The 288,358-nt window shown below is 48.5% G+C and overlaps 1 protein-coding gene, 2 non-coding genes and 1 pseudogene across 3 annotated transcripts; 3 read left to right on the forward strand and 1 right to left on the reverse strand.

Moving 5' to 3' along the window:
• Positions 1–82,782: 82,782 nt before the first annotated feature.
• On the reverse strand, positions 82,783–152,793 carry LOC149357069 (uncharacterized; annotated as a pseudogene).
• Positions 152,794–154,763: 1,970 nt separating this feature from the next.
• Positions 154,764–198,144, forward strand: LOC149357070 (sodium- and chloride-dependent glycine transporter 1-like). The gene is made up of 13 exons (XM_089576494.1): positions 154,764–155,035; positions 166,422–166,588; positions 183,779–183,945; positions 187,560–187,741; positions 189,896–190,028; positions 190,526–190,660; positions 191,549–191,652; positions 192,127–192,251; positions 192,657–192,769; positions 193,397–193,619; positions 194,082–194,182; positions 194,843–195,001; positions 197,815–198,144. Exons 1-13 carry the CDS (start codon positions 154,764–154,766, stop codon positions 198,142–198,144), a joined length of 2,211 nt encoding a protein of 736 aa, XP_089432620.1.
• On the forward strand, positions 175,370–175,442 carry TRNAA-AGC (transfer RNA alanine (anticodon AGC)). Its single transcript has one exon. It is a non-coding gene; the product is annotated as a tRNA-Ala (tRNA).
• On the forward strand, positions 182,757–182,829 carry TRNAA-AGC (transfer RNA alanine (anticodon AGC)). Its single transcript has one exon. It is a non-coding gene; the product is annotated as a tRNA-Ala (tRNA).
• Positions 198,145–288,358: the final 90,214 nt, after the last annotated feature.

A 288,358-nucleotide genomic window follows, 5' to 3' on the forward strand; every position in this document is an offset into this window, starting at 1 on the left:
TCACAACCTACCCACCGAATAGTGAACCAAACTGCACACTGTGGCAGTTCAATTGTAATGGGAACGACCGGCATCCGTTCACGCGGTGCGACGAAGAGGTGAACGAAGTGCTGTGCTGGTTCCGGAGTGACTCTGGGTGTGTGCCTGCCGTGACGCGTCTTTGATCAACGGCCTCCGACCTGCGCTTCGAAGACGCACCTGTACACTTGGTGGAGGTGCTTCGATCCCCGTCCCGGTGCTCAACCTGGAACTTCGGAGCGGAACGCAACTTGCACCGCCAACAATGCCAAACACTTCGACGCAGTCATCGCCGGCCATCCCTCCCACCGTCCTCTGTTCCGGAGTCCAACGCCAGCGCGACCCTTCCCCATTTAGCGGTACGGACGACCAGGACGTCGACGATTGGCTGGCCTCCTTCGAGCGCGTCAGCACTTACAACCGGTGGGACGACGCCGTGAAGTTGAGCAACGTCCTTTTCTACCTCACAGACCTTGCAAACTTATGGTTTCGTAACCATGAAGCCGACCTTCCCACCTGGTCTTCATTCAAGGCAAGCTTCGCAGACGTTTTCGGCCGCCCCGCCGTGCGGAAACTTCGCGCCGAGCAACGTCTCCGTGCTCGAGCCCAGCTACCGACTGAAACATTCACCAGCTACATTGAAGACGTCGTCGATTTTTGTAAGCGCATAAACCCTTCGATGCCAGAGACTGATAAAGTTAACAACATTCTCAAAGGGATAGCCGATGACGCTTTCCAAATGCTCCTGGCGAAGAATCCCACCTCCGTCAGTGCCGTCATCGAGCTGTGCCAGCGCTATGACGAGTTGCGCAAGCAACGCGCTTCTACGCGGCAGTCTGGTGCGCCTGCCGAGAGTCTTGCTGGCTTGTCTCTTGGTCCCTCGTCTTCGGACCAATCCCTATTCATGGAGCGCGTAAAAGATTTTATACGCGAGGAAGTCGCCCGCCAGCTTTCTCTTCTCCATCACGTTCCGGACCCTGTGTGCCCTACTGCCGACCTCGCGCCCTCCCTTGCGCCGACTATCCGCCGTGTTGTTTAGGAGCAGGTCGCTGCAGTCCTGCCATCCAGCCCCCCGCCTCCTCCTGTCGCAGCACCACTCACCTATGCTGAAGCCGTCACCCGGACAACGGGCTCGCTTGCCTCCCCCAAGTATCGCAGCAGCCCTTCCTATTATGCTCCACCCCAGTCCATGCCACTTCCCCCAGCCTCGTTTCCTCGCACACGACGACACCCTACGAACCCTTGGCGCACCGCCGATAATCGGCCCATCTGCTACGCTTGTGGGCTTCCAGGGCACGTCGCACGTCTCTGCCGTCAGCGCTTGCCTCGCTCTGGGGAGGCTGTGCATCCGTACGGATACGATCCCGAGCCGCCCTTGACCAATGGCTCTTCTGGCTCGTCTATGCCTCGCTCCCAGTATTCTACTCGCCGCTCGCCTTCCCCTCGCCGCCGTTCAATTTCCCCAATGCTTCGGCGACCGGAACCCATCCGCGAGGAAAACTAACTGCCGTAGTTCCGGAGGCAAGAACTGCGTCTTTTGCGAACTCGCCAAGTCCTCCGTTTCCTCCCGCCAACGTGATTCATGCGATTTTCGAAGGTGTCCCTGTTCTCGCGCTCGTTGACACGGGCGCTGCCGTGTCTGTGATTAGTGACTCTCTTCGCCGCAAAATTCGCAAGGTGACGACGCCCCTGTCTGACTTTTCGCTCCGTACGGCCAGCTCACAGCGCATCCACCCCATCGCAGCCTGCACGGTACGAGTTTCTGTCAACGACGTAGCATATATCATCGAGTTTGTTGTGCTGAGTGCGTGCTCTCACGATGTCATCCTAGGATGGGACTTCCTCTCAACCCACCGTGCAGTGATTGATTGTGCTCGTGCTGAACTCGCGCTATCTTCGGTGTGTAACGTTTCCGTGTGCGACCTGCCAGTGCCCACCACTAAACTTCTCGTAGCTGCCGACACCGCCATACCTCCCTTCTCTTCTGCCCTCGTCCCGCTCCTACCTGACTCCGCCTTCAGTAGCCCTGTTCTCTTCACACCCACCACAGCTGCCACCCGCCGACACCACCTTCTGATTCCTTTCGCCGTTCTCACGATTTCCGATGGTCACTGTGCCATTTATGTCTCCAACCCTTTTGCTTACCCGTCCTCTCTCCTTCGCGGTGAATGCCTCGGTCGTGTCGAAGAACTGGACCCTGCTCTTGCCCACGAGTTCTCCGATCACCGTGCCTGTCCCGAGGTTGCTCTCCTGGACATTTGTGCGACCACGCCCGATCCGCTTCCCGTCGACGTCTTTCAACGCGCCATCGCTGCCGACCTTCCGCTCGCTCAACGTGACCAGCTACTGACACTTCTCCAGCGCTTCAGCACGTCTTTTCACCTTTCCCAACCATCTTTGGGCCGTGCGTTTGCCGTCTCTCACGAAATCGACACAGGTACGCACGCCCCCTTGCGCCAGCGACCATACCGCGTCTCGCCCACAGAGCGCCGCGTCATCCGTGACAATGTCGTCGATATGCTACAGCGCGGTATAATACAGCCCTCTCACAGCCCTTGGGCCTCTCCTGTTGTCCTGGTGACGAAAAAAGATGGCTCCATTCGGTTCTGCGTGGACTACCGTCGTCTCAACCAGATTACTCGCAAGGATGTTTATCCTCTTCCCCGAATCGACGACGCACTAGATTGCTTGCAGGGAGCGGAGTATTTTTCGTCCTTAGACTTACGCTCTGGCTACTGGCAAGTACCCATGGCTGCCGCTGACCGACCTAAAACCGCTTTCGTCACCCCAGACGGCCTGTATGAATTCAATGTCATGCCATTCGGCCTATGCAATGCTCCAGCCACATTCGAGAGAATGATGGATAATATTCTCAGCGGGCTCAAATGGGAAACGTGTATGTGCTATCTGGATGACATTGTCGTTTTTTCCAAAGATTTTTCTTCTCATTTACTACGCCTCCAGCGCGTTCTCACGTGCCTTACTGCTGCCGGGCTACAGCTAAACCTGAAGAAATGTTACTTCGGTGCCACGAAACTGACGATATTAGGCCATGTCATCTCCAAAGATGGCGTCCTTCCTGACCCTGCCAAACTCCGCGCCGTCGCTGACTTTCCAAAACCGACCACCTTAAAAGAACTTCGCAGTTTTGTAGGCTTGTGTTCCTACTTCCACCGCTTCATCCAGAATTTCGCCTGTATCATTGCACCTTTAACACAGCTTCTTGCCGGCAGCCCGAATCTATCGTCTTGGTCCTCCGCTTGCGATGAAGCATTCACCACTTTACGTCGCCTCCTGGTCTCCCCCCCAATACTCCGCCATTTTGATCCCGACTGTCCGACCGAGATTCACACTGACGCGAGCGGTGTGGGGTTGTGCGCAGTTCTTGCCCAAAGGAAGTCTGGCCATCCGGAATATGTTGTGGCTTACGCCAGCCGCGCCCTCACCAAGGCGGAATCCAGCTATTCTGTCACAGAAAAAGAATGTCTCGCCATCATTTGGGCGATTGCCAAGTTCCGCCCTTACGTCTACGGCCGGCCGTTCTATGTCGTCACCGACCATCATGCTCTCTGCTGGCTGTCCTCGCTCAAAGATCCCTCTGGCCGACTTGCCCGCTGGGCTTTACGTCTCCAGGAATTTGATATTCACGTTATTTATCGTTCTGGACGCAAGCACCCGACGCCGACGCACTTTCCCGTTCACCACTCCCTTGCGATTCCGCCTCTGCCCTCGTCTGTGCCTACGATTTCTCGTCGTTCGGTGTCCCTGATATGCTTTCCGAACAACAGCAGGATCCTTGGATCAATTCCCTCCTCACCTTACTGTCTAATCCCTCGCCACTTTCTTCGTCCCGGACTCTTCGTCGCCAAGCCCACCATTTTGCCGTTCGTGATGGCCTCTTATACCGGCGTAACTACCTCTCCGACGGGCGGAAGTGGCTGTTGGTGATTCCTCGCCACCTCCGTGCTGCGATCTGCGCCTCTTTCCACGCCGATCCACAATGCGGCCATGCCGGTGTATTGAAAACGTATGCTCGCCTGCGTGTGCGCTATTATTGGCGCGGTATGTACCGCTTCGTACGTCAGTACATCCGGTCATGTACAGCCTGCCAACGTCGCAAGAACCCTCCCCGCCACGACCCCGCTCCATTGCAGCCGTTACCCTGCCCTGCCCGCCCCTGTGACCGCGTCGTCATCGATCTTTACGGTCCGCTTCCAACGAGTTCGGCTAACAACCGCTGGGTCATCGTGGCCGTTGACCACCTCACCCGCTACGTCGAAACGTCGCCTCTCCAATCTGCTACCGCACAGGATGTTGCTTCTTTCATCCTACACCGTCTTGTTCTTCGTCACGGAGCCCCGAAAGAACTGCTCAGTGACCGTGGCCGTGTTTTTCTCTCGGAAGTCGTCGCGGCGCTGCTAAAGGAATGCCAAATCGTTCATCGCTGTACCAGCGCCTATCACCCACAAACCAACGGCATGACTGAGCGGTTCAACCGCACACTCAGTGACATGCTCGCCATGTATGTTGATACCGCCCACTCCAACTGGGACAAAGTACTTCCTTTCGTAACCTACGCCTATAATACGGCTACGCACACAACGACGGGATTCTCCCCTTTCTTTCTCTTATATGGTCGCGAGCCTACATCCACCACGGACACCATCCTCCCCTACCGTCGTGAGCCTTCCGAGACCACATCCCTTTCCGACGCTCACATGTATGCCGAAGAATGTCGACAACTTGCGCGCTCTTTCACCACACAACTGCAGGGACACCAGAAGCACATTCGGGACCCCTCGGACCCTCCCGTGTCATATCCCTCCGGTGCACTCGTTTGGCTCTGGGTGCCTTCCTCCACTCCCGGCCTCGCCACGAAACTGCTTTCCCGCTATCACGGCCCTTACCGCGTTCTACAACAAACTTCTCCCGTGAATTACGTAGTTGAGCCCCTCAACCCATCTCCGAATCATTGTCGCCGGGGGCGTGAAACTGTACACGTCGAGCGTCTTAAGCCCTACTATGACCCGCCAACTCTTTCGTCCCCGTAAGTCGCCTGGATGGCTCCTTTTCGCCGGGGAGGTAACTGTAATGGGAACGACCGGCATCCGTTCACGCGGTGCGACGAAGAGGTGAACGAAGTGCTGTGCTGGTTCCGGAGTGACTCTGGGTGTGTGCCTGCCGTGACGCGTCTTTGTTCAACGGCCTCCGACCTGCGCTTCGAAGACGCACCTGTACACAATAAATAATTGGTAGCTCGGGAACACCAACCTGGGTCCCACAAGGCCCATCGCTTAACCCTTGCACCAGTGCGACTGGAGGGGTATGCGGACTCCCAAGGAACTGAGTGTAAAGCAGTGAATGGCCTTCTGCATGCATGGGAATTAACCCATCATGCTATAGCGTCGTACTCTTACGGGGGAGCTAAAGTGTCTCCCCCAATTTTATTTTTTTTACGCAACAGCATTAAAGGTCGCCGTTCGTCCAGCAACCCAGCGTCAGCATCGTTGACACTGGAAAATCCTGATTGGTCGAGAAGGTAGTGGAGTAGGAAAGCTATTTTGCTTATATTAAAAAGCAAGTGTGGTCAGTCGGAATCGAAACCGTCACTGAGCAACGTGTGTTAAGTGGGATGTATAGAGGCCTTGTACGAGTACCTTCCATCGCACAGCAGGCAAATTACATGAGAGGAGCACATAGCTAATGAGGGTCAATAATTGTCGTCACTAAGTAATGTGGACGACGATGTGCAATAAAAGAGGTTATGATTTCAACAGTGTGTCGGTGTCTGCAAAACGGTGCACCAGGGGACAACCTAGCGACCGTACGGACACTTTAACGCTATTACGTCATACTATTAAGGTGAACTGAAGTTTCCCAGTATTTTTCTTGTCAAGTAATAATTCTTAATCATGCCGAATATGCAATGCTAGATTAAAACTAAAGGAGCAGTTACCACCAGTAACGTGAATTGCAGCGAGGCATTCGCTAGCACGCAGATCTGAGGACTCGCGTCTAATTCACTCTGCCCAGATATTGGGGCCAGTGCCGTGGTCCTACGCGCCCTGGGCACATGCGCGTAATATGAGGGCTGCGCGGTGGCCCTGAGACCTTGAACGGTCCAAAGTCGCTTGTGTAATCTGTACAACAATAACTGATGGGCGCGTTGGTATGACATGATTTCTTGTGAAAGAGCGCAACGGCACAAGGCCAGAGGACAAGAAAGGACGATACACAGCGCTGATACACAGCGCTGTGTATCGTCCTTACTTGTCCTTTCTTGATACACAGCGCTGGGTATCGTCCTTTCTTGTCCTCTGGCCTTGTGCCGTTGCGCTGTTTCACAAGAAATTGTTTAATCTTACGAGCGCAGCAAATCTTCTGTATGAGAAGGGCCTACAGTTCCGTGGCTTCTGAAACAACCACACAATGCCTTTGCTACTCAAGAGGTTCAATATTACTATCGCTTCACGCCATCAGACCGAACCATGCATTACGCTGTAGCGAAGAAAAATGTATCTCGGTGTCACACACGCATGTGCCACCCAATGCGTAGCACCCTACCTGCTCTCCTCGTGCCCCCTCTTTCCTTGCGCAACCCTTCTCACACGCTTTCTCTCTCTCTTCTTCGCGTAAGCCCAGGTACAGTTGCTATATCGTCATAACAGCAAAGGGCGCGTTGGAAGCTTTCTCACTAAAATCAACACAGGCTTGCAGAAAAAATAAAAACGCCTACCATACCTGTTCTTACCCAGTGCTTGCCCTTCAGCAGTAAGGAAAAACTAACGCCCGGTTTCATTTCTGAGAAGATTGGTTACCACAGCACGATGTGGAACGTGCTGCTGAACGGCGTTCCAGAACTCGTCAACAACATGGTGTCGCCATCAAAGGAAAGGTCTACTCGTCCCACCCGTTCTACAACTACCACGATGACAGCGGTGAAATCTTAGGCATCCGCTTAACCGTATACATCTTCCACCCTGCAACATGCAGGTGGGGTGCGCCGCTGTCTGTGCTGCACCCCGAAGGCGAGCCCATTAGCTTTAGCGACCACAGCGTTGTCGCCTACGGTGGCTGTGCCTACATGTGGGGGAGCTCCTCGGACATAAGGTCACGGATTGGCGGCTCATACCGGTTGTATACCCTCGCTATGACATGGAGCCGCCCGGAAATGTGCGGCCAAATGCCGACACTGAGCATCTCCTCTGCTTGTGTGCTGTGTCAACGGATGAACATCTTTGATTTCTTGGACCCGGAATCCTCACACCGTGTATATTAACTTGATCTTGAAAACCTGACGTGCGATAGCGCTCCGACCAGTGCAGAGGCCCCGGCTAGCCGCTGCTTCCACACGGCGTCCGCAGTCGGAACACGAATGTATGTTTGGGGCGGCCAGGCGTTGGACACAGAGGTTGAACGCCTCGCTCAAAGAAGTCCCTGTTAGCCTACGATAGCGCCCACTGCAAATTAGAAAAAACGAGGAATAGTTTCTCTTTGCATTAGGTCGACTCTAGAAAAACCTTGTCCACACAAGATAAGTGAAAGCTTCCAGTATCAGAACGGAAGAGTTATGTAAGCAGGTTACCCATCGCAACTGGTCACCAGCGTGTCTGAAAGCCTCCTTCAGAAAATGAAGAAACCGGGCTACAAGCGTGACATTGGAAACAAACCTGTGCAGGTCATACCTTACCTGCATGGGTTGTCGCACAATTTGAAAAAAGTGGCTTCCAGGCACGGAGTGCAGCTGATTTTTTCAGCCCCCTGCAAACTGGCAAGTTTACTTCCGATGGTATCAGGAAAGCGGGTGAAAAAGGCCTGTACTGTCAAACATCAAACAGTGTTCACAAAGTGCACCATTAATGAGGTATACGAGATCCCTTTGACGTGTGGCACAGTGTATGTGGGGCAAACGGGACAGTGTTTCAATGAGCGTGCCCGACAGCACAATATGACCTTAAAAAGCAAGACGGGAAGCAACCTAGCTATACATTGTAGCAGGTGTAAAGATTGCTGTCCGAAATTTCATGAGACCAATTTTCTAGCCAGGGCAAAAGAAAAAAATAGAAAGAGAAATAACTGAGGCTTTTTATATGCATCAAAGAAAAGACAACTGCGTTAGCACGCCTTCTATTCTCCTCACCACAAAAGAAATAGCTTTTTTGGACGGTTTCGTTTAGATGCCCTTTGGAAAGTCCGCTTGCTTCCTTCAATCGGTTTTATGATTGTTAGGATCTTAGCGTTGGTTCTTATCCTTATTCATAATCTTTCAACCTCTGCTGACATTCACACTCGCAAGTGTTATCAACCCTGCTTTCTGTAATAGCGACCTCCGTATCACCTGTGCTGTTATCACTCGTCCATAACCGCATTTGTTTTTAGTTTTTTGGCTATGTTCACGCACCCTCATGCAGCTCAGCGGCTATAAAAGAGCGCCTGGTTACGTTTTCCTGTTATTAAAGTTGGAACTTGCGCCTGTTTCCTGTTCTATGTTTCCTTCCTGTTTCGTCTTCTTTTGGCGTACGACATTCTTTCAAAACATAGAGGTCAACGACTTTTTCAACTATAACTGTTAGCCTCCATCCGTGTTGAGAGGTGTTTAGCTCACCGCGAGTAATATCCTATCAATATTTAGAACTTGGATCCCAAATTTACCCTCGGTGCAGTGCAGTAACAAATTTTGGCTATTTAGGCGGGTTGCTTGTAATGGATCTGTTGCTTTGCCTGCGGGCTTTTCGAAAGCGCACATATTTTGGTGCGGTGTGCGCAAAGTTTACAAGAGAATAAAGAAAAGGATAACTCACGCGATCAAATGCCCTTGCCAAGCCAATTTGTGCCAGTGTAGTTGTTCGTGAGCGCCACTGCATTACTTCAACACCTTACGCATTCGTTTTAAATTAAGCAACATGTTTGAAGAGGTCCAATCAAAGCAGGCATTGCAAGCTGTAGCCAATTTGAGAGAGATGAAGCGAAAATCTTACAAACAAGAAGAGAAAACGTGAGAGCTTCGTAGCCATCTGCCAATCGCAGTTTTTCCTTTTCATGATTGTCTGGTATTAAGAGATTAGGACTTCTATCAAATGAATGCAACAAAAATCGAACATCAATACTGGCCTTAAACTTTAGAATTGGACAAGTGATAAAACAGGCTCAAATGTCGTGTAAAATTTTCCTGGGAGACTGGCAGGCCCCGGGATTTTAGAAAGCGGCAATCGACCAAATTCACCCTCTACTTCAGCCAAGGTTAAAGAACCACTTATTATCGTGCGCACATTTTCAGGATGCAGCATTATCATAGACACAAAGCGCGCTATTTGAGAATCAGGCCACGGTACCATGAGGGTAATCAGATACTATTACGCCCCTGAGCGCTCTGCGTAAAAAACATGAACAATGGTATGAAGATGTAGTAACTAAATGACAACCAGCGTAAAGGTGAACGGCGAGGGAACAAGACATGCTATGACAACAAAGTTGCCAGAATGCAAAACAACAGCTAATAAGAGTACACGCAAAGGTGTGGGAATAAAACGTAACATGCCAAAGTAGATAGAGGAAATGAAAACAACAAGCAACCGGAGTGCAGGCGATTGGGAAAGAATAAAACATGATATACGAGATGTGAAAATGGAAACAAGCATGACGAGAGGGTAACAACAGAAGCACGTGGATCGCGAAAAGAATAAACAAGGTAAATGAATAAAAACATGGCCTGAAATGGTTACAGACAAGCAAGGCGAAAACAGCGCCTGAAAAGTAGCGAAAGCTTTTACAATCCGCTTGCCAGAAAAGCGATTTCTTTCGGCAGGAGCGAAATAGACGGCGTGCCGATACACTTGTCACTGGGTTTAGTACTCTCAAACGCTTCTGCCACCACCCTTTCGGTATTGTGTTTAGTTAACAAAAGGTCATTGTTGTATCGTCTGAGTTTCGGTTTCGCTTTCACTTTGTCCGTACCGTGTTTCAGTTTCGTTTTCACTTTGTCCGTACCGTGGCGCAAGTGTCTTGTGTATAAAATGCTTTTGTAGATGTTATTAAAGACAATTCGTCTGAGACCACAGCAGCCTCCTGACTCTCTTCGGCGCTCTCCCGGGCCCGCCACACAAAGAAGCCCGAACACTACAGTCATGTTTTCAAATACAGGTTTGGAAGGAACCTTTTCTTACCCTCACCCTTACCTTTAAATCGCTTACAACGGTGTCATAGATGGCCGCCTGGATTATTCTGTATTTGCAGCCTGTGTTCACATGCCCCTTCACTACAACATATACCACTCTGTCCAATGTAGAGCTGTCGGAATTGAGGGTAACTTTCTGCACAACTCTTGAAACACACTCGTGAAATTCTTATCGTGCTTCTTGGAACACTGTGGTCTATTCTTCTTTACATTAATCGTCAAACGGGCGCATACTGCGAAGTTTACACAGGGGAGAGAAAACAATCTTCACCGCTTCAAAGCTCGCCGCTTTTTTTATGTTACGTTAAATGCGATGAATATAGGGCATGACCTCCACCGCTTCTTTCTTCGCAGTCTCTTTCTGCTCGGTAGCGCAACAGAAGCGCTGCAGTTGCTGATTGTATTTTTTTTCTTTTTTTATGATCGGAAGAATTTTTCCAGGGCGTTGCTGGCCATGCTTCCTTTTTCTATTCTGGTTTTACCTTTCGCCCATGCAAATGCTTTATGCTGTTACCTTTCCATCATGCTTGCTTTTATTATCACGTATTATATAATGTTTCAGTCCTCCATCATCGCCTCTTTACTCCGGTTGATCGTTGTTTCCCATTCGTTCATCCACTGAGGCTATCACGTTTTATCCTCTCATCTTCCCTTTGCTGTTGATGGTGATGAATTTTCACGGCGCAAGGTAATGTGTGGCTAAAGCGCGTCATGCCACAGAGTGACTTTGTCTCTTCATGATGGTGTCACGTACAGACACATTTCCCGAACATTCCGCCCAAACCATCGTGGGATGGCTCGTTGAGAATGTATCTGACGTGCACGGTGCGCTAGAGCGCCATCACGCTAGTGTAAATGGGCTGTCTAGAAGCTGCAAATACTGGCCAGCATGCTGTCGATTGCCTTTAATACTATCTGCTCCTGGTACAATCAGTTACACAAGCTTTGACGAATTCTATCGGCTCCGATTCAAGACAGATACTGATCAGGTGCTTGCAGGTTGTATTTAGAATGCATATCGGGAAAAAAGGACCATGACTAGCAGGCTATGAAATCCGTGAACATTGAATGCAGCGTCAAAGTGAGAACAGACATGCGGAAATAAGTTATAACTGGCTTCCTGAAGTCGTCGCAAAAGACGTAAATTGTTTCCCGACAAGAGCTGAAATCGACGCCTAACGCCACTTATCTCTATTTACCATCTGCTTTGAAAATCATGACCAGCAGTGGCTACGCGATAACCTAGAACTTATGACGAGCTTCAAGCCAAAGTGGCGTTAATGCGAAATCCTTGAAGAAACCGCCGGGCTGCAGGTGAATCGATTTCAGTGAATAGTTTTTCGTTCAGACAATTCGTTCCCTTTGTTATTTAAGAAAAGGAGGCGCCCCTGGGCAACACGAATAAAAACAAAACACTAGCGACGTTATTTCTTGCGCGGAAATACACCAGAAGGAAGGCGCTCTTTGCGTATAAAAGAAGAGTTTATTACTGCTTCAAGTAGCGGCGCCGAAGTTGCATCATCACCGTACCACAGGGCTGGCTTCGCCGAAGGCACTCAGTTTGTTTGAGATGCACCATCTGCGACCGACTGCGATGGGTGAGAAGTTATAGCGTAGACCATTTCTCTAGTGAAGCGTGGTAAGGGGCGTAGATCCAGCCGCGCATCAATCACTGCAAGTAAGCACAGGTTCTTCAGTGTCGGTGCCAAGTGCAACACGTGGAGATCCGTCAGCGCCCTTCGCTCCTCAGCAACCTGCCTCTCATCCTGGTTGGGTGCCGGCCCAAAGCCGCCGAAGATAAACACTTTTTCACCCATCACTGAGCAGCCATGCCAGAGCCTAGGAGATGGTGGTGAGCCACATGGCTTCACTTCGGTTCAACGCGATGTCACGGGGTCGTACTTATGCATATCTGCCAAGTAGGACTTCAGCACATCGCTGTAGCCTCCGAAAATGTACAGCTGTTCGTTGAACACGAAGGCTGTATGTCCTCGCCGACACACAGGGGGAACGCCTTGAACCTCTGGGCGCACCCAAGAAGAGGTGGTCGTTTCAAAATAGTATAAGATGAGGGAAGGGTCTGCGAGGCTGCCTCCAAACGCATACATGCGTGTCCCGATGGCAGACGCAGGTTGGCAGGCACGTCGAAGCGGAGCCTCTCCGCTGGTGGGGACACGATGCCACTCCAGGGTATCCAAGTCAAGGACCCTCATATATGGCGAACGATCCCAGTCACTCAAGATATATTTGCGGTGACCCACAACACACGCTGTGTTGCTGTAAATCGATGACGGCACCTCACCGGACACCGCCAGACGGCTGCATGTCATGGTGCTTGTGTCGAAGCGGTAGAGGACACTCGGAGATGGCCAGCTGGGCGGGCCGCCCCACAGATACGCGCAGTGGCCGTACGCTACAACTGTGTGGCGGGAAATGTTAATCGGCCCGCCGTCGGGAACCTGCGTCTGCACCATATCCCACCGGCGCGACGCGGGGTCGAAGATGAAGACGTGCAGCAGGTTCCATGCCGCGTGGTAACTGTCGAACGAGTAGACCTTGCCGTTGATGTGTACTGCTCTGTGGGTGACATGCTCTGGAATGTCGTTCAGCCGCCCCGTCCACATCCTGCAGAGACACCTGCTTCTGTTTGTTTTGTTTGTTTTATGTGGTTTAACGTCCCAAAGCGACTAAGGCTATGAGAGACGCCGTAGTGGAGGGCTCCGGAAATTTCGACCACCTGGGGTTCTTTAACGTGCACTGACATCGCACAGTACACGGGCCTCGAATTTCTCCTCCAAAGAAATTCAGCCGCCGCGGCCGGGATCGAACCCGCGTCTTTCGGGCCAGCAGCCGAGCACCATAGCCACTGAGCCACCGCGGCGGCTTAGACACCTGCTTCTGTAAGAAACAAAGCCCGGTTATTCCAGCGATGGTGGCGGCGTCGTGCAGCTATTTTTTGAAACAGCGATATGGTGATCTGTAATCGTGGCGTGAGTGGACATAGTGCGTCGACGGGTGACTATTTCCATTAAATTTTTTAATACTTTATTCATTTTATGAGACTCACACGAAGGAATGTTCGGAAAAAAACATGTACTGTTGCTGTCACCAAGATTAAAAGCTCAAAAAGCCGTTATAAAGTGCGTGTAGTAGTCAAGAGGCTGTTCTGCCATTACGGGTTTGTTTCAGAGCGAATTACTTTCTTGACGCCGCGAGATACGTGGTTAACGCTTTCCAATCGAGAATTTCGTTTAGTTGATTGTTCATGCCAGTCGCATTTATAGGGACTGAATATCTGGCGGCCCTGAAAAGAAACGAGAAATATATATTGCTTAAATCCTGCGGAACTTTTTTCTTTCGTTTCACACGTGTTTGGTTGCCGCCTTATCGTCTAGCAGGTGTATAGTATCGGTGTCATGCATTCACATCGTAAGCAACAACCCTTCTGTTGAACCCGCTTCTTTCGGGTCAGCAGCCCGGAAGGCGCGGCCGGGATCGAACCCGCGTCTTTCGGGCTGCTGACCCGAAAGACGCGGGTTTGATCCCGCCCCGCGGCGGCCGAATTTCTATAGAGGCGAAATTCTAGAGGCCCGTGTACTGTGCGATGTCAGCGCACGTTAAAGACCCTAGGTGGTCGAAATTTCTGGCGCCCTTCACTACGGCGTCCCTCATAGTCTGAGTTGCTTTGGGACGTTAAACCCAATAAACCAACAAACCACCAACCTGGCCGAGACGATGAAAATGTGGCGTGGATGGTCGGGATTTCAGCTTTGCATTTCATCTTCTAGCAGAAATTGCCTAATGGGGGTCAATTCGTATAGCTGTTGCCGATGAACTGGAAAGATGTGATTTCAGTCGCTGTGCCTTCCATATATACCTCTAAATAAGTTGCTTTGGAGGAAAGGAAATTTTGCACTATTGTCTCACTTCTAGCTGGACACCCCAACTGCGCCGTAAGAGAACGGAGGTAGGTGGGAGTAAAGATTTGGATTGTAGGGGTTAAATGTTCCAAAGCGGCTCAGGCTATGAGGGACGCCGTAGAGTGGGGCTCCGGAAATTTCGACCACCTGGGGTTCTTTAACGTGCACTGACATCGCACAGTACACGGGCAACTATAGTAACATCGTATAACTGCTTAGGCTTTTGTGAGTTTTCTAACCTTTTTTCGGATCGCCATATTAACTGTATGACCAGTAATGCTAACTGTTCTCTAGGTTACTTGGAACAAAATTTCTTGTCTCTATATTCCTTTACCTACAACGTTACAAATCACTTCTTGGTTCTAAACCTGAGAAAGCGGCCTCAGTACGGCGCCCTGGTCTTTATTTTCTAGTAATCTACGAACATAATAAGAATCGGTCTGCTCGTTACATTCTCAAATGCTGTCATCGTACCTCCAGCACCCCTAATATGAAAACTAATTTGCACCTTCCTCTATTGTAGTTACGTAACCAAATTCTGCGGCTACGTTTGCTCCATAAAATATACTACCAGGAAAAACTTTACGATATTTTGCTTCAGCGGCCCATATACACAACGCGCCACTTGCATCACCGTGAAAAAGTTTCACTTTTTTCATGATACACGCATGCTTTTTATCGCTCATTCCTGCCTCATTCAATTCAGGACTGCAACCACATTCATGACGCGCTAGTTTCAATAGCATATAATACTTCGTTTACCAATGCTCTAACAGCTCATTCTAGTGTTACGAATAAACTTTATTTCCACACTATATAATTATTTTTTATTGAAACCATTGTATTTGCGTCTGCTTTTTCTCTTTTACCGTTCATTTACTGCCATGAGATAAAGCCTCACGTCCGCGAAGCATACGTGTACAATGCAATCAGGACATCGCACATGACTATTATCAGCGCTGGATAACACGCTCTCTATATTTCTGACATCCGCCGTTTAATTGGATGTTGGCAGAAGTGGCTCTGTGACGGAACATGCCACACCCGAGAGCAGGACGATTATTGCGGCTGAGCGGTGGAAGCATCGCTGGCGTGAAATGGCGACCAACGTGGTTCACAGATGACAATATGCGCGGCTATGCGTGTTCGCGGTGCGGGGTGATTTCCAGCACCAGGACTATGCTGCCCTGCATGCACTCCCTCTGCGGAACCTGCAAGACCGGTAGTTTCCAAGATGGCGCCGGTGGCGTTTGTTCCTTGGACTGGGAGCGTTTCGGCAAGGAAGAGTGTGCGAAGCTGCCGTTGACGGTAAAGAAAATTGATATTTTCAAAGTGAGTGGACTTCGCTCTCTTTATTCATGGCTATGGGTGGTGGGAATATTTGCGAAATCATGATAAGTAAAGACTTCCATATTGAGCGGCCAGAACTAAAAAATGTTCCTTTTTTAAGCACGGACCTATTCAGGTGCAAACATCAGTCGAAAAGCAGTATATTGATGCTGCGTTGTTTGAGAAGTAGTCTTACATCGGTACATTCCTCAAATGATTTTAATGATTGAGAAACTGACATCGGCTGTGAGTGTATCTGAGCAGCAGATCCGAAAGGCTGCGCCCCTGCCCAGTGAAGAATAACCAGATGGCCCGGCTGTTCATTCTTCATCACGAGTGTACAGTTGGTATTCAGAGATACCGATTTCGAAGAGTTGAGGATAAAGGTTAACAGAGTGCACCACGGCAATCTACTATTCGCTGATGGAATTGCCGAGGCAGTAACTGAGCGGAGAATCTCCGAAGCATGGTGGAAGTCCCAGAGAGGCAATGCGGAGCAGTGGCTCTCAAATTTATTATGCACAAAACTATAGTAATGCAGAAAATTCTCGAAAGTGAACAGGAGATTACGATAGGAAGGGAGCGCTGGACGGAATAAGGGCATGCCCCTACTTACGGCAGGTATTGATCGTAGATCTGACACACAGGATTGAAATAACTAGGAGAATAAGAATGAAGTGCATTGCATTCGGCAGGAGTGATGAGATCGTGAATGGTTAACGGGAATGGGTTAAAGGGAACCAAGCCAAAAGCTGCGAGTAATGGAGGTAGGCGGCCAAGCACATGCACCTATCGCTAACTTCAATTTTTTGCACCATCGGCGATCACGTGAATAATTTGTGCATAAAGCCCAAGCTTCGTGCCACCGTTGTTATTAAGTCACCGGTAGTAGGTGACGTCGACAGTGTTTACCTTACAGCTATCTTAGCATTTCTGTTTAACCCTCCATCTCACATGCTCGCTCCAACTAAACCTTTTTGTACAGTCAGGGTGACTGAAAGCCTGTAACACCGAAATCTTATCATTCTACTTCCTAGGCATACTGCTGGAATAAAGAGCGAGGTTGTTCGTGCGTGGGAACACTAGACGCTGCCCTTCGACACCACGAAGAGGAATGCTGTTTCCACGCTGTGGACTGTCCCCGGTGCGGTGGAAACATCCTCCACGCAATCCTCTACATGTCCGGATGGTCCGACATTACGACTTGCACTGCAGGCGTTAACCAGCTATCGCAAGGTAATGGCGTCGTCCAATCTCGTGAAGTCGGGGCAGCTCAGAATGAATTCAGACCACCCTTGATGGGGCCACGCGAAGACCAGCCTCCCGCATTGCAGAGTCAGCTCAACAAACTCATGGAGCATGTGGCGAGCCCAAGATTGCTACTCCGAAAAATTGAGGAAGAGTCCAGGAAAGCTCAAGGGCAACACTCATCACTCGGTTCACTGCGGTCCCAAACAGAAGAGCTCATCTCTGAGTTGCGCTCAACCTCGGCTGAGGAAGAAAGCTGGTATCGTAAGACACCCATTCCATGGCGCCTGGAAAAGAAACACATTGTTCGAAAGCTCGAAGTATTTGTTGATATATCACTCACTCACTTCGATGATGCGAGCCAAGCAGCTTTTCCACTCGTGAAATACCCCATCATTTCCCTTTGGCGTCGTTACTCTACTTCGAGGCAATGCGCGGATGGTGCGGAAAAAGTCGTTTTCGACAGCAGGTCCGACAGCAGCGTTGCGTATCTGTTTAGGGTGTACAATTTTGACAGAATTATCAGCCCTCCTGAAAACGAGAGGCGCCTACCGCCCGAGGTTACTGTGTGGCACACTCGAAATGTGTATTTCACTGTGGCTGTGACAAAAGAGGAGTCACGCGAAGAAGTGGAACTTCGCTTTCGTTTTGGCAGCTGTCTGGGAAGGGTTCCCTGGATAAGAGTGTCAAATGGAATGTCATTAGTTAAGGGCAGCGCTTGGGCTCACTTTCAGTGCACAGGAATCTTGTGGTTTCCAAATAACTTGTTCAGACTAAGCCTGAGCAAGTTCAGGAGCGCCGGGGTCACTGAGGGCGCGTGTGGAGGACTAACAGTTGTAATCACGACTTCGCACACGGTATACAGGTTTCTTCACCAACGGTGTTCCGCAATGTTTTAACATAGGCTTTTAAAGTTAGGAGAGCGCATTGTCGGTAAAGCATTTAAAATTAACGCATCAAAATGCCCCCAAGACACAGAAACTACTGCGCTGGGGAACTAATAGTGAGTAGTGAACTTTTCAGCTATTACTTTTAGCATCCTTCTGTGTTGAGAGGTGTGCAGATCACCGTGAGTAATATCCTATCAATATCTAGAACTTCGAATACAAAGTTACCTTTGGCGCAGTGTCCCAACCAGTTTTGGCTATTTCGGCGGGTTACTTGAACTGCACTGTTGCTTTGCCTGCGGGCTATTCAAAAGAGCACGTATTTTGGCGCGGTGTGAGCAAAATTTGTTGGGCCGTGTGTAACTGCGTTTTAGAAATTCTAAAAACTGATATGGACAATATTTAAAGGGAACTACGTGCCTTTCAATTAATAGAGACTAGCACAGAGAGTTAAAAAAATTACCTAGTCAAGTTCAGTTAAGCTGGTTAGCACATTTTAGCAGTATGCGGACGGGCTACAGCGGTGACAATGCTAAGCCCTAAAGACCACTCCTACTGAAAAAGGTCGGATTTAAAAATTGCGGAACATCTTAGGTTGAACATCCGGCATACGCTTAAAATGATGATTGAACACATTCAAAAGTGTTTAACATGCGCAACGCTTTCCTTTTTTGTTTTTATGGGAATAAAGACTGCAATTTGGATTTCGTCCTTTATGGAAATTTTTCTGCCTTTCGAAGTCACTCATACAGAATAGAAGAAAGTCAACAGGCTTGAGGCCAACATCATTGCATAGTGATTTCGATTGCAGGTAGATGTTTCAAGTCAAAACCAAAACTACAATTGTAAGTGAAGGTGGTTAATAGTTGGGGATTTTGAGCTTCGCCTGGAATTTCGGGCATGGCAGAATAGTTATTTCTTGGCACTGTCCAATCAAAAAAAAAATTTATCCCTGCGTATCTTCTGGAAGTAACTCCTTGCCCCTACGTTATTATGTTATCGGTTTGAATCAAGGAATGCATTTAACGACTGCTTTTGCTAATTGAAAGTTGCTTTTTTCAACTTCCACAATGCTGATGGATGCCGTGGCAAAACGGCTGTAAGAAACACTTGACAAGGCCAGGACACTAGCGAATGGTAGAACAAGAGTGCATAAATGAGGCGGAATAGCATACAAATTAAAATAATAAATATCACGAAGAATGGCACACAATAGAAAAGGTAAAGCAGAACCTGTTTATAAATGCATTAAACCTGTCTTATAATCACTTTTGCAAAGAGGTGCGCAAAAGAAGTGAATGTAAAATAAATAAACTAATGTGAAATAAATACTAGACAAAATATATCACGGCTCTACATGAATACATAATATTCCATAGTCTGCATTCGTTAAAAACAGTGCATTCAACGTCCCTGAAATGAGCATGTCGGCATAAGGTAGGTCAAAACAATGTCTTGGAGGGAAAAGAAATAAAGCAATGATTGGTTTGGTTGGTTTTATGGCGTTTAACGTCCCAAAGCGACTAATACCCGTGCCACACGGACAGATTTAATGCCATTAAGTGCTTACTGCCTTAAGTTCTAATGGCATTCGTGTGCTGCCACACGCATAAATTTAATGGAATTAGCCTTACTGCCATTCGCGACCTACTGAGTTCGCTACAACTCATTCGCCCGTGCAATGTGTACTCTCGTTCCGATTCCACACGCAGAAAAGCATGCAGCTTTGTTAGTAACAACTTCCTAACCAGTAGGAAATGGTTAATTCTTAACTTTCAGTCAGATGAGGCATCTATATCGCATTTTCGTTGCAAAGAGCGCCATTTTAATCAGCCTTATTGACAGGTACTCTCGATTTATGTGCTGACATTTGAGTTTATGGCTACTTTTTCGACTTGTAAAGCAGGAACAGCCGTATTTTCTGGAAAATCGTTTTCACATTACATTTGAACAACATTCCCGATATATTGTGCTCATTAGGAATGTTTATATTCAGATGAAACTTTTGACCACCTTGGAAGCGTTATCGTCATCGCCACTTTCGATAATGGCATTAAATGTGCACGTGTAGCACCAACTCCGAAAATAATGTCATTAACAAACTTAAGGCCTTAAGCATTTACTGCCATTTCTTGTGCGCGTGTGGCACGGGTATAAGGCTATGAGCGACGCCGTTGTGGAGGGCTCCGGAAATTTCGACCACCTGGGGTTCTTTAACGTGCACTGACATCGCACAGTACACGGGCCTTTAGAATTTCTCCTCCAAAGAAAATCAGGCGCCGCGGCCGGGATCGAACCCGCGTCTTTCGGGCCAGCAGCCGAGCACCATAGCCACTAAGCCACCGCGGCGGCTGAAATGAAGCAATGAGGCTGCATCTGTGTCGTTGTGCCAAATCGAGCAGGTTGACGTTCTGGAGGCTATATGATCCATTAGTTAACCTTTAGTGATGTTATATTTAAACATGCCATGTAGCACTGTAGGAGATTACGTACCGCGGTACAGGCGGTAACTATTTGTTTTATTTAATGAATCTGGTGCGTTATGCATTACCAACTTCGGATAACCTTGCGTTTGACGGGTAGTATTTCGCTCTGCCAGGCCTGATAGGTTACTGAAAATTTTTCGTGCTTGCCTTTCCTGTATATTAGCCGGGAGAGGAAACGGCATTTGTCAAGACGTTCGATATTTTTATTCTGTGCAAAATAACAGTTCTTTAGCTGGGTTCAGGTTTGGCATGTTGGAAGAACATAGAACTGCTTTTAACGCTTTAGTGGTAAGGGTGCCATTCAGCGTAGAACTTCGAGTAGTTGGCGTCGTCACCGGTGTACGCGGAAAACAGGATTAGTCGAGAGGTTGCTGACGTCCACACGTGGAGCCGTGGAATGAGAAGTGATAAAATAATGCAAAACTAATGAATAGAAGGTGGATACAAGACTCGAATGTCATTGGACGTCTAAGTATATAAAGCAATTCACTTGCGCTGAAAGCAAATTTTTAGGCCATAATTCGTGAATCGAACGCTTGACCTGCCGGTTGCGGGTAAGGCACGGTGTCCCTAGGCCAGACAGGCTTTTTTTTTCTAACATGATACTTGCAACCATTGTGGAAATAAATAATCTAGATACAGATTATTTACAAAGAACTCAGCTAGTGGCTTCACTGCACTACCATGACAGAAGGCAACACAACTAAAAGGGCCATGCAGACCTTATGCTTTTGATGCAAAACATAGCCCAGACAGGTTGTTTTTTTTTTCAACATGGTATTTATTACTATCAAGCAATGTCCTACGTATATGAACTGTGCGCTAACGTTTTGAAAAAAAAAACGTCAGTTACAGGACACACTCAAGTCAACAAAGACAGGAAGAGACGATGGAGAGAGCACATGACTAACGCATCATAATACGGTAAACCTAAGAAAACAAGCAACAGAAAAAAGATAATGAAGAGCACATTAATCAGAGCGAGTGCCACTCGGGTCTGAACACATTGCGGGTTTACACTCCCTTTAAGTGAACAATCATCATTCTGAGGTGGCATTTTGCAGAAACAAGATTCACAATGCCAGTATATCATGAGCGCTTTCGAGAAGCCCTGTAGTCCAATTAAAAACAACAAAGGGTCATTAGCAAATGAAAGTGCAGTTTGATATCGTAGAGAATGCGGTGTCTAAACTTCTTTTGCAATGTCCGTTGTATGATACCCCAAAAGACTACCGAGTCTTTTCGACTGATGAAACAATGCTCAATTGTTTCTGGAGCGTTGCAAATGGAAGGGGGGGGGAGGCGATAGCATCGCGCCCTCATGCAATAGCCAGTGAAGCAGACCTGTTTGCTCCACCGCTGGTTTGAAACGCTTTCGCGGCAATATTGATCTACTGAACTCATGTGCAGTAATGGTGTCTGATAAATTGCGTTGGTTTTACGCTTCCCGTACTGTGTGAATGGACAGTGGAATAGACGCTTCATTTGGAAACATCGCTCGCCTATCTTTTTGAACTACCGGGCATAATTTCCTTAGTTATTGAGCAGCAGAAAGAAGGACGTTAATCGTGTATCTGAGTGCCTTCTATCGGCTTTGTGGCGCTGTTTTAACGCGGCAGCGTTAAACGCCCCGGTGTCCTCGTCGGCGCTGTGAGCGAGAAATCGTGGCCATGGCTCTGTCAGGTGGTTCCCAGAGGGCAACCTTGATTGGCCACCTAGGTCACGTGACCTTGTTGCGTCATCAAAACCTACCCATCAGATAATGACCGAACTGCATACTCTGTCAGGTAAATAAATGATTGGTAGCCCGGGAAGAGCAACCTCGACCCCAGAAGGCCCATCGCTAAACCACTGCACCAGTGCGACGGGAGGGGTGTGAGGACTCCCAAGGATGTGTGAGTGTAAAACAGTGAATGGACTTCTGCATATATGGCAGTTAACCCACTACGCTATCCCGTCGTACTCCTAAGGCGTAGCTTAAGTGTCTCCTCTATTTTTTTTTACGCGACAGTATGAAACGTCCCGTCCGGCCAGAAACCCATCGTCAGCATCGTTGACACTGGAAAATCCTGATTGGTCGAGAAGGTAGTGGAGTAGGAAAGCTATTTTGCTTATATTAAAAAGAAAATGTGGTAAGTCGGAATCCAAACCGGCACTGAGGAACGTGCGTTAAGTGGGATATATAGAGGCCTTGTACGAGTACCTCCCATAGCACAGCAGGCAAATTACATGAAAGAACAGCATAGCTAATTAGGGTTACTAATTATCGTACCTAAATAATGTGAACGATGATGTGCAATAAAACAGTTTATGATTTCACCAAGTGTGTCGATGTCTGCAAAGCGGTGCGCCAGGAGACACCCTACCGACCGTAGGGACCGTTTAACGACATCGTTACATACTCTTAAGGTGAAGATAAGTTTCTCGAAGTTTTTTCCTGTTAAGTAAGAATCCTTAATCATGCCGAAATTGCACTCCTGCACTAAAACTGGCGGAACAGTTACCACTAGTAACGGGAATTGCAGCGACAGATTGACTTGCCCGCCGAGCTGAGGACTCGCGTCTGCGTCATTCTGCCCAGATGTTGGGGGCGCAAGTATTTTGGACCTCGGGATGTGAACGATCTTGTCGCGGAGCGCGTTTGATGTCGCCTTTCCCTAGCGCGTTGACCTCTTTCCCAATGGCCGCGTGTTCGCACCCATTATTCACAGCCGCATTATTCACACTGTTTATCTCACACAAGGCTATCTAATGTTAGAAATTCGCTCGCTTGTAGTGCGAGATATGAAATTTGCGCTGCCTCATCCAGCCGAGCTCCAGTGCGGACGCAAAACTGGGTCTGCAAAAAGATTTGCTGACTTGGAATCCTTAGAACGTATTTCAGCATTTCAAAATCAAAAGTTCGTAGCTATGTGTAAATCACATGCCGGTACCAACTTTGTTGCGTACGATAGTAACATTTATTCACCGCATCTTCCTTGCTTATCAGCGTAGCAGTCCCAGTCGTAGGAACGAGGCGTAAAATAGCGATGACGGCGGCCGTGACCCTGCGGCTCCAAACGGTGGCGCCTTGTAAGGCACCTAGTGCGGTACCGTGACGAAAGCCCGGCATCTATATCAGCGGGGCTCCCCACTTGGCTCTGGGGGCGGCCGGACTTCGGAGATTCTTGTAGGAGGGGAGGCCGTTCGTGGACAGCCACTGTGCGATGAGGATCAGCCGCGACACGACGATGTAGCACGTGGCGGCGATCACCGCCAGGACGGCGAAGATGACGCACGCCCGCGGCATGCTCACCGCGTCCCGCCTACAGAAGGGAATACGCCGTCCGGGGTTGAAGGCTGCGGCGAACGGCGGGGCTCATCTCCACTGCGCGGCGGCTCTCGTCGCAGCTCCGTTTCGTCGGCGGACTGCTCCGGCGTTCGCGGCCTCGGGGATGTTCCGGCCTTCCGCCGAACGACTCCTGTCATTCGCCGTAGGTGATGACATTCGCACCGGGGTCCCCATTGATAGCACACGGGATGTTGTGCGTCTTTCCAGGACCACTGCGATGTTGTTCTCTGGACGCGGATCGCGCGGCTTGCGCGTGGCATGAGCTGGCGCCGTCCTCATTATCATTCACTTTCTCTGCCTGATATAAAAGCCGCGTTCTTTCTGTCACGAGACATGGACATTACCAGAACAGATTTCCTGGCACGAATTCTTCGTTGTTCGCACTATTCCTGACTAAGCCTGAGTACAATGACGCGAATTATAAAAGGAAGAACACATTTCGCTCAATAGTTGTATAGTGACCTGATATTCGGCGTCGGAGAAGACGACGAAGGCGAGATGGGCACAGCGAGTAGAAGCGAGAAAGAGAAAGTAATTTAATGAAAGAAGATCTAGAGTAGAAGGCAAGAACACATGATAGCGCGGGCACAAAGGAACAAACAAACATTAAAGTAGTGACGGAAAAAACAAATGAGCGGGAGATGCCTCTGTGGGCTTTTATTATACGGAATTAGAATTTTACTTGGAGCGGATAGAGAAAAAAAAATTATTGCAGTGGTCTATGGCCTTCGAAGTTAGGGCTTTTATTTCGAAGGACCACGCTGGCTATAATCTCGCGCGCGCGGCGGGCCAGCAGTAGTTTGTGGCTGGGCTGGGGGAGGGGCAGCCATTGGTTCCACGAGGCTCAGTGGATGGGCGGTTGGGGGATGCTCACCACACATTCCCAGACCATGTCGCAGGGAGTCTGGGAGCCCGCGCATAAGCTACAAGTTGGAGTTGTGTCGGCGGAGAGGCTGGCTCGTCGGTTCTGTGGCGTCGGGATAATGTATGTCTGTAGCTGCCGATACAGGACAGCTTCCTTTCTCGGGAGTGAACGCTGAGGGTAGGGGGGAGGCGAGATACAATGGTCGAACGCTTGTATTTCAAAGCAAATTTTTTCGTCATCTCATGGTTGTTTTCAAAACCCTGAATACCAAAAGCCTTTTCGATGCCACGGGTCGCTTCACAATCTTTCTGCGCACGAAAAGAATTGTTCAGCGCCCCCCTCAGATCAAGCTGAGAATTTCTAAAGCGGACCACGCACAAAGGTTGTCCCCTGCTCATGTCGATCCTCCATTTTAGGAGAGCTTACCTTCACCTTTGTTGTCACCTCAGCTACGTCGGAGAAGTCATCAGATACTGCAACTTCGAGAGCTGCGTGATCGTTGTCTTCCCAACCTTCCGACCCACTCAGATTGAGTAGCAATCAACGTCTACAGGACCGTAGTAGTCTAAGCAGAGTAACCGCCTTTTGTCTTCCAACCCAGCGACCGTTTTTAGGCTTTCGTCGTTTGTTCGCGAGAGTGGAAATGCGTTTATCAGCTACCTACAGGAGACTTATAATCAGGTGTTCGCTATTCTACCTGTCAGTTTTCCCTTACCCTTGCCCGAGTTTTGTACTTCTCAGTGGCGCAACAGATAAATAATACTTTCCAATGGGCCCAATGGCAAGGGATCCTGAACACGAATTCGGCATCCACGATCAAGAACTGAAGAAATGAAAGTCATACTCGAGAAAATTCTACCAACTATCATAGTCCTCTGACCATTGGCACGCATATTTAATTTAGGAAAGTGGTATAACACGAACGCAAGCGTACTTGGGTTTTAAGACAAGACTCCAAAACCAGGTCCCTGAAACTAAAAGTTTTCATTCACACCCTGTAGATTTAGCTTGGATATTCACAGGACCTTTGATGTCGGAGATGTATTTTGCAACTGAAAGCACAGGCATTCCCCTGGTGGCTAGCAAGGATTTTAAGGCGGAAGCCTTTAATGTCTCATCGTTGTAAGCAGCAGTTGTCGACAGAAAATGTCACGCTTTTCAATTCGTGGAAACGGTCGTGACGTCACAGTGCGCGAATTTCAAACGGGGCCAATTGTACTTTGGCTAGTAACCATGCAACCACTTGAAGGGATCGTATAGTGATGCTCCAATTAAGTGGGACTGAGCGTAGTTAATTGCTTAATTACCCAATTAGCCTAATTAACTTTACTAGTCAGGCCATATAAGTAAATAAAACCGATTAAGAAATTGGTCGAGCTCAGGAATCGAACCCCGGTCTTCGGCGTGAGAGACGAGCATGCTATCCACTCCGCCATGCCAGCTCGATGGTTTGGAATGAACAAAAGCGCGTCTAGTGAATACGGTGTCTTCACTCACTCTCATCTTCCTCCATTCCCTTCCCGCGAGGTTTAGGTGTCCATCGACAAATGAGAGACATACATTTCCTTTCCTCAAAAACCAATTTACTGACGAGCGAGGCGTAGAACCGAATGGGCGATGGCGTTCTATGGACTCCTTGGCAACGTTGCAACACGCTGTCGTGTTCCACTCTTAGGGGCATCAGTGACCACACTTTAGGTCAAAAAAGTGCCCCCCCCCCCTGAATTTTGTGAGACAGTTACTGCGTAATTTCCTTTCCTCAAATACAATTTTCATTTTCTTCATATTGGCTCCTCTTTATCTATCTTCTTTCACTCCCACTTCCTCCCTTCCTCTACGGTGCGGTTCAGGTGTCCACCGAGGTGACAGAGAATTACTGCGCCATTTCCCTTCCTCAAAAAGCGTTGCGTTCAAAGGCCAAGGCATCGCGCTGAACGGGTGGTGTTCCATAGACTCCCTGGCAGCGCTACAACGTGCTGTCGCGTTCCACTCCTAAAGGCGGAGCTTAAGCGTGATTAATTAGCAGCTAAATAGTATTCAGTCATTAATCAATAATTAACCATTAATTAGTGATTTGTCATCACTTAGTAATTAGTAGTCAATTATATGTGACGCCACCGGTGCCACAGAAACAGCGAAGGTGGTGCGGAAAACGCTTCCGCCTCTACCCACTTTAGACAGTCAAAGTGCCCCCTGAATTATTACTCACCATCATGTTTGCTACCATTATGGATTAACTCTCAAATGCGACGGGGCACTGATTGCATTACCTCCTCTGATAACACTAAGACATTCATTAAATACGTGAGTGGTGTTCTTCAGTATGTTTCTCGTTTGAAACTTGCCGTTCTCTCGACAAAAATTTTCATATTGACGTATTGGCAACGGTACATTTCAAAAGAGAAACACTTTGAAGAACACCACTCACATATGTAATGAATTTCTTGGTGCTATCGGAGGGGGAACGATTAGCTAACGCAATCAGTGTCCCGTCGCATTTGACAGTTGCTTCATAGTGGGAGCAAACATTCGAAAACACAGAAAACACTGCGTACATGAGATTAACTTTTGGCAGCAGCGAAATAGGCGGCGTGCTGACACACTTGTCACAAGTTTTAATACCGTGAAAGCTTCTGTGACCACCCTTCTTGTATTCTGTTTAGTTGGGAAGAAAAGGTCATGTCTTTAAATACAGGTTTGCAAGAAACATTTTCTTACCCTCACCTTTGCCTCTAAATCTCTCGCAATGGTGTGCTAAATGGCCTCCTGGATTATTCTGGATTTGCGGCCTGTGTTCACATGCCCCTTCATTTAAACATACACCAGTCTGTCCAATGTAGAACCTGTCGGAAGTGAGGGCAACCTTCTGCGCAACTCCTGAAACACACTCGCGAACTTCCTATCGTGCTCCTTCGTACACTGCGGCCTACTATTTACATTAATCACCAAACGAGCTCATACTGCAATGTTTACACAGCGTAGAGAAAGCAATCCTGACCCCTCGACGTTACATGAAACGCGATGAATGCAGGGCATGACCTCAACCGCTTCTTTGTTCTCAGTCTCTTTCCGCTAGGTAGTGGACGAGAAGCGCTGCAGTTGCTGATTGTATTTCTTTTTCTTTTTTACGAGCAAAAGGTTTTTTCCGGGGCGTTTCTGGCAGTGTTATAATCCTTAATTCTGTTTTTTCCTTTCACCCATACACACGCTTTTCCTTGTTACCTTCCTGTCATGCTTCCTTTTATTTTCACCTATCATCTAATGTTTCAATCCTCCATCATCGCCTTTTTACTCCTCTTGGTCGTTGTTTCCCATTCGGCCATCCACTGAGGCTATCACGTTTTACCCTCTCATCTTCCCTTTGCTGTTGATGGTGACAAATTTTCACGGCGCAAGGTATTGTGTGGCTAAAGTGCGTCATGGCACAAAGCGACTTTGTCGATTCAAGATGGTGTCATGTACAGACACATTTCCCGAAAATTCCACCCCACCCATCGTGGGATGGCTCGTCGAGAATGTATCTGGCGTGCGCGGTGCGCTGGAGCGCTCTCGCATGAGTGTAAATAAGCTATCGGGAAACTTCAAATACTGGCCAGCATGCAGTCGATTGCCTTCAATACGATCTCCACCTGATGCCATCACTTACATAAGCTTTGACGAATTCTAGCGGCTCAAGTTGACGACATACATACCGATCGGATGCTTCCAGATTGAAATTAGAATGTATATAGGAAAAAAGAGGACCATAACTAGCAGGCTATAAAATCAGTGAACCTTTAAAGCAGCGTCAAAGTGAAAGCTACATGCGGAAATAAGTGATAAATTTTGGCTTTCAAAAGTCGTCGCAAAAGAAGCAAATTGTTTCCGGAAAAGAGCTGGAATCGACGCCTACCACCACATATCTCTATCTACCATCTGCTTTGAAAAGGATGGCCAGCAGTGGCTACGCGATAACCTAGAATTCACCACGAGCTTCAAGCCGAAGTGGCGTTAATGCGACTTGCTTGAAGAAACCACCCGGCTGGAGGTGAATCGATTTCAGTGAATAACTCTTCGTTCAGAAAATTTGTTCCCTTTATTATTTACGAAAACGAGGAGGCCCCGCGCGACGTGAATATACACAAAACACTAGCGACTTTCTTGCTTCGCAAAAATAGGTCACTGAAGGAAGGCGTTCCTTGCGTATAAGAAGTGCTTATTTCTGTTTCAAGCAGCTGCGCCGAAGTTGCGCCTCACTGTACCAGCAAGATGGCTTCGCCGCAGGCACTCAATTTGCTTGGTTTGGTTTATGGTGTTTAACGTCTCAAAGCGACTGAGGCTATGAGAGACGCCGTAGTGGAGGGCTCCGGAAATTTCGACCACCTGGGGTTCTTTAACGTGCACTGACATCGCACAGTGCACGGGCCTCGAATTTCTCCTCCAAAGAAATTCAGCCGCCGCGACCGGGATCGAGCCCGCGTCTTTCGGACCAGCAGCCGAGCACCATAGCCACTGAGCCACCGCGGCGGCTTCAATTTGCTTGAGATGCAGCATCTACTACCGACTACCATGGGTGAGAAGTGATAGCGTGGACCATTTCTTAATCAAAGGTGGTAAGGGGCGTAGATTCAGCCGTGCATCAATTACTGCAAGTAAGCACAGGTTCTTCAGTGTCGGTGCCAAGTGCAACACGTGGACTTCATTGCGAGCTTCACGCCGAAGTAATTTTGATGCGATTCCCTTGAAGAAACCACCAGGCTGGAATGGAAACAATATCAGAGAATAGTTCTTTCGGAAAATTTGTTCTCAGTAATCTTTGAAAAAAAGTTTCGCCTGAGACTGGCATGAAATAAAAAAACACTAGCGACTTTCTTGCTTGCGCGAAAATCAAGCACTGAAGGAAGGCATTCATTGCGTATAAAAGAAGAGTTTATTGCTGTGTGAATTAGTGGCGCCTAAGTTGCGTCATCGCCGCAGCCCCAAGCTAGCTACGCCGAAGGCACTCCATTTGGTTGACATGCAGCATCAACCATCGACTACGATGGGTGAGAAGTGATGGCGTGGATCATTTCTCTAATGATGGGTGGTAAGGGGCTTGGATCCAGCCGTGCATCAATTACTGCAAGTAAGGACAGGTTCTTCAGTGTCGGTGCCAAGTGCAACACGTGGAGATCCGTCAGCGCCCTACGCTCCTCAGCAACCTGCCCTTGATCCTGGTTGGGTGCGGGCCCAAAGCCACCGAAGATAAACACTCTTTCACCCATCACTGAGCAGCCATGCCAGGACCTGGGAGAAGGTGGTGAGCCACATGGCTTCACTTCGGTCCAACGCGATGTCACGGGGTCGTACTTGTGCATGTCTGCCAAGTAGGTCTTCATCACATCGCTGTACCCTCCGAAAATGTACAGCTCTTCGTTGAACACGAAAAGGGAATGTCCTCGCCGATACACAGGGTGAACGCCTTGTACCTGTGGGCGCACCCAGGAAGTGGTGGTCGTTTCAAAATAGTATAGGATGAGGGAAGGGTCTGCTGGGCTGCCGCCGAACACATAGATGCGGGTCCCGATGGCAGACGCAGGTTGGCAGGCAGGTCGAACAGGAGCCTCTCCGATGGTGGGGACACGATGCCACTCCAGGGTATCCAAGTCAAGTACCCTGATATACGGCGAACGATCCCAGTCACTTAAGATATACTTGCGGTGACGCACAACACAAGCTGTGCTGCCGTAAATCGGGGGCACCTCACCGGACACCGCCAAACGGCTGCATGTCATGGTCCTTGTGTCGAAGCGGTAGAGGACACTCGGGCCTGGCCAGCAGTGCGGGCCGCCCCACAGATACGCGCAGTGGCCGTACGCTACAACTGTGTGGCGGGAGATGGTAATCGGCCCGCCGTCGCGAAGTTGGGTCTGCACCATATCCCACCGGCGCGAAGCGGGGTCGAAGATGAAGACGTGGAGCAAGTTCCATGGCGCGTGGTAACTGTCGAACGAGTAGACCTTGCCGTTGATGAGTACAGTCCTGTGGGTGACATGCTCTGGAACGCCGTTTAGCCGCACCGTCCACATCCTGCAGACACCTGCTTCGGTAAGAAACAAGGCCCGGTTATTCCAGCGATAGTGGCGGCGTCACACGGCTATTTTATAAGGTGATCTGTAATCGCTGCGTGAGCAGACATAGTGCGTCGACGGGTGACTATTTCCGTTAGATTTGAAAACACTTTTGTCATTTTATGACACTCACACGAATGAATGTTCAAAAAAACATGTACTGTTGCTGTCACCAAGATTAAAAGCGCAAAAAGCCGTTATAAAGTGCGCGTAAGCGGTCGACAGGCTGTTCTGCCATTAGGGGTTTCAGGATCAGGACCCAGGCAAGGACGTGGAGGCTCTTTTCAAGGTCTTCTCTGAAAATTTGGGTGAGTTTGAACTCACGAAAGAACTGCCTGACGAAGGCCAACTTCAGTGTCTTGACCTACGGTTGTTCTCGAGTGAGGACCATCTGTGTTGGTGCTATGCTCCGAGGTCTAAGAAATGCCTTCTGCCTTACTCGTCCGCGCATACGAAGCTTGTCAAACGAGCAATAGCTTTGGGCGCCTTGAACAATGCCCTCAAAAGATCGTGCCATCACCGACAGCAAGCCAGCATGGAATCTCAGCTGAAACGTCTACGCGAAGCGGGTTTCCCGGATGCCCTCATTTCAGGGATCGGCTTCAAGCTCCTGAAGGATCTCCGCCTATCTAGCCTCCCGATGAGGCCACGCAAAGAAAGAGAGAAGATGGCTGTTATGCCGTATCTGCACGGGATCAGCCACTCGTTGAAGAAGATAGTAGGGCGTGCTGGAGTGAACTTGGTCCTAACCGCACCCAGAAAGCTCAATATGCTTTGCAGAATGGTGAATGAAGATGCCCCAAAACCAGCGCGGTGCAGTAAGAAACATGAAAAAATGTTCACCACCTGTGACACGGAGGTAATCTACGAGATACCGCTGTCATGCGGCGCATCTTATGTGGGCCAAAGTGGACGCTGCATAAACGACCGTCTACGAGAGCACGCCATTAACATCCGCACGGGATACGGCAGCACGCTGGCAAAACACGTATCTGCCTGTCATTGCACACCTAACCTTGGACGAAGCCAGATTTTGAGGCGGTACAATCATCAGCACAAACGTGAACTATATGAAGCATTCATCATAGACAGGAAAGGCGCGTCATGCGTTAGCACTCCATCGATGGCACTGACAAGAAAAGATATTAAATATCTTGAATAACCTTTGACGACATGATGCGACAGGAGGATATCTCTTCGCCTTCCTTTGGTTGTTTTTTGTTTTCCTTTCCGGTATTTATTGCGAGCAATGCAATAAACCATGCAGTTGTAAGTTCAGCGCTGTGTGTGTGCGTGTCTTCTTTCTTCGTCCCGTGTAAGCGCGCTGTTTTACGGTGTGATCATGTACCAACTGGCCCGGCAACTATCCTTAATGCCGGAGGTACCGCAACCAGCCTCCCTGCCCAGGCGCCGTGCCTTTGCCGGTGCTCGGGCAAACTGCGTGAAGGTCGTGCAAGCAGCAGCCCAGCCGGCCACCCGTGACGTCATGGGAGGCCCGGGACCTGCTGCCCCTCCGGTGTTCCGTGCGCCGCCCCCAAAGGCGCGTTGTTTTTAGTTCACAGTTACTTCCGACGCGACAGCTGACGACATCGTCGACGGCATCGAGTTGGTTGTCGGCCCGAAAGGGCTAGAGAGCCTCCAGCACCATGGAGGCATGAAGTTCTGCGTCGCCATGGCCTCGGCTGCGGCGGCGGAGAAGATGCTGGTGGAAGGCGCCTTCAACGTGAACGGCACTTCCGTCCCAGTAGCCTGCGTGGGTCCTGCCGTGGTCCACGTGACGGCTTTTCGTGTGCCGCTGTTCGTGGGAGACGCGGCGCTGGCAGTGGCACTGAGCTCCTATGGCAAGGTGCTTGACATCACCCATCCCGTCCTCAAGGGCCGTCGTCACGTCGGCAACGGGACGCGCGTGGTCCGGATCGAGATGAAGCAGGCGGTGCCGAACTTCTTGACCGTCCAGGGCCACCGCGTCATGTTTGACTACCGAGGCGTCCGGAAGGTGTGTTCCCGCTGCGGGCAGGACGGCCACATCGGCGCGGTCTGTCGAACGCCGCGGTGCGCTCGCTGCGAGGTGTTCGGCCACGACACGGCCGGATGCGGAGCGGCTTGCAGGCGCTGCGGTGGAAGCCACGCCACAGCGGACTGCCTGCGACCACGGTCCTATGCGGCGGCCGCCGCCGAGAACGGAACCGAGCAAGGACAACGTGGTCGCAGAAACGCGGAGCACACCAACCGTCCGGACGCCTGTTGCCGACGCGGACCCTACGACCAGCAGTCCGAGGGAGCCCGAGCCCACCCCCGCGACGGAGGTGCCCGTGAAGGAGCAGCTCGAGGGGACGCCTTCAAACGAGTTGGAACCGTTCGGTGCTGTTTTCGCGGAACCCTTGCCGCCGCTACCCCGCACAGCTTCCTTCAACACCGAGAGCAGCAGCGGCGATGAGTCGAGCGTGGCGTCGGGCGACCTGGTGGACGTACCGGACTAAGTCACGCCGCTTCGCCTGACAGGCGACTTGACGTGCGGCCAGGTGTCAGGACCGACGACTCCTGGAGGTGCGGACGACGCGCGCTTCCCGTCACCAGCCAGCCACACCCTCCCATCGGCGACCCTAGACTCGGCATCGGCTTCAGCTGCGAGCGTCGCCAAGACCACGCAGCAACCGGTGAGCGAGGCCACAAGCGCCGACGACCCCGAAAACATGGACTTTTCCCGACCAGACTTCAAACGTGCCCACCCCCAATCATCGGAATCTGAAGGGACAGTTAACGAACGTTGTAGTAAAAAAGTGCCGCGCGCGTCAAGCGCCGCCCATGGCAGCGCTCTTTAGGTTGTATGTTATGCCGTCGGTGCTCTTGGCAGTCATGGCGGTTGTGCACCTCCTCTCCCTGAATGTTCAGGGATTTCAATCCGTAGACAGACAGAGAGAGGTGATGCACTTTGCCAGGGCTAGGGGCGTCGACATCCTGTTTTTACAGGACTGCAACTTCCGTACTTCACTTGATGTGCTGAATTTCACCACCCGGTTTTCTGTTTTTGCTTATTTTTCGTTGACTGATTTTCATATGTGCGGTGTTGGTGTCGTTTTTGTAAACCCCTGCCTGCGCGCGGGTGCTCATTGCACTTTCGGGCTGGACGGCAGCACTCTTGCGGTCGACTTCCCACTAAACCAGCGGCGGGTACGTGCGTTGGTTGTATATGCGCCAGCACGGCAGACTAGTATTTCCGATTTTTTGAGCGCCTCGACTCATTCCTCCTTGATCCCTACCCCACTTTCATCGTCGGTGACTTCAATTGTGTACTTAACATCGACCGTGACGTCCGCGGACAGGGTCACGGTCGCCGTTATTGCGGTGCCCCCGCGCTCCGCGATCTCCTGATTCAGTTCCGCTTGTCTGACGCGTGGGTGCAGCTTCACGGGGATGCCTTTGGAGCGACGTGGGAGAGAGCACAGTCAGCGAGTCGGATAGACAAATTCTATTTTCCACCAGAGCTCGCTTCTTTTGTCGTTAGCTGCGAAGTTCTCGCGTTCCCTGCAGGCACGCCGGTGATTTTTGATCACCACCCCTTGTCAGTCAGGCTCGACTTTGGTGAGGACACCCCACGTACTGTTACGTGGCGCATGGACACGAGCCTACTGGCGGACCCGGAAGGCGTGGCGTCGCTGCGTACGGCGTTGGCCGCATCGTGCAAAAGCTTCGTTGCGACTGATTCATGGGACACACTCAAGGCTCGTTGGCAGGCAACTCTGGTGGCAGCCGGTCAAGACCGCCGACGCCAGGTAACTCATGCACTGAATGACACCCTCAAGCGCATCCGTATAGTGCAAAGGGGAGCACCCTTAACCTTTGCCATGAGCGATTACCTGAGCCTACTCAAAGCACGTTACCACGTGTTGCTCTGCCAGTCATCACGGGCAGCTAGTCGCGCACACCAGCTCGGGCGGCCTATATCAGACCCGGCTGTGCTACGACACGTACGCGCAGGCACGGCAGAGGAATTCGCTCCTGCTACTGTGCCTTTCGTGACACTCCCAGACGGCACCCAAAGCGAAACCGCGTCCGATATCTGCACGATCTTTGCAAGTCACTTCTCGAACCTGTTCTCTACGGACAGGTTGCTAAATCTTCAAGATGGTTATGACGGGCTTCTACAAAGCTTTTTTGGAAACTTGCCACCAGTAGCGGAAGAGCTGCATGAAAACCTTTGCGCACCAGCCACAAGCCAAGAGCTGCACGCCATCCTGCAGAGTATGAATGCAGCCTCTGCCCCCGGTCCAGACGGCATTCTAACAAGTTTTTATTTGAAGTTTTTTTTACCAGGTCCAAGGAGCGCTGCTGAAGATGGTCAACGGCTTCCTCGCGGATGGGTTACGTCCAAACTCTTTCCGCGAAAGTCGCATCATACTCATTCCGAAAGCGGGCGGTGACCCCTCCGACCCGCAAGCATGGCGGCCCATAAGCCTCTTAAACACAGACTACAAAATAGTCGCATCTTTACTAAACAGAAGAATGCGGACGATCCTGCCTCACCTAATCCACCGTGCTCAAACCAGCAGCGTGCCTGACCGCTCTGTGTTTTCTGCATTGGCACTCACAAGAGACCTGTTCACATTTGCCAGCAGGACGGGCTTCACCGGGTGTTTTGTTTCACTCGATCAGGCGAAAGCATTCGATCGGGTGGAACACTCGTATTTGTTCGGAGTCCTCAAAGCCTTCGGATTCCCGCCGCAAATTGTCAGCAGGCTGCGCCTACTTTACGCAGACCTGAACGCTCATCTCTCCGTAAACGGCCACCAGAGCGCTCCCTTCTCAGTCACCCGGGGCATAAGGCAAGGATGCCCTCTCTCCCCAACATTCTTCGTGTTATGCCTGGATCCACTCATCCGGCGCATTAACGACAGTCCATCCATACGCGGCTTCCCTCTGCCTGGCCAAGGCCAAATCAAAGTTTCGGCCTACGCCGACGACGTGTCGCTTTTCCTCAAGGACGAGGATAGCTACGCCGCTTTTTCGCGGCTGTTTCTCGAGTACAGCGAGATATCAGGGGCCCTATTGAACAGGATAAAAAAGCAAGGCACTAAGGTTTGGCACCTTCACACCGAACCTTGCGGGCGAGGTGGAGTGGGTGCAGGCAGTGAAAGTCCTGGGAGTAGTATTCCTCGCCAGCGGAGAAGTAGCCCGCGAAACCTGGACTAACCTCCGCACGAACGCTGAGAAACGCCTCTCGGTGGCGTCAACGTTCCGCCTTTCAATGGCAGAGCGCTGCTATATAGTTAAGTCCACAATCCTAGCCGCATGTTTTTTTGTTGCCCGCGTCGCAAACCCACCGCGCACGTTTGCTCGGAGGCTAACCTCGGCTTGTGGCTCTTTCGTTTGGGCGGGCAAAACCGAACTTGTTTCACGAATGTTCATGCGCCTTCCATCGTACATGGGTGGGTTTGGTATACCTTGTATCAGCACCATGTGCAATGTGCTCGCCTTGCGAGGAGTACGAGATCTTGTACGCAACCCAGACTATCCCGGGAGAACACTCCTCACATACTTTCTGGGTACAGAGCGTAACGTGTTTTTTTCACAACGCGTGTTTGGCCCTAAAGCCGAGCGCCCGCCGGTATTTTTCGTTAACGTGCGTCGCACACTGGCGTCGTTGTCTGCCAGCGTGCCCGATCTGGATGTTGATGAAACCCCGCTCTCCAGGATGTGCGAAGCACTAACGGTAGCTGAGCTGACACGCGAACAACTCCAGAAAACGAGACGGGCACGCTGGCGCCAACTGACCTCAGCTGCGCTTCCTGCAGATGTCAGGGACTTCGGCTGGCTGCGAGGCTGGCGGGTCCTGCCCACAAGAGACCGCCTTGCGGCGTGGGGCGTGGCGCCCTCCGCCCGATGCCCGCAGTGCGGTCTCTTAGAAACATTGCGGCACGCAATGTTCGACTGTGTAGTGGCGCGCACCTTTTGGGTACTAGTGTCACGAATGTTCGTAACCCGCCTCGAAGCGCGCACTCGTTCTCGCGAACTTTTTACAAACATGCTCTTGTGTGCCGGCATATTCGTTTTGTGGCGGCAGCGTGGAGCGGCTTCCTTAAATGGGCGTCCGCAAAGAGCAATGTTTCCAATGTTGCAGCGCCTCCGCACGCGCCTCTTTGAGCAAGCATGCGTGGACGCACTGACAATGAGCGAGGCTGAGTTCTTGCGCAAATGGTCGACATACTTTATCGTCTTGCGCGGCGGTCGAGTGTCGGCTTTCATACTGACGTGCTCAGGGCTGCGTCACTGCGCATGTGCTTGAAAGATCAGACTTCAGTTCAACTGTTTTGTTTCGTATTTTTGTTCCTTTCGAAAAAAATAAACTTCTCTTTCTATGCCTTATCGTCTAGCGGTGTGTAGTATCGGTGTCATGAATTCACATCGTGAGGAACAACCCTTCTGTTTAACCCGCGTCTTTCGGGTCAGCAGCCCGGAAGGCGCGGCCGGGATCGAACCCGCGTCTTTCGGGCTGCTGACCCGAAAGACGCGGGTTCGATCCCGGCCCGCGGTGGCCGATTTTCGATGGAGGCGAAATTCTAAAGGCCCGTGTACTGTGCGATGTCAGCGCACGTTAAAGACCCCAGGTGGTCGAAATTTCTTGGGCCCTTCACTACGGCGTTCCTCATAGTCTGAGTTGCTTTGGGACGTTAAACACTAATAAACCAACAAACCACCAAGCTGGCCACGATGATGAAAATGTGGTGTGGATGGTCGGGATTTCACCTTTGCATTTCATCTTCTAGCAAGGATTGCCTAAAGTGGGTCAATTCCTACAGGTGTTGCTGATGAACTGGAAACATATGATTTTATTCACTGTGCCCTCCATATATACCTCTAAATAAGTTGCTTTGCAGGAGAGGAAATTTTCTTCTAGGTAGACACCCAAACTGCGCCGTGAGGGAAGGCAGGAAGGTGGGAGGGAAAGATTAGGATTGGGTTGGTTAAACTCTCCAAAGCGGCTCAGGCTATGAGGGACGCCAGAGAGAAGGGCTCCAGAAATTACGACCTCCTGGCGTTCTTTAATGTGCACTGACATCGCACATTACACGGGCCGCTATATTAGCATCGTATAACTGCTTAGGCTTCTGTGTGTTTTCTAACCTTTCTTCGGATCGCCGCATTAGCTGTATGACCAGTAATGCTAACTGTTCTCTAGGTTACTTGGAACAAAATTTCTTGTCTCTATATTCCTTTACCTCCAACGTTACAAATCACTTTTTCCTTCTAAAGCTGAGAATGCGGCCTCAGCACGGCACCCTGGTCTTGATTTTCTAGTAAGCTACGAACATAATAAGAATTGGTCTGCTCGTTACATTCTCAACTGCTGTCATCGTACCACCAGTACCCCTAATATGAAAACGAATTTGTTCCTTCAGCTATTGTAGTTACGTAATGAAATTCTTGCGGCTATGTTTTCTCCATAAAATATACTGCGAGAAAATACTTCACGATATTTTGATTCAGCGGCCCATTAACACATCGCGCCACTTGGCACTTTTTAATGATACACGAATGCTTTTTATCGCTCATTCCTGCCTTGTACAATTTAGGTCTGGAACCACTATCATGACGCGCTAGTTCCAATAGCATATATTAATTCGTTTACATGTGCTCTAACAGCTGATTGTAGTGTTACGAATATGCCATATTTCCACACTATATATTATTTTTCATTGAAACCATTGCATGTACGTCTGCGTTTTCTCTTTTTCCTCTGATGTACTGCCATGAGATAAAGCCTCACGTTCGCAAAGCATACGTGTAAAATGCTATCAGGACTTCGCACATGACTAGTATCAGCGGTGGATAACACGCTCTCTACATTTCTGACATCCGTCCTTTAATTGGATGTTGGCAGAAGAGGCTCAGTAGCGAACCTGCCGGACCCGAGAGCAGGACCATTACTGCGGCAAGCGTGCAAGGCACGTGTGCCATTACCTCACCCTCCCTACCCAGAATGAAGCAATCTCATTTCATTCTGGGTAGGGAGGGTGAGGTAATGGCACACGTGCCCTGAATGGATGATTGCTGTTTCTTTGTTTTCTCTAGTTTTACGCTTGTGAGTGGCAACAGTGTATCTGGGTTTGACAAGACGCTTTTGCGCATGTTTTTGTAAATGTATAATTTGGCTGCCTATGAGTGAATAAAATTCAGTTGTAAGTTCAGGGCCGTCAGTCTGTTTCACGTTGTCCTCTGTCCGTGTTCTTAAGCGCTGGTTTTTTACGATGGATCACCACCAACTCGCCCGATCCTCAGTTCTTCTGCAAACAGGAGCAGGGCCAACGGGCAAGCTTCTTTCAGAGAGCACCGTATGCGGACTGTTTGTGGGAGAGGGTGATTATCAATAAAACACGAAGAACAGTTTTTGTGGCAAAAGCGCATCCCAGACGGAAGACTTCAACCAAGATTGACGTGGTTTACAAGAGAATAAAGAAACGGTTAGCACACGCGACCAAATGCCTTTTGCCAGGTCGATTTGCACCTGTGTAATTGTTCGTGAGCCCCACTGCAATACTTCAACACGGTACGCACTGCATGTACTGCTCAAACAGAAACTTGCCTTAAAGTTAAAATCAGCAGAGTTTCATTATTTTAACATGACGCTCCCCGATTTCATCAGAAGTAATCCCCAAAAGTTTTGGAATTTTTTATGTCGAAAGAATGAGCAGTTCAGTAAGGTTCGAATTAGTGACGACATTGTGACCGACTGCACAGTGATTGCAGAAGGTTTTAACTCTTACTTTCAAAGCGTATTTCTGAGGGAGAAGGCAACCACAGCTAGAATTCGAGGTGAAGATCTTGGTAACGTAACGGCTATTTCTGTGAATGGTGTTCTGTCGATGCTGCATAAACTTGATAGTAAGAAATGTTCTGGTCCTCATGGGCTTGCAAATGCTTTTCTTAAACGTTTTGCAACACAAGTATCCGAGTTTTTAACACAGATATTTCAAGTCTCTTTAATTTCTGGTGATGTGCCGGAGGACTGTAAAATGGCCCGCGTTGTACCAATCCATAAAAAAGGAGATAAGCTAAGTATTTCTAACTACAGACCGATTTTAATTACTTCTTGTTGTTGTAAGATAATAGAACACATAGTCCCTGGGTACCTTCATTCGTTTCCAGCTGAAAATAAAATTTTATCGCCTTTGCAACACGGCTTCAGAAAGGGTATGTCCACCGTGACGCAGTTGGTTTCTACGGTTAATGAATTCCAAGTTGTTCTTGATAAAACCGGGCAGGTTGATGTTCTTTTTTTAGACTTCCGCAAAGCTTTTGACATTGTTTCTGATGGCAAACTCATTACTAAATTAGATGGTATTGGCGTCGCTACTTATCTTGTCAACTGGATTCATGCTTATCTTAAACATAGGAAACAATACGTAGACGTTAACGACTACAGATCTAATGATCTTCCAATTACTTCAGTTGTACCTCAAGGCAGCGTCTTAGGGCCACTGCTTTTCCTAATCTACAGAAACGATCTGTCTGCTTCCATCCCCGGAAATGTCTCTTTAAAGCTTTTTGCAGATGACTGCATGATTTTTAAGACCATAAATAACCAAAACGATCACTACATCTTGCAAAATGCGCTTCTAGCTGGTCATCAGTGGTGCGTGAAATGGGATATGCAACTAAACCTTGATAAAACTGTTCTCTTACGCATTTCGCGCAAAAAACATTTTAGTTCTTTCTCTTACACCATGCAAAATCATGTAATCCACGAGGTTACACAATATAAATATTTAGGGGAAACGTTAACTCATGACTTAACATGGACTTCACACATTGCAGATTTTTGCTCCTCCTCTTTTTCTAAGCTTTGCTACTTAATGCGGAAGCTTAAAGATGCCCCAAGTAAAGTTAAACTACTTGCATACTCAACATTCATTGGGTCCAAATTAGAGTACGCTTCGGTATTATGGGATCCATTCATAAAGAAAGACATATACAAGATAGAGATGGTGCAAAGCAATGCGTTTAGGTTTATTTATAACAAATACAGGAGGTAAGACTCACCTACAACACTAATTAAAACCAACCATATTCCATTACTTGAAGTACGCAGAAAAATTTCCCGTCTGTTGTTTATGCATAACCTTTTAACACATAAACTAATCATACCGCGCCCTGTAATTCTCAAACAATTCGCGCCGAACACACCATTCACGAATTCATTAGCTGGAACCCATTTTTGCAAAGACTGACTCATTCCAGCACAGTTTTTTTTCCACGGACTGTTTCCGACTGGAACTCTCTTCCCGAGGCCATTTTCCAGTCCTCAAATTTTAGTAAAGCTCTTGAGAAGCATTTTCTCTAGTAAATGAGCGTTGTATTTTGTTATTCTGCTCATTGTTTGTAACCCCACGTATTTTCTTAGTATTTGACATTTTCAATGCCTTGTATAGCCCCTCCTGCATGGGACAATCTATTGGCTTGCAGTATTTTGAAATAAATAAATATATAAAATAAATTAAACCACATGTTTGGAGAGGTTCATTCAAAGTAGGCATTGAAAGTTGTAGCCAATTTGAGAGAGCTCAAGCAAACATCTTATAAACAAGGTGAGAAAATTCAGGGGCACTTTGGATTTCCAAAGTGCTGCAAGCCGAAAGCCTTTCCTGGCGCACTGTTTGGCGTTGACTGCAAGACTATTTGCGGTGCACTAGTGCTTTATTTGACTACACACTTTGACTACAGATTACAACTACACACTTTGACTGCTTCACTAGCACGACTCTCTCTCTGCTTCGATGAGTTCGGCTGTATCCATGGCTCTGTTCGCAGTAATGAGGTATGTAATGTGGTCAGTCACGGACGCCTTACGCCCTCTGTCGGAGCGGACGAAAACTATTTTATTAGTTGTCGCGCGCTCTAAAAGGGGACGTCAGGCATCCCCTCATTACTTCCCCTCCCTACATCCCCTCATCCCCTCAGGCATCCCCTCAGGCACCTCAGTACTTCGAATCCGCGCACTCTGACGTCATAACCATTTCGACCAACCGAAAAGCGTGACACCTCTGCTGGCAACCTTCTGTTGCCAACAGTGAGTCATTAAAGGCGAAAGTTTCGCCTTACAACGTGAGAGCTTCGTAGCCATCTGCCTATCACAATTCTTTCTTTTCGTCAGTGTCCGGTGTTCAGAGAATATGACTTCTGCCAAATGAATGTAGCAAAAATCGAACACCAATGCTCGTCTAAAAAAATTCACACTTTATTCACAAATATCACATTTTATACTCTCACCTTCGCTTTTACTGTTGACTGTGATGAATTTTTACGGCGCGAGGTTATCTGCGGCTGCAGAGCGCCATGGCACAAAATTGCTTTGTCTATTCAAGTTGGTGTCCCGGCACATTTCCCGAACATTTCACCCCAGCAGTCGTTGGATCGCTCGTCGAGAGTGTATGTGACGTGCGCGGTGCGCCGGAGCGCTCTCACATCCGTAGATAAGCTGCCGAAAAACTTCAAATATTGGCCAGCATGTTGTCGATCGCCTTCATTACGATCTCCACCTGAAGCGATCAGTTACCCAAGTTTTGATGAATTCTATCGGCTCATAATCAAGACATAGATACCGCTCGAGTGCTTCCAGATTGAAATTAAAATGTATATCGGGAAAAGTAAACCATAACTAGCAGGCTTTAAAATAAGTGAACACTTAAAGCAGCGTCAAACTGAAGTCAGACATTCGGAAATAAATGAAAAATGTCCTGCTTTCTAAAGTAATCACAAAAGACGAGAGTTGTTTCCGGAGAAGATTCAAAATCGACGCCTACCGCCACATTCAGCATCTCAATCTGCCTACTGCTTTGAAAAGGATGACTACCAGGGGCTTCACGCCAATCCAGACTTCATAGCGAGCTTCACGCCGAAGTAATTTTGATGCCATTCCCTTGAAGAAACCACCAGGCTGGAATGGAAACGATTTCAGAGAGTCGTTCTTTCTGAAAATTTGTTCTCATTAATATTTGAAAAAAACGTTCGCCTGAGACTGGCATGAAATAAACAAAACACTAGCGACTTTCTTGCTTGCGCGAAAATCAAGCACTGCAGGAAGGCATTCATTGCGTATAAAAGAAGAGTTTATTGCTGTGTGAATTAGCGGCGCCGAAGTTGCATCATCGCCGCAGCCCCAAGCTGGCTACGCCGAAGGCACTCCATTTGGTTGACATGCAGCATCAACCATCGACTACGATGGGTGAGAAGTGATGGCGTGGACCATTTCTCTAATGAAGGGTGGTAAGGGGCTTGGATCCAGCCGTGCATCAATTACTGCAAGTAAGGACAGGTTCTTCAGTGTCGGTGCCAAGTGCAACACGTGGAGATCCGTCAGCGATCTTCGCTCCTCAACTACCTGCTCCTCATCCTGGTCGGGTGCCGGCCCAAAGCAACCGAAGATAAACACTCTTTCACCCATCACTGAGCAGCCATGGCAGTACCTGGGAGATGGTGGTGAGCCACACGGGTTGACTTCGGTCCAACACGACGTCGCGGTGTCGTACTTGTGCACATCTGCTAAGAAGGTCTTGAGCACATCGCTGTACCCTCCGAAAATGTACAGCTCTTCGTTGAACACGAAGGCTGAATGTCCTCGCCGGTATACAGGGGGAACCCCTTGTACCTGTGGGCGCACCCAGGAAGAGGTGGTCGTTTCAAAATAATATAGGATGAGGGAACGGTCTTCTGGGCTGCCGCCGAACACATACATGCGGGTCCCGATGACAGACGCAGGTTGGCAGGGACGTAGAACCGGAGCCTCTCCGCTGGTGGGGACACGATGCCACTCTAGGGTATCCAAGTCAAGGACCCTGTTGCGACCCGGGTAGCATGGCCGGGGACCGGTGATGGGACGAGGAGGATGGGAGACTGCGTTTAGAGGAAGGTAACGAAAAACTTGATACACTTATTTACATTATTTACAAAGGGTGACTGAGAATGACTCTCAGCGAAGGGAACGTCTTCGTCGACTGGAGTCGACTGGAGCTAGGAGGCTTCTCTCGGCCACACTCACAGCCGAGTTAAATATGGTTCGGATTCCCCAGATCCCTGGCTGGGGAATAATGTTCGAAGAGCACTGTCCAATCGGATGGACCGAAGTAGAGGCTGGTGTTACCACCCACGGCCGGGCTGGTGCGGGCTTTTCCACTCTCTCGCAGCTGGGTCGATGGGAAGGGGGAGATGCTTACTCATCCAGCCCGGCTGGAAAGGAATCTCCCGCAGTCTTCCAGCAGGTGAATGAACCTGCCTCCCGCCTCTTGTCCAGAACTCGAGTCGGGAATACAGCAGTCTTCAATTAACAGCCAGCGTGACTGGCGCCGCCACGTCGCCTCCGCTTCGCTGTGGTCGCTCTGACAATAGCCCCTGCGCATCTCCTTCACTTCGTCGCTGCTGACACAGTCACCTGCACTCCGCTTCCGCTGGGGTTGCTGCTGACATTGGGTCCTGCCTTCACCGCTGCTGCCGCGGTCGCCTGCACTCCTATACACTAATCCATTTAGGCTCGGAGGGCGGCATTCCAAGCACCCCACTTCACCACCGCCGTCGCGAGGTTGTCGGCCTCGTCGATTGTTCATGGTTGCTGCTGGTCGGGCCCACGTGGCTAGAAGTACGGTCACGACAGCTCATCCGCCGCCAGGTAGAGGCCTCGAAAGGGGTTACAGCTCCTCGCTGTCCTCTGAAGAGGCCGCATCAGCCAGGCAGGTCCTGTTTCCTGGGTGATCCAAGGGTCGGTGTCTGCAGGCCAAGGATCTCAGGTTGAGCATAAGTGGTCAAATCTGCACAATGCCCCCACCCTGGCAAGGCAAGAGCACCACCCTTCTCCCGAGTCGTGCCAGGCAAAACTAAGAACAAGGCCTCAAGCTGTGCTGCTCAATTAACTCCCTTTTTTGGCTCCCCCCCCCCCCCTCAGGTGGTCTGGTTGGGAGAGCTGCGGACGGGACCTATGCGGACGATTAAATGCCTTCGCATTTTTCAAATTTGAAACAGGTTTTGTTCTGGAGAAATTACAGCTGCCGTTGCGATTCACAGACCAACGGCCCTCGATAGATTAGACGAGGAGACAGTAGAGCTCCACTACTATTCACGTATTCTCAAGCGCTAATCTATGCCTAACAAACAACATACATAACCTACACACTGCAACTCTCCCTTACAAAACCTCCAATGCTGTCATACAAAAAACTCTTTTACGCAGAGAATTAACAAGCTTCTTTTACATCATTACGGCAGAAAACACGAAGTACAAAATCCCGCACAGGCATAAAAGCTCAACACTTCGCTTCCGTCTTTCTGCCGTACATGAATAAAAAACAAACATCAAATACAAGAAAGAAGTATTCCAAGAATACACCTACTTCAGTCGCGCCCGGCGTGGTCGGGCTGCCGTTCTACCAGCCAAGGTTTCCAAAAATCTGCGGGCCTGATTATTTCCGTCTCTTAGCGACCGGCATGCAAAGCCCGGGCAGCGCTGAAAAAGCTTTACACAAGAGAGGCGCTTCCCCCTCTCCCGGTTCCCTGCATGTCTCGTCTCTGTCTGACCCGCGCGCGCTCTTCGACGCCCTTATGTCCTGCAGCCGCGCGCTTCTTTCTTCAGGCAGCAGCAGTGTTACATGTCTCCTGACAACCCCTGCTGCGGTCCCACAATGGAGCAGGTGGTTTACACCCAGACTGCGCACGCCCAGTTACCTTGGCTTTAATGCGACGCCTATGAACTCTTGAGCGCCGCGGTTGCAATTTTGCAAAGTTACAAGGTTGGCCGGTCCTCAAACTCGCGGGCTTTATCACCCGTACCTTTTTCATTTCAGCGCAACCGTTCACCTTTGTTTTCCTTGCGCGCCGACGCTTTCTCGAGGCTACCCTAGCGCATCTTTTTCGTGCGTTTGCGGTTATCGCGGCGCCGTCGCGTGTTAAGCTGCCGGCACTCGCCGCAGCATCAATGTCCAAAGGCCCGTCGTGTTCACGATTTTTCTCGCCGTTAAGCGAAGCCAATTGCGCTTTCCTTGCAGTGCTAGGCGACGGTATCTCCGAAAAATCCACCGCTCCTGCGATTTCATTCAACCACAACTCGTTTTCGGGTGTTCGGTCGCGAGCGGCCGTCGTTCCCTCATCCTTGAAATGACCTTTGTTTTGATGCAGCGCTGATGCGCATTCCTGGCTTACAATCGATCTTTCAGCCGTCGCTTTCACCGCATGACTGCTTTCTGGTATTGCGGTGCCGTCACGTGTTAAGGTGCCGGCCCTCGCCGCAGCGTCAAAAGCCAACACAGTAATTCCCGGAGGCTCGTCGCGTGCGGAATTTTCCTCGCATAACAAAACTACCTGAGCCCAACAATCAGTGCTAGGTAACGGCCTCTCTGAAAATTCGCACGCCTCAGTGATTTTGTCTGAGATCGGTGCTTTACTGTCTGGCGTTCTGTCGTCCTCTACCTTCAAAGGACCTTTCTCGGGTGTCTCACCAGCTGTATTCAGATGAGATTTTTCGCAGTCTATCTGACCCTGAGCTGCCTTTGCCTCGTCCTTCCCTTTCAAATCGGCATGACTCTGAGGGTTCGATGTTGCCCTGTTACAAATTTCTTTGTTTCCAGCGTTTTCAAACAAATCATCGCTTGTGCCTTTGTTATGGCTGGTATTGCTACAATCCTTTTCCTCTGCCTTTAAATTGACAGATCCTGTCGCCGTTTCTGCTGAACTGGCAGTTCTCTCTACGCTTATACCTGCCTTGTCGTTGCTGTCTTGCGCAACTATTTTGTGCGTAGCTGACCAAGCGGGGTTCGTTGGCTGGTCGCTGACGCACTGATGGGAGCGCTGCCCGCTGCCATCACTTCGGCCTTTTGACTCGGTCCCTACACGAATTCTGAAGTATCGGAAGAGGGCACTTTTCGCTTTGTCGTAGTTGCGGGCATCCTCATCGGACAGCCGCGCTAATACGGCGGCGACATCACAAGGGAGGATAGCAAGCAACATCATTGACCATTCGCCCTGATCTAGCTCCTCTTCCGTACATATCTGTTCAAAACTCGCGAGGAAAGTTCTGAAGCTCTCGCCTCTTCGAAAAGTCCTCAAACGATACCGGGCCCTTCGCCATCTGAGAAGCCGAGTCATACGTACGAGCTCCTGCTGCTGTCGTTCACGTAGTTCCTCGAGCTCAGCGCGTCTCTTACGACATTGCTCCTGCCATTCTATCTCTTGCTCCTCTCGGAGCCTACGCCGTTCCTGCTCCTCTCTTCTTTTTTGTTCCGCTCATTGCTCTTTTCTTTTTTGTTCCTCCAATTCCTCCCAGTGCTCCACTATCTCCTCATCCTCAAGACCGAGGTCCTCTATCGCACTGACAACCTGCAATTTCTTCATATTTTACCCACAAAGAATCCCTAATTCCCCAGATAAGGAGATCAGGTCCACCTTACGCAGCTTTCGCCAGTCCATGACTGCCCTTAAATGCTCGGTAACAATGTGATCGCAAGTCTCTCAAGGATGTTGGTGCAAAGCAAGGTTCAAATCCGAACAGGCTACTGCAACCAACTTACACTACCAGGAAGAGCAGCACAAATGCTAAGCCTGGCAATAATCAAGGAGAGAATGCAGTACACTCACCAAAACCGGAACCAGGACACCACGCAGACGATTCCACCGCTGCCAACCAGTTGTTGTGACCCGGGTAGCATGGCCGGGGACCGGTGATGGGACGAGGCGGATGGGAGACTGGGTTTAGAGGAAGGTAATGAAAAGCTTTATACACTTATTTACATTGTTTACAAAGGGTGACTGAGAATGACTCTCAGCGGAAGGGAACGTCTTCGTCGACCGGAGTCGACTGGAGCTAGCAGGCTTCTCTCGGCCACACTCACAGCCGAGTTAGATATGGTTCGGATTCCCCAGATCCCTGGCTGGGGAATAATGTTCGAAGAGCACTGTCCAATCGGATGGACCGAAGTAGAGGCTGGTGTTACCACCCACGACCGGGCAGGTGCGGGCTTTTCCACTCTCTCGCAGCTGGGTCGATGGGAAGGGGGAGATGCTTACTCATCCAGCCCGGCTGGAAAGGAATCTCCCGCAGTCTTCCAGCAGGTGAATGAACCTGCCTCCCAGCCTGTTGTCCAGAACTCGAGTCGGGAACACAGCAGTCTCCAATTAACAGCCAGCGTGACTGGCGCCGCCACGTCGCCTCCGCTTCGCTGTGATTGCTCTGACAATAGCCCCTGCGCATCTCCTGCCTTCGTCGCTGCTGCCAGTAACCTGCACTCCGCTTCCGATGGGGTTGCTGCTGACATTGGCTCCTGCCTTCACCGCTGCTGCCGAGGTCACCTGCACTCCGCTACACTAATCCATTTAGGCTCGGAGGGCGGCATTCCAAGCACCCCACTTCACCACCGCCGTCGCGAGGTTATCGGCCTCGTCGATTGTTCACGGTTGCTGCTGGTCGGGCCCACGTGGCTAGAAGTACGGTCACGACAACCCGCATATATGCAGAAGGATCACAGTCACTGAAGTTATATTTGCGGTGACCAAGAACCCAAGCTGTGCTGCCGTACATGGATGCGGGTACCTCACCGGACACCGCCAGGCGGCTGCATGTCATCGTGTTTGGGTCGAAGCGATAAAGAACACTTGGAAATGGACAGCTGCGCGGGCCGCCCCACAGATACGCGCAGTGGCCGTACGCTACAACTGTGGGGAGGGAAATCGTAATCGGCCCGGCGTCGGGAAGTAACGTCTGCACCACATCCCAACGGAGCGATGCGGGGTCAAAGATGAACACGTGGACCAAGTTCCATGCCGTGTGGCAACTGTCGAACGAGTAAACCTTGCCGTTGATGCGTACAGCCGTGCGGGTGACGTGCTCTGGAACGCCGTTTAGCCGCACCGTCCACATCCTACAGAGGCACCTCCTTCAATAAGAAACAAGGGCCGGTCATTCCAGCGATGGTGGCGGCATCATGCTGCTTTTTTCTGAAGCAGCGATATGGTGATCGGCATTCGTGGCGGGAGCGGACGTATTGCGTCGAAGGGTGACTATTTCCGTTAGATTTTTGAATATGTTTGTCATTTTATGACACCCACACGAATGAATGTTCGAAAAAGGACATGTACTCTTGCAGCTACCAAGATTAAAAGCGCTAAAAGCCGTTAAAAAGTGCACATAAGTGGTCAGGAGGGCTCTTCTGCCATTACGGGTTTGTTTCAGAGCGAATTACTTTTTTGACGCCACGAGATATGTGGTTAACGCTTTCCAATCGATAATTTTGTTTAGTTGATCGGTCATTCCAGTCGCATTGATATTGATTGAATATCCGACGGCCTTAAAAACAAACGTGAAATATATATTGCTTAAATCCCGCGGTACTTTTTTTTCGTTTCGCGCACGTTTTGTTGCCGCCTTATCGTCTAGCAGGTGCTTGGTATAGGTGTCATGCAGCTCCGGTCTATTCACATCGCGAGCAACAACCACTTTGTTCAACCTTGCCGCGATGGTGAAAATGTGGTGTGAATCGTTGACATTTCACATTTTGATTTCCGGCTCTGGCAAGAAATGCCTAAGGGGGCTGACTACCTGCAGCTGTTTGTGGTGAAATAGAAAATTGTGATTTGGTCACTGTGCCTTCTATATATACCTCTAAATACGTGGTTTTGAGGAAAGGAAGTTGTGCCGTATCTGTCTCACATATCTCGGTGGAAGCCCCAACCGCACCATGAGGGAAGGGAGGAGGGCGGGAGTGAAAGAAGAAAGAGAGAAGAAGGGGTCGTAGTGGAGGGCTCCGGATTAATTTCGACCACCCGAGTATCTTTAACGAGCATTTACATCGCACAGCACACGGGCTCCTTTTGTGTTTTCTCTTCATCAAAGAGCAGGCCGCCGCGGCTCGGTTCGCACCCTGTTACTCCTGCTTAGTAGCCGATCACGCTAATCTCTGAGCCACCGCGGCGGGTATCTACCGGTTGTGGGAAACGTGTTACGAGCGGAGCGCCGCGGGTGGTAGTTGTTGAAGAGGCCATTTGCAACGCACAGCGCAAAAGTTTGTTACAGTTTAACACGAGACGTGATCGGTTGCGGCGTAGGATCGCACCCTCGTGCAGTGGCCAGCGAAGTTGACCTGTTTGCTCCGCCGCGGGTTTGAAACGCCCTCGTGGCAATACTCATGCGCAGTAAGGGTGTCCGATAAATTACGTTGGTTTTACCCTTCCACTACTGTGTGAATTGACAATGAAATAGACGCTTCATTTGCAAACACCGCTCGCGTCTCTTTTTTGAACTACCGGGAATAATTTCTTTAGTTATTGAGCAGCAGAAAGAAGAACGTTAACACTGCATCTGACTGCCTTCTATCGGATAGATGGCGCTGTTTTAACGCGACAGCGTTAAAGGCCCCGGTGTCCTCGTCGGCGTTGTGAGCGAGAAATCGCGGGCATGGCTCTGGCAGGTGGTTCCCCGAGAGCAGCCTAGGGGGCGGATGGGCCGCCTTGGTCACGTGTCCTTGCTACGTCATCACAACCTTCCCACCGTATAGTGATCAAACTGCACACTGTGGCAGTTAAATTAATGATTGGCAGCTCGGGAAGAGCAACTTGGGTTCCACAAGGCCCATCGCTTAACCACTCTACTAGTGCGACAGGAGGCTTATGAGGACTCCCAGGGATCTATTAGTGTGAAAAAGAGAGCGGCCTTCTCCATACGTGGGAATTAGCCCATCATCCTATCGCGTCGTACTCTTAAGGCGGAGCTTAAGTGTCCCCTCCAATTTTATTTTTTTTACGCGACAGCATTAAAGGTCCCGTTCGGCCGGAAGCCCAGCGTCAGCATCGTTGACGCTGGAAAATCCTGATTGATCGACAAGGTAGTGGAGTGGGAAAGCTATTTTGCTTATATTAAAAAGCAAATGTGGTCAGTCGGAATCGAAACCGTCACTGAGCAACGTGCGATAAGTGCGATAAATAGAGGCCTTGTACGAGTACCTCCCACCGCACAGCAGGCAAATTACATGAAAGAACCGCATAGCTAATTAGGGTTACTACTTATCGTACCTGAATAATATGGACGATGATGTGCAATAAAACAGTTTATGATTTCACCAAGTGTGTCGATGTCTGCAAAGCGGTGCGCCAGGAGACACCCTAGAGACCGTAGGAACCGTTTAACTATATCGTTACATACTCTTAAGTTGAAGATAAGTTTCCCGAAGTTTTTTCCTGTCAAGTACGAATCCTTAATCACGCCGAAATCGCACTCCTGCACTAAAACTGGCGGAACAGTTACCACTAGTAACGGGAATTTCATCGCCAGAATGGCTTGCCCGCAGAGCTGAGAACTCGCGTCTACGTGGTTATGACCAGATTTTGGGGGCGCAAGCAGTTTGGACCTCGGGATGTAAGCGATCTTGTCGTGTGGCGCGTTTGAGTTCGGCTTTCCTGGCGCGTTGATCTCCTTTTCCAACAACCGCATGTTCGCACATATTATTCACAGCCACGTTATTCACACGGTTCATCTCACACAAGGCTATAATATTAGAAATTCCCTCTCTTGTAGTGCGAGATGATATGAAATGTGCGCTGCCTCATCCAGGCGAGCTGCAGGGCGGACGCAAAACTGGGTCTGCAAAAAGCTTTCCGTATTTGCAATCCTTAGAACGTATTTCAGCACTTCAAAATCAAAAGTCCGTAGCTATGTGTAGATCACGTGCCGGTACCAACTTTGTTGCGTACGATAGTAACATTTATTCACCGCATCTTCTGTGCTTATTAGCATAGCGGACCCAGTCGTCGGAACGAGGCGTAAAATTGCGACGACGGCGGCCGCGACCCTGCGGCTCGAAACAGTGCCGCCCTCAAAGGCACCTGGTGCGGTACCGTGCCGAAAGCCCAGTATCTATATCCGCGGGGCTCCCCACTTGGCTCCGGGGGCGGCCGGACTTCGGTGATTCTTGTACGTTTTGGACAAGCTTGTGCAAACCCCGCTGCGGCCCTCGCAGGCCGAGCCCAGTTTCGAACGCACTCCTGTTTTTCCCTGCGCAAGGGCTGCTTTGTCCTCAGGTAAGTTGTTCCCATAAAAAAAAATGTTTGTGCAGGACCTGTTCCGCTCTACGGACGGAAAGCCGAGGTACAGTGTGGTCGAACGCTTGTATTTCAAAGCAAATATTTTCGCCATCTCATGGTTGTTTTCAATAACCTGACTCTACCAAAAGCCTTTTCGATGCCACGGGTCAGTTCACAATCTTTCTGCGCACGAAAACAATTGTTCAGCGCCCCTCTCAGATCAAGCTGAGAATTTCTAAAGCGGACCACGCACAAAGGTTGTCTCCTGCTCATGCCGATCCTCCATTTTAGGTGAACTTACCTTCACCTTCGTTGTCACCTCCGCTGCGTCGAAGAAGTCATCAGAGACTACAACTCCGAGAGCTGCGTGATCGTTGTCTTCCCAGCCTTTCGACCTACTCAGGTTGAGTAGCGATTAACGTATCCAGGGCCATCCTAGACGAAGCCGATGAATTGCCCTTTGTATTCCAGTCCAGCGACCGTTTTGAGTCTCTCATCGTTTGCTCCCGAGAGTGAGAAGGCAGTTGTTAGCTACCTACAGGAGACCTATCATCAGGTGATCGTTTCTCTACCTCTTAGTTTCCCCGTACACTCGCCCGAGTTTCCTACTTCTGAGCGGAACAACAGATGAATAATGTATTCCACTTGGCCCAATCGCAAGGGATTCTGAATACGAGATCACCTTAAACTAATTCGGTATCCATGATCATGAACTGAAAAAGAAAAGTCACACTCGAGATAATTCTACGAATAATCATAGCCCCTGACCATTAGCAAGCATATTTCAGTTAGGAAAGTGGTATATAACGCCATCACAAGCGTACCTGGGTTGTAAAACAGGACTCCAAAACGAGGTCCCTCAAACTGAAAGTCTTCATTCACACCCCTTTGCTTTATTTGGATTTTTCAGAGGATCTTTGATGTCGGAGATGTATTTCGTGCCTGAGAGCACAGGCATTCCCCTGGCGGCTAGCAAGGATTTTACTCATCATCGTGTTTGTTAGAATTATGGAGCAGCGGTCTAATGCTACGGGACATTGATTTTAGCTTATCGTTCACCCTCTGATAACAACAAGAAATTCATTAAATACGTGAGTGGTGTTCTTCATTGTGTTTCACGTTTGAAACCTGCTGTTATCTTGACCAAGATTTTAATATTGACCTACTGACAGCGGCAGGTTTCAAAACAGAAACATATTGAAGAACACCACTCACATATTTATTAATTTCTTGGTGCTATCAGAGGGGGAAGGATAAGCTAACGCAATCAGTGTCCCGTTGCATCGGGCTGTTGATCGATAGTGGTAGCAAACATTCGAAAACACAGGAAAAACTGCGTACAAGAGATTAACTTTAGCATAAACTCTCATCTCACATTCGACACTTTCTGTAAAACCCTTGAACTTTTTAGATCCCACGATACTAATTTACTTTCGGCCTGGAAACATTTGTCCGTGAAAGCCAAGAAGTGAAGTCTGTAATCAAAAGAATCTAGTGTCATCTCGATTCAGACAACTTTTATTAGTTTTCTCATGTTTACACAAAATACTGACACCTTTTCTCTCGCCTTAAAAACAGGGCTGTGCATAAAACAATTGAAAGATTCAGTGCCATGGTACAATGTGCCGCATAGTCCCGATATCCGGAGAGACAAAGTCAATAGAATCATCGTGCATACGGAACCGGATCAGTGAATCTTGCATCTGCTTTGCTTTCCAGATATGGCTGCACAAATTAGGTTTGGTTTGGTTTATGCGGTTTCACGTCCCAAAGCAACTAAGGCTATGAGAGACGCCGTAGTGGAGGGCTCCGGAAATTTCGACCACCTGGGGTTCCTTAACGTGCACTGACATCACACAGCACACGGGCCTCTAGAATTTCGCCTCCAAAGAAATTCGGCCGCGGCGGCTGGGATCGAACCCGCGTCTTCCGGGTCAGCAGCCGAGCACCATAACCGCTAAGCCACCGCGGCGGCCGGCTGCACAAATTAAGCGGGTTACAACTTGTATCGACACCACTCCTGAGGAAATGTGACCTGAGGACATACGTTTCATCAGCGCATGAAGTTGCGCTAGCAGATCTGACATGACTACAATATTACCGCAAAAATGCGTTTTCGTCCCATCTTTTCTGTGCGTCAAAGTTTTATTGTGAAAGCATTACTTCGCGAAGTAATGCGACCTGTCATTGCATTTTCTGTCATTGCTTCCTAGACCTGTCATTGCATTTTCGCCCCAAACACACATGTTGGGCATACCATCCCAGGGCCAAGAAATGTTTGCTTCATTACTCATCTGGCCACTCCAAAGTGGTAAAAAATGGGATAGTCACTTCCTGTCTTAAGGCGGCCGTCTTCAAGTCGTGCCCACATGTCATGAACGAAAGTGTTGCATTTCAGTTGGAAAGCCTGAGACAGAGTCGGTACCCTCCGCAAACAATCTTGGAAGCCTGCGGGAGGTTGTCAAGGTGGATCAACGCACGTTCGAGGCCCAAACTCCGGTAAACAGACCGGCGAAGAGTCGCCGTTATACCGTACGTGCACAGGTTGGCGCATGGGCTGAAGAACCTAGCCGGACGTTACAACGTTCCTGATGTGTTTTCCGCACCTAGAAAGTTGGCTTCAATCTGTTCCCAGGTGAGCAGCCGGAAGGAAGGAGGCGGCAGAAGGAAAGGAAGAAAAAATGAGTGCAGTATCAAGCACACAGCCCCGTTCGTTCCCTGTGCCAGGGGAGTTGTGTATAAGCTGCCGCTATCCTGTGGTTCGATGTACATCTGCCAACAGGGCGATGCCTCAACGAACGATCAGGTGAACACCGAAGATTACTCAGGGGAGATTCACTTGACAACCTCCCAAAACATCGCCGCACTTGTAATGCCGGTGATAAGAAGCTGCAGTGTAAACCGCTCTTTGACCAAGCAACAATTCTGTTCAGGCATAGGGACCAACTTGTGCGGGAACTCATGGAGGCGTTTCATATGCGTATCAGCGGAGATAAATGCATCAGCGAGACTTCCGTCCGCTTCTCTGATAGGGAGTTCCGATTTTTGGCAAAATCACTGAGGTACACAGGGGGTGACATGTGATGTTCTTGATGTCAGATTGGTATGATTCGTTTTGTTTTTCCTATTTATATGTGCTTGTGTTTCGGAATAAATCTTCAGTTGTTAGTTAGCGCTCGTTCTTGTCTGTCTTGCTTTGTCCTCGTTTTTTCTGCGCAAATTTTTTCAGCATGTATAACTAGCGCACCGAGTTTGCGTTAAATTCGACTTTGACGGTGACCGCACAAAGCCGAGCATAGCTCAGCCCCTGCAGAAATAAAATAAAAATTGCTGTGACTGGGTTTCGTACCCTTGGTGGCGAGAACAAATGAGCTTTTCTCGTCACTGCACGAGGGCACTATGTGCTATCACTGTAGGCGATCACTCCTCGTGTTTAACTGCTACAAAACCTCGTGCTGCGCATTGCACAATGTCGTCTTCGACTTTCACCTGCGGCGCGGGCAGATAGACCAGATTAACCTCATAGGCACTTAACCTAAGTTTATTGTATCTAGAGGTGCCAACGACCGAGCAAAACAAAACCATGAGTCAACCAGGCTAAGCAAATGATTTCGCACGACTACTCGGTTGAGGCACGTTAAAACTCTGCCACATTTTACGAGCTACGGCGAGCTACGCGGTACCACAATCGAGGCCTGCGTAGCTCGTAGAATGTCCGTGGCGCACGTGCCTTTCCACGGGGCACGCAAGAAAAACGCGCGCTCCTACTCTAAACGCGTGCGCTGGCGATGAAACCGCGCTCTCAATGTGCGAAGCGCAGTTCTGCCAGTGTTAGTTGACCGCGAATCACCGCACGCTGGTCCCCAAACTCGAACGAGGTGTAGTTGGGAGGCAGCTGGTCTGCGGGGTGGCGAGTTCGTCATCCCGTTGGTTTCCCACGACGCCGCAGCGACCCGCCAACCACTGCACACTATTGACACATCCGCGTTCTGCAAAGCGTTCGATGGTCTCGCTGAATACGCACAAGAGCTGCGGACCACAGTCACGGTTCTACATGCTGTCGAGGACGGAGCGCTGATCGCACAGTAGGGCGCTCCTATGCGGTAAGACGCCGTTGCTTGCCCGCCGCGGTGGCTCAGTTTTTAGGCCATTTCTCAGAAACAAACAAAGTCCTACTCAACTAGAAGCATTTATATCACTATTGTGGTCACCGCACCAGTGTCTGTGGCTCCAATGAAGGCGCGCCATTCGTTCGAAGAGCCGCACGAGTCCGCTGTCTATGATGAGCCAGAGGAGATAGCGTTGATCTCGTTACTAATAGCTGCCGGTAATCCGCCTACGTCCAGACCTGCGTCGATGACAGCAGAGAGACACAAGTTCTGCAGCGTAGGTGCTTAGTGCAACACATGCAGGTCAGTTATCGGCTTTTCATCTTCAGAAACGTCGTTTTGTTCTCTGTTGAAATGGTTGCCACGGAAAACTAACATCCTTTCTCCCATCACGCTGCAGCCGGCCGAGCGCCTAGCAGACGGGCTCAACACACGTGGCGTCACTTCGATCCAACAGGACTTCTGGATGTCATACTTATGCATGTCTGCACAGTAGGCACCCAGCTGTCCGTTGCACCACCAAAGATGTACAGCTCTTCATATACGAAGGCACAGTGACGTTTGCGACCTTTGGGGCGCACGCATTCCCCTCTTTGGTGCACAAACATCGAGGTGGTGGTTTCCAGATAATGCAAGGAATTATCGTACCGGTCGTTGATCTTTATGTGTAACGCCTGGCCACCTGAACCATACATTCGGTTTCCGACCTCGGACGCCGTGTGGAAGCAGCGGCTAGCCGGGGCCTCTGCACTGGTCGGAACGCGATGCCACGTCAGGCTCTGCAGGTCAAGATAATATACACGATGTGAGAATTCCGGGGCCAAGAAATCAAACACTGTACATCCGCTCACCCACAATGCAAGCAGAGAAGATGCTCAGTGTCGGAACTTGGCCGCAGATTCTCCGGGCGGCTCCATGTCATAGCGAGGGTATCGAACCGGTATATATGCCGCCAATCCGCGACCTTATGTCCGATAGGATCCCCCACATGTAGGCGCAGTGGTTGTAGGCGACAACGCAGTGAACGACAAAGTTAAGGGGATCGTCGTCGAGGTGCAACTTAGTCAGCGGCATACCCCATCGGTACGTTGCGGGGTGGAAGATGTATACGCCGAATCGGCTGCGTAGGATTTCATTCCTGTATTCATGGCCGTTGGAGAGCAGGCCGAACGAGTAAACGTTCCCTTTGATGGTGACAGCCATTCCGGTGGCGGCTTCTGGAACCCGGTTGAGCCGCACAGTTCACATCGTACAGTAGTAATCAGTCCTCTCAGAAATGAAGCCGTGTGTTAGTTTTTCCTTCCTGCTAACGGCAAGCACTAGGAAAGAACAGATCTCGTACGCGTTGTTTTTCTTTTTTTAAAGCCTGTCTTGGTTTTAGTGTGATAGCTTCTATGACACAGTTTGATGGTAAGACGATGTAGCAACTGTTTCTTGGGTTACACGAAGAAGAGAGAGAGAGAAAGGCTGTAAAAAGGCTTGCGGAGCGAAAAGGCGGACACGAGGAGGGCGGAGAGGGCGCTGTGCACTGTGTGGCGCAGGTGTGCGTGTCACCGAGACACATTTTTCTTCGCTACAGCTTAGGTCATCCTGCGATGTGGTGGCGCGAAGCGCTAGGAATATTTAATCCCTTGTCAGCAAACGGCTTCTGTGATTGCTTCAGAAACCACGGAACTGTAGGCCCAGCGCACACACAAGATTTGCGGTTCTCGTAAGATTGCGAACACAAGCGCAGAGTCTGCGAAAACCTGCATAGACGGGCTGCTGAGGTCACAAAGAAATGCGAACATCACCATTAGGCAGCCAGGAAGCAGGTTTATATTTTCACCTTCCCATCATGCTTGCTTCCATTTTCACATGTCATATAGTGTTGCAGTCCCCCATCGTCTCCTTTACTCCGTTTGATCGTCGTTTCTAATTCGGCCATCCACGTAGGCTCTAACATTTTATTCTCTCATCTTCGCCTTTACTGTCGATTATGATGAATATTTATGCCGCTAGGTCATCTGTGGCTGAAGAGCGCCATGGCACAAAGCTGCCTTGTCTATTCAAGCTGGTCTCACAGACACATTTTCCGAACATTTCACACCAGCCATCGTGGGATGGCTTGTCGAGAATGCATCTGGCGTGCGCAGTGCACTGGAGCGCTCTCGCATCAGTGTAAATAAGCTGTCGGGAACCTTCAAATACAGTGCAGCATGCTGTCGTTTATCTTGAAAACGATGCGAACCTGACGCGATCAGTTACACAATCTTTGACGAATTATATCGGCTCAGGTTCACGTCATATATACCGATCGGATGCTACCAGATCGAAATTAGACTGTACATAGGGAAAATAGGACCATAATTATCAGGCTATAAAATCAGTGAACCTTTAAAGCAGCGTCAAAGTGAGGGCAGACAAGCGTAAATAAGTGACAACTGTTTGGCTTTCGGAAGTCATCGCGAAACACGCAAGTTGTTTCCGGATAAGAGCTGAAATCGACGCCTACCGCCGCATATCTCTATCTACCATCTGCATTTAAAAGCATGACCAGCAGGTGCTGCGCGGTAAAACTAGAATTGAACACCAGCTTCATGCCGAAGTAACGGTAATGCGACTCGCTTGAAGAAACCACCGGGTTGGAGTGAATAATTCTTCGTTCAGAAAATTTGTTCCCTTTGTTATTTAAGAAAAAGTGGCGGCCCCGGGCGACATGAATATAAACAAAATACTGGCGACTTTCTTGCTTTCGCGAAAATCGAGCACAGAAGGAAGGCGTTCTTTGAGTATAAAAGAAGAGTTTATTACTGCGTCAAGTAGTGGCGCCGAAGTTGCATCATCATCGTACCACCAAGCTGGTTTCGTCGAAGGCACTCAATTTGCTTGAGATGATGCATCTACCACCGACTACGATCGGTGTGAACAGATAGCCTCCACCATTTCTTTAATGAAGCTTGGCAAGGGGCGTGGATTGAGCCGCGCATCAATCACTGCAAGTAAGCACAGGTTCTGCAGTGTCGGTGCCAAGTGCAACACGTGGAGATCGGTCAGCGCCCTTCGCTCCCCAGCAACCTGTCTCTCATCCTGGGTGGGTGCCGGCCCAACGCCGCCGAAGATAAACACTCGTTCACCCATCACTGAGCAGCCATGCCAGTACCTGGGAGATGGTGGTGAGCCACATGGCTTCACTTCGGTCCAACGCGACGTCACGGGGTCGTACTTGTGTATATCTGCCAAATAGGTCTGCAGCAAATTGCAGTACCCTCCGAAAATGTACAGTTCTTCGTTGTACACGAAGGCTGCATGACCTCGCTGACACACAGGGGGAACTCCTTGTACCTGTGGGCGTACCCATGAACAGGTGGTCGTCTCTAGGTAGTATAACGAGTTGTCTACGAGAGTTGGGTGGAAAGGGTTTCCTAGGCTGCGTCCAAACACATACATGCGGGTCCCGATGGCAGACGCAGTGTGGAAGGCACGCCGAACGGGCGCTTCTCCGCTTGTGGGGACGCGATACCACTGCAGGGTGTCCAAGTCAAGGACCCGAATATATGGCGAAGGATCCCAGTCACTTAAGATATACTTGCGGTGACCCACAACACAAGCTGTCTTGGCGTAAATCGATGACGGCACCTCACCGGCCACCTCCGGGCGGCTGCATGTCATGGTGCTTGTGTCGAAGCGGTAAAGGACACTCGGGGATGGCCAGCTGTGCGGGCCGCCCCACAGATACGCGCAGTGACCGTACGCTACAACTGTGTGGCGGGAAATGTTAATCGGCCCGCCGTCGGGAAGTTGCGTCTGCACCATATCCCACCGGCGCGACGCGGGGTCGAAGATGAAGACGTGGAGCAAGTTCCATGCCGCGTGGTAACTGTCGAACGAGTAGACCTTGCCGTTGATGAGTACAGCCCTGTGGGTGACATGCTCTGGAACGCCGTTCAGCCGCCCCGTCCACATCCTGCTGAGACACCTGCTTCTGTAAGAAAAAGAGGCCCGGTTATTCCAGCGATGGTGGCGGCGTCGTAAAGCTATTTTTTGAAACAGCGATATGGTGATCTGTAATCGCGGCGTGAGCTGACATAGTGCGTCGACGGTGACTATTTCCATTAAATTTTGGAATACTTTTGTCATTTTATGACACTCGCACGAATGAATGTTTGAAAAAAAAAACATGTACTGTTGCTGTCACCAAGATTAAAAGCTCAAAAAGCCGTTATAAACAGCGCGTAAGTGGTCAAGAGGCTGTTCTGCCATTACGGGTTTGTTTCAGAGCGAATTACCTTCTTGACGCCGCGAGATACGTGGTTAACGCTTTCCAATCGGAATTTCGTTTAGTTGATTGGTAATGCCAGTCGCATTGATAGGGACAGAATATCTGGCGGCCCTAAAAAGAAACGAGAAATATATATTGCTTAAATCCTGCGGAACGTTTTTGTTTCATTTCGCAGGTGTTTTGTTGCCGCCTTATCGTCTAGCAGGTGTATAGTATCGGTGTCATGCATTCACATCATAAGCAACAACACTTCTGTTGAACCCGCTTCTTTCGGGTCAGCAGCCCGGAAGGCGCGGCCGGGATCGAACCCGCGTCTTTCGGGCTGCTGTCCCGAAAGGGGTTTGATCCCGGCCCGCAGCGGCCGAATTTCGATGGAGGCGAAATTCTAGACGCCCGTGTACTGTGCGATGTCAGCGCACGTTAAAGACCCCAGGTGATCGAAAGACCCCAGGTGGTCGGCCGAGGTCACTGTGTGGCACACTAGGGATGTGTATTTCACTGTGGCTGTGACAAAAGAGGAGCCACGCGAAGAAGTGGAACTTCGCTTTCGTTTTGGCAGCTGTCTGGGAAGGGTTCCCGGGATAAGGGTGTAAAATATAATGTCATCAGTTAAGGGCAGCGCTGGGCTCACTTTCAGTGCACAGGAATCTTGTGGTTGCCAAAATACCTTGTTCAGACTAAGCCTGAGCAAGTTCAGGAGCGCCGGGGTCACTGAGGGCGCGTGTGGAGGACTAACATTTGTAATCACGACTTCGCACATGGTATACAGGTTTCTTCACCAACGGTGTTCCGCAATGTTTTAACATAGGCTTTTAGAGTTAGAAGAGCGCATTTTCGGCAAAGCATTTCAATTTTACGCATGAAAATGCATCCAAGACACAGAAACTACTGCGCTGGGGAACTAATAGTGAGTAGTGAACTTTTCAACTATTACTTTTAGCCTCCTTCTGTGTTGAGAGGTGTGCAGATCACCGTGAGTAATATCCTATCAATATCTAGAACTTCGAATACAACGTTACCTTTGGCGCAGTGTCCCAACCAGTTTTGGCTATTTCGGCGGGTTACTTGAACTGCACTGTTGCTTTGCCTGCGGGCTATTCAAAAGTGCACGTATTTTGGCGCGGTGTGAGCAAAATTTGTTGGGCCGTGTGTAACTGCGTTTTGGAAATTCTAAAAACTGGTATGGACAACATTTAATTAATAGAGACTAGCACAGAGAGTTAAAAAAATTAACTAGTCATGTTTAGTTAAGCTGGTTAGCACATTTTAGCTGTATACGGACGGGCTACAGCGGTGACAATGCTAAGCCGTAAAGACCACTCCAACTGAAAAAGGCCGGCTTTAAAAATTGCGGAACATCTTAGGTTGAACATCCGGCATACGCTTAAAATGGTGATTGAACACATTCAAAAGTGTTTGAAAGTTTCTTTTTTCAACTTCCACAATGCTGATGGATGCCGTGGCAAAACGGCTTAAGAAACACTTGACAAGGCCAGTTCACGATTTAAGACCCTATTTAATATTTTCCAGATAGCAGTGGGGTGCTTTCTAGAAACATCGGCGAACAGCTGCTGGTAGTAGGTCATTTTCGCTTGTCGTAGTGTAGAATTTAACTTATTCCTAGTAGTCTTAAATTCTTTCAATGCCAAAAGAAAATTATGCGCCACATCGCAAATATTGATCCTGGCTTGACCACCGCCGAGAGTTTTGCTGACTACAATATTATCCGAATTCATCACTTTTATGAGAATCGCATCTTGAAGTCATTTCTCTTTTCCACAAAAGAGTTCCAATGTTTTTTTAAACGTGTATCTTCATTGACACGCCACAAACACAATGTTGCTACCCGTAACACCGACCCTTGGCTCGTTCCTCATTTTCGCACCAATTATAAGTTGGAGTCCATAAAGCACAATCTACCTGTTATATTAAATCGCCATAAAGATATGAATAACTTTTCGCGTAAAAAGCTACACGAATACTTTAGTAAATTGTAATTGCCTTCTTCCTCGCATTTTGTAGTTATGTAACTCTGTATAAATGTCCTCTTTTGTGTGCTTTGTATATATGTATGTACTTTTTATATGTGTATACGCTGTTTAACTTTTGTATTGTATAGTATTTCTCCGTATGTACTGCCTGTCGCTGCTCTGTAAACGTCTCCGGGACTCAGTCAAGGCCCAGTCGGTTCTTTTAGCCCGGAGAACGTTCCAGTGTATAACTGGAGAATAAATTGAATTGAATTGAATTGAATGGCAGAACAAGAGTGCATAGATGAGGCTGAATAGCATACAAATTAACATAATAAATATCACGAAGAATGGACCCCAATAGAAAAGGTAAAGCAGAACCTGTTTATAAATGCATTAAACCTGTCTTATAATCACTTTTGCAAAGAGGTGCGCAAAAGAAGTGAATGTGAAATAAATAAACTAATGTGAAATATATACTGGACAAAATATATCACGGCTCTATATGAATACATATTATTCCATAGTCTGCATCCGTTAAAAACAGTGCATCCAACGTCCCTGAAATGAGCATGTCGGCATAAGGTAGGTCAAAACAATGTCTTGGAGGGAAAAGAAATAAAGCAATGAGGCTGCATCAGTATCGTTGTGCCAAATCGAGCAGCTTGACGTTCTGGAGGCTATATGATCCATTAGTTAACCTTTAGTGATGTTATATTTAAACATGTCATGTAGCACTGTAGGAGATTACGTACCGCAGTACAGGCGGTAACTATTTGTTTTATTTAATGAATCTGGTGCGTTATGCATTACCAACTTCGGATAACCTTGCGTTTGACAGGTAGTATTTCGCTCTGCCAGGCCTGAAAGGTTACTGAAAATTTTTCGTGCTTGCCTTTCCTGTATATTAGCCGGGAGAGGAAACGGCATTTGTCAAGACGTTCGATATTTTTATTATGTGCAAAATAACAGTTTTTAAGCTGGGTGCAGGTTTTGCATGTTGGAAGAGCATAGAACTGCTTTTAACGCTTTAGTAGTAAGGGTGCCATTCAGCGTAGAACTCCGAGTAGTTGGCGTCGTCACCGGTGTACGCGGAAAACCGGATTAGTCGAGAGGTTGCTGACGTCAACACGTGGAGCCGTGGAATGAGAAGTGATTAAATAATACAAAACTAATGAATAGAAGGTGGAAACAAGACTCGAATGCCATTGGACGTCTAAGTATATAAAGCAATCCACTTGCGCTGAAAGCAAATTTTCAGGCAATAATTCGTGAATCGAACGCTTGACCTGCCGGTTGCGGGTAAGGCACGGTGTCCCTACGCCAGACAGGCTTTTTTTTCTAACATGATACTTGCAACCATTGTGGAAATAAATAATCTAGATACAGATTATTTACTAAGAACTCAGCTTGTGGCTTGACTGCACTACCATGACAGAAGGCAACACAACTAAAAGGGCCAGGGCGACTTTATGCTTTTGATGAAAAACATAGCCCAGACAGGTTGTTTTTTTCCAACATAGTATTTATTACTATCAAGCAATGTCCTACGTATGTGAACTGTTTGCTAACGTTTTGAAAGAAAAACGTCAGATAAACACGACACACTCAAGTCAACAGACAGGAAAAGAGACGATGGAGAGAGCACATGACTAACGCATCATAATACGGTAAACCTAAGCAAGAAGCAATGGAAAAAAGACAATGAAGAGCGCATTAATAAGAGTGAGTGCCACTCGGGTCTGAACACATTGCGGGTTTACACTCCCTTTAAGTGAACAATCATCATTCTGAAGTGACCTTCTGCAGAAACAAGATTCACAATGCCAGTATATCATGAACGCTTTCCAGAAGCCGTGTAGTCCAATTAAAAACAACAAAGGGTCATTAGCAAATGAAAGTGCAGTGTGATATCGTAGAGAATGCGGTGTCTAAACTTCTTTTGCAATTTCCATTGTATGATACCCCAAAAGACTACCGAGTCTTTTCAACTGATGAAACAATGCTCAATTGTTTCTGGAGCGTTGCAAATAGAAGGGGGGGGGGGGCGATAGCATCGCGCCCTCGTGCAATAGCCAGCTAAGCAGACCTTTTTGCTCCACCGCGGGTTTGAAACGCCCTCGTGGCAATATTAATCTACTGAACTCATGTGCAGTAATGGTGTCTGATAAATTGCGTTGGTTTTACGCTTCCCGTACTGTGTGAATGGGCAGTGGAATAGACGCTTCATTTGGAAACACCGCTCGCCTATCTTTTTGAACAACCGGGCATAATTTGCTTAGTTATTGAGCAGCAGAAAGAAGGACGTTAATCGTGTATCTGACTGCCTTCTATCGGCTTGATGGCGCTGTTTTAACGCGGCAGCGTCAAAGGCCCCTGTGTCCTCGTCGGCGCTGTGAGCGAGAAATCACGGGCATGGCTCTGACAGGTGGTTCCCAGAGGGCAACCTTGATTGGCCACCTAGGTCACGTGTCCTTGTTGCGTCATCAAAACCTACCCACCAGATAGTGAGCGAACTGCACACTGTGACAGGTAAATAAATGATTGGTAGCCCGGGAAGAGCAACCTGTACCCCACAAGGCCCATCGCTAAACCACTGCACCAGTGCGACTGGAGGGGTGTGAGGACTCCTATGGATGTGTGAGTGTAAAATAGTGAATGGCCTTCAGCATATATGGGAATTAACCCACTACGCTATCGCGTCGTACTCCTATTTTGTTTACGCGACAGTATGAAACGTCCCGTCCGGCCAGAAACCCATCGTCAGCATCGTTGACACTGGAAAATCCTGATTGATCGAGAAGATAGTGGAGTAGGAAAGCTATTTTGCTTATATTAAAAAGAAAATGTGGTCAGTCGGAATCGAACCCGGCACTGAGGAACGTGCGTTAATTGGGATATACAGAGACCTTCTACGAGTACCTCCCATCGCACAGCAGGCAAATTACATTAAAGAACCACATAGCTAATTAGAGTTACTAATTATCGTACCTAAATAATATGGTCGATGATGTGCAATAACACAGTTTATGATTTCACCAAGTGTGTCGATGTTTGCAAAGCAGTTCGGACGGCGCGAAAACAACAAAGACAAAGGAGACACGAACACAACAGGACGGGCGCCAACTTGCAACTCGGCGCCCGTCCTGTTGTGTTCGTGTCTCCTTTGTCTTTGTTGTTTTCGCGCCGTCCGAACTACTTTCAAAATATGAACCAACTAGCCCAAATCAAAGTACTTCTCGTTTGCAAAACGGTGCGCCAGGAGACACCCTAGCGACCGTAGGGACCGTTTAGCGATATCGTTACATACTTTTAAGATGAAGATAAGTTTCTCGAAGTTTTTTCCTGTCAAGTAAGAATCCCTAATCATGCCGAAATTGTCCTCCTACACTAAAACTGGCGGCAAAGTTACCACTAGTAACGGGAATTGCAGCGTCAGATTGGCTTGCCCGCAGAGCTGAGGACTCGCGCCTACGTCATTCTGCCCTGATGTTGGGGGCGCAAGCATTTTGGACCTCGGGATGTGAACGATCTTGTCGCGCAGCGCGTTTCAGTTCGGCTTTCCAAGCGCGTTGATCTCGTTTTCAAACATCCGCATGTTCGCACACATTATTCACAGCCGCATTATTCACACGGTTTATCTCACACAAGGCTATCTAATATTACAAATTCGCTCTCTTGTAGTGCGAGATATGAAATGTGCGCTGCCTCATCCAGGCGAGCTTCAGTGTGGGCGCAAAACTGGGTCTGCATAAAGCTTTGCTAACTTGGAATCCTTAGTACGTATTTTATCACTTCAAAATCAAAAATGACGTGCCGGTGCCGACTTTGTTGCGTACGATAGTAACATTTATTGACCGAATCTTCTGGGCGTATCAGCGTAGCGGTCCCAGTCGTAAGAACGAGGCGTAAAATTGCGATCAAGGCGGCCGCGACCCTGCGGCTCCAAACGATGCTGCCTTGCAAGGCACCTGGTGCGGTACCGTGCCGAAAGCACGGCATCTATATCCGCGGGGCTCCCCACTAGGCTCCGGGGGCGGCCGGACTTCGGTGATTCTTGTAGGAGGGGAGGCCATTCGCGGACAGCCACTGTGCGATGAAGATCAGCCGCGACACGACGATGTAGCACGTGGCGGCGATCACCGCCAGGACGGCGAAGATGAGGCACGCCCGCGGCATGCTCACCGCGTCCCGCTGGACAGAAGAGAATACGCCGTCCGGGGTGGAAGGCCGCGGCGAACGGCGGGGCTCATCTCCACTGCGCGGCGACTCTCGTCGCAGCTCCGTTTCGTCCGCGGACTCCACCGGCACCCCGTGGTTCGCGGCCTCGGGGATGTTCCCATCTTCCGCCGAATGACTCCTGTCATTCGCCGTACGCGCTGCCGTTCGCACCGGGGTCCTCATTGATAGCAGACGGGACATGTGCGTCTTTCCAGGACCGCTGCGGGCTTGTTCTCTGCGCATGGATCGCGCGGCTTGCGCGTGGCATGAGCTGGCGCCGTTCAAACTATCATTCACTTTCTCCGCCTAACATAAAAGCCGCGTTCTGTCGGTCGCGAGACATGGACATTACCAGAACAGATTTTCTGGTGCGAATTCTTCCTTGTTCGCACTATTTCTTACTAAGCCAGTGTACTACAACGCAAATTATAAAAGGAAAAACACATTTCGCACAGGCCTGATATTCGGCGTCGGAGAAGACGCCGAAGACGAGATGAGCACAGCGAGTATTTGGAGGTTCTTCTTTCGAAGTTAGGACTCCCTTTGTCTCCACCAGTTCTGCTCTCGTTTGGTGCGAGCGACACGGGATTCTCGTTAAGCACTATTTGCGGCTACCTTCATGATTACATCATTGCAAATCGTGGCTTACCCTTTTAACTCCATATAAAATTCCACCGCATGTCCAAAAAGCGTATTTTATTTTATTCCTGGTATATCTAATTTGTTTATTGATTGAACAATTTTAACAATTCATATATATTGTCATTCTACTTTTCTACTTAGCTTTTTTTTTACCCGCGCATATACCTCCTTAGCATTCACCACCGTACCTTGGCCAATCCCCCCGCGTGGGTATGTTCCATTTTCATGTGGAGAAGAAGAAGAAGTAGTAGAAGCGAGAAATTAATCTAATGAAAGAAGACTAGAAGGGAGGAACACATCACAGCGGGTCGAGGCTACAAAGTAAAACATCAAAGTAGAGATGCAAAGAAAAAACAATGAACTGAAGATGCCTCTGTGGCCTTTCATTAGACGGAATTCGAACTTTACTTCTACCGAGGAGAGACAAAAAGTGGACTTTTGCCTTGGAAGGTAGAACTTTTATCTCGAAAGTCCAGCGCGGACTATAATTTCCCGCGCGCTGCGGGCCAGTAGAACTTGGTGGCTGGGCGGGGAGGGGGCTACCAGTGGTCTCACGCGGCTCAGTGGATGGGTGGTTAGTTAGGGGGTGCTCACACATTCCCAGACCATGTCGAAGGAGTCTGGGAGCCCGCGCATAAGCTACAAGTTGGAGCTGTGTCAGCGAAGAGGCTGGCTCGTCGGTTCTGTGATGTCGGAAAAATGTCTGTCTGTAGCTGCCGATATAGGACAGCTCCCTTTCTTGAGAGTGTACGCTGAGGGTGGGGGTCCTCAGGCGCCCACGGCAGTTGTTCCCGTAAAAGAAATGTGTGCTCAAAACCTCTTCCACGCCATGGACGGAAAGGCGAGGTACAGTGGGGTCGGACGCTTGTATTTCAAAACAAATTTTTTCGTCATCTCAGGAATGCTTTCAATAACCTCATTCTACCAAAAGCCTATTCGGTGTCACGGGTCGCTTCACAATCTTTCTGCGCACGAAAACAATTGTTCAGCGCCCCACTCAGATCAAGCTGAAAAATACTAAAGCGGACCATGCACAAAGGTTTTCTCCTGCTCATGCCGATCCTCCATTTTAGGAGAACTTACCTTCACCTTCGTTGTCACCTCCGCTGCGTCGAAGAAGGCATCAGCTACTGCAACTTCGAGAGCTGCGTGATCGTTGTCTTCCCAGCCTTTCGCCCTACTCAGATTGAGTAGCAATCAACGTCTACGGTACCATCGTAGTCGGAGCAGATGAACCGCCTTTTGTCTTCCAACCCAGCGACCGTTTAGAGGCTTTTATCGTTTGCTCGCGAAATTAAGAATGCATTTGTTAGATACCTACAGGAGACCTATGATCAGGTGCTCGCTATTCTACCTGTCAGTTTCCCCTTACCCTTGCCCGAGTTTTCTACTTCTGAGTGGCGCAACAGATGAATAATACATTCCAACGGGCCCAATCGCAAGGGATTCTCAACACGAATTCAGCATCCACAATAATGAAATGAAAAAAAAAGTCATACTCGTGAAAATTCTCCGAAATATCACACTCCTCTGACTATTGGCAAGCATATTTAAGTTAGGAAAGTGATATGACACGAACTCAAGCGTACTTGGGTTGTAAGACAAGATTCCAAATCCAGGTCCCTCAAACTAAAAGTCTTCACACCCTGTAGCTTTAGTTGGGAAATTCACAGGATCTTTGATGTCTGAGAAGCTTTTTGTAACTGAAAGCACAGGCATTGCCCTGGTGGCTAGCAAAGATGTTACTCATCATCGTTCTTGCAACCACTATGGATCAACTGTCAAATGCGACGGGACACTTATTGCGTTAGCTTAAGGGGTGGAGACACCAAATTTTGAAGCTATAAAAAGCCTGCTATGGGATTCCTATGTATGCAAGGGCACTCACAGCCAGGTGTTGGACGCAACAAACGTTTAAAAAATATTTTAATTCGGTTCCAAAGATTACCTAAATGCTCACTCTCACGATCTAGACCCATCGCTAGCGCCATCAACCATGACGTCACAAGGGGTGTAGAAAAATTAAAGTTTTAGTGACGTCATACCAAAATACAGTGACGTACGATGAGCGGGGCACAGCCGCGTGAGCGCAGTCGACGCACCAGCGAGCCGCGTTTGCTGCTAACCGCCACTCGCTCGGTTTGCGGCGCGCCGTTGCGAACAGCGTCGCAACGTCCGATTGCAGCTCGTTGCCTGCGTCCGGCCTGCTAGATGTCAACGGCGGGCCGCTCGCGGCAACAACGACGGGAAGCGGTAGCCAATGCGAGCGCGGAGAGCGGCAGCGTCATGATGACATAGGGCGCACTTCTTGGAGCCGGGCGGTCTGCGCCAGTCTTCGTGCCGAACGCCGGCATCTGAAGAACGCGATAGTATTGTTTGCTCACGTTCATAGCAAACCCTGGGATATATGAACATCAAAAATGCATCTTTTCTGACGATCGTTGGCAAATACCGAGTTCCTGGTAGAAGTGATGACTGCGATGCAAGCAAATTTCATCAGCCGGTTTTGTGCTGCTGCGACCTGGTGCGGTTCGCCTGCCGTCTGCTAGCTCTGTTGCTGAAGACGTCGTGGAAATCGAAAATATCTTTTATTATGGGACGAGTTCACAGTAAAGGGGTGCCGAGCGGAGCACGTTTCTGAGCCCTTGCCAGTCCCGAAGCGCCCTCAGCTGGGAGTCGATATGCGAAAGCAGCTAGGCCTAGCGACGACTAGGGCAGTCTGGGACCAGCGCGCAGGTCGTCGGCCGGCATTGCCGCAGGCAGTGTCGCTGCCGAATGATCCACTTTTAGCACAGTCATGCTGTCGTATCTCGAATCTAGAAAGCATCCTTTCTGGTAGCATGGCTGTTTTGTATTTTCTTGTGCGGACGTGAAGTACGCCGAGCCTGCCGGCCGGTAGGTCAGCCTGGATACCGTCTGCCGACGTCATAAAAGCGAGCTAAAGAGTGTTCTTGACGTAAATAATAAACCATGGGACAAGAAATGTAAAAAAAGTGTCATTTTTGAGGATCACTGACCAATACTGAGCTGCTAGTAGAGGTAACAACTGTGATATGAGCAAATTTCTCACAACCGCGCCTAGCAGCTGCCGCTGGCGCGACGTTGGGGTCCGGCTCGCCTGGCGCCCGCTAGCTCCGCTGCCGAAGGCGTCGAGGAAATTGACCATACTATTATTTTATTGTGAGATGATTCTGTTAACACTACAGCTATTTGTGAAAAGTAGACCTTTTATTATAGCGCAGGCGACTTCCGAAGCGCCGGCCGCTTGCTAAACAGGCTATAGGCCTAGCGACGAGCACGGCAGCCAGGCAGTAGCAGAGCTCGTCCCCCGGAGCGCCCGCGAGCGGTGCCGTTGCCGAAAGCTCCCAACATAAGCAGACATGCTTTGTCGCTGCTCGAGTATAGCTGGCAGTTCTGATAACAAGGCGATCTTGTGTTTTCTTGTGATATTTGTACACCATCCCAAGCAGCGCTCAGGTACTGCTGCACGGCAGCGAAGTGCGACACCGGTTGTGGGCGCAGCTTGGGTAGAGCGGCGCAGCGATGCTTACTGGTATTTTGCGAAGTGTTTCGCATCCTCACGCGAACCCGCGAAGGCGATATTAGCGTGCGAACAAAAAAAAAAGTCGATGTCCTCACTCATTGGAATCAGATCTGTCAGAATCCGTGCTGCTGGGACTAGACGTGCAGTTGTTTGTTTTCATGCGCTGGTCAGCACGTGTGTGGGAAAGCAGACGATGCAGCAGTAGGTGCGTCACAACTTTTGTGGGCCCACGTGACCAAGCGAAGTTGATCTTCCCCCTCTGTGACGTCACTGTACAACTCGGCGTTCCGAAACCGAAACCGAAAATCGTTCACCTAAAAATGCTATAATAAATTATTCACTGTGAATATATGAATCTTTGAGTGTGTATCATGCTTCCTGGAGCCATAAGAAACGTTTGAAACTAAGAACGCGCGAACCACAAATTTGGTGTCTCCACCCCTTTATCGTTCCTCCTCTGATAACACCAAGAAATTCATTAAATACGTGAGTGGTGTCCTTCAATATGTTTCTCTTTTGGAACCTGCCGCTCTCTAGGCCAAAATTTTAATATTGACGTATTGGCGTATTGACAACGACAAAATGGTCCTATTTCAGGAAATATCTCACTACAAGGAAAAGCCAGATCGAAATCCCACATTGCAGGAAGCGAAGCACAAATATAGCGCGTCACTGAGTTAAGCAGTAAAAAAGTTTTAGCAGCAAAAAACACAGCGATGGCGACGAGTACAGAATTTTCGAGAAAAAAAAAAGATTACTGTGAACTCACATTAAACCTGCAAGATTTGGCAGCACGAGTTAAACGGATTACAGTTGTATCACCACCACTCCCGACAAAATGCGACCCGAAGACTTCCGTTTCATCAGCGTATGAAGTTGGGCTAGTTGCTTTTACATGACTACAATATTACCGCAAAAATGCGTTGTCTCATCTTTTCTTTGCTTCAGCATTTATTGTGAAACCATTGCTTAACGAGTTATAACTAGCTCACCGAGTGTGTGCTAAGCTTGACCTTGAAGGTGACCTCGGAAAAACGCAGCATAGCTCAGCCCCTGCAGAAATAAAATAAATATTGCCGCGACTGGGTTTCGAACCCGCGGTGGCGCGAACAGAGCAGCTTCACTGGCACTGCACGAGGTCACTGTGTTTTGTGTCAAAGCCTATGCTATCACCGTAGGCGATCACGCCTCGTGTTAAACTGCTACACAATTTCGCGCTGTGCATTGCACATTGTCGTCTTCAATTTTCACCTGCTGCGCGAGCAGATACATCAGCTTCACATCGATAATCACTTAACCTAAGTTTATTGTAACCAGGCGTGCCTACCACCCAGCACAACAAAAGCACGAGTCAACCAGGCTAAACAAATGATTTCGCACGTCTACTCGGTTGAGACACGTTAGAACTCTACCACATTTTTTCCATGCATTTTAAAGTCATGGGTGTTCATAATGTAAATAGAAGACGCGTGCGCAGTGTCTTCTCACGGGGTGTCGCACACGAGGCACACTTTCCACCAATAGACTGGGGTCGGGGCTCGGCTGCCCGCCTCCATAGATAGCATAAGCTGAGCGTCCTAATACTGCGAGGCTACCTGGCGAAGCCCAAACGGGACGTCAGGCCTGTCCGCTCGATGCACAGAGCACAGAGTCCGCTCGATGCACAGATGCTCACAATTGTTCAATCGCGGGCGTGCACGCAGCCTCACAGCCACACAAGCGTCGTCAGCATTTCCGCCATGAATTCCAGCGCTCTATAGGTCTCCAGCACCCAGCGACGCGGCTGCACAAAAGCGGTACAGCGAAGGAACAAGGGCTTCAATCACACAACCTAACCATAATCGAGACCCGCGTAGCTCATAGGAAGTCCGTGGGGCAGCTGCCTTTCCACGGGTCACACTCGAAAGATGCGGGCTCCAACTCTAAATGCGTGCGCTGGCGATGAAACCGCGCTCTCAATGTGCGAAGCGAGGATCTGGCAGTTAAGAGTTGATCGCGAATCACCGCACGTTGGTCCCCAAACTCGTACAGGGTGTCGTTATGAGACAGCTGGTGAGCGCGGTGCCGAGTTTGTCATACACTTGGTTTTCCTCGGCGCCGCGCTGACCCGCCAACAACTGCACGCGAATGACACATCCGTGTTCTGCAAAGCTTTCGATGGTCTCACTGTATACGCACAAAAGCTGCGGACCACGGTTTCGGTTATACAGGCTGCCGAGGGCGGAGCGCTAATCGCACAGCGCGGCGCTCCTAGGTGATAGGGGGCCAATAACTGTCCGCCGCAGAAGCTCAGTTTCTAAGGTGTTTTTCAGAATAAAAAGGCATTATTACCTACCTAAGTAAAGACACTGATAACACTATTGTGGCCACCATCTGGTGGCCACAATAGTGAACACCATCTGGTGGTGGCCACTATTGTGGCCACCACCTCACCACCATCTGTGGCTCCGCTGAAGGCGCACCATTCGTTTGAAGTGCAGGACGAGTCCGCTATCTGTGATGAGCCATAAGAAATAGCGTTGATCTCGTTTCTAATAGCTACCGGTAATCCACCTCCGTGAAGAGCTGCGTCGATGACAGCAAGAAGACGCAAGTTCTGCAGTGTAGGTGCTGAGTGCAACACTTGCAGGTCAGTTATCGCCTTTTCCTCTTCAGAAACATCCATGGGCTCTCTTTTCTCATGGTCTGGGGTGTACCCCAAGCCACCAAAAACAAACACCCTTTTCTACCATCACGCTGCAACCGGCCGAGCGCTTAGCAGACGGGCGTAACCCATGTGTTGTCACTTCGATCCAACACGACTTCTCTATATGATACTTATGCATGCCTGAAAATTAACCGCCCAGCTGTCTTGTGCGGCCACTGAAGATGTACAGCTGTTCGTTGTACGCGAAAGAAAAGTGAAGTTTGCGGCCTTTCGTGCGCGCACCTTCCACTCTTCGGCGCACCCACATCAATATGGTCCTTTCCAGATAATACAAGGAATTATCTTACCGGTCGTTGACCTCTATGTTCAACGCCTGGCCACCACAAGCATACAGGCGGGTTCCGACTCCGGACGCCGTGTGGAGGCAGCGGCTAGTCGGTTCGTCTCCACTCTCATGGTCAAAATAATGTATACGGTGTCAGGACTCCGGGTGCAAAAAACCAAAGTCGTACATCTGTTGACCCAGCACACAAGCAGAGAAGATGCTCAGTATCGCAACTTGGCCGCACATTTCCGAGCGGCTCCATGTCATAGCGCGGGTACCGAACCAGTATAAGCCGCCCATCTGCGACCTTATGTCCGAAAAGCTACCCCCCATGTAGACGCAGTAGCCGTAGGCGTCAACGTAGTGGACGAAAAAGTTAAGGGGATGGTCGTCGAGGTGCAACTCAGTCAGTGGCACACGCCCTGTCGCCTTAGTTTTTCTAAGGGAGACGGGTTTAGTGGACATACTTTGATAGTCATCTAAGGGAGACTGTTTTAGTGGACATACTTCGATAATCATTGTGCGTGTGAGAGTGCGTGAGTGTTGAGTATGTTTGATGTCACCTTTTTTTTTCTCTCTCTCTTTTTCTCTCTCTTTCACCCTCTTCTTTCATCCTCATCTGGAGTAGCATGCCAGGCCTATAACCAGGCAGACCTCTCCATTATCCATTAAAGTCTCTCTCCTCCTCCTCCCTGTCGATTCTGACGAATTTTTATGGCTCTAGATCAGCTGTGGCTAAAGAGCGCCATGGCACAAAGTTGCTTTGTCAATTCAAGTTGGTGTCACATACACATTTTCCGAACATTTCACACCAGCCATCGTGGATGGCTTGTCGAGAATGTATAAGGCGTGCGCAGTGCACCAGAGCGCTCTCGCATCAGTGTAAATAAGCTGTCGGGAAGCTTAAAATACAGTCCAGCATGCTGTAGATTGCCTTTGATATGATCTGAACCTGATTCAGTCACTTATACAAGCTTTGACGAATTCTCTCGGCTCACGTTCACGACGTAGATGCCGATCGGATGCTTCCAGATTGAAACTAGAATGTACATAGCGAAAACAGGACCATAACTAGCAGGCTATAAAATCAGTGAACCTTTAAAGCAGCGCCAAAGTCAGGTCAGACATGCTGAAATGAGTGATAACTGTTTGGCTTTCTGAAGTCGTCGCAAAAGACGCAAGTTGTTTCCGGATAAGAGCTGAAATCGGCGCCTACCACCACATATCTCTATCTACCATCTGCTTTTAAAAGTATGACCAGCAGGGGCTGCGCAGAAAACTAAAATTGGTCACAAAGCTTCATGCCGAAGTGACGTAAATGCGACTCGCTTGAAGAAACCACCAGACTGGAGTTGAATCGATTTCAGTGAATAATTCTTCGATCAGAAAATATGTTCTCTTTGTTATTTAAGAAAAAGTGGCGGCCCCGGGCGACATGAATAGAAAAAAAATACTAGTGTCACCCACACTTCGCGCACTTTTAAGCGGGAAGGTCCCAGACACCCTTAGAGCGTGTGGGGGTAGCGGTCTCGGACTCTAAGGAGATGCCCTCGACTCAGCGTGGCAAACTCAGCGGAGCCCAGCCACCAAGTGACAAGAGGTTTTTGGGCGTTCGGTGCCCAGCTTTCGCTGGTCGCAAGCCAGAGAATGGGTCGGAGCCAAAGGTTTACAAAACAAAACAAGGTTTATATAGCAAAGAGACGATACAGAGGATTTCACAATCACTAGTACAAACACATACAAAGTGATTAATTGAACAATGCAACACGTGCAAAGTTAAACTCGAGAGAGAGTACAATACAATGGCAATATTGCACCTAAAGTGCACTCACACAAGAGAGAGAGGTAAACAAACAAAACACAATTTGTTCACCGGGCACTGCGGCAGTCCGACGACCAGAGTTCCATGACGATGCCGTCCCGCAGACTGGCGAACGTTGCCTCGTTGGTCCGTGGCTGGCCGAGTGGTGTTTTCCCCGGGAGTCGAACGGACGCGCTTCTCCGAAGCTTAAACGGCGGTCCGGACTGACTGATAGCTTTCAGCGTCCTTCTTTTATAGGCGCGCTCACGTCTGTTTGTTGTATGCGCCAAAGTAGGCGCGCACATACACGCAGCATTTGCAGTGCTGTCTCCCTTCTCTCTTCTCACTGGCCGCGCGTCCCCATTGGTCAGAGTCAGGAGTCGTTTCGCGAAGGTTCCAGCGTGTTCTAGCGTGGCGCCGTCGTGGCGGCGTAGCCGACGTCCGAGTGCAGAGGAGGGGGACGTGACTTAGTGCACGCAAGGCTACGCCCCTTTCCTCCGGTCAGCAGAAGAACCGACTCGCATGTTCGAGAGTAATCGGCGTGGATGACTCATTCCTTCGGCGCACGCCGTGGTGGTGCAAAGAGAGGCACGCGCTCGGCGGGGGCTTTCCCTCTCTCCAGTTGGGCTCGCGCCGGCGAGACGTCGTGCGCGCGGCGGTTTTTCTTTGTTTGTTTCTAAGATGTGCCGAATTTTGTGACACTGCCCCTTCCTTTAAGAATATTGTGCAACAATATTCACAAATCACAAAATTCGCGCGCACATGCATGCGCTCACAAAGTCAGTGGCGAATGTCAAAATACATACATCAATACAATGATGTTTCCACATACGCAACTCAATGCCATGTTCACAATACACTTCAAAACACGCCGGAATTCGGCAGTACAATATCTCAACATTACAAACAGGAAGCACACAAGTATGAGGCATGCTTTCGCCTATACTTCCAGGTTTGGCTTACCGAGCGGGCTCGGAACAGGATTGTTTCGCTCAAGGTTTCAGTCACGCTTTTAGTTCTCTTACGCACGCGACTCTGACTTTTCTTCCTGTCGCGCGTTCTAGTCTTCTTCCGCCTCATGCTGAGGCTTCTCTTGCGAACGCGGTTTTGGCTCCGCTTCCAACTCGTACTCCTGTCTGGTTCTGCGGCCAGTCTTCGAGCCCTTCTTCTTTTCCTCTGGCCAGCGCGTCTGTTGCGAGCAAATTTAACGCCAGTTCGCTTACGACGGCTGCGCTTCAGGTGTTTGCTCTCTTTTCCGTGTGCGCTCTTCTGTTTCCGTTTGCGCCTCCACACTGAGTCCTTGCTGTAGGCTGGGCTCGTACCTCTGAGCTTCTTTCTGACTTTGCTGCGATGTTCGGGCAGCTCGCTTGCATTCGGCGCGGCTGTCTTCAGCTTGGTTCTGTCCCTTCCCATTTTCTTCCTGAATTTTCTCCAGGGCTTCTGCTTTTCTGCTTCACGTGCTTTGGTGGTGTCCGTCTCATTCCTCTTTCTTTTTTCCTTCTTCCAATCTCTTCTACGGAGCACGCCCGGTTCGTTTTCACTTGCATCATCCGAGACGGCCTCTCGCGATGAAACCACTGGTTCAGCTCTTTTGTTCTTCGAGGGCTGAGCTTTCTTCTTCCGAATCCTTTTTCTTCTTTTGGAGCCTTCCTTGTGAGGGGCATTCTGAGCATGGCTCATTAGCCGCTGATAACTCATTCTCCTCACTTTCGCTCAGTGTTGCTTCCACAGCTTTCTCTGATACTTTCTTGAGCTCGTTAGTTTCAGTGCAGTGCTGCTCCATTCCTTGTACTGCACTGTCTCCTTCCTCCGAGGCACTAATTTCCTCTCCTTCGTCATAGGCACCGATTTCCTCGCCTTCCACATCGTGAAAGCCCCCTCGCTGCTCGAGGGTTCACTCGGAACGGCTTCCGGGTCATCACTGAGTGAGCTCTCCTGAGATATGATGGCGTCGGAGCATTCATTCTCTTTGACATTTGACCGCTCTTCCTCATGGTCCCTACTGCAACCCTCAGGCGTGCAGCACAGTGATTTGTCGCTGGAGCTCCAACTCTTTTCTTCCTCATCTTCAGACGACTGCCCTATGGTGCCCTCTGACTGAAGTATCAGTTTGGCCTTCTCAGTGCTAACTACCTCTGTAGTAGCTACACAATCGATTTCCTGAGGAAGCGACACTCCGGTCGGTTCTTCAATCTTGGTGGTTTCAGTTGCAGGAACAGGCTGTTCCACAACGTCATTCTCACTAGTGGAGCCAGTTACAACCTCTTTCGTGGTTGTCAATAAATTATACTCGTTAGTCTTCCACCCGGCCTCTACGGGGTTAAGCTCCACAGGCTTCCTGACGTCGTTCAAACGCCAAATTTCAGCAATCTTCCTCTGAATGATTGCCATTTCTCTTTCAAAAGCCCTTTCAGCCGCTTCTTCTCTTCTTTTCCGTTCTCTCTCCTCTTCTTCACGTTTCCTTTGCCTCTCTTTCTCAGCGGCTTCTCTAGCGCGCTGTCTCTCTCTCTCTCTTTCTTCTCGAGCCCTCTCTCTTTCTTTCTCAGCTCTGTCTCTTTCCTGGTCCACCCATTCTCGCAGTTCGGCTCCGGTCATCCCCATCTGGAGACCGGCCTCTACTAGCTCCTTTAGCTCCTTAAAGCTCATATTTGGAGACCGAACTCTACATTCAAGGCAACGAGTACCCCTCCACGGTGAACCTCACTAACCGCTTCCGCGCGGCACCTCACAATATCGTTCTGCTGCTTCACTCGTTTACGACCTCTTCGTAAACTCCTTCCGGCTCTTTCTCCGTTCTCTGTGCTTGCAAACACCAAACGTCCTGTCGCGGACGCCAGAATATATTGTCACCCAGACTTCGCGCACTTTTACGTGGGAAGGTCCCAGACACCCTTAGAGCGTGTGGGGGTAGCGGTCTCGGACTCTAAGGAGATGCCCTCGACTCAGCGTGGCAAACTCAGCGGAGACCAGCCACCAAGTGACAAGAGGTTTTTGGGCGTTCGGTGCCCAGCTTTCGCTGGTCGCAAGCCAGAGAATGGGTCGGAGCCAAAGGTTTACAAAACAAAACAAGGTTTATATAGCAAAGAGACGATACAGAGGATTTCACAATCACTAGTACAAACACATACAAAGTGATTAATTGAACAATGCAACACGTGCAAAGTTAAACTCGAGAGAGAGTACAATACAATGGCAATATTGCACCTAAAGTGCACTCACACAAGAGAGAGAGGTAAACAAACAAAACACAATTTGTTCACCGGGCACTGCGGCAGTCCGACGACCAGAGTTCCATGACGATGCCGTCCCGCAGACTGGCGAACGTTGCCTCGTTGGTCCGTGGCTGGCCGAGTGGTGTTTTCCCCGGGAGTCGAACGGGCGCGCTTCTCCGAAGCTTAAACGGCGGTCCGAACTGACTGATAGCTTTCAGCGTCCTTCTTTTATAGGCTCGCTCACGTCTGTTTGTTGTATGCGCCAAAGTAGGCGCGCACATACACGCAGCATTTGCAGTGCTGTCTCCCTTCTCTCTTCTCACTGGCCGCGCGTCCCCATTGGTCAGAGTCAGGAGTCGTTTCGCGAAGGTTCCAGCGTGTTCTAGCGTGGCGCCGTCGTGGCGGCGTAGCCGACGTCCGAGTGCAGAGGAGGGGGACGTGACTTAGTGCACGCAAGGCTACGCCCTTTTCCTCCGGTCAGCAGAAGAACCGACTCGCATGTTCGAGAGTAATCGGCGTGGATGACTCATTCCTTCGGCGCATGCCGTGGCGGTGCAAAGAGAGGCACGCGCTCGGCGGGGGCTTTCCCTCTGTCCAGTTGGGCTCGCGCCGGCGAGACGTCGTGCGCGCGGCGGTTTTTCTTTGTTTGTTTCTAAAATGCGCCGAATTTTGTGACAACTAGCGACTTTCTTGCTTGCGCCAAAATCGAGCACACAAGGAAGGAGTTATTTGCGTATAAAAGAAGAGTTTATTACTGCGACAAGTAGTGGCGCCGAAGTTCCATCATCACCGCACCACAGGACTGGCTTCGCCTAAGGCACTCAGTTTGCTTGAGATGCAGCCTCGACGAAGAAGTGATAGCGCAGACCATTTGTTTAATAAAGCTTGGCAAGAGGCGTAGATCCAGCCGTGCATCAATTACTGCAAGTAAGCACAGGTTCTGCAGTGTCGGTGCCAAGTGCAACACGTGGAGATCCGTCAGCGCCCTTCGCTCCTCAGCAACTTGCCCCTCATCCTGGCTGGGTGCCGGCCCAAAGCCGCCGAAGATAAACACTCTTTCACCCAACACTGAGCAGCCATGCCAGTACCTGGGAGATGGTGGTGAGCCACATGGCTTCACTTCGGTCCAACGCGACGTCACGGGGTCGTACTTGTGTATATCTGCCAAATAGGTCTGCAGCAAATCGCAGTACCCTCCGAAAGTATACAGTTCTTCGTTGTACACGCAGGCTGAATGACCTCGCCGGCACACAGGGGGAACTCCTTGTACCTATGGGCATACCCATGAAGAGGTGATCGTTTCAAAATAGTATAGGATGAGGGAAGGGTCTGCTGGGCTGCCGCCGAACACATACATGCGGGTCCCGAAAGCAGACGCAGTGTGGCAGGCAGGTAGAACCGGAGCCTCTCCGCTGGTGGGGACACGATGCCACTCTAGGGTATCCAAGTCAAGGACCCGCATATATGGCGAAGGAGCCCAGTCACTTAAGATATAACTGCGGTGACCCACAACACAAGCTGTACTGCCATAAATCGATGACGGCACCTCACCGGCCACCTCAGGGCGGCTGCATGTCATGGTGCTTGTGTCGAAGCGGCAAAGGACACTAGGGGCTAGCCAGCTGGGCGGGCCGCCCCAAAGATACGCGCAGTGCCCGTACGCTACAACTGTCTGGAAGGAAATGTTAATCAGCCCGCCGTAGAGAAGCTGCGTCTGCACCATATCCCACCGGCGCGACGCGGGGTCAAAGATGAAGACGTGGAGCAAGTTCCATGCCCCGTGGTAACTGTCGAACGAGTAGACCTTGCCGTTGATGAGTACAGCCCTGTGAGTGACATGCTCTGGAACGCCGTTTAGCTGCACCGTCTACATCCTGCAGAGACACCTGCTTCTGTAAGAAACAAGGCCCGGTTATTCCAGCGATGGTGGCGGCGTCATACGGCTATTTTTTGAAGCAGCGATATGGTGATCTGTATTCGCGGCGTGAGCGGACATAGTGCGTCGACGGGTGACTATTTCCGTTACATTTTGGAATACTTTTGTCATTTTATGACACTCACACGAATGAATGTTCGAAAAAGAAAAAAACATGTACTGTTGCTGTCACCAAGATTAAAAGCGCTAAAAGCCGTTATAAAGTGCGCGTAAGTGGTCAAGAGGCTGCTCTGCCATTACGGGCTTGTTTCAGAGCGAATTATCTTCTTGACGCCGCGAGATACGTGGTTAACGCTTTCCAATCGAGAATTTCGTTTAGTTGATCGGTCATGCCAGTCGCATTGATAGGGACTGAATATCTGCCGGTCCTAAAAAGAAACGTGAAATATATATTGCTTAAATCCTGCGGAGCTTTTTTCCTTCGTTTCGCACGTGTTTGGTTGCCGCCTTATCGTCTAGCAGGTGTATAGTATCGGTGTCATGCATTCACATCGTGAGCAAAAACCCTTCTGTTGAACCCGCGTCTTTCGGATCAGCAGCCCGGAAGGCGTTCCAGGGATCGAACCGGCGTCTTTCGCGCTGCTGACACGAAAGACGCGGGTTCGATCCCGGCCCGCGGTGGCCGAATTTCGATGGAGGCTAAATTCTAGAGGCCCGTGTACTGTGCGATGTCAGCGCACGTTAAAGACCCCAGGTGGTCGAAATTTCTCGAGCACTTCACTATGGCGTCCCTCATAGTCTGAGTTGCTTTGGGACGTTAAACCCCAATAAACCAACAAACCACCAATCTGGCCGCGATGATGAAAATGTGGCGTGGATGGTCGGGATTTCACCTTTGCATTTCATCTCCTAGCAAGAATTGCCTAAAGTCGGTCAATTCTTACAGCTGTTGCTGATGAACTGGAAACATGCGATTTTAGTCACTGTGCCTTCCATATATACCTCTAAATAAGTGATTTTGGAGGAAAGGAAATTTTGCACTATTGCCTCACTTCAAGGTGGACACCCCAACTGCGCCGTGAGGGAGGGGAGGAAGGTGGGAGTGAAAGATTTGGATTGTGGGGGTTAAACGCTTCAAAGCAGCTCAGACTATGAGGGACGCCGTAGAGAAGGGCTCGGGAAATTTCGACCACCTGGGGTTCTTTAACTACCACTGACATCGCACAGTACACGGGCCACTATATTAACATCGTATAACTGCGTAGGCTTCTGTATGTTTTCTAACCTTTCTTCGGATCGCCACATTAGCTGTGTGACCAGTAATGCTAACCGTTCTCTAGGTTACTTGGTGGTGGTGGTGGTGGAACTTTATTTCCAGCGGATATAGAGGTGCGACCCGAAGTCGCCCCCCGCTTAAACGGCGGCCGCTATCTCTTGGGCAGCGGCGGCGTCTTCAGCGACCTGGAGGAGCTTGATCTGTGTCCCCCGGTCGGGACTGAGCAATAGAGCCTCCCAATGATCAGAGTCGGAAATGAATCGACTCGCGGGTAGGGACTGCGGGCAGTTCCAGATCATATGATTTAGATGGGCTTTCGCATCACAATTTCTGCATTTGTCTGAGTAGAGTCCAACCGAATAGAAGCTACATAATTGGGGATTTGGATAGGTGTTAGTTTGAAGTTTACACCAGGCTTTGGCTTGTTGCTTCGAGAGCGTTTTATCTGCTGGGGGGGGGGGGGGGGGGGAATCTGAGTCTTGCAAGCCTGTAGTGCTGCAGGATTTTTCTGTAAGAAAACAACCTGTCCTTGCCTGAGTATAGGGCGGGCGGACTGCACGACCCAGCTCTGTGGGACAGTTCTCGAGCTAGGTTATGAGTCGCCTCATTACCAGCAAGGGAGGCATGAGCAGGCGTGCAGATTAGGCGAATGCGCCTGTGGGCTGATAATTTAGCAGAATTCGTGCTGCTTGTGGAGAGATTCTTATAAACGTGTAGTTACGTATCGCCAATTTTGAGTCGCTGACAATGGTTTCTGCCGAGGATCCCGCAATGGCTTGAGCAATGGCTGTTTCTTCTCCAACCATGTGTGTGCTGAGTGCGTCTAGTGCCCCAGTTATGAGTGTACCACATTCCATGGTGACCATAGCTACCATCTTGTCAGCCGAAGAATCTGCTGCACCAACATATACCACAGAGGTACCTTTAAGGAAGCGTTTGCCTAATCATTGGGCTCTCTCTGCACGACGTTCAGCGTGGAAATCTGGGTGCATCTTCCGAGGTAGCGGAGGAATGACCAGAAGCTCGCGTATATGTTTGGGAAGGTCAGTTGTTGGTTCGCCTTGTCGTTTGTACGTTGTGCCTAGTGTGGACAGAATGTTTCTGCTAGTTGGTGTGGCCGTCAGTCGTTCGTACTGCGAGACGGTTACCGCTTCAATAATCTCACTTAGGGTGTTATGAAGACCGAGACCTAACACTTTCTCTGTCGCTGTGAGCATAGGTAGCCCAACTGCCTCTTTGACGCATTTTCTGATTATGGCCCCTTCCTCTTTTTCAGCTGACTTGAGATGTAGGTAAGGGCATACGTAAGTGATGCGGCTGATCACAAAGGCTTGTACTAAACGGAGAGTATTGCTTTCACTCTAGCCTGAGTGGCGGTTACTAATGCGGCGAATGAGTTACCGGCGAGAGCCGAAACGCAGAAAAGTCCGCACAAACAGGCAAAAAGGGATAGGATAGAAAACTTTTAATGTCCAACAGACAGAGGGTAGCCAGAGGGCTACCCGCCTAGACGACGGCCGAAAGGTCTTGACTCTCGGCGGCGGCTTCGGCCAGTCGGACGAGTTGTAACTGAGTCGCCGGGTCGGAGCTCAGTAGTAAGGTCGCCCATTGATCTTTTGTGTTTATACCTTGTCCCTCCCGGGGGGCATGGGGACATTCCCATAGTATGTGGTCCAACGTGGCCCTAAGTTCACAGTTTGCGCATTTGTCTGAAAATTGCCCTGGGTACATAAGACTCCAAAGGTCTGGGTTTGGAAAGGTGTAAGTTCGTAACCGGCGCCAGTTGATGGTTTGGTATCTGGACAAGGATCTATCCGCCGGAGGAAGTCTAGCTCGTTGCAAACGATAGTGCTGTGTAATTTTTCTGTAGGTCACCATGCGATCCCTGTCTGTAAAGACCACCTTACTCGGGTCCGCCCGGAAGGAAAAGCCTCGGGCGAACTCCTGGGCCGTCTGATTACGAGGCAGGGATGCATGCGCCGGTGTCCAGACTAGTGCAATTTTCCTGTCTATTACATGACGGCTTAGAATTGCATTCGTTAGAGGGGAGACCCGGCCCGTGCTCAAATTTAGAATGGCAACTTTGGAGTCACTGATTATGTACCTCGCTTTTGTGCCTACAAAGGCCAGTGCTATGGCACCTTCCTCTGCAGTCTCTGGGTTACCCGAGAGTATGGAGGCACTTATTTTGTGGAGTTGTTTATTATTGACGACCGCGACGGTCATTGTGTTCTTACCTACTCAGCGCCATCCACGTAGACCACGTCCTCGTCTTTGTAGGAGCGGAAGCGTTTGTCTAGCGCCTCTGCCCGCTTGGCCCGGCGCACTGAGTGATGAATAGGATGCATATTTCTGGGTAATGGGGGTACAACTATATTAAGGCGGAAGCCTTTAATGCCTCATCGTTGTAAGCAGGAGCTGTCGACAGAAATGTCACGCTTTTCAATTGGTCGAAACGGTCGTGACGTCACAGACGCGAATTTCAAAAGGGGCCAATTGTACTTTGGCTACTAACCATGCAACCAATTAAAGGGATCGTATAGTCATGCTCCAAGTAAGTTCCACTGAGTTTAGTTAATTGCTTACTTAACCAGTTAGTCTAATTAACCCTTCTAGTCAGACCAGATAAATAAATAAAACCGAGTAAGAAATTCGCCGAGCTTGGGAATCGAACCCCGGTCTCCGGAGTGCGAGTCGAGCACGCTACCACTCCGCCATGCCAGCTCGATGGATTGGAATGAACAAAGGTGTGTCTAGTGAATACGGTGTCTTCGTTCACTCCCATCTTCCTCTCTTCCCGTAACGGCGAGGTTTAGGTGTCCACCGAGATATGAGAGACAGATACATTTCTTTTCCTCAAAAACCAATTTAGCGACGAGCAACGCGTATTTGTCCGCGTTTCAGATTGGTCCAAATTGTCGTGACGTCACCGCGCACGAATTTTGACGGGTGTTCACCGAAATATGGGACACAGTTACTGCGCAACTTCCTTTCCTCAAAATAGCCGCCGCGGTGGCTCAGTGGCTATGGTGCTCGGCTGCTGTCCCAAAAGACGCGGGTTCGATCCCGGCCGCGGCGGCTGGAATTTCTATGGAGGAGAAATTCTAGAGGCCCGTGTACTGTGCGATGTCAGTGCACGTTAAAGAACCCCAGGTGGTCGAAATTTCCGGAGCCCTTCACTACGGCGTCTCTCATAGCCTCAGTCGCTTTGGGACGTTAAACCCCATAAACCAAACCAAACCTTTCCTGAAATACAATTTTCGACTAGTCTCTACTGAGATATGTGAGACAGTTATGCGTAATTTCCTTTCCTCAAATACAATTTTCATTTTCTTCATTACGGCCCCTCTTTCTTCTTTCACTCACTCTTGCTCCCTTCCAGTACGGTGCGGATCAGGTGTCCACCGAGATGACAGAGAATTACAGCCCCATTTCCTTTCCTCAAAAAGCGTTGCGTTCAAAGGGCAACGCATCGCGCCGAACGGGTGGTGGCGTTCCTTGGACTCCATGGCAGCACTACAACACGCTGTTGCGTTCCACTCCTAAAGGCGAAGCTTAAGCGTCATTAATTGGCAGTTAATTAATGCACCAACAGAATGTGAAATGAACAATCGCGTAGCAGAATGCAGCACTCAGGCTATCACCTTTCACAACTTTAGCCGCTAAAGTTCCTCGTAATTTTTTGTCCCGAATTTCTTCGAGCATGTCAAGTTTGGCGGTTGTTCTGTTATCTCGGCTCAGATTGAGTTTTTCTAAAATGGCCATACCGGTTGTGGTCCCGGCTAAGCGTTCGAGTTGGCCCGTTCTTACTGCTTCCGTAATTTCCTCCAGGGTATTATGCATGCCTAGCTCTAGGAGGCGGTGATTGGATGTACGGATGAGCAATCCCAGAGCTTGTTTCGTGCACCGTCTGATAAGTCTATTTATCTTTTCCTTTTCCGAAACTTCAAGATCAAGGAAGGGGGCAGCATACGAGATACGGCTGACTACGAGCGCCTGTACCAGCCGTAGGAGATTCTGCTCTTTCATGCCCTGTCTCCTGTTGGCAATCCGCTGTATGAGTCGCATCGTTTGTTGCGCGCAGTTTTCCATCTTAGTTATTGCATCACCGTTATACCCGTTGCTTAGTATAATCATTCCTAAAATTCTGATTTTTTCAACATGAGGAATCTCCGCCCCTTGAGTTTGTAATTTGATGTTAGGGATGGTTCTAGTTTGTCTTTGATGCAAAGGTCGATAAAAAAGAAGTTCAGACTTCTGCGGCGAGCATTGCAAGCCCCTACGGCTTACATAGTTTTCTACCTCATTTATGGCCTTCTGAAGCGTACTTTCGATGTGCGCGTTGTGTCTACGGGTCATCTACATGGTGATGTCGTCCGCATACATGCAGAAATTCAAGCCATCTATCCCCTCGAGCCTCTTCGGGAGCCGTATCATGGCCACGTTGAAGAGAGGAGGGGAAAGTACCGAACCCCTAGGGGTGCCTATGCTGCCTAATTGAATGTTTTGAGACTGACTTTCACCAAAATGGATCCGCGCTATCCTGCCCGAAAGGAAATTGGCAATGTTGTTGTATGCTCGCTCCCCGACGTTTAAAAGAGCCAGGTTTTCCAGTATCGCCTCGTGTTTTACATTATCAAAAGCTTTAGTGAAGTCAAGTCCCACTATTACTTTCGCATCGAGCGAGTTAGTGTCTAATATGTCATGTTTGAGCGGTATCATGACATCTTGCGTGGACAAATTCGACCTAAAACCTGTCATCGAATTGGGGTATAAGTCGTTGTCTTTCATGAAATTGTTTAGTCGCGCTTGTATGGCATGTTCCATCAGTTTTCCAACGCAAGATGTGAGGGATATAGGCCTTAGATTTTCTAGATTGAGCGGTTTCCCTGGCTTAGGTATGAAAATTACCTTAGCGGTTTTCCACTGATTGAGAATCTCACCCTTCTCCCAGCATTATTGCATGAAATTAGTCAGCGCTGTTATAGATATATCATCTAGGTTTCTAAGCATTTTGTTGGTTACACCATCGAGTCCGGGGGCTGATTTGGTTTTCAGTTTTAGTATTTCTGCTTGAACCTCGAATTCGTGAATAGGGGCGTCTAGTTCACTGTTGGATTTACCCTCATAGCGCGGTAAGGAAGTTTTGATGGCGAAGCCTATATATGGACAACGAATTGCATCGAGGAGTTCCTGCTCCGAACCTTAAAATTTATAACCTAATTTGTGTAAATTTTGTCGCTGTGTTAATTGTCTACCTTCTGGATCGAGGAGGTGCCGAAGGAGGTTCCATGTTTTGGCAAGGCCGATATTGCCCTCAAGCTGGTCACACATTGTTTCCCAGTTCTGATCGCAGAGTCTAAGTGCATATGCCTCAATCTATTTGTTGTGGCGCGCTAGGCGTTTTCTGAGATTGCGATTCCACTTTTGTCTCTTTAATCGCTTTTTCATACTAGCTTTGGCCTCCCACATATGAAGAAGGCGGCTGTCTAGTACTTCAAGTTCCGCGTTGTCGTCGAGCTTTTTAGTCGCATCCTTAGCATCCCTGCGGAGTTCCTCCGCCCATTGTTCTATGTGTGTGATTTCTGCCTTTCTCCCGTTCTGTCAAAAAGGGACTAGCCGATGCGTCCGACGGCGTTATCCGAGCTTCAAAGATGAAATCCAGGCGAGAGCGGTGTTGACCGTCGCTGAATTCAGCGGTGGGCATGGGTCAAGCGAGGAGCGTTCGCGCGAGCGTCCGATCCACGCCACGTCCAGCCGGACTCCCTAGGTTACCTGGAACAAAATTTCTTGTCTCTATATTCCTTTACCTACAACGTTACAAATCACTTGTTCGTTCTAAACCTGAGAATGCGGCCTCAGTACGGCACCCTGGTTGATTTTCTGGTGAGCTACGAACCTAATAAGAATCGGCCTGCTCGTTACATTCTCAACTGCTGTCATCGTACCACCAGCACCCCTAATATGAACACTAATTTGTGCCTTCCTCTATTGTAGTTACGTAACCAAATTCTGCGGCAACGATTGCTCCATAAAATATACTGCCAGAAAAAAACATTACGATATTTTGATTCAGCGGCTCAGCACTCCAGAACCAACGAGCCCTGGTGACAAGAGCCCGGGCCGCCGAGGAGGCCACAGAGGCCACATACCACCGCTACGATGCGCGGTCGAAGATGAACACGTGGACCAAGTTCCATGCCATCTGGCAACTGTCGAACGAGTAAACCTTGCCGTTGATGCGTACAGCCATGCGGGTGACATGCTCTGGAACGCCGTTTAGCCGCACCGTCCACATCCTGCAGAGACACCTGCTTCTGTAAGAAACAAGGCCCGGTCATTCCAGCGATGGCGGTGGCATCATGCGGCTTTTTTCTGAAGCAGCGATATGGTGATCTGTAATCGTGGCGCGTGCAGACTTTGTGCGTCGACGGGTGACTATTTCCGTTGGATTTTTGAATATGTTTGTCATTTTATGTCACTCACACGAATGAATGTTCGAAAAAGAGCATCTACTCTTGCAGTTACCAAGATTAAAACGCTAAAAGCCGTTATAAAGTGCGCATAAGTGGTCAGGAGGGCTCTTCTGCCATTACGGGTTTGTTTCAGAGCGAATTGCTTTTTTGACGTCACATGATATGTGCTTAACGCTTTCCAATCGAGAATTTTGTTTAGTTGATCGGTCTTGCCAGTCGCATTGATAGGGATTTAATATCTGGCGGATTTAAAAAAAAACGTGAAATATATATTGCTTAATGCTTAAATGCTGCGCTACTTTTTTCTTTCGTTGCGCGCATGTTTTATTGCCGCCTTGTCGTCTAGCAGGTGCTTGGTATAGGTGTCATGCAGATCTGGTCTATTCATATCGCGAGCAACAACCACTTTGTTCAACCTTGCCGCGATTGTGGAAATGTGGTGTGAATCGTTGGCATTTCGCCTTTTCATTTCCTGTTGTGGTAAGAAATGCCTAAGGGGCCTGAATACCTGCAGCTGTTTCTGGTGAAATATAAACTTGTGATTTGGTCACTGTGCCTTCTATATATACCTCTATATACGTGCATTTGAGGAAAGGAAGTGGCGCAGTATCTGTCTCACATATCTCGGTGGAAGCCCCAACCGCACCGTGAGGAAATGAAGGAAGTCGGGAGTGAAAGATGAAAGAGAGAACGAGGGGCCGTAATGGAGGCCTCCGGATTAATTTCGACCAACCGAGGATCTTTAACGTGCATTTACATCGCACAGCACACGGGCTCCATTTGTGTTTTCCCCTCATCGAAGCGCAGGCCGCAGCTCGCATTGCACAACTTACGGAGCAGGCTGCGGCATATGCCGCCCAGCTCACAGACACGAATTGGATAGAACGCTGCAACTCGGCAGCGCGTCAGATGAGCTCGAAGGGGACTTGGCGTCTCTTACGCAGCCTCATCGACCCTTCTCAAACGAAAGGGGAGACGCAAAAACAGCTCCGGCGGGCTCTGCACGGAGACCAAGGTACGACGGCGCACCTTGCGGACACTTTGCGCGACAGGTATCTCTGCCGCACAAATGACCCGGTTGGGCCCTAGTACACGTACTCCGGCAAGCCAAATCAGGATTTAGACGCCCCTTTTGAGTTGCATGACCTTAAGGCGGCCCTGGATAAAATGCGTCGAGGTGGGGCACCCGGTCGGGATCGCATAACAGTGAAACTGTTGGCTAACCTCTCCGACTCTGCATACCTCCACTTGCTACAATACATAAATAATCAGATCTGGGATAGGTGTCCACTCCCACTCGAATGGAAAACATCGCTTGTAACGTTCATCCCCAAAGCAGGTAAGGAAGTGACTATGGACAACTTGAGACCCATCTCATTGACCTCGTGTGTGGGAAAACTCATGCAGACGATGGTTCGGGATCGCCTCTCTCCATACATGGAGGGTAAGGGCCTCTTTGCAAACACTATGTTCGGGTTCCGCCCGCACATGTCTGCACAGGATGTCCTACTCGAACTACACAGCAACATACTACGACCCCCAGCCATGCAACAAAACGACAAGCCAATTCTCGCCCTCGATCTGAAGGGGGCGTTTGACAATGTTAAACATGCCACCATACTCTCTAACTTGAACACCACTAACTGCGGGGCGAAGGCCTTCGCCTAGGTCAGAGACTTCCTCTCTGCGCGTCAGGCACTCCTCCGGATCGAGGACGAGGAATACGGCCCGTACTCTATGATTACACGAGGTACACCACAGGGGGCGGTGTTATCGCCGCTCCTTTTCAACATCGCCATGATGCACCTGCCCGGCCGACTGGCTCAGGTGGAGCGCATAAAACACGCACTCTACGCAGACGATATTACAATCTTGACCACCGAGGGGAGCCTTGGGGAGATGGAGGACCGCCTCCAGCAGGCCGCCTCCATAGTCGATGCATATGCTGCCGACTGTGGTCTCCAATGTGCTCCCGCCAAATCAGAGCTTCCACACATCAGGACAAACCACAAGGACAACACGTCTCTACACATATCTCTGTCGGGCGGTCCCATCAGAGAAGTTGCAGAGCTCCGGATTCTGGGTCTTTTCATCAATAACAAACTTAAGCCGGACTCTACTATAGCAAAACTCAAGAGCATAGGTGAACAGGTAGGGCGCATGATCCACCGTGTTTCCAACAAGGGGGGTGGTCTGCGGGGCAGGGACGCGCTACGGCTCGCCCATGCCTTCGCGACCAGCCGGATCCTCTACGCCGTGCCGTACCTACGCACCACCAAACAACAAGACGAGCGCATTGACGCCATCATCAGGAAGGCAACAAAGCGAGCATTGGACCTCCCGGTGGCTACCTCCAACGCCAAACTGAAGGCGTAGGGAGGGGTAAACTCCTATCAGGAGTCGCGGGAGGCCCACCTCGTGAACCAATATACGCGGCTATCGCAGACGGTTCCTGGGCGCCGCCTGCTAAACCGCTTACACATCCAACACACATGCATACCGAAGGGGACGGAGAACATCCCGGTGCTGTGGCGCCACATGATCTTGGTCGCTCCGCTCCCTCGTAACATGGACATGGCTTCACATGAAGGCAGACGACAAGCGCGGGTTCGCACGCTTGAGAGGCAGTATGGATATAAAGAGGGCGTCTACTACGTGGACATCACAGGGCCGTCGCCCACGGGACTCTTCACGGCTGCCGTAGTCCACCGGGGAATGAATGTCGATGGCCTATCTTTTCGGGCCCCAAATTCAACGCGAGCGGAGGAAGTCGCAATAGCTCTCGCTGCCGCCGATCCAAAATCGAGAACAGTTATCACGGACTCTCGCCGGGCCTGTGAACATTATCTTGCAGGCGAAATATCCCCTCTTGCCTCCCAAATTCTAAGACGCGCTCCCGCCGATCCAACTCGCACAAAAGTGATCTGGGCTCTTGGCCACCAGGGTCTACGAGGCAATGAGGCCGCTGATGCGGCCGCCCGAGCGCTCACACACCGGGCTCCTCATCCTAGCTCTCCTGGCTCAGAAATTCATAAACCGCTTCTGCGGTTCCGCGAAATCCTAATTCATTATTGCGACAGCCACCGTCTCTACCCAGTACCTGCCAAGGGGCTGAGTAAGGCGGAGGAGCGAACTCTGCGGCGCCTGCAGACAGGAACTCTTCTCTGTCCTGCCATAGCAAAACACTTCGATCCGAACACAGATGGGCGCTGCCCGCACTGTGGAGAGATCTGCGATATCTTTCACATGGTGTGGGCATGCTCTCGGAATCCTCACCTTCCCCCTTCCCCCACCCCCACCCGAGAGGCATGGGAGACTGCCCTCCTCAACTGCTCCACGCTGGAGTTTCAAAGGGCTCTAGTAAAGCGGGCGCGAGACGGGGCCTCGTCGTGCGGTGTCCCGGACTAAGGATACCGACCATGTAGCAGGGTTTCTTGACCCTCAAACTCTCTTTTCACCACCACCACCGCGGCTGGGTTCGAACCCGGTTACTCCTGCTGAGTAGCCGAGCATGCTAACCTCTGAGCCACCGCGGCGGGTATCTATCGGTTATGGGAAACGTGTTGCGAGCGGAGCGCGGCGGGTGGAAGTTGTTAAAGAGGCGATTTGCAACGGACAGCGCGAAAGTGTGTTGCAGACACGAGACGCGATCGTCGGTTGCGGCGATAGCATCGCGCCCTCGTGCAGTGGCCGGCGAAGCTGACCTGTTTGCTCCACCGCGGGTTTGAAACGCCCTCGTGGCAATATTAATCTACTGAACTCATACGCAGTAACGGTGTCTGATAAATTACGTTGGTTTTACGCTTCCCGTACTGTGGGAACTGGCAGTGTAATAGACGCTTTATTTGCAAACACCGCTCGCCTCTCTTTTTTGAACTACCGGGAATAATTTCTTTAGTTCTTGACCAGCAGGAAGAAGAACGTTAACACTGCATCTGACTGCCTGCTATCGGCTTGATGGCGCTGTTTTAACGCGACAGCGTTAAAGGCCCCGGTGTCCTCGTCGGCGTTGTGAGCGAGAAATCGTGGCCATGGCTCTGGCAGGTGGTTCCCAGAGGGCGACCTAGGAGGCGGATGGGCCACCTAGGTCACGTGTCCTTGTTGCGTCATCAAAACCTGCCCACCGGATAGTGAGCAAACTGCACACTGTGGCAGTTAAATAAATAATTGGCAGCTCGGAAATAGCAACCTGGGCCCACAAGGCCCATCGGTTAACCACTGCACCAGTGCGAGAGGAGGGGTATGAGGACTCCCAAGGATTTATCCGTGTAAAATAGTCAATGGCCTCCATAATCGGGAATTAACCCATCATGATATAGCGTGGTACTCTTACGGGGGAGCTTAAGTGTCCCCTCTAATTTTATTTTATTTTACGCGGCAGCATTAAAGGTCCCGTTCGGCCGGCAACCCATCGTCAGGATCGTTGACACAATGGAAAATCCTGATTGGTCGAGAAGGTAGTGCAGTAGGAAAGCAATTTTGCTTATATGAAAAAGAAAATGTGGTCTGTCGAAATCGAAACCGCCACTGAGGAACGTGCGTTAAGTGGGATATATACACGCATTGTACGAGTACCACGAACCCCCCAGCAGGCAAATTACATTAGAGGACCACACAGGTAATGAGGGTCACTAAATATCGTCACTAAATAATGTGTACGATGATGTGCAACAAAACAGTGTATGATTTGAACAAGTGTGTCGACGTGTGCAAAACGGTGCGCCAGGGGACCCCCTAGCGACCATATGGACCCTTGAACGCTATCACATCGTACTCTTACAGGGAACTGAAGCTTCCCACTTTTTTCTTGTCAAGTAAGAATCTTTAATCACGTCGAAATCGCTATCCTGTATTAAAACTAATGAAGCAATTACCACGAGTAACGGGAATTGCAGCGTCAGATTGGCTTGCCCGCAGAGCTGAGGACTCGCGTCTACGTCACTCTGCACAGATGTTGGGGGCGCAAGCATTTTTGTACCTCGGGACGTGAGCGATCTTGTCGTGTAGCGCGTTTGATGTCGCCTTTCCTCGCGCGTTGATCTCCGTTTCCAACGGCCGCACGTTCGCGGGCTTTGGCCTCCTGATGTCAAGCGTCCCAAGCCCGTACCTGCCTCCTGGCTGCATCTACGGCTGTCTAATGGGGGTGTTCGCATTTCTTTGTGATATCAGCTGCACGTCTATAGAGGTCTTCGCCGACTTTGCGCTTTCCTTCGCAATCTTACGAACACCTTAAATCTTGTGTGTACGCAGGGCCTACAGTTCTGTGCCTTATGAAGCAATTCCACAAGGCGTTTGCAGTCAAGAGGCTAAATATTCCTAGCGCTTCAGGATATCACATCGAACGATGTACTAGTCTGTAGCGAAGAAAAATGTGTCTCGAAGTCAAACACGCCTGCGCCACCCAGTACATGGTGCCCTTCCTGCCCTCCTCGTGTTCCCCTTTCCCCGCAAACCTTCTTACTCGGTTTCCCTCTCTCTTCGTAGCGTAAGCCCAGGAACAGATGCTATATCGTCACAACAGCAAAGGGTGCGTTAAAAGCTTTCTCACTGAAATCAACACAGGCTTGCGGAAAAAAGAAAGAAAAACGCTTACCAAACCTCTTCTTACCTATTGCTTGCGCGACAGCAGGGAGGAAAAACTAACGCCCGCTTTCATTTCTGAGAAGATTGGTTACCACTGCATGATGTGGACTGTGCGGCTGTACCGGGTTTCAGAACTCGTAAGACGACATGACTGTCTCCACCAAAGGGAAGGTCTACTCGTTCGACCCCTTCTACAACTGCCGCGATGACAGCGATGAAATCTTAGGCAGCCGATTCGGCATATGCATTTCTCACCCCGCAACGTGCATGTGGGGTGTGCTGCTGACGGAGTTGCACTCCCAAGGCGGGCCCATTAGCTGCATCGACCGCAGCATTGCCGCCTACGGCCACTGCGTCTACATGTGAAGGAGCTCCTCGGAAATAAGGTCACGAATTAGCGGCTCATACCGGCTGTATACCCTCGCTATGAAATTGGGCCGCCCGGAAATGTGCGGCCAAATGCAGACACTGAGCATCTCCTCTGCTTGTGTGCTGTGTCAACGGATGAACATCTTTGATTTCTTGGACCCGGAATCGTCACACCGTGTATATTATCTTGACCTTGAGAACCTGACGTGGCATAGCGGACCGACCAGTGCAGAGGCCCCGGCTAGCCGCGGCTTTCACACGGCGTCCGCAGTCGGAACACGAATGCGTGTTTGGGGTGGCCAGGCGTTCAACATAGAGGTTGAAGGCCTCGCTGAAAGAAGACTCTGTTAGCCTACGATAGCGCCCACTCCAAATTAGTAAAACGAGGAATAGTTTCTCTTTGCATTAGGTCGGCTCCAGAAAAACCTTGTCCACAAAAGATAAGTGAAAGCTTCCAGTATCAGATCGGAAGAGTTATGTAAGCAGGTTACCCATCGCAACTGGTCACCAGCGTGTCTGAAAGCCTCCTTCAAAAAATGAAGAAACCGGGCTACAAGCGTGACATTGGAAACAAACCTGTGCAGGTCATACCTTACCTGCATGGGTTTTCGCACAATTTGAAAAAAAAAAATGGCTTCCAGGCACGGAGTGCAGCTTATTTTTTCAGCCCCCTGCAAACTGGCAAGTTTATGTCCGATGGTATCAGGAAAGCGGGTCCAAAAGGCCTGTACTCTCAAACATCAAACAGTGTTCACAAAATGCACCACTACTGTCGTATACGATATCCCTTTGACGTGTGGCAGAGTGTATGTGGGGCAAACGGGACAGTGTTTCAATGAGCGTGCTCGGCAGCACAATTTGACCTTAATAAGCAAGACGGGAAGCAACCTAGCTATACATTGTAGCAGGTGTAAAGATTGTTGTCCGAAATTTCACGAGACCAGGTTTCTAGCCAGGGCAAAAGAAAAAATAGAAAAAGAAGTAATTGAGGCTTTTTATATTCATCAAAGAAAAGACAACTGCGTTAGCACACCTTCTGTTCTCCTCACCAGAAACGAACTAGCTTTTTTGGACGCTTTCGTTTAGATGCCCTTTGGAAAGTCAGCTTGCTTCATTCAATCAGTGTTATTGTTGTTAAGATCTTAGCGTTGCTTCTTATCCTTATTCATAATCTTCCAACCTGCGCTGTCATTCACACTGCCAAGTGTTATCAACCCTGTTTTTGGTAATAGCGACCCCCCTATGACTTGCTGTGCTGTTATCACTCGTCCATCACCGCATTTGTTTTTAGTTTTTTGGCTATGTTCACGCACCCTCATGCAGCTCAGCGGCTATAAAAGAGCGCCTGGTTACCTTTTCCTGTTATTAAAGTTGGAGGTTCCGCCTGTTTCCTGTTCTATGTTTCCTTCCTGTTTCGTCTTTTTTTGGTGTACGACATTCTTTCAAAACATAGAGGTCAACGACTTTTCAACTATTACTGTTAGCCTCCATCTGTGTTGAGAGGTGTTTAGCTCACCGCGAGTAATATCCTATCAATATTTAGAACTTCGAACACAAATTTACCCTCGGCGCAGTAGCGTAACAAATTTTGGCTATTTCGGCGGGTTACTTGTAATGGATCTGTTACTTTGCCTGCGGGCTTTTCGAAAGCGCTCTTATTTTAGCGCGGTGTGAGCAAAGTTTACAAGAGAATAAAGGAAACGATAACTCACGCGATCAAATGCCCTTGCCAGGCCGATTTGTGCCAGTGTAGTTGTTCGTGAGCGCCACTGCAATACTTCAACACCTTACGCATTCGTTTTAAATTACGCAACATGTTTGAAGAGGTCCAATCAAAGCAGGCATTGCAAGCTGTAGCCAATTTGAGACAGCGGAAGCGAAAATCTTACAAACAAGGTGAGAAAACGTGAGAGCTTCGTAGCTATCTGCGAATCGCAGTTTTTGCAGTTCATGAGTGTCTGGTATTAAGAGATTAGGACTTCTATCAAATGAATGCAGCAAAAATCGAACATCAATACTGGCCTCAAAATTTCGAATAGGACAAGTGATAAAACAGATTCAAATGTCTTGTAAAATTTTGCTGGGAGACTTGCAGGCCCCGGGGTTTTAGAAAGCGGCAATCGACCAAATTCACCCTCTACTTCACCCAAGGTTAAAGAACCACTTATTATCGTGCACACATTTTCAAGAGGCACCATTATCATAGAAGCAAAGCGCGCTATTTGAGAATCAGGCAACGGTATCATCAGGGTAATGAGATACTATTACGCCCCTGAGCGCTCTGCGTAAATAACATGAACAATGGTATGAAGATGTAGTAACCAAAAAACAACCAGCGTAAAGGTGAACGGCGAGGGAACAAGACATGCTATGTCAACAAAGTTGCCAGAATGGAAAACAACAGCTAATAAGAGTACACGCAAAGGTGTGGGAATCAAACATAACATGCCAAAGTAGATAGAGGAAATGAAAACAACAAGCAACCGGAGTGCAGGCGATTGGGAAAGAATAAAACATGATATACGGGATGTGAAAATGGAAACAAGCATGACGAGAGGGTAACAACAAAAAGCACGTGGATCGGTGAAAAGAAGAAACACGGTAAAGGAATAAAAACATGGCCTGAAATGGTTACAGACAAGCAAGGCGAAAACAGCGCCGAAAAGTAGCGAAAACGTTTACAATCGGCTTGCCAGAAAAGCGATTTCTTTCGGCAGGAGCGAAATAGACGGCGTGCCGACACACTTGTCACTGGGTTTAGTACTGTCAAACGCTTCTGCCACCAACCTTTCGTTATTGTGTTTAGTTAACAAAAGGTCATGTTTTCAAATACAGGTATGCAAGGAACCTTTTCTTACCCTCACCCTTACCTTCAAATCGCTTACAACGGTGTCATAGATGGCCTCCTGGATTATTCTGTATTTGCAGCCTGTGTTCCCATGCCCCTTCACTAAAACATATACCACTCTGTCGAATGTAGAGCTGTCGGAATATAGGGTAACTTTCTGCGCAACTCTTGAAACACACTTGCGAACTTCTTATCGTGCTTCTTGGAACACTGTGGTCTATTCTTCTTTACATTAATCGTCAGACGGGCACATACTGCCAAGTTTACAGAGGAGAGAGAAAACAATCTTCACCGGTTGAAAGCTCGCTACTTTTTTTATGTTACGTTAAACGCGATGAATGTAGGGCATAAGATACACCGCTTCTTTCTTCGCAGTCTCTTCCTGCTTGGCAGCGCAACAGAAGCGCTGCAGTTGCTGATTGTATTTTTTTTCTTTTTTATGATCAAAAGAATTTTTCCAGGGCGTTGCTGGCCATGTTTTCGTTTTCTATTCTGGTTTTACCTTTCGCCCATGCAAATGCTTTATGCTGTTACCTTTCGCCCATGCAAATGCTTTATGCTGTTACCTTTCGCCCATGCAAATGCTTTATGCTGTTACCTTTCGCCCATGCAAATGCTTTATGCTGTTACCTTTCCATCATGCTTGCTTTTACTTTCACCTATCATCTAATGTTTCAATCCTCCATCATCGCCTCTTTACTCCGGTTGATCGTTGTTTCCCATTCGGCCATCCACTGAGGCTATCACGTTTTATCCTCTCATCTTCCCTTTGCTGTTGATGGTGATGAATTTTCACGGCGCAAGGTAATGTGTGGCTAAAGCGTGTCATGGCACAGAGTGACTTTGTCTATTCAAGATGGTGTCACGTACAGACACATTTCCCGAACATTCCACCCCAACCATCGTGGGATGGCTCGTTGCCCTATTGAAAATATTGAGCGTGAATTCTGCGTGCCTATCTTTGCGTGTTTATTGCCACGCAAAATGTGACGATTGAGCGAGGTCGCAGAACGCGAGACACATTTCACATAATTTGCGCAAGCCGAACAAGCTCGCAAACGCGAGACATCTCTCACATAAAGTGCGCAAGCCGCGTAAGGCTCGTACAGCAGGAGACATCCTCGCGTAATATGCGCAAGCCGGGTGAGGCTTCCAGAATGTCCGAGAGCCAAGGGCGACTCCCAGAATGTTCAAGAGCCGAGTCTGGCTCACAGAGCACTAGACAGTGTCAAATGGAGTTACCATCATGATAGCGATAATACCTTGCATGGCTGCAAGGCTCCTACATCACTGCTCAACACGTTACGCCAATGCCCTACCTTAAGGCCTCCTCATCTGTCTGTCACTGCCTCATTCAGCATGCATGTTGTGAGATAACAAGCTTTGCAGAAACGGTGCTTCGTGGGATGGCTCTCATGTGTGTAGCATGCTTGCAAAAGGACATAGATAAGGTCACCTTAACTGGCTTTATTAATGCCACATCCCTCATGATGGGTGCCACACAGTGGCTAAACAATTTCTTAAGTTTCTCCAAATCCAGCAGGTTGGCGTCTTGATACAGGTTCTCACTATGCAGCACCTGCAAAAAGGTAGCAGTATATGCAAAAAAATTCAGTTCATCTGTTTTCTGGAAATTCCAGAAAAGGGCACAAGTACTTCTTCCAGTAATGAACTAATGATGATTTCGAAAAGTTTCAGGTTTGAAATACAGACACTGGAAAACCCGACTCAAGAACGCAGACTGCTCAGCATCAAACCTGCACAAAATCTAATAACCGTGTCACACATGCATTTTGAAGGCTTTCAAATGGCTATCAGCTCAGTGGCACTTGAATGCAGCTAAATGGGCATTTCCAATAGCCACAGAGTCCCTAGAACAGTGTGGACATCTATCAAGATTTTCAAGGCTTTTCAGTGGTAGAAATTTGCACTCAGACATGGAGCACTCGCAACTTACACTAAGGAATAAAATCAAAGCAATTTAATCGCTGAAAGAATACTGAACATGAAATGTACAACTTATTTCACTGAAAAAAAAGTAGGCTGGCCACAAAACACTGCAGCAAGCGTATTATCACTGTTGCCAATAGCACAAAAACAATGAATACCACCTTTTCAAAACTGCGTGAGTGCTACAACAGCTTCCCAGCAAAATTATCAACTGTGACAGTGGCGCCACAGCAGTTTGGTGCGAGATGATGAAATATCTCTACGGCGATCAAGTATTCTGGGTAGCAGCGGCATAACTGCCGAGTTGAAGTGCAAATCTCAAAGCTCAATCTCCCACCTTAACTGTTATCTTTAAATACATATTTAAATTCATTGCAGCGTGCTGCAGAAGTAGGTGGTCAGATCATTCGAGAGGATACCTGCAAGCTATCTCAGGAGACGAAAGATCTGATGAAGAAACGCCAAAGCATGAGGACGTTTAATTTCAGAGATAGAATAGGACTAGGAGAGCTATCGAAGTTATTTATAAGTGCAAGGTAGCCAACATAAGAAAATTTAACATGGAGAAAACCTAGCATGCTCTAAAGTATGGAGGTAGCCTAAAATCAGTTAAGAGAAAACTAATCACTGGTAAAAACCAGATTTATGCGCTAAAAGACAAAGAGGGCAATGTCATAAGCAATATGGATAAGATAGTTAAAGTAGCCGAAGAGTTCTACACAAATCTCTACAGTAGTGAATGTAATGAGAACGTTACAGAGAGAGGCAGTAGAGCACAGCAATGGGACATCCCGCCAGTAACGATGGAGGAAGTAAAGAAAGCCTCAGGAGCAATGCAAAGGGGTAAAGCAGCTGGTGAGGATCAGGTAACAGCAGATTTGTTGAAGGATGGAGGAGAGATTATGCTAGAGAAACTAGCCACCTTGCATACGCTTGCCTCGTGCCCACGAGCGTATCAGGAGCTTGAAAGAATGCGAACATTATTTTAATTCATAAGAAAGAAGATGTCAAGGACTTGAAGATTTACAGACCGATCGGCTTACTATCCATTGTCTACAAGGTATTTACTAAGGTAATCACTAATAGACTCTAGACAACCTTGAAATTCAATCAATCAAATGATCTGGCAGGCTTTCATAAAGGATACTCAACAAGAGACCACATTCATGCAATCAATTAGGGAATAAAGAAATGGGCAGAATACAACCAACCCCAATATATAGCCTTGATTGACTACCAGACAGCAATTGACTCGGTGGAACCACAGCTGTCATGCAGGCATTGTGGAATCAGGGTGTAGAAGAGTGTTATGTGAAAATATTGGAAGATATTTATAATGACTGCACAGCTACCATAGTTCTTCATAAGGTCAGCAATAAAATTCCAATAAGGCAAGGTGTCAGGCAGGGAGACATGATTTCACCAATGCTATTCACCGCCTCTTTACACGAGGTGTTCCGGGGCCTCAAATGGGAACAGTTGGGGAGAAGAGTTACAGGAGAATACCTAAGTAATTTGAGATTCCCTGATGGCATTGCCTGGCTAAGCCACTCAGGATATGAACTGCAAAGCATGATGAATGAGTTAGACAGGCAGAGCAGAATTGTGGGGCTAGAAATGAACATGCCGAAAACCAAAGTAATGCTCAACAGTCTAGCAAGGGAACAGCAGTTCACAATTGGTAGCGAGGTGCTAGAAGTAGTAAGAGGATATGTATACTTAGGGCAGGTAGTGACCGCTGATCCGGATCATGAGAGGGAAATAACTAGAAAAATAAGAACGGGATGGAGCGCATATGGCAGGTTCTCTCAGATCGTGAAAGCCAGTTTGCCAATATCCCCCAAGAGAAAAGTCTAACACAGCTGTATCTTACTGGTACTCACCTATGGGGGAGAAATGTGGAGGCTAACAATGAGCGTTCAGCTTAATTCAAGGACAACGCAGCGAGCTATGGAAAGAAAAATGATAGGTGTAACGTTAAGAGACCGGAAGCGGGCGGAGTGGTGAGGGAAAAACGCGGGTTAATGAAATCCTATTTGAAATCAAGAGGTAGAAATGGGCTCGGGCAGGGAATGTAAGGCGAAGGAAAGACAACTGCTGGTCCTTGAGGGTAACAGAGTGGATTCCATGAGAAAGTAAATGTAGCAGGGGGCAAAAGAAAATTAGGTGGGCGGATGAGATTAAGAAGTTTGCGGGGATACGGTGGCCACAATTGGCAGAGGACAGGGTTAATTGGAGAGACATGGGAGAGGCCTTTGCCCTGCAGTGGGTGTAGTCAGGCTGATTACGATGAATTTTAACTAATGTATACAGCACTCTTGCATTACAGTTATATGTGTCTGGCCTGCTACAGCCTAGAAATCTTCCATTACAAAATAGGGAAGTGGATAGCAAAACTACAGCACAAAAGTGGCTATGAAAACAGATATGGCACATCTGCAGGTAGTAGTCCTGGAAAGTGCATGTTTTTCAGTCAGAGCCAATAACACACTAGATTCACAGATGCCATCTCTCGTGTACGTCAACAGGCTATCACAGAAGCTCAGACCAGGAAGACTATCAAGAAGGAATAGCACCCAGAGATGAGGGGCAAGGGAAGTATGCAGCATGAGCAATGAATGACTGAACACTGAATTTACTGCCAGAAACCTCATTGCAATCGTAATTGCAATTGTAATCATGTAGGAAGGTTGATGCTTGCATTGCGCATGACACTGTTTTTAGCTGAGCGGTCGGGAGCTTGGCAGTTCCTTGCATCTGCTAGACATGGTGCCGAAAAACAAAGGCAGCATTGGAAACATTCCCCTGTCCAGATGGACAAGTTACAATGACCCACAAGATTGTGGAGATGAGGCAGCTAGGTATGCAAGTTCTAGTCCCTTAATATTGGGCTGATGCAACAGCTGGCCTGGACAAAGTACACCTGCCTTCAAACCGTAATGTGCGAAATTTATTGGTGCACTATATAATTTGGACAATCTAAATTAGGCTATGAAATCAAAAATTTTCACTAATACTGCCTTCCATTTACATTCATTTACTTTGATAGCACCGTTATCTTCAATCATGTAGCAAAGAAATGAGAAAAAACACAACCGAGCACAGTTTACATTTGTTAAGCTGTGCTTGACATTTTGCTTTTTTCAATTACTAATGCCTGTCTTCCATTGGTCAATGAGTGGGCAAAGGTGCTCAAGCTTATTAGGGGCCAAAAGGCCCTCACAACGTTGCACCTGGCTCCAGCATTCTTTAAAGAATGAGATAACTGGTGTATGTACAGAATGATCGCAATCCTATGTCACTTTTCTTCCAATGGACGCATTTCCTGATAGCTATTTTTGGCAAGGCTTTTGCATACAGAGGTTAAAACAGATGCCAAAACACCAGCACCTTGAAGGCCGGCTACAAGTCACAAAAACCTTTCATTTACAAAATATGTACATGAAGGCAACAGAGCTGCAGAGGCAACACATGTTATCCTAGCAGTAGCTGCAGTACAAGCACCACTACTGTCAAAAATCTAAAAAAGTTGTACTGCTGTTTTTTGCCCACCTGTCTCACTGTTGCATTCGTGAGTATATTTGGCGTGTCAAAATTTCTGGCGGTTATCAGCCAGGCTTCATTTTTTTCGTATGTTCTAACATTTGCAAGCACGAGCTTTGTAAAAAAATCTAAAGGACAAAGAAATGTGATCATGGTTAAAGAATGCAGTGCGAAAAGACAAAAAACAAACGAAGAAATGGACACCCGCCAGTCCTGTCCACTTTTTCATTTGTCCTTGTTTTTTCACACTGCATTCTTTAACCATGATCACTAACCAACAAGTCCAAACAGCCACTTTAGTTGAAAAGAAATGTGGCCTTTCAATTGTGGTCATTCCATACTTACACAAGCTATATTATTCTGTAAGAACTCTACTGCTATATACGAGGTCGAAGTGCCTTTCTGATGCCTACTCAGCTTATTGAGCACTTTTGGCCACTTTTAACAAATGAAAGATGGGAGCATGTAAGCGAAACGAGTGCAATGTCGAGCACGCTGCGACTTGTACAGATAGTGCTATTGGTGCTCTGTATCTAACGTCTACTTGAAGTTGGATAACCAGAACAGCTGCTGAATCAGCCAGACATGAAAGGTGTACAAACTTAGTTCGAGGAACACTGGCCTCACGTCTCGCTGCTGATTGTAAGACATTCCTCTATATTCCGAGTTTTCTAACACCACCATCATTTTTTGGCACCGTGACCATATCATACAAATCATACAAGAATGTGAGACCTACTGCATACCTAAATAAAATATGTGTGTAAGCCAAGCATCAGCCGTTCTATGCAATAAGAAGTCTAAGTGAAAAAGATTCGGTGTAAATTAGAGAAAGCCTTGCCATTATTTGTACTTCTGCTTCTATGACTGCTTGCTGGATTTTTTTCTTTAGTTGGAAGCATTCTTCCATCCCTTATCTCTATACACTATTCCTCTGCCAAATGACTGAGTAACCCAAATAGCAATTCCTAAGTAGGGAGGGGGCCTTCCACAGTGACCACACAGGGGCCTTCAAGTTCTTGCAGCAATCAAACATCCCTTTGTAACACTGGCCTTCAATGCACCACTATACGTTTGTGGCAGGCCAAATACTTACCACAGAGAAATCCAACCCTGCCATTATGAAAACAACCTAGTAATGTAACCATAAGCGTACCTGGCCAGCATGATCAGCATGGCAAGGCGCACAGCTTGTGTGCAGCTCCTAAAATGAAAGCAAATTCACATGATTAATTGCAATTTCCAAAAATAAATTCTTGAAAAATCATGTTTTTACACCACTCAGCCTCAAGCCTGCCTTATTGCTCCTGCAGCAATGAGGCAAATCTGAGCATAGCTTGGGGTGAGCTGGTGGTATCACATTACGCACCTCACACTACGTGCATGAATCCATTTGTATGATTGAATTTCAGAATGGCGAAAAAGACACACACACAGGAAAAAATGGTGGGTGGATGAGATTAAGAAGTTTGTGGGGATACAGTGGCCGCAAGTGGCAAAGGACAGGGTTAATTGGAGAGACATGGGAGAGGTTTTGCCCTGCAGTGGGTGTAGTCAGGCTGCTGCTGCTGCTGCTGCTGCTGATGATGATGATGATGACAGCCTGAGCACACCTACAAAGTCAAACTGAGCTCGACCCAGCAGCACTTTACTGTGTTGAAAGAGAACAGGTACAATTGAATTACTGCATTACCTTGTTATTATCATTAAAAAGTGCAGGGCTCTAAGGACTTCCTAATTTACATCGAAACGAATGGGTTACAGTGAACTTTCACGGATCACACTAACAGGCACTGAAATTCCAACAGAGCTGCCCAAGAGAATATTAGACAGCCGCGCTAGCCTTCTTTTGCGCTATGCTACCTGATACCAGATTAAAATTGCAGAGCCATTTTCTCATACTCTAGCACTGGGATACGTTATGCCCCAGACTGATGCAGCTGTCTTACTAAATGCAGAGAAGCTTTCAGTGTGGGTCATGTGTGCTGTGGCGTGAACACATGCACAGGATCACCTGCTACCATTCAAGTCCTCTTTGTACACAAATGCAGGTGCAATAGAAAACCCACATCACAAATTTGGCTAGTCTGGTCGGCCAAGCATGGGCCAGCTGATAGCACAAAGCAGCAGGTGCGACACATACCATCATCATCAGCCTGACTAGGCCCACTGCAGGGCAAAGGACTCACATATGTCTCCACATTAACCCTGTCCTTTGCTAGGTGTGGCCACCATATCCCCGCAAACTTCTTAATCTCATCCGCCCATCTAACTTTCTGCCGCCCCCTGCTATGCTTGCATTCTTTTGGAATCCACTCCATTACCCTTAAGGACCAGCGGTTATGTTGTCTTCCCATTACAAGCCCCGCCCAGGCCCATTTCTTCCTCTTAATTTCAAGTAGCATGTCATTAACCCGCGTTTGTTCCCACACCCACTCTGCCCCCTTTTGGTCTCTTAATGTTAGACTTATCATTTTTCTTTCCATAGCTCACTTTGCTGCCCTTATCGTTTGGCACGTGTTTTTTTCTTTGTAATAAGGCAAAAAGTATTATACACGGATTACCACATGGCATCCTCTTATGACCGCTAAATAATTTATAATCAAATTTCTTTCTCCTGCTGTATTTGTTTCGGTTTCGACAGCTGAATGATGACTGTGACGTCAAAGCGAGGTTATTGGTCACGTGACGCATGAAAAACTGCAATACAATTGGTACTTCTGGCTCTTAAGGAATGCTGGCGTCAGCGCTGTAGCGAATTAAAATGATGAAGCAGCGATTATAAGTGCGGTTTTTCCACGCCTCACGTGACCTATAACCTCTCTTTGATGTCATAGCCATAGTCAAATTGTTCACCGAAACAGGATGGCAGAAAAAGTTGATTATAAAATATTTAGCGGTCTCACGCGAACACCAGATGGTGATTCATGCATAGTAGTGTCTTCCGCATCATTATAGAGAAGAAAACCTACCACCAAGATTAGGTATCTATACTCTTTTAAGCTGAACTCTTTTAATTAGCCTCCACGTTTCTGTCCCAAAAGTGAGAAACATGCAGGCTAAAGAAAAGATTTCAGCTCAAGTACCAAAGTGGCTCTAATCACACGATGAAGCGTGTGGGAATCCTGGCTTTCCGCCGTTGCCTTTGCGCGGCTGTGCCGGCTTCCTGCGTTGTTTCTCCTCTTTCCCTTGCTCCCGCCTCAGGCGGTGGAGAGGCGGCTGGGTGACTAATCACTGTCATTTGGCCACAGCTCCGCCCCGGCTCCCCAACGGCCTTTGCCATTGGCGCCTTTTGGCGGGAATCCGGGACCCGCTACGGGCGGCCGCGCACGGCGCGACCGTCCGAGCGGGGCCCAGAGAGAGAGATCCCTCCGAGACAGCGTAAGGTGCGTACGTTACTGTTTGTCCGTGCCGGCTTTGCCGCTCGGACCAGTGCTTACTCGAGCTCGCCCGCACGTGTCCTCTGACCTGCAGCGGCTCGAGCCTGTCACTCGGGGTCCAGCGACCTCAGACAGGCGTACCTTGCGTTGATATTCCACTCTCTCTCGTAACCGGCCCAACGGTCGACACGAGAGAGAGATCACAGCACTGCCGCGGGGACATTCTCCTGCAGCGGCGTGCTAGCGGCGCACATTGCTCGAGTCGCTTCGTGCGCGCAGCGGAGCCCTGCTCCTCGCGCGCCCCCGGGACGGGGTGACGATTGAGTGTGTGTGTACTGCTGAAGGACGACGTGAATAAACGTCTCCTTTGTGAACTTGGAGGCCTATTTCTTTGCGGCGAATCGCTCTCCTCCCAGCGGAGGTTGAGTGCGCCGCATCGGTGTCCCAGTGGTGTGTGGTGACGGCTGATCGGGGACCTTGGCTCGCGCGAAGCTCGAACCCGCGGTGGGTGGTGGCCTGTGTCCACGTAGAAACCCACAACTGGCGCCCAACGTGCTAAGTCATTGGCGCTTACGCCTTTGATGGCACATTAGCCGAGCAGGTCGCCTTGCCGATCACGCTTGCGCACCATGTCTACCACCCCCAGCGGGGCACTCGGCAGCTACATGTCGGCTCCCTACGGAGTTGTAGCGTCGTTTGATCCGCTGGCTGCTGTTCCTTCGAATAGCTAGACACCGTGGTTGGCCGCGGCCCCCATTGGGGTTTACTGCGGCACAACCCAAAATGTCGACCACGCGGCTCCCATTGGAGCTGTACCGGGAGCACCCTGCGGTGCATCCGCTGGTCACATGCCTCAGCTGTGCAAGCTTTCCGTCCAGTGCGAAAGCAGTTCGTGTCACGCTGCCGCAACCGGCAGTTTCGAACAGCAGCAGCCGTGCCCCGCGAGCAGTCAATTCTGCTCTGGGAACGGCGAGGCGCTGGCCCGGTTCCCTGTGGAAACCACGCCGCTCATCGAACTAGGAGCCTTGCCTCCCTCGTTCGTGCAGCCCGCCCAAGCCTCCACTGAGGCAGGGGTGCAGTGCGCTCAGTTGGCTGATGCTTCTCCGCGAGCCTGCGGGTCGGCTGGCGCGCTGGGCTCTCCTGATACAGCATTACGACTTTTCCGTGCAGTGTCGAAAGGGGAGCACAAACGTGGTAGCTGACGCGCTATCCCGTGCCCCACTCGCCAGCGGCGCCTTGACGCCTGAAGGCGGAGGGGGCGAAACAGCGGACGAGCCGCCGGGCGGCAAGGAGGGGGAACCCGCAAACGGGTTAACCCATTCCGCTAACCAGGTGAGCAGCGCTTCGCAAAGCGGACGAGAGGCAAAGCTCTTCGTGAGCGCCTCGGAGGTGCCGACGCGAACGGAAATTTTGGCTGCAAACCTGAGTGGGGACGAGACCATGCTCCCCTCTGGGATGACTGGAATCGTTTTCAGCCGTAAGAGCTACTGAAAGCCCAGCAAAATGACCCCTTTTGTCGCGAGGTGAGCGACGGTCTCAGGGAGACGGAGCGCCGTGGCGCTACTTGTATTGTAGCGGGCGCAGGGGGGCAGAAGCCAGCGTGTGTCGCGGCGAACCCCGGGGAGTCATATTTGCTGGACCATGACGGGCTCGTGCTGAAGTACATAGCCACCGATGACGAGTCCATCGACCCGTTCTAGGTGGTTATCCCCAAAAGTCTAACCCCCGTATTCACAAACCACACTTGCCCTTATCTTTAGCGCCCCTTCACTTTTCTGCTCCTTAACGCGTTTCAGAAACAGACCTTACCCTTAACGGTCCCCTTTAGCCCAACTTAAAATTCAAGTAAAGGGAGCCATTTAAGGTGCCAACCCAGGCACCTTAAACCGCTCCTTACCACAATTCAACATGGCGGCGTGCTACGATGACGACTTCAGTGATGCTGAATTCCAATGGCAGATCGAGACCGCTCCGTCGGATCGCATACGGAGCGCGTCGGAGCGCGTAGATTTGCCACCTCCCATTTTGCGATTGGAATGCCAGTGCTCCCTCGGGAGCGCGATGCCAGCGCCGCAGCGGCGAGCCGCGGAAACTAGGCGCGCCGCCGGAGCGGACGCCCTGCTAGCTTCGTGTTCGAGTGCGACAGGAGTTGCGCGAGGCGCGATCTCCGCGTTGACAGACGCCGTCTCGGCGAAACAAAAAGGAGGTAGTACGAAGGCCGTAATGTAAAACCAAAACCAAAGCGTATGTACAGGATGGTCCACTCTCCGTGAACACGCGAGTATGCGGCCGCGGTCTTCGGAGAGCCAGTGAGTCTGTCCCTACCGTTCACGAAAGAAGTGGCGGACGAAGCGCAGGCAAGTTGCTCGCTGCTCGATATTCCAGCCTTGCGACTGCGAGACGCAAGCCCCTGAACCAATCAGCGAGACAGTCGAGCTTTCGGCAACGACGCCGCCCGCGGACACGCCGAGCGACGAACTGCGCTGCCCCCCGGCAAACGTTTCTCCCTGGCTGCCGTAGTCGTCGCTAAGCCTAACTGTTTTTCATCGATGCCGCAGCTGAGGGCGCTTCGGAATTGGTCAGCGTCCGGAGACCTTGTAAACGTGTCCCAGCCGACAGTTTCCCGGATTGTAACTCGATTGTCGAACATGATTGTCGAACCGACGTCGAGAAGCAAACACTCGCAAAAGAGGCGGGCGACGTGAAATCAACAAGCACATTATTGTGACGGCTACACTACAGGGTGGCCTGCAAAAGAAGAAAAAATTTCAAAATTGGAAAATTGTTTGCCTAAAATCTCTGATGCTTACTTGCAAGCGTGCTAGGAGAAATTTTTATTCACTTTTTGTCGTAGGAATAAATTATACGTGTATCTCCAGATGATTCCAACATAAAAACGCGAGTAGCCTCGCTCCCATATCACCAACATTTTCGGATAGGAGCCCCTTTTCGTAAGGCGCCCTTAAAATCGCGTAAGGTTGGTTTTTGAGGCTGACTTCAGCCTTATCTTACGTTTCAACTTAGGCCGTCCTTGCCGAAGGCCCACTTAACGCTTTAAGGAAAGGAACATTTGTGAATACGGGGGTAAGAGGCGCACTTTTGCGATTCTCTCATGACGAACCACTGGCCGGTCATCTGAGTGACTCCAGAGTTTTTGCAAAACTGAGTCAATCGGTGACGTGGCCCGGCATGAAGCGTGACATTATCCGCTATTGCCGTTCCTGCCATGTCTGTCAAGCGGTGAAGTCACGGGGTGGCAAGCCGCCTGGAATGATGAAACCGATTGACAGTGTGCGTCCGTGGCAGATGGCCACCTGCGATTTGATGGGGCCTTTCCCCAGGAGCAAGCAGGGGTTCATTGACCTGAAGGCCTACGCGTCACGGTCTGATGAGCTTGCGCCGGTACCCATTGGTATCAAAGGCAAGTGTAAAGGCACAACTGGTGCTGCGGAACGCAAGCGTACGGAGCACCGGTACAATCTGAGGCGACGGTCACCTGTGTGATTGATGCCGGACGGCGGACTTTTCCGCAACCGAAGGCACGCAGCCTCCGCTAGCTGGCGAGCTTTCTTGTCAGGCCCTACCCAGGTGAAGCACGGTGTGTTTTTTTCTTCTGTTGTTGTTTTGGCAGCATGCTCAGTTCCAGCCTTGTGTGTTTTTCAGTTTATTTATTTGTTTGCTTGAGTCAGTTTCTAGCCACTTTCGTTTCCCGCTTGCTCGTCTGTTTTTGTCTAACGTACCGAGATGTACATAGGCAAACTTCAGCCCGCTCGTGCTTGCTCTTATCTTCTAGAAGCAAAAGATGGGTGTTGTTTGTACGGCGCGCCTCTTCTCATTTCCGGCCCGACTGTGGGTGGTGGGCTCGTTAAGGAGCCGTGTGTCGCGGTGCGAGTTTTGTGCGGCCCGTATGGAGGGGAAGTTGGCGGCGCGTTTGGGGCGATGGGGGGGGGGGCGGAAAGTGCACCCTTTGACCCTCGCCGCGGCGCCTCTGGACGCTTCTGATGGGGGGGGGTCGTTGTCGCCGACCAGCGTCCGCGCACTTGCGGGTGTATGCGTGGTTGTGGCTGTGACTGTGTGCGCGCGTAACCATGAGCCAAGGCGACGCCTGTGAGTTGTGCCGTTGTGTCCTTCTGCGTGAGCGCGAGGATGAGAAGGACCCCTCACTGTGGACAAGGTTACACATCTGGACGCCGCCGAACGTCCTCGCCCGTTTCAGCCGGCGTGAAAGGGGTGCACTAACTTTCTTGTGCCCGAACGTGATGTCGTGTCCAAGGGCGCGAGGTCAGTGCTCTGCCGCGGCCCCGTCGTCATCAACGCACCCTACATCAACGGAAAGAGGACCGCCATCAGTCGTCGGCCCTCCCAGCCCGTTCAACTTGAAGTCTGCGAGCGGTGAGTCGCCGACCGGCCCACTGGGCCGCGCCATAGAACTTTGAGGCTGACATCCACCTGTCACATAGTTGTACAGTTGAATTCACATCTTGTGTAAGTTGTATATAATCTGCAAGCTGTTTAGTGTTCTTGAAGCGTAGGCAAGTGTTTGTTTGTTTGCCATGTTTTCCCTTTTTTTTACGTTGTTCTGGCTGGAACTGAAGTGTAGCTAGTTTTTTTTTGTGTATTCATTTCTTTATTTTGGAACTGAAGTGTAGCTTATTTTTTTTTGTTTATTGATTTCTTTATTTTCGCCGCGTGCTTTGCCGACGGGTAGGAGGGCATTTAAGGAGAGGGGGATGTGGGAATCCTGGCTTTCCGCCGTTGCCTTTGCGCGGCTGTGCCGGCTTCCTGCGTTGTTTCTCCTCTTTCCCTTGCTCCCGCCTCAGGCGGTGGAGAGGCGGCTGGGTGACTAATCACTGTCATTTGGCCACAGCTCCGCCCCGGCTCCCCAAGGGCCTTTGCCATTGGCGCCTTTTGGCGGGAATCCGGGACCCGCTACGGGCGGCCGCGCACGGCGCGACCGTCCGAGCGGGGCCCAGAGAGAGAGATCCCTCCGAGACAGCGTAAGGTGCGTACGTTACTGTTTGTCCGTGCCGGCTTTGCCGCTCGGACCAGTGCTTACTCGAGCTCGCCCGCACGTGTCCTCTGACCTGCAGCGGCTTGAGCCTGTCACTCGGGGTCCAGCGACCTCAGACAGGCGTACCTTGCGTTGATTGCCCACTCTCTCTCGTAACCGGCCCAACGGTTGACACGAGAGAGAGATCACAGCACTGCCGCGGGGACATTCTCCTGCAGCGGCGTGCTAGCGGCGCACATTGCTCGAGTCGCTTCGTGCGCGCAGCGGAGCCCTGCTCCTCGCGCGCCCCCGGGACGGGGTGACGATTGAGTGTGTGTGTACTGCTGAAGGACGACGTGAATAAACGTCTCCTTTGTGAACTTGGAGGCCTATTTCTTTGCGGCGAATCGCTCTCCTCCCAGCGGAGGTTGAGTGCGCCGCATCGGTGTCCCAGTGGTGTGTGGTGACGGCTGATCGGGGCCCTTGGCTCGCGCGAAGCTCGAACCCGCGGTGGGTGGTGGCCTGTGTCCACGTAGAAACCCACAAGCGGAAAAACTCTCGACACTTGTACAGAGAACAAATAGGAATTCCAACAAAATTTTAGATTCTTGTAAGCCTATCGAGCATTTCTGAAAATTGTAAACTGCACTTTCACACATACAGTACGTATGTATGCCAAGCTCACATTCAGTAGCCCTGTTTTCCGGGTGTAATTATCACGGTCTGAGCTGAGTTACAGATTTAAAACCAGCCAAAAGATGCAACACAGGAAAAGAGAAGAAAACAGGTTGGACTATCAATTGAATTTTTTGTGAAGGAAAAGAAGGCTCGCATGAAGATGCGCCACACATGACCCACACCAGCGAAAGGCAGGACAACAAATAACTGTCACTGATATACAAGCACGTCATCTAAAAGAGAAAATTCTTTCCGTTGAAGATTGACTAATGGCTTCGCTACTCATACAGCCGTTGCCTTGGAGATATGCATCAAATACCTTACAGATTTGTTTACCACTTCTATACACCACTGAAGTGTCACAGAAATCAGGCGTACACACTGATGGGTCATCTTATGATTTACACTCACGACATTGGCACTGTAGTGCCAGATTAGAAGCTGCCTTCACCCTAACGAGTTAGTGCTCACTCAGGAACACATTAAAGAAACCTGCACATATCCCTGAAGTAGTTTCTTGCACAAGCTAGCGGAATGTGATAAACCACTTCCTGCAAGTCCTGAACCTAGTTTTATGGGATACCATACTGCTATCCCGGTTTTTAACAGCAGCGCAAATGCCATCAACACAATGATTGGCGCAAAAATTACATTTAAAAATTTTCCCGCCACTCGGTTTGAACTCATGAAGTATACACAAAGGACTCCATGATAACCGTTCTGAGGTGAATGGCAGTTCAGACTAGCCTCTGGAATCTGTGCCAAAAAAAACGGAGTCAGTGCATCGCAATTTACTTCCGAAATCAGCCGGTGCTGATAACAATTGTATGTTTTGCTTTCTCTGGCTTATACAGCTCCACTTTCAGAAAAAGTGTCGTCTTTGTGGTTAGGATGCGGAACTTCATCATCACAGGTAAACTTCAGCTTGCCATCAGTGTCCCTTTAATGCCTCAAAGTTGAACAATAGCTCCATTCATAGAGGAGGGCTGTGCATAAATTTCGACCACCAAAGATTCTTTAACATGCACTGACATTGCATAACACACGAGCAAATATGCATTTCGCCTTGTCGAAACGAAGCCACCACAATTCAATCCCGCGTCTTTGGGCTCAGTAGCCGAACACCAACGCAGTAGGCCACAGCAGCAGGAGAAAAACAAAAGAGAGCCCTTAACAGGCAACCTAACTTGCCAAAATCAACATAACGAGGGGTCACACAAGTAGCAGTGGACTAGGAAAATAAAAGCTACATGTGTCGGAAGATGTCTTCAGTGCTTACCTCAAAAGCCTGCTTGCTTGCTGGGCATCCTAGCACCAAGTGAAAGGCTGGCACAGCTATACTGGAGAGCTTGGAAGAGGCATTGCTGGTAAAGCTATGTGGAGCTTGCTGCAAGGTAAAATACACATTTAACAGCAGCACAGTGCAAAAAATGGACTAGAATCAAGCATGTAAGGCAAAATGCATGGCACAAAAAGGAGCCAGTCGCCGAATGGAACACGACTGTTTAACCACATTTCGAAGTGGGCCAGGCAACAAGAAATTCATAACCACGGCAGTCATTCACAAGCTAGCCTCAGACGAGACATCACTTGCATATCGATGTCCAGCATCGTTTCTACAATACATGCCACCATTCAAAAGAACAGACCACAGCAGAACGATATTTTCAGTAGAAGGCTGGTTTGCTTCAAATTCTGCATGCGTCCCTCAATTTGAAATCTGGCATGATTAGCACTGATTTCACATTCTCACAGGTATGATGAATTAATACTGCCAATTGCAGAAAAACCACACTTTTTCCTTTAACATCAAATAAGGTATTGGAGAGGTACCTCAGCATATTTAAGTCAAAGTCAGATTTATTTGCGCCATCGGTTATAATCATGAAACAATCAAGATTATCTTCGCACATATTGAAGGCTCAATTACCCTCAAGTTTCACTGCAACTTCGGGATTTAGGGCAAATGGAGCTAGGGCACCTGTGTGCATTTTGCAGTTGTTTGTACCATTTCAGCTCCGAGCCAAAGTATGAAAAAGCGAATGCCAAAATAGAGGCGAAAAACTTCAGAGCAATTTGTTTTTATCTCACCGTTCTGCTATTCAAGGCTCGACTACACTGGCTCGGCTATAAGTACGAACACAGCTGGATCATACGAAGCTTCGTACCTTAAATACACAATTTATAAAAGTACAAGTTTAGTTTAGTTTAGTTTATGGGGTTTAACGTCCCAAAGCGACTGAGGCTATGAGAGACGCCGTAGTGAAGGGCTCTGGAAATTTCGACCACCTGGGGTTGTTTAACGTGCACTGAGATCGCACAGTACACGGGCCTCTAGAATTTCTCCTCGAAAGAAATTCCAGCCGCCGCGGCCGGGATCGAACCCGCGTCTTTCGGGTCAGCAGCCGAGCACCATAACCGCTGAGCCACCGCGGCGGCATAAAAGTACAAGTGAAATACAAGTGAAAGAGGAGGAAGCTCAATCCTAACGCATACAGCTGAATCGCAGTCTGCGTAGTTAAACTGCTCGAGCGCTGTTACTTCAATTACAGCGTAACATGCGGCGAGAATGTAAAGCCCGGGCCGAAGATCTATTGGCGGGCACATATTCCATTCTCGGCGAGAGATGAATGGCAGTACGGCGGCAGTACGGCGCCGATATCGTGCACCCCGCGATCGGATCAGCTGTGCATATTTGCATGGCATACTGACCATGACCGTGTGACCACTGACACTACACGCGCATTCATGCCCGTGTGCCGCCAGCAAACAACCTTTCAGCGCTGCGTGCTGCCGCGAAAGGCACTGCGTCTTCGCGTCTCTGTACTAGCTGTGTTGACGTGGCCAGTTGTGCGCAAAGGCTTTGAAATAATGAACAGGCTCGAAGAAAATTAACTTACCCTCAAGATGCGAGATGTAACCCGGGTAGTGGTCTCCCACCAGCTGCTCCGCCAAGGAGGAAATGAGCCCCGCCGTCAGCATAGCGTTTCCAGTGAAGGCGCGCAAAGGACGACGCGCTATCCGTCGAGCCCGCTGACGCACGCTATAAACACAGGTTTACTCAGCACCTTACCAGGTTTTCGTACATCGCACCAGCGAATTTCACTGCTGTGGGCACATCACATATCGGAAGAGTGACAAATGCTCATGCCAGCGATCGTTCATGCCCTCGGCACCACAAAGGAGGACCACGACAAACGTAATAACGCTGACCGCCATGCTGTCCCTCCCCAGACGCTGCGTTCGTTGGCTAGCGCTTCGGCCAGTTCCGGCTTCTTTCGGCCCGTTTAGAAAGGCATCGCCTCCAGGCATTCCTCCAGGTCGTCTCTTTCGGGCTCTATGCTTTTGGGCAGTGCGATAGCAAAGGACTAAAACCAAATGAAACTTTCGTTACAAAAATAATTAAGTTCTTGTGCACATATTAGCATTAAAAACTTGAGAAATTTGTGACGCGTGGACTGACGGCGGACATTGAGTCACGGCGCAGCTTTGTCACGTGAATTTGAACTTCCGGAACTTTTCTGTCGTTTGGTTTGCGTAGGCATTGCTTGCAGACGTGCGGTTTCGGTCTTTCTTTTCTTAATACTGGCGCTCACATTGCCGCAAAAAAGGATGTTGTGCGCTGCCGCAACCTGCAGAAACTTCATTGCAACGGAATGCAACATGTTCCGAGTGCCATCAAGTACAGGGAACGGCAAGAACAGTGCGCCGTTGTGATCCGCTGGCAGACTGCCTGCGACGGTCAACCCAATGCTGTGCTTCGAGCATTTTGTTGGCGGCAGAGTTTGAGAGCGTTGTGGAAGTTGAAGAATTCGGTAAAGTAGGTTGTTTATCTCCTTGAGGAGCACCAATTCTCGCTCGGAAGACTTCGGCTATGTGCCACAACCGTTCTCACATGACGGCGGCAGCACCGCGCGGGCTATGTTTGCAAATATATGCTGTTCGGCCTCCGTTAGTACAACGTGACAACTTAAGATGTTAAAGGACAGGACGATTATTCCTAGACATTTGCGCTGAATGCGAGTAGCTCGAATTCATAGCTAATACTTAAGGCGTGTGTTGTTACTGCCGTCAGCTGTCGAAACGGCGACACCGCGGCCACGTACGGCGGCATCTCGTTCGCTGGCACTGCTCTGGTCGCAGTGTTAAGGCATGTTTACGAGCACTTGCAAGAGTTATAAATTCTTCTATAAGGCCATTTTCGCTAATTTCATGCTCAAACTGCAACACGTTTTCAGCAGAACATTAGTCGACATGAGCACGCAGCAAGTGTCGAAAATTATAATTAAGCAACCTGTTACACATAAGTTCCCTGTTTGTGTAGACCCGCATGTTGCACTAATGTTTCTTCGTTTCCTGTGTGCGGAGAAGGAGGCTGACAGACGAGGTGATCGCATTAGAAAGTGATAAGAGTTATTAACCGCCTTTCTTTTCATACTCTGAGTCAGTAAGTTGGGAAAAGCTTCACTTCAGGTTAACACAATTAAAAATAAATGGCACCCAACATAGCCTAGCTGTTTTTCACCTTTCATTGTACAGAACTTAGTAGAATTGACATCTGAGACAAATGCTGTAATACTGAACTCTCACTGTGCAGCAAAGTGTCATTCGCACACTCTTTATGTGCTGAACATGCATATGAAGTAAATAAATGTCTACGTCTGTAGCTTGCATATGTGATGCATTGAATGTTTGCATGTAGTAATATTGCACTTAATATTTGACTTATTGAGAGGTACATTGGTGATTTCAAGAAGTGGAAGATGCTACAAGGAAGGCAGAGGCTGGTCTAGTGGTCGTTGGGTTCATAACGATCAAGAGTAATAATCATGTTATAAAATTACGTTTTTTTATTAAAAAGCCAAGGAACGCATTGTGTTCAGTCATTCCAGACTTTTTGGTATCACTAGTGTCTTAGGGATGGTTTATCAATGTGCAAGCTGTGCCGCATTGTTAACGCCAAAACTAAAACTGGATGCAAATGCCTTTCGTTCAACATTGCTCAAGACTTTGTAACAGGGACTTGTAGAAGATTCTGAAAACAACTCGTATCAAGTGTGCTGTAAAAGCTGAAGCATGATATTTTTTTTACGCTCGACCATACTGTTTATTATAATTTACTATTTGTCGCAAAGATCTCCTGCATTAAACTCATTTATTACATGTTGTAGAAAATGCGCTGCGAAAGGTTTTGCAAGACGAAGATATGATGTTATACCTACAGGACAAGAAGAGTTTCTCGTTAATAGCTGAGAAACTTGCTCCTCTTGCAGTTCAACAGTAAAGCTGCCCTAGTCAGGAGCTTGTTCTGCTTTTGGCTCCTGTTGCTTACTGTTTTGTGTTTGTGCCTGACTTTGCTTACGTTCAATAAAACTTCTTTTGGGGCTAGTTGGTGCATTTTGAATCTAAGAAAAGGAGCAGCACCAAAGCATGCAAACACAAACAAAGAAAGGAGAAGAGACAAGCGCTGTAGTGCGTGTTGTGGTGCCTGTAGTGAAGCTCTGTAGCAGGCTTTGATGCCTTGTTTTGGCTTTAGGCTTTTATTAGGAAAAACAGAAGGCAAGCTCATCTTTTGCCTAGCTGCTAGTGTTGTTACTTACCTACCTTACCTTGAACATTGTGCATACAGTGCGTAAGTTATACATCTCCACATTTCTATACATAGCTAGGCATCAACAGCTGAGGTGCCAATCATTGGCGACATCTGTCTGTACACAGGCTGGTGGTTCTCCTTCAACTAGGCTCAGAGCACGGAGTACACGACAGCAAAATGGATACAGGCTCTCCTCTGCTTTCATGGGAAGCAACATTGATTTTACATCCTTGAAGCTAGTGAATGTTCAAGAGATGACACAAAACAAAGCATTTATTTTTGTGCATTTTTTTCATCTACCTAATGCAGCAACCAGCATCGGGAAATCGAGTACAGAAATTCTTAACATTCAGAGGTGCAAGTTAAATGTAAATGGCTTGTAATGTCCCACACCACCATGCAGGGTGTGAAATGCATTGCAATGCAGTTGCAGTGCATAGCTATGCATAGTCAATTTTGTTTGTGAGAAAAGTTCTTGTGCATCCACCAAAGCTGCAGTAAGTGGACGCCTCTCACTGCTGGAATAGCTGCCATGTAACTTCCCATCTGGGCTCTTGGCGCACATAAGTGGAGGTTTTCAGTCACAAAGTCTCGGTGCATGCTTGTCGGGGCATAATTCGTACAGGCAGAAAGACTACTGTAGTGCTGAAAATTCAACACATTTCTATGCAGTTGCATTTTTGCATTACAGCTCAACTAAAATTAAATCACATGACAGAGTTGTTAAGAATGCCAGCTTCTGCAGTAATTATTCCATAAAGCATAGCAAATATGCAACGAAAGCAATTAAGCTGACAAGTACAGGAACCGACAATAAAACAGATTGTGCCCCTTGCTAAGGTTGTAAAACATTGATAAGTTCACAGACTTTCGAGAGGAGGAGCGACACGTGGGCAATCAGGGACGCCGTAGTAGAGGCCTCCATATTAATTGGAACCACCGGGAGTTCTTTAACGTGCGCTGACATCGCGCAGCGCACGGGCGCCTTTCGCGCTTCGCCTCCATCGGAAACGCGGCCGCCGAGTCCCGGATCGGGTCCTCCGACTTAGTAGCCGAGCGCCCGAACCGCTAGGCCACCGCGGCGTGTATAGAAAAAGTACCGAAAGTCCTCCGCGGATTTACACGGTTCAAGCTCCTTGCCGTCGTAGCCACCCTGCTACAATGTGCGCTCGTACGTAATGCTAGGCTGCGGTTGCTGGTAGTCCATATATTCAGCGCCTGGAAGCGCGAAACCTCTAGGAAATATGTACTCTAATATATATTAGAGAACTATGTAGCAGCCATATCATAACCGTAACAAGAAGAGGACTTTCAGCGAGTGAATGAAGCGTCCTAAACTTCAGCGCGAACAGACGACGCATGCCGAAACGTTCGCACTTACAACGCTTTTCCGCCCTTAATTCCAATACGGAACGTCGAGCGTGGGCATAATAATGCATGTAGAGCATGCTGACCTTTTTTACTACTTCATTCGCGCGTATTACCTTATTAGGAGCGAATTTAAGCTTGGCAAATCCGCATTTCAAGCAGAGCGCCGTACACGCGCATCTCGCCGAAAGACCCGGAAGTCGGAGTACCCAGCATGCCTTGCGGCTCGTTCAGATTGGACACCACCAATATGCGTGTCGGTACAAGCGTGCGTGCGTGCGTGCGTGAGTGGGCAGTATCTAGCGCGTCAAATCCAAAGCTTATCCGACATGCTGCATGGTTTCTGAGATCACCGCCGTGAGCTTCGCTTGTTTTCTCGTGCTGCTGCTGGGCGGTCTTGCGCGCCGCTGTTACTGTGCTGGAATCGCAAAAGAAGGATTGCTGGGCGGTCTTGCGCGCCGCTGTTACTGTGCTGGAATCGCAAAAGAAGGATTACCGGTCTGTGCTGCCGGTGGGCGCGCTCTCATCCAGGAGTAGTAGCAGCTCCCAATTTAGCGATCCGTCGGGGCATATGTGTTATTGATGTCTGGTCGACAACGATAATGAGGTCAGCAGTGCGGTGCCGTCGTTTGATGAGTCGAACCTTTCGGCCTATTGCACTGCTAACTTCGTTGCAAAAATGCCTGGCTCATAAGCAGCGACAGTGGCCATTGTTTCTGTAGTGTGTTTCGATTACAAGACGGCGCCCTTCTACAGTGTGGCTTCCTTGGAAACTTAGTCGGCGGTGTGCCTGCAACGCCTGTCGCTGTCAGCTCAAACTGACCGCCTGCGAGCGCTGCCTTCTTTTGCGATGTGAACGGTGACGGGACACTTACTGCCTGTGGCCGGAGCTTATAGCAAAAGCGAAGAGTGTTTTGTGTGAAGGTTTGACGAAGTGCGTGTGTCAGTCTGGACCCTTAGCAAGTCATACGAGATGCGACATGCAAAAGTGGTCCACTAGTCGCTTCAGCAGAAAGGAGTGCGGATGTTTTTTACGTTACTTCAATCGAGAACTGCCCATGCAAATATTTCAACTCGTCTCTTGCCTAAACAGCATAGTAAAGAAGCTAAAGCAACAAAACTGCTGTTTCCATGCTGTATATTGATTCCGCACTCGTGCTAGAGGTGGGAAATATGTAGCAGTTATTGGCAGAGTTACAGCCTATGAAGCACGTGCAGCTTCATGTAATTGCAGGTTAGGATATGCGCCTTACTTGGTATTGACTTTGTGACCAGACATAGACATCTGTCAACTAAAAGAAATTTTCTTGCTATAGGATTCTGCAGCATTATGCATGCTTCTGGACACTGAATACCGGGTGCGTCACCTCTCTTGAAAGCACTCAGATTTGTGTACTTATCAGTACGTTTGAGATGAGAAAATTTTATCAGCTTCTTTTCTTTATTTTATAATTAGCTACACAGCATGTTGCAAAAAAAAATGTTTTAAGGAAAAGTATTTCAGTTTAGAGTAGAACAGATCAACAAAGTTGTTTTGGGCATTCTGGTAACTTCAAGATGGTATCTGATGGTTGCATACAGACGCGCAAGTCAAACCTCAAAGGGCATCAAACTTAACAGTACCGCTGAGCTTATCCTTTCGTGCTTTTTATGTGTGTGTAGATCACCTGGGGAAGTTCAGTATTGGATGCTGGATTTCATAGTTCTGCTACAACTTTTATCTTCCTTTCTACACATGAAACATGACTGAACTTGATTACATTCCCCAAGCAAATACCTGACGCCTTACAAGCGTTCCTTACTGTACACAGTTGTCCCAGTGCATTATATCCACTCATGTGCAGCACACTGTTGAGTTGCTCTTGGTCTCCGAATGTGACTCTCAGCAATATGATCGAATCATAGTCCATCCAGATGGTCTTTGTGGTAGTGCAAATTTCAAAACAGATTGAAGAAGAATGAAGAGTGTGATACCTTGTCATGCATCATGCAATGCTGGTGCTAATCAGGCAACATGTGTGGTATATATACTTTGCACATTTGAGACTCATTGGATTTGTTCTGGAGCCATACTGGGAATTAATTAATCGATCTGTGATTTGTCACTGAAATTGAGAGAGGGCACTAATTTCTGAACTTTTGACACCAACTGTGAATTCAAAACTGTCTTTTCATGTAGGCTTACATGGCCTTTTTACGTGTATGTAAATTTATGCTAATGACTTTAAGTTTTGGAAATTGCCTCGTAACATTCCTGTTACAGCTCACAATTCGCTTTCTGCACGTCATGTTTGATTGAACCTGATTATATCCCCAAGCTTGTTTGTTGCACCTAACAAACACTGTTGCCCTTTCAGAGTTATTCCATTGATTGACTCCGTTCGAGTGCAAGCAACAAATGGTTGTGTTGCTTCTGATTTCGACATATGGCTGTCTGCATGACGGGCAACAACATAAGCGCTCTGGATGGCTTTCATCATGCATCTATATGATATCTGTAACTTTCAGAATTGGTTAAAGGAAGAACTGAAGGATGCTGTAAGAGTCATTAGCAGCTTGTTTTTTACATTATTTTACAATGAACTTGCAATGTTGACAAGTTCTTGCTCAGTGTGCATGTTGTCATGTACAGGTCCCTGCAGTATCGAAGGGAACCATTTTGCACCAACAGATAATTTTTTGGTTATTTGTTTGCTGAAGTTGAAAATGATTAATGGGTACTTACGCCAAGACGAAAATTATAAAACAGCAAAACGTGTGCTTATTGCTCATTATTGAGAAGTAATCATTAACTGAATGCTCGAACTTTGTTTGCTTTCACCCTAAATGGGCCTTTACAGTCTCGACAAGTTGCTACTAAGCAAGCAAACGCACACATGGCCACACGCAGCCTCACTGAGCTTGCTCAGTATGCACATAAGCACGCACAGCTTCGGCACGCCCCCTCTCAGCACGCAGATGTCCACCTACAGACAGTTGTCCACGAGCGTCCACGATTTTTTACACGCAAAGAGTGTGCGTGGACGTCTATCAGCTCACAGTACGCGCATATGTACACACAGGACGCACAGAATGCGCACAGGTAACGCCCAATTTCTGCGCGTTCGTGTGCAAAATGAACGTGATCGTACAAAAATCACTGTTCTCGTGCAAACTCACGCAGAGTTCTTTCAATAGGGTGAGAATGTATCTGACGTGCACGGCGCGCTAGAGCGCCATCACACCAGTGTAAATAGGCTGTCGAGAAGCTTCAAATACTGGCCAGCATGCTGTCGATTGCCTTTAATACCATCTGCGCCTGCTACAATCAGTTACACAAGCTTTGACGAATTCTATCGGCTCCGATTCAAGACAGGTACTGATCGGGTGCTTGCAGGTTGTATTTAGAATGCATATCGGGAAAAGAGGACCATGACTAGCAGGCTATGAAATCAGTGAACATTTAATGGAGCGTCAAAGTGAGGACAGACATGCGGAAATAAGTTATAACTGGCTTCCTGAAGTCGTCGCAAAAGAAGCAAGTTGTTTCCGGACAAGAGCTGAAATCGACGCCTACCGCCACATATCTCTATCTACCATCTGCTTTGAAAAGGATGACCAGCAGTGGCGGCGCGGCAAACTACAATTGATCACGAGCGTCATGCCCAAGTGGAGTTAATGCGACTTGCTTGAAGAAACCACCGGGCTGGAGGTGAATCGATTTCAGTGAATAATTCCTCGTTCGAAAAATTTGTTCCCTTTATTATTTACGAAAACGAGGAGGCCCCGAGCGACGTGAATATAAACAAAACACTAGCGACTTTCTTGCTTGCGCGAAAATAGAGCACTGAAGGAAGGCGTTGTTTGCGTATAAAAGAAGTGCTTATTTCTGTGTCAAGCAGCTGCGCCGAAGTTGCGTCTCACCGTACCAGCAAGATGGCTTCGCCGCAGGCACTCAGTTTGCTTGAGATGAGGCATCTACTACCGACTACGATGGGTGAGAAGTTACAGCGTAGACCATTTCTCTAATGAAGGGTGGTAAGGGGCGTAGATCCAGCCGTGCATCAATTACTGCAAGTAAGCACAGGTTCTTCAGTGTCGGTGCCAAGTGCGACACGTAGAGATCGGTGAGCGCCCTTCGCTCCTCAGCAACCTGCCACTCATCCTGGTTGGGTGCCGGCCCAAAGCCGCCGAAGATAAACACTCTTTCACCCATCACTGAGCAGCCATGCCAGTACCTGGGAGATGGTGGAGAGCCACATGGCTTCACTTCGGTCCAACACGACGTCACGGGGTCGTACTTGTGCATATCTGCTAAGAAGGTCTTCAGCACATCGCTGTACCCTCCGAAAATGTACAGCTCTTCGTTGAACACGAAGGCGGAATGTCCTCGCCGATACACAGGGGGAACGCCTTGAACCTCTGGGCGCACCCAAGAAGAGGTGGTCGTTTCAAAATAGTATAGGATTAGAGAACGGTCTGTTGCGCTGCCGCCGAACAAATATGTGCGGGTCCCGATGGCAGACGCAGTCTGGCTGGAACGTTGAAACGGAGCCTCTCCGGTGGTGGGGACACGATGCCACACTCCGGTATCCAAGTCAAGGACCCGCATATATGGAAAAGAATCACAGTCACTGAAGACATACTTGTGGTGACCCACAACACAAGCTCCGCTGCCGAAAAGCGATGAGGGCACCTCACCAGACACCTCCAGACGGCTGCATGTCATCGTGTTTGAGTCGAAGCGAAGTACACATGGCCACCTGTTCGGGCCACCCCACAGATACGCACAGTGGCCGTACGCTACAACTGTGTGGCGGGAAATGTTAATAGGCCCGCCGTAGGGAAGTTGCGTCTGCACCATATCCCACCGGCGCGACGCGTGGTCGAAGATGAACACGCGGACCAAGTTCCATGCCGTGTAGCTACTGTCGAACGAGTAAACCTTGCCGTTGATGTGTACAGCCTGGTGGGTGACATGCTCTGGAACACCGTTTAGCCGCACCGTCCACATCCTGCAGAGACACCTGCTTCTGTAAGAAAGAAGGCCCGGTTATTCCAGCGATGGTGGCGGTGTCAAGCGGCTTTTTTCTGAAGCAGCGATATGGCGACCGGTATTCGCGGCGTCAGGGGACGTAGTGCGTCGACGGGTGACTATTTCTGTTTGATTTTGGAACGTTGATCATTTTATGACACTCACACGAATGAATGTTCGAAAAAGAACATGTACTGTTGCCCTCACCAAGATTAAAAGCGCTTTTCGTGCATAGCGTGCAATTTCATGCATAGCGGAATAGCGGTTCCAGAGTGCGCATGCGCAGAACGCTAACGGAGAAATAGGGTTAGCGTACGCACGCAATTTTCAGAAGTTAGCGTTGCGGCAGTTGCGGCTTTTGCGCCCTTGGCTCAAAAACATGTCGGCGTCCTTCCAAGCGAGAGCCGCCCGCTTTAGCCGGTTCGCAGTCCTTGCGATTCCGGTCGGCATGTTTACCTGCAACCACGGACGTTTTTGCTTTTCGCTATGACTTACCTTGGTTCGACGATAAAGTTTAAAGGGGTAGAGACACCACAATTTTGTGTTGTACCTTTGGGTTGTAAATAATGCGTAGCGATTCAGTGAGCATGGAACACCATCTTAGAAGCATGAACTCGCATTATATAATTAATAATCGTATTATTTGTACCCAGCAGTATCGGTTTCGGTTCGTAGTTGCCAGGTTTTGCCAGGCTTTTACATGACGTCAAAAACCAGACAATGCGTTGCCACGTGGGTCCGGAAAGCCGTGACGTCGTTGTAGGCATGTCGTCTGCTTGACACACACGTGGTGCGCGTAAACGGAGGGCGGAGGGCAAGTCGCAATGCCGAACAGCTCCGAGTCGGAAAGAAGAGTTTTATTTCGGCGAAGACACCGATTATGAGGAATCGCGGGATGACGCAGACGAGGAACTACAATAGGCCGACGGGACCCCGATGCCGACGCGACAGCGACGCCGACGGTCGCGTCGGCTAACCTGGTCGTTCCCCGACTAGCCAGTCACACTGCACCGACGACGACGATGCCCGAACGACCAAGCGTCGTCCTAGTGTGACAACGCCGCCAACCAAAGATGCCGACGAGACCCGTCGGCCGACGTGTCTTGGGCAGATCGGTGGCCGAGCGAGAACATTCGCCGACCAAAAGCAAGTAGCGAGCTCAGAGCGCGAAGTGCAATCATTATTTAGACAAATAATGCACGCGCACCAACATTCATCCAGCCATATGGCCACTTGGCCGACTCGCCGCACCGATCGTCGCTTGCGAACTGCCGCCCCACTTCAAGCAGGGACACGGAGCGGTGAGCATCGCTGCGCCGCTCTACCCAAGCTCCGCCCACAACCGGTGTCGCACTTCGCCGCCGTGCAGCAGTGCGTGAGCGCTGCTTGGGATGGTGTACAAATCTCGTAAGAAAAGACAAGATCGCCTTGTTATCAGAATGACTGCTCGAGCAGCGACAAAGCATGCCTGCTTATGTTTCGAGCTTTCGGCAAAAACATCGCTCGCGCGCGCTCCGGGCGACGAGCTCTGCTGCTGCAAGGTAGCCGTGGTCGTCGCTATTTCTATAGCCTCTTCCGCATCGAAGCCGCAGCGGCCGGCGCTTCGGAAGTCGCCTGCGCTATAATAAACGGCCTACCCTACACATCGCTTTACTGTCAACAGCATCATCTCACAATAAAATAATAGTATGGTAAATCTCCGCGACGCCTTCACCAGCGAAGCGAGCGGGCGCCAGGCGAGCCGGACCCCAACGTCGGGCCAGCGGCAGCTGCGAGGCGGTTGTGGCAAGAAGTTTGCTCGTATCACAGTCGTTATCTTTGCCAGCAGCTCAGTATCGGTCTGCGATCCTCAAAAATGACACATTTTTCACATTTCGTATCCCAGGGTTTATTATTTACGTCAAGAACACACTTTAGCTCGTTTTTGTGACGCCGGCAGACGGGATCCAGGCTGGCCGGCCGGCATGATCGGCGTACTTCACGTTCGCACAAGAAAATACATAAAATCCATGATACCAGAGAATGCTTCCTAGATTAGGGCACCGGCAATATGCCTGTGCAAAAGTGGATCTTTCGGCAACGACATCGCCTGCGGCAACGCCGGGCGTAAAGCACCGTCGCACTCGCGAGCGTGCAGAAAAAAGACTCATGAGCACTCGTAACCAAGGTTGCTAGGCCGCGAAACCGCAAAACTTGGTCCCGTACGTCAGAAAACTGTGCAATGACGTAGGAAATACTTGCTTCTGTTTTCTTCTCTGTTCCTACGTCACATTGATGCACTAGCGATGGCTTAGACTTCAAGAGTGAGCATTTTCACAAACTTTAAAATTAAATTAAAATATGTTCTAGACCTCCCTTAAATTTAATACTTCCCTCTTATGGTCCTCACATACAAAGGAAACGTATGGCAGTCTTTTGTACAACCTTGGAATTTGATGTCTCTACCCCTTTAAGCGGCAATACCGCCTAGTGTTTTTAGATACGCTCACGATTCTGCGGTACAATAGCCTTATGGGACCTTAAGCTGCACTGCTACCGTCTGCAGCTGCCCGAAATGTAACACAGACGTGCCGAACGATACAAAAATTGATTTTGAGCTTTGCCGCGGTGTTTTCTGTACTTAAATTATATAACACAACAATTTATATTAAATTTACAAAAGTTTTTTGAACATTAGACGCCATGTGATAGAAAATATTGACACCGCCATTCGTCGTCATCGCTCTCATGACAACACGACAGCGCGGAATGCGCGCGAGCTCGCCTTGAGAAAAGAAAGAAGCCTAAGTGTGGGGCAAGCGAACGCTCACCATTAGGGCTGGTACCGACGTCCACTGCAGTCGCCTACTTTGACGTACCCAACCGTACTGAACCACGCCTGACATCTGGTGGAGGTGCTGGGTAACGCATTCCATGCCTCGGACTCCTCTAGCAAGCAGGGATTCAAGTCCTCGAGGGTCATCTGCCATCGAGGTGACGCCTGTACACCACGGCAGCCGCCGGCTCCAAGGCCTTCAACCCGAGTTTGGGCTCCTGGAGTCTCGTTCGACCCAATCGGTTCGTCCAGCGCCATCGTCGACGACCGTCCAGCCCGAAATAGGCATGCAGACGACGATTAGTGCACCTTCCGTTGTGCTGCACCAGCCTCGGGAGCCACCGAGCTTCCAAGGCTCTCCAGCCGAAGACCCGGAAGACTGGCTGGAAAAATTTGAACGCGTGGCCCGATACAACAGGTGGGCAGATGACTCCAAGCTTCAAAACGTATTCTTTTCGCTGGAGGGCGCAGCTCGTACGTGGTTTGAGAACCGGGAGTCGTCCATAACAACGTGGAATGTATTTAAAGAGCAGTTCCTGAAAGATTTCACCACGGTGCTTCGAAGAGAATGGGCCGATCTGCTCCTTCAGTCTCGAATTCAGCTCCCAAATGAAGGCGCGCTTGTGTACTTCGAGGAGATGGCGAAGTTATTTCGCCGATCTGACCCGGATATGACCGAGCCGAAGAAACTTCGGTACCTTATGCGAGGTGTAAAAGAGCAAATCTTCACCGGACTGGTGCGCAATCCACCGAGCACTGTAGCAGAATTTCTGTCGGAGGCCACCACCATGGAAAAGACACTCGATATGCGGTTGCGGCAATACGAGCGTCAGCCTTTCGCCGCCATGCTGCTGCAGCCACTGAAATGAATACTACTGACGTGCTCCGCGAAACCGTGCGCGCTGTCGTTCGCGAGGAGCTCCAGAAGCTGTTCCCGGCTACGCCGCCTGCGCCAACGGTTTATACCCTCTCCGAGGTTATTCGGGAAGAGGTGAAACAGGCGCTTACAACTCCAGCTCCCTTTCAGCCGTCTACAGCCCCACCGCTAATGACGTACGCCGCTGTTGCTCTTCGCGCACCACCGCCGTCGCCGAGTCGCCTTCAGGAAACCCCGGCCCCGGATAGGAAACCCCGGATAGGAAACGACTATCTGGCCGAATCTACCGGCGGGACACGCAGGTCGCCATCCCCTCGTCGGTTCTCTTCTCCTCGTCGGTCTTACGGTGACTTTCCGTGGGGAAGGTCGCCAAGCCCCCGCCAGGAAAACTAAAAGCAGCAACCTTTGAGGGGGAGGTTGCTCACCGACGAAATGTAACAGACCCTCCTACGCCGCAACTAGGTGGCCACCCGATGCCACGACAGACTGCCGTCCAACACCGTGATACGCCGACTCGCCGCGAATGCCACCTGACGAATCGAAGTGAACCCGCGCCGCACCGCAGCCGTGACCGAACACCGCGCCGTACCTCTCACACGACGTCTATGACAGTAAACCTGAGCATTTCCCTCCACGGAACAGACGTCACTGCACTCATCGACACAGGGGCGGATTACTCTATCCTCAGTGGAAATTTCGCCGCAACTCTGAAAAAGGTCACCACTCCATGGATGGGTCCACAGATTCGTACAGCCGGGGGTCACTTAGTTACACCGACCGGGACTTGCACATCAAGAGTAGCAGTTCAAGGCGCAACCTACCTGGCAACATTCGTTTTACTCGAACATTGTTCACGTGACGTCATTCTCGGGATGGATTTCTTGACCGAGAATGGAGCGGTCATCGACCTCCAGTCAAAGGCCGTGTGTTTCTCCACAGAGAACGCAATACACAGAGATCCAAACCATCCGACCGCACTTTGCATCCTGGATGACCACGTCACCATCCCACCTCGTTCGAGTATCATGGTTTCTGTCGGCGCCAAGACTGTGCGGAATTTCGAAGGCGTCGCGGAAGGCAACCAGATCTTGCTTTTTGCCAGGAGCATTGCTGTCGCCAGAGGAGTCGTTAATATCGTCGACGGAGAAACAGAAGTGCTGATAACCAATTTCGGTGGTGCACACCAACATCTGAATGTAGGGACCGTTGTGGCTCACGTTGATGCCATCGCCCATGTCAGCAGCACACCCAGTATTTCCACACTGTCGTTGTCGCAACAGCAGAGCCCAGTCACTGGTTTCACGTTCGACGTCAATCCAGCACTCTCCCCGACGCAGCAACAACAACTTAAAGATCTTCTTCTGCGCTACGGCGACACCTTCTCGGTATCATCGCGTGTTGGACGAACTCACCTAGCGAAGCATCGCATTATTACGGACGATAACGTGCACCCTCTCCGACAGTCGCCCTACCGAGTGTCTCCCGCTGAACGCGACGCTATTGGCCGCCAAGTCAAGGAAATGCTCCGCGACGACGTAATTCGTCCTTCCCGGAGTCCCTGGGCAGCGCCAGTCGTCCTTGTGAAGAAGAAAGACGGAACATTTTGCTTCTGTGTAGACTACCGTCGCTTAAACAAAATCACCAAAAAGGATGTCTATCCTCTCCCCCGGACTGACGACGCTCTGGATCGCCTCTGTAGCGCGAAATACTTTTCTTCGATGGACCTCAAGTCAGGTTACTGGCAAATTGAGGTTGATGAGCGGGACCGTGAAAAGACAGCTTTTATTAGTCCAGATGGCCTGTATGAAATTACGGCCATGCCCTTTGGACTGTGCTCTGCACCGGCAACTTTCCAACGCCTCATGGATACTGTCCTTGCCGATTTAAAATGGCAGACGTGTCTCGTCTATCTTGACGATGTTGTCGTCTTGGCCCGGCTTTCCAGGAGCATCTTCACGCCTCGAATTGGTCCTACAATCAATAAGGTCTTCTGGACTCACGCTCAAAAATGAGAAATGCCACTTTGCGTATACAGAGCTGAAGTTCTTAGGGCACGTTGTGAATCAAGCCGGTGTTCAGCCTGATCCAGAAAAAACAACAGCTATTGCCCATTTTCCGCCGCCGCAAGACCTGAAAGCTGTCCGCCGTTTTCTTGGATTGTGCGCGTATTACCGTCGCTTCGTGAAAGATTTTGCTCGAATTGCCGAGCCGCTGACGCGCCTAACAAGGTCGGACACACCTTTCAGATGGGAAGCAGCGCAAGAAAATGCATTCCGCAGCCTTCAGAGCCTCCTGCAGGCGCCTCCCGTTCTGGCTCACTTCGACGTTAACGCCGACACGGAGCTCCATACTGATGCTAGCAACATCGGCTTAGGTGCTGTCCTGGTCCAGATCCAAGCAGGTCAAGAACGGGTCATCGCTTACGCAAGTCGGTGTTTGTCACCAGCCGAATCAAACTATTCCGCTACCGAGAAAGAATGCCTTGCCATTGTATGGGCCACTTCGAAATTCCGACCGTACCTTTACGGCAAAAATTTTAAGGTGGTGACCGATCATCATGCGTTATGCTGGCTCGCAAGCCTCAAAGACCCGTCCGCTCGCCTCGTCCGATGGAGTCTGCGGCTCCAGGAATACGACATGACTGTCGTCTACAAATCCGGGCGCAAGCACTCTGACGCCAATTGTCTGTCCCGCGCCCCAGTAGATCCTTCTACCGACGCCTGTAACGACGACATCTTACTGAGTGCTCTCAGCGCCTCCTGCCTCACTGACCAACAATTCGCCGACCTCGAACTTGGAGATGTAATGGAATTTCTCAACGGCAGCAACACGACCGCCCCGCGCTCTTTCAGGCGCGTGTTGCCATCTTTACGCATCCGCAATGGTCTTCTGGTCAAGAAAAATTTCGCTCCAAACAATACACAATACCTGATCGTCGTACCGGCTAGCCTACGCAATGAAATCCTCCAAGCCTCCCATGGCGAACCCACTTCTAGACATTTGGGCATAGCCCGTACGCTAGCCCGAATCCAAGAGAATTACTACTGGCCTCGTCTCCGCGCTGATGTCACTCACTACGTCAGAACATGCCGAGCCTGTCAACGTCGCAAGGTACCGTCAACCAAACAAGCTGGGTTCTTGATGCCCATTAGACCACCCACAAAGCCCTTCCAACAAATAGGAATGGATATGCTGGGTCCGTTCCCACGTTCAAACTCTGGCAACAAATGGATAATTGTCGCGACGGACTACCTTACCCGCTATGCAGAACCGTCAGCTCTACCCAGCGGCACCGCTTCAGAAGTCGCCAAGTCCTTCGTGCATCAGATCGTACTCCGCCATGGGGCACCTGAAGTGCTGATCACTGACAGAGGCCCTGCGTTCATGGCTGAGCTGCTGCAGGAGATCTTGGTTTACAGACATACCGACCACCGCCGAACAACGTCGTACCACCCTCAAACGAACGGGTTGACTGAAAGACTGAACCGAACCCTTTCTGAAATGATTTCCATGTACGTCGATATTGAACACAAAACGTGGGACGAAGTGCTTCCTTATGTCACCTTCGCCTGCAATACGGTCATGCAAGAAACAACGCAGATGTCCCCATTCCACCTCGTTTACGGCCGTGCAGTGACGACGATGCTCGACACAATGTTACCACATCTGGACGACTCTAGCCTTCACACTGATACCTACACGTTCCTCGAACGCGCCGAAGCTGCTCGTCAACTGGCCAAAGTTCGAATTCAGGACCAACAACTTTCAGATGCAGATCGCTACAATCGGCGCCGTCATGACGTCCATTATGCGCCTGGCGACCGTGTATGGGTGTGGTACCCCATTCGGCGACGAGGACTGAGCGAAAAACTCCTCCATCGCTACTTCGGACCATACCGCGTGGTCAGGTCATTGGGCGACCTCAACTACGAGGTCATTCCCGATGCATTTCAGAAATCCCGACGGTCTCCGTGCCCTGAAGTGGTTCACGTGGTCCGCCTGAAGCCTTATCACGAGCGGTAGCCTCGCCCACTAATCCCGTTCATTCCTTCCGACCTCTCCACTCACTCCCAGCATCGGGACGATGCTTCTTTTTGCCGGGGAGTAATGACACCGCCATTCGTCGTCATCGCTCTCATGACAACACGACCGCGCGGAATGCGCGCGAGCTCGCCTTGAGAAAAGAAAGAAGCCGAAGTGTGGGGCAAGCGAACGCTGAGCTTTAGGGCTGGCACTGACGTCCACTGCAGTCGCCTACTTTGACGTACCCAACTGTACTGAACCACGCGTGACAATAATCTTGATCGAACGGTTTGTAGTTAACATTGCCTTGACTGGATGGCGCTACTTTTGTATGTTTTTATTTCATTTTATTACAATTTCTGGGACATTTTCCTGGCGAAAATAAGCGCCAATGTAATAATTGTCTTAGAAGACTGAAATATTATAATTTGGCACGTTAGCGGTAGTGGCGACCATTTAGAAGGTCCTGTCGCCTCTATGTAAAGGAGATCGCCTTTAACGTTTTCAGGACGCTATACTGAAGCAAGCTGTCTTTAGGGATAAGTTGCTTGCGGCGCGCTAACGTAATTTCCCTTAGGTCCGCTATCACGCTAACGCTATACTAAAACTCTCTTTTGTCACTTCTAGACGGACACCCCAACCGCACCGCTAGGGAAGGCAGGAAGGTGGGAGTGAAAGAAGAAAGAAAGAAGGAGATGGCGTAGTGAAAGGCTCCGGAATAATTTCGACCACCTGTGGATGTTTAACGTGAACTGACATCGCACAGCACACGGGCGCCTTTTGTGTTTCGCCTCCACCAAAACCTGGCCACAGCGATTTGGTTCGAGCTCGGGTACTCCGGCTGAGTAGCCGAACATGCTAATCACTCAGCCACCGCGGCGGGTATTTACAGCTAGTGAGAAACGTGTTACGAACGCTACGCCGCAGGCGGAAGTTCATGAAGCGACTATTTGCAACGCACATCGCGAGAGTGTGTTGCAGTTTGACACGAGGCGTGATCGGTCGCGGCGATACCATCGCGCCCTCGTGCAGTGGCCAGTGAAGCTGACCCGTTGGCTCCGCCGTGGGTTCGAAACACAGTCACGGCAATATTAATCCAATGATCTCCTTCACAATAACGATATCTACTAGTTTGATAAATAGCCCCTGCTGTGTGAACTGATAAATGGAGTAGACACCTCGTTTGCAAACACCGCTCGCATCTCTCTCTCTTTGAACCACCAGACGTAATTTCTTTAGATATTGAGAAGCAGAAAGCAGAACGCTAACACTGCATCCGGCTGCCTTGAATCGACTAGACTGCGCTATTCTGACGCAAGAGCGTTAAAGGCTCCGTTTCCTGCAAAATCCGGTTACCGCGTTGTCGGCATTGACGTTTCATTTCATTTATTTCATTTCATTTATTTTACCCTCAGGGCTGTCGCCTTACAGTGTAAAAAACAGTACATAGATCAAAAAGAGCGCTATATATATGAACAATATTGAAAGATGCTAGAGACAGAGGACGAAAACATTGAGAACAAAAGTACAGAAGTAAAAAAATAAAAGGGTTACAAAAAGAAAACCTTATAGAGTCTATATATGGGTAAACAACATATCACAATTGGTCTGATTCTAACACTGTGAGTAATTTGCTTTTAAAACGCGCAGTGTCGCTAACAAAGGTGGCTGTGGGTGAAAGATTATTCCAGTCACATGTTTTAGGGAGGAAGGAATTAGAGCAGGTCACTGTGAGGCAGTGTGGGACAGCTGCTTTTTGATTGTGGTGAAGGCGAGGCGAGATGAAAGATGGTGTCTTTACACAGATGGCTTTCAGGCAAGGATTATGGTAGTAAATTTTATGGAAGAGGCAAATGCATGAAAGCTTACGGCGAGTGGAGACTAAGGGGAGTTAAAGATTATATTTCATTTCTGTTACACTGGCAGTGCGACGGTAGTTTGCAACGATGAAGCGGACGCTTCGATTCTGCACGGCCTCTAGTTCTTTTGTTGATGTGATGGCGTCAGGATCCCAAATCGAACATACGTACTCTAGTTGCGGACGAAAGAGTGTAGTATATATTAGCATTTTCAATGAAGGTGGAGAGGATGAAAAATTTCTACGGACGTACCCTAGCATGCGGTTAGCCTTTGAAATAATGAACCTGATATGAGCATTCCAAGAAAGCTATAACAAACATTAACGCCAAGGTACTTGTAAGACGGGACTGGATTCAGCTGAGTGTCGTTAATAAAATTATCTGGGCTTGTTTGCTGGTTACGGGTTACGCGCATGCATTTGCATTTAGCTATGCTTAATTCCATTTTCCACGATTGGCACCATTCATAAGTTTTATTTAAGTCTGTCTGTAGCTGAAAATTTTCATCAGTGTTATTAATTACTCTGTAAATTACGCAGTCGCCAGAAAATAAGCACATGTTAGATGAAATCTTTAAACGTAAGTCATTTATGTATATTAGAAATAATAACGGGCCAAGGACCGACCCATGGGGCACACCTGAATGTACTGGCGCTGGTGATGAGTCGTGGTTATTGGCGAAGACGAACTGGGTACGGTTACTAACAAAGGCACGAATCCAATTCAGTAGATTAGGGTCAATGTTAAGTTGGCTCAGCTTTAAAAGTAAAAGAGAATGACTGATTTTATCGAATGCTTTTGAAAAACCTAAGAATAAGCATGAGCGAAGCCAACAGCCACAGAAACCAAGGGACACGAGGGAATTTTTTTAAATTAATTTATTTATTTTGCGCTGTTGTTCGATTTAGAATATTACTGAATATGTTATCGCTTAAAGGTAATTGATTAGAAAAGCAGATGAAGAAACAACCACATGCCGCCGGTGGGATCCGAACCCACGACGTCCGAATTACGCGTCCGGTGCTCTACCGCTGAGCTACGGCGACGGCTGTCAATTCTTCTGCTTTCGGGGGTATTTATGTTTACAAATCACCTAACCTTTTTAGAGTGTTCAAAAGCGCAAAATAAATAATTTAATTAAAAAAAATCCCTCGTGTCCCTTGGTTTCTGTGGCTGTTGGCTTCTCTCATATTTATAACGAGCCCCTCATACCCCCTCTCTTGTTTGCCTAAGAATAAGCAATCAGTAATGAGTCCAGAGTCTAAAGAAACATGCAAATGATTAGTGAAAATCATTAACTGCGTTTCACACGGGAAGAATTTGCGAAAACCATGCTGTTTTGAGAGTAAAGAAGTGGTTTGATTCTATGAAAGTAGCAAGATGACTAAACATGATGTGCTCTAGAACTTTACATGGGACAAAAGTAAGTGAGAGGGGACGGTAATTACGTGTATTTTGCATTTCCCCTGATTTGTGCACTGGGAGTACTTTCAAATTGAGCCAGTCATTAGGATGGTGTGATAGTTTAAAGACTGCGAAAAGATGCACTGTAGCATAAAGGAATAATATTCTACGGTATTTTTCAAGAATTCAGTACTGAGGCCATCGATACCACAAGAGGATGACATTTTAAGATGTTTAATAATGCCACGAATTCCTTCTGTGGAGATGACGATGGGATCCATTGGTAAAAAGTGATATTCTGAAGCGAAGGTAGGACGGAAGTGTCGGTGGGGCTAGAGAAGGCTTTGATAAAAGTGCTATTGAGAAGCGATGCGCACAGTTGGTCAGGAACTCTACCCCATTCCAGGGTAAATAGTTGTATGGTAATATTTCGTTTGCCTTTCACTGTGTTCCAGAACTTTTTCGTGTCTTTGCTTAGCATAGCTGGAATATTCTGAGTAAAGAAGGTGATTTTGGTTGATTTTAATGCATTTGAATAAGCGACTGCAGCGGCTTTATACGCGGACCATCTGACAGCAGAGTGCGTGAAGCGAGCGGTCCTGAAAAGACTTTTTAAGGCGAAAGCCTTTAATGTCTCATCGTTGTAAGCAGCAGTTGTCGACAGAGAATGTCACGCTTTTCAGTTGGTCGAAACGGTGGTGACGTCACAGTGCGCCAATTTCAAACGGGGCCAATTGTACTTTGGCTAGTAACCATGCAACCAATTGAAGGAACCATATAGTGATGCTCCAAGTAAGTGGGATTGAACTTAGTTAATTGCTTAATTACCCAATTAGCCTAATTAACTTGTCTAGTCAGGCCATATAAATAAATAAAACCTAGTAAGAAATTGGTCGAGCTCGGGAATCGAACCCCGGTCTTCGGAGTGCGAGACGAGCATGCTATTCACTAAGCCATGCCAGCTCGATGGTTTGGAATGAACAAAGGCACGTCTAGCGAATACGGTGTCTTCGCTCACTGCCATCCTCCTTCCTTCCCTTCCGGCGAGGTTTAGGTGTCCACCGAGATATGAGAGAGAAATACATTTCCTTTCCTCAAAAACCAATTTACCGACGAGCGAGGCGTAGAACCGAATGGGCGATGGCGTTCTATGGACTCCCTGGCAGCGTTGCAAGACGCTCTCGCGTTCCACTCTTAGAGGCGAAGCTTAACATCTTAACCACACATCAGTGAACACACTTTAGGTCAAAAAAGTGCACCCCCCCCCCTGAATTTTGACGGGTGTCCACCGAGATATGTGAGACAGTTACTGCGTAATTTTCTTTACTCAAATACAATTTTCATTTTCTTCATTACGGGCCATCTTCGTCTTTCTTCTTTCACTCCCACTTCCTCCGTTCCTCTACGGTGCGGTTCAGGTGTCCACCGAGATGACAGAGATTTACTGCGCCATTTCCTTTCCTCAAAAACCGTTGCGTTGAAACGGCAAGGCATCGCGCCGAACGGGTGGTGGCATTCCGTGGACTCCCTGGAAGCGCTACACCACGCTGTCGCGTTCCACTCCTAAAGGCGAAGCTTAAGCTTAATTAGCAGTTAATTAGTATTCAGGCATTAATCAGTAATTAACCATTAATTAGTGATTTGTCGTCACTTAGTAATTAGTACTCAATTACATGTGACGCCACCAGTGCCACAGAAGCACTGAAAGGGGCGCGGAAAACGCTTTCGCCTCTACGCACTTTAGACAGTCAAAGTGCCCCCTGAATTTTTTTTTCTTCTCATTGGAAAACCTATTAAGATACCTGTTGTACCAAGGGGCAGCACTGTTGCTATATATCTTTTTCATGGGTATGTATTCATTTACGAGGTCAGAAACTCTAGATTTGAAGGTCTCCGATTTACGATGGACACTACGGTCGAGATAAGCACTCAAAAATTCATCTAAAAACAAATACAGATTGTTATTAATAGCCTGGAAGTAAGCCTTGTTGTAATCTCTGATGTATTTGAGCTGCTTACGTGAGCGTGTTAGGGGTAGAGAGAGGTTGAAGTTGATTATCATGTGATCCCTTAACCCAGGCAAATGAATGATAGAAGACACGATTTCTGGAGATGATGTGAGGATGTGATGAGATCAAGAAGGGATAAGGCAGTGGGAGTGACAGGTGTGGGGAGCTCAATAAGTTGCGATAATCCGAAATAGGAACATATGTAAAGGAAGTGGTTAGAATTGGAATACGCAGGAAAGACTGTACTATCACTATCATGATTCCACTCAATGTCTGGGAAGTTAAAATCCCCTAAAAGAAAACTGCTGAGACCCAGAAAGCGAACAGAAATTGTATTGAGGCAGTCGTGCAAATCTTCACAGAAACTTATTGGGCTTGACGGTGGTTGACTGCACACACCAATAACAATTTTCTTAAAACGGAGAGTTATACAGCACCACACAATTTCTAAACTAGTTACTACGGCAACATGAAAGCATTCAATTCGGTCGTTGAAAGCAAGTAAAACACCGCCACCTTGCCTTTCATATCTGTCACATCGATATATGTTGTAATTTTTTTCACAAAGAAATAGTTCACTGTTCGACACGTTATCAGGCAGCCATGTCTCTGTTAAGGCGATAATATAAGCACTAAAGTCATTTATCAATGCACTCATGTCATCTCTTTTGGGCAAAAGACTTCGTATGTTAGCAAAAACCACACTCAGACCAATGTTCTCAATGGCAGTACCACCACTCCTGGCGGGCCCCTACGTTCCAGTACCGGATAGAGTACGACCAGATCGAAGGGAGCGCGGAGACTCAATGGGTTCGTTGTTTAGAGCAGGTCCAATTTCAAACACTAGGTAAGTTTTCGCATTATATCCATAGCTTTTGCCATAGGCAATTAGTTTGTTCTGCCTTAAATTGACTTTCAAACCAAACTCTTTCGCATAGTCAATTAGCCGCTTTCTCGCCTTACGTGTCGCCGCAGAAAAATCTTATCCCATAGATACTTCCTTTTCCTTCAGCAGCGATCTCTTTGAGTGCACTTGCACCTTGGTTTTATGCGCGGCGAATTTCACTATCACGGGCCTGGTTTTGTTCTCGTCGAATATACCGATTCTGTGCACACGAGCAATGCAGTCACTGGTTAAAGAGAGTTCTAATGTTTCGGCGACAAGGCTAAGAACTTTTTCTTCACCTTGCTCGTTAGTCTCGGTAGAGCTATCATCAAATCCATAAAAGATAAGGTTAGCACGCCGTGAGCGGTCCTCGCTATCATCTAAACGAGCACGCAAAGCATGTGTTTCCTTTTGCGCAAGTTCAAGTGCTTTACGTGTATCGCAAAGCTCCCGTTGCAAGTTTTCAGAACCAGTCGCTACGTTTTATACAGCCTCGAGATGCTTTCTTATATCGGCAATATCGCGTGTTGCTGCCGGTTGGTCTCGCTTCAACTCGGATTTGTCATTGTCGGTGTCGGCGTTGTGACCGAAAAATCACGGGCATGGCTCTGGCAGGTGGTCCCCAGAGAGCAACCTAGGTGGAAGGTGGGCCATTTAGGACCCGTGACCATGCTGCGCCATCACAACCTGCTCAGTGGATAGTGAGCAAACTGCCCACCGTGGCAGGTAAATAAAGGATTGGTCACTCAGGAAGAGTAACCTGGGTCCAACAAGGCCCACCGCTGGGAGCACCTGCCATCCATTGCAGGGGCCCATAGCTTAACCGCTGCAACACTGTGACAGGAGGGGTACGAGGACTCGCAAGGGTCTGTCAATGTAAAGTAGAGAATGTTCTTCTGCATATATGGGAATTGACGTATCATGATATCGCGTCGTACTCCTAAGGCGCAGTTTAAGTGCACCCCTCTATTTTTTTTTTAACGCGACAGTATAAAGGTACCGTCCGGCCGGAAGCCCAGCGTCAGCGTCATATTGACTGGAAAATCCTGATTGGTCGAGAGGGTACTGGAGTAGGAAAGCAATTTTGCTGATATGAAAAAGAAGGTGGTCAGTCGGGACCGAAACCACCACTCAGGAACGTGCGTTGAGTGGGATATGCAGCGTCCTTGTATGAGTACCTCACACCGAACAGTAGGCGATTACATTACAGGACCACTTAATTAATTATGCTCAGTAATTAGCGTCACTAAATAATATGAACGATTATGTGTAATAAAACAATTTTGATTGCAACAAGTGTGTCGGTGTCTGCGAGACGGTGCGCCAGGGGTCCCCCTAGCAACCGTGGGGACCCTTTAACACTATCGTTAGATACTCTTAACATGGACTTAAGTTTGCCACAGTTTTTTTCTTGTCAAGTAAGAATCCTTATTCACGTCGAAATTGCCGTCCTGCATTAAAACTAACGAAGCAGTTACCACCAGTAACGGGAATTGCAGCGGCAAAATGGCTTTCCCGCAGAGCTGAGGACTCGCGTCTACCTCATTCTGCCCAGATATTGGGGTCACAAGCATTTTGGACCTCGGGATGTGAACGATCTTGTCGCGTAGCGCGTTTGATGTCACCTTTCCTAGCGCGTTGATCTCCTTTTCCAACGGCCGCATGTTCGCGGGTTGGCCTCCTCCTGATGTGAAGCGTCCCAAGCGCTTACCTGCCTCCTGGCTGCATCCACGGCTGTCTAATGGTGATGTTCGCATTTCCTTCTGACCTCAGCTGCCCCTCTATGCAGGTTTTCGCAGACTCTGCGCTTGCCTTCGCAATCTTATGGGCACCGCAAATCTTGTGTGTGCGCAGGGCCTACAGTTCCGTGGCTTATGAAGCAATCACACAAGGCGTTTGCAGTCACTAGGTTAATTATTCGTAGCCCTTCACACCACCACATCGAACGATACACTAGGCTGTAGCGAAGAAAAATATCGGTGTCACACGTGCCTGCACCACCCAGTGCGTAGCGCCCTCCTGCTCTCCTCGCCTCCCTCTTTCCCTGCGCAACCCTTCTACATGCTTTCCCTCTCTCTTCTCCGCGTAAGCCCAGGAACAGTTGCTATATTGTTATAACACCAGATGGGGAGTTAGAAGCTGCCACACTAAAACTAAGAGAAGCTCGTAAGAATAAAAAAAACAACGCCTACCAGATCTGTTCTTTCCCAGTGCTTTCCCGATACCAGTAAGGAAAAACTAACGCCCGGTTTCATCTCTGAGAAGGCTGGTCATCACTGCACGATGGGGACTGTGCGGCTGAACCGGGTTCCAGAAGCCGTCACCAAAACGGCTGTCACCACCAAAGGGAAGGTCTACTCGTTCGGCCTGCTCTCCAGCTACCACGATGACAGCGATGAAATCTTAGGCAGCCGCTTAGGCGTATACATTTTCCACCCCGTATCGTGAAGATGGGGTGTGCTGCTGACGGAGTTGCACTCCGAAATCTGGCTCATTAAATTTATCGACCAGCGTTGTCGCCTACGGCCCCTGCGTTTACATGTGGGGGAGCTCCTCGGACATAAGGTCACGGATTGGCGGCACATACCGGTTGTATACCCTCGCTATGACATGGAGCCGCCCGGAAATGTGCGGCCAAGTGGCGACACTGCGTATATTTTTTTCTGCTTGCTTGCTGGGTCAAGGGATGTACATCTTTGATGGCTTCGACCGTGAATACTCGAACCGTGTATATTTTATCGACTTGGAGAGCCTAACGTGGCTTCGCGTTCCTACCAGTGGAGAGCCCCCCGCTATGCGCTACTACCACACGGTGTCAGCAGTCGGAACCCGCATGTATGTTTGGGGTAGCCAGGTGTTCGACGGAGAAGGCAACGAAGAGTACGATTCTTCCTTGCATTATTTCGAAACAATCACCTTGATGTGGGTGCGCCCAAGAATGGAAGGTGTGCACCTAACCTGCCGCAAACATCACTGTGCCTTCGTGTATGACGAAGAGCTATGCATCTTTGGTGGCTGCAACAGACAGCTGGGCGCCTGCTTTGCAGACATGCATAAGTATGATGTAGAAGTCGTGTTGGATCGAAGTAACACCACCTGAGCTACACCGATCTGCTAGGCGATCGGCCGGCTGCAGCGTGATGGGAGAAAGGGTGTTAAATTTCGGTGGCTTCGGCTCTGCACCACACCATCATACATACATCTTTATTAACTCTCACAAGGTTACATCAGTAACAGAGCCGAGAGGGCGCAAGGCAAAAAGCTGCGTTGGTGCAGCTTGAGGGCCACCCAGCGCCCTCGGCGGGCGGTATCGCCTGGCAGCTAATCACAACAGCAGTGGAAGAGCGCACTCACAAGCACAAAAGAAAATACAGCCACAAAATATATACATTAACATTTGCATGACGTTATGCCTCTGTTATCACTCGACATTATTGGACAAAAGAAACTGCTCAAAATTTTTATGTACAGGAAACGCATTTATAATCAAACGAGATACAAATCAAGTAGAAAGAAGATACACAAAGCTATATATATATATGTTCTAATCATGATGTCAAAATGATGCACATTCATACGAAGGAACACATTCAAACACATTCAAACAAAGGAATAAGTGTTATTAATTTATGTCGTGAAGTCTTTTCAAGTATGATGTTGTTCTTGTGCAGAATATTGAGGTAGTGTGGTAGACTATATGTCACTGACTGCTTACCGGTATGTAGTGCGGCAGAAAGGTACGGACCATGACATTTTGTTCCGTGTGTTATAAGATGGAATCGAACGAATGAGGTTGAAACTTGATAAGAGGAGATCATTCTTAGTTGAAACAGCATTTTTATACATAGAGATTAACTTGAATGGGAATAACTCTGAGATTTTCATGATACTGAACCTTGCAAAGTAGGAACCCGTATGAGTACACCATGGCACATTAGCTATAAATCTAATTGCTTGTTTTTGTGCCATTAGAATTTTCATTTAGTTTTGCTTGGTTGTTGTCCCCCAGACCATCAGACAATAAGTTATATGTGGCAATATAAATGCATTGTAAATTAATAATTTAACTCTAGGCGGAAGTGTGTGCCTCTGGCGGCATAGGATGCCGTTAATCTTGTTTATTTTAGCGCAGATATACTCAGTATGTTTATCCCAATTAAGTGATTCGGTCCAAACAACACCAAGACATTTCACAGCTGGCATGACATCAATTTTTTTGTTTGCTAACCAAAGGTCAAAATTTTCACGCACCATTCTGTTTTTAGCTCGGAATATTATTGCTTTGGTCTTCGTGATGTTTACCCTTAGGTAGTTCTTAAAGGACCATTGACGCAGGAATTCTAAGAACTTATTGCCGTGTTCTAGCAGGTCTCTTTCTGTGTTACCTGAGGAAAGCATTGTGAGGTCGTCTGCATACGCTATTATGTTGACAGGAAGGGGAGCAGTAAATATATCATTAATGTAAATATTAAATAATAGGGGGCCCAGAATGCTGCCTTGTGGTACACCAGAGAGGATAGCTTGCGAGGTTGATATAGTGTTATTAAGGGAGACCATTTGTTTACGATATTTCAGATATGATTCAATTAAAGATAAGCTGTTACCTCTAATTCCATAGTTATTGAGTTTATGTACCAGTAAAGCATGATTAAGCAGGTCAAATGCTTTGGAAAAATCAAGAAATATTCCTAGTACAAGGAGCTTTTCCTCAAACGCATTTATTATTATTTTTTTTTTTGCTTAATTAGTGCCGTTTCCGTGGACCTTCGTTTTCTGAAACCAAACTGACTCTCTGATAAAACTGAATGTTTGACTAGAAAAGTATTTATTCTCACGTAAATAATCTTTTCCAGACCTTTGGATAATATCGGAAGAATGGAAATAGGCCTGTAGTTAGCCATATCTGAGGTAGCACCACCTTTGTGAATGACAGCCACTTTTGCTACCAGCGTTTCTTTTGGAAACACGCCAGATTCTATGGCTAGATTATAGATATGCATTAGTATTGGAGCTAGTATGTCAACTGCAAATTTGAAGGGTTTGATCTGAAAGCCATCTTTATCTTCAGCTCTGCTATTTCTTAGATTCCTAAACACTGTCACTACTTCACCTTCATCAGTGGGATACATGAACAGGGATTCCGGAATGCATGGTGTATTATACGCGTAACCCACAGGTGTGTCGGAGGGACAGCATAACCTTTTGGTTATGTTAACAAAGTAATTATTAAATTCATTACACAGTTCCTTCCCACCTATTGGTATACCATCTTTCATTATTGTCGTAATAGTTGTTTTTGAGGTGCGATTTAGTAATTTGTTCAGTTGGTCCCACTGGTTGTGAACACTTCTATTGGACCCCACCGAAAACGCATTACTAAAATAGCTTAGCTTAGCAGTTCGCAATTCTCTATTCAGCCGGTTTCGGTATTTCTTATATTTCTCAAGCTTGGAAGGCTCCCGTGATTTCATGAATTGCGCAAACATTTTTTCTTTGGTCCTTATTTTGCGCAGCAGTTCTTGCGTAACCCACGGCTTCTTTGGATTGCGTTTGCGCGGACATACATACATACAGGAATTTTATTGCAAGGACTAGTGGAACACATTTATCATAGACAGTTTTAACTTTGAACAAAAATGCATCATACGCCTCATTCACGTCTTTTAAAGACAGCACATCGTCCCAACTAGTTTCATATAACATCGAACGAAAACGGTCAAGTGTGGTGATATCAACGCGTCGAAAATGTGGAGAGGGTGCTGCGGGAACTTGATAAGGGCGTTCGGCTGGGGCGAAGGCAAAAACAGGGAGATGGTCACTTAAGTCGGATAGTACTGTGCCAGCTTTTGCTTCGCATTTTTCGGTGTTCGTGATTACAATATCGATACAGGAAGATGTGTAGCACGTGATGCGTGTAGGTACTTCGATAAGATTTAAAAAGCCATATGCATCTAGTAGGCTTATGAATTCTTGTTGTGCTGCTGAATGACATCGCGTATCAACATTCAAATCACCCGATAAAAATATTACTTGCTGGTTTGTTGTTACGTAATCACACAGGTTTAGCACAGAGGATAGCACAGAGGCAACGCTTCTGAAGAGGAAAAGGTGCTGACTGACCTGCACGTGTTGCACTTAGCACCGACACTGAAGAACTTGTGTCTCCTCGCTATCATCGATGCAGGTCTTGATGTAGGCGGATTACCGATAGCTATTAGAAACCAGATCAACGCTATCTCCTCTGGCTCATCATAGACAGCGTACTCGTGCTGCACCTTTACAAATTTCGCGCCTTCAACTGAGCCACAGATGGCAGTGAGCCGACGACAGTAGTGACTTCAGTGCCCCTACTTAGGTAGGTAAGAATATCGCTGTTTTTTTTTTCCTTTTCTCAGAAACACCTTAAAAACAGAGCTTCCGCGGCGGGCAGGCATTCGCCCGCTATCGCCTAGGAGCGCGCTGCCCAGAGATTTGCTCTCCACCCTCGGCAGCCAGCAGAACCGGGACCAGCAGGATTTGTGCTAACCACGCGGAATCGTCGGTCGTCCGTCAGATGGCGCTGCCGGATCTCGCGGAATTTGTCAGGGCGAAGGCACTTCACGCGCTGCCGCGATGCGGCTGATTAGCTACGGTCACGACAGTAAGCATGTAAGTGCCAAAAAAAAACCTTGGAAGATTAGGGAAAAATTTGCTTTCTCGCTTTTTTTTTCATCGCTCAGAAGGAAAAACCCGCCAATATTTCCAATCGTAGTTACCTGCAGAGTCCCACATCATTACGCACTGCAAAAATTCTTCTAAATGAGTTGTTTGGAAGTGTGCTCAGCAGCTGGAGTGGTCCACATGGTGGCAAGGTCTTCGCAATACATAAACGCCGACGTCGGTCATATGTCCGCAACTCCGAATTGACTTATCTTCTGTTTCGACAACAGATTCCTACGACGGCGCAGGTTTTTCTTAGACACGAGCTCCTTAAATCTGTCCTTTAAGGAGCTGAGCTCAGTTTTTACGCTATCGTGTTAAATCTGAGTTCGTTCACAGCAACTGCAATTGATGTTCTTTGCTACTCTGCTGCAGTGGTATAAATCTCCCACTGCTTTTTGAGACTTTCTTCATATGTTGGTTAAGCGGCACTTCCTTTCTTCCGTTCCGGATGACTGGCTAAATCCTCCTCCTATGGCGCTGCAGAGCGACTTTTTGGGCGCATTTTTTTGGCTCCAAGTGTCCGTGTGCTCTTGGGTTTCTACTGACTCGCCGGACGTATGGAAGTTGTCGAAGACGACGATATACAAAGCACAGCGCGGAATATCGGGGTAAAAAGCTGCGACGATGGCCGAATGGCCTTTTTTCGGGTGCATGTTTTCTTCTTTCTAATGATGCATAGGTCATTATTATACATGGATTACCACACGGTATTCTCCTACGACGTCTAAATAACTTATAATCGAATTTCTTTCTCATGCTGTTTCGGCTTCAACAGACGATCGATTGATTTGTGACGTCAAAAAGCGATTTTTGGTCACGTGAGGCATGAAAAAAACTGCAATATAATCTCTGATTCTACTCTCATTTTCATTACGGCTCTTGAGGAAGCCTGGTTTCAGCACTGTAAAGAATTAAATAACGAAGAAATGATTATATCGACGTTTATCTTTGCCTTGCATGACATAAAACCACTTTCCGACCTCGCAGCCATCGTTCGGCTGTTGAAACCGAAACAGCAAGACAGAAAAATTTGGTTATAAATTAATCAGCGGTCGTAGGGGAATATACCACATGCGGATTCGTGCATAGTAGCGTCTTCCGTATGACTGTAGAGAAGAAAACATGCCACCAAAGTTAGGTGTCTATACTCGTTTAACCAGTGGAAAATGAAGCTGATATGTTCGCACTGTGCGGATTCGAATCCCGCTGTAGGCTCTAAGTAGAGACCGGATTTTAGGCAAATGCCTATTTTTTTCAACGCTTCGTAGGTGCACCATTTTTACATATGAGCACGAATTAGGTGTTGACAATATGTTTAATACTCTTTTTATAGTGCCTATAAATGCCTATTTCGGGTGTCAGTGCCTGTAAATGCCTATTTCCTACGTCAGTGCCTAAAAATGCCCTTTTTTACAGAAAAGGGGCCTGAAATACGCTGCGGTTTTTCTTTCAGATTCTGTTTGCTTTCCAATGCATTTCGGCTTTGAGTAGAGTAAAACACACACGTGGCAACATTAGATGACCTCGTCAGTTATCTGTGGTGAACACTGCACCTACGCCGGCTGTGTACACAATACCAACCACGTCCGCCGAAAATATCAAATCCACGTTTTTCCTATTTTCTGCCATTTTATCTTGGCAGCTTGTTGATGACTTTGGCTGTTAAAGTGGTAGTTGACCAGACAGCACCACATTTCGGAAAGTATACGGAGTAAGTTGTAGGTTCGTCTAAATAATTCCAGTTGGTTCCATTTGAAACCAACTGTCAAATGTTCCAGAAACCTGCTGAACAGTTTCACAGATTAAAATTTCCACCTGAGTAATCTGTCTTATTTTCGTTCCTTGTGCCCCAGATAGTGCTTGTCTGCTACTGCTTTCATAGCTTTGACAGTGATTTCTAGATGGATGATGTTTATTTTACCATGGATCCTCGTGGATGTACGTAGGCCCGTGCAGAACTATGATTCTTTTCGGCATATTCCGCATCAAGCAGCACTGTGTGTAACATTTTCTAGCCTCTCGTATTTATGGTTTCCAGACCCTTCTAATGGCAAGCACCGTTTGATAGTCGCGTGGCTCCAGACACGTGAAGACACAAACTAGAAAACACTGTTTGTACAAATGACAACATATTTATTAATGTTGAAACATCGTGTATGCCTTCAATAATAAGTTCAATTCCTGTGTGAGAGAAGACTGAACTCATTTGTCAGAGGCTTTGAATTGACAACGTTTCTATCAACTTCTAAATACATGGCCTCTTGTTAAGGTGTTCATTGTTTCTACTTTTCTACACGACAAGCGAATTGTTTATTTCGAGGTATACCAAAGTGTTTTAAAAGGGTTGGTAACCGTCCCTTTTGCTCTGCTGAAGCATGTGTATTGTATGAAAAGTTGCGCGGCAGCCTTAAAAAAACGGCTTCTAATGTTCGCATCTTGCTTAAGGTCCCAAATCATTCCTACAGTGTTTTTGTTTTATTTTACGGCAGATATTGCGCGCTGAAGTTCGGAACTATCTGCACTTTTGATAAAGTTTACAGTGCCTATTTTTCTGCGTTAGGTGCCTAATATGCAATTTTAGCCGCCTATTTATGGCGCCTAAAACGTGCTTTTTAGTGCCTAAAACTCCAGCCTCTAACTCTAAGCATGGTGAGTTTTCCAATGCCACTACCAGCTTATGAGGCTTCACATGGACTACGGGGGACGGATTTTACGCAAATGGGCGTTATAATTCCAACGCAAGAAAACAATTTTTCTGACGCAAACGCGCTTTGACGGATACGCGCTTCGATCCGGCACCGAAATTTTCAAGATATTTTCAAGAATCGAAACCCATAACCCATGAGGACGGGTAGTTTCGGAATGCTCGACAAGAATTTCGACGTCAATTTGGCGTCATGTTCGCCATCACGTTCGCCGTGGTTCCCAGGTGATGTCCACCTGAACCTGCAAAGAATGAGATCTAAAACTCTGGCAGCGGCTTCGCTCAGCTAGGACAGGATACACGTAGCGAAAGCAGTTTCGTCTACTGACATTTCGGTAGTGACACGTCGTCGTTGTCGTTCAGCCGCTTGGTGGCGTCTCTTCGCGAGACGTTCCTCTCGTTCTTCGGGCGTCTGTGCCACCCGCTTAGCCTTTCTCGCCTCGTTTTCACGCTGTCGGCCGGCCTTGTACCATGCGATGACTTCTGTATCGGAAGGCTCAATTTCACGCAGCCTGTACCGCTACCGTGGCGTGGAAAGAGAAGTTTAATTTTTTCGAAAGGAACAAAAATACGAAACAAAACAGTTGAACTGAAGTCTTATCTTTCAAGCACATGCGCAGTGACGCAGCACTGAGCACGTCAGTAAGGCAGTAAGAAAGCCGCCACTCGACCGCCGCGCAGGACGATAAAGTATGTCGACCATTTGCGCAAGAACTCAGCCTCGCTCATTGACAGTGCGTCCACGCATGCTTGCTCAAAGAGGCGCGTGCGGAGGAGCTGCAACATTGGAAACATTGCTCTTTGCGGACGCCCATTTACGGAAGCCGCTCCACGCTGCCGCCACAAAACGAACATGCCGACGCACAAGAGCATATTTGTAAACAGTTCGCGTGAACTAGTGCGCGCTTCGAGGCGGGTTAAAAACATCCGTGACACTAGTACCCAAAAGGTGCGCGCAACTACACACTCAAACATTGCGTGCCGCAATGTTTCCACAAGATCGCTACCGCTACCGTGGCGTAGAAAGAGAAGTTTATTTTCAACTAATGTCAACAAAAATACAAAGCAAAACTGCTGAACTCAATGCTCTGATCAGTCAAGCACATGCGCAGTGACGCAGCACTGAGCACGTCAGTAAGGCAGTAAGAAAGCCGACACTCGACCGCCGCGCAGGACCGTGGCGAGCACGGCGCTCTCTTTCTTCCATGGTGGGCGTCTGAGGTGCCAGCGCATCGCTTCCGGCTTATATCCGAGCTGCGCGGCGCGGCGCGACTCAGCGCATGCGCAATGCGGCGCAGCGGCAGCGGCGCCATCGTTGCCATGGTGCTGGGTGCCTTGGTAACGCCGCATGGGCAGTAGTGGCTTTTGGCAAGCACCGCGAAATGCGCTCCTGCTAGACTAGTGTAGCTTTCGCTCCAAAAGTGTTTCGTGCCTAAAAGCAGCTTCGAATCACAAAACTTCATATAACTTTTTTTTATGGAATGCGTGCATTTAATTTGAAGATTTGATGAGACGGAAAGTTTAGGAACAAATCAGAGTTCATTAGCAGCGCGCACTAAAGCAAATGGCCACGACCTCGGCTGGGCCATGAAAGATACACTGCGCTGCGACCACAGGAAAATGAAGAGGGCGATGCTGGCCAGGCAGCTCCCGCTTCTTAATTTTTGTGTGCAGCAACGACGGTGGCTGAGGCAGGTAGTTACCTCTAGCACGAATACTTTCAGTAGCGGCCGGCTTCACATAGTACCACGACCCGTTTAAGAAAGCTACTTACCTGTGTTGGAATGGGCAAGCGTTCCCCGCAAGAAAAATTATCCTGTCCATTTATGTTATTGACTAAACGCTCAGCATGGTGCGCTCTCCATTTCTGCAGTGCAGCCTACCTACTGAGGTTTTATTCCATCAAAGAGTCCATACGAACAGTGCAGATATGGCACAAATTAAATTCCACATGCAGCTCCTATCCCGAACTCTTGTTAGCCCACTAAGATTTTTTATGTCTACCGAGAAAAGCTTAGTAAGTTCGGATTTGGACGCTAGGTAGTTGACCTTCCGAAAAATATCATCTTTATTCTGAGGCCATTCATGAATTTCAAGGTTTTACGCCAGCAATACTCTCCGAGGCTATGACGCGTTAGCGTTGAGATTCCCTTTGCGCAGAAAGTTCAGCCTCGGTGTTGAGCGATGAAGCAGGTATCCCACATGTAACCTAGGTCACGTGACCTGTAATCATAATGTTTATTTTGCCACCATGCAGTACATGATGGAAGGGTGCCCATGGTAAAACTTGTCTTCCGACAGCCTGACTACGCCACGGGCATTCGGACTTAACAGTTGGGGGCATACAGTGGTGGCTAACAACATGAGATAATACAATGCGTACAGTCGGGGACAAAAGTCTCAGGACCACGTGTTCCTCTAACAAAGCGGATAGCTCTGCTATTGGTCGGCGGCTGGAGACCACACTTTTGGAGGTAAAAGTTAAATTTTTGTTCTTTGATCTCCCCAAGTACGGTCTCCAGCCGTTGTCTAATAGTAGAGCTATAAGCTTCGTTTGAGGAACACGTGGTCCGTAGACTTTTGTCCCCGACTGTACAATAGACAATTATACGCCGCTTAGGCACAGTTATACAACAACATATAAAACAAAACAAACGCCAAAAAAAGCAATACTAGTTGTTACACAGTTCGCAGTGAAGATAAAACAAAAATAAAGCTAGAGCCAACGTCATGGGACATGATGACAACCTGCCCGCCGTGGCAGGTGGCAGCAAAATTATTGATTGCTTGCGAGAGGCTGCTCGAGGAGAGGAATCTGGACAGGAGTGGGAAACTTCCATACACACAATTGTCCAGCAAATGCAGACGCCAGCGCCACTTCCGTCCACAGCGTCTGCATGGACGCCAACTGTAGCGTCGTATGTCGTCACGAAAGCGGTATCGAGCAGAGAAAGCTTCATCCCCGAGCGGGATTAAAACCACTTCCCGCGAAAAAGAGCAGCTTCGTATCACGGTTCCTCAGACAATTCGGCTACAGCCGCAGTCTTATAACGCAGAAATCATTCACTCTTATAGCAAGGGCGCATCCCCGCAAGCTATGAATGTAAAGTAGAGAATTACCATGTTTGCTACGTGATACGCAGGGGACCCCAACCGGCTGAAGCAACCAATTAATGCTATAGCGTCATACGATTAAGGCGGTGCTCTTAAGTCTGCCCTCATGTCTTACCCACCGTCTTATTTTCTCAACTTCAACACTGGCGCGGTCTGCTTCAACCTTCTCGGCCCTCTCCTTGAAGGCTGCAGTCCCAGTTGACCCTTCTTTTACCTCCAATAAATATATATCACATTGATCGAGCCGGTGTTGAGCAGGTTATTGTACCTTGACGACCATGTCCATGAAAGAATAACTATCTCGTTAATTTCGGCTATCCCGATAAGCTTGCTCCTACTTCCGTCAGAACACTTTTAAGCTGGTCTTCTTTTTCTTTTGCGAGCTAGGAAAATTATTTCTCCCCTCGTAGCTTATAACATGAGATGTTTGGAGCTTCCAATTTTTGAAGCGAAAAGCTTCACTACGAGGGTCGGAGCCGACGTTCGCGTATGCCGTATGCCGCGACCTAGTGGAGTCACGCGCAGCGTTCGACGCAACCGCGCACTACTGCGCATGTGCGCCGCCTTCTCACCGCCGCTACTACTGCGCGCGCTCCTCTCCTCCCTCCCGTTTGACGTTTCGTTGCAGCCGCGTGTTGCCCGCGTCGCAGCCGGCAACACTCCTCTCCGAATTCCTGCGGGCAGTTTTAACTGCGCCGATTTCCGTCTCCTCCTCCGCCTCCGTGCAGGCAGTGTGTGGACGGCCGTCAAACCAAGCACAACTGAAGCTTTCCGCTTGTGTATGCAGGCTTAACCAGAGCTAAGCCACTGCCTAATTTTTAGAGCGCAGCTCTTTGGCGTCCGTTCCTGGGTTTCGCGTCGTCGTCGGCGTTGTCGTCGGCCTCGTAACCAGCTCCGCCCCCCTTTCATCCCGCCAGCGCTAGCAGCGACCGACTGATACCGCTGGATGCCGCTGACGCCGCTAGAGAGTCAAGATAACGTGACTGCATAGAACACCGTCGCCGCCATGCAGAAAGAGGAGGAAAGGGTCCCCCCCCCCCCCCTGTTCTTGTCTGGCGGATAGGGTGCTCTTCAGTTGCCGACGCGCCGGTTATTTCACGTAGGCCCCGGCACGTCGACGAATACGTGACCACCTTCCCACGGCTAGACCTGGTTCTTAGCGCTGCGGAAGCGAGGGTATCATATTGTTTGTGTCGGCATCGGCGGCGTTGTCCCTGAAACCAACTCCGCAGCTGGGGTTGACTCACTATCGGCGTCAGCGGCATCAGTCAGTCGCTGCTATCTCTTCCCTCCTCCCTTTATCGTGTTGTCCGCTTGCTGCGCGCGCTTCTGCCCCCATCGTTTGCCGCTGGGTGTACACGCCGCCCCCCTCCCCCCTCTTCCTGCGAAAAATAAAAAAAATTCTGTGATAGCGCATACATGTGTTGCTCGATTTCTTTGCCTCAATCTATCGAAAAGGTGAAACAGCTTATTTGCTGCGCTCAAATTTCGCATTAGGAAGTAACGTAATCGTCGGTAATTTTTTTCCTCTTCCCATCTAAACCGTTAAAAAGTGACTTAGTCATGGCAATTCCGGAGCTAAGATAAGATCAATAATCACATAATCACATTCGCAGCTTCTGAAAAACAGTTACTCTCCAGAAGCCCCTCGTTACAAAGTAAAAACGCATTGGAATATTACCAAGAAGAAATGCATTCACATACACAGGAACTCGGGAAGAAAAGCGGTTAGAAATATGCTGCAGAAGCAAGCACAGGAACGACGATGTGCACAAAATTTTAAAGAAAAAAGCTTACTCGGAAATCGTGCCAACCTGCCAGCCTTGGCGCCGGGATTAAACGCGTTGCCGCTCGTATCACCACCACCGTTGAGCTAATGTCACATATGTACACATTCTTACATACTGCACACTCAAGAAGTGCTGTGTCATGTGTTGCCTCTTAACACTACGCGCTAACAGCGCGGCTGGTTTCCTTCTATAGGAGAGCACATGCAGAGCGTCTTGACACGGCGCGGCTACCGAGCGACGATAAAACAGAATATCAAGCCTGTCTTCTCGATGCATGCAAAGGCTCACTGTTGTTCCACCCCTGGAGGGCGCACTGCTACACACCGAAAGAAACGCCGTAGGGTAGTACGGGATAAGTTCAAGCCGCCTGTATGCCAGCACGATCTCGCGACGCTCTGTCCAAGGCGCTCTATCAAGCTGACGACAACTCGGACGCGGCGATTAAGATTCTCCTGATTTGATGGTGTTGATCTCATTTATAATCAATTCTGGTAATTCCTTCATATCCAGACCTGCATCAATGACAGCAAGCATACACAAGTTCTGCAGCGTCGGTGCTAAGTGCAACACGTGCAGGTCCGTCAGCTCCTCTTCTTCCTCAGAAATCACTTCGAGATGATCTTCCTCCACAAGGCTGGGTGGAGGCCCGAAGCCGCCGAAGACCAACACCCTCTCTCCAAGCACACAGCATCCGGGCGAGTACCTCGCAGGCGGGCCTGATCCGCTGGGCGTCAATTTACTCCAGCACGACTTTTCAACGTTATACTTGTGCATATCTGCAAAGTAGGTGTTCAGCACTCCGTTGTAGCCGCCGAAGATATACAGCTGTCTCTCGTACACGAAGGCAGAGTGACAGTCGCGCCCCTCCGGGGCCAAGCCTTGCACTTGTGAGCGCACCCACGTCGCAGTGGTCGTTTCCAGATAATATAAGCAATTGTCGTAAGGATCGTGCGGTCGTGAGAATTCTACATTGCCACCCCAAACGTACATGCGGGTTCCGATGGCTGTCGCCGTGTGGCCGTAGCGCCCGAGGGGGGCCTCTCCGCTGGTCGGGACGCGATGCCACTCTAGGGTCTCCAGGTCCAGAAAACGTACAAAATTCGATGAACCTCAGTGCAATCCACCAAAAATGTACATCCGGTGACCAAGCACGCACGCCGAGTGGTTAACATCAGCACTCGGTACTTCGCCTCTTACCGCCGGACGGCTCCACATCATGGCATCGCTATCGAAGCGGTAGAGGCCGGTAACCTCTGGGCTGATGTGCTGTCCGCCCCATATGTAGACGCAGTGGCCGTAGGCTACAACGCTGCGGCCCATGATGTAAAAAATCGGCTCAACTTCGGGAAATGGCCGAGTGTGTATTCTATCCCACCGGTACGAGATGGGGTCGAAGGTGTACACGTCGACGATGTAGCCCGAGATTTCATCACTGTCCGGCCAGCAGATGTCGAAACAGCCGAACAAGTAAACCTTCCCTTCGATGGTGACCGATGTTTCGTTGAAGAGTTCTGGAATGCGGTTCAGCCGCGCCGTCCACATCGTTCGATGGCAACCAGTTCTTGCGAAAAGGATATCGGGCCGCTTTGTTCCTTTCCAGTCAACGGCCACGCAATGAAATCAAACCTGGTAGTCGGCGTTATTCGCTTTTCTTCGTCCTTTGTTTCACAGTGCGAGCTGCTGGTGCGCCGCCTGCCGGAATCACTGCGTGGTCGGTTATGTTCATAGCTGCACGCAAAGAAGAGAGGAAGAAGACGCGCTGCACAGTGGGCGGCGCATGCGCATGCGAGCGCGAGACTTTTCTTCTTTACCTTTACCTTTTTAAAGGAAGGTAAACAGCGCGAAACACAGGACGAAGGAAGAAAACGACACACAAGGCGCTGACTAGCAGCTCAAGTTTAATCCGCCCGGAGCGAAATGTTTTTGCTTGGAAAGTTGTATCAACCTGCCCGAGCTTCAGCCTGTACCTTTGTTGATGGCACCGTTCGATGTGATGACGTCACGCATCAGAAGTAGTTGGCGGATTCACTAATAAGCATCTCGTCTGATTGCATCGCATGCCACATATATTGCAGGCCATGTACACGCTGAAGGCGTGTAGGAGGACGAAAATTTTAGACCTGAGGGGTAGAGTCCCCGAAGATCTAGCTCGACGCGCCTAACAGGCTAGAAGAAAATACGAACATCGAAGCTTGGCTTTGTGTGTATATCCTGAATGTATATTGAGTGTATATCCTGGTGATTTCGTATTTACTAATTGAATGATCGCTGCGCGGAGCCTATCCCATCTGTCCTCTAGAAGTCAGGCGAGCGCACAGTTCGAGCCTCGAATTATACTTGCCCTCTGCTCTCGACGTTTGCAGAAACACAAGGAGCAGACGTGTCTGGGCAGATGACACGCCGTCTGCGAAAACACCGCCTTTGGAAAAAAGGCATCAACGATTGCTGTCCACGAGAAAAGGAAACAGCCGGGGAAACTGAGCGCTACTGTTTCAGTTTTCGGTCAAGAACAAGTAGAAGCACTGAGCAACCAGGCAGCGGAGAAACGCGTGAGAAATCGGTGTCGGTACGGATTGCAGCGGGGTGGAATCTGGAAAGGTGTAGCTGCGTTTGTCGCTAAACGTCGATGTTTTGTTTGTGTTTACTACACATGGAAAAATTATTTGTGAAAAGTAATTGATTTACACTACTAATTACTAGCCTAAAATCGCGCGAATGCAAGTAACTGCTGCTTCCAAAAAATAACGTAAATACAATAAATACTTCTGATAAATAATTAATTACTTCAAGATTACTTGTGAAGCTTAATGTAACGTAGAATGTCGGAAAGTTGGGCTAGTCGGATTGAACTATACATCATAGCGGTGAAGAATGAAGACAAGGGAGAAAGGGCAACACAGGCACTATCTTTCAACTGAGGGTTTACTACCGCGAAAAAGGAAATATATACAAACAGGAATAAAGGAAAAAAAATCAAAGGCATTCTCACACAAGACTATCTAATATTGCAAAATCGCTCTCTTGTAGTGCGATATATGAAATGTGCGCTGCCTCATCCAGGCGAGCTGTAGTGCGGACGCAAAAATGGGTCTGCAAAAAGCTTTGCTAACTTGAAATTCTTCGAACGTATTTCAGGATTTAAACAATCAAATGTGCGTAGCTATGTGTAAGTCACATGCTGGTACCAACTTTGTTGCGCACAATAGTAACATTTATTGACCGCATCTTCTGGGCTTATCAGCGTAGCGGTCCCAGTCGTAGGAACAAGGCGTAAAATAGCGATGACGGTGGCCGCGACCTTGCGGCTCCAAACGGTGCCGCCTGGCAAGGCACCTGGTGCGGTACCGTGCCGGAAGCCCGGCATCTATATCCGCGGGGCTCCCCACTTGGCTCCGGGGGCGGCCGGACTTCGGTGATTCTTGTAGGAGGGGAGGCCGTTCGCGGACAGCCACTGTGCGATGAAGATCAGCCGCGACACGACGATGTAGCACGTGGCGGCGATCACCGCCAGGATGGCGAAGATGAGGCACGCCGGCGGCATGCTTACCGCGTCCCGCCGGACGGAAGGGAATACGCCGTCCGGGGTGGAAGGCCGCGGCGAACGGCGGGGCTCATCTCCACTGCGCGGCGGCTCTCGTCGCAGCTCCGTTTCGTCCGCGGACTCGTCCGGCACCCCGTGGTTCGCGGCCTCGGGGATGTTCCGGCCTTCCGCCGAACCACTCTTGTCATTCGCCGTCGGTGATGGCATTCGCACCGGGGTCCCCACTGATAGCATACGGGACATGTGCGTCTTTCCAGGACCACTGAGGGCTTGTTCTCTGGGCGGGGCTGGCGCGGATTGCTCGCGGCATGAGCTGGCGCCGTCCTAATTATGTTGTTGTTGTTGTAGCCTTGACAGATCATTCACTTCCTCCGTCTAATATGAAAGCCGCGTTCTTTCTGTCGCAAGACGTGCACATTGCCAGAACAGATGTTCCGGTGGGAATCCTGCGATGTTTGCACTATTTCTTACTAAGCCAGTGTAGCATAACGCATTATAAAAGGAAGAACACATTTCGCACAATAGTTGACCTTATATTCGGCGTCAGAGAAAACGACAAAGACGAGATGAGTACAGCGAGTATTTTCATATAGGGAAGAAGAAGAAGAAGAGTAGAAGTGAGAAAGAGAAAGTAATTTAATGAAAGAAGAGTAGAAGCGAGGAACACATCACAGCGCGTCTAGGGCATGAAAGAACAAATGAGATTAAGATGCCTCTATGGGCTTTATTATACGGATTTAGAATTTTGCATCTGCCGCATAGAGAAAAATTTTTTATAATGCAGTAGACTATATCCCTGGAAATTAGGCTTTTTATTTCGAAAGTGCAGCGCTGACTACATTTGCGCGCTATCGGCGGGCCAGCGGAAGTTGGTGGCTGGGCAGGGGGAGGGGCAGCCAGTGGTCCCACGAGGCTCAGTGGTTGGGTGGTTAGTTAGGGGGTGCTCACACATTCCCAGACCATGTCGCAGGGAGTCTGGGAGCCCGGGCATAAGCTACAATTTGGAGTTGTGTCGGCGGAGAGGCTGGGCCGTCGGTTTTGTGGCGTCGGAAAAATGTCGGTCTGTAGCTGCCGATATAGGAAAGCTTCCTTTCCCGAGAGTGCACGCTGAGGGGAGCAGGGAGGCGAGATACAGTGTAGTCGAACGCTTGTATTTCAAATCAATTTTTTTCGCCATCTCATGGTTGTTTTCAATAGCCTGACTCTACCGAAAGCCTTTTCGGTGCCGCGGGTCCCTTCACAATCTTTCTGTGCATGAAAACAATTGTTCAGCACCCCTCTCAGATCAAGCTGAAAATTTCTAAAGCGGACCAAGCAAAAAGTTGTGTCTCCTGCTCTTATCGATCCTCCATTTTAGGTGAACTCACCTTCACCTTCGTTCTCACCTCCGCTGCGTCGAAGAAGTCATCAGATACTACAACTCCGAGAGCTGCGTGATCGCTGTCCTCCCAACCTTTCGACCTACTCAGATTGACTAGCGATCAACGTCTACAGTAGCAATCAACGTCTACAGGACCATCGTAGTCGAAGCCGATGAACCGCCGTTTGTCTTCCCGCCAAGCGACCGTTTTTAGGCGTTCGTCGTTTGCTCGCCAGAGTGAGAATGCATTTGACTTTTGATGTCGGAGATGTATTTCGGAACTGAAAGCACAGGCGTTCCCCTGGTGGCTAGCAAGGATTTTACTCATCATCATGTTTTATACCATTATGGATCAACTCTCAAATGCGACGGGGCACTGTTTCCGTTAACTTATCGCTCCTCCTCTGATAACACCAAGAAATGCATTAAATGGTGTGGTGTTCTTCAATATATTTCTCCTTTCAAACCTGGCGTTGTATTGGCCAAAATTTTAATATTGACGTATTGGCGTATTGACAAAGGCAAAATGGTCCTATTTCAGGAAATATCTAATTACAAAGCAAATACAGATCGAAATCTTGCATTGCAGGAAGCAAAGCACAAATGTAGCGCATCTCTGAGGTAAGCAGTAAGCAAGTTTAAGCAGCAGCAAACACAGCGGCGGCGACGAGTGCAGAATTTTCGAGAAAAAAAAGATTACTGTCAACTCACATTAAACCTGCAAGATTTGGCTGCACGAATTAAATGGGTTAAAACTTGTATTGTCACCACTTCCGAGAGAATGCGACCCGAAGACTTCCGTTTCATCAGCGCATGAAGTTGGGCTAGTTGGTTTTACATGACTACAATATTACCGCAAAAATGCGTTGTCTCATCTTTTCTTCGCGTCAGCGTTGTGAAAACATTGCTTAACGAGGTATAACTAGCTCACCGAGTATGTGTTAAGCTTGGCCTTGAAAGTGACCTTAGAAAAACCTAGCATAGCTCAGCCCCTGCAGAAATAAAAAAAATATTGCCGCGACCGGGTTTCGAATCCGCGGTGGCGCGAACAGATCAGCTTCTCTGGCCACTGCACGAGGGCACTATATGCTATCGTCGTAGGCGATCACGCCTCGTGTTAAACTGCAACACAATCTCGCGCTGTGCATTGCGCAATGTCATCTTCAATTTTCACCTGCGGCGCGAGCAGATACATGAGATTCACCTCGATAATCACATAACCTAGGTTTATTGTAACAAGGTGTGCCGACCACCCAGCAAAACAAAAGCACGAGTCAACCAGGCTAAGCAAATGATTTCGCACGACTACTCGGTTGGGACACGTTAGAACTCTACCACATTTTTTCCCTGCATTTTATAGTCATGGGTGTTCATAATGTATATAGAAGGTGCGTGCGCCGTGTCTTCTCACGGGGTGTCGCACACGAGGCACACTCTCCACCAATAGACTGGGGGTCGGGGGCTCGGCTGCCCCCCTCCATAGATAGCACAAGCTGAGCGTCCTAATGCTGCGAGGCTACCTGTAGAAGCACAAACGGGAAGTCAGGCGTGTCCGCTCGATGCACAGAGCACAGAGTCCGCTCGATGCACAGATGCTCACAATTGTTCAATCGCGGGCGTGCACGCAGCCTCACAGCCACACAAGCGTCGTCAGTATTTCCGCCATGAGTTCCAGCGCTCTATAGGTCTCCAGCACCCAGCGACGCGGCTGCACAAAAGCGGTACAGCGAAGGAACAAGGGCTTCATTCCCAGAACCTAACCCTAATCGAGGCCCGCGCAGCTCGTAGAATATAAGTGGGGCAGCTCCTTTTCCACGGGTCACACTCGAAAGATGCGGGCTCCAACTCTAAATGCGTGCGCTGGCGATGAAACCGCGCTCTCAATGTGCGAAGCGAGGATCTGGCAGTTAAGAGTTGATCGCGAATCACCGCACGTTGGTCCCCAAGCTCGTACAGGGTGTCGTTATGAGACAGCTGGTGAGCGTGGTGGCGAGTTTGTCATACAGTTGGTTTTCCTCGGCGCCGCGCTGACCCGCCAACAACTGCACGCGAATGACACATCCGTGTTCTGCAAAGCTTTCGATGGTCTCACTGTATACGCAAAAAAGCTGCGGACCACGGTTTCGGTTATACAGGCTGCCGAGGGCGGAGCGCTAATCGCACAGCGCGGCGCTCCTAGGTGATAGGGGGCCAATAACTGTCCGCCGCAGAAGCTCAGTTTCTAAGGTGTTTTTCAGAATAAAAAGGCATTATTACCTACCTAAGTAAAGACACTGATAACACTATTGTGGCCACCATCTGGTGGCCACAATAGTGAACACTATCTGGTGGTGGCCACTATTGTGGCCACCACCTCACCACTATCTGTGGCTCCGCTGAAGGCGCACCCTTCGTTTGAAGTGCAGGACGAGTCCGCTATCTGTGATGAGCCATAAGAGGTAGCGTTGATCTCGTTTCTAATAGCTACCGGTAATCCGCCTACGTCAAAACCTGCTATCGATGACAGCAAGAAGACGCAAGTTCTGCAGTGTAGGTGCTGAGTGCAACACTTGCAGGTCAGTTATCGCCTTTTCCTCTTCAGAAACATCGATGGGCTCTCTTTTCTCATGGTCTGGGGCGTACCCCAAGCCACCAAAAACAAACACCCTTTTCTACCATCACGCTGCAACCGGCCGAGCGCTTAGCAGACGGGCGTAATCCATGTGTTGTCACTTCGATCCAACACGACTTCTCGATATCATACTTATGCGTGTCTGAAAATTAACAGCCCAGCTCTCTTGTGCGGCCACCGAAGATGTACAGCTGTTCGTTGTACACGAAGGTAGTGTGAAGTTTGCGGCCTTTGGGGAGCGCACCTTCCACTCTTCGGCGCACCCACATCAATGTGGTTGTTTCCAGATAATACAAGGAATTATCTTACCGGTCGTTGACCTCTATGTTCAACGCCTGGCCACCACAAGCATACAGGCGGGTTCCGACTGGGGACGCCGTGTGGAAGCAGCGGCTAGTCGGTTCGACTCCACTCTCATGGTCAAGATAATATATACGGTGTGAGGACTCCGGGTCCAAAAAACCAAAATTGTACATCTGTTGACCCAGCACACAAGCAGAGATGCTCAGTATCGCAACTTGGCCGCACATTTCCGAGCGGCTCCATGTCATAGCGCGGGTACCGAACCAGTATAAGCCGCCCATCTGCGACCTTATGTCCGAAAAGCTACCCCCCATGTAGACGCAGTAGCCGTAGGCGTCAAAGTAGTGGACTAAAAAGTTAAGGGGTTCGTCGTCGAGGTACAACTCTGTCAGTGGCACACGCCCTGTCGCCTTAGTTTTTCTAAGGGACACGGGTTTAGTGGACATACTTCGATAATCATTGTGTGTGTGAGAGTGCGTGAGTGTTGAGTATGTTTGATGTCACCTTTTTTTTCTCTTTCTCTCTCTTTCTCTCTCCATTGCACGCTCTTATTCATCCTCATCTGGAGTAGCATGCCGGGCCTATAACCGGGCAGACCTCTCCATTATCCATTAAAGTCTCTCTCCTCCTCCTCCCTGTCGATTCTGATGAATTTTTATGGCTCTAGATCAGCTGCGGCTAAACAGCGCCATGGCACAAATTTGCTTTGTCAATTCAAGTTGGTGTCACAGACACATTTTCCAAACATTTCACACCAGCCATTGTGGAAGGCTTGTCGATAATGTATAAGGCGTGCGCACTGCACCAGAGCGCTCTCGCATCAGTGTAAATAAGCTGTCGGGAAGCTTCAAATACAGTCCAGCATGCTGTAGATTGCCTTTGATATGATCTGAACCTGATTCAGTCACTTATACAAGCTTTGACGAATTCTCTCGGCTCACGTTCACGACATAGATGCCGATCGGATGCTTCCAGATTGAAACTAGAATGTATATAGCGAAAACAGGACCATAACTAGCAGGCTATAAAATCAGTGAACATTTAAAGCAGCGTCAAAGTGAGGGCAGACATGCGGAAATAAGTGATAACTGTTTGGCTTTCTCAAGTCATCGCAAAAGACGCAAGTTGTTTCCGGATAAGAGGTGAAATCGACGCCTACCACCACATATCTCTATCTACCACCTGCTCTTAAATGTATGACCAGCAGGGGCTGGGCGGAAAACTAAAATTGGTCACAAAGCTTAATGCCGAAGTGACGTAAATGCGACTCGCTTGAACAAACCACCAGACTGGAGTTGAATCGATTTCAGTGAATAATTCTTCGATCAGAAAATTTGTTCCCTTTGTTATTTAAGAAAAAGTGGCGGCCCCGGGCGACATGAATATAAAAAAAATACTAGCGACTTTTTTGCTTGCGCCAAAATCGAGCACAGAAGGAAGGAGTTCTTTGCGTGTAAAAGAAGAGTTTATTACTGCGTCCAGTAGTGGCGCCGAAGTTGCATCATCACCACACCGCAGGACTATCTTCGCCGATGGCACTCAGTTTGCTTGAGATGCAGCATCTACGAAGAAGTGATAGCGCAGACCATTTGTTTAATGAAGCTTGGCAAGGGGCGTAGATCCAGCCGTGCATCAATTACTGCAAGTAAGCACAGGTTCTGCTGTGTCGGTGCCAAGTGCAACACGTGGAGGTCGGTCAGCGCCCTTCGCTCCTCAGCAACTTGCCCCTCATGCTGGTTGGGTGCCGGCCCAAAGCCGCCGAAGATAAACACTCTTTCACCCATCACTGAGCAGCAGTGTCAGTACCTGGGAGATGGTGGTGAGCCACATGGCTTCACTTCGGTCCAACGCGACGTCACGGGGTCGTACTTGTGTATATCTGCCAAGTAGGTCTGCAGCGAATCGCTGTACCCTCCGCAAATGTACAGTTCTTCGTTATACACGAAGGTTGAATGACTTCACCGGCACACAGGGGGAACTCCTTGTACCTGTGGGCATACCCATGAAGAGTTGGTCGTTTCAAAATAGTATAGGATGAGGGAAGGGTCTGCTGGGCTGCCGCCGAAAACATACGAGTACCTGCGGGTCCCGATGGCAGACGCAGTGTGGCAGGCAGGTAGAACCGGAGCCTCTCCGCTAGTGGGGACACGATGCCACTCTAGGGTATCCAAGTCAAGGACCCGCATATACGGCGAAACATCCCAGTCTCTTAAGATATACTTACGGTGCCCAACAACACAAGCTGTGCTGCCGTAAATCGATGACGGCACCTCACCGGCCACCTCAGGGCGGCTGCATGTCATGGTGCTTGTGTCGAAGCTGTAAAGGACAGTCGGCGATAGCCAGCTGGGCGGGCCGCCCCACAGATACGCGCAGTGGCCGTACGCTACAACTGTGTGGCGGGAAATGTTAATCAGCCCGCCGTAGGGAAGCTGCGTCAGCACCATATCCCACCGGCGCGACGCGGGGTCGAAGATGAAGACACGGAGCCAGTTCCATGCCCCGTGGTAACTGTCGAACGAGTAGACCTTGCCGTTGATGTGTACAGCCCTGTGGGTGACATAGAAAGAGAAGTTTATCCCCGTTTAACGCCGTTTAGCCGCACCGTCCACATCCTGCAGAGACACCTGCTTCTGTAAGAAACAAGGGCCGGTCATTCCTGCAAGGGTGGCGGCGTCATACGGCTAATTTTTGAAAGAGCGATATGGTGATCTGTATTCGCGGCGTAGAAAGAGAAGTTTATTTTTTTCTAATGTCAAGAAAAATGCAATGCAAAACTGCTGAACTCAATGCTCTGATCAGTCAAGCACATGCGCAGTGACGCAGCACTGAGCACGTCAGTAAGGCAGTAAGCCGACACTCGACCGCCGCGCAGGACGATGAAATATGTCGACCATTTGCGCAAGAACTCATCCTCACTCATTGACAGTGCGTCCACGCATGCTTGCTCAAAGAGGCGCGTGCGGAGGCGCTGCAACTTTGGAAACATTGCTCTTTCCGGACGCCCATTTAAGGAAGCCGCTCCACGCTGCCGCCACAAAACGAACATGCCGACACACAAGAGCATATTGTTAACAGTTCGCGTGAACTAGTGCGCGCTTCGAGGCGGGTTAATAACATCCGTGACACCAGTATCCAAAAGGTGCACGCCACTACACAGTCGAACATAGCGTGCCGCAACGTTTCTAAAAGACCGCATTGCGGGCATCGGACGGAGGGCGCCACGCCCCACGCCGCAAGGCGGTCTCTTGTGGGCAGGACCCGCCAGCCTCGCAGCCAGCCGAAGTCCCTGACATCTGCAGGAAGCGCAGCTGAGGTCAGTTGGCGCCAGCGTGCCCGTCTCGTTTTCTGGAATTGTTCGCGGGTCAGCTCAGCGACCGTTAGTGCTTCACACATCCTGGAGGGCGGGGTTTCATCAACATCCAGATCGGGAACGCTGGCAGTCAACGACGCCATAGTGCGTCGACGGGTGACTATTTTCGTTAGATTTTGGAATACTTTTGTCATTTTATGACACTCACACGAATGAATGTTCGAAAACAAACATGTACTGTTGCTGTCACCAAGATTAAAAGCGCTAAGGGTCGTCATAAAGTGCGCGTAAGTGGTCAAGAGGCTGTTCTGCCATTACGGGCTTGTTTCAGAGCCAATTATCTTCTTAACGCCGCGAGATACGTGGTTAACGCTTTCCAATCGAGAATTTCGTTTAGTTGATCGGTCATGCCAGTCGCATTGATAAGGACTGAATATCTGGCGGCCCTAAAAAGAAACGTGAAATATATATTGCTTAAATCCTGCGGAGCTTTTTTTCTTTCCTTTAGCACGTGTTTGGTTGCCGCTTTATCGTCTAGCAGGTGTATAGTATCGGTGTCATGCATTCATATCGGGAGCAACAACCCTTCTGTTGAACCCGCGTTTTTCTGATCAGCAGCCCGGAAGGCGCGGCCGGGATCGAACCCGCGTCTTTCGGGCTGCTGACCCGAAAGACGCGGGTTCGATCCCGGCCCGTGGTGGCCGAATTTCGATGGAGGCGAAATTCTAGAGGCCCGTGTACTGTGCGATGTCAACGCACGTTAAAGACCCCAGGTGGTCGAAATTTCTCGACCGCTTCTCTACGGCGTCCCTCATAGTCTGAGTTGATTTGGGACGTTAAACCCCAATAAACCAAGAAACCACCAACGTGGCCGCGATGATGAAAATGTGGCGTGGATGGTCGGGATTTCACCATTGCATTTCATCTTCTAGCAAGAATTGCCTAAAGTCGGTCAATTCTTACAGCGGTTGCTGATGAACTGGAAACATGCGATTTTAGTCACTGTGCCTTCCATATATAACTCTAAATAAGTGGTTTTGGAGGAAAGGAAATTTTGCACTGTTGCCTCACTTCAAGGTGGACTCCTCAACTGCGCCGTGAGAGAAGGAAGGAAGGTGGGAATGAAAGATTTGGATTGTGGGGGTTAAACGCTCCAAAGCGGCTCAGACTATGAGGGACGCCGTAGAGAAGGGCTCGGGAAATTTCGACCACCTGGGGTTCTTTAACGTGCACTGTGCACTTGTGTGTGTCCCAGGAGTGATCGCCGTTTTCCGAAGTTTTTTTCAACGCAAACATACAGCTCAATGGAATCGGTTTTTCAATGCAATCCAGCGTTTTCTCAAAAGTACTTTCTTATCGGACTCCTTCAGCAATGCGAAAGTTTTTCTCGAGTCATTCTTTTCGATACACAAGCCCCACAAGTTTGAGTGGACGCGCACGACTCTGTACCTTCTGGAACTGTGAAGCGCTTTCCTACGCGGCTATCGAACGTAGCCCAAGAAGTGAGAAAAACACTGCGCTGTTCGGTGCAGTTCACTTCCGTGCTTTTTCTCCCGCTTTTTTTTTTCGTTTCTAAGCAACTTCCTAATGGGCCCAGTTCAGTATAAGCACCGCACTCGAGTTCACAACTTCACACAGCTCACCTGAAGTTACTGCGGTTGATGTTTCTGAGTCTTTCACGTTGTTCGTTACAAAAATGAAATTTCTTGTTCTGTGAACATACTGCACCGAAATTGGTGATAGAAGACGATAGACGGTGCCTTATTTGAAAGCGTTACCGCGAAATGTGGCTTTAAAGTAGTGTTTTAAAGTCTGAACAATTGTTGACGCAAAGCGCGGCAACGTGCAAATGCGAAGCCTCTGAAAGTTGATATTGGCGATTAGAGGGCCATCGTCTCGCTATACGTGATGCGTAAAGCTATCTTCGAGGGCGACTTTCTTGCTGATTTGCTGTCTCCTTTCCGTCATTGATACCAGCGCTCTGTCGGCTGGACTAAATTCAACAATGCTTAGCATTATGGAAGCCTCGAATTCATCCCCCGAGAGATCTGTCCTCCTCCACTCACCCCAGAAGTTACCAGAGTTAGAGGGACACTTTAACGACCTGCCGATACCACTGAAATTCGTGAAGGACTCGCTCGAAGACGTATTGTGCGAATTTGTGCCTTATGCGGCTGAAGGAGGAAGCTGTTCTGTGCCGCGGAAAAATTCTCTCTCGTTCTCCGTACAGAAGCGGCTTGTATTTGCGCCCTGGTTCTGGAACCAAAGCCGCGAATTGCAGAACGTAACCGTAGTTTGCATTCAACAGCTGACGTATACGCGTTGGTTTATTCCTACAGATTCACACGAGGAGGTTCTCACGCAGTTTCGCAGCGGCCTCTGCCAGGTTACGAGTGTCACTACCGCTACCATCAATGCTCCCACAAGCCGATTCAGAAGATGCAATCAGCGAAAGATTGTCGAAGCTCCTGAAATTTTTTTATTGAAGATGGACCGGACAACTCCTTTCCAAAAGGGAAGCAGTTCCTGATATGAACGGATTTCATTGAAATCGCTCTGATGATGCCAGAAGCTGCAGCCCTTCTGGACGCATACAGAACACTGAATAAAAGTGTGCACCTCATCAGAGCCAGGAATGACGTCCAATTTTATTCAGAGGTAGAGTTTATAATATTAGCTTACACCGCCTCCTACTTTCAATTTCCACACATGTTTAAAGACACCCAATTTTCTCCAGCAGTGCTCTGTTTCTTTACTCAACGTGGTACTGTCATGCAAATAACCTTTATTGACGCATGGATTTCGTTCACCTGGTTGATAGTCACTTCAGCGGCTCTCGGCGCTTTCCTCTGGCTGGGGCTGTGGATGACCGTTAAGCTTATTCCGAGGCAACACTCCTTCTCCCTGTCTGACGTTTGCCTATTCCTAGTTGGTGGCCTGTTAAATCAGAGCCCACCATGTATGCTGGCGGAATGCAGGATAATTCTTGCTTCATGGTCCTTCGGCATGTTTTTCTTAGGTAACTATATTCAAACAACGATCACTGCGATACAAAGCGTCCCAAGAATTTCAAAAGGAATCGGTACTATAGCAGAATTGAAGCTTCTGATCGAGAACGGTTTAGTACTGCCATGCGCAACGAACCATTGGTTAGGAGTGAGGGACGTGGTCAGTTATGGAGGAGAAATGTCGCCCGATATAGAAGCGATCATGAAAATATTCCAGAACTGTTACCCAGACTGCATTCAAGGAAATCGAGCGATTGACCATTGTTTCCGCTTGGACAGCGAAGGCGCTCACGCTGTTCTGTCCGTGTGTAGCGATGAAATGGTCGCAGAAGCGTCGTGGTAGAATCTTGTCCCTGGAGAGCGCTTCTTAATGGAGCATCGGGGTATCGCCCTTTACGACACCAACCCGCATAGGTAAGCGTATGGTTTACACCTTCCTCGGGGTTGTATGTGCAAACATGTCGGATCGGACATGCAATCCCGCTAGTTTTATGCGGTGTCCGTTAGGCTGAGTCCGCGAAGGAAAGCAGTTAGTTAACTGCCAAACGTATCTTGGCGCCATTTTATAACATTTTGTTTATCCACCTTCATCGGACTTCACGACTGGTGCGAATCACAGCGACTTTTATAAAGCCGCACTTAAATCATGGAAATAAATCGACTAAACACATTATCAACAGCTTTCACCACGTCCGGCAACTTTGCTTCTTTTTGCGGCCACCGTATCCCCGCAAACTTCATAATCTCATCCGCCCACCTAACTTTCTGCCACCCCCTGCTACATTTGCCTTCTCTTGGAATCCACTCCGTTACTCTTAAGGACCAGCGGTTATCATTATATGCCCTGCCCAAGCCCATTTATTCCTCTTGATTTCGACTAGGATGAGATTAACCCGCGTTTGTTCCATCCCCCGCTAAAATGTCACTACCTGCAGTGCAAAGAGATCCCTAGCGCTAGGGCGTACGACATTCTTCCCTTGTGCGCTTTTTTGGTAAGCCATGGTGTTATTTAACGTCCACGATCTCTCTCGCAGGTACCTGCACCGCCGCACACTGCGGGCGGTTATTGAAGCCGCACTGGCCACTCGCCATCAGAAGCCGAAGGCTGTGGACCCCAGGGACACCAGCGCTGCGCCGCAGCCTTTCCACGTGTACCTCTTCGTCTACGCGCTGGGCTGCGCGGCGTCGGCCGCGGCATGCTGTGCGAGCTCCTGTGGTATCGGCTTCACTGCGAAGGAGGCGGATCTGAAAGGCTTTTTTTGCAGCGGTGCTCGCCGCCCGAGAATACAGACTCACCCTTAGAAACGATGCCACGGATCTTGTCCAATAAGTGACGAAGAAACTGACGACTCATCCTGCAACCCCCCCCCCCCCCCCAAAAAAAAAAAAAATAAAGGGTCGCATAGTTTACACCATCCAGCTTCTCACTTTCCTGACCTGGCACTGCAAGTCATCCCCGCCGTTACTGCAGCTCTATCTAGAAATCCTGGTATGACCAAGTTGATGTCTTCACGCATTGTCGAAAAGTACTTAAGACCCTGAAGAAAGCACCCGGTACTCTTTAATTTGCCTGCTCCATCAATGCTACTTTTCGCTATTGCTGGAAACTCGAACCCTATTACTGAGTCCAGGCCTACAGATATCTGCTCAACATGCCAGCTGGTGGTGTTGCACTGACACAGATTTTCGTTAATCCCCCAGAGTATCTGCTGGTGTATGTGGCCCATACAGGAGTTATTCCCATGGCGCTACTGGATGTATAATGATGCCATCCTGACATTTTCCGACGTCCCACGCACTTCCTGATCGTGAATTGAAACTGCTTGTAACGCCGCCTTTAGCTTCATGTAACGGCAGCGAATACCATTCGGCTTTAGAGAAAACAGATGAAGTTCAGCGCTGCCTAGTCTCGTACTGAGTCCTCATACGGTGGGTCGGTGGTAGTGCATGGGATTACACGAATTGAGGTGGGTCATTAGTTATCTCGCAATTCAGGAAACTGTAATTCGTTAGTTAAGCTTACCAACAGGAGCCAGAGATTTGGTTGACAAACGCTCAGCTAGGAAAACTGGCAGGCACTCAAAACGTTAATTTTACATGCAGTGGGACCTAATACACTTTTTCATATTACCTAGGCACAAATCGTTGAATTAAAACACGCTTATCGAGTGCGCCCGACTATTTCTTATAGAACTATATGTTGTGAGCATTTCTCTTTAAACTTACCTCATTTCTATGGCAATCAAAGTATTGTGTATTATGGTGTCCACGTATCTATCCAATCCGTTTCTTCCCATCCCATCACCCCTTAAGTGAGACGGTCGGCACGTATTGTGGAGTTGCCTTGGGATTCCCGCTGTGCGAGCCCGGGTTCGCGCATTGCACTCGCCTTTGTATTGAGAGCCTAAGCATTGTTCTGACTAGGTTCTATGCTTTGCTGGAAAACGGTCTTAGCGCGTGTGCGGGAGACGTGGAATGTGCGTCGGCTATCAGTGCTTGGTAGTCGTTTCTCCTGCTGCCTGCAACAGGATTGCGCTGTTGGCGCAAAATGATTTGTAGAAGTTATAGCTGTTCAGGCTGATGCAATAGCTGTGATGAGTGTAAACTTGGCAGCGCCTGAAATGTCAAGATTTTATTAACTGATTTTGAAGTAGCATTTTGGTGACGTGAATTTGCAATTTTTTTTTTATTTGATACCTCGCAGGTCCCTGATATGGGGCTTTACATGAGACACAGGCATGGCAATTAAACGACAATGGTCTTGATAGCGTTTTTAAAATGGATGGCGTTGATGTGGTGCACGGCGTTCTGTAGATCATTCCAGTCCCGGGATGACGTGACGAAAAAACATCGAGAATGAGCGGTAGTTCTTGCGGTGGGGGCGTAGACGGCGTTATGGTGTTTAATAGTGCTTGGGAGGCGATAAGCAGGTGATGTGACCGATTCTCCAAAAGATGAATGATAAAACATATGAAAGAGACACAATCGAGAAATATTTCGTCGCGTTTCAAGGCTGGGTAAGTTAGTTCTAGATTTTAAAGCAGACACACTAGTGTAGCACGAATAATCACAATAAATGAAGCGGATAGCCCGATTTTGTATTTTTTCTAAGGTTAAAGAGAGGCTAGTCTGGTGAGGATCCCATATTGCTGAAGCATATTCTAGTTTAGGACGGACAAAAGTTATGTATGCTAATGATTTGATGGAAGGGGTGGCAAATCGTAGATTACGCCGTATGAAACCAAGGGTACGATTAGCCTCGTTAGCGATGTTCATGATATGGTATGACCATGTTAGGTTTTGCGTTACAGTAATACCCAAGTACAATTTACATAAAGAAACGGACGACACTTCTGAACCGAAAAGAGTGCATTTAGAAGGAGTATCCACCTGCCGACGATGGAACGAAATCAAACATGTTTTGGAAATATTGAGAGACATTAACCAACGTTCGCACCAAGTTTGGATTCGGTTAAGATCTTGTTGAAGAATGCCAGCGTCAGTACTGTTAGTGATTGGGCGGTAAATTACACAATCGTCAGGAAATAAGGGGATGATAGAGGAAATACTGGAAGGAAGATCGTTAATATATATGAGGAAAAGCAAAGGACCTAGGACTGTACCTTGGGAAACACCTGAAATGACCGGCTACGTTGAGAAGAATGATTGTTAGCATAGACAAATTGCTCTCTGTTAGTCAAAAAGTTACAAAGCCGTTCCAATACTAACGAATTAAGATTTAGACACGATATCTTCAGTAGCAGTCTTTTAGGCGGTACTTTATCGAAAGCTTTTTTGAAATCAAGGAAGAGAGTGTCAGTAGGAACGTTTAGGTCACGGTTGGAGCTTAGGTCATTAATAAAAAGAGAGCCAATTGGGAGTCACATGAACGGCCTTTCAAAAAGCCATGCTGGTTAGTATGGAAAAAATTTACGGAAACAAGGAATTTGACTATGTGCGAATAAATAATATGTTCCAATAGTTTCGAACAGATGCTTGTGAGGGAAATGGGGCGGTAATTTTTGCATGAAACAGGTGAGCCCTTTTTGGAGACTGGAATGATCTTACCAACTTTCCAATCTTGTGGAAGGACACCTGTTGATATGGACTGCTGAAAGAGGTGGCACAATATTACACTTACAGTGTTTTTAGTATTTTTTAGGATTTTAGAATTTATGCCGTCAACACCAGATGAAGATGTAAGTTTCAATGATTCAATGAGTTTCATGATTCCATTAGCATCAAATGTAATCTGTGGCATAGATGGGAGGGTCGACAGCTGGGAAATCTGGTAAGTCACCATCAGGTTCCTTTGTAAAAACTGACGAGAAAAAGTTATTAAGAGCGTGGCTACATTCGAGTTCCGGAATAAAGTTGTTGTCGTCGTCATGTATTTTTAGAGGCTGTGCTTTATAACTCTTTGAACACTTGAATGTAGGAACACACTAAGATCAAAGTTTCAGATGAACTAGGAGTGAATGTTTAACACTGCGGAAAGGTCAGGAACGGAGACACAAGCGGGACGCAAACAGCGCTGTGTCCCGACCATGCGCATTTGTCCATGCCGTTAGCGTTGCTTCATGAAAAAGCAACAAGCCTGCACGTTTACCCTTGAAAGTGGAAACTATAACGTACTACTTGAACACAAAAACAGTTTACGCAGTTGGCACTATTTCCCGGTTTGCATTTAATAACAAAAACAGGATTACGAATTTTAACTCTTTGGAACCTGCTAATAACTTCCCGCGGCCGTCAAAATTAGCGGGTAGAAGCGCAGCAGTCCTTTTATCAACCCGCGTTTGCAGTACGTAAGAGGAGTCGCCAATCACAGGAAACTTGTTGGCGCGCCGTACCACCGCACTGTGCCGTCTTATGGCAAATAAAAGCTGAAATAGCAGAAGGAAATTATGCGGTTGTGGCTACTTCCGCCTAATACTTGCTGCTAATGCAGAAAAACCGCACTTACTTACGCTGCAAAGAGCAAGATAAAACTTTTTCATTCCCATCGAGTTTTGCAATAGATGGATTGATGTCAGTGAGGATCCTCTAGAAACCGTTCCTTATAATACTATACCAGATATATTGTGTATGTCATGGGTCATGTTCAGATGCCTTTGAAGATATCTCGGCCTTGAGAAGCACACTTCTATCCGCGCACTTGGTAGGCACCCGTGTTAAGTGAGAGGATTTATTTCACCTCAAACCTAATATATAGTGTTGCAGCAAACAGCATCTTGAGTGTATTCTGCTCATTACATGCTGACTATTCGTGTTTTCTCACTGTGGCACATTTCTTGTTTATCGCGCGGTATGTCATTGATCGATTGGGTGTTACATATACCCAACGTATCATAGAAAAAGAATCAATGCCCCACCTTCATATGTGTCAGAAGGTTTCCCTTGTCGCAGTACGAAGAACCTGAACTGTTTCAAGCACTCTCGCGCTCTTGATGCACAAAATGCGACAGCGTGTACTCTGCCCATGGACACGTCCATACGTTTCCTCTTGTCTGCTGCAGCAAGCCCGCATCGTTTAAATAATTACAGCGTGACTTGTTAACTTGGTGGTAAGCGCTTGAGTTGTGTGTGTTGCCTCGTTTGTCGTGCGTTCTTTCCTCGCTCTTTTTTTTTTACTCTTAACCGTTACACATCGCATATCACTGTTTTTCTTCTACGCTTTCTGTTATGCGGTTTCCAAGTAATAAATGAACGTTTCATCAAGTTAATTATTTCTTCTTTTTATACGCGGAAAATCCTGTTACTACAGAGATTACAGGCAAAGGGCTCAGAATTTGCCACACTTACATATTAAATATCAGCTCAGCTCGACACGCGGGCGACAGAAGACACAAAGAGATCTGGCTACCTGAGAAACGTTTTGATAGCGCTCTCTGTTTGCTCTTCACTTCTCCTCGAGTTCAGTGTCACGCTGAACGTCGAAACCAGCCAGAATTTAGTAATACTTGCTGGGGAACTAGTCAGTGCATATTTTCTTAAAAGGATTTAGCGCCAAAACAGACAACACACAGTGTTGGGCTTGTCCCGTCTATCTTACTGTGTGCGGTCGGTTTTGGCGCCAAAATTCTTTTACGAAAATATCAACTATTTCTTTTTGCCCACCGAGAAAAAGCAAGCTATGAGCGCACCCTTTTTTTTTTCTCTAATGATATCTCTCGCTGTTTCAGTAAAAAATGTTCATGATCGGGGCATGAATTGTGAAAGAGTGGACTGGATTCCAAGAGAAGGCATGCAGGCGTAGCTCAGGATAGCAGAGAGTAAGGATTCGAATGACACTAGGAAGTTGGAGGGGTTAAGTTGGTTGCAGCGACTTAGGACAGGGTTTATTGGAGTTATATGAGAGAGGCCCTTTCCTGCAGTGGGCCTAGTCAAGACACTGCTGCTGCTGCTGTTGTTGATTATGATGATGATGATAATGATAAAGGGAAAGACCTACGAGGACTCAGCAGACGGGACGCCAGGTTGAGCGCTTGGGGAAAACTGTGCCACGGAGGTGCGAGTGCGTGACGTGGGACAACGGGAGTTGTCGCTTAGCGAGCGGCCTACCAAGACCTGACACGTCGACCGTGGAAAATCCCCGGCCCCGCATAGCCACGTACGGGGCTCCGCATCCATAGCCAACGCAAAAATCCGTGCACTGCGATAAGAGCGAATAGAAATGTCCGCAAGCCACAGTGTAGCAAGCGTTGTGGACTTGCTCGCTGTTAACGAAACCACTCAAGTTTCCGAAGGATGTAGCGAGGCCTATCTTGCTCTACTGCACCGAAGCTTGGCAGATTTGAGTACTTTATAGAGCTCTCGTTTAAGGTTATGAAGACATCTGGTGATCAGATATTGTTGCAGAGCAGAGGAGTGTGAAGCGGGAAGTGGCCCGGGACGGAGTACTCTCGCTAGACCTGCAACAATTAATTATATATAATCATGTAATCATGCCTCTCCCCCCCCCCCAATTACTACATCTTTGTGGGTGCGCTGTTGTTCATCCTCATCTGAGCCGGGCAGCATCGACGCTTTCAATGTCGTCCGAGGCTCCTGGATCCCGCCGTTAAGCACTGGCCCAGCCCGATCCGACCTGTCGCTCTAGCTCACCCCGTCCGGAGTACTGACGGAGTAACGACACGAAGACGCGGCCCCAATGTCTTCGATGGCCCTCGCGTTGAACAATCACTGCAGCTACGACGTCAGGACGACACGAAACAAGACGGCATCCCCCGCCCATGCCGTCCGGCGCATTTTTAGCCTATGGCGTGTGGTTCTTGACAAGTGATGGTCATCAATCTGCCAGGACCATAATTCATCAGGCCAGTTCATTAATCGCCGTAGGAAGTCTGTACTCTACTGCATGCCTTTCCTGCCGAAATCCGCCCTCACCTCGTACCTCAGTACTTCAGCCATTGTTCGGGACTTTCGCTCGATGGCGCCGGGTAATGTTATGAACCAGAAAACGACGGAAGGTTGCAGTCGCGCTAAACCCAGCACTCGCAAACTGAATCACATAAATTCAACCGGTGGTAGCACCTGCTATCCCATCCCAGGGAAGTGGTGAATGTTAATGAATTTTAAGTAGAGAAAGGCCGATTCTGCAAATATGGGCATTACAGCGGCGACTGCCATCAGGAAGTTAGCGCGCATACCAGAAAGGGTGAGGCGGCTACGTATCATGCCGAGGTAGAATTACTAGCTGCGTAAAATCCGGTTGCATCACACTGCAGTGCGCGGCGACTGCTTTCCCAACGTGAGCGGGCAAGAGGTAAGCAGTGTTAAGTGTCTCTGCAGACTACCACTGATTACCTATGACCGTCAGGACTAGTCCATGTGAACGCAGGAAGCATTTGATAAGCGAGATTCTGCAGCGCGAAGGAAGAGTGGGCCATGAGTTTGAACATCTTGGCGAATCAGCTGATACCAATATTTAGTCTCCTATCGAAGACAAATGAAAGTATTTCCAATGAGAAGCGCAGTGTCTGCTACTGGCGGCCGACAGATGGCACTATAGTCGGATACAACTCAAGAACAAGGCAGTTTTTCCAGTCAAAGAACCGCTTTCTAGCCAATAGCGTCGGCCGATTGTCATGAGCCTTCTAGCGTGAATGCAAGGAGGGGACTATCCCCGACCATGGAAGCGGGGGGACTATTCCCTTTTATCTGCCACTTCTTACCACTTATTATCAGTTAAGAGGTCCACTGCTCAATAAGCTTCATTCCGAGACAGCGACTGAAGCACGTGTGCACTTCTGCTATCCGTGATTAGAGTGATCAAGGGTGGTCATGCGTTAGGAGAAGAAGGAAACGGGAGCAAGAAAGGCAAGGGATTAATAACAAGTTAAGACAGAAGTGGTCATTCACAATGCATTGGGTTACGTATTGCTTGAAGCGAGCGCGCAACTGGATTCGTTCGAGGTCGACTACAGCGAAAAACAGATGTGACGAAATCGCCCTAAAGAATCACCCTAGCGAGAGCGTGCCACGTCCGGGGGTGTAGCTCGGATGGTAGAGCGCTCGCTTAGCATGCGAGATGTACGGGGATCGATACTCAGCACCTCCACGACCATTTTTTTTCGTTGTGCCAGCTTCGTTTCGGGGCGGTGTTAAGAAAGGTGTATATAAAGAGTGTGGGGTTCGAAGCCCCAAAGGTAGTGGGTGGGCTATCGAGAGGCCGCAGTGAAGGGCTCCCGATTAATTTCTATAACTTAGGGTTCTTTAACATTCACTTACCTGACACAACACACAGGCGTTTTCTCATTTCACCTCCATCAAAACTCAACTTGGACAATTTGGCTTTGGACTCATCGGTCAAATTCAACAGCCACTGAGCTACCACGGTGGCAGAAGAATGTCATGCTGAAGGGTAGATATTAAAGGTATCAAGGAATATCTAATCGGAATTTCAGATGTCGCCATTTCAACCGTTTTTACCAAACATAAGTCTTTTTATATCTTTTGAACGATGAACGGTCTCATCAGTTCCTGTATTTAAGACCATGTACAGCGCCCGTCAAAAGTATACAGCCCAAGGAGTTTGCTTCGAAGCTGTTTAGCGGGGCACCCTAGCACATCTAGCAGTCCAAAGATTGGGAGGATTGAGAACATGAAGCAATTCCTCTTTCGGGATAATGCGGCCGCTGAGGATGCATAACGAGACATGCTGCAGGTCTCACAAGCAAACCCGTTGGGCCGTATACTTTTGACGGGAGGAGGTACCAAGGACATAGCTGGTGGGTTAAGCTCTAAGGACAGTCAGGGGCCGCTACGGCCGACCGTTTCTGCTCCCTGTGTTTTCGTAGCATCGCAAACCCGAATAACGTCTACAGAAGCGCCACACAGCAAATACAGTAAACTGGGGCCTCGCCGACCCTCTTTATACACTTTTATAGCGCGTTTACTGTTGATCATGAGAGGATGTACACGCGGACACAACCAGTGGTCAAATAAAACTGACCATCTACAGGCTCAGTCATGCGTCCTGTTTAAGTCTGTCTCTGCCACTTTAATGAACAACCAGCTGCAGTCGGCCGTGTGCAACCATAGGGGTGCGCAAGTTTTTATCCTATTCATGCGCCCGGCGGAGATACAATCATGAGCTAAATACCCCACAAGAGGCCTCTTCGGTTTTATATCGCTGCCAGAGCGACGCCAGTGAAACACTCCGCTCTCTGGTCTACCTCGTAATGGTTTGTAGGCCGGTGGACCACTCACACGACCGCTTGGAGTCAAAGGAGTTACAGATGGAGGCTAGATGTCAAATTCTGTCTGCTCCTGTCACTCAGGTGTGTAGCGGCATGTATGCCCGAGCCAGTGACGCATACAACACCCGTCCTTCGGAGTCGAACCGGCCGGCCAAGCCAGGTGGCTCGCGGCCAACTTTTCCGAAACGGTGTCGACGAAGAAAGGGCGTGGCCACTCTCTCCCGTTCGATCTCATTTTCCGGTTTAAATGTCGTTCGACTTCACTGTGGCTCCTGTCCGGGGGTGTAGCTCAGATGGTAGAGCGCTCGCTTAGCATGCGAGAGGTACTGGGATCGATACCCAGCACCTCCACTGTGACGACACCATTTTTTTTCTTTTTTGCATGGCTACTGTGTTCAGTCTTCAGAACGGACTTCGGAGTCGGCTGCTTTTATCCTTACTGCTGCTTCTGAAGGTCTGAAGGACGTCAAGAACAGCGTGAGAACAGGGTGTTTCTTCGCAGTTAACATGGCGTCTCTATGCGTTTTATTCAAAGCGACTGTGAATGACTGTAAGACTCTAGATTTTTAAAGCCAACAAACTTTCTTCACCATTTTTCTGTAATTTAACTACCTCGATAAACTGCAGAAGTACAAAGCAGGCGTCCTCAAATTGTAACCACGATATGCACTGAGAAGAAAATTTTGTGTCGGTTGGTTCATCTATCGCATTCTCCCCAATACTTTCTGCTGTATATAGATGATGACATTAGGCCTGACCATGGCACGCACACATCCCATACCGGTATGTTGTACTTCTAAGGGGGTACACGTGAAATGGCTTTGTGTTCTTTGCCCTTACGCTTGTCAGTGTGCAGGCGAACAGCGTCTTGCTCTTGTCTTCGTAAATACTGTCTACAGACACCGTTATTCTCCTCGCCTGTTAGTGCCACCGCGATGGCTTAGTGGTTATGGCGCTTTGCTGCTGATCCGAAAGACGCGGGTTTCAACCCGTTCATGGCGGTCGAATTTTGATGGAGGCAAAATTCTAGAGGCCCGTGTACTGTGCGATGTCAATGCACGTTAAAGAACCCCAGATGGTCGAAATTTCCGGAGCCCTTCGCTACGGCGTCCCCCACAGCCTGAGTCACTTTGGGACGTTAAACCCCCATAAACCAAACTAAACCAATCGCCTTGCTGTTCGAGTTCCTTTACTGCTTTAAATGTTGCCCGAGTTCGAACTTCGCAGTGCTCCTCGGTCGGTCGTCCGGGGGTGTAGCTCAGATGGAAGAGCGCTCGATTAGCATGTGAGAGGTACTGGGATCGATACCCAGCACCTCCACGATTGTTTCATTTTTTACAGTAGCATTCTTTCATTTTAAACATAAATCACCAGTTAAATAAAAACTTGTACAGGCTTTGCGACAGAACTGATTGGCGCTTCAGGCATTCCTCGTTTGCAGTGCAGCTGCTGCTGGCGCCGTGGCATCCGTTGTGACAAGTGCAGGACGATTCTTTTAACGCATTCTTCCTTATACGAATTCCTGGCGTCACTTGAATGCTGCGCGTTAGCTCAGGGGCGTGCAGGGGTTAACCATCCCCTCTGCTCTCAGTGTTTTTGTTGTTGCGCAAGGCAAATAGGATCAAGAGGCAATCACAACACGCCGCTTGAGGTTAAATGGCGTCCCGTTATCCCTGTGCCATAGTTATGTCGTGTTTCTTCTCGACATTGATAGTTTGTACAGACGTATACGATTCATGGCGAACTATACATGTTCAATCCTGCGTCGTCTTTCCGACTGTTCCGCTAACACATATGGAGAAGCAATTGCATCCAGTCAGGCCAGTGCGCCATCTTTCTGCTGCATGCGTCGGTTCGACCACGTGGGACTGCGACCTGTTTCAACTGGGCAAACAACAAACAACGCAGAAGAAGGGCTTCCACTGCAGTTCGTTGCCGCATAGATGCCTGTGGAACGCTACACTGTCCACCGCACTTTTCAGTGGGGGTAACCATGATTAGCAAAGCAGATCACGTCAACTTCGCTCAACCTCTGCCTCTCATTAACCAGCCAATACTCTGGGCATAGAGAGTCGGCCCCCATCCCTCAAGATAGGCTTTGCGGTGTTGCGCTGCCGGAAGTTTTGAGGAATTGTATCAACAGAGGAAGGTCCTCGCGACATTTCCCCCATGATCTCAATCACCGCTTTAAATTTAGCTTGTATTCACACCTTATCCTGTCCGGGGGTGTAGCTCAGATGGTAGAGTGTTCGCTTAGAATGCGGAAGGTACTGGGGTCGATATCAAGCACCTCCATGAAGGCCACTTTTTTTTGCCTCTTTTAAAGCGCCGCAACGTCAAAAAGGAAACAATATTTGAGACTAGGTGATTTATAAAGCGCAAGAACAACGCAATGGGCAATGAGATATATCGCATTGCAGAGGTCCTGTTTAATCTTTGCCGCCTGGAGTTGTTTTGAATGAATCATAATCTCAGTCCACTGAAGTTTTTGCCTTTCGTTTCCATCGCAGGCTGGCCTCCGCGACGGGAATCGATTCCACGACCTTGAACTGTGCAGCCAAACAATGCGAACACCTAGCCATCCCGGAGCTTTATCTCCAAACAAAGTATGCAAATTTAAAACAGGTTCTGTTTTTCCACTTCTGACACGTTCCCTGGTGATCTCTAAAATGCTATATGCTCTGTGTGCTTGTTCACCCCTTTCTGCATACACGAGGCGACGGTAAATAATGACGGAGTCGCAGAACTTTAAATCGACAGCGTTAACGCCCCTGTTCTTCAGAAAAATCTGGCGTTGTCGTCGTTATTAGCGAAAAATCCCGGGATAAGCAACCTAGGTGGGCTACCTAAGTCACGTGACCTTGTGACGTCATCACAATCTGCCTACCGAATTGTGAGCAAACTGACCAGCGTGGCAGGTGGCAGATGAATTAATTATTGCTCGCGATAGGTTGCTCGGAATGAGCAACCTGGTGTTGCGTGGCAAGACACTGCTGGCCTGTGGACCCGCGAGCTCCGGAAACTGTTTGTGCCGCGAGCGTTCCGACCTATACTCGACGTCACAGGGTGCCGGCCTCGTCGCGGACGCGGGGCTCATGTTCGGCGTTCGAAAACGCGACCGTCGATGCCCAAGGACGCTTCCTTCCGAGGACGCACGGCTTAGTGGCGTGGACACGGCGTTCGAGAGCGCGACCTTCAGCGCCCAGGGAAGCTTTTTTCAGAGAACGCGCATCTTGGTCACGTGGGCACGGCGTTCGAGGGAGCGGAGGCAGTCAACGAAGGGCGTCTCCCTCCAGCAGCGGAAGAGAGCAGCTGCTCGGGGAGCCAGTCTGTAACTTCCAAGAGCCTGGGACCCTCTTTTCTTTTGGGTCAAAATCTCTGAATAAAGACCCATTTCCTAACCTTCACCGAGTCCACAGCCCGAACATCGCAACACTGCATGGGTCGAAGCATCGTCATCTCTGGGAAACTTAAAAAAAATGTGAACTCCCACTAATGATCGATTCAGATATGATTGCGTGCCTTGAAATAGCGATATGCTTTCAATGTTTCTGTTATGTATTGCATGTACTTTTCATTTAAGCGTACGTATATACATTACGTAATTTGCTTACCGTTTGTTGCTACAGTGTTTTGTGTATTCGGAAAGTGGACTGACACTTAGCCAGGCATTCGTTGCCTTTTTGTCAGCCTCCTCGACAGTTTTTTCGTATTTCTGCCAAATAAACGTTAATTCATACAAGACCCACCAGTGGCAGCATCGCTTAACCGCTGCACTACTGCGCCAGGAGAGGTACGAGGACTCCCATGGACCTATGACTCTAAGGTCGAGAATGACCACTCCGGCACCGCAGTCGTGGCCTAGTGGTCTGGGCGTCCGCCTCGGCTGCGGGAGGTGGTTGGTTCGAAACCCACCGCCGGACACCCACCGGTAAAAATGGGTACAAGCCACCCCCGGCCCGGCGCCCGGCTTCTTCAGGGGTGTGCGCTTGGAGGAAGCTCCGTAAACCCCGCTGCGCCCCTTCGGGGGCAACCTAGTTTCGAGCACTCAGCCTGCAAAGGTGGTTCGTGTTTCACTGCAAAGTGAGGAGTTCCGACTCAAATCTCGTACGCTCTAACCAGCGTGTCTCAAGACAAACACTGTAAGCGATCCTTCGTTCCGAAGAGAAAACTTCAGAGTACCACAGCTGACTAGACATGCCGGTTTTTCCGGCTGTCTGACTTGCGAGAAAAAAGTGCACCGAGGCACCGAAGCGTGGCCTTGTGGTAGAGCATCCGCCTTGCATTCGGGAGGTGCTGGGTTCGATCCCCAGTGCCGCCGGGTACCCACCGGTTTCTTTAATGGGTACAAGATTTCCCCTGGCCTGGTGCTCGGCTCTTCTAGGGTGAAATGCTTGGGAAAAGGGTCTTAGACCAAACAGTTGCCTTGGCGGATGAGTGATAAGTTCCCCTGCCAAGCAACCATAAGTCCGCCTCGTGCGGCATAAGCCCAATTTGTGGCCCTTTTTTTAGCACCGAAGCGTGGCCTTGTGGTAGAGCATCCGCCTCGCATTCGGGAGGTGCTGGGTTCGACCCCAGTGCCGCCGGGTACCCACCGGTTTCTTTAATGGGTACAATATTTCCCCTGGCCTGGTGCTCGACCCTTCTAGGGTGAAATGCTTGGGAAAAGGGTCTTAGACCAAACAGTTGCCTTGGCGGATGAGTGATAAGTTCCCCTGCCAAGCAACCATAAGTCCGCCTCGTGCGGCATAAGCCCAATTTGTGGACCTTTTTTTAGCACCGAAGCGTGGCCTTGTGGTAGAGCATCCGCATCGCATTCGGGAGGTGCTGGGTTCGATCCCCAGTGCCGCCGGGTACCCACCGGTTTCTTTAATGGGTACAATATTTCCCCTGGCCTGGTGCTCGACCCTTCTAGGGTGAAATGCTTGGGAAAAGGGTCTTAGACCAAACAGTTGCCTTGGCGGATGAGTGATAAGTTCCCCTGCCAAGCAATCATAAGTCCGCCTCGTGCGGCATAAGCCCAATTTGTGGCCCTTTTTTTAGCACCGAAGCGTGGCCTTGTGGTAGAGCATCCGCCTCGCATACGGGAGGTGCTGGGTTCGATCCCCAGTGCCGCCGGGTACCCACCGGTTTCTTTAATGGGTACAATATTTCCCCTGGCCTGGTGCTCGACCCTTCTAGGGTGAAATGCTTGGGAAAAGGGTCTTAGACCAAACAGTTGCCTTGGCGGATGAGTGATAAGTTCCCTTGCCAAGCAACCATAAGTCCGCCTCGTGCGGCATAAGCCCAATTTGTGGCCCTTTTTTTAGCACCGAAGCGTGGCCTTGTGGTAGAGCATCCGCCTCGCATTCGGGAGGTGCTGGGTTCGATCCCCAGTGCCGCCGGGTACCCACCGGTTTCTTTAATGGGTACAATATCTCCCCTGGCCTGGTGCTCGACCCTTCTAGGGTGAAATGCTTGGGAAAAGGGTCTTAGACCAAACAGTTGCCTTGGCGGATGAGTGATAAGTTCCCCTGCCAAGCAACCATAAGTCCGCCTCGTGCGGCATAAGCCCAATTTGTGGCCCTTTTTTTTTCTCTCAAGTCAGACAGCCGGAAAAACCGGCATGTCTAGTCAGCTGTGATACTCTGAAGTTTTCTCTTCGGAACGAAGGATCGCTTACAGTGTTTGTCTTGAGACACGCTGGTTAGAGCGTACGAGTTTTGAGTCGGAACTCCTCACTTTGCAGTGAAACACCACCACCTTTGCAGGCTGAGTGCTCGAAACTAGGTTGCCCCCGAAGGGGCGCAGCGGGGTTTAAGGAGCTTCCTCCAAGCGCACATCCCTGAAGAAGCCGGGCGCCGGGCCGGGGGTGGCTTGTATCCATTTTTACCATGTCATCTCTGTAATGACTCTTGGAAGTCCTAAACGTTAATACCTTTACACAAGACATCAACGACTCAAATAAAACATTAAAAATGACGACAGCTTCTCTTCTACTTTCAACACCGCTGCTGCAACCCTCCCCTTAGAAATCTGGACCCCCCCCCCCTAATTCCAATTCCTGGGGAAATCTCTATACTGGCTGGATCTTTTCACTACACTTCAGTGGTGCACTCGCCGCAGAGGCTCAGTAGCTTCGGTGTTCGGTTGCTGGTACCAAGGTCGCGTTATGGAACCCCGGCCACGACGGCCGCATTCAGATTCAGATGAAATGCAGTCTCCCATATGCTGTGTGATATCAGCGCACGTTAAAGAACCCCGAGTGATCCAAATTAATTCGGAACTCCTACATGATGTGTTGATTCGGGACGTTAAACCCCTCACTTTACATATGGTGGCCGCACCTGGCAAAGGACAGGGTCAATTGGAGAGACATGGAAGAGGCCTTTGACCTGCAGTGAGCGTAGTCATGTAGATGATGATGATGTGGTATTGGACGATGGCGTGAATTGCAGAACACCACCAGGATTCGCAGTTCGGGTTTTTTGTTAGATGGAACGGAGGTGTCGTTCAAACAGTGGTTACTTGAAATTGCATGTAACAAAAACTGCAGCGCAAAAAGTTTGGCCTTCCGTGCAAGCATGACATATTGGCCTGGTTACACGAAACTAAAGACAATTAAGTCTAACCGCAGCCACGGAGAAAAAAGGAAAGTATTTCAGAGACGGCAAGCGTAGAAGGTGGGCGGAGGAGATTACGAGTTTTGCTTAGATAAGGTACCCGCAGCTAACACAGGATAGGGTTAATTACAGGGATGTATGGCACAGGCCAACGTCTGGCAGTGGATGCAGTTAGGCTCATGATGATGATATCTTTAACATGCAGATCCTTGTGGGTGGCCAATTTTTTTTTATGTAATAAAGATAGAATGTGCTCGCCAAACATATTGAGGCAACGTCGATGGTCAATATTTTGTCACCTGTAGATGCGTTGCGCGGTTATGTCGTGGTCGCCATGATGGTGACCCACGTCGTTCCCACTCCAATGTTCCCGTCAGTGCGCATTGAAGCAGCTTCGGATCAGCGAAGTGTTAACACGCAGCTTTCCGCTGTGCTCGTTCTCATAGTCGCCAGTATGACGGGCGCTATGCTGTCAATGAGAGCAATTTATATACTGCAATATTTCTTTAATGGATGCACGCCGCATCGTTACGACAAAAAATGGACCAGCCAACTATGACAATAGTGTCTTGCCAGGCTGCACTGAATACACGAACACATGCTATCAGTGACCAAACAGGTCAACTTGTGTCATTCAGCAGACGTTGTAGATCACAAAATAACTGCAAATAATGCCCACCTGTGCACACACCTACAGGTGCAGAAAAAAACAATGAAGGTTTTTCACAGCCTGCTGAATTAAGAGCTAATTAGCTCTTAATTCCGCAGGCTGTGCATCCCAGTCTCGCTGCAGTCACAGCGACGGTTTTGGATTTTGATCTTCGGACCAGCACAAACTTGATGATCACGACAAATTGTGTCGACATTTTGTCAGACCCCGGAAAACACATTCTTTAGTTGCTGTCCGCTTGCCACGTCGTACACGTAAGGTCACGCAGGCAGGGCAGCGGACAGCAGCCGAGTTTACAGAAATGGTGTCGAAGAGGCGAGCGTTTCACTTCCCTCTCCGTTTGATCCCATTTACCGCTCTAAACTTCCTTATAATCAGCCGTGTTCCTCGTCCGGGGGTGTAGCTCAGATGGTAGAGCGCTCGCTTAGCATGCGAGAGGTACTGGGATCGATACCCAGCACCTCCACTGATTACTTTTTTTAACTATTTTTAGAAGTCGTCAGGAGAGACATCAATACCAGCTCTCCTTTTTTATTATCGCAGCTTCAGAAGGACGCCAACCTCCAAACCTGCATTTTCGCCCTTCCGTAATCTGTCCTAGCGGTTTCTTGATATCTACATGGAATCACTGAAACAACCTGCATTTTCTAAATATAAGCTCAAAAACTTCATCTCCCTTCGCCGTGCATCTTTTGAATCAATATCCCTGAGAAGCTGGAGAAGCTAAATGAAGACGCCCCTGATTCTCACCACACTGTACACGTGGAAATAATTTTAATAACACTCTTCCGTCTATTTAATAAAGGAAAATACCTCGTGCCTCATGTCAGTGCTGACTGCTGGACGCGTAACCAGGAGCCCAGTAACGAATTCACGCCACAAATGCAAGACAATCTACTTTACTTCCAATTACATACACGTGAAATGCTTTTACGTTACTTGCACGTGTACTCGTTATTGTGCGGGAGAACAGTGGCTTGCCAATATCGAACAGAACGAATTAGAGCATGGTTTTTCTCTCCTGTTACATCCCTTATACCGCTTCAAATTTCCCTCTAGTTCATTGCGTTCCTCGTACGGGGGTGTTTGGGATAGTAGAGGGCTCGCTTAGCATGGGAGAGGTACTGAGATCGATACCCAGCACGTCCACTGTAACAATGTTTTCTTCTTCCTCTGCTACGGAACGAGGCTTTTTGTCCTTGTAATAAAGGAGAATGTTAAATGAATGACCTGTACCCTATAGTCCGTATGAAAGGAAGATCTAATGGGCGTTAGAATTTCTGTTTGCGACACAGCCTTCGTTAATACTGCAACAACCACTGTGCTGAAAGCAACCATGTGCTTTTTCAGAAATAAACGCCAGTCACGGTTCGCGTGTTTGGAACCTGCTTAGTGCTTTGTGTTAACGATCTAAGGGCCTGTACTACAACGTGTACTGTACTACATCAACCTGTACTACAACGTGATCCTGGGCTACGCGTTGCTCTACCTCGTCTACTCGTTCCGGGAGACGCTGCCGTGGACCAGCTGCGACTACGCCACATGGGCCGACCACAACTGCTACAACCCGGCGCCAGGGGTCGTAAGTGGGCTTCCACGCCGCGCATATGGACGCGGTTTCGCGCACCGAGACGATCGATATCTGGAGTCGGAGTGAGTAATTGAAGAAGCGATGGACGCTGAACTGTCCAAGTCGTGCCTAAATGACCCGGCGTTTATTAAGGCGGAAGCCTTTAATGCCTCATCGTTGTAAGCAGGAGCTGTCGACAAAAATGTCACGCTTTTCAACTCGTCGAAACGGTCGTGACGTCACACTGCGCGAATTTCAAACGGGGCCAATTGTACTTTGGCTACTAACCATGCAACCAATTAAAGGGATCGTATAGTGATGCTCCAAGTAAGTTTGACTGAGTTTAGTTAATTGCTTACTTAACCAATTGGTCTAATTAACCTTTCTAGTCAGACCAAATAAACAAATAAAACCGAGTAAGAAATTGGCCGAGCTAGGGAATCAAACCCCGGTCTGCGGAGTGCGAGTCGAGCACGCTACCACTCCGCCATGCCAGCTCAATGGTTTGGAATGAACAAAGGTGCGTCTAGAGAATACGATGTTTTCGTTCACTCCCATCTTCCTCCCTTCCTGTTACGGCCAGGTTTAGGTGTCCACCGAGATATGAGAGACAGAGACATTTCCTTTCCTCAAAAACCAATTTACCGGCGAGCAAGGCGTATTTGTCCGCCTTTCAGATTGGTCCAAATTGTCGTGACGTCACCGCGAGCGAATTTTGACGGGTGTACACCGAAATATGTGAGAGAGTCACTGCGCAACTTCCTTTCCTCAAATACAATTTTCGACTAGTGTCTACTGAGATATGTGAGACAGTTAATGCGTAATTTCCTTTCCTCAAATACAATTTTCATTTCCCTCATTACGGCCCCTCTTTCTTCTTTCACTCACTCTTCCTCCCTTCCTGTACGGTGCGGCTCAGGTGTCCACCGAGATGACAGGGAATTACAGCCCCATTTTCTTTCCTCAAAAAGCGTTGCTTTCAAAGGGCAACGCATCGCGCCGACCGGGTGGTGGCGTTCCTTGGACTCCGTGGCAGCGCTACAACACGCTGTCGCGTTCCACTCCTAAAGGCGAAGCTTAAGCGTCATTAATTGGCAGTTAATTAATGCACCAACAAAATGTGCAGTGAACAATCGCGTAGCAGAATGCAGCACTCAGCCTTTCGCCTTTCACCACTTTAGCCGCTAAAGTTCCTCGTAATTTTTTTTTATAAGAAAATAAAACTGTGCTGTAAATTCCAGTAATGTTATTTCACTTGATACCCAGAGCAGCTTCTCGGTGGCCTAACTTCGATGGCCTGGTCGTTTGAGCATCCGCCTCGCATGCGGGATGAGAGTGGGTACAAGCTTTCCCCTGCCTGGTGCTCGGCTTCTTTAGGGTTCTTTACGGTGCTCGGCTTCTTTAGGGCTTCTTTAGAGTGAAATTAATGGGCCTTTGATCCCACCTTGTGCAATGAAAACTACCTTGTGCCATGGAGCTGTTTGGCCAAAGCTGCCCTTGTGCCGTAAAAATCCATCATCTGTTCATCTCATTGGCGTGTTGGTGTCTCGTGTCGTAAGCAAACGGTCGACTCGTCTTCAACGCTCGCGTTTGCACAGATCGCCCCAACACTCGTCCAGGTGGACCACGGAGCTTCTCGAAGTTTGCTTGGACATGACTTGCTGCGCTTCTATGGTAAATTTTTGTAAGCTATCTCAGAATGGATCATCCAGATCTATTTTGAGACATATCTGGATGGTATTACCATACAGTCACTTCATTGGCATGTAGAGCCGACAGTAAGATTCGGGATCTACAACCTGAAAGAATGTGGCGAATTTAGGGGCAACACCGCAATGGAATACAAAATACTGTTTTAGCGATCAGGTTGGTGACACATTTGAGTCATTCTGATGGCGGCATCAATTCCATATCCTGGATGGTAGTTGAGCACCTGGACCCCGCGGGACAGTATCTTACACACTGGTTTGTCCCAGTCAAGGACGATGTTGGGAAGCTCACTTGCCATGGCTGCATCCTGGGCGCCTCTTTCCCTTTGGAGCTTTGCCAGCGGACAACCTCCAGGGGAGGCCCGACAAGAGAACGCCCAACTAATCTTACTAAATCTGTGATATACCTGGGGCATGCCACAAACACTGTCTGCTGTCTCACTAATAAAGTTAAAGTACATCATCATTACGCTATGTAATACAGCAAGAGCTGTATATTGTACGTTCGGGGAAATCATGTTGCCATCGGCGCCGTCCACGCTCCCCCTAAACCTCTCTTTCCCAATTCTCCGTCTCGACCATTTCTCTCGCTGCGCGTGTCACGTCGGACGCCGGCCTTATATGGATATATGAGCGATCGCGCATAAAACCGTTCATGTCCAATGGTAGCACGCGTGATGCAAACTTTCTATGGATACAACTCAAGAACGAAGCGGCTTTTCCGCGTCAAAGGACCCCCTTCCAGCCAATGGCATCGGCTGATTCTCATAAGCCTGCCAGCGTGACAATGCAGGGAGTGTCAGAAGAAAGGGGACATTCCTCTCCCTCTATGGTCGGTGATAGTCCGTTCCCTGCTTTGTCACGCCGTTCCCTCTATTGTCACACTAGCAGGCTAATCGACCGACGCCATTGGCTGGAAGGGGGGTCCTCTGACGGGGAAAAGCCGCTTCGTTCTTGAGTTGTATCCGACTATATAGACACCACAACACATGGCTTGATACTACACCAGAATTCTCCAATATTATCAGCAGGAGACATTAACTAGAGCTTACCCGTCGTACTAAAGCGAGTGAAGCGACCTAAACCAAAACCACCCATACAGTATAAATGGCGTTGACAAAACGCGATATCGGCATTTCGCAGCACCCTAAAGCTGTCGCTTAAATAACGCATTACCACTAGAGTAAACATCCGGCCAATGTTCGGGATCGGTTTGTTTGCCTCCATCATATAACCTAAAGTGTAATTAATATACCGCCTTCTGAATTTTCAAAAAAGGCCATGTGCGGTCACTCACACTAAATGTTTATGGTTTATGCGTTTATGGGGATTTAACGTCCCAAAGTGTCTCTGGCTACGAGGGACGCCGTAGTGAAGGGCTCCGGAAATTTCGACCGCCTGGGGGTTTTTAACGTGCACTGACATCGCACAGTACAGAGGCCTCTAGAATTTCGCCTTCATCGAAATTAAGCCGCCTCAGCCGGAATCGACCCCGCATCTTTCGGGTCATCAGCCGAGTTCCATAACCAATGAGCTACAGCGGCGGCTCACAGCAAAGAAGTTCAGCACATAAGGTCGCAGCACTGCTCTATACAAGAGCCCGGACGGGGTTCAGCACATAAGAGCCCAGACGGGGGGATACTGTGATGCTCGAGTGACTTTGACAGCTAACGCTCTGGACGAGCCAGTGTTGTGCCTTTGGCGATCCCTGTCGCTGCAAGGGTTGTAAACGACGGCCTGGGAAGAGGTTCCTCTGTGAACTTCTTCGCTCTTCCTGATCGAGTACAATCAGCGTCGTGAAAAGAAAATACCGGTGTAAGCAGTTGTCGATGGGCGTTCACGAGCAGTTAACCCTGTAACTTTCCGACGGTCGTTCGCAAAAGTCGGCCGTACAGTACGAAACGTGTTCGCGCGCAGTTTCCGTGCTGGACGGTTGAGCGGCGCCTGCTGAACCGCTACGCGGGCGACAACTACTCGGGACCCGACGCGCACGTCATCACGCGGGGATCCGACGTGGTGCTCGTGCCCCTCGAGGTGTACGAACACCTGGCCAACGCCTGCACGCCGGCCACCCAGACGGCGCCCGTGCAGTTCTTCTAGTGGGTGGACACTCTTCTCTGCCGCTATGTTTCTCTCCACCCTATGCATGCGTTTTATGGTCTCTTTTAAGCTGCATCCCTAGTAAAACGTCGCATATGAGCCGCGCATATGGAACCAAATACGGAATTCATTTGACACGCAAAAGATTATGGAAATCCAGATGCTTTCCATATGTGTTCTGTACGGTTCGTGTTATATTTATTTATTTACCTTCAGCGCCCAAGTGCATTACAGAGGGGAGTGAGTTTATTAAACGCAAAGAAAAAAGCGACAAGATAGTACAAAATTAGTGATAATTTAGACGAGAGCGATGTTCACGGCTGCGCGACGACATAATCACCACCAGAAAGCCAGCACCGACAATATGCTTTTAAAACAAACCATATTATCTAAATAGTTTCGACAAGATTTCCATATGAGATGCATGGCGTCACACGGAGTCCGCATGAATTTAGACTCTTTCGTGCGCGTTTTTCATTTGACTCCGTATGTTTCATATGGCTTCCATTGTGCCATGGTGAAAATATACGAAAATTATCGCAGTCGTTTGTGAAACCTTCCACTGTGATCGTAATGTACACAGAGGAACACTGTAATGCCGATCTGTGTTCTGGTTTGCGGATCACTGAATGAATTTTCGTGTAGAGCCGTCATTGGAAGTGGTAGCGATAAACTTTATGCTACATGCGGGATGCAACGCTATACATTTTTTTCTTCTGGTATCTCTGTAGGGTGCAGTGAACCCTGTTTTTCACCGGCCTTGCAAATAGGGGCAACCACGGTCTCCCGGGAAAGCGTATGCTACTGCTGGCTGACTTCATCTCCTTTTTCGCACTCTTTGTTACACACTACGAACCACAATCATCATAATCGACTCCAACATCCGCGGCTGCTGGTTTTCTCGAGAGAACGCTTTCTAAACGCCCCTGAAGTCGGGCCTACTTCCTTGGCTCGGGAACCGCTAATGACGTAGACTTATTTCTCGGTTTCTTTTCCTCTTTTTAACCCCTAACCCCCAAACCGATTTCATCTTTTATATTTATAAATTTTGTCCTTGCGGCACTAGACCGATTTACTTTACAACCCGCTGGTTTTCTTTTCCGTCTGCCCACGATACACTAATGACCGGGGTGATACTCTTTCTTCATTACGATCAATGTACACTCGGAGCCCACTGTGAGGAATAAACGAAAGTTTGACAGTACCATACGAATATTTCCTTAACAACACGTGGCACAATGTGTCCCCACTCTCCCTGGAGGATGTATAAGTAGCGCTGGATTTTGCAATGATGCACACTTTGAACTATACTTGTGGCGACACATTGGTTTTGGCTTGTCTTGGGAATTTGTCCTCCAGAAATTTAGCCGGTCCTCAGGGTAAGAGGCGAACACCACGGCTGCATCGCATGCCGCAGAAAAGCGCCCGCTCATTGTTTCACATGGGGCTGTCCCACCTACGATCCAATTACCACAAAAGGCGCACATTCAAGAACGTCAAGAACAACCACACCTAGGCCCACATGGTTCTTATGGCTCAGCTAAGGTGAAAGTGGCGCCGACGGCGAAAGTTTCATGTACACCTACCATAAAAAATTAGCTGGAGCTCTCCGCTAAATGAACGGGACACGGGAGAACACAAAAGACTGCACTGTGGGCAGCGTTAACTCCCTGCCTTTGCACCTCCCGCCGCCGATCGAAGAAGCGAAGCGACAACTGTACCGCCTCCCTGTTGTAGCGTTCATGGTGGAGGCGGCCGTAATGTCTCAGTATAACAGAAAAACTGACCCTGTCGCCACTACAGAATCACACGATCCCCACCTGAGTTTGCAATTCGACCTGCTGGTTTATAAAAATCCCATTTCTGGCTAAGTGGTTAGGTGTCCCGGGCCCACGTGGGTCTTTAAGTATGTGCTTTGAAAAACAGGGTGACAATAAAACAATCTCCCTCCTGTCCCACACCGATACATTGAAGAGATGACGTCACAGGACTAGCGGTGGTGACACATTCCGTTGAGAACGGACAGCTATGTCAAAACACAGCAGAACCTTCTTGGTAGCGCTAACGTGAAAAGACAAAAAAGCATTTGATTACCTTCTTGTGAATTCAAAAAATTGAGTTCTCGCGCTGACACTGCTCCCGCACCCTCTCAGCCGTCACGTGCCGGGCCTGAGCAGCCGAATCGAGGACCTGGGCTCGCTGCAGCCTCCGCTGGTCGCATCCCTGGTGGTGTCCTGGACATGCGTCTTCCTTTGCGTCTTCAAGGGCGTCAAGACTTCGGGAAAGGTGCGCGATTGAGGTGGTCCGCGGCAGATTGCCGAAACAAGGACAGAAGCGATAACCATCAGCGTGTCGCACATTGGCTTCCGCTGAAAAACGCGTAGATGAAAGGCGTACAAGGAGGATCGACTCTTTCGGAGAAGTGCACGTAAGCAAGTACAAGACAGTTGACCGCGACTTCATAACGATAGGTCTACGCAAATTGTTGGAGGGGCCTCCTTTTCATACCAATTTTGCACGCATCGGCTAATTCTAGGAGCAAAAATATTAAGAACGGAATGATATCCTGGGACGAGAGCAGCGACCGAAGTCGCAGTTTTTTGGAATGTCTTGTGCGCAACAAGTTGGAATATTATGGATGTCGTAGCCACAGTTCCTGTAATACGTAACGAGGAAAGGCACACTAAAATGTAGCAAACCAGGAAACGGTAGCTACGGCTTAGTGTCGCGTAGTGGCCGTTACTCTGCAGTGCGCACCACGACTAACCTCTTATTCATATCAGGTGGTCTACGTGACGTCATTGGCTCCACTCTTCATACAGATCATGATGTTCCTGCGTGGCATCACGCTACCAGGCGCTGCGAATGGCATTCGCTTCTACCTGGTCCCCGACTGGTCCAGCATCTTCCGCGCAAAGGTGCGTCTCCGTCTGTTCACTTATGGGGGAACATTCTACAGGGAACTGCCGCCTGTCATGGCGGAAGTCATATGGAATGCAACGGAGATTGAAGTATGTGGTTCAGAAGCAGAACATGGATTTATATAGCTTCACAGCTGTCGGCAATTGTTGATATTTGGTGTCGTAGTGATTGTCCTAGCTGCTAGAGTTCGTTACCCGATGATACGTTGCGACGCAGAGATGAGTCGTTGGTCAGAATACGTACAGCTGGCCGAATCTTTAGCCGCAATGTCCGCGGGACGGTATCCATCCAGGTGCTCCTCGTTGCTGTTAGTCTTTACTTCATGAAACACTTGGCGGAGTGGCGCGGGCTTCTCGACCAACTCTAATTTAACACCGGACATGATAGCTACCCTTTGCAAAACGCAGCTCCAGAAAGTGCTTGAATAGTGATCATAGAATGTCCTTTGAGTTTGTCGGGAACACATATGTTGCGTTCACATGATTCCGTGCGTCCATCTAGTATTGAGCGCTTATTTGAGCAGCGAAAATTCTGGGTGATCATTACCGTTATCATAGCCGAACATGTGTATGTTTCTGCTTTCATTAAAATCACAAAGAGCTTGCAACGCTGACTGGTGCGTTCCAGGGTCTGTTGAGGTCAGTTAGCCGCTTGATGCCAGCTGGTGCAGTGCGAAGATGGCACGCTGAAATCTCAAAATCGTTGCTCAACAGGAAGTCTGCTCAGGAAACCACAGACACAGAAAATGTGTACTGAAGCCAGGAGAAGCGTGGCCCCCTCTTGCACCGTTAATATATCGCATGCTGGCAGCGACGCAAGCTTCGAAACAAGCGGGAACAGAATGAGCATCTGGACTGATCAGTCGTTTCTCTGCCATCACGCAGGTGTGGAAAAGCGCTGCTGAGCAGATCTTCTACTCGCTAAGCCTCGCCGAGGGCATGATCATCTGCTTCGGTGGCTTCAACGAATTCAGGAACCAGCTTCAAGGGTAGGCAGTTGCAGCTCTCACGCCTCACTGAATTAACGGCAAAAAAAAAATGAAAGGAGATTGACATGGGCTTTTTTGCCGCTCGTTTCACGTCTTTTAACGAGGTATTATAATGTAGAGTAATAGCATGGCGTATAGACACTATCCTCGACTGTATATTACAAAGTAACGCATGGTGTACAGGCTTGGCGAAACGTGCAAATTCGCCGCCTTGTGCGCTCGCAACTTGGGACAAAGTCAACGAATAAACCGGTGGACACAAGTCAGGATAAAGGGTGCGGCGTACACCAACAAGCTGCGGAGGTTGCCCGTTACAACTTGTTCTCTGCTCTGCGAAGAGGAACTGGTTCTATAGTTTGTGACTTGGCAATACAGATGTAAGCTGCGCTTGTGGACGATGTGCATAACGAAGGAAGAGAAAGTGTTACTCCGCAGACTTAGCCACTGAATTCTCGTCTCCTGTGATCCACTCAGGGACGCGCTCGTGGTTGCGGCGGCTGACTTCGTCGTCAGCGTCCTCGGGGGCCTGGTTGTGTTCTCGGTGCTCGGAAACATGGCGTACAGCCTGGAATTGCCCGTCGACGACGTCGTCTCGTCGGGTGAGTGAGACATCGGGTTTGGCATTTTTACACTCTGGTGCACGTTGAGAGGGCTGTCGGTAGATGTCGTCACTACGACGCCGGTATCAAGGGCTGCCCTTAGGAACTTGTATGCTCATTTTATACACTGCTTTGTTTTACCATGATGCATTACACTGTTACTTGTAATTAGCGCTGATCACTCGTAATTAGTAATTATCGTTGATCACTGCTACTGCGCATCTGAATTACTAACACGTTACGCCTTAAATATCGTCCTTTATCGTAGGCCTTTCTTTATGAGAGGGTGCTTCTGTCGTCTCTATCGTTAAGGATCAAAGCTCTAGAAAGGGATTGGTACTCAAGAGTCTACGTCACGCGCTTTATGGCTTCTTCACTGACAATTACCCATCTCTCTGAGTGCAGGTATTGGGCTGGCGTTCATCGCGTACCCTCAGGCGCTGAGCATGATCGCCTACCCACATCTCTGGTCGGCCGCCTTCTACGCGATGCTCTTTTTTCTCGCCATAGACACCGAGGTGGGTGTTCTTATTAAGAACGGTGAGCGCGAACAATAGGCGCAAACATTATGAAAAGAATATCATGTACCAACTAGCCCGAACCGAAGTTTTACTGAGGTGGGTGATGCTGATATATTACTGCAGCCAGGAATGGCTTCGTGCAGTTTATTTCGGCTGGCCCATAATGGCTGACAGGCTAACGCCTCACCATCATTGCACCACGCTGGCTCACCACCGTCCTATCAGCGATGCATCGCGGTCTCTTTTCGGTCGGTTAAAGAATTCGGGGCTGCGTACCGTTTTTTTTCTCGCCTTTCCCACGAACACTCAATACACACATATAGTGCGCTGATGTAACGGACGTGGCATATGTGTAGCTAACATTACTTTTAGAATGTATGTGAGCCTGTAGTACACAGAACGGCCGTCGCAAAAACAATGCACCTGGGAGAAAAAGTAAGGCACTTCAAGTGTGGCTGCAGTGCTTTGAATGCAGACGACTGCACGTAGCGCACCCTGCACACCCCTCTTCCTGTCATGTGTCTCGTTATACGTCATCTGAGTTTAAGCCCTTCTTTGCGCCATAATCTTCTTCCTGAACATGTGTCCAAGAACAGGTCCTCTTTCCTGTCCTCGCGCGGCCAGTTCTCGTCGGTCGAGTGCCTGCTAACCCCGTTCAAGGACCAGTATCCTGCGCTGCGCAAGTACGGGCCCCTGCTGTCTTTCGCGGTGTGTGCGCTCGTGTGCGGCATGCCCATGGCCAGCCGCGGGGGCCTCTACATCCTCACCGTGATGGACACCTATCTGGGCGGCTACCTGCTGCCATGGATAGGCCTCGCCGAGCTCCTGGTTGTCGTCCTCGGTTACGGTGCGGCTCCCTATTATTGGATAAGGAGTAGAGTCTTCAGCTTTGTTGCCATTACAGGGAGTTGACAGCATGCTGTAGACGGATGCAACTCAAGAACAAAGCGGCTTTTTCTTGTCAAAGGACCCCTTTCCAGCCAATGGCGTCGGCCGATTCGCATGAGCCACCCAGTGTTACAATGAAGGGAGGGCACTACCCCCACCATTGAAGGAGGTGACTATCCCCTTTCGTCGGCCAATCCCTGCATTGTCGCGCTAGCAGGTTCATGAGAATCGGCCTGCGCCATTGGTTGGAAGGGGGTCTTTTGACAAGAAAAAGCCACTTGGTTCTCGAGTTTTGTCCGACTGCAGAGACAGGGACCTCAAAAGTGAACATGACAAGCACTATCTCGTCCTAATCGTTGTCGTTTTTGTCAGCACTGGTTGCGACAATCTCTGTGCATCACTCTATGTCGATTTCCCGTAGGGCTGAAGCGGTTCTGCGCCGACATCGAGTTCATGTCCGGTCACCCTCCCAGCCTGGCGCTGAAGATCTGCTGGGCCGTATGCTGCCCCGTCTGTCTCACGGCGAGTCGGCGTCTTGTAACCTCTCCGCTGTCGCCAACTCTGAGCTTCAAGCATGTTAGGGCACAAGCTCATCGGGCTTGCAAAACAAGATGAGCGCCTCCTTGCTTCTTATGGAGCTATTTGGAACAGCTGAAAGAAAACGGGGGGGGGGGGGGGGGCGGATATGGGAGAAAAAGGCCTCCTTTATCACAAGCTAGCCTTATTGGCAGCCCCAAAGAGATCTTGGTCCCTCTCGGGAGGATGCCCGTAAAGTTGCTGTGTCTGTAATCGCAGCCAACGTGCTTTGGTCAGTCACGAGGGCCAGTGAGGTGTGGAAACCTCAGTGATGCTACAGGGAGGGGACGCACAAACGAAGAAGGTAGTGACAGACATCAAGCGTCTGCTGATATATACAGAACGTTTGAACCACGAATTTAACCCGAATTTACAGGCAGCGAATCCAGCTTGTGACTTTCTTCCTCTCTTTCTCTTTTTTCTTCTTTATTTCTGCTTCTTTCCTTTTTCTTCCTTTTCCCTTCTTTTCCTTCTTGCGTTCCCTTTCTCTCGTTCTTTTCGTTCTTTTCCTTCGCTACCTTTCCTTCTTTCCTGTCTACCTTGCTTCTTTCCTTCCTTCGTTCTCACGCTTGACAAAAATGGTCTCAAAAACTGCGATCCTCGCAGTGGATTGTGGTGGCGGACGTGTGCATGTACGGCGAGCCACTCACGCTGGGGGACTACACGTTTCCCACGTGGGTGAACGTGGTCGGCATCTGCTCGGTGCTCATCGCCATGAAGATCATCGCAGTGTTCGCCCTCTACCACTGGCACACCTGCGGACGCGTGAGTGGTTAAGGACGCGCTCCTTTCGTTCTACCGATGCAGCAGTTTGCATGATCCACTGCTTGAGTATCCCACGGATGTGAGGAGGAAGCACAGCTCACAGGGATGACGGCGTAGTGACGAGACAGATAGCGGCAGAAAAGAGTTGCGATGTTACGACTGTACCCTGGTCAGTACCTCTCCACACGACGCCCTGGCTAGGCGTACATTCTGCCCTAAACGCAGCCGCCTGCCCAGTGGTGAGCGAGGAAGAACGAGCTATTACGTCTGGGTGGGGCGGCATTGTGTGTAGATGTCTTACGGTTATAAACACTTTTTATTTGCGAATATATTGCTTCTTTTGTGTACATTTGTCACAAATTTCGGCAGCACCAAATCTAAAGGCCAACAATGCTTCTTCCTGCGCTAGTTTTGCTTTATGATAATTGTGAATTCATATTGTCAGAGAGGACACGAAAAAAAATGAATCAGTCAGGAGGATGCCGTTTTGTTCTTACTGCTTTTCGTCTTCTTTCCTTTTTAATGTATTACTTATCGGTGAAAGTTTGTGGCTGGCATGCTCAAAACAACTCAAATGGAAGGTTCGTTCATACCGCAGTTTACAGGGAGCACGCGACGAAGAACGGAGCGCTCAGACTCTCGCCATAATAACGATTTTCACCTGAAGACGTACTCGCTAGTTCAATACATGAAGGACGCTGCAGTTAATTTCAGGTGAGAGAGGGATAGGTTCTTTACGATCGATGTCGGTGATAAAGTTTCCTGACGGTTCGGTGATCCGGCGACATGTCGCAGGAAAGAACTAAACAACTTCGGACACTATGTACACTTGATTACATTATCACGGGTCGAACAGTTACTCTAGGCCACAGTGGCACTTACATCTCTTTACGTCACAAGCGCTGGCTCTCCCGTTAAGTTTTATCATGTATTCTTCGCGAAGCAAGCTCCGTTTGCAATACGCGTCAAGAATGGTCGCAAAGAAACAACCTGTTAATCAACGAAGCAAAAACAAAATGCGTTCTTTTGAGAGCTCGAGGGACTTTCGGCAAAATGACAGATGCTATAAGATTAGGACCATTTAGTACATCTTGCGATAAAAGTGTGAAAACACATGGGTGACCTTCTCAGATGACATGACTTGGAACAAACATGTCAAGATTCTTTGCGCAAAAGTGCAAAAAGCTGTTGGTATTTCAAATAGGTGCCGTCACTTGTTTCCAACTGGTGTTCAAAAAAAAAAAACTTCTTTGCAATTTTTTAATTCATTCGCAGCTTAATTATTGCTCACTGATTTGGGGGAACACTACATTAAATAATATACAGAGCTTAATTCTATTGCAGGAGAAAGCAATATGAGCAATTGAGAATATTTCTTACTAACACACTCAACCACTTTTCCTCAAAAACAATATATAAAAAGCTACTGATGTATATAGCTACAAGTTAATTAGGTGCTACAAGCGAGCGATTATGGGGAAACTTGACACATTTCTAATACAGGCAAACTTAGAGAACATACACCGCGTCTACCCCTTTTGTCATCGGGTACCCTAGAACATTTTTTTTTTTCGCGTACATACTATTTCCAACAAAGAATAGCGCACACGTTACCAGGAGTCCTTAACCGCTTCCACTGGGAAAGCATGAATGTGGAAAGGCTTGAAAACAACCGCATTTTTCAGATATTCTTATGTCACAGTGAACATTTGTGATGCCAATAGAAATAATCATTGTGGATGTTTTCGCTTCATTGTAATTATTAGTGTTTTCGCTTTAGACTAGTGCGCTGCGTCTGTATGACTGTCTTCCACGTATATTTGTCCGATCTTCATTTTTTTATATTACTTTTTTTTCTGTAAACAATTACTGTCCTTTACCTTGTACCTTTGTTAGTTCGCAACTTTGAAGCTTGTAGTCTTTCATGCAGCGTTTAACTCTTTATAGGTTTTTGTGTAATCTTGAAACGTGAAATATGCAAGCTGTGTTCAAACATCTTTTTCTCCACCCTCCCTTTTCACTTTTTGTGCGAAATCAAGATTTTTTTTTTCTGTTCAAGTTCACCTAAGCGAAGTTTCTCGCTCCGATGTCCCCCATGTAGATTTTCTCCGAGCTTCCTCGAGTATATCCCGTCTCGCGCTTGGCGCCGTAAATGCCGCCCCTTAAATCACTTATCGCAGCATTCTGTCTACAGTTTGTTTCGTAAATCGGAGACGAGCTTGCAACACCTAGTTGGACGTGTTTCTTCAAAAACGAAATAACCAATGGCACTGGGGCGCCCGCGAAGCCGTTAGCCGCAAGCATCGCGCGATTTCTGCGCGTAGTCGAAGCCTACGAAGTTTGCGCTGTTGCAGCTGTGGCACACAGACACAAAATAAAAAAAAAACAGCGAAAACAGCAGAAAAGCGAACACGTGCACTGCTCTAGCCCCTCTCCCATCGTGCGCCGCCCCTCTCTGGGACGGCCGTATCTCCTCACTGGGCTTCCTGTCGAACCCTACTTTTCACTCCCTTCTCCGAACCCCAGGGGTCCGCGTGTAGGCCTCGCTTTCCGGCATGAACGCCTGCTTTTGCTCCTCGCAGTAGGCCAACAGTCGTTCCTGCAGTTTACCGCGTGTGTTTCAACACAAATACTCACGAACGGCGCCTGGTTAGGGGCTGTTCGAGGGGCCCTGACAAAACAAAGAAATCAAAACCAAGGATGACCGACGTAACGCCTTCTGGTTGTGTGCTGCCCGACAGACCCCGGCGCAACAGCCCGGCAACTTAACTGATGGCGTCTAAAATTCTTTGCTTACACCTTCGCTTACACAGGTGCTGCAGAAGGCGCTCTTGCCTTCGCACGATTGGGGCCCCAAGGACCCCGACGAGCGCTACGAGTACCTGCGCTTCCTACGGCTGCGAGGCATGAACAACCTCTCGGAGCCAGACCAGCCGTTGCCGCAGCCGCCGAAAGGTGATAAAGCCACATCGGCGGCTGCCGGAGGCAGCGGTGGGGCGCCACCGTCTCTCACGGCGCCCTCCGACCCTACAACCCTCGCCCGCATGGTCCACCCGCCCGTTGAACCTGCATCGGCGACACCTGGCGAAAATGCGGCCCATGTCGCCTCAACCACCGCAGGGATTCAGGCCGAACTGATATGAGGTCTTCTGGAGCAAGACCCTTTGTTCCTATATAAAACCCCTTACAAGATTTCGTTCAATATCTTGAATAAGACGTATACAGGATACTATGAGAAATTTTGAGTAATAAGTAATACAAGATTCTAGTTCCGCGGAGCTTGCTGTATGCGATGGCTTCAACCTGCGCAGAAGACTATGGTGTCGCGACGGCACCTCATGCTTTCCATGCGCGATAAACTTTCTCACCTCGTTTCTGTGACGTCATATCACTGTGCTTCGTGGCTTGACATAGTGCTTTCTCGAATTTTGTGTGTGATTAGCCTGAATGCGGACAGCGAGTGCAACTAAAGTTTTTACGCGCTTTTTATTTCTGATTGTATTTCGCGCAGTCGTTTCAGTGTGCGCCCTTCGTGTAATCGTCACTCGACGGTCTTGAATTCTGGTTCATATCTTGGGCTCCTCTAGACACATTATCTTTCTACGACGGTAACGCGTTGAAGGAAGTGAGTTAAGCCGATGGATAAGATGGAAGCGCATAGGATTTTTCCTGATGTGCGGTTACTGCGACACTGAATCCGTTGCTGATGCTTCAAGTGTCGCATAAACTTAGGACTGCCAATGACAAGTCGTTCCTGTTTCTGCACATCTGGATGATTCAGTCTGTACGTCGCGAGCTGAGCGCATGCGTTGACGTGATACACGAGTGTGAGAGCTAGTGTACTGTAGTGCGTAGTAGTGTCGTGTAGTGCGTACGTGTTGTGCATTCTTCGCCAAGGAGACAAGTATCCACAGAATTAGTGTTCTGTGGAGCTGCTGAACTGCATAAGGACCGAAAATTTTGGTGATCACTTTGAGGAGCGCTTAATCTAGTACAGCCTTTGTCAAAAGTTCAGAGCCCACGGGCTTTGCTTCTAAGCACCACTGTGGCGCTCGTGTAGCACTCGTTGAAGTCCTACGCATCGGAGGGAGCAGGACCAAAAATCTTCTTACCGTCAGGAGATTTGGGAAGCTGAGGTCGCATTACGAGCAAAGCAATGCAGCCCAGAAGCAATCCCCATGGGCTCTAAACTTCTGACAGAGGCGTACGTTTTCAGAGTGCTTGTATATCTATTGCGCAGCTATATGGTTCTAAATCTGAAGAATTGGTGAGATGTGCATCTTACCTCCTCATTACACACTAAAGGGCCTGGAGTCACAGCTGAACTAGAGGAAGGCTGACAGCTATAGGCATTAGGATGAGACCGCGATGAGCATTCGTCCCTGAAATAATACGAAGGGTGACGGAGAAGACGGCTTCTCTGCTTCCTGGGAGAAAAAGTATTTCACTGGTCATGGTTGATTAACAATCTGTGATATAACGGCCACAGACTGCAGCGCCGCCAGCGGGCAGCACAACAACATGTTCATGTTGATGAACGCGGTGAGTCAGTACGAGCGCAACGAGATGAAAGCTATAACGACGAGCAGACACGTCTCTCAGAGCGCTGGTATACACTGTTTATCTCGTTCGAAGGCACTGTTTGACACGGCTGTTTGGGCCGTGTACCTCACGTCGAGCTCGTCATCACGAGAGATTACTCTGCTCTGCTTATGGCACTGGGGAATGACACCCGCTTTGCATGGCATGTTTTAGTGCTTCATTTCGATTCCCATCCTCTTTTGTAGCGAGAGCTGCACTACGCCAGCTCTTCCGAGCCTTCAGCGTGGCACCCCTTGAGCTCCGTGGCCTTGAGCCGGTTGGTCACGTGGTGCGGAGCAGCTGCTGCCGCCGGCGGAACCAAGCTGCAACAGCTGTGCGCATCCGCCGTGTCGAGGGGGGGGGGGGGTGAGTGGAGAAGGGGAGAAGTGTCGCAGCTGTATAAGTGGACGGCTCGGCGGAGCTCCCGCGTCACCCCAGGTTGAACCAGAGCTAAACCACAGCCAATTTTTTGTCCTATGCGGTTCTCGTCTGTTGGTGGAGAAGAGCATGTGCGGACTGAAGCGTAACGTCGCTTCAGCAAAGTAAAATCGGAACACAATGTTTCCTTCTGCCATCTTTTATACAAATATTTCTTACCTCTCTCGGTGATAACCAGCCTGCCAACAACCAAAACCAGCTAATGCTTCTGTTATGTACCGACGTATATGCAGGCTGAACATTGTAGGCACAAAAGCAGCCTATTGTGTAGCGGAGAAAGCATCCTGCTCGCTCCTGTGCGCGTCGGCCTCTGTTGCCTAGAAGCAAATCAAGGAGCACGTTTTGCTTGAAGTGTACTCTCCGAGAATAAAAGCAGGCTATTTTTGTTTTCCTTAATTTTTTTTCGGTAAAGCAGCAATAAAGATGTAATGCGTAAAGTTGCCTCCTCCTTTGTAATGCTACATTTTGAAGCAGAACACACTTTACGGGAGTCATTTAACCTGGTTAAAGGGATACTGAGGACATAAACAGGGTGCTTCAGCGAACACTAAAAAATTCCTGAAAATATTGGGTTCAATATAGCAAATAAATAGTTGTAGGATCACTCTCTTTGCCGCGACGGACACAATATGCTACAAAACTTCTCTAACTTTCCAAGTAATGAACAAAAACCCACTAATTAACTTTTTAATTATCGTAGCTGGGAGGTTAGTCTCAATAAGGAGTTTGATGCCGTGAACAAGGCGACGTCATATAAGTTTTTTGAAACGAAGGAAAACTCAATTTCTGTAGCCCTGCAGCGCGAAGAAATCCGACTCTTTCTCTCGCACGTGACCGAAACTGAGCTCACGAAGAGCGCCGGAAGTATGGTATAAGCGAAGCGTCCGCTGGTGACGTGTCGTACTGAATGCAGCGCCCAGTTCGAAACCCGTGTGCTAACTTTCCTTGCTAGAGAACCTCGGCGCTCAGCTCAGACCGCGGCCGACGTTATCGACTGCTTCGTCGCTCGGAATAAGGAAAATTATAGGCATCGTCTGCTACGCGACCGTCGCTTTTGGGAACACTCATAAGCACACCTGGCGCACTGCATGTCTGGTTAACACCGGAAAGAGTTTAATCTTTTTGTCAGTAGCTTCGTGAAAGGGATAAAGGTACTCTTCTCTGACAATGTGCAGATTACTGTTTAACGTTAAATAGTGACGGCATATCGACATGCATTGTATTATTTCTGTCATGCGTCTATTTCTGTTATGCGGTGTCGGCTTGACTGCTATGATAAACGAGAATGGCTTCGTAGATGAAAAGATTCTAACTGAAAACATTGCAATTTTAGCAAAAAGGCGCAGCGTACCGGTTGCCTCAATACGGTTGCCGTGTGCTGGATGAGACACGTCCCGTGCTGTAAGAAGTGATAGTACTTAATTGGGAAACCTTGTCTGCAGATGTTTAGCGCTTTCTAGTCGTATAACAAACACGAATGAATGAAATTTGTACCTTTTGTGGATTTAGTTGGTTGCAGCCCCACTTGGACACTAGAGGAAAGAACTAGTATATGGGATGAAAAGAAGCCATTTTCACATCACGTGTTCAAAATGTTAGCCGTCCATTGCGATGCACAGTAGAATGCGGTCTTTGATGGAATTCACGGCAGAAATTAGCATCTCTCGGGGAATCTTTTCAATTGGTATCTTGATACGCTCCTTCAGGTCTTCGAGGTTTGCTGGCTCCGTATTGAAAACTTCGTTCTTAACGTATCCCCAGAGGAAGGTATCCAGTGGTGACAAATCGGGCGATCTTGGAGGCCACGCTGTTGTGGAGTATTGGGGTTGCGCTGGCGCGGCCATTCCCAGGATTCACACAATGCGGCGCGACGTTTTAATCCAAGGCGGCACTTCCACACATTCAAGTGATTTGAAACACTGGCACTGCAATGGCGTTGTCACACGCGCACCTCCAAGACAAGCACCTGAAATGCAAACGACTGTGCTCTATTGGGAAACTGAAGCTAACACACGCTACCACAACCGCAAGAACTGCCCGATAGCACACATCCATTGTCGCGCAAGCTCTCCTTGCCACGCTGACAAAGTTTTTCTTTTATTGCGAAAGCAATACTACTCGCACTTTCAAGCCTTCGCGTGACCCGGCCGCAGTTACGTTTGACCTTTAGCAGAGTGAATATGGGCGACCAACTCGCTCCTTCAGATAGCCCGGCTGCAGTTACGGTGTGTGTTTGCCGCGCTGCGCACCTGTGGCACTACTGCTGCTGTGACGTCATACCAGCTGTAGATTGTTTTCTTTCTCAGCCGCAACAACATCAAAAACAAAATATAAAAAAATTACCGAAGACGCTTTGAGTCGTCGCGCACTCCGCTTTTGCTTTCGCAACCTACCAGGCTTAACCAAAGCTAAGTCCCCGCCAATTTTTTTTCGGACGTGGTTCCTGATGCGCAGCGATTATAAGGAAACTGATGATCAACCTAGTGAGTAAATTAATTCATGATTACGCACAAAAACGAGCCCATCGGGCAGCCATACCAGAAGTGGCGCACGCACGCACGCATGCACACACAAACACACACAAAAAAAAACGCCTGCAGACACGACCATCAGGGCTCTCAAAATCGACGTCCTCGTAACTGACAATGACTAATTGTCCTTATTCGGAGCGACGAAGCAGTCGATAACGCCGGCCGCGGTCTAAGCTGAGCGCTGAGGTTCTCCAGCGAGGAAAGTTAGCACACGCGTTTCGAACTGGGCGCTGCGTTCATTACGACACGTCACCAGCGGACGCTTGGTGCGCGCATCCTTTCAGTTGCAATAACAACAACGCTCAGTTTCGGTCGCGTGCGGGAAAAAGTGTCGGATTTGTTCGCGCTGCAGGGCTCTAGAAATTGAGTTTTTCTTCGTTTCAAAAAACTGATATGACGTCGCCTTGTTCACGGCATCAAACTCCTAATTGAGACAAACCACCCAGCTACGATAATTTAAAAAAAGTTAATTAGCGGTTTTTGTTAATTACTTGGAAAATTAGATGAGTTTTGCAGCATATTGTGTCCGCCGGGGCAAAGAATGTGATCCTAGACCTATTTTGTTGCTATATTGAACCCAATATTTTCAGGAATCTTCGAAAGTGTTCGCTGAAACACCCGGTACAAATTGGCCTGTATCCCTGGATTACCCATTCCTAATCAGAAAGAGATCAATCAATGAATCAATCAATCAATCAATCAATCAAAGAAGGGCGGCTGAGAAATCGTGTCTTGGACGTCGGTCCCCTTGAGCAGGGCTATTTGTCCCCCTTGCCCGGCATATAAATGTAGAGCACTGCGTTATAATCATTGCAGCGTACGTTCGCGGATAGCTGCTTGAAAGTATCCTTTACTGTCTTGCGAAGAGAGATAGACGCTTCAAGTTGGATTCAGTTCCTTTCGGTCATCGACTCCCATAATCAGGGTGCGGCAGCATAACGGTGCGAAGCTGGAGCGAGATGTCCGGCTCCAGCGGCGCCCGGCAGCCGAACAGTGGCGGTTGCGGTGAACGTGCCGCTCTTGTGCGGAACCGGGGCAGTGGTGCTGTTGTCACCGATGTGGCCGCCGGTGTCTGCGGATGGAAATCAATTTGGTTCCTGGAAAAGGACGGTTCGAGAAACTCTGCAACCACGTCGTTTTGCAACAAAAATTCAGGGGCACTTTGACTGCCTAAAGTGCGTAGAGGCGAAAGCGTTTTCCGCACCACTTTGACTGCCTCTGTGGCACTGGTGACGTCACCACTGGATGACGTAACACCTAATTAAGTACTGATTACAATTCCTGATTAATGGCTAATAACTGATTAATGACCAAATACTCATTAACTGCTAATTAATGACGCTTAAGCTTCACCTTTAGGAGTGTAACGAGACAGTGTGTTGCAGCGCTGCCAGGTATAGAGTTACTGTATATGCTACTAAAGGTATCATACATGGTAACATATACAGTAACTCTACCCAGGTAGTCCACTGAACACCACAATCCGTTCGGTGCAAAGCCTTGCCCTTTCAACGCAACGCTTTTTGGGGAAAGGAAATGGCGCAGTAATTCTCTGTCATCTCGATGGACACCTGTACCGCACCGTACAGGAAGGGAGGAAGTGGGAGTGAAAGAGGAAAGAGAAATAGGGGCCGTAATGAAAAAAATGCAAACTTGTATTTGAGGAAAGGAAATTACGCAGTAACTGCCTCACATATCTCGGTGGACACCCGTCAAAATCGTGACACCTCTGCTGACAAGCGTCTGCTGACAGCCTTCTGCCGACAACGATGAGGCATTAAAGGCTTTCGCCTTAAAAGTGGGAGCCTGCGGACTGTTACGTATGACATACATGCGTAGACAGATTAGCTGTATGATGTATGTGCTATACAGTCAAAAATGAAGAAGGTTGGGAAAGGGGTCCAGAAATGTATGTCCCGCGAGACATCTGTATTTTGACCGTAGTAAGAGCCGTCTCACGAAATGAGTGGATTCCAGATTGGTCGCAGGAGATTGCACAATTGTCGGAAGAAAGCGTTGTGTATAGCAGCTTCGTAACAGGGTAGTGCGCGCTAAAAAGAGTATGCTCCAATGGGATCAAAACATCACACGGCACAAATAGGTTCAGTTTAAGACTATCGCGTGATAAGGGACACGCAGAAAGACGCACAAAGGACATTTTTTTTTTTTTCAATCGTGCCACTTACCCTTTTTCCCTTTCTCACGTGAGCCGCCTTGGAGCAGTCCGTATTCGTGTACGCTCTGGGTTCGCACGTCTGTGTTAAACGGAGCATAAGAAGAGTGAGAGTGAAATGAACGATTTTCTAAAACGTTTGAATCGTGATTGAAGCTTTTAGATGTTCCTCTAGTTTCGACAGTTAAAGGTCCCCGATGATTAAAAGTTAAACTGACTGATATCATACCCTCTTCGCCCTCTTCCCCAGCACTATCCTTATCGCGTCTCAAGGGGTTGGCTTCGAAATGCGTAATTCTTGATATCGCTGGCCTCAAGACGTCGGGGCGGCAAAATTTCTTAATACCACAAGCATGGGCGTTCTGAGGGAGGGGGAAGTTCTGGAATTTCAGATATTTTTTATGTACTAACAGGAACCAACTACACTGCTTCATTAGCACGCTTAGGTGATAGTAACTTTTCGGATGTTGCTTATTAAGTTCAATTCTTTGTTAATTAATAAAATAAAATGTATCTTCTCCAAGCAAGCACTAACTTGCTGCTTCTAATTTTTGTTTCATGTGCGTAGCTTAGACTACGAATAGTGCCTTTTTGGTGCTAACCTAACTTTCTTGCTACGCGAGACGCAACCAGAAGGCTCTGAATTTGCCGTCATCAAACGCATATGATTCTCTAGATGGTTGTCAGTATTTAAAGAGCCTTGACCAGAAAGCTTGCAGCCTTCTTTACATTGATTGCAGCGGACGGCGATGGCCATCCTGTTCTCGACCCCCGGCACTGGCTGGTATCCCCTCTTCTGAGTTGTTTCTCTGTGCAGGAAGTAGATCGCCTACTACAGTTTTCATCAGAACCGTTCGACCTTCCCGACTGCCGTAAATAGCACACTGCAATGCTCTCGAAACGTAAGAACCGCGTAGCAATGATCGGGTACAACTCAAGAACGCAGCTGAACATGCTCCTCAAAAAAGGCCCGTCTTGTCAATGGCGTCGATAGATAGTCATGACGTTGCGGTTAATCACGTTAATCCACGGTTAATCCTTTTGAACCCGCCAGGCTCCCGCAATATACCTTAGCGGGAGCCTATGGTTGGCCGCGTGCCCTGCCGTCGTGGCTCAGTGGTTATGGAGCTCGGCTGCTGACCCGAAAGACGCGGGTTCGATCCCGGCCGTGGCGGCTGAATTTCGATGGAGGAGAAATTCTAGAGGCCCGTGTACTGTGCGATGTCAGTGCACGTTAACGAACCCCAGGTGGTCGAAATTTCCGGAGCCCTCCACTACGGCGTCCCTCATAGCCTGAGTCGCTTTGGGACGTTAAACCCCAATGAACCAAACTATATTCGACCACGGCATCATGACAATCGGTCGAAGGAATTGGCTGGTGGATCTCCTTTCAGGGGCATTTGCTGCTGCGTTATTAAGTTACTAGGTTATACCTGACGATAGAAGGCCCACGACGCGTCCCAAAACTACTCCAGTGACTCGCAAAGTAACTTGCTGATCTCTGGCACCCACTTGGTAAAAATTGTTAAATTGGTTTTTGAGGAAAGGAAATGGCGCAGTATCTGTCCCACATATATCGGCGGACACCTGAACCGCGCCGTAAGGGAAGGTGGGAGTGAAAGAAGAAAGAGAGCAAGAGGTGCCGTAGTGGAGGGCTCCGGAAATTTCGACCACCTGGGGTTCTTTAGCGTGCACTGACATCTCACAGCACACGGGCGCCTTTTGCGTTTCGCCTGCATCGAAACGCGGCCGCCGCGGTCGGGTTCGAACCCGGGTACTCCGGCTCAGTAGACGGGCGCCTTACCACTGAGCCACCGCGGCGGGTAACACCCACTTGGGCATACAGCAGAATTGTGCAAGGCTACCGCCTGTCTGGAGCATGAGGTAGGCGATGATGAGCAGGTAGAGGACAGCAGTCATCAACGCGAAGAACACCGCCTGCTGCATGCTGCGTGGTCGAAACCGCCATTGATTGAGTCATCATCACAAGCAGACAGGTGTATGCAACGACAGGCGCTGGACCCTTATAAAAATTGCACATAGACTGTCTATAGACTTCTTATAGACAGTATTGCATTCCTATAGATATAAATTTTCCCTCCGTCTGATCGTGGTCTACAGACTGTTTATAGAAAAATATCTGCTAAAAGGGTACAGTCATAAATATACAGACTGCCTACAGACTGTCGATGGGGCTTCTATAGAATTTGTGTATACAAAGTCTATAGATCTATAGACTTTATAAACAAGTCTATGGACAGTCTATAAACTGTTTAAAGAAATTTTTGTAAGGGAGGGTAATGTGCTTGCTCTCTCACATTAGCTTAAGGGTGAGAAAAAGTGTCAGACATTTCTCGTTCACCCTCCACTTCCGTTTCCTTTTGAGGACTATAGACAACAAATTTTTGCTTGCGTGTTTTCTTCTTTCAAGAGATGCGTTAGATATTGGTATACATTTAGCACATTGTGGTATTAGTCTGGGACCGATAAATATTTATAAATGAATTTCTTCTTGAAGCTGTCTCGGTTTCAACTACCGATCGATGGCTGTGACGTATAGTTGATGTTTAGGTCACGTGAAGAATAAAAAAATGTGCTATATAACTGCTGATAGGTCGTATTTTGTCATTCGAGGTGTTGAAAAAGGCTGGACGAAGTGTTGTAGTATATTAAAACTACATATCAGTTAATATATTGCCGTTTTTCTAGTGAATTACATCATCTAAACACCAACTGCACGTCACAGCCATCGTTCGGTTGATTAAACCGAAACAGCACGAGAGAAGAAATTCAATTGTAAATGTCTTAGAGGTCGTAAGCGAATACCGCGAGGTAATTCATATATTCTGATGTCTAACGCATCGTTCAAAAGAAGAAAACACGCAATAAAATTAGGTGTCTATAGTTCTTTAAGGCAGCCCTAAATATATCAGGCATGCTGAGATACCTCACTCAGCGGGCACACTGCCCTGCTGTGAAGAATAGAACTGTGTAATTAGTTAGACGGTGAAGTGTACTGCTCACAAGCGGAGCACAGAAGCAACATTTTCTTCTCCTCTCGCATATCTATAGCATCATCGTAGCACAATACATTAGCCGGTCCTAGGGAAAAACGACGACAGCCTTCCTCCACTCTGGCAGTGGGCAATTCTGCAGGTTGCGACCTTGGTAATGGGGAAAGGGTGATCCTTTTGGTAAGAAGGGTGGTGGTCACAGAGCTGCATGTTAAGAGAAAACGATGTGGACTATTCGAGTTCAGGGAAACGACAGAAGCTAAATATAGTACATCTGGTTTATCCTCTGCTCTCGCACAAAAATCTTCCGGAAAGACTTCTATCGTCTGTGGCAGTACAGTCTGCAAGGAGTTTCTAGTCACCTGCAAAAGCGGTGGTTCATATCTGCTTTAATGGGCAGACCTGACCCTGCTTACGTGCACGAGACTCAGTGCAAATATCACCGTGAAAATTTCTAACAAGGCGCTTAAAATATGGAAAATACGGAGAGTTCAAGAAGGCGCCGTTATAAGACTTTGTAACAAAGACCTTATAAGATGCGTTATAGGAAATTTTCTGCAGGCGGTTCACGCTACCATCGATACTGACTGTATGTCTAATTGATTGGTCTTTGATTGATCTTGATTGGTCTTTGAGCGGTGATTAGTCTTTGAGCGCGTCTGAGAGGCGTTCTAATGCGACAACATTAAAGGCCTGATCCGGAAAAAAGAAATGTGCCGTTGTTCATAAAATTCGCCAGTTGGTTGGAGAAAAGTGACCTCACCAGATCGTATTAGAATCTCTTCATGATTTCACCGAAAGTGACGTCACTTCCGGCGAAGTCATCAACAGCTTTTAATGCTATCGCAATGGCAGCATGTTGGGTAGTTGGGCGTCCCTGTGAATTTTTTTACCTGCCTATTTTGTTTCGGTGGTATTGCTGAGGTGAATAGTTGAATTCTTTCATTCTTTCTTGCTCTGAGTCTCTAGTTAGCTCTAGCGCTATGGGAAGACTGTCATGAACAAAGGTCTAGTTAACAGCTTAACTGTATTGCACAATAAACCTGTGCAGTTAGAAAATTTCATAGTACTAGACATATGCAGATGCTCTTTTGCGCAGCGAGACTGTACCGTGCAGCTGGTAAACGGGCCCCACTCACAGGTGGCCAGCATTGCTCTCCTCCAGGGTCTTCGACATGAACCGGAACTGTAGAGAAAGCACAAGTTGGACGGTCATACATTTCTACGCGAAGACTATGAAAACATACCTCAGCGTAATAACTAGAAGAATAACTAATAAATAACTAGAATAATAAGAATGGGGTGGAGCGCATATGGCAGGCTCTCTGGGATCATGAATGGCAGTTTACCAATATCCTTCAAGCGAAAAGTATACAACAGCCGTATCTTGCCGGTACTCGCCTATGGGGCAGAAACGGGGAGGCTAAAAAAGAGGGTTCAGCTTAAATTAAGGACAACGCAGCGAGCTATGGAAAGAAAAATGATAGGTGTAACGTTGAGTTGGCGTTGAGTGGGCACCGGAGTAGCAACACCAACATGTTCTACATTCCACCTTTCTGCACTTCGCAGGCGTTCCTGGCGTCTTTTCTGCTTTGGTCAGCGCTTGCTACCGTTCCCTCACCAAGCCATTCAGATTGTGTGGCATTACCCAACCACCACGCCGGTCCCGATATCTACGTCCCGCTGCATTCACCCGGACAGATGCGCCCATCGTACGGCGCATATACGTCACCCACGATGACGTCAATTCCCAGCGCCTATTTAAACTCCTGGCCGTGCGACACCGTCTTCAGTGGGCACCGGAGTAGCAACACCAACATGTTCTACATTCCACCTTTCTGCACTTCGCAGGTGTGTAAGCCTTTTTCCTTGTATGCTAAGAGAAGTGATGATATCTGTTTATTGCTGCTCCCGTGCCCACAAGTGCTTTCTTAAATTATTTGCGAGTGCTTTCATATGTCTATGCTCTTACTTTGCTGCGGCGACATCGAATCCAATCCTGGCCCTAACACGCGCTCTGAATCCAATCTAGAAACACTGACTTTGCCTGACGAGCCCTCGGAACAGATGGCCGCTATCTTCAAACTGCTCAAGGATATTCAGCTGCGATCTGTCCAATCCTCTAAGTGTCAGACAGAATTGGTGGCCGATGTTAAATCAATCAAAGCTAGCCAAAAAAATATTGAATCTAAGATTGGCTGCATCCAAGAAAGACTTGATGCCCTTGAAGAAAAAACAAAGTGCTTTGATTACTTTGAAGAGCAGGTTACGGATTTCCAAAAATTTTTGGAAGCCCGCAACGCTGAGCTTGATTCTATGAAATCTCGCTTTGCCGACCTAGAGGACAGATCACGAAGAAATAACGTTATTTTTCACGGTTTCCCTGATTCTCGGGAATCATGGGAGGAATCTGAAGCCCTTGTCGTCAACATGTTAACAAGCCTTCACGTCAATTTACCCGACATGGCAATTGAACGCGCTCATCGTCTCGGTTCATACTCGCCTAACAAAAGCCGTCCCATCGTTGCAAAATTCAGCCACTACAAAATAAAAGAAAAAGTGTTTTCCGTACGCAGTGAACTAAAAGAAAAAAACATAGCAATATCTGACGACTACTCATCCGCCACCCGTCATGCACGAAGTAAACTGATAGCCTTTGGTAAAAGTTTGCCAGGAACACCCCTCTTTCATCTGCGCTACAACAAATTATCAGTAAACAAGAAACTCTACATGTACGACCATGCAAGCGACAGCGTGACAGAATGCGCCTCACAAACACTACATGTTGATACGCAACAGGGCCTTTCATCCCCTGGCAGTGCGTAGCAAGGCGCGAGGGGCAGTGGTAGTCGTTTATCCCCTGTATCAGTCCTGTTCACTAACATTCGAAGCATTAAAAACAAACACGACTCGTTCACTTCTGCAGTAGACACCTGTAACCCTGATATCATTGTACTTACTGAAACTTGGCTGCATGCGCATGTTCGTGACCACGAAATTTTCTCAACCGCTATTAAGATCGACGTCAACAAGTCTCGCCGGGTGGCCGCCAGCACACCTGTTTCTACTGTGCATAGCTGCGGGCAACTTCAGCGTGATTACTTTCGGGCCTGCCGCCATGGACCGCACGCACTGAGAGGACCCAGGTGACAGCTGGCTTCAATTACGGAGTTTGCCCGGTTGGAGTGCAGGACCAAAACCAGACCCCCTACACAAAGTGCCTGCACGTGTAGAACGCCGCCGCCGCCTCGGGGAGACGAACGTTATCTTCCCCATTTGCCGTGACCGTGCCAGGGAACAAAGGGCCTCGTCTCCGGTTGCTCTTTGGCGTGCCCAAGCACCGCGACAAGCTGGCGGGCATCATCTCCGACCCAAGCACGAGGAACCACTTTCGGCCTTTTCGTGACCTCGCGTCCGGCCTCGAGCGGCGGGTGTCTGATTATCAGCAGATGTCGGTGACCCGCAGAAACCTTCGACTGGCCGGAGGCCATCACCTACCGAAGTCAACGCTACCTCGACAACAACCTTCTTTCCCTCAGACTCCACATGTGACGGGGGCGTGGCCCTAAGTGCAGTGGTGTGTTTGTGCGCACAAGTTTGTGTTGTTTGTGATCTGGGCCCCTCCCACCCCGGCGTGGGCGTCCTCAACCTAGGGAATTTAGGGAAGGCGAACAGTATAAATGTCGAGAACGAATGCGGCAGAGCAGCTCTCTTCGCCTCATTTTGAGCTCTCTTCAAGCCTCTCACTTGAGCTCTCTTGAGCCTCCCTTCAGTTTCTAACCATGTTGTAAAAAGATGTAAATAAACCCTCTTGTAATCTTCCTCCCATCACTTAACTCTTTGACTTGGCGGCACTCCTGTCCTGGTGGTGGTGGGAACGGGTGTCGAAGCTTGACCACGGTTCCGTCAAGCGAGCAGCAGCAGCAGCGAGCTAGCAACGACCCCGAACCGACCCATCATCGCCAACAACTGGTGGCAGCGTCAACAACTGGTGGCAGCGGTGGGATAGAAGCCCCAACTCCTCCCATAGTCAACAACTGGTTGGCAGCGGTGTGATGAACCGGGTGACATGGTGCTGCATCTGCGGGTGAGTGTTTGGTTTTTGCTTTGGATCCTCCAGGCTTCAAATTCTGGGTTAATAATTTGAACTGCTGGTTGATCGGTGTTTGTATGTCTGTAGCACAGGGGTAGTTGCTCAGAATCACCATGAGCGAGCAAAGCCAATATTTGAAAGCAGCGACCGTGGACCTGACGAGGTTGTCGAGGACAGAACTGTTGTTCTTGTGCGATGAGTTAAGTGTGGATGTGGAGGAAAGAGCAAAATATTCGGATATTATCCAGGCAATCAAAAGTTTTGAAACGGAAGAAGAAGATGATTTTGAAATTGCTTGGGATAATACGCACAGGTGGGCAAAAGAACAGGAGCGTGAAAGAGCTGAGGAAGCGGAAAGAGAGGAACGAGAGGCACAGCACCAGGAGTGTATGGAGAAGCTAGCAGCGGAGCTAAAAGAGCTTAAACTCGAGGCTGAGAAAAGGCGGCTCGCAATGCTCAGTGGTCTTAATGGGAACGAAGTAGCAATGAGTGACGCTATCTCCGTCAAGACATGGCCTTCAATGTTCCAGTCCATCGCCGAGTTAGAGAGACATGACGCCATAATACAGGATTGCGAAATGGCGCAAAACCGGCATGGATGGCACACAACAGAGCACGGCCAAAATAGAGAGGCTACAGAGACCGTCTCCGAGTTAGCTAAGTGTAACTCCGCGAGAGCTCGTTCAGAAAACGAGTGGAGAGGGCATGGATGGCGTCGGACAAAGCCGAGCCAAGAGAGACTTCCCAAGCTAGCTAAACAGACCGTCGCCCAGTCAGGTAGTCGCAAACCTGCGAATAAGGGCCGAGAAACGGAGTCTAACCGGCACCCGCGGTTTAGAATAGAGAGAGCTCCGAAGAGAGGCTGTGCAGTGAGAGTAGAAACCGTGGCCGATTTGGTTAAGCGTGAGGACGCTAGAAAGGGGCCTGTACAGGCGATTAACCGGCACGGGTGTGAGAGGGATAATTTCCCCAAAGGTAGAGGTTTCAAAAGGGAAACAAAGGGGAGCCCTTTAGGAATTGTGAATCGTGGCAACTCCGATTTGAGGCGTCACTGCGGTGCCAGTGACCAAGCCAGGGTTATGGCTACCTCGGCGAAGCTGGCGTATCAAGAGTGTGAAGCTGCTGTCGGGTTAGAACGCAGTATTGAACGCCATGCTGAGACAAAGGACGAGAGCCCGATTATAGATGAGCAGTGCGTTTCAGAGGAAAGCACTGAGAGCGATAAGCCAGCTGCAGAGGACTACCTTCAGGGGAGCGAACTGCTCATTTCCGGGGCAGCTGAAGGTCCGTCTGTCAGCTCTGTAGAGATGACCATCTGTTGCGAAGGCAAAGAGGTCAATTTGCCGCCTAAGGAAGGATCAGGCAAGTCATGTCAAGGGCTGGAGGAAACAGTCTTGGTTCAGGCGGTGCACGCGGAAAGTTCAAAGCGAAAAAGGAAAAGGGCAAGAACCAAAAGGAAACGGTTGAAATGTCAGGCCCTAAATTCGCGTGCGCGTACAGGTGCTAGTGTTAGCACAGATGAAAATGCGGCAGAAGGGAAAGAGAAGCCTTCCCGCATTAGAGCTCGCAAGCTTGCGGCTAAAGTTACTGGTCAGGCGACACGCGTGGATTGTTGTAAACCTGACCGCAGTAACAGAAAGGGAAGACCGCATCTTCCAAGCAGAGCAGGAGGGGGTTTTTTCAAAGGGCATCGGCCTGCGGGAAAGCCCAGACAACCCGTACCTGACAAGAAGGCGGAAAGGGAAAAGGCAAAGCAGCCCGAGAGACGGGGAAGCGCTAGGTTGCGCGACCGTCAGCGCATGCGAGCACAGGGATTGAGAAACAGAGACCCCGCACGCAGGCATGTTCACCGCGCGCAGTTGAAAAAAAGGATGCGTCCTTCACTTTCGGCACTGGATTCCCGGAAGCGCGCAGGGCGAAAGGGTAGCCGAGCTTCGTGCTGGGTGCGACAACAAAGAACAGCTTCTCGCGCTGGTCGCTGTGGGTCGCCAAGAGCCGGTTCTCGACTTTGCAGGCGCTACCAAGGCTTTCTGAGCGTGTCGAGGGGGCGCGGAGACGACAGAGGGAGTCGTAGATGGCTTTTTTGGTGGCCTTTTGTAACGAAATGACAGCAGTGTCATCAGTCAAAGCGCGACCCCAGAGGGCGCGTCTGAAGGGCTAATCACTTCGACTCGGCGGAGGTGACTCAGCCCTCACGCCCGCGTAGCCATTCGAAGTAGCTGTTTTTTTTTTGTTCCTTTTTTGTGTGTGCGAAATCAAAAAGGGAAAGACTACTTTGTTTTGAGCTAAAGATTTAGAGTGATCGGATGTTACTGTGTTTTCTCTTAAAATTGGGAAAGCTTAAAGTCTGAGTTAGAAATTAGAGTTCAATTTGCCATGCTACCGAGAAATAAGGGCACTGACAAGAGTGTAGCGAAGATTCCCGAGTAGACTATGTGCTGTTTGCATAGTTGGAACCGTTCAGAGCATTTAAGTTTTGCTGTGCTTGAAGGTTGGCACAGGTTTCAGTAGACTCGGACGTGCCAGACTTGGTTGAGATACCTGGCAGTTGTTGCTACATTAACGGCAGTGTAGCTAATGCCTTGCGAAGGCAAAGAAAGTGCGTGTATTTGTGCTCATTTGCGTAGTCGTGTTTACTGGCGCGTGGTTAGTCAGCCGATTGTGGTATTCGAAGATTAACCAAATAAAGTGGCTGCAGAATTTTGCAGAGAGAACAGCTGTAGCAGCTTGTGTATAGGTTATGGTGCCTGACACAATGAGTTTAAAGGCCTACTTGACCGAAGTTTTTCAAACCGTAGAAAGGTTGTTTTTTCATAGTACACCCCCGTATTATGCTACCCACAAAACATTACGCTCCAGTTTCAAGCAGTTACGGTGAAAAAGGCACGCAAAAATCGGAGTTTTCAAAACCGAAACTGGAAAAACGGGCGCCATTGCCGCCCGCCGGAGGTGACGCATGTTTGAGACTGCACTCCGGACGGGTTCGGAGCGTCTGCTCGTTGCGGCTCGAGCAAAGCGCTGGTAGCGGTAGCGCGTGCAGCACTTTGTGCGATAAATACTGGTTATATGTGAAAACACACATCTTGACACGGATGAAACGCCCTAGAAAAAGTTTTAAACGTGCTTTATTTGCTGTAGTAGACCAGAAAAGTCCCGGCTCAACCTCAGTGAAGATGATCGCGCCGCAATGCTTGTGAGCGCTGTTTGCCTGGCAGTATTCGATTACAGCTTGTGCAAAGTTCGGATATAGCGGAGGAAGGAAGCATATTCAAATGGAGGCCAAGTAGAAGTGCTTGTATTATAAAGTCGGCTTTTTTGAGCGGGCACGCGCGTGCCAACAGCACATGTGCGCTCTGCTGTGCGTGCAATATTGTTGTTGTCTTGATAAAAAAAAATGACCTGCCTTCTCCTTTTCCTTCTCATTTTTCTCCCCCGTCGAAAGGTATTCCTGCCTGTGCACAGAAATTTGGAACAGATGCTGTGAACGCCAGTTAAATCAATAAAAACAGATCGATGTGTAAAAAGAGAGCTGAAGAGAATTAAGTGCTGCGTTAAGCGAAAGAATATGCCAGAAGCAAAATTTGTGTTGCAAAATAATTATATATTTTTCTCTTCGAGGACCGTGGCATCAGTGCGGTGCCGATGGTGGGCTGGTTCATCTTTGCGCGCCTCGGTCGGGCAAGCCACTGCGCGTTGCGAAATACATGTCGATTCAAATGAACAAAAATTATGCGTTGCGTTCATTACAGTATTTACCTAGAACCACTTAAAACCCGTGTGCTGCAGGGACGGAAAGGTTTTTCTAATCTTTTCAAACCACACAGCTGGGCAGAACGACGTGGTTGCCGAACCCCAGTCGACCGTATACGCCCACCGCGCAAATTACCGTAGGTGTCTCTAACCCAACGTATAAATTTGATATTTATATGTTATGAATCACCAACTAGCCCGCACCCTTACCCTACTGAATAAAATCAAAATTCTTTGAAAAGATTATCATTCAAATAACATGCGTGTGCAGTTCTCTGGGGTCTTGGAGACGCGTCTCGAATGGTAACGCTGAAGCTTCCTGTAATCGACCTCAAGTGTGAATGGCGTGAGGCAGTAAGAAAGTCGACGTTTTCAGTAACGCTTGTGTGGCCTTCCAGGATTCTCAGCCCGGCCTGCAAATCTTCAAGGCAGCAGATACACTCGGCGCACGACGGCATTATTGCGCATTGGGCAGAGCTGTACCTGCAATAAACGGGTGTACATATGTTGATTCCTTTTCAGACGAAGCAGACCTCTCCTAGACTTCTGCCTGGTGGAAATAACGTGCCGTCAAAAAGGCGTTGCTCGATGAGCAATAAAGCCGTCCACTTTAACTTCTGGACCGGCTTAGCTAGCCTGTGACGAGCGGTTCCCCCATCCTCTTTATTCTCCCGATTAGAGACGCCTCGAAGCCTTCGGTTCGTGGCATGCTTTGCCGATCGGGCCAGAAAGACGTAGGTGCTCGATGCATGGTGTAGACCGGGACAGGTCTATTGACAAAGCCCAACCCACAAAAGGGGTTAGCGCGAGGCAGAAGCGTCAGTCACCCACCATTATCTTTTTTGAAGAAGAGAGGGGAATTCACGTTAAAACCTGAGCTCCAGACAGCTGACACCAACTTTCGAGATCGGGGGTGAAGGGCAGTGGCCGAGAGGTATACATGGTGCTTTCCGCATTCCTCGTATTCCCTTCCGCGGCCATGCACTTCGTCTACATGATGCCAACAGTTTATTTTTCTCGGATACCATCGAACTTCGCGGTGAAAACAGCCAGAAACGCGCCAGAAGAAGAGCTTACAAGGGGCGCGCACTCACTTCTGAACGCCTGAAACTGGCGAGCCGGCGATGCCGGTGTCTCAAATGTGCGTCATTTCCGGTCAGGTTTGTTAGTTGTTCAGCACACCGCTAGGGGTCTGCGTCGTCTGCTACAGAGGTTTTTGAACGCTTCTAACTAAAATTCTAGACGCTTCACAGCCCTAATATTAAATATAAATATTGTTAATAACATGCACACTATATGGAGCGCAAAATTAGCCGAAGTAAAGTTTCGGTCAAGTAGGCCTTTAAGAGAAGTTTTGCGTCAGTACTGGAATGAGTACGGATTTTGATGAGCAGTCGTATCTTTGTGAGTTTAACTGGAGCAGTTGATTCTCACTCCCGAGCGGTCAAGGTTCTTTGAGAAGAGCCAGAGGATTAAACTGAGCGTGGGCCAAATTTTAAGCAGACTTTCGATATTCGGGTGGTATTGGGGATCAGAGCTTGATTGATAAGGAATGGAGTTTCTATTCAAAATTTGTAGGCTTTGACACACCACCGCTTATCGTACAACGTGGCAGTCTGTCTATGGCAACCTCAGATGTGACGCGGACGCTCGCTTTGACCCTAAATTCGGGCAAAATTGAGGGGTCAGTATTCTGGAGCAGGGTTTTGTTTGGCACTAAAAGGAAGCCTGGTGGGTCTTGAGTGAATTCCGAGCGCTTGCGCCTGGAGCGGTGCTTTGTTGTTTGGAACGTCCCATCTGTGCTTTAATTTGTTGGTGGTTTGGTGTTTTGGGTTTGCCTTGGGAGTTGATGTTGCAAGCCAAGATATCAACGTGGACGCGAGCCCATCTCTTCCTGCCCAGCGGTGGGGAACGCTGGCCATTCGAGATTTTCCGGGCCGCGGAGGAGCTATTAAGATCGACGTCAACAAGTCTCGCCGGGTGGCCGCCAGCGCACCTGTTTCTACTGTGCATAGCTGCGGGCAACTTCAGCGTGATTACTTTCGGGCCTGCCGCCATGGACCGCACGCACTGAGAGGACCCAGGTGACAGCTGGCTTCAATTACGGAGTTTGCCCGGTTGGAGTGCAGGACCAAAACCAGACCCCCTACACAAAGTGCCTGCACGTGTAGAACGCCGCCGCCGCCTCGGGGAGACGAACGTTATCTTCCCCATTTGCCGTGACCGTGCCAGGGAACAAAGGGCCTCGTCTCCGGTTGCTCTTTGGCGTGCCCAAGCACCGCGACAAGCTGGCGGGCATCATCTCCGACCCAAGCACGAGGAACCACTTTCGGCCTTTTCGTGACTTCGCGTCCGGCCTCGAGCGGCGGGTGTCTGATTATCAGCAGATGTCGGTGACCCGCAGAAACCTTCGACTGGCCGGAGGCCATCACCTACCGAAGTCAACGCTACCTCGACGACAACCTTCTTTCTCTCAGACTCCACATGTGACGGGGGCGTGGCCCTAAGTGCAGTGGTGTGTTTGTGCGCACAAGTTTGTGTTGTTTGTGATCTGGGCCCCTCCCACCCCGGCGTGGGTGTCCTCAACCTAGGGAATTTAGGGAAGGCGAACAGTATAAATGTCGAGAACGAATGCGGCAGAGCAGCTCTCTTCGCCTCATTTTGAGCTCTCTGCAAGCCTCTCACTTGAGCTCTCTTGAGCCTCCCTTCAGTTTCTAACCATTTTGTAAAAAGATGTAAATAAACCCTCTTGTAATCTTCCTCCCATCACTTAACTCTTTGACTTGGCGGCACTCCTGTCCTGGTGGTGGTGGGAACGGGTGTCGAAGCTTGACCACGGTTCCGTCAAGCGAGCAGCAGCAGCAGCGAGCTAGCAACGACCCCGAACCGACCCATCATCGCCAACAACTGGTGGCAGCGTCAACAACTGGTGGCAGCGGTGGGATAGAAGCCCCAACTCCCCCCATAGTCAACACCGCTCATAACTTCTCCGTTTATCGCTGCGACCGCACGATAAAAGAAGGGGGCGGTGTTCTTCTGGCTATTAACAAAAACTTACCCTCTAAGCATATTAGTATTACTACGAACTTGGAGATAGTATGCGCAATTATTGAAATAAACTTCCAAAAGATTATAATTGGCGCATGCTATCGTTCTCCTACTCACTCTGCCTCCTTCGTTGACGAATTACAAGATGCCATCAACATCGTCATAACACGCCATCCTTTCTTGCCCCTGTTTTTGCTTGGCGATTTCAATATTCCAAACATTGCATGGAATAACGAACCCATTATCATACGCTCTTTTTCCGCGTTAGCAAAAGATTTTCTTGACTTGTGTGCATTATTCACTTTCAGTCAACTAATAACACAGCCTACCAGAACCTCACCACACGTTGCAAGTACTCTTGACCTACTGCTAAATACTCGGCCCGAATTTATTTCGAACATTTGTTATTTTCCTCCCCTGAGCGACCATTCACTGATTAATTTCAACATCAACATTTCACGGCCAAAAATCAGAAAGAAAACAAAGATCATTCGCGACTACAAGAAAGCAAATTTTGATTCCATTAACAAAGAGCTCTGCACATTTCTTGATACCTTCCTCACAGATTTCGACGACCGCAGCGTGCAAGCGAACTGGAACATGTTTATGGATAAAACCACTGAATTAACAGAAAAGTTTATCCCTACGTACACTGTCTCCTCCGACGGTCACGCTCCCTGGTACAACACTCACATCAAGCGCTTATCTAACAAAAAAAACGCTTATATAGGTCAGCTAAAACGTCTGCTAACACTGCAAAATGGGCAGCTTACAAGCGTGCATCTAACGACTACATCACAGCCCTTAGGGCTGCAAGAGATAACTTTTTAAAAATCACATTGCCATCTATGCTATCTGCTGACACGAAAAAGTTTTGGCGCACCATTAACCCAAAGAATGATGACATAATAACCCTTGTTGATGACGCTGAAAACGCCATCTCACCTATCGATTCTGCATCCATCTTGAATGAGGTTTTTACACGCAACTTTTCGAAACCCACCCATGCCACTCATCCAACTACACACTCTTACGACTTTGCTGTAATGTACCCTTTAACCATTAAACCAGTCGGCGTAGAAAAAGTAATCACATCACTGAAACTTTCATCTCCTCCTGGCTGTGACCTAATTAATCCAAAGTTTCTGAAAAACACTAACTCATATTGTTCCGTTATACTTTCAAAGATTTTTCAGCAATCACTTGACAAAGGTTCACTGCCTGCTGAATGGAAAGTTGGGAAGGTAATTCCACTCCTCAAATCAGGTACGAAACATTGCCCACTTAACTATCGTCCCATTTCCTTAACCAGTATACCGTGCAAAATTTTTGAACATATGCTCTTTTCTCAGATTGCCAACGTTTTAGAAGCGAACTCATTTTTTTCACAATTTCATTACGGCTTTCGCAAAACATACTCATGTGAAACCCAACTAGTCTAGTTCACGCATAAACTGCACCTAATACTTGATCACTCTTCAGCAGCTGACTTAATATTTTTAGATTTTTCTAAAGCATTTGATAAGGTGTGTCATAGTTTATTGATCTATAAATTGCATCAACTAAACCTTGATACCAAAATTCTGTATTGGCTTGAGGTTTTTCTGACTAACCGCTCACAGTTTGTCTCAGTTAATAACGTAACCTCGGAGCACTGTCCAGTTCACTCGGGTGTACCTCAAGGCTCTGTGCTTGGGCCCCTTTTATTTCTCATTTATATTAACGACTTACCTTCCTGCGTCTCCTCCCACATTCACCTTTTTGCTGATGACTGTGTAATTTTCACCGAAATAACTTGTGATGACGATGTAACCAGACTACAATCAGACCTTAACGCTGTTTCTGCATGGTGTAAGTTATGGTTAATGGAATTAAATGTTAACAAGTGTAAATTTATGCGTGTGTCAAGAAATGCTAATGAACTTCCTGTGTATTCTCTTAATAACGCACTTTTAGATCCGGTAACTACTTACAAGTATCTTGGCCTTCACATCACCTCTGATCTAACATGGGCCATTCACATCGCGCATATAATATCCAATGCTAATCGAATGCTTGGCTACTTAAGACGCAATTTTTCTAAAGCACCATCCTCTTTAAAATTACTCCTTTACAAAACTCTAATACGGCCCAAACTCGAATACGCCGCGTCAATTTGGGATCCCGGCCTAACAAACCTAACACAAGCTTTGGAAATGGTTTAGAATAACTACTCACTTCATTCTTTCTAACTATACCAGAACAGCAAGCATCAGTGCCATGAAATCTAGCCTTAACTTACCATCCTTATCATCACGTCGCAAAATTTTTCGCCTTTCCCTTTTTCACAAGTTATTCTATCACCCGCAGTTTCATACCGAACTTATCTCACCCCCTCAGTACGTATCATGAAGACAAGATCACATTCATAAGGTTGGCATCCCTTTCTGCAGAACAAAAACTTTTTTTCAGTCATTCGTACCACTCACATCGAATGAGTGGAATCACCTTCCTTCTTCGACGGCCACCATCACCGATCATAATTTATTCAAGATTGTCATAGCTAACATTGTTTAACTAGGATGTATTTTATACTGTGTTATTGTTTTTTTTTCCCTGAACGCCTTAGCTAGCAATGTATGTGTAGTAGTCATGTTTGTACTTTGCCTGTTTAATTAACTCCTGTTTGTTAAATTTCATTTTTTGTAACCACTCCCCTCTGTAATGCTGTAATGGCCCTGAGGGTATAATAAATAAATAAATAAGAGACCGGAAGCGGGCAGAGTGGGTGAGGGAACAAACGCAGGTTGATGACATCCTAGTCGAAATCAAGAGGAAGAAGTGGGCTTGGGCAGGGCATGTAATGCGAAGGCAAGATAACCACTGGTCCTTAAGGGTAACGGAGTGAATTCCAAGAGAAGGCAAGCGTAGCAAGGGGCGGCAGAAAGTTGGGTGAGCGGATGAGACTAAAGGCCGTTGTACGATCGTTTTTGGGCGGATCCGCCAGCGAGCGAACCGCTCGCTTTCGGCCTTCGCTCGGGCGTGGGGCGGAATGGGTGTTGTACGATCATTTTGGAGCTGGCGGACGAGGCGGATGGTTTAAAGCGTTCCGATTGGCGCGCCCGGGATTGTCGTCTGTCCAATAGCATGCTCCTGTTGGCAACCTAGACGGTGCGAAAACGTGGTCTTTTTTTGCTCCTCGGCGACCGGCACCTAGGCTGAACTTCGGCATAGCCATGGCGTGCCGAAGTTCAGCCGGCAACAGGACGAAGAACTTTGCACACGCAAAGGTGACGCCACGCGGCGAACCGCGGAGATGCGAACCGGTTTCAAAGTGAATCGTCTCGTGGGTTGATGCCTTGATTCCCCGCTGTGCTCGCGCATTGAGCCGCTGCGAAAGAGCTTCCGTACTACTGGGGCACGTGATGGAGGGCGAAGAAACGGGCGCATGTACAGTATGGTAGCACTCGAAATTAAGGCAGGCTGTGACCTGTACATTTCCGCGTGAGCGAATTCGGAAGCACATATTTGTGGAATCTGTAACGCGTACCAATCCCACGGATGCCGGGATGGATGCGCGCAATGTCAAGACCGCATACTAGTGGTATTTAAAATGAAGGATGTCAAATTTTCAGAAAGGAATGCTGCGACGGTCATACAATGACAAAGGATAACAAATTAACTGACAAAAGAGATTATGAAGTCTGCATTTATTGGGAGAAGCCCCAAAAACAACTAAGACAGGTGGAAAATGACATTATGGAGGAACATGTACCAGTGAACAGCCTCAAGAGGGAACAGTTATTGATGGATGAACTGAGGGGGCTAATTAGAAGCACTATCCCCATAATGGGACAGAGGTGTGAAAAGGCCCAGGGAAAGTACCTGAAGGCATTCCTGAGGTTATAATTGAAAAGCAGGATTAATGATAGCCATCATGGGTGAACTGCTGACACCTACTGGGAATTCTTGTATGCAGTGCTGTACAGTTGGATACTAATTACCGCACATGCATTTGAGCATTGATCTTGCATAGTGATTGAAATGGGGCAATAGCTGCTGGGTGGTGACTGGCAAAGGCCAGCATTCTGAAGTAAGAAACAGTACGTGCAGCATGCACTCCATACATGCGTATACACAGTGGTTCCTGCACTCTGTCGTTTGTTGCCACAAAATTGTTGCATAGGGTTCTCTGTGCTGCTGAATGATAGCGGTGATGTCGGGTGAATATGACTTATTATTTTCAACTGGTAACCGTCTGTGCAATCAAACACATGCTTTTAGTGAGTTTCCATTGTTTGCAGAAGCAAACCGACATCCTGAGTGGAGTACATTAACACAGACGTTGGCTGCCTACCTACAACATAACTGCAAGTAAAAAAATAATGGTGCATTTCATGACAATGGTTTGCTGTATTTGAGGATGGTGACCTTGTGGAACACACATCAAACATCTGAGCAAGATGAAATTGCTGTGACTGAAATTTTATGATTCTGGTTCACATACCGCGTACCTCATGTATAGTAGGATAAAACTTAAAAGGAACAGCAGTTGTTAGCACTCGGTCATGGCCCGAGGCATCCTGTATTACTCCACTAACCAATAACAGTAAACAAAATAAGTTGTTCGATGTTTGACTTTATTAATCTATCCAGGTATCAGAATTCTAGAGCTTATCATTTTTTCTTGTAATAAGCTTCTTATGGTAGTATACAATAAAAGTTTTAACAGCGGACTACTTTTTTTGGCGCGGAAGAATTCTGTGCCTCGGTCCAGATGGCAGAGCTTCACTGCAGACTTAAATTGAATCTGACTATAGTGTTCGGTGATAACATGTTCTGACAGCCAAAAACCAAAACTGAACATTGGTTGTTGGCTGAGCTTAGATGCCAATTCAATGCAAACAAAAATATTTGTTGTAGGAATAGATACGCATAGTTAACATGAAACAAAAAGAGTCAACCCGCAACAAACACCTCACTGATACTGCCAACTGTCCAAAGCGATATCACGAACAGTGTATGCTGGACTGTCCTACACAAGAGGTGACGTAGAGCAGATGCCTCTGTGTGCTCTTAGATAAAAGGGAATAGTACCGAGGCTTAGTCCATGCTACTGCTTCTTACGTCAAGGTGACCTTGACAAGATTGGTTGTTGCATCTGTAGAGAGGGCATCTGCTGCTGCTGATGTGGACTGCTTGTTCACAGCCTATAACAATGCTCTGTCATAGCACGTTAAAGAACCCCAGGTGGTCGAAATTTCCGGAGCCCTCCACTACGGCGTCTCTCATAGCCTTAGTCGCTTTGGGACGTTAAACCCCATAAACCAAACCAAACCAGATCATTTTTGCCCAGCTTGGTTCTTCAGCTGTGGGAAATCCAGCATCACCTGTATATCATTCTTCTTGTGTCCCTGTTCACTCCCGCCGCACTTCAACTCTATCCACATCATAGTATGTGTGGTCAAATGACATCAAACACGCCATTGTCTCTCATTAAAGAAAAGGTGTATGTGTATGTGTGTATTATGCATGCATGAAAAAATCAGCATATTTTAGCATGTTACCACCAGATATGAATGCATCTATACATGAGGAAATTACAATGTTCCCAACCTTTACTAATATGGAAGATCAGTGTTAACTGCAGGTGTTTACAATATCACAGAAAAATGACGACGCAATAATACTGATTTATTTTCTGATTTTTTTTCGTCATGTTTTTCACACCATTACGAAAATCGAAATAGAAATACCACTCAGTGGCTTCAAAGCGGATATGGTGCGCATCACTGTACTAAAGTGCACGCTTTTGTTCTGCAGTGACAGTGGGCAGGCCGCTTCCTTTTACCAGTGCTTCCTGAGGTGACATTGCAGTGAACATGGTGCAAACCAGTATGCAGCATAGTAAACAAGTGTGGAAAGTTCTGTTGAGAGCCAATCAATGTTGACATGCACAGAAACAAGGTGGCGTATTGTGCGTACGACCACAAAGCATTCTTAACTGTCCCATGAATTTAAAACAAAGCGGTTGCTCCGTATTTCAGAAAAGTATACATGTGCCATCCTCATTAATCCATACATAATTAGATAAGGGAGTAAGTACACTGGCCTAGAGGTTAAGGAAATGCAAGAACCGATTTGGAAAGTTCACATAGCAAACATTGGCGGAGACTAGGATAGAATGTTTTGTATAGTCAAGGGAACGGGAACTGCTTCATATTTTGCAGTTACCTCAAACAAACACAATCATATCAAGCAGAATGTGAAAAAGTTAATTTTCAGAAATAAGAGCTATGATGGCTCAGGACAGAATGAATTGAAAAATAAGCCATTGAAGTATGTGTGGGCCATAGATGCTTAAGTTCTCCAGTAAAGCTCTACAGCAATCTTGAAGGTACGTCCTTTCTGATCAGTAAAAAATAATATGAGAAATTTTAAGGGCAACTCTGATTCCGAAAGCAGCAAGCAAAAGAGAGAATCTGTATTTGTTAATCGATATCCGCACCACTTGTTATATATAGAATAATGTCGTACTAGTTACTGATTACCAATTTCTTAGCAAAATATCCTTATTCCACTGCCAGTCTGGGTTGCAAGGAAACAAATTAACTGAGCCATCAGTAGTCATAAGGAAGTTGGAAAAAACCAAGTTGAAGTCAGGCCGAAGGATGACGAAGAAAAACAGAAAGGCAGTGATGACTTTTGTCTTTTATTGCTACCTCTTTGCTGCAATCTGATGATGAGAGCTTTTAAGCTGAACCAATTGCCCAGTTAATACTATCCTCAGTATATGTGACTACATACAAGTTACATGCATAAGCATACAGATGTAGAATTCTCACTGAGCCGCATCATGAAGTCAGTGTGTTGCTCAGCTTAGCAGAACAGACAAGCACAAAGAGAAGCATCTCAACAACAGGTGGGTGCACTAATGCATGTTTAGCTATGCAGTCGGCGAATGTAGGTAGCTAGAGCTAGCTTGTGCAAAGTTAGCCCAAATGCTACTATTGTGTAAATCTGCCCCGATATAGTTTGAAATAAATTATGAACAAAGTTCTCAATGAACACGTTATGCATAAGAGAGCATTGTACTGGTTTGCCGAGGTGACCGAGTGACTGAGCACTATATCAGATCTATTTGTTTTCATATTTATCACACCTCAGTGGTCCTAATTGACGTTACTTTAGTAGCGAGCTTTAAAATGGTGTGCCAGGTAGGAGCTCAGTGAGTTCGTAATTTATAGCATGATTTCTGTAGTAACCACTTCGAAGGACAGTAAGATACACAGCCTTGTGGGATGCAAGACCGTTACAGCCTTCTGTGGCACGAACAAAAACGAATCTTGAAATTCAGTGGCATATGAGCTAAACGAGGCACAAGAGTGTTAGTGCACCTAGTGCACGAGAGACTAAAAGTTGGGACTGATTAGTTGGGGACGTGTTGGTAAGGAGCAAAAAAAACCTGCATAAGATGAAGACATTCAAATATGCACTTTTGGTGCTGTCACACTGGACCTTCAAAAATGGCCTGAGAAAATAAAACAAGCGGCTCAGGACTGAACTAATTCAAGGATTCTAGTTAAGTTAGATTTGTGCCATGTGCCATTAGAATACCCAAGTTCATGACACACAGGGGAATTGAATGCAAGTAACTTGGAAGACGGTGATACTAACAACACGTCATGGTGTAAATATCCTAGGTTGTGGGTGGGTGTATGAGGATTATTAGGTATTTGAACCAGTATACAGTGAATATATTTTTATCGGAAGGCCTTATAAGTTGGCAAAGTGTGATGCTGACAATAAAAAACAATATTACTGCATTCTTAGTAACATTAGCAAACAGGACAATCCAGGGCATGCTAATTGTTGTTTTGAACAACTGAAATGCTGGTATTGATTGCAATATGGCACACACCATATGGCTGTCAGTGAAGGCATATGACAAAACACTGAAGGGACGGTAATAATGCAAGTAATGAAAAGCTGAGGCCCAAAGGAGTGCCTCGGCGGACGTCCGAGATTGCAGGAAAAGGCAAGATACATAAGAATTGGCAAGGGAAATCTGCCGAAGGCTGACTGTTTAAGCTTGGATCCAGTTTAGAGCTATTGGATGCAAGTTAAAGCACGAGAAAACCAGCCTCAAATAAATAGGGGAAATGCATGCTTTTTCAAAGCAAAGAACAAAAGCATCATAGGGGGATGTTGCAGTCAAGGTGCATGTCGTGAAGAACAAGAAAAAGTTGGCTATTGTAGAAATGTCTTCTAAAAGCTTGCCGATTTGAATCAAACAACTTAATGGGCCAAAACAATCTAGCAGGGTCAAGAGTATGAAATGTGTTTGGTGATTTGCAGCACATGCCAATAACACAAATAGGGCCATAGGTGCTGGGTGATGAAGGATTAAAAACAGAGGGGCCAGGCTATAATAAGGCAGAAAGCTATCTGTACAGCATGCACTAGATATGCCTATACAACCTACTTCCTCTCCCGTTGTTGCTTTCTGTAAATTTCACAGAACTTGATCATAGCGTACTGTGGGGTGCACCGGTGGCAAGTTGGCATGTCGAAACTGTGCTAAGGGACGACAAGAGAGCAAGAATTGCTACCCTGTGCAGTGATGTTGTTACCATCGTCTTTGTTCCTAGCGTAGCTTTACCAGCTCCACAGGGCTTATTTTGCAGTCTGCAAGTAGTCATGTCTGTAGCAAGCAGTCACAGGCAAATGAAGGTGGCAGCAGACAGACATATGCAAGTGCATCGACGAGATTTTCTCAAAGCTTCGAGAATGGCTTGTTAAACAAAGTGCTGCGGCTGACCCAGGAAGCACCGCTGAACAACCACTTAACACCAATAAGGCCGATTTCGCAAGCAGCTCTGCAACAATAGCATTGCGAACACATCCATTTTCGTACCACTGATCCCCGGATCGAAAAGGACCATGAGCAAAATCAACAACAGGCACTGTCATTGCCTATGAGGTGCTTCAAGACCACTGTATTTTTCTGATTGCAGTGGAAACCAACATCCCACTTAAACTGAATACTGCCAAGCATTTGTCAATATTGACTTAACACTGCTAAGCAAAAAGAGAAAAAAAGCAATGGCAAAGGTTTTCTCAATATTTTTTTCTTCTTTTTCATCAAGACTCGTTATGCTCAACTTGCTCTGTGGTCAGTTTTGATTGCATAAGCTGCTGCCACACTTTTTTTTTTCTGCGCTACATCAATTGAAATGCTCATGAAAAACAGACTTATGAGTTGGCACATATTAGAGATTTGTACACTGTCAATCAGTCGTGATTCAAAAGCGGCAATGATTCTTGTTTCCATGTTGTTACAACCTAAACCGAAATGGCTAGCGGAAGTGTTCAGTCACCCATTCATCACGCCGATATGTTTATTGCAGGCAAATGTGCGCACAGCCGGCAGGAAATAAAAAGAAATGACGCTCCCGAAGATACATTTGCACTGCACCGATGTTTTAACACAGGTTACACAGTTTCTCCGGCGAGTCGTAACCCGAGCACCCATCATCACAAAACGTACTGAATGGAGCACCAAAGCGCAGAAGGATGGCGACATCGCTGTTGTCGCCGCAAAACAGTCCTACGGCCGTGCAGCCAAGCTCGCGTCGCGTCACGTCACACACACGGCAATTCTCAAGCACAGTGCCAACACTAATCGCGAACAAAATGGTAACGAATGCGTAGCCAGCAATAACGTCGTGTGCACGCTTCGGTCGCGATCACTGCAACCATCGCAACGAATGCGACTAGCTGCACAACGCCACGTTCATTTCAGCATTCGGAAAGCACGGCGTGCGTAGTGAGTTCTCGAAGGTGCACATTTCACTGCCTTGACGTAAAAGCACTCGCTTCGATCGCAATCACTTTCACTACGCGGACACTAGTCACTGTGCTAGGCAGCTCATGCACGCACAGAAGTTCACCGTGAGCAGCTTTTGCTCGCCGCTGTGCGTGATGATCCTCGCAGGAATTAGGAACGCTTGCAGCAACCACAAACAGCTCCATATAAACACTTCGTGACACCGCCAACGCGTAGGTCTTGCGTCTGTTTGAAGAGGCGCTCTGTCAACTACATCAGCGTCGATTTCAACTCGGGAAACTGTCGCTGCTCGCCGCTGCTGCACGCGGAGAAGTTCGCAGTCGCTCTGAACACTCGTAATATCAACATGTGGCCAATATAGTATGCCTCGCGACATAGGTGCCATCTCTACAGCCACGACCTATGCCTCGCTCCTCAGTTCAGTCGACGGACGGCCATCTTGCCCCGGCAGGAGCGGATGCCCACGTCACGTAAAAAGCAGCCAATCGCTGCAATTCGGTCGCCGGGCGGTTCGCTCGTCCGCCCCAAAGATGAAGTTCACCAACTTTCCTTTCGCCTGCCGAACGGGGCGAATGCCTATTGTCTGGTCGTTCGGTCCGCCAGTCCGCCTGCCTGGCGGATCCGCTCAAAAGCGATCGTACAACGGCCTTAAGAAGTTTGCGGGCATACGGTGGCCGCAACTGGCGAAGGAGAGGGTTAATTGGAGAGACACGGGAGAGGCCTTTGCTCTGCAGAGGGCGTAGTGAGGCTGATGATGATGATGATGATGATGACCTCAGCGTCAGGCATATTAATCCCCTCGAAACCACTGGCAGCTGCAAAGACTACACCCCGTATACTCGAGCTGCGGCCTGTTCGAGCGCGTGTGGGAGACTCAGCAGTCTATATACGTGAATGGAGTTTCATCCATATTTTGTTTCTATTCGCAGAACACTGCCGAGATTTTTGTAATCAGAAAACATTGCATGGTTGGATTGAATTCGTTCGATTGCGCGATATGACGAATCAAAATAACTGAATATAATCGGATCAAGTTGCAGCCCATGTCGATTCAGCACAGATACTCTGAAGTAAGAGAGGCTGTATATGTGGAGGCTTCAGAAGCATATAAGTGTCGGTGAAGCAGAACATTGTTTCGAAAAAAAAAGGGTGTCTGTGGTGGGCGCAGGCAGACGTAACATGACGTTAGGAGCTACAGAGTGAACTAAAGCTCAGTAGAGACCACGAAGGAACCTGCTCGGTCAGAGGCGGTAGCACTCACCATGTTGAAGCGGAGGACGACCTCTTCTGTTTCTTCGTTCCTTCTTCTTGTCCACTGCAACACTGTATATCAAACGGAAATGTAGTTCAATAAATAGAGCACTGTTGTTGTTGTGACTGAGAGAAGGATGAAAAGGAAATTGCACGGGCCTGCCTACTGGCTCGATGATTAACTGTCTTTATATAAATGTGAACCATTGCTACGCGACCTCAGGAGGTGGAATGTGCCTATGAATAGCGAAGCTAATGATGATGATGATGTCCTCAGGCTTAATGGCACATACCCACGGTGGGGGATTGGCCAGGGTGCATAGCGGATGCAAGTGCACTCATGTACAAGGAGTGGAGTATTTTGATAATTTTGAGACTTAAAGCTAAAGTACTTTTGAAACTTTTACAGGTTGAAGATCTTCATTTTCATCTTGACTGCTATGTGGAGTATATTGGTAATTTTGAGACTTAGAGCTAGAGTATATTTATGAAGGTTTTAGAGGTTGAAGATCTTCATCTTGACTGCTACATTCAACGTAATCACATGTCATTGCACACATCCCTTTCGACTGCTTTTACCTGGTAAAATAATTTTGCTAAATAGGTGGCGCTGTGGCTAAAGCGTATCAAAGGAAAAGTCGAGAACAGGTCGTCAAAGCAAGTTTTCAAAAGTTGTCGCCTGATCACCTCGTTAACAATAAATATAAACCACTAAATTTGCAGCTGCACTGCAGGCTCTCAACCACAAAACAGCTGTCAAATGGAGTTGGTTGGACAAGGCCCATCCACAAGAAAGCCGACACATGGATTAGTTTTTCGTGTGTTTCACGGCACATGATAGAAGGAGATATCATTTTGCACCGATCTATTTTTAATGAAACCTACACCTTATTAAAGTTGTTTTGTGAGCCCAGTGTGTAAGTGTTGTATGCAATAAGCACTTTTTGGATAATCAGGATGTCCGATTTTCGTGCTGTTGAATACAAATCTAGACGCTTGTACCAGTCAGCTGTCAGAAGCACTATTCCCTATATGCCTTCTCTACTCTTTCCTGCACAGCATAGGTTTAACGTTCATTCCCAGCCGCACTTACTGCTTCAGCCTACTAAGCACTGAATAAGCCACATAGGCTCTGCAGTGAACTAACTGAGAAGGTCGTCGTGAATTCCTTTAAGTTGATTTGCACGCTCTCGTAACAAGACACTGATGCTTCAGTGTCCCCATGATAGGGACATACCGTAGCAATACGTCTACATTCGACATTGTTCTTCTGATACGGCTTCTTGCACTGCTGTCACTTTTTTAGTTTGCGCCTCCTTAAGGCTCAGTATGCAACAGCAGAAAGTTTGGCAATGTTCGACTTGTGCCGGAAAAAGCCCAAAAGCACGAAAGAAGCACAAGATATGGCAGCTGTGCGGCGTTCTACACTGGAGCGTATATTAAATAAAAAACTTAACCACACTCACAGATAAGGTGATCAACATAGCTATTGGCTGTAATGTGGCCACAGTCTTTAGACCGTCACCGGAGCTGCTCCCCATGCCTTATGCCATCACTTCGAGTGGACTTACACATTAACATTATTTCAGTCTTCGCTTGCCACAACCACAGCATTATAATGAGCTTTCACTCAGACGGAATTTTTATAGGCATACTCACATAGACACTATGCATGGAATATCTTTATTATGAACCACAGAAAAATGACACCAGTTTTCAATTCAAACACCTGTGCCGAACGCATCATCGCCCTCTGCAAGTTTTCAGCAGGAAGGGGCCACAGTACCATTCAGTGTCAAAGATGTCTTGTAAATAAATGGCACCACCCTACTGAAACGTTCCATACGAGTATCTCGTATGGAATTATGGGAATACGGAGTCCATATATATTAATAGTGTATAGACATCCATACGATTTCTGTATGGAGTCCATAAGCTTTCTATAAAATATCTATACAACGTCTATAAAGAATACATGACGTCGCAAGAAGTCCATAAGATACCATACGCGTTTTCTATAATGTCCATACGGACTCCACATGCTCCATCCTCACTCCATAAAATTCATATGGAAATATGAAATTATCGGACTCGCGTTATGGAAACTTTCAGTTGGGCAGCGTTCACGCCAAGTGCGAAGTGGCCTTTGTTGTTGAAAAATGACACTGAAAAAGCAAAAGTGGCCTCTTGTATAAGGTATTGAGTTCAGCTGCGTCAAATGCCTGTCATTCATGTGCTTCATAACTTGCAGCATCGTTGGGCAAATTGTTTATGAATCATCTCTCATCCGCCCCAGGACTTACACGAGAAACTAGCAATGCCTCTAGAAGAGCACCCAGTGGGAGAGAACTGGTGTGAAGTGTGATACCTGTCTTGCACGTCCCAAGCACTTGGCTTTATTTCTTGCCATTTTGATCTTTGTCCAAAGATGTTGCTACCAGCGGCGAGGCTCCTTCTACGGGGCTCGACTGCAGCAGAGCCCCATTTCACGTGTCTCGTTCGCTGGTTCCACTGTGTTTTGCGTTCCCTGTATTCTTGGGTTCGTTGCCAGTTTGTTGTCTTGCATTGCGCCACTAACCCGAATCGTGTGTAAAAAGAAAGGTAGAGGCAGCACCAACTTTTTCACGTCTTTTATATCCAAGAAAGCGTGGAAGGGGGAGCGATGACCGCTTTCTCGGCGGCGTCTTACTTTCGCGATTGGCGATTGGCACTTGCGATTGCAGCGCCCGATGCGGGGCAGCAGCCATTGCCATCTGCCGCAATGGTGCCTAGGCATTCTTTACAAACTGTGCACCTGGCTCTAGTACTGGGTCGAAACGATGTAGGCCCTCGTATTCAATGGTACGTGCTGCTGAATTTGTCGCTGAAATGCACATTAAAAATGAAAGTGCGCATGAAAAAGTGCATACGAAAAAGTGCATATGAAAAAGTTAAAATCAAGAAGTGCACATGACAAAGTGCATATGAAAAAGTTAAAATCGAAAAGTGCACGTGACAAAGTGCACATGACAAAGTGCACATGGAAAGTTAAAATTGAAAAGTGAAAGTGAAAATGAATAATTAAAAGTAAAAAGTAAAAGTGAAACGTTTTCAGCAGTCATAGCAGCACTTGCAAGGTCTAGTAGGCAATGGAATGTGTGCAGGCTATAGACGCTGAGATGGGGAAAGCGCGAGAAATTGTGCGCGTGGGGAGAGGAATGGGCGCATGCCAACGGGAGCATTATCGTCTTTGTCTTCGCCACTGAGTGGAAACCATTGAAGGATTTCTCCAGACGAAACGGTGACACCAGGCCTTGTGGACGCCCATGCTCAGCGGCGGGTCCAAGATCGCGAGCGGCAGGGCAGAATCCACGAAGACCCAGCTCATGGCGCCTCCGAAGCCAGGAAGAAGAGAGTCAGAATGAATACCAAGGATGGAGCCAAGGATGCTTGGCCAAGAATGGAGCCAGGAAAGAGCCATGCTCGTAATGCTCCACGTCAGCTGCGGGCCGAACCTACAGCCGGGCTGCGGGTGAAAAAGAATATCAACCCGCGCTTAGAACGATGTATGAGCACATGCTACAGCCCTTATAAAAAATGGTCTATAGACAGTCTATAGAGTACTTACAGACTATTGCTTTGCCATAGATATTTCTTTGTGTATTCACTGTGTACAAACTTCCTATGGACAAAAGTCTACTAAAAGGGTATCTATAGATAAATCTATATACCTATAGACTGTATCTCTATTGCGTTTGTATTACCTATAGACTTCTCTAGGATTTGTCTATAGAGTGTCTATAGAAGTTAGAAGTCTAGTGACAGTGTATATATTGTCTAAAAAATTTTGTAAAGGTGACGAAATATCGAAAATCCTAAGATTCAAAGGTATCTGTCAATCGACATCAAGGCAAAATGATTTAGTCGTGAACATTCGGCACTCTGTGCCGCCAGAGCTGTCACTGAAATTCGTGTGGTAGATGGTAGCAGTCCAACGATTTTTTATTTAATTTGTTAGCGTTAGAAGGGTCTGCGTGAGCGGAATTGGCGACCGCCGTCTGTCAGTATCCATTGGAAAGGCTACGAACGAAGTTAGCATATTACGTACCCGAACTTCGTTATATCCCAGGAAGTGAACTAACCTTTACAATGCTACCCTGGATATAACGAAATTTATAGTCAGGTACAACTTAAGTGTGCAGTGAAGCTCCGCCCACATTCAGCCTCCGCGCACAGAATTCTTCCTCGAGAAAAAAGTAGCCCGCTGCTGAACCGTTTCTTGTTATCTAAACAAGAAGCTTGTGACAAGAATAAGATTATGAGCTCTAGAATTGTGCTACAGGAATTGTTTTATACAGTAAACATTAAAAAGATGATTTCGGTTACAGTTGCGATTGGCCAGCGGAGTAATACAGGACGCCGCGGACCGCGGCCCAGTGGTAGCAACTGCTGTTTTTTTTGTAAGTTGTATCCTACTATAGTGTTTTAACCTCGGATATACCCAACCTAAGTTCCACCCCGGATATAACGAACTTTTGTGCGTTAACCTCGAGTATAACAAAATTTCGGGTTTAAACTTCGGATATACCGATAATTCGCGTGTTACCTCTGATAATAACTAAGTTTCGCGAGTGAATCTCGGATATAACGAGGCCTAACACGGGCCTCTAGCACTTCGCCTCCATAGAAATGCGAGCACCGCGACCGGGATCGGACCCGCGTCTTTCGGGTCAGTAGCCGAACGCCGGAACCACTGAGTCACCACGGCGGCCTCGAAATAGATAAGGTGGAGGACTAGCTAAGAAGGACAGGTCAAGAAGGCAGCGGCGAATGTCCTTCAAAGGAGGCCCTCCAGCCAATGGCGTCGACCGGTTCTGAGGACGTCGCGGCTGAAATGGAACAGATGCTAGGCAGGTTAGGCAGGAAAGGGATGATGTCCATTTTTTCCCGCGCCAGGGGATGTGAGTTGTTCGGGTTCACCAACACCACACGGGACTCGTCACGACACGGAGACAAGGGGCCGTCTCCTTCCACTTCCTGCCCAGCCTCCGCTGCATTACCACACAAAGTTGCCCGCAAGTACAACTTGAAATCGCAGGTGAACGACAAGTGCCTCCGTGAAAGGGGATTAATAGCGGCGTTATGACAACCCCCCAGTGTTTTCAGAGAATGGAAGGAAGGCAGAACTTGCACGTCAGAAGATTCCGGTCGTCAGGTGGAGAAGCTTCGCTGCCTTGGTGCGCGAGAAGGCGCTTCCACCCTTGAAGCTAAGCGACCTGTACTTCAGGTAGGGAACCTGCAAGAGAAAATATCACATTTTTACCATAAGCTGCAACAAGTGACGAACACGAAATAGCTGCGCGAATTTCACACCAAGAAGTACCATGATAGTCATTTTCGTGTCAAAAAAACAAGTTGCGGGGAATGGTCTTATCGTAACGAGCTGCTCCTTCCCCTACCTTATGGAATCGACATCAGTTCTTGCTAGTTAGCAGCATGCATATACGAGGTCTGTTAGAAAAGTATCCGACCTTTGGCCGTAGGAAAAAAACTGGCATAACTGGAGCGTTGGAAACCTAATCACCTTCAAAGTAGTCTCCTTCTGACTCCACACACTTCTCCCCGCGGTGCTGCCATTGTTGGAAGTATTCCGAAAAGGCCCTTTTCGGAATGGAGTTTAGCTCAGCTGTCGTTGCAGCCATAATGTCCTCTCTTATCTGGAATCCCGCTCCTTTCAATGGCCTCTTGATTTTGGGAAACAGAAGTCGCAGGAGGCCATATCAGGAGAGTAAGGAGTCCGTTGAACTACAGGAGTCTGGTTTTCCGCCAGAAAAGTCCGAATAAAGTGCGAGGAATGTGCAGGAGCATTGTCGTGATGGATGCGCCAATTTCCTGTTGACCTCAACTCCGGTCTCTTGCGCCGCACAACACCACGTAGGCGACGGAGGTAATCCCTGCAGTACTCTTATCATTGTTTGACCCTGTGTGGCGCGTACTCGTGGTGTGCCACACAGAGGGAGTCAAAGAAAGCAGTCAGCATCACTTTGACATTGCTGCGGACTTGGCGGGCCTTCTTTGGTCTTGGTGACGTGGAATGCCTCCATTGGGACGACTGGGATTTGGTTTTCGGGTCGTACCCGTACACCCAAGACTCGTCACCAGTGATTATGGTGTTGATGAAGACGGGGTCACTGTTTGTGGAATCCAGCATGTCCTGTGAGACTTGAACACGAAGCTGCTTTTGCTCCACCGTGAGCAGCTTCGGCACGAATTTCCACATCTGGCCACATGGCCACATCTTCGGTGATAATGGAATGTGCAAAATATCGCTGATGTCCACCTCTTCCGCAATTTCTCGGATAGTCACACGACGGTCCCGCGTCACCACAGTGTTCACTTCGGCAATGACCTGGTCAATTCGGCATGTTGATGGCCGACTGGAGCGTGGCTCTCTCTCCACCAATGTGCGGCCGTCTTTAAACCAATTGTACCACTGATTAATCTGTGTGCTGCTCATAGCATCGTCACCGAAAGCCGTCTGAATATTCTGTATGGTTTCCACTTGGCTGTCGCCCAGTTTCTGGCAAACTTTGATGCAGTAGCGCAGCTTCTGACGCTCCGCCATCTTCCTTGCAATAAAAAACCGACGAGAGCACTGCGCACTGCCGCACTGAAACGCTTCGTCCCAGCGACTAATGCTATCGGCAGGCGGGAAAAAAATCGTGCATACGCACGAAGGTTCAAGGTCGGCTGATGCAAGCGCGCTTGTTTCATATCCATCAGGTGTTCGCAAAAAAAAATAAAGTCGGATACTTTTCTAACTGACATCGTACTGCCGCACTCTAGAGGCGTCGGTTTTTAACATTAGGCCAAATTAATATACAGAGAAAAGATAAATATTTATTATAGACTGATTATTAAAAGTTATGGTTTATGGGGCTTAACGTCCCAAAGCGACTCAGGCTATGAGAGACGCCGTAGTGAAGGGTTCCGGAAATTTCGACCACCTGCGATTCTTTAACGTGCATTGACATCGCAGAGTACATGGGCCTCTAGAATTTCGCCTCCATCAATATCCGGCCGCCGCGGCCGGTATCGAACCCGCGTCTTTCGGGCCAGCAGCCGAGCGCCGTAACCACTGAGCCACCACGGCGGCTTGAAATGGAAAGGGGACTTGTACTCTTGCCAATGAACAATGCATTGTTACGTTTGTGCGCTCAAGAAACTTAAAAACCATACAAACCGGGCAATCGTCGCTTGCCTGAAGGGCGAGCTTGGCCATCCGTATCATTAGTGGCCGGAAGATCATTAGTGAATAACCACTGTGGTATTCCATCTGGCGGTTCCAGCTGCAAATATAAAACAATGTACCCGGTGCTGACATGAGCTGCTAAACAGCAATTTACGAGCTCTGAAAAGCAATTTCAGCGAGAGTGCCAATAATGACGTTTCGGAAAATTTCAAATCTGGACCTCGGCAGGAGGTTTTATGTACTACTTTATTGATAATGCATATCCGAATACTGATGCCCTACCCTGATAATGATCGCCACTCTAGTGTGGAACATCTGATAGAAATAAGTTTTAGTCACATACAACAGAGGCACTTCTGGGAATACATATCTGGGTTAGCAATGCTGGTTGTGTTCGTATTCGTGGCAGATAAGCAACCTTCGTTGCTTATCTGCCACAAACTGGGCATTGACACCGAGTCAATACGAGCCTTCATTTGAATTGAAGGCGCTGAATGCGAACATATTTGGGGTTTCTTATTAGACCACATTGATGCCCTGATTAAAACCCCACTGAGACCACACTGATAACAAAACGCAATCTCGCCGATACAAATACCGTGCAAAAAATAAAAATGTCGACAACACTTAAAAATTAGCTGTGGTTTAGCTCTGGTTAAACCGGACAAGTTGCATAAGCAAGCAGCAGCTGTATTACCCGAGGCGAACGCGCGTATTTTTTCCCTGTTTCCCTCCCGCTTCCTCTCTCCTCTCCACATTCCGACACATGCGTCGAGAGCGCGCGACTAGGCGCGCGGCAGGGCGCAGCGACGGTCCTGCCGCCCGGTGGAGCGCGGCTGAAACGGTTGCTATGGCAACCGCGCTCCGCTCTGTTTGACCTCGGCCAACGCCCGGAGCTACGCTACGGCTCGAAACCTGGCGCCGTATTGCTTACGCAATAAAAATCTTAGAAACACGAACTCGGCGTGCTGAAGCGGGGAAAAATGCATTAATGGGAATATTTCCGGCCGAACGGCTAACTTGTCTTCGAGACGCGTGCCGCGCCAAGCTGCACAGGTAATCGGCCCAGTATGGCAAATGGATGGCTTCACTCTGGCACTCTGCAGGACCTGCCTTTGACAACATGTTCCCAATATTGGGCCAACTGCCTGTGCTGTTTGGGAAATGGGCACTGTGCTGCTGGTGCATGCCACATACTCTTGGGTTCATATTAGCCCTATGGTCACGGAGGAATATTCGGAACAAACCAAATGTTTCACATCTTGCGCGATGAATTTCGACCCACAAATTTAACGAATACGTATCATACCGAAATATGTACCGGTCCTTAATGAAAGCTCGAGAATTGGTCCAAGTTAGTTGGTAATGACTGCATCAACGCGCCAACGTTCGTAATGTGCCTTCGTTTTATTTTGTTCGTAAAAAGTTTAGCGCGTTAATTGCTACCATTCACCTTTATTTTTATAAAGGAACTCCACTGTTTTCCGCGGTTCAGTTTGAAACGTATAACGAGGCTTACAAGCCTATCTCTTTACGAACACATGTATTGTCACTCCACCCTAACATCAGCGTAACGTTTATTCATACTCAACCCTCATACCAGGCCTGCTATGCACACTAGTGGACAACTGCCTCTCTCAGATCCCTGGAATCAAACCTTTTTGCGTATCAGCTGCGGTCATTCCCGCGAAGTTTTTCTCAATCACCCACCTGTCTCTCTGCCGCCCGCTGCTATGCTCTCGCTCACACTTAACACACTTGTCATGACACAAATACGGCATGCCATGTCGTTACAGCGATGTCTTCCTTTGTCTTTTCTTTACAGAGAAAATGTCGAGATCTGTCCTATTTGATTCTCAATAACGGCGATGCACAGTCTTGGTATTCCATGTGAAGTGCAGTTAGAGGCAACGAATTAGAGATAAGGGCGATCCTATACGGTAAGAGGGTAGGGGAAAAGCAAGGCACAAGTCCCAAAGCACGGAACAATAACACCCCTCGAGTTATTTTTATACATGTGCACTGGAGCCTATCGTTCTAACCGATATGGTCCCCGTATTTCGAAAACTCCCCAATATCGAGTGAAACGCGCAAGCAAGTGGCAATGCGGGCCGATCGCATCTGTGTGGCTGTTCTAAATGATGGAGGCCCGCGTTTGGCACATGCAAGGCTATTAGTTATATCGATTACAAAGGATGTAGAGCAGCCACGAAGAACCGCAGCAAGCATTTGTTACATTACCTTGGGCTTTTTTTACCTCAAAAATATGCAAGCATATCACCTTTGCATTGCTTCTGGAAGCGTCATTGAGCGCTACTTATTTCCGACGAGCACACTGGCAGCTTCCAGAAACAATGCTACATCAACTAGCAACTGAACGTGTTTTATTAGGCACTTTACCACTGTTTTCTCTCTGTTTATTTTCTATTTTAAAGACCAGAGTCAGGCATTCCAACTTTGTGAAGGAACTCAGATTCATACCAGTTGTATGGCCTTCCAAGAAGCCGGAACGCGCAGTAGAGAGCGGCGGCAGCCTGCTTAGAGGGTTTAACCCATGCCATGCAGTAATCGAGGAGACAAACTTCCAGTAAGTACATGGCCGTGATCTCTTCCTCCGGGCTTGCCTGTGCACAACAAGAAAAGAAATGGCAGCCAAGGAATGATTAATCCAAAGATCTGTAGCAGTTAAAGTGGTAACCATTGTTCTAGCCTTGTCTCTAAGGAGCCAACATCTAATCCTAAATGCGCGCCATCAAAAAAAAGGTCACAGTTCGTCACAGTCTTTGCCAAAGCTCATTTGTGAAATGGAAACAAACTGCCTTAACTCTCGTCCATAAGGACGAATATTTTTGCGATTGGTGTCAAGCAACAGTTTACAGAAAAGTAAAACAAGATTATTTCATCCAAAACATCCCAGACGTGGCAGTCGACCACGTTCGATTTCTTGAGGAAAAAGTTCTGCTCTTTTGGTGAACACGGGAAACCGCATTTACTCGCATACCGATTGCATCTCCTATTTTAGCTGTCAAAAAGCACAGTTTCTTTTCTATGGGACGTAATTCGATCACACCTTTCTTTTGGCGTACATTATGCCGATAGCGATATTGATGCCAGCAGGCGCCCCCACTTTTTTTTTTTAAATGTCGGAACTATGCAATAACTGATTTTTTTTTTTGCCGCGCGTAATGTTTGGAAACAAATCCAAGAACCAATAGCACTGACGTCTGGTCCCAATTGATTTCTCTGTTCGACCTGCTATTTCAGTCATTGCAGCAACTTGTTGCGGTTGAGGCGTCGTACGCAATGCTTTGTGCTATAGTCTAATACAGCTCAACAACGGAGCGGCTTTTCCCCGTCAAAAGACCCCCTTCGAGCCAATGGCGTCGGCCGATTCTCGTGATCCTGCTATAGTGTGACAATGAAGGGAGCGAAATGGGTCCTTCGACGGGCAAAAGCCGCTTCGTTCTTGGGTTGTACCCGACTATAACGCGCCATAGGTTGCTCAGAAACGCTCGTTAGCGTTCCTCGAACCGGTCGAGAAACCGGCGCAACGACTGAAGGAGGTCGCTGGTTGGGTTCCTCTCGATTCCAGATGCAAAGCTTGGATAGTGATCCGTGGCAGCAGCGCTTCGCTGAAACCGGAGAGCCGCATGTGGTTCAGATTCCTTCACAGCGAAGAAAGATCGGTGACCCTCCTTCAAACGCTGCGGCGCGTCTGCTTTGCTCATTACGTAACTGAGAGCTGCGTATCTGCGCATAATCGTTCATTTCCGAGCTGTGCGGCATATGCGAGGTACACAAACTGCTTCAGATTTTAATTTTACGGCGAGTTGCGAACTTTATTGGACGCGGCTCACTCCGAATAGGTGCACGGCAGCCAACGAAGTTCTCTTAAAAGCTGAATTGAAGGATGTGACCTTGCCTGGTCTTGGATCTAGAAACGAGTTCTTTGGGCATGCTCTTCGTTATTGAGTTCCTTCCCCTCTGGACTGCGCGCAGTGTTCACGAAAGACGATGCTTACAAGGATTATGTGCATCATTCCCCACTGGCCCTGCCATGGACAAACCTGACCAGCCTTGCAGTTTCGGCGCAGGAAGCTCAGGGACAAGGGCCACGACAGGGACCAGTTCAGCGTCCGGAGAATGTCCTTCTCCATGTCCAATAGTTCCGCAGGCTTGATCCCTCGCAGGCCGTTAATATTGCCGATGTAGTCAGGACACCATTCAGAAGGCTTACGGTATTCTTCAAACTTGGCCGCCACGTAGAGCGAAGCTTTCCACAGAGGCTCCATCTTGTGCTTGAATACGACGGTTTCCTGCACAGGGAAATGCAGGACGGGCGGGCACCCAGAAAACCCACGAGACAGCCCTCAATAGTAGTAGCTTCTTGCATAGCTTGCAGGCGCAAATGTCTTATACCGTCACAGTTAATGAACGACGCAAAACTCTAGCGCAGCCCAAGTAAGAGTTTTTGACATCATTAAACCTTCCGTGCCTGAAAAACTTGCTGATGCGCTCGCTGACATTTGCTCCAGGACACAGTTCTATGGCAAGAAAATTGGGGAGCTAACGAGATTAACCTTGCGTTTGGTGCATAATGGCCTCAGTTGTCTATGCGCCATTATACCCAACTCAACATGCTCACAAAAGCTCGGCGATTGGAAAGGATAAAGGTTGAGATGTAAGCGAGAGTTTGCGCTTGAATAGAATGTTCGATTTTCATCTAAATAATATAAGTATGCATTTGGGACAACAAGCTACTTCGCAGGCAATCTCGAAATCAATAGGAAAGTGCAGTGCATCAACCGCAAGAGAAATATTGCTGTCACAGCAATCGCAGCACAGAGCCGACGCTGCCATTACGAGCCACTGGTAAAAGCTGCAGCTTGGATAGTGAAGACAGTCCGCTGACTGTTGCTGTGCTCCCTACAGCATTGAAGAAGTAATATGGCATACGCCAAAGCTGTAAGGAAGCAGTATAGTTGTGATAAATTATAATAATTCACTCAGTAGTTTGCGCCTGGAAAGCAAGAAGTGTTGAAATATGCAGTTGGGGCTTGTCCCAATAGTCATATTTTGAGATAGCAATGATTGATAGACAAAAATTTGGTCGATCATGCTTTATCGCAGTAAGCACTCCACCACAGCAAAGCTAAAGGCCAAACAAGCTGCCGCAACGAAGTAAAAGCAAAATTCATATATTGGCGACAGCTTCTCTTCGTTTTGAAAGTGTTATGTTTCCCAAGCATTTGAATTATGAAACATGCGAGTGAAACTGAAGCTTGTTTCCACAGTAAAAACCCACCACAACCGAACCTCGTTACAACGAAACGGTTTATAAAGAAATATTGGCTATAACGAAGTAATGATGATTCTCCTTGTAAACTCAACATGCATGGGCTATAAGGAATCTACGGTTATAACGAAGTAATCACGGGGCACGTTCAGTTCGTTGTAAAGAGGTTCAACTGAACTGCCAAACACGCTCGTCTAGAACACGCGAAGAAACGGCCTCGAGTTCTATATTACATATATATCACCTTCTCTAATAACAGGAACTGCTCACGTATTTAGTGAGGGATGGCTCATTAGTACCTTGAAACATGACGGCAAATTTACCCATGTCAACGCACCTGTCGCATGATTTTAATAGAAAGCTCGTTCACGTTGATCCCAGCGTTCTATTTTATAACAGGTTCAGTTTCGCTTTGGGCGCTGCTTTGTGACAACAAGGTTCACGTGTAAGAGTAGTAGCTTGGTTTGGTTTGGTTTATGGGGTTTAACGTCCCAAAGCGACTAAGGCTCTGAGAGACGCCGTAGTGGAGGGCTCCGGAAATTTCGACCACCTGGGGTTCTTTAACGTGCACTGACATCGCACAGTACACGGGCCTCTAGAATTTCTCCTCCAAAGAAATTCTAGCCGCCGCGGCCGGGATCGAACCCGCGTCTTTTGGGTCAGCAGCCGAGCACCATAACCGCTGAGCCACCGCGGCGGCGTAAGGGTAGTAGCCTCACTAACCTGCATGTAGTGGTCCATGATCGAAACAGCCCGAAAGAGTGTCTGGGGCATGAAGTTCATCGCGCCGTGGAGCTTTATAAGCTCTTCAACACATCGGGAACGTAACCCGGGTTTCACCGCATCTTGCAGGGCCATGAAAAAAGGTTGGACGCGCCGTTTCTCCTGGAGTGAAGCGGCATGATAAAGAATGGATTCAAGCACAAACTGATAGCATCGATTTTTCAGTTCACAATGGCAGAACTTGAGAGCACAAGTAATCCTTAAGTTGGTTCCAGTTTTATAGGGGTTCAGGGTTAAAGGGGATTTAACAAAGCTTTAAAGCTAAAAAAGTTCTTGCGCGGGTGCAAAGGGCGCGTGGCGCGCAGTGCTGATGCAGATGACGTGTGTAAGGCTGGTTTTGATAAGACAGCGCAGTGTTTGATAAGGCGGCATTGCAGGCGGCCCAAAAGCTTTCGATGCTTATCTTCAAACACGAAGTGCTCTGGGGCTAAATCATGTGTTGCCAGAACAACAAAAAAAAAGTTTGACGAAACCGTGCATAAAGGCGTTATTTTCGGTAAAAATGACATTCGTTATCAAGTAAGCCTGCCCTACGAGTCTAGCCGGCCTTAGTATTTCAGTTTAGTCTTCTTTTAAGATACCTATCAGCTAACTTTTTCCGGTGCACCACCATCATGAAACAAGGGCATTCAGACAAGAAAGGGTTGACTTTACACTGGAGTGCAGAGCACAAATGCCGATAGCATTAACATAACGCAGTTACAAATCGCAGTAAGGCGGTACCACAGGAGAATTTTTCTCCCTGTGTTTTTTACAGTGCGTGGTTCTTGTGCTCACAACGCCGCGTTAAGAAGCGCCTGTCTGAAAGCAAGGCATGGTGCTTACCTCTTTTACGAACACGTAGTCGTAGTAATCCCTTCTATATTCCGAGCAGTAATCAATCTCGCCGCGATCGTCAGCACCACTGTAAGAATCAATGTTCGGCACCCTAAGTGGCGGTGGGGCGTTCCAGTACGTCCATTTCCGAGGCGGAGAATTCTGATTAGAGGCTGCGTTCGGAAACAGCGCCCGCACACCGGCTCCCAAATGTGCTGAAGACGACTGCCAGACGAGATAAGAACAGAAACGGCAATGCATTGGGAATTAGTAACCTGACCGGCGTTACAATCTCCTCACTGCTGTCGAATGAAGGCGCATTCAGCTAACCCGATTACTTTTACTGATGCTCATTCAAACGTGCTGAATTCCTACTCATATTTGAATCGCAAGATTCCTTCAGCTAAAACATTTGTATGAGGAGTAGAACAGTAAAAATTGCCGCATAAGCGCAAACTTAAATCTTTATTTCCACCATGTGCTATAGATGGAGGGCTACGGGGAAAAAAAAACGTCTAGACAGCACCAAAGAATTAACACGCGGTAAACAAATCAAGAAACTTGATCAACGCAGAACAAAAGAAAAAGACTTCAGTCAGACAAAACAAACACCAGAATAAATGAAATGAGTGTAGCCAATCGGCAAACATGTGTCTACGTTTAGCAGTGTGACAACAAAATAAATAGAAATTTAGTGACTGATAATAGTTGAAAAGTGATAGAGAATACCACAAACTCTCCATACCAGAATTCAAGCGTGCTACAGCAACCTTCCAGTTTTCTTCACGTTTAGTAGCATAACATTTCTCATTACTTACTAAATGTGCCAAGGCATCTAGACCATGAAAATTTTTTTCTTCCCAAATTTAAACCGAGCACTGAAACGGCAGCGGTATAGCTTGTGAGCTGTAATAACATGAGCACTGAAAAAAATCTGCAGTGGTTGCATTATAACCAGCAGCATTGTACACGTGGCGTAGATCTTGTTTTTGCATATGAAATATTTTGTGCGTGTTAGAGAATGCAGTTGTGCTCCAGACAAGTTGGCAGAAGTCGACTTGTGAACAGACGCCCAGATTCTGTCAACCATAAACCAGGCATGGAGCCAGGAATTTTTCGGGAGGGACCCAGCGGTGAAGGAGTGCTGACAGCTGGCTGAGCGCTGCCAAAATAACAGGGGGGGAGGGGGGTGTTGAACCTGATTTGAGGGTGGGGGCGGGCCCATTCTCCCCTCCCTTCCTGGATACGTGCCTGCCATAGGGGAGAGTGGTTATAATCGACGCCGGCAATGAAAACTGACCGCTGAGTTTTTTTTTCTGCGGTGAAATCGCGAAAAGATCAAGAATGATTCAAATCATGTGGTACTACAATAAGCTCGTTATCGCTCGAACACATTGGAAGATCGTGCTACTGCAGAGTTCTGCGAGCGCGACACGATGTTGAAGTGTAAAACATAAGCCGGTTTCGAAGTTCGACTTCGGCATATCCTCCAAAACTTGCATAAGAGGGACACCAAAAGAGACTGGTAACGTTATTCGAAGCAATCATTCAGGCCCTGACCAAACAGACGGCAAGGTTTGATATAAATTGAAGAAGTGTAGCTTGTTAGGCCAGTTGGTGCATGGTAACTAGAAAACCAGATTTGAAGGGCGAAAACAGTGAAAGAAATTATCAGTAAGACAGACAGTAACTGCCTCACTCCATTGTTTGTTTTATTTATTTTATACTACAGATCATGTTTCTTTTGCTTTGTAATTAATGTGCTTATGTTATGTTGTTTCCGCCGCAGCCAAGGGGGGCGCGGCCCCGTCAGGCATTTCTATTGCCTTTTGTCGCGTCTCCCAAAGCATTTCTGTAACGGAATGTCTTGAGTAAAGAAAGAAAGAAAGAAAGAAAGAAAAGATCCAAGGAGAATAAATACATATGTAGATATTACAGACCCAAGACAACAAGTAAAAAGAACTAAAAAGCATGCAGAATGACAGTGCGGTGACAGTCATCGTGTCGGTGAATTCCACTCGCTTATGGTACGCGGGAAAAACGAAAAGTTAAATGTGTCAGTTCTAGCAAAGTACGGGGTACGTGAACCGGGATGATGGTGGCGTGTGGTGAGCGTAGCTAAAAATGATAAGTATAGGGTGCATGATCAAGCGTGGGAAGGAAAGAAAGGGGAAAGAAGTATTCGTTGTAGTGCAGAGCTCTGAATATTTCCGGTCCCCTCGGGTTCGTTAACGCGCACTGATGTCACATTGCTTTTAGCTCACTCAAAATAGTCCCGCATGCAAACTGTTCTACAGTTCTCCGTAGGGCTAACGGTGTCAAATAGCGAGAGCAAATGAAATAATGAAAACCAGACCAAGAAAGAAGTAACCGAGCGGCGCAGGTGAAGTTGGAATACTGATATAGTGCGCGCAGGCGGGAAAAGTTATCGTTGCGAGACCAGACCTGTGCTTTGAGGGAAGATGAAAGGAAAGCCTGAGTCGTAGTGGCGAGCTACACCACAGCACATGTTGGAGTTGCGGTGACGCTTGGGGAAATTCATCACCGGGAACGCCACACTAAGGCGAGAGATAGGATCTTTTTGACGGTGAACGCACGAGAGAAGGCGCTAGACGTAAATGCCTTCATTTTGCATCACTGCGACGGACATTAGTAATTGCAAAAATAGTGCTAATTAGCTAGCGAATTATTTGAATTGCCTTGGTGGTGGTGGTAAAACTTTATTTCCCATAGTAGGGGTCCTGAAGGACACTCGGCTATGCGCCGGGTGTAGAGGGCAGCTCCCACGTAGGCACAGAGAGCCCGAAGCTCTCCGCCGCCGCGCGGGCCTTTTTAGTACTTTGTCCCAATGTTCCTTTTTCTGGGCGTATGCGTCACTTGATGCACAACCGCACAGCATATGGGTCAAGTCTACACGTTCACTGCACTGGTCACACGCATGTTGTCCGTCGTAGTCTGGGTCGATGTGCTTCATGCGCCAGGGGTTGGGGTATGAGTTCGTTTGGAGTAAGCGTAACGTGACCGACTGGCTGCGGGTTAATTTCTTATCCGGGAGGGGAAACGCTCGTCTGCCTAGATTGCCTTGTAATTGCCTTGTAATTAACGAAGTTTGGCCACGGAGGAGACAACGATGCATCAGTTTTTAAAGCGAAAAAAAACTTCTGAAGCCATACAGCGCGGAAAAATCTCGTGCTTTTTCCGCACTAAACCGAAACTGAGCGCTCGAAGAGCGCCAAAAGTCTAGTGCAAATGTCACATCCGCTGGTGACGTGTTGCAGTGACTGCGGCGGACAGTTCGGAGTCGGCGTGCTATTTTCCCTGGCTAGCAAGCCTCGACGCTAATCTTAGACCGGTGTTATCTTTGGCTTCTTCGCTCGGCTTTAGAAGAAGGCTACTCGTCGCTAATCACGCGCCCGTCGATTTCGAGAACCCTGATATGCACTGGCCTTGCTCTCTGCTTGTGCAGTTATAACCGCGAGCTCTTTTTCTCTTCCTTTCACATCACGCTTGCTTCGTTAAAGGAATAAAGTCACACCTCTATGAGTGTGCAGATTTATGTTTAGCGGTTCTCAACATGCATTGCGTAATTTCAGTTCAGCGTATATCTTAACTGAATCAGCAGGACAGCTAAAGTAAACGAAAATGACTATGACTGAAAACTGTTGTGGCCCGACGTTCCTTGCTACCTGATGACCCATGATTTGGAAATTTTGACTACAGGTGTTTAGCAGTTCCGAGTGCTAGAACAAACATGACTGAACAAAATTTGTATATTTAAATGTTTCATTTGGTTGCAGCCAGATTCAGGCGTTCCCCCACGACACGGATATCATTTGGGACTAACAATTTTTACATGACGTGCTCGAACTACTTTCCCTCTACTGAGATGCAGAGAAGGCGGCGATCTTTCATAGCGTTCACAGCAGATATATATAAAAATAACATGTCTGACACTGCGACGTTAAAGGTTTGGTTGGTTGGTTTATGGGGTTTAACGTCCCAAAGCAACTAAGGCTATGAGAGACGCCGTAGTGAAGGGCTCCGTAAATTTCGACCATCTGTGGTTCTTTAACGTGCACTGACATCGCACAGTACACGGGCCTCTAGAATTTCTCCTCCAAAGAAATTCTGCCGCGCAGCCGGGATCGAACCCGCGCCTTTTGGGTCAGCAGCCGAGCACCATAACCACTGAGCCACCGCGGCGGCCGTTAAAGGTTTGGTTTTACTTTGGTGAAACTTCCGCACATTTAAGTAATCCGAGACCCTGACACCACTAAGGCCATGTTTCCCGGGCACCACCAAAACGAGCACCTCAAAGGCAAACATCAACGATTTTTTTATTTTATCTATTACAAGTACCTACAGCACCCGATGGGCATTATTAGGCCTCATTCTCACAGTCGACCTCCTCTACGGCACGGCGACGACGGAAACCGCGGCCACAACGGAGTTATGTTCGAATCGAAATAGGCGCCGGACACCGGCAAACCAGTTTGGGTAGGCACTCACTGCTCCCACGTGAATACGTCAGTGCCTTTTTTTCTCTCCCGCATGAAAAAAATTAAAAAAACAGCGGCGCGGACGGCAGCGGGCTCCGAAGAGCGATCTGGTGAAAGTCGTCTGTCGACTCCTTGGCTTTGGTTTGTTTGCCTCTTATCGTGGAAAAAACGACGTGATCTCGCGAGCGAAAACATCGCGCGTACTAATGGATACGAATATAGCAGGGTAGTATTAAAACGGTACAGAAATGCGCAATGCACTCAAATTATTCTGGCGAGTCAGCGAAACTGAAGATATCTTGGGAGATAATGAACTTTTGTCAATATAGGAATGGTTCCCCGGAACTTGTGAAATTGGTCTTCATAATAAGTGGTCTGCTTGGCCGATTGGTTGCGCCTTTCTTCTAATGTGCAAACACAAAACTCAGTCAGACTCGTTTGGCTGGAACACCGCGTACTTTGCCAACTGAAATAAAACCGTGATCCGCTCTCTGTTCCTTGGCAGCGGGCGCTTTTCGGGGTGCAAGACGTGTGCATCTCACGACGGAGAGAAAAAAAAAAGCTTACTTCGTGCCCGCGCACCCGCGCAACGCCGCCGAAGCCGCGACGCAAAACCTTTCGGCCGTCGTCTAGGCGGGTAGTGCTCTGGCTACCCTCTTCCTGTTGGACCATGGCCGGGCAAGAGGGGTGACGCGCGCCCTCTTCCTTACGGCCTGCGCGCGCCCGGCGAGGGAACAATAGGGTGGATTCTTGACGGCTCGTTGCTCCTCTCGCCGCGTGGGGCGCTGCGACCCAACCCTACCTAGGGTGCCTCGATGCGCGCGCCCTCTCTAGGGATTGTCTCGAGAACCTCTTTTCGGTGGTTCGACTGAGAAAACCTGTGCCCAGTGCGTATGACGTGAAATGCGCTCTGAGGCTTGTGAGCGTGGTACAGTTTTTATGTACCCCACGGGCGACGAGCTACGATCTCGATGACCGCGAATATCTGGTAGACCTTCTCTCCCAGGCAAAGAAAGAAAGGGCAGAAGTGGAGCTGATGAGATAAATGACTCACAAATTCTGTTCATTGAAGAACTGTCCACAAGAGAGTGCAGCATTCTGCACTACATAGGCGGCTTCATTTTGAAAGGAATCTTGCCGTCTGTCAGCTGCCAGCAATGCAAGGATGCCCTACTGGGATGTGCTAGTGATAAACATGCGCCTCTGACTGCTCTGAAGGAATATGTTTCAGAAGGTGACAACCTAATTTATCCCAGTAATGACGTGCTGCACACGCTCAAAATCTACGAGGAGCACTTTGTTGGAATAAACTCATAGTGCACAGGCAAACTAGTGACAATGAAGTCACCTCTCCACTCACTTACAGCATACCTAGGAAAGGTCTGCTGCATGCAAGCATAACCGACCGCGCTTGAAGCTCTGCGCAAGCCATGACGGAGAAATCCGGAAAACGCTGACCGACGGGTACGCAAGACTGAGACTGCGCATCTTCCTCCGACACCTTCAGAAAGCTCGTCTCAACGGTCACGCAAGCAAGACGTGTGCAGGAGTTAATTTACCCTAAGCTGCTATCCACACTGATGTACACCCATGCTGCTAGCATTAGCAGAGTTACTATTTTTACAACTAATAAGTGTCCTAAATTGCATTGTTTCTTTTGCATTGACTCCAGGTTTTGAAGACAAGAATGATTGTGCAGACATGCCTTCAAAGCACCCTGAAATATTTTTTTTTCATGGCAAATAAACATTTTTCATGGTTATAAACGCTATTAATGATTGTTGGGTTTCAACAAACCTCTGATCGCGGCAATAGATTGTTACTTTGTCTCTAAAACACTGTCTTCAGTGTGCGTTGAATTATACTAATGCAGTCGACTCTGATTTGTTTGACCTATCAATGAAACCAAAATTTCATTTCCATTCGAGTATAAGCGGATGTATTTTCACTGCGACTAATAACTTTCCTCATAATTTGAGCAATATACAGTGGTCCCGCCAAATTCAAATGGCCGACTACACGCGTATAAAGATACCTAGAGATATCTGGGGTTTTCAGTGCACAATGCATGCATGCGCGGCCCAGGTACTGCGATATTTGGTTCGTGTACGTGTGGCGAAGCGCTGGCTTTTATTTCTTAGGACAAGGTACGTAAAGCACATTAATCTTTTTTCTTCTACAAAAAAACTCTCTAGTATTGAGGTTGACAATAAATGTGAATCAGGCAATAGACGATATGCGAAATGCGCAGCGCCATCTCTCGGCGCTCCGAGAACGAAGTCCTCCATGTTGGTACGGTACAGAGAACGAAACCGCTGCCCAGCGTTGGGTTAAAACGGCTGCGCTTGGTTTGAAAAGTGAAATGCCGATGCAGTGTTGCGCTACCCTCTCCACTGTGAAAAGGCACTACAATGCGTGCCAGAACTAGGTGCGTTCCAGCTTTTCGCTTTTCTATTTTTTTACTCCGTCCCAACGTGTTAGTAACACAAAACGCCATGCGAGGTATCATGTGTCAGCACGCGGATCAGTGCGCAGCTTTCGCTTTCTGCGCTGATTTTTGACAAATCTCTCGAGGTGATTTGCGTTTAAATTAAGATAAGGACCACGGCCTTTGTTGTCTCTGAGCAACATTAGACGCAGATTTCGTGCATTTATCAACTCTGCGGTCGGGCGTGAATATATATAGACGCATACTTGAACAACGTAATAGAGAAGGTAATATTTTTGAGCGGGCCAATCGCTTGTGCCGTGGCGAAATAAGTTCACTCGAAGAACCATATGCGGATTACTGCTTAGTTTGCTACGAGTTCAGTTCAGTTTTTCCCGTGTTCAATTAGTTTTAGAAGGGCGAGCCAACTCTCTGGACCATACGCATATGTTATGCGCGTTAAGGATTCTTTGTGAAGCAATACACCCTACGTATAAAAACTGAGGTGCGAATGCCTTATTTCTTGAGGATTCCTATACCTTCGATATCTGCGGCGACGAAAATCTAAAAAAAAGAAGCGAATAATATGACTACTTTATTATGAAGGAGGGACGCATGTCTAAGCTAGAAAGTACGTGCAACAGTGGTCTGAAAACGCTTCAGGCCATCAGATTTATCGTTGTGGCAAGCTCCAACAGCTTGCTTCGCAACAAAGCCATTTGTCCAAGTTTGGGACTAAGCTAATTAAGTTTCGGAAGCAACCGAACATGCTAATTGCGGCCCTGCACACACAGCTTGACCAGCGTATCGAGTCCGTGCATGCACCTACAGCTGTAGCATCTTTCTCTAATCAAGCCGCCGCGGTGGCTCAGTGCTTATCTGAAAAAAAAAGCTGTGTCTTTGCTTACAATATTTTGAATTATATGTGCATGCCTACTTCCCTGTTGTTAATGTCGACTGACTGCGTCTTAAGCAGGACGCGGTTTCAACGAATTGTGGTGAAAATCAACCGACGCCGGGCTCTGAAACGGTGACGTTGAAAACCGCGGATGCGCATTGCACATTACAGTAAAGGAATCGAATTACGCAGCTGGTCGAGGGTCTTCTGTGATTATACTTCAATGCACGAAGCTCCTGGCGTCGGCGCGTACGAAAGTTCGTGCACTGTCACATAAGTTTGTCAACACACGTGCGCACTCACCGCAAAATAACCGCTCGCTACCCTACCAGATGAATTCGCGTCCACCTGGGAATAAAATAGCCATGATAATGCGTGATGCTTAAACTGGTGCTTTAATGCGAGCATTAAAACGACAACAGCACACGGTCACGGTTCGACTTTCCAACCCACTTTCGAGTGCCGATTTTTGCGATCATCAGCGCCAGACTTCAAGCGAGGCTGAGGACGCGGTAGGAGTAAGCTGGCGCTTATCGAAAGCACCTACATTTGGTCGAAGATCAGCTGTGAAAACAACGCAGCAGCTGAAGCTTGCCTGTTGAAATTTCACTCGCAAGAAGAAAGTACGCATAGCAAATGATGCACCAGCTCGACGAACTCGACCGAGCCAAGATGGAAACCGGAAGTTGTGGGCGCGGTGTTGCCAGACCGCCAAGCAATTTCGCATATCGTCTATTGGAGCGTTCTTAATCAGTTACATAGTTGAGTGATTGAATGCAATCTACCTGCTTATGATATTGCTGTTATTATTAATTTATTTCAATCCTGCAGTAAAGTTCCTAGTGCGATCAATGAACTCTTTCCAATCTAGTACCCGAGTCGTCGTGTGCGAGGAGAAACAACCGTCCAAATCTGAAAATATTTGGACAGTTGTCCCTTACAAGCCTATTCTATTGACACTTCATTGGAAAAGGCGTGAAACGCAGTTGTGTTTTCTTTTGGTCGCAAAGACAAGCGCGCTTTTGCAGCGGCAGGTGCACAAAGCCTGTTGGCGCATGTCCCGCGCCTTTGGAGTGGGCATGGCAATGGCGGCCGCCGTAGCAGACGACGCAGTTGTCTTCACCCTCAGCGGAGCGCGTGCACACCCTGCTGAAAAAAAGTTCTATGATGCAATAACCTCATAGATCATTCATCATAGAATAACATACAATCTGTATGACATATCATACAGTCTGTATGATATATCATACAATTCGTATGATATATCATACAGACTGTATGATATGTCATACAGATTGTATGATATTCTATGATGAATGATCTATGAGGTTATTGCATCATAGAACTTTTTCTCAGCAGGGCATCCAGGCACCCTAACCCTACCTCTTCTCAGTAGACTCCTTGCCTCCGGCCCGAAAGAACGGACGGACAGGGTTCATCGCACGTGTTTTGTAAATACCGCAAACATTCACCGGACACCAATGCACGTATTCGCTGCTGCCACGTTCTACCAATTCAGTATAGTGGTTTTGGGACTTAATTTGTTTGATTTTCTCGACCCATTGCTGCAAAAAAGATGATCCTCTGTATGCACTGTTGCAAGGCCAAGACAGGAGCGGGCTATGCTACCCAAAGCCAGAGTTTCTTGCACTTTTAAACAATGTAGTGAATTTTTTTGAGCGCGCGGCAAAGGACTTGCCAAGAACGAATACGCTTGAAGTTCTTGAACTACTCGTCGAGCCTCGGCTCGAACGCGCGTCAGTACTAAGCTGCCCAGAGTGTGTTGACGACAGCCACGCAAAGCGATCAGCGACTTTAATTGCCGAAAAATTCATGCGAATACTGCTCATCAACAACGCTAACAAAATCACCGACGCACAAGATAAGCCCTCCAAATATGTGCACAAGCCGTCCAGGAAGCTCATCAGACTACGACCTTGACACGTATGAACTCGGGATCTCTGACAAAAAATATCCCACTACGAACAGCTTGTTTACGCAGTAATGTCTCTTCTGAGTGATTACATTTAGTCGAAGTTTGTGCCAGACTTTGCTGAAATCAATGTTTGAAATACAGCAGACATTGCTCAATAAAAAGGATACCGAAGAGTAATTCGCATCATTTGCGTTGAAGTGTTTCTTCAAAATTTTCATCATTCGAGGCTTCTGAAAGATAGTTTACTGCTTTTCGGCCGTATGAATTCCGGGACAAGGGAATCACCCATTTTTCAGGAGGCCCATGATAAAGGGAATGTAAGCTAGCGCAAAGAGATATCACCTGTTTTGCGGTCCCCACAAACGCGGGAGCTGGCTGGTTCAGTCAGCCGAACTGGACAGGGCAGGGTTACAGTTACTGTATATGCTACCAAAGGTAGTTGGTAGCATATGCAGTAACTCTAGGCAGGGCTGGCTAACAGCGCCACGAACTGGCGGTGGTGAAAGGTGAGAACTAGCCCCGAAAGAAAGAGCGCGCGCGTCACCCCTATCCTATCCTATCCGCGAGCATAGAGGCACCCTAATCCGCGACGCATGCCAGCGCCATCTCTTGGTAGCAGCAAGCAAGCAATGGGTCACGTGAAGCGAGCTCGCGCTGTGACTGGCGCGTTCTCCGTGGGGCGGGGCTCTGTCGCCGCCGCTCGGCGGAAACGTAGAGCAGGACCCGGCGGCACTGGCCGCCCGATTTGGGGGGGGGGGGGGGGGGGGGGACGGTTCAAAAGCCGGTCCCTCCGTCAGCTGCGGGCGCGACGGAGCAAGGGAAAAACCGGCTGTGAGAATGTGGCCTTATACGGGACCAGCTATGTACTTACAATATGACGTGAAAAGGATATTGACCGCTACAAAACAGAAGAAGAACTGCGCACTCAAGCCATAGTGGTCGCCATTTTGGCGTTGACGCAGCGCTACGAAAGGCTACTGTGCCTGTATAATCGAGATTATCCCCCCTCCTCCGGCATACATATGCTGAAGCTGGGCGCTGACCAACAAAATGGCGCCCGTGACGTCACTTGAATACTTCCTATAGCCGGCAACCACTGCCGCGCAAGCTCCGCCCCTTGCTTCGTGGAAGAAACTTTTTGATGCATTTCGTAACACGCAGCGATTATACACGAATATTTGCTAAACCTGGTGTCTATATGAACGGATGATCACTGATGACGACAACAAAGAGAAAAACTGCAGGCTGCGCTAATCGCGGCTGTCAGAATCCACGGCCGCGTAGAGGACAATCACTAGCCTTTTTCTTGCTCCGAGCAACGAAGGAAAGATAACGCCGCCCGCACTCTAAGCTGATCATCGAGGCATCATAATCATGGAAATATTCGCAGGCGTTTCGAACTGGGCACCGCACTCTTTGCAACACGCCTCATGCGCTAAGTTGAGATTTGATGCGAGAAAAAAAAAACATGATTTTCACGCACTGCAAGACTCCAGAAAATGACTTTTTCTTCCCTTTAAAAACTGATTCTGCATCGTCTTCTCCGTGGCTAGAAACTCGCCTTTGGCAACAACTGCAAACTTAAAAGGTTAAGGTTTACAGGGGTTAAACGTCCAAAAGCGACTCAGGCGATGAGGGACGCCGTCGTGAAGGGCTCCGGAAATGTCGACCGCCTGGGGTTCTTACACGTGCACTGACATCGCCCAGCACACGGGCCTGTAGAATTCCGCCTCTATCGAAATTCGGCCGCAGCGTCCGGAATCGAACCCGCGTCCTCCCGGTAAGCAGCCAATCGCCTTAACCACTGAGGCACCGCGGTGGCGTTGGTGGTGTCCGTATTCCTACCGTAGGGACTTTGCGGTCCCCATTGTGTTGCACAGCGCGCTGCTACAGCGGCGCAGGCCGAGGCGTATGCTCAGAGCACTTGCATGATCGCTGCAAGATTGACAACAGTTTTTTTCCTTTGTTTTGCAGAAAGCATGTTTGCACAGCGGGGGGGGGGGGGTGAATAGTACGCCTTTGGCTAAGAATGTAATGCCTGTTTCACATGCGGGCGAAACCGCCAGTGAACCCTGACGCCTCGGCGCAAAAAACCACTTCCGGGTCGTCGCAGCGGTGAGGTTCCAGGAAGGAAATTTTCGCTGCCACGGCCGCTAGCAGTTGCATTGTAGAAGGTGGAAGGAAGTTAACCGCAACGTCATGACGACAGTTCGACAGAATTGGTTAAAGGATTCCTTTGAGGAGCTTTCGCCGCTGCTTTGTTGAGTTGCAGCCAACAATATGCTGGGCGTTTCGGCGAATTTGAGATAGCGTTCTCTGAAACGTCCTGCTTATGCTTGGTTACAACCGAAAGAGCAACAACGTCGAGGAAGAGAGTAGAGGACGAGTCACGCCTTCTCAAAACCTGTTCCTTCCCCCAAGAATGTGGCTGGAGTCGACTTCCGTCGCAGTCATGTAAACGCGGACAATGCTCGCTACTACAACCTTTTGAAGAACCCAGTAGAGACCACTTACAAGGAACTTGACGGTCGCGCGGATTGCGTTCTTGGTATCCGAGGTTCATGAAAAGTTGACTGCATTTTACAGCCAGGAATACTGACACCCACAGGGCCAGTTTCTATGGCCATAGACTCGAGAGCCTCCAGATTCTTAATCGCTATCGCGAGGTAAAACTGGCGTTAATTTCTTACAAACGGCTCGTTGTGCACGTCGGCTGCTTCAGAGGAGACTATATTACGGCCCTTGCCAAGCTTCCGCAAGCGGTCATACTTTAAGCTCCTCGCCCAGGCCTTACGTGCCAACAATTAAGCGGGTTTAGGAACAGAATATTCGTTTTCCGGTTTTATTTTTTTCTGAATTCACGGGATGAAAATTGGGTAATATTTGCTGCCTTAAAATTCGGGTTATTCAGCAAAAGATTTCATAATTCAGGCTTTATCGGGTCATGTTTTTCAGCAGAAGACAATCAGCTGTAAGCGCTCGTTTTTTCGCGAGACAAACTGCTCTGTTCTTCCCTACACTGTTTTGTCAGCAATACGGAAATGGTTTGCAGTGCAACCGGCTATTAACATGTCCTACAAAATCACATTTATTTTTAAATTCCACCGAACACCTATCTGCCTTTGCTTGTATACTGCGACAGTATTCCTTTATTGCAAATGCGATCAATTTAAAAGCAGAAGAGCTTTAGAGCAGGACGCTACTTAGCGTGTGTAGTTTTGATACAGCGATGGTAATGAGACAGTAATTACCCGCGCTTTTGCTTCACACGAAACGTACTCGAACTTGGCGTCAAATTATGCAGCAACATAAATAAAAAACTTTAAATGAAGTTTAAAATTACCACTTGACTGAAAACACCTCCCTGGATGTCTGTACAGCCGCCCTGATTTTTAATATAGCGCGAGCGTCGACCGAACTGCTGGTCAGCGCCTTATAACGGCGATAAGCGTGCAACAAGGCGAGAGTTCGCGCACGCGCACGAAGGCAGAGCGTCGTCTGCTACGCTGTTCCGAGCAAGAGGACACACGCCCTGCCACAATTTCAGTTCGCAAGACCCCGCCAAGTCGTAGAGCGCATGCGTATGATTAATATGTGAGACTGCATGACAAGTGACTTCTTTCTTTTTTTGCCTATTACTGGAGGCCAGCCTGGCGATGGAAAGTTATAAGAAAAAATAAAAGGAAAGAAATATAGCAGCACATTGAAACCATTGCCTGAATGACGATATACGGGGTTCCAACCAGCTCTTTAATCAGCCTAGAAGTGTCCCGACGGTATAAAAAGGCGTCGGCTGGAACCCCGTTTATCGCGATCCAGGCAATGGTTTCAATGTGCTGCTATATTTCTTTACTTTTATTTTTTTCTTATCATAACTTTCCATCGCCAGGCTGGCCTCCCCTAATAGGCAAAGAAAAGAGAAGGAAATCACGTCTCATTCAGTGTCACATATTAATCATGCGCATGCGCTCTACGACTTGGCGCGATCTTGGAAACTGATATTGTGGCAGGGCGTGTGTCCTCGTGCTCGGAACAGCGTAGCAGACGACGCTCTGCCTTCGTGCGCGTGCGCCAACTCTCGCCTTGTTGCACGCTTATTGCCGTTATAAGGCGCTGACCAGCAGTTCGGTCGACGCTCGCGCTATATTATTAAAAATCAGGGTGGCTGTACATGATGTCAATTATTATTCTTGCGACGATTTCAGCTTTGTCCACACGGAAACTAACTTTTACTAGGGCGCTTACTTTCGGGTAGAAATCGGGTTTAGCAAATTTTCTCGGGGCGCAACATTCGAGAAAGATCTGGTATTACCCGAAGGCGAAGGAACATAGACATAACTAATCGCGCTGAAAGCATACACGGCAACTCGTGTCAGTCGGCCTCCTCGCAATCAGATTCTCGAAAGTCGGGCAGTGCTTCGCGGACAATGGCTTCGTCAATGTATGCCCGCGTCATGACCGGCATCAACAAATCTCTGGCGAATTAGGTCCGGCGATCTGCGCATGAACAACGCTATGCTAGAAGCCCACATGTACACTCGCCATCAAAAGTAAATTGAAGGAGACTTCGCCAAAAAAAATTATTTTCTTTAAGTCTAAAGCATAATGGTCCATGTTTGTTGGTGCACAGTGCAATTTGCACAATCACAATTAGGCTGCACATGTGTATTCAGGGATTCATGAATTGGGGGGGGGAGGCAATGATTAAATTTTTGCGCTGATATTACCTTCCATTTACTTCTGACGGCACCTGTACGTAATCTTAACTGTTCCTTGCCCCATAAACCATGTTCTACGAAAGCAATCCCTGATGCGCGCCAGTCAGCCCCATCTACATGGCCTTAATCACATACACAGCAGCTAACAAGGCTATAATCCTAACCGGGTCTCGCAATCGTGTGTCAACTGCTATCAGCACGAGCTCGATGAAGCGCGGATGGTAAAGGACATCTTCAGCGCATGAATGACGTCCATGGCCAATGGCTATAGATCTTGCGCTTGCCACTTTCTGGCGAGAAAAACGTTGCTACCATACATCCAGACAAAGCAATGCGTGGCACGCTGCAAAGGTGCCAAGAGCGAGTTGAAGTTCGTATTTATTTCGCAATTTCATGATCGAACTCAAGAAGCCCATCGGCGAGCAAATTGTGCCATTGGAACTGGTTGCACGCTGGTCGCATAAAAACAATGAATATTGTCCAGGCCTTTGTGTTCGGCCTTTAGCGTACGAAAACGTAGCTCCGAAAGCATCACTGCGTGCGAGACTTCCCGATGACAAAGGACCCTCGCCGGTCACTGCCGTTCATCCTCGTGCCCAGCAGGATGTTGAGGCAAAAGCTTGCCGTATCTTTCACCGACGCAGGCGTCGCCATTCAAGACAGGCGTTTTCAACGGAAGCATTCCGAGAAACTGCGCTGTTCTGTCGGCAGTGTGTCGCCTTGTCATGCAGCGTTCCCTGGTCCTCGCATTCTTTCAAGGATAGCGCGTCACGGGGGCCCGGAGAACGTTCTTCCCTTTCCGTGTTTCCGGAACCGCCAGTTTCTAACCGAGTTACACCGCAGTGGTTGTTCTTTGCATGTGAAACGCAGTCCCTTTGCCATAATTCTTATTTCGGCGGTAGCATCACTCGCTTCCGCGGTAAGCGACAGGTCGTTATAACTAGCTCTGCTAGAGTGTACTGAATAAAAAATACCCCGCCGTTCACACGTTTAGTTTTAAACGCTGGAATACATACTTGCTCCATCTGTAACCCCTTCCCATATCCACCCTCCTTGGTACAAAGAATACGCGCTGAATTCTGTTAGAAAGCTGAACAAGCCTGCAATGCTCACCGTAGCACAGGAGCTCGTGAACGTTTAGAACAAGCAGTAGAGCTGCAAAGGCTTCGCTTAATGGATACGAGAAATGTAACGATGATTTCTGGGCCGATAATTGCAAGTAAGATACTAACGCGAAGCGTAAAAAGAAGGCACTAGAAGGACAACAACTGGATCTACTCACCCAAAGGTTGTATTCCGCCATATTGTAGGCTTAACCTCGGCGCTGCTTTCACGTCGACCGCCCCGACGCCGAGAGCCGGGTCTAGTCGACTGGCCACCAGTATTTGTTTGAAAACTGCGGAGTTTAAGCAATGTGACCGCATATGATGCGCGCCCTGGCGGGTGAAGGGTGAGCAAAAGGGGAAAGGGCGCCGGTTTTGCTCGTCAGTCCAGGTCGCTCTCTGTCTGCGACTGTACGTGATTAGATATCGGCCACTACCATTGCTGAGGGCAGCTAGCAGAAGGAAAGAGGGGGCGAAATGAAAAAAAAAGAGAGGAGAGAACAAAGAGAGAGGGAAAAAAGGGCCAACTAGTGCTGTCAGGTCCGGCAAGTTCAATATCCTCCCTTCTTTTCCCTGTCCCTCATAGCCTGAGTTGCTTTGGGACGTTAAACCCCAATAACCTAACCTTCTTTTCCTAGAATAATTCCTTGGCAGTGCAGGCTTCGAGGTGGGCATGAGTCATGTGAAGGCACGCTTTCCAGGCCGGCGAAATAGGCCGGGTCTTCGGCTTGAGGCCTAGCCTACGCATAAAGGGCCACGTGGGTACCACTACCTGCGCGCCTCGCCTTCCCCACGGCAGCGCGCCGCCAAAGAAATACCACGTGACCACTGAGTAGTGACCAAGCGTTCCTGTAGAGGTCGCACCCAGTGCGACTGACGCTTATTTTTTGGTCATGTAAATAAATCTGGAGTAGAAGTTAGCAAAAGGCGATTGGAGGATTGGAGGCTGAAAAGCAGAGATGTGGCATAAGGTTAGAAGTGTAGAGAACCGTAGGTAAAGAAGATGGCGAATCTTAATGAGAACTTACAACGCAGTTGAACAAACATAACGAAAGAAAAGCTGAGCATGGTGGCAATTGCTACCACCCCGTTTCAAAGGGGGCACTCATATCCATCCATCCATCCATACTCCATGGAGGAAGGAAAGAACTCAGGAGAGGCAGTTACGTCACATTTTTCGCAGCCGGTTCCTCCCAGCGTCCCCCCAACTTGGCCGAGAGTGCTTGCGCATGCGCAGCAGGCAACGCAGCAGACGACGGAACCCAAGCTCAAGTTTGGGAGGGCGACGCCAGCGCCGCAGCGGCGAGCAGCGGAAACTTGGGGCGCCGCCGGAGCAGACGCCCTGCCAGCTTTGCGTGCGACGGGAGAGTCGCGCGAGGCGCAATCTTCGCGCTGACGGACGCGGTCTCGGCGAAGCAAAAAGGAGGTAGTACGAAGGCCGTAATGTAAAAACTATAGAGTATTCTAGTACAATATAGTAAAAACCAAAGCGTATGTACACGGTGGTCCGCTCTTACCGCGAACACGCGAGTATGCGGCCGCGCTCTTCGGAGAGCCAGTGAGTCGGTCCCTACCATGCACAAAAAAAGTGGCACACGACGCGCAGGCAAATCGCTCGCTGCTCGATTTTCCAGCCTTGCGATTGCGAGTCGCAAGCCGCTGAACTAATCGGCGAGACAGTCGAGCTTTTGGCAATGACGCCGTCCGCGGACAGTCGAGCTTTCGGCAACGACGTCGCCCGCGGCCACGCCGGGCGGCGAACTGCGCTGCTCCCTCGCTGCCGTAGTCGTCGCTAAGCCTAACCATTTCGCATTGATGCTGCAGCTGAGGGCACTTCGGAACTGGCCAGCGCTGTAATGAAGGTGCTACTCGCGTCGCCGTTTCACTATGTTCCTCGTCACGTAATAAACAAAGACGTGATCGATTTCCGTGATGCCTTTAACAGCGGAGCCAGGTGACAACAGGCGAGCAGCACTTGGCATCAGCAAAGCGGCTTTGGAAAAGAAATATGCTTGTATCGCAGTTATCACTTCTACCAGCAGCTCGGTGTTGGCCAACGATAATCAAAAATGATTCATTTCTGACGTTGCTCTGCTCCAGGGCTTGGAATGAACGCGAACAAACAATATTAGCGTATTTTTCTGACGGCAGCGGCAGGCAAACAGGCCGGCCCTGAGAGGCGCGCCGCTGCCGCTGTCATCATGACGCTTGTACGACTGCGGTGCACATCAATACCGTCACGACATCCTCCTGGTCGCCGTAGTGCATTGCAAATCGCACCGAGCGCGAGTGCAGGAGACGCGGTCAAAGCAGACGAAATTCTCGAAAGCGAGCAAGCAATGTTATTCCGGAGAGTTTTCGTTTCAAGCGAGAAGGCGACCCGCAGGTCGCACTTGCAAGTGTGAACAATGGTGGTCAAATGTTTAGGGGAATCTCCCAAGGTGGAGTAGAATGTTGACGAACTGTTGGCTGGTCGCATGTCCTTTGGACTCACACGTAAGTGGATCGCCCTGCGCATCGCATGCAACAACTGACAACTACGATCAACAAGTGTCTCGCTTTATTTCGCAGAGCTGATAGTACTTCGCATATTTCGAGCAAATAATTATACAGTGGACTTACCTCTAGTTACATGTCATACAGTACGACGTTATTACACACTCGAGAAACGCATTTTACAGTCAATTGGGCCTCCTCGTCGTCGATCGTCTGCTCCAGACAGTAGACGCGACTAATCAGTTTCCCCCCTTTAATTAAGTTTGCATTGCGGAACTGCGCGTCAGTCAGAACGATCTTATTGCGGCTCATGCAGGCGATACATCGCGACAGCGCGGGCGCGTGCACGTGCGAGAAAGCGCGCGTGCAAAGAAGCGGGGTGAAAGCAGCGCGAGCAGCGCCCCAGTTTTTACTTTTCTCCCATAGATGGCGCTGCACAGCAGGCGCCACCCGGCGATGCTTTGGGAGCCTATTACTGGCTGCGCCTTGACTACTGGGCCTCCGCGGTGGGTGCGGAAATAGGACGTTGGCGGATTTCGGTCCTTTGGTCTCGGCGTGGACCAATGCGAGCTTGCACCAGGCGTGGCTTGACTAAGTAAGTGGCGTTATCGTACTTAGTCCGAGACAAAACTTCTCGAAATATGCGCTCGGCTGTTGACCCGAAGGACGCGGGTTCGATCCCCGCCGCGGTGGTCGAATTTAGATGGAGGCGAGATTCTAGATGCCCGTGTACTGTGCGATGTCAGAGCACGTTAACGGCGATTCCCACGACGGGCCGTTCGCCCGCGGCCCGCGCACTACGTGCTCATGCGTCACCACATTGAGAGGCGCGCTGTCGGCTCGGGGACTGGTCAAGCTCAGATGCCTGTCCTCTCGCGGGAATCAGCGGCTGCCCGCGAAGACGCGTGCACTAGCTCTGGCAACGGGGCTAGCAAGACGGCCCAGGCCACTGAGGAATTGGACAAAGGGCCGCATCCACTGCAGGACCTCAATAAAGTCTTTCTTTCATTCAATCGCACAGTCGTGGGTCGGGAGGAAAAATACAGTTCGACCAGCGCTGCCACACTCTTTAAAATAATCTGGCAACTATGGTACACCCAGTGCGTCGTCTGTTCTTTTTACCGTCGCGTCCGCTCGACGCCATCGGATCGCAGGCCAGTTTTTAGTGACGTATGAACACGTGATGCGCAGGCAAACGGAGCGTCGTGTGAATCGGCCTTTAAAGAACCCATAGGTGGTCGAAAGCCTGAGTCGCTTTGGGACGTTAAACCCCCATAAACAAAACCAAGTTCCGTGCGCAGTTTCACCGCCAATGAGCTAGCGGTTGGGGCGGATTGGTTTTTAAAAGTCGCTACGATAAAGATGCCCATTATATCTGTGTGCGGACTCTGTCCAGTGTGATCAAGCTCAGGACGAATTCGCCAGCTCGTCCCCGGCTGTTTAAGTGGTGTAATAATCCGTTTTGCAGTTTTTTCTCATTGCACGCTTAAAAAAGCTGATTAGCAGGTTCCCTTGAGTGATGTCCTTTCAGAGCCCGGCAATAACATCGGTGGATGCCTGTTGTGGTCAGATTTTCCTCTTAATGATTGGACACATTTACATGCGTCGGTTTTACTAATGATCACGAAAGAATGTACAGAGGGCAAAACGCATGTCTAGTATGTGTCCAGAACGAGCGGGCTGTCTGTTCCACACCTCCCAAAGCCGCTGCGACCAGGAAGTCAAAAACTGAAAACGAAATCCTACAAGTTTAACTGCACATGCTTACACCCAGACCATTTTTAACCAAATGTTATCTATAGATATCGCGGGTTCAGCCCGAAACACGCCCAGAACGTGTTCTAGACAAGTGTTTTGCCCTCTGTAATTGAAAAATGACACTTGTGCCATCACTTAGAAACAAGCATTGAACTTCGTCGTGACGCAGTGGGATCGTCCCCGTCAGGCCCGGTTTAGACTCCCGCCTAAACGCGAACTTGGTAACATTTCGCAAGCAGGGTTTTGTGTTTCGTAATTTACACTTCGCGTTTTTTCTCCGTCAGCTGGCCAGCAAAATTAGAAAGGGTCTCTTGAATTTATGGACAGCGACTTTGATAAACCACACTCGATGTGCATCGCTGTTATCTATGTGCCACTCGAACAGTGCATTTCTTACAACAGAAGGTAGCACACGGCCGCAACCTTTTTTAGTGGCTGCAGACCTTTCACAAGCACTGCAGCCACTTTAGAGGCAGCGTTCTTCAGGTGGGTGGCGAAACCCACGAAAGCCAGTGTGGGGTAGCACACCTTTAACATGGTGTCCATGCGGACCACTTGGCTTGAATCAAACATACTGATACCAGCAAAGAGACGGGGTCACCAGACGGAGTACACGGGACAGAGCTGTCCCGTGTATTCCTTCTGGTGATCTCGTCTATTTGTTCGTGCCAATATGTTTGGTGTGTAGAACACGCATACTCTGTCAATGCCAGTTGTAAGGCCGCACTTCACTGAAACCCCCATCTTCCTTTAGCTTGAGGCGGCTGCGCGCCTCCGGTCTACGCTGAGATTTCTCTGTAAAGCCACGGGCTCCGCACCCACGTGTCCCCCGCAAACACACACAAAAGCCCGGAAGTGACTGCCCGCTTAGCAGCGTCGCCACGACTGCCGACTGCTAGCATTGTCGACCGCAGGTGTACACCGGGGCACCGAGAAAGCGTGCCAGCGGATTACTGCACCCTTCCGCGGAAACCTGAGAACCTTTTGAGTTCCGTGAAGAACCCTTTTGTTTGCTCGTATTACTGCCAGCACCAAATCATCGCGGGACTCGTTTCCTGTCTTTGCCACGAGACACTCCCAAGATGACTCAGCAAGTGACTCGCCCCGTCGATCATTTAGAACTCGTCATCCTTGGAGAAGCGACACGTGGGTGTCGCGGCGAGAGTGGAAAGGGGAGAGAGTGCGGATATAGGGGAGGAGTCCCGCGTGGAGAGGGAGAAAGCAAGACTCCTGTCCAGGTAATACCATATTATCATAGGTTTTCACATAGTTTCAAGAAGCTGGCTGCGCGTTATAATGAACAAGTAGTTTTCTCTGCCCCATGTAAGCTTCCCATGGTCTGCACTAAGAAAATGGTAAAACGAGATGACTGCACGACGAAACATCAAACGAAGTTTACGGAATGTAAGGCGAACGTTGTGTACAGAATTCCTATTAGTGGCGGGCGTCATTACATTGGCAGACAGGAAGATGCTTCAATGAGAGGGCGAGAGAAGAAAGATTGTGCGTACGCAACAAATCAGGAAGCAACCTAGCCGACCATTGCAAAGCATGTGAAACAGAGCGAGTGAACGGATGCTATCCAAAAATAGATAAAACAGAATTCTTAACATCAACTAAAGGAAAAACAGAGCGTGAAGTCATGGAGGCATATTTTATAAGAAAAGCTGGGAAAAAGTGCGTTAGCGCACCTTCTATTTCTTGATGGCTATCTGTAGCTGTGAACCATGTCTCAAGACTGCTTACCGTAAGCACCCTTTCTTCTTGTGAACTGGAACGGTCCCCGCTTTTCCTTTGCGTTTTCTTGCTGCTTTTATTCCTTGGCATTTTATTGGCTTTTACTTCATTTGTCATTTCCATTTCTCATATTTGCATACCCCCCCCCCCCCCCTCGTTGTTTTAGCGTGGAACCCTCTACACTCCTGTTTTATACTTCTCGTTTTATCCTTTTCTGTATCGGTCTTTCTGTATTTTTTCATACACATATTCTTCATCGTTTCCTAGTTTTTATTTTTTTTTTTCAGTTTATTATGTACAGTATCAAATCCTTTCCCTGTTTTCGGCCTAATTTTCTGCTATCTTTTACTTCCATTGCCATGCCCATAAATGTAGCTTCCTCATTGTCATTCTGTCTTTCTTCACCACATGCTTGTCTTAGTGTAGAGCCTTGTACACTCCTTTCATATTTTAGTCGATATATTTTTATCTCCCCTTTTTTGCCGCGTTATTCGTTTGGCTCTTAACTTTGACAAGCTTGAAAAGCGCTTTTTGCAGTAAGTTTCAGTACAGGATGTCTCTTTCCTTTCGGTGTGCCCCCGGCACCGTGTTTTCATTTTCTTATTTTATCGTAATTTTTTGCTTATTTTCCACACGCGTTTGTGCTCTTCTTTGCACATGCTCATCGCTTGATGGTGGTGATCGGCTCCTATATATTAGACGTGGTGGCATTCCGAAAATAAAGTTGCAAGTTAGCGCCTGTCCTGTCCACTTCTGTGTCGTCCGTGTCCTTTTTGCGCTATGTTTTCGAAGGGACATACTTGGCCGCCTTTGTAAAAACAAAAAACGCCGAAATCATTTCCAGGAGAGCCAGAAACTCCGGCTTTGGATAGTGAACTTCACGATTCTCTTGAGTACGCAGAAGTTTGTGCAGACGACTACAAGTGTTGTTCATCCTCACAAGCACGCTAGCAAGGCGCGTGGCATGAGGCAGGCGCATAAATGACACCACGTGGCAAACCTTTCGTACACGCGTTTAAGTACAGCGACACAGCAGTGCACCATATGCGCAGCTTCACTTCACAAGTTTCTGAAACGAATATCCATGAAAAGTCCGTTGCAGAAAACTTGCTGAGAAACGTGACCCTGCGAGCAAGACGCGCGAAGCATGAGGCGCATGGCAGGCCTTTCGTTCGCGAGCTAAACACAGCGACAAAGGAGAGAGCGAGAAAGCGCGCGCGTCGAGACCGGCCGTGGCCAAGCCCTGGGTTCAAGGTTGTGCCCAACCTTCCAGGGCTGTGGTTGGAATGTAATTGGCTAACGAAGTCTAGGGCGGGCCTTGAAAAACGACTGCCCTAATTTCTTTATGTTTGAAGCATATAAATATGCAAGCAACAGCACTGAACAGCAGTCTCGGGAAGGACTCTGTGCTAGGCACGTGCTTCTACAAGCACCTAGGCTTTAACCGGAACCCTCCGGTCGACAAGTAAGGTCAGGTAGAGAGTTTTCTCTGTGTGAGAATTTCCCATCAAGTTGCAGTGGATTTGTGGCTGTTTATGTAACCCAGTTTACCTCTGTACATACTTGTAAATTAAATCCTTCCTTTGGCCTTCTACACCTGGTCATCTTGCTTATTGAGCGCCGAATCGTCAACGATTGGAAGGGTCTGAGCCCTTCCGAAGAACTCAACGGACCATCAAGAAATTACTCCAGTGGTGGTTGAAGGCGAAGTTGTAGCCCGCAGATTCCTCGCCCCCGTGAAACAAAATTCGTCTGGTGCCCATCCGCTCGACTTCCAGAGCGGTCCGCAGCAGTATGAATGAATAAATGAATGAATGAATGAGCTGTTTATTTAGAAAGAGAGCCTCAAGGTCGTTTGTTGGGGAATCGTGCTGTTAAAGGTGCACTGAAGAGGAATCTGAATTCGTCTTTTTGCCGCGGAAACTCGATCCACACGTTCCGAGCATTCTTAGAAACGTCGACTTATTGCCCTGTGTGGCCGATTTCCCTAATTAAATCGAATTAACGTCCGGGTCCCTCTTTTATTTTTTGAATTCTCCCCGCACGGTGGGCGGAGTCGACCAACGCGTATAGTGCCTTTCAGCCAGTTCTGTGGAGGATTTGCTTTCGCTTTATTTTGTTTTTTAGGTTTCCGTGAATAAATTGTTTCATTCGCTGATAATATAGCCGCAAAATAAACCCGCAGGAATAAAAATACCGGCGGGCTATTTACTTCTACGGATTTCTACGTATTACTCCGCCGATGGCAGAGCGGCAAGCCGCAACGGAGCTGGCTGAAAGGCAATATACGCGTTGGCCGACTCCGCCCACCGTACGAGGGAGAATTAAAAAAAAAAAAGGCGGGAGCCGGATGATTATTCTATTTAATTAGGGAAATCGGCCACACACGGCAATAAATCGAAGTTTCTAAGAATGTTCGGTACGCGTAGATTGAGTTCCCGCGGAAAAAAAGACGAGTTCAGATTCCTCTTCACTGCACCTTTAAGGAAGGAAAAAGTAGGGGTCTATTTATACATGAAAGGGCGGCATGGGTGGCCTAGCCACGCGTTACACTGCTTTGTAGAGTATAAAACACAGAACTTGCGCCAGAGGAACAGTCTAGAACATGCACGAGGAAGAAGCGATGTCAGATGAGGCGTGCCCAACATGTCGACGATGGTAGGGAGAACGACGAATACTATTCGTCGTATTTTAACGGTGGGCAGAAACTTGAGGCTAACTAAAAGGGTTCAACTTAAGGCCGAACCACAAGGCAGCGTTTCTTCGGAGTCGCCAGAGGCGAAATTCAGGTGCTCGGAGCGAGGCGACGCATAGGAGAGGCAGATATCTGGCGAGGCCAGATTCCAGCGTCAGCGCCGGACATACGGTGTAGGCCGGGGATGGATGGATAACATGCGATAGCTGTTCTCATCTATTCGCCGGCGTGTTTGCGAGATGACAGAGAACGCGTTAAGGACCTGCCATACTTTAAAATTATACATTAAAACCCTACCACTTTTTGATTCACCTGTCAGGCTTCTGCGCTCAGTCGAAGCCACTGTAGAGTCTTCGAACTAACTGTGCTGCAGAGAGAAAAGCTACGCTGTTATTAGCCTAATTCGCGTTTTTAAAGGCTCAGAAAGTGTTCTGGCTTTTGTAGCGGCCCAAAGGGCTGACGGTTGCAGTTTTTAGCGGACCGACAAACAAAATCTGCGCCACCTCGGCACTGCAGGTTGCCTGCAGCGAACACTGCGTAAATTAAGAGGGTTTCAAATTGGGCTAGTTGGTAGTTAACATGGTCAAACATAATTGCACTTTTGAAAAGACTTGGGACAAAACAGGGACGACACAAACTCTCGTAAATGCACGGGAGTATTTTCATTTGTAATATTGACGGCTTCCTCTTCCCACGTGCTGCAGAATCTGACTTATAAAAAATGCTTGCGCAGAGCTTTGACGGCCATAGAAAGTGAATGGCGGTACCAGACAGTAAATTATTGGCAGTGGTTTAACTCTCCTAAACCTAGTTAGACAGACCGAAAGCCATGTGTCATGCCTTGTTGTATTGCTCTTTCTTCCTTTTTTTTTTTTTTCTGGCCTATTCTTCGGTTATGTATCCTCACCTCCCCTGAAATAATACCGATGGGCGCTGCAGGTATTTTCAATTAATAAATAAATAAATTACACTTGGCTACGCGTTGTTAAACGCCTGCAACGCCTCGCGGGTGTTTCAGGCACACTGTCAACCGCGCTCTCATCCAGGGCGAAACTGCATCCGACAGCAGCGTCGCCAAGTCACGTGCATAATCACATGACCGCATCTGGCGAAGCGGCAGTCGGCGCACCTCGGTCGGAGCAGTGGCCTTGCTGCCTGCTGCTGCATCGAGTCACGTGATCAGCGTCACAGCCCCACCTCCGGCGCTCCTCCTGCCGAAGGTCAAACTGCAACACCCGATGACCTTGGAGAAACATGGCGTAGTGGAGCTCTCACTCCAAAAATTCCTCCGATAAAGTTTGGTCCTCTGCGCCTTGCAAAACCCCGTGGCAGCCGCACAATTTAGAAGCGCTTGTCCAGGTTTCTTCTGCCTTCTGCCACTAATGACATTGCAAGGATGAGCGCATTGTGATGACTGGGATTGGGAAACGTACCCAAAGCACATAAAAACATGACAGCGCACACACCGCAGTGCTTGTAGCACACTACCTGAAGCTGAATGGTGGACAGAGCATAATGCACATTGAAAAGTGTAGGAGCAGAGTGCGCAAAGCGCAGACGTCATGCTACAGAATCACTGTGGAGAGAGCAAACGATCTTAAGCAGTGTGCACAAAACAGACAGCGCAGTTCTGTGGACATTTCCTTAACGGTAACGACCACCCTGAACTATGACGGTGCCCTCTTCCTAGGTCTGCAGGCTAAAGCTCTGAAGGCTTAGACCCTGCAGGTTTGAAGAGTTGATCCAGCTTGGTCATGCGGTTTCGAAAGCCTTTAATGAAGGCAAAAATATCTGAAGGACCCTGAGCTTCTTTTGACATTAACGCTGATAACACTTAGCCCGGAGTCGTATTTCTGCTGCTCTTCACAGCGGAGGAAACGAACTTTGCTTCTTTGTAGCACGCAATCACGGTTTGTTTCTCAGATCGAACGCCCACCTGGCTTGTATATTTCCGCTGGCACAAAAACATAGCACGGACTTTAGGCATATTGCTTTTATCTATCAATGAAAGGGTGAAATAAATACTTGAGATTTTTTTTCTTCGCGTTGGAGTTATCGCCATTTTGCGAAACTTTTTAGGAAAACAAACATGCAGCTTATTGCAATCGGTTTTTCTTATCGCCCATTTCCAAGGGCACGATAAATTTTCTTAAATAAATGCCATTAAAAAACAAGCACTTGAAATGAGGACTGGATACACGTGATCGTTTTTTCACCCAGGAACCGTGAAGCGGTATCTTTAAGAAGGATCGAACACACCACAAGTGGAGTGACAAAGAACTGTCGGACGCCATTCGCTTGCGCATCGATTCTCGCGGTGTTTGAGCGACATGGCAAACAAGCTCCGTTCAGCACGGATTGCCGCATCCTCGCTCCAAGGAGTCCACGAGAAGACGCGATTGTGTTGCTGAGCCTTTTGTGCTGCTTATTATTAAGATAGACGTTCCTTTTGCATGAACTGAGCGCTCCGAAAAAAGGCGTTGGAAGGCCAGCATTTCACTGGCAATATTTTAATGTGTTCTATGAAGGTATTTGTATCGAACGCAGCTGTCATCTGTGCCTTAAAAGTTTGAAAACTTGGAGACACATAGAGGGTGAGAAAAGAGCTACAAAGCCACGTAAGTGGTAATCCTTCTTGAGAAGACGATCATCTTGCCTTTCGCGATGCTTAGTAACCTATATTCAAGAGGGACTTTCTTACGAGTTTCCTGCCTATTATTGGCCATCAGTACACGAGCTCTATCAGCCGCTTTGAGCTCGACAATGCTCAGCGCCATGCAAGCATCCAAGGCCTCCCTCGCGAGAATTGCCGTCATTTACACTCCGCAGGCATTGCAAGAACTATGGGAACACCTTAGCGACCTGCCGATAGCATTCAAGCTTGTAAAGGCCTCGTATGAAGATCTGAAGTGCGAATTTGTTCCTCAATGGGTGAAAGATGCTCAAAGTTGCTTTGTGTCGTGGGAAGATGCCGTGTCGTTCGCCCTTCAGAAAAGACTCGTATTTGCGCCATGGTACTCGAGCCAAAGCCCAGAAGTGCACTATCTACACCTAGCTTTCATTGAGAGCATACTGTACTTGCTGTAAGGGATCGGTAGCGTTCGCGGGGGTCATTGGAACGCGGATGGGGGCACTCAAAGCGGAGCGTCTCCTTTCTTGGAACACGGCCGCTCGCGAACGCGCCGGGAAGTACGGGTGTCCACCCGCCCCGCGGAATCGATTCGCGCACGTTCTGGCACGAATGTGTATTTGTGTTTGTTTTTATTTTTATTTTGTGGTGGAGAGAACGTTCTACTCCGCACATGCTGGCACGACCGTGCGTTTGTTTTTCTGGAAAGGGTGTTACCCTACGGTAGTTGGAGGGCTGACCATGCTCTCGATTAGCCAATGATATGAAAAATGTAGAATGATTGGGTGCTACGGAATGTGGGCCGGGCCTTTAGGGCTTTAAAACCGGGCCCCGGAGCTGGAAGCGGGGTTCTGGGCTAAGGTGAGATGCAACGCATCTTCGGCAACGCCGAGTAGGGGCCTCCCCTAGTATTAGCCAGATCCACCTTTTTGTTGTTTTTCCTTTGCTGTTTAATTTGATTTGTCCTTTTTGCTGCTTAATGTCTCTAGTGCCTTAACTTGTATATGCTGTAAATATTTGTATATAAAACTTCAAGTATTCCTTTTTGTTATCCCTGTGTCTTCAAGTCTTCAAGTTGGAACAAACCGTCTCTGGCGGGGCACCTCTGGTGCAAGGAGAGTAGAAGAACCTGAAATTTACTGGCGCAGTCGACAGGATCCTGCGGCCATCGGAAGACGGCGCAGGAAGAAGGCTAACGGCAGGGAGAAAGGCGACGGTCAGGCAACAGCAGCGTTCGTGAAAGGACCTGCGGAGAGACGGCGGCAAGGATGCAAGGACCACGGCAGTAATCCAGCGACGCGGAACTGCATACGGTCCAGAAAACAGCGCGTCGATAACTTGACGGTGACCGGCGGCGGACCAGCGGCGTGCGACAGCTCATCGCAGCGTCCGGGGAAAGTGGCGGTGGACTGCGACGCCAAGGAGCTGGCAATGCGGATCGACGCATCGAAACCGTGAGTTTCCTTGGTCGCATTGTTCACGTCCCTGTGTTCGAGCCGGTAGGACAGTTGAGGAGTACAGACGGCGGTATGGAGGGCTATCCATGCCGGCCCTCACTCGATGTGAGGTACCAGGTTGAGTTAGCGAAGGCGCGCTTAGCGGACCTTCAGGCTCAACTCGCGAAAGTGAATGGCGGAAAGGCGCTGCTTCGTGAGGAAGAAACTCAGGAGGTTAAGTATGTCTTGAAGGTTATAAAAGCAAGACGCCAGCAGGTAGAGCTCGAGATCTCTAAGATCAAGGAGAGCAGAAGAGCCAGTCAATCAGCCGCGGAGAACTGCTCCGAGTCCCGAGAGATGAGGCCGCCTGTGCTGGAAGACAAAGACTTATCCTGCTCAAGCACAGGTGGAGGAAAGAGCAGTCAGCTCGCTGTAGGTAATCAGCCGATATGCGCGGACGCCTCTTTGTTGGGAAATGCCGCAGAGAGCGAAAACGAGATTTCTGAAGGGATCACAGCTTCGCCACTGCGGGCGGCTAGCAAAGAAAAAGAGCAGCCCAATGCTGATGGTCTAGGGCCAGTCGAGACCAAATTGTCCGAAACCAAGCAGGAGAGTGATCTAATTCCTGCAGGCTCTATGACTAAGATTGTGGCCTCCGACACGGAGCTAGTAACCGGTGAAAATCTGGCGTTGCTGCAAACACACACTGTGTCGGCCATAGGGCATGAAGTGCCGCGTAGCGTTCCTGGTGACAACAGCCCTACATCCGAGGCAGAGAGTGGAGGTGGGCCCGCTGGGCCGACCGGGCAGAGCGCCGTGCAGTTGTCGAACGCACCCGGTGTGTGTCCGGCCAGGTCATTTGAGGACCCGGAAATGAGTGGCGACTTGCCGCAAGGCAAGCTCGGGTCAAGCGACGGCGAGTCAGCTCGTGCAGCAGACGATGCCACGAAGCCGGCCAGCGTCTATCAAGGAGGGAGCGGCGATTTAAATGTTTGCCCGTGCAGGAACGGTGCGAATAGCTCCAAACGCGCCAAAGTACCAGGAGACAGGCGCATAGCCTTCACAGTGAATGTCGGCGCGTGGAACAGTACGTTCCGTGCTGAGGTACGCCAAATTATGTTCAGCAAGGCCGGCCGCACTGTTACAGTTGAACTAGACAAGAGATATGTTCCTTACGCAGCACGCGGTCCGTACGGGCGCGCCGACGAGAGCGTGCCCTTAGGGGCGTCGCATGGTCAAAGGTTTGGACCTATCGAGGATCATGACGTGTTTGATCCTGGAGGACACCAGCTTTTGAGTTCCTGCCCCGCTGTGGTATCAGTCTAATGAGCGTAGCGGACATTAGGCGCTAATCGCGTCGATCGAGACACGTGTTGGCTCGAAACGCACACAGGGACGCTCGGTGCGACTAAGGAGGCTCACGTGGCCACTTACGGACGTCGTGCGAGTGCTACTGAACGCTCCAGTTGCGAGTGTCTGTGTGTGTGTGTGTGCGCTCGTTCGCGAGCAGGACGAGGGTGTGTTCTTGGAGTTGGCGAACTGGGTGCAACGCACCTACTTGGACGCTGTGTTACGGCGCACGGCAGGCATGCCACTGTGTGTATTTTAGTGTGCAATTTGCCTATGTTTTCTTGGTGCCTTAAGCATTTTCCTTAATGTTGTGTTGTTGCTCATGTGCATTATTTTGCGTCAGGTTTTGTTTGCCTGTGATGACACATGTGACTGCTCTATGTACGTCGCCCTCGCGGCGATTTCATGAGTTGGACCGATCCCTTGTTGCTGTAATTCTAAAAGTGGCATTTGAGCCCTTTGTAGAATCTTGGGAAGGGCGTGTAAGGGATCGGTAGCGTTCGCGGGGGTCATTGGAACGCGGCTGGGGGCACTCAAAGCGGAGCGTCTCCTTTCTTGGAACACGGCCGCTCGCGAACGCGCCGGGAAGTACGGGCGTCCACCCGCCCCGCGGAATCGATTCGCGCACGTTCTGGCACGAATGTGTATTTGTGTTTGTTTTTATTTTTATTTTGTGGTGGAGAGAACGTTCTACTCCGCACATGCTGGCACGACCGTGCGTTTGTTTTTCTGGAAAGGGTGTTACCCTACGGTAGTTGGAGGGCTGACCATGCTCTCGATTAGCCAATGATATGAAAAATGTAGAATGATTGGGTGCTACGGAATGTGGGCCGGGCATTTAGGGCTTTAAAACCGGGCCCCGGAGCTGGAAGCGGGGTTCTGGGCTAAGGTGAGATGCAACGCATCTTCGGCAACGCCGAGTAGGGGCCTCCCCTAGTATTAGCCAGATCCACCTTTTTGTTGTTTTTCCTTTGCTGTTTAATTTGATTTGTCCTTTTTGCTGCTTAATGTCTCTAGTGCCTTAACTTGTATATGCTGTAAATATTTGTATATAAAACTTCAAGTATTCCTTTTTGTTATCCCTGTGTCTTCAAGTCTTCAAGTTGGAACAAACCGTCTCTGGCGGGGCACCTCTGGTGCAAGGAGAGTAGAAGAACCTGAAATTTACTCTTGCCTTGGTTTGTTTCTGCAGAGTCACATGAACAGGCTCTCGAGAAGCTTGACAGAGGGCTGTGTCGGGTTAAAAGCGTCACTGACAAGGATATCAGCGCTCCTGCAGAACGCTTCAGAAGATGTTATGTGCGAGGAATAGTCAAAGATCCTCAACTTTTTTTTATTAGAGATAAACCGGAGAATACCTTCCCCAAAGGGAAGAAGCTGTCCCTGGGCACGGACATTGAAGGGACGTCGATAGAGTCTACCCTGAAATTTCCAGAAGTGGCTGCCCTTGTGGAGGCGTACAGGACACTCAACAACAGCTTGCGCCTAATCAGAACTTGGAGTGATGAAAAATTTAAAGCTGGAGAGGTGGAGACTATGCTCCTTCCTTTTATGAGCAGCTACTTTGAGATCCCAGTGTTCTTTATAGACGCGCAGTATTCTCCCGCATCAATGTGTTTCTTGACTCAGCGCAGCACCGTCCTTCAAATAGCCTTCATTGATTCATGGGCCTCGTTCTTGTGGTAAGTGGTCATTCTAGTGGATCTCGGTGCCTTGGTCTGTCTCAGTTTGTGGACCAGGAGCAAGCTTTTTGCGAGTGAAGACGGCGTTTCCCTGTCTGACGTCTCTCTCCATCTGCTAAGTGGTGTTCTAGGACAGGGCCTTCCAAGCGTGTTGCGCGAACGGAGCGTTGCACTCGTCGTACTGTCATTCGGCATGTTCTTCTTGGGTAACTACATTCAGACCACCATCACGGCAATTCGAAGCGTCCCAAGCTTGTCGAAGGGGATAGAAAGTGTCGCCGAGTTGACGCATCTGATCGAGAAGGGCTCGCTACTGCCTTGTGCAACGAACGATTGGGCAGGAAAGTTTATTCAGTACAAAAACAGGGGAGGATTATCACTTGACATAGCACCGATCATGAACGCAATAGAAAAATGCCAGGGAGCATGCATTCAAGGAAGCCAAAGACTACTGCTTCCGCTTGGGCAGCCAAGGTTCTCACGCTGTTCTCTCCACGTGCGATGAGGACACCGTCTCCGAAGCATCGTGGTGGAATCTCGTGCCGGGAGAAACCATCTTCATGGAGCATCGAGCGCTCGTTTTTTACGTCACGAATCCACTCAGGTAGGCGTACTATACAGGGTGTTTCAAATTATTCAATACAGATTTTTCTTTGAAAAGCCGCGAGAGAGACGTCACTACGGTTTGTGCGGGTAGATTCTACAGCATGGCGTACATTGTGCACCTGATAGAGCTCTGTGCGGGTAGATTTCTACAGCCCGGCGGACATTACGTACCTGATAGAGCTTTATAATTCAACGATGAATTAACTAAATTATACTAACCAACATTTCTATTTCTTATTTTAGGGGGCAAGATTATAATGCGAAATTCAAGGCAGTTAAGAACGCAGGTCAGCTCAGTTTTTAACTTCTTAATCGGAAATATGGTTCGTAAGATCGGACTTCTAAAATACATATTTGAAAGCGAGTTGAGCCCGCCGCGGTGGCTGAGTGGTTACGGCGTTCGGCTGGAGACCCGAAAGACGCGGGTTCGATCCCGACCACGGCGGCCGAATTTCGATGAAGGCGAAATTCTAGATGTCCGTGTACTGTGCGATGTCAGTGCAAGTTAAAGAACCCCAGGTGGTCGAAATTTCCGGAGCCCTTCACTACGGCGTCCCTCATAGCCTGAGTTGCTTTGGGACGTTAAACCTTAATAAACCAATAAACCAAACCAAAGCGAGTTGAGTAGAATTTTCCGCATTTTCCACATTTGTAAAATGGTGTCGCAGCGCGTAGTATTGCCGCGGAAATCTCTCTAACTGCTTTAACGTGATGAAATAGACAAATGGTGTCCTTACTTCCCGCATTAGAAGTGCGCGAGCGACGTCATTTCACAAATGTGCAACGGGGGAGAGCGCAGATTGAAAGACGCACTGGGGTGGGCCCACATTCGCTCTTGCAGTGTTCCGATATGCCGTAGGATCATTTTACGTTCGCGATCTGTCTCGCAGGTACCTGCACCGCCGCACACTGAGGGCGGTGGCGGAAGCCGGGCTGGCCACTCGTCATCGGAAGCCAAGGGGAATGCGCGCCAGGGACCACAGCCCTGCGCCGCAGCCCTTCCGCGTGTACCTCATTGTCTACGTGCTGGGCTGCGCGGCTGCGGCACTGGCTCCGCTGTGCGAACTGCTGTGGCACGCGCTACACAGCAGGCGCGGGCAACAACTGGAAGGGTTTTCTTGCAGCGGCGTTTGCCTCGAGGGAGCGCGGATGGACGCGTAGTAGTGATACCGCAGATTGTAACCCAGATGCGGCGAAGCAAGAGATGACTTTATATTCTGTCTGCTTAACTTCTTTTGTTAGTATTGTGATGTGTTCACACTATAGGTACAGTTAATGTAGACATATTCTGAAATCATATGCTCGTTATTTAATAATTTAATTGCACTTCTGCTACTGTATAACTCATTGTTTCTTCGCATTTCTTGATGTCAATTAATGTGGACACTACCTGTTGCTGTAAACCACTATTGCCTTGAAGAAAGGGTCATGGGCCTAGCCAAGCTGTCGAGACAGGTTTTAGCTCTTGACCCTTTCCAGGATCCATTATTTCTGAAAACAAAAAGAATTGAATTGACTTAACCTGCCAACCCTCACAAACGGCGCAAAACCTTAAGCCACCTAGACTCCTCCATTGGGTGCTCAGGAACGGCACGAATTACCGGCGTTAAAGGAGCTGTATCTGCAAATCCTTCTATCACGAAGTGAACGTCTTCACTTATCGTAATTTGGCATCTCAAGGACCTTAAGGAAGCACGCTGTTAGGTTTAGTTTGTCCTATCAATCCATGCTCCAGCAAGGCATGCATTATGTACCTCAAACTATGCTGGAAAACGGCGTTTGGTTAAGCTGCAATGTGCGACAGCAAAGTCTTCATACGTGATATAAATGGTTTGACGTATGTGATGCTCTCCATGGAATCGTCTATTCTGATCTGATACAAAAGATTTTATGCATGCCATAGCCGTACTCGAATGCCTTCGCAGCGATCGCTGTACAGTGAAGCCCACTGTAGTCCGAGCATATGGTACATATCACTCTTTATTGAGGTGAATTAATTCAGTCAATTTACTACACACATATGTAGGAAATGGTCCCTTAAATGCCTCCTGCTGATTACTGCAATATATCTATTGGTATAATTTTAATTTTGGAAATTTTTGTTAATCGAATAATCGGTGTATCACCGCTCTACTGTGTGCTCAGTTGGTCTGCGTTGGTTTGGAAAACGTTCCAATAATACCTGTTTTCATTTTGTTTAAAAAGGCGGCCCTGGTCGTATTGTGAATCTCTTCAGCTATTTACAGCCGTCTTATGTCATTTATACACAAAAAGTCGCTAACTTGGATACAGAATTTTTGCTCTGGTCTACTTAAGCAATCTGTTTTCTCACCACAGTCCTATTTCTAAACTCTGTCTTGCGGGCTTAATAAATGAATGTTTGAACAAGTTTATGTTTCTCGCTTCCTTTGATACCCGGAAATCCTGTCACACAATGTTGTTGCCGAAAACAGCGGTCAACCATGGAGCCTTCTTTAACTCTGCAATACGGCATTAAGGCAATATGTTCAGTGTGTTGGCCCTATGGAGTCTTGAAATTTGCGCGATATACAAAAGAGATCGAGAGATGATACAACGAGCACTAATGGTGTCTTCGACTGGTCGCTCCCACGATCCGGTTCGGATTTGGCAACGTGAGAACCGCTCTAGCTCCGAGCGCACAGCGAGACCGGTCAAGCCGAATGGTCAGCAAGTTTTCAGAGCGAAAGCGCAAGAAGGAGGGAAAGGACCTAACTTCCGGAATCGCCACACCGCAGTGGCGCTGCCGCTGCGGCTGGTGTCAACGACAGCAATCACACAGTCTGCACTGCCCACGCCGCCGTCGCCGCTGAACCTGTATCGCTGCACCAGCAGTTCTTCGTCTCCGGCTCGCGTCGAAAAAAAAAAATAAAAAATTAGTGTCCCGTTGTACCACTCTGGATATGCCGCGGCAGCCCCCAGATGTGACAGCAACACAGACGGCATACCCAGCTTAATGATTCGTCTGCTTTTCGACATTTCCCCTCACAGAGCCACACAGCAGGGACGTTTTAACTGCGTCTAATACCTAAAGCGCCAAAACTTGCTTCTACGGATGCGTAAGAATGCCTCGCCAGACCGGTCGTGATGTGCCCTGGCTACCCTGGCTTCGCATCCGTCTCCGCGAAACGGCGGAAGTGGCTCTGTCACGTGAACACATCTCGGGGCCGCTCCGACTTTTTCCTCGGAGCGCCTCAGAGCGCTCTGAGCTGGAGGCGGGCGCTCTGAAAGAACCAGCCGAATATAGTCAGAGCGCTTGATTTCGACCAGCCGAACGTGCGGCTGCATCTCAGAGCGCTCTAGAGCGATCTGAAACGACCAGTCGAAGACACCATAAGTATCTAAGAATTGTGGTCATAGCACTTACAGGTTCCTTTTCCTCCGTCCTCCTCTTGTCTGTCGTGCCAACACCACCCAGAAGACTGATAAGTCTTCTAGGTGGTGTTGGTCGTGCTGAATGTCGAGGTGATGAAGTATTTCTTTTTGCCATCGAAAGACTGCTCTTTATGCCATCTCATTGTTTTGTGTAATGGCATCTTTTTCAATTCTAATGCCATTGCATTTCGGAGGTTGCGCGAAGTGAGTTTTCATCTGTAGCCATGCTTGATACACTAGCACAGCAAGGCAGGATTCGTTGCCTGTGTACGTATACATGTCTCGCAAGATGGCATCTTGCCAACAATAGCGCGGGCTTTTAAAGTTTCCCTCACTCGTCCGGCAATTGGGGTATTGGACGAGAGTGGCGCGCCGCTCAGAAATATGTGAACACGCCTAACGGGTCTTAAACTCAGTGCCGGCAGCTGCATCTTGAGACGATGCAAGTTAGCGTAAGAAATCAATGGTGCACTGCCACGTCCGATCTCTCCAAATTAGCAAGATCAACATGTAGACAGCACATCACAGAAGGCATGCATGTTGCGGGCAGCAAAAGCTTTTTCGTGCCTCTTGCAGAATTAATCAGGCTGACCCAATAAATGCATCCACTTGCAAGTCATCGTTTGTGAGCGTCTCTTGTTTCTCCTGTCAATCGTTTTTCAATTGTTTTTCGTACAAACTGTTCTGTCATCAGCTCTTCCAGCTACGGTATTTCGTGAAGGGTCGCTTGCTTTCACGTGTTTTTATCACTGGAAGCAACCAGCGTAAGCCTTGTTCTCGGTGTTATACTCGACCATAGCGCTGTGGAGCAATTATCGTTTTGCGCGGGAGTTGCTACGATTTCCGAGACAGGTGTCGCTGTTTCAGGTGCCCTAAGTTGAAAGTTTGCTGTCATGTTTACACTAAGCGTCCGCGAGGTAGACCATTACGAGGTAGACCATTACGTGGTAGACCGGCAAGCGGAGTGTTTCACTGGCGTCGCTCTGGCAGCGATATGCAGAAACCGAAGAGACTTCTTTTGTGGTATATAGCCCATGTTTGTATCTCTGCAGGGCGCTTGAATAGGATCAAAACGGGCCCACCGCTATGCTGGCACTAAGCTGACTGCAGGTGGTTGTTGATTAAAGTGGAAGAGGCAGAGATTTAAACAGGACGCATGACTGAACCTGTAGATGGTCAGTTTTTATTTTACCACTGGTTGTGTCCGCGTGTACGGCCTCTCATGATCAACAATTAACACGCTATAAAAGTGCATAAAGTGGGTCAACGAGGCCCCAATTTACTGTCAGCAATGCCTGGAGCTTCTGTACACGTTATCCGGGTTTACGCTGCTACGAAAACACAGAGAGCAGAAACGGTTGGCCATAGCGGCCCCTGACTGTTCTTAGAGCTTAACCCACAACTATGTCCTTGGTACTTTGTCCCGTCAAAAGTATACGGCCCAACGGGTTTGCTTGTGAGGCCTGCTGCGTGACTCGTTATGCATCCTCAGCGACCGCAATATCCCGAAAGAGGAATTGCTTCATGTCCTCAATCCTCCCAAACTTTGCACTGCTAGATGCGCTAGGGTGCCCCGCTAAACAGCTTCGAAGCAAACTCCTTGGGCTGTATACTTTTGATGGGGGCTGTACATGGTCTTAAATACAGGAACTGAGGAGACCGTTCATCGTAGAAAAGATTGACAAATACTCATGTTTGGTAAAAACGGTTGAAATGGCGACATCTGAAATTCCGATGAGATATTCCTTATACCTTAGATATCTGCTCTTCAACATGACATTCTTCCTTAACACGCCTGCCGTGGTAACTCAATGGCTGCTGAATTTTACCGATGAGTCCGAAGTCAAATTGTCCAAGCCGAGTTTCGATGGAGGTGAAATGAAAAAACGCCCGTGTGTTTGTCAGGTAAGTGCAAGTTAAAGAACCCTAAGCTATCGAAATTAATCGAACTATCGAAATTACACCTTTCCAAACCCAGCCCTTTGGAGTCATGTACCCAGGGCAATTTTCAGACAAATGCGCGAACTGTGAACGTAGGGCCACCTTGGACCACATACTATGGGAATGTCCTCATGCCCCCCCGGGAGGGATGAGGTATAAACACAAAATATCAATGGGAGACCTTAGTACTGAGCTCCGACCCGGCGACTCAGTTACAACTCGTCCTACTGGCCGAAGCCGCCGCCGAGAGTCAAGACTTTTCGGCTGTCGTCTAGGCGGGTAGCCCTTTGGCTACCCTCTGTCTGTTGGACATTAAAAGTTTTCTATCCTATCTCTTTTTGCCTGTTTGTGCGGACTTTTATGCGTTTCGGCTCTCGCCGGTAACTCATTCGCCGCATTAGTAACCGCCACTCAGGCTAGAGGGAAAGCAATACTCTCCGTTTAGTACAAGCCTTTGTGATCAGCCGCATCGCTTACGTATGCCCTTACCTACATCTCAAGTCAGCTGAAAAAGAGAAAGTGGTGGCCATAAGCACAAAATGCGTCAAAGAGGCAGTTGGGCTACCCATGGTCAGAGCGACAGAGAAAGTGTTAGGTCTCGGTCTTCATAACACCCTAAGTAAGATTATTGAAGCGGTAACCGTCTCGCAGTACGAACGACTGACGGCCACACCAACTAGCAGACACATTCTGTCCACACTAGGCATAACGTACAAACGACAAGGCGAACCAACAACTGACCTTCCCAAACTTATACGCGAGCTTCTGGTCATTCCTCCGCTATCTCGGAACATGCACCCACATTTCCACGCTGAACGTCGTGCAGAGAGAGCCAAATCATTAGGAAAACGCTTCCTTAAAGGTACCTCTGTGGTATATGTTGATGCAGCAGATTCTTGGGCTGACAAGATGGTAGCTGTGGTCACCACGGAATGTTGTACACTCATAACTGGCGGCACTAGACGCACTCAGCACACACATGTTGGAGAAGAAACAGCCATTGCTCTAGCCATTGCGGGATCCTCGGCAGAAACCATTGTCAGCGACTCAAAATTGGCGATACGTAACTACACGTTTGGAAGAATATCTCCACAAGCAGCACGGATTCTGCTAAATTATCAGCCCACGCGGCGCATTCGCCTAATCTGCACGCCTGCTCATGCCTCCCTTGCTGGTAATGAGGCGGCTCATAACCTAGCTCGAGAACTGTCCCGCCGAGCAGGGTCGTCCAGTCCGCCCGCCCTATACTCCGGCAAGGACAGGTTGTTTTCTTACAGAGATATCCTGCAGCACTACAGACTTGCAAGACTCAGATTCCCCCCAGCAGATAAAACGCTCTCGAAGCAACAGGCCAAAGCCTGGTGTAAACTTCAAACTAACACCTATCCAAATCCCCGCTTGTGTAGCTTCTATTCGGTTGGACTCTACTCAGACAAATGCAAAAATTGTGATGCGAAAGCCCGTCTAAATCATATACTGGAACTGCCCGCAGTCCCTACCCGCGAGTCGATTCATTACCGACTCTGATCATTGGGAGGCTCTATTGGTCAGCCCCGACCCGGGGACACAGATCAAGCTCCTCCAGCTGGCTGAAGACGCCGCCGCTGCCCAAGGGATAGCGGCCGCCGTTTAAGCGGGGGGCGACTTCGGGTCGCTCCTCTATATCCGCTGGAAATAAAGTTCCACCACCACCACCACCAAGTAACCTAGAGAACGGTTAGCATTACTGGTCACACAGATAATGTGGCGATCCAAAGAAAGGTTAGAAAACATACAGAAGCCTAAGCAGTTATACGATGTTAATATTATTTTATTTATTTTATTTTATTGATACTGTTGACCCTTGCTTGAGGGTCGTTACAGGGAGGGAATACAATGCAATGTACAACATACAAAATTCATATATCATAATGTCGATAGAACGTTCGAACTTGTGCACGTCCGATTGCTCGACAACTTCAACAGGCAAACCATTCCAAATTTCGATTGCATCAGGAAAAAAAGAGTAACGAAAAACATCAATACGTGACTCGTAAGGCTTGATTGATCGTGTGTGGTTTGTTCTCGCGCTCCGTCTTCCCGGAGGCTGAACACATCTATTTGATTTTATCTTAAAGTGCCCTTGAATTACTTGAAATAAAAGCTTTAGTCTTGATTTTTTCCTTCGATTTTCAAGTGACTCGAGCCCACATGAGTTCAGCATTTCCGTCACTGAATCCCTTCTTCTGTATCTTGACGAAATAAAACGAGCGGCCATTCTTTGAATTCGTTCCAATTTATCTTTTAGAACTTTTTGGTGCGGGCTCCAGACAACACAAGCGTACTCCAAGGCTGGGCGGATGAATGTTTTGTAAGCTATCAGTTTGACATCTTTTGTTGCATGTTCCAATTTCTTCCGCAGAAAGTAAAGTTTTTGGGAAGCTGTCGAGCACACATTATTAATATGTTTATGCCACTGCAGATTGTGTGCAATTGTGACACCTAAATACTTGAAGGTATCAACATTTTTTAGATTATTTTTTCCAGCATTATAAGAAAATAACTGCACAGTCTTCTTATTAGTTACATGTGTAAAAGTTGATTTTGTGTAATTAATTTCCATGTCCCATTTTTCGCACCAAAGATGCAAGGAATGAAGGACACGGTTTATTCCAATTTGGTCGGCAGCTTGTGTTATTCGAGAATAAATTAAACAGTAGTCTGCAAAAAGCTTCAGTTCTACGGGAGACTCGGTAACCTCGTTAATATCATTACTATAAATTAGGAACAGTAATGGAGCTAAAACCGATCCTTGAGGAACACCAGAAAATACTTCTAATGTAGAAGAAAAACAATCATCCACATGCACAACCTGCCTGCGATTGTTCAAGTAGGCTTTAATCCACTTAAGAATGGTTTCGCTAATTCCTGCTTTGTGTAACTTGAAAAGTAATTTACTCTGTGGAACCTTGTCAAATGCTTTTGCAAAATCTACGCAAATGACATCTATTTGTTCTTGGGCATCTATGGCTGAACTAAAATCATGTATCGTTTCTATGAGCTGTGTTATGGTAGATAGCCCTCTTCGGAACCCGTGCTGATACTGATAAAAGAACGCGTTATCCTCGAGGAAAGTTAGTATATGCTTACCTATGATATGTTCCAATAGTTTACAGCTGATACTTGTCAGGGAAATTGGGCGATAATTATTTGCGAGTAGTCGGTCGCCGTTTTTAAAAACAGGTGTTACGACTGCGCACCGCCAATCTTGTGGCAACGAGTTAGTGTGTAAGGACTTTGTAAAGATTATCGTCAAGAAAAATGATATCCACTCAGCGTATCGCTTTAAAAACTGGGTTGGAATCCCATCCGGCCCGCTAGCCTTTTTATAATCTAAAAGTAACAATTGATTAAACACGCCGGCCTGAGTCACGACCAGGTCTTCCATCGAACATGAAAGGGAGGAAGGCGGGTACGCGTCAAAGTCGTCATTGCTTGGTTTAGAAAAAACAGACTGGAAAAAGTTATTGAAATGATCTGCTATTTTTGTTTTTTCTGTTACTATGTTGTCACTAATTTGAATTCTATTTATTTCCTCTTTGTTGCCACTAAGGTAAAGCCAAAACTTTCGAGGTGCCGTTTTAACGAAGCTACTTAATTTTTTATTAAAAAATTGCTCTTTTGATTCCATCAGAGCCGTTTTTAAACTCCTTCGCAATTTCGATACCTCAGCTGAGCTGTGTTTTCTCCTGCGCAGCCTCTTTATCTTGCGCTTGATGTGTATAATAGGTCGATTAACCCAAGGGTTACGGGGTTTTCTTTTCTCGAGTTGGAATGAATCTGTCAACGCATTGTTTTATGATATTCTTGAAACGTAGCCGCAGGTCTTCAACTGGTTCACAATCGCAGGCAAGTTAGAATGCACTATATGACATTTCTAGAAAATCTTGAATGGATGTGTCATCTGCCTGCCTATAAGCCTTAAACTGCACAGGTACAAAGGGTTGGCCACGAGTGTTTGTTCTGATCGGAATGTGCACAGAAACCATTTTATGGTCTGATATTCCGTCTTTAACAGACACAGTATAGTCACCCACTCTGCCCGAGAGAAACACCAAGCCCAAAAGTGACCGGGATTCGAGTGTTACCCTCGTGTCTTCTTCCACGATTTGTTTAAGATTGTGCGAAAACATTATTTGCAGCAGTGCTTCGGAACTAGAAATTTCAACGTTCCCAGGTAGCAGTCTGTCCCAGTTAATGCTTGGCAAATTAAAATCTCCGGTCATTATTAGTCTGGTGGTACGGTTCAAGTGAGTGCATAAGAACATATTAAGGTCCTCCAAAAACTCTGGTGAAGTGGCAGGCGGCCTATACACTGCGCCAACAAGGTAAGTAACACTCGCATAAGTAGTTTTGCACCAAACTGTTTCAGGCAAAGTGCACTCGACCGTTACTGCATCTACCGCCGCGGTGGCTCAGTGGCTATGGTGCTCGGCTGCTGGCCCGAAAGACGCGGGTTCGATCCCGGCCGCGGCGGCTGAATTTCTTTGGAGGAGAAATTCGAGGCCCGTGTACTGTGCGATGTCAGTGCACGTTAAAGAACCCCAGGTGGTCGAAATTTCCGGAGCCCTCCACTACGGCGTCTCTCATAGCCTTAGTCGCATTGGGACGTTAAACCCCATAAACCAAACCAAACCATTACTGCATCTATAGATCTTTTGACAATGATTGCAACACCCCCACCACGAGTATCCCTGTCCCATCTGAACATCTGGTAATTTGGGGGTACTATACAGGGACTAGGCACACTGTTGTTTAGCCATGTTTCGCTTACGACGAGCACGTGTGGACTTTCTGTCAGTAATACATATTCTAACTCCGTTACTTTGTTAAAAAGGCTACGAGCATTCAAAGATAAGATTCGTAGCTATGATGGGGTGAGTTCAGGCGTTGATTCGCCGGAATTATCCGAGGTGTCAGAGCCATCATGCGAGTTGCCTGCTTTTCTAGTGCGTTGCTTGAACTTTTCTCGGGAGTTCAGGAGCGAGCGTGCATTCTTCTCGTTGTCCCATGTGTATAACTTGTCATTTATTTTGAGCTTGTCGTCGATCAAAAAGACCTTCTCGCCCTGCGCCCTTTCAGCAGAGGCACTTTCCTACAACTTCCTTCGCAGCGCTACCGTTTCCTTTGCATAGTCATTGCTTACACTAACCGATTGTCCTTTCAGTTTGTTGCAGTTCTTCAGCACTCGTTGCTTTTCTCTGCTGTCATAAAATTTCATAATAATTGGCCTAGGCCGTTCTTTGTTCTTTTTCCCTATGCGATGAATTTTTTCGACGGTTTTTACTTCAACTCCCAGTGTATCATGGAAAATTTTATCTATGACGGCTGCCTTTAACTCCGTCGCTGAATCGCCGATTTTTTCAGAAACACCAAAAACCAGCAGATTGTTACGACGACTATAGTTTTCATACTCAATCAGTTTTCTGGCCTGTTGCTGAACTGTTACCTGAAGATATTCAATTCTTTTGTTCAATTCTTGTATCACTGCCAAAGAATCAGTCAGTCTATCAGTCTTTTCATTAAGTTGACCAATATCCTTGCTGATATTAGTCAACCGGCAGTCAGACGCGGCTTGATTATCAATAATCGTCTGTAACAGCTCAGCTGTCTTAGGCCCGGGGTATTCTTCTATGTCTCCCAACATCAGCAGCATCAGCACGGACCAACAGTCAATAGCAATGCAATGAAGCCTACCAGGGCACGGCAGGACAACTAAAAATCTATTGTCACTACGGTAACAGCAGTCTGTGGATGGGGAACCAACCTGCACAAACAGCAGCAGCGAGTGTAGAAAGAGAAGTTTATTTTTTTCTAATGTCAACAAAAATACTAAGCAAAACTGCTGAACTCAATGCTCTGATCAGTCAAGCACATGCGCAGTGACGCAGCACTGAGCACGTCAATAAGGCAGTAAGAAAGCAGCGGGTGTAGAAAGAGAAGTTTATTTTTTTCTAATGTCAACAAAAATACAAAGCAAAACTGCTGATCTCAATGCTCTGATCACTCAAGCACATGCGCGGTGACGCAGCACTGAGCACGTCAATAAGGCAGTAAGAAAGCCGACACTCGACCGCCGCGCAGGACGATGAAATATGTCGACCATTTGCGCAAGAACTCAGCCTCACTCATTGACAGTGCGTCCACGCATGCTTGCTCAAAGAGGCGCGTGCGTAGGCGCTGCAACATTGGAAACATTGCTCTTTGCGGACGCTCATTTAAGGAAGCCGCTCCACGCTGCCGCCACAAAACGAACATGCCGACACACAAGAGCATATTTATGAACAGTTCGCGTGAACTAGTGCGCTCCTCGAGGCGGGTTAAAAACATCCGTGACACTAGTACCCAAAAGGTGCGCGCCACTACACAGGCGAACATAGCGTGCCGCAACGTTTCTAAAAGACCGCATTGCGGGCATCGGGCGGAGAGCGCCACGCCCCACGCCGCAAGGCGGTCTCTTGTGGGCAGGACCCGCCAGCCTCGCAGCCAGCCGAAGTCCCTGACATCTGCAGGAAGCGCAGCTGAGGTCAGTTGGCGCCAGCGTGCCCGTCTCGTTTTCTGGAGTTGTTCGCGGGTCAGCTCAGCGACCGTTAGTGCTTCACACATCCTGGAGGGCGGGGTTTCATCAACATCCAGATCGGGCACGCTGGCAGACAACGACGCCAGTGTGCGACGCATATTAACGAAAAATACCGGTGGCTGCTCGGCTGTAGGGCCAACCACGTGTTGTGTAAAAAACACATTACGCGCTGTACCCAGAAAGTATGCGATGAGTGTTCTCCCGGGATAGTCTGGGTTGCGCACAAGATCGCGTACTCCTCGCAAGGCGAGCACATTGCACATGGTGCGGATGCAAGGTATACCAAACCCACCCAAGTACGATGGAAGGCGCATATCAACATTCGTGACACAAGTTCGGTTTTGCCCGCCCAAACGAAAGAGCCACAGGCCGAGGTTAGCCTGCGAGCAAACGCGCGCGGTGGGTTTGCGATGCGGGCGACAAAAAAACATGCAGCTAGAATTGTAGACTTAACTGTATAGCAGCGCTCTGCCATTGAAAGGCGGTAAGTTTCTCAGCGTTCGTGCGGAGGTTAGTCCAGGTTACGCGGGCTACTTCTCCGCTGGCGAGGAATACTACTCTCAGGACTTTCACCCCCTGCACCCACTCCACCTCGCCCG

The sequence above is a fragment of the Amblyomma mixtum genome, chromosome 3, assembly GCF_055824585.1.
Source record: "Amblyomma mixtum isolate Tamu chromosome 3, ASM5582458v1, whole genome shotgun sequence".
NCBI lineage: Eukaryota > Metazoa > Arthropoda > Arachnida > Ixodida > Ixodidae > Amblyomma > Amblyomma mixtum.

Bases quoted from the DNA above. Each gene is read 5' to 3' on its own strand.
- LOC149357070 (XM_089576494.1), top strand. From the start codon at position 154,764: ATGGCGAAGATGAGGCACGCCGGCGGCATGCTTACCGCGTCCCGCCGG. The intron at 166,589-183,778 runs GTGCGAGCTCCT...TAACGATCTAAG, and splicing joins GGCGTCGGCCGCGGCATGCT to GGCCTGTACTACAACGTGTA. The intron at 193,620-194,081 runs GTGCGGCTCCCT...GATTTCCCGTAG, and splicing joins GGTTGTCGTCCTCGGTTACG to GGCTGAAGCGGTTCTGCGCC.